Raw genomic sequence first — 288,358 nt, forward strand, 5'->3', positions numbered from 1 at the left:
TGCCCGAGGGAGGACTCGAACCTCCGACGAGAGGAGCCGCGCAATCCGTGTCATGGCACTTGACACTAAAATGAGAACAGTTGCATGTACGGAAATTTTTGATACATTTTGTGCTCATCTCAATGAATATGGAAGACAATACTGCTTCTTCCAGGAAGATGGGGCAACATGCCCCAAGTATGCCTGGAACCAGTACATGACGTCTTCATTTGAGGAACGAACTGTCAGCAAACATTTATGTCCACCACGTTCACCGGATCTGACAACATGTGATCTTTTTCCTGTGGGGACACTTGAAGAGTAACGTCTATGAAACAAATCCACACACAGTACAGGAACTGAAAGACAACGTCAGCTGGGAAGTTGCCGCCATCGATATCCGAATTTTACGGCAGGTGTATCTGAATACGCTTAGACGTGCACAGATGGGTACTTATGTTGCAGGACTTCACTTTCAGCATCTTCTACAAATGTATTTTACACTGTATTTTTCATTGTAAATAAAGGTAAGTCGTTTTCTGCTCTTCGTTTCTGTAATTTCACTACATTTCCTTTGTCCTTACACGGGCTACTTTTATCTGTGCCACCTTGCAGCTGTTCAATTAATTTAATTTTTCTTCTCTGTACCACGTTAAACAATTTTCTTTTCTCTTTAACTTCTTTTAGTGTTTCCTTTCTTTAATGTTTCCTTTCTTTTAGTGTTTCCTTTCAGTTCAGGACATTTTTGTGACTCTTTTGCTTGTTTAACTAGAGTCGACCCTTCACAATCATATCTTAAAATGCTACAAATAACTAATTTTATTCATTTCTGTGTTATTTCTGTATTAAGTTTATTGCTAGTTGATAAGTTATCTTACTTGTGCTTCTTTAGACATTCTAGTACTACTTTCAATATCCACTGTTGCAAACCATTATTGTATTTCTTAGGCAGCAAAATTCATTTACTTGCAGTAGAATTTAATTTCTATCTTAATGTTTGGCTTTATATGTCTGTGCGATTTATCTGTCATCATTATTTTCGTCTTGTCGTTTATTTTCAGTTTTTTACAATCCAAAGGACACACAGTGTTTTTGACATAGATATCAGTACCTACTAAGACTGCTACAGCAAATCGAATACAATGCATTTGTTCATCATTATTTTTGATTCCTTTGGTGCTCCTTTCCATTGTTTTTATTGTGCTCCTACAACTCCTGTAAATGAAGATAAATTTCTGAAACACGTCGTTTTACGCATGAAACGTTTTATTATTTGAATCAGGCTTCCGGAGAATATCATTTTAGTTGAACGAAATTAAGAATAAAAGTTAGCCGCAAGATACAAAAAATTGCCGCCGAGCGTCTGAATTAACGTAAGCAGAGACTGTTGCCACTAAATGTGAACATACCGCTTTCGTTGCCACAAATGAATGCATTATTCTTCTTCATTAGTCAACAAATCGCGTTGTAGCTCCTTAATCCCTCACTTGTGTTCCCACAGAAACACGGCGGAGTTCCGGCGCCAGATTGCGCTTGGGAGGTTTTACTTGTGAAGTGCGGGAACCCATACGGCTGCCGCTGCGGCTGCCACCGCGTCGCAAAGTTGCCATTGTTGGGTGCACAGTGGAACAAAAGCTGTAATTAGCGTGAGCAGGGAGCGGGAAGAGAGCGAGCGAGCGCATACTGGCAGCCGGTCTCGCTAGACCCACCTGCGGTTGTTTGCTTCGGTGCAGGAGGGCCTGCAGCAGTCGGGCGTCAAATCATACTCGTGTTCCTAGAAATGTCCTGGTCTGCTAACGTAATGCAGTGTCAGAAAAACAGTAAACTGGCAACAGACGAGAGAGGCAATTAACATACGAGGGGAGTACAATAAGTAATGCAACACATTTTGTTTCTTGGTCAATTTCGGTTAAAAAAATATGGAATTTGTTGTGGGACATTATGGAATATTCCCTTAAGCCACTATAGTTTTAGGAAGTTCTTATAGGTGGCGGCGCTATACGTATCCTGCAAACGAGGGCATCGCAGATATTCATATGCGCTTGCAGAATCTCTACGCATACCTGGCAGTGAATAAAAGCACGGTGAGTCGTTGGGCTAGCTGTCTGTCATCATCGCAGCAAAGTTCCACAAACCTGCTCAACCTCCCACGTGGCGGCCAGCCGCGCACAGCTGTCACTTCTACAATGATGGAACGTGGAGACACTCTCATCCGAGGTGATATCGACAGACCAGACTCCTGGCTGCATTACTGAACGTCTCTGTTGGTAGGGCTGACACACTCGTGCACCAGTTGGGGTACTCAAAGATGTGTGCCCGCCGTGCTCCTAGCCGCCTAACAGGAGATAAACACCAATGACGGACCATGTGTGCGGAATTGCGTGCGCATTACGAGGCTGATATGACAATTTTTTGTCACAGGCGAAGAAACGTGGGTTCATCACATTGAGTTGTAGAATTTTGCAAGACGTATTATGTTCGAATATAATGACTTTTCTGGAGACTAGAAATCTACTCTGTAGGAATCAGCATTGGTTTCGAAAAAGACGATAGTGTGAAACCCAGCTGGCGCTGTTCGTCCACGAGACTCAGAGGGCCATAAACATGGGTTCCCAGGTAGATGCCGTGTTTCTTGACTTCCGCAAGGCGTTTGATACAGTTCCCCACAGTTGTTTAATGAACAAAGCAAGAGCATATGGACTATCAGACCAATTGCGTGATTAGACTGAAGAGTTCCTAGATAAGAGAACGCAATATGTCATTCTCATTGGAGAGAAGGCTTCCGAAACGATTTTAGGTGTGCGGTAGGGGAGTGTAGTAGGACCGTTGCTGTTCACGATATATATGAATGATCTTATGGATAACATCGGAAGTTCATTGAGGCTTTTTGTAGATGATGCTGTAGTATATCGAGAGGTTGTAACAATGGAAAATTGTACTGAAATGCAAGCGGATCTGAAACGAATTGAGACATGGTGCAGGGAATGGCAATTGAACCTCAATGTAGACAACTGTAATGTACTGCGAATACACAGAAAGAAGGATCCTTTATCATTTAGTTACAATATAGCAGGTCAGCAACTGGAAGCAGTTAATTCCGTAAATTATCTGGGAGTAGGCAGCAGTGATCTAAAATGGAATGATCATATAAAATTAATCGTCGGTAAAGCAGATGCCAGACTGAGATTCATTGGAAGAATTCTAAGTAAATGCACTCCGAAAACAAAGTACACTTGTTCGCCCACTGCTTGAATACTGCTCACCGGTGTGGGATTCGTACCAGATAGGGTTGGTAGAAGAGATAGGGAAGATCCAACGGAGAGCAGTGTGCTTCGTTACAGGATCATTTAGTAATCGCGAAAGCGTTGCTGAGATGATAGATAAACTCCAGTGAAAGAGTCTACAAGAGAGACGCTCAGGAGCTCGGTACGGGCTTTTGTTGAAGTTTCGAGAACATACCTTCACCAACAAGTCAAACAGTATATTGCTCCCTCCTACGTATATCTCGCGAAGAGACCATGAGGATAAAATCAGAGAGATTAGAGCCCACACAGAGGCATACCGACAATCTTTCTTTCCACGAACAATAAGAGACTGGAATAGAAGGGAGAACCGATAGAGGTACTCAAGGTACCCTCCGCCACACACCGCCAGGTGGCTTGCGGAGTATGGATGTAGATGTAGATTTAGATGTAGAACCAGAAGAAAACAGCAATCGAGAGAGTGGCGCCACGCCACCTCTTCTCCGAAGAAACAGTTGAAAGTCGCACCTTCAGCCGCTAAAGTGAGATCGACTGTCTTCTGGTATTCTGAAGGGGTTATTCTGTTTGATATCCTCTCTCATGGTGCAACGATGAACCCAGAAGTGTATCGTGCTACCCACAGGAAACTGAAGAAACAATTTCAGCGTGTTCGTTGCCAAAAAAATGCTAACGAACTTCTCCTTCTCCATGATAATTTAAGGTTTCACGCAAGTCTACGCACCTGAGTGGAGCTCACAAAACTTGGCTGGACTCTTCTTCCTCATTCATCGTAGCGTCCGGATCTTGCACCTTCCGGCTTCCATTTGTTTGGCCCAACGAAGGATGCAATCCGCGGGAAGCAGTACTTGGTTGAGGGGACGTCATTGATGCAGAGTGGTACCATACCGGCATACAGCACTCCCACTAAGGTGGCCTAAGACCGTCGCACTGAACGGATATTGTCCTAAGAAATAAGAGTGGGTATTGTGCAACCTACTTTCAAAAAAAAAGTGTGCAATACTTATCGAACGCCCCTCGTAACTGAGCGTCGACATTTCGCTCTTTGTATACGAAAGAAGTAGTTGAACGTCTAGTAATGTGACAGAGAAAGTAACATTACGAACCTGATAATTCACGAAGTAATATCTTGTAAATTAGCTAATTCGTTATGTGACAGAAAGCAAAGCTCCGGTGTGTACGGATTACTTGATGTTCATTTGCATTAATTTCCGTATGAAGATTACTGTACGTCAAGAATTAAGTCCTTCGTCTATTTACCAGGAAATAAAAAAGTGTTGATTCAAACATTTGAAAGTTGTTTCTTGAGAAAGGAAAAATGGTTCAAATGGCTCTGAGCACTATGGGACTCAACTGCTGTGGTCATAAGTCCCCTAGAACTTAGAACTACTTAAACCTAACTAACCTAAGGACATCACACACATCCATGCCCGAGGCAGGATTCGAACCTGCGACCGTAGCGGTCGTGCGGTTCCAGACTGTAGCACCTTTGACCGCTCGGCCACTCCGGCCGGCTGAGAAAGGAAAATAATGCCTTGTGATAGCGCCTTGAAAAGAGGTCAAAAGATAAACATCAACAAAAATAAAAAGTGGGTACTTGAATGCTGTTGAATTAAATCAGGTGACGCTGGAGGAATTAAGAATAGGAAATGAGACAATAAAAGTACAGGGTGACCAAAAAGTCTGTTAACATTTCAAAATGGACTGTTTCACGGAATAATGTATGTAAACTGGTAGAACTTGACAGAAGTGCCGGAAATGCCATGGAGTTTTATTGAAAAATAAATGAGTCCAAAAACTGGGCAACAGGTGGCACTGGACAGCAACACGTCAGTAGCACTGCAGATAACGGCGTGACAGGTGCAAGGTATGCCGATATGTTACAGAATCGCATCATCCCTATCCTGGCTGATAAACATCTGTCCAACAAAACAGACGTGTGTGTGATAGCATGACGGCTCCATGACATTTCCTTTAGTACGGGTGCTCTAATATCTTCCCAACTCCTATGGGAATCAATAATTTGCGAGTAGGAGGTAGGTGGACAACAAACGCTTCATTGCACTATGTGATAAGTCGGAAATTTGGGTCGGTCAGGGACCGTGTCCAGAAGGCCGAGGGGATTAAGGTGGTAGATTATGAGAAGCGATAATTCCGGGTTCAGTCGTGGTCGGGCATAAATTTTTAGCTTTCGCCATTGTATTTCCACAGTGCCATGTGCGGCTGGAAGCCACTGGTTCCCCTCCCACCTCGAAGGTACGAATTTTACGCAGGATGGCGCTCCACCTCATACTGGTAGAGGTGTGAAAGAGCTCTTGAGTACATAGGTTGGTGAGGGTTGCGTGCTGAGCCACCACTCCTCTCACTCTTGGCCACCCTGGTCCCCAGACCTCAGTCCGTGTCGTTTTTGGTTCAAATGGCTCTGAGCACTATGGGACTTAACATCTGAGGTCATCAGTCCCCTAGAACTTAGAACTACTTAAACATAACTAACCTAAGGACAGCACACACATCCATGCCCGAGGCAGGATTCGAACCTGCGACCGTAGCGGTTTATTGGTTCTGGGGTTACCTGAAGTCGCAAGTTCACCAGGATCGTTCGACCTCATTAGGGATGCTAAAAGACATTATCTGTTCCGACGTAATATCAGGCACCAGCACGTCGGCCTGAAGGAAACAGCAGAGAAAGCTACGAGACGACGCAGCCAATAGAACGCTGACGAGGACGACACCGCGACAGTGGCGGCACATATAAGAAGAGAATGTAAGCGTCACTCCAGCTAGCCTTGGCTGCACTAGAAGAGGCGCACTAGAAGACGAGCCGTAATCCTAACTCTTTAGTCGTTACTTACGTTTTGCTTGAATGGAAATTGTATCTATCGATGGACATTGATTAAATGCCTGTCGCCGTTTGCTTGCGACACATCATTGTAACTCCGCTATATTAGGTATTGTCCATTCATGTTACTGTATGAATCCCCATTAATAAGATTTGTTTGTATGTTGTCAAGCTATCCGAGAAAACCACTTCCAAGGCACCCTGTATTAGATGAGTGGGCAGGATCCCGCAACATCCATACCTACTGATATGCTGTTCAAAACATTGTCCCTCGACTACAGGTGATGAATGACGGCCGACATGCTGAGCATCTGTTATGAACAACATTGACCTTGCAAAAATAAATTGTGATGTTAATTATGGCTTTTGTATCACATGAAGCGCCATCTGTTAGTAATTTTGTGCACTTTTTTGGTTTTAATAAAACTCCATGTTACTTCAATCATGTGCTTCATATTTTACCTCTGTACTTACATTATTCCTTGAAGTACTGAATTTTAAATTGTCAACGGACTTTTGGGTCACCCTGCAGTACATGAGTTTTGCTATTTCAGTAGCATAATAACTGATGATGGCCGAATTAGAAAAATATGAAAAGCAGACTGGCAACAACAGGCAAAGGTTTCTTGAATAGAAGAAATTACGAGGGTTGGAACTTTAATAGTGGGAGCTATTTATTTACGGCTCTTACAAAATAGATACGTGTTCCAAAGTTTTGCTGACCTTCAAAGTAATCACCAGCACTGTGTATAACCCGTTGCCAGCGATGTGGAAGTCGTAGTATACTCTTAGCAGTGCCAGTTGTGTTGACTCATCGAGCGGCGCGTTTTATTGCCCGAAGATTTGTAGCACTTTTGAATCGAATGAAGTGAAGTATTTCCTTCAGTTTAGAAATCGAATTGAACGCACGAGGGCTTAAGTCAGGGGAGGGCAGTAGTTGGTATAGCACTTAGCAGCCCCATCATTCAAACAAATCAGTAACAGCTTACACTGTACGTGCTTGAGCCTTGTCCTGCAAAACGATGATCAGGTCGTGCTGAAAGTGTCCTCACTTTTGTCTCTATGCTGTTCATTTTTGGAACACAACCTGTGACCAGAAGACCAATTTGGGGCCCTTTTCCGACTTGGTAGGACATAAATGCGCTATATCAATTTGCTTGTCGCGACTTCATCTGAACCTCTGTGGTACTTTCTAAGCCTGCTGAGTCAAAATAACTCAGTTGTGTACACAGAGGACACGATGTTACAAAGCTTTAACGAAATGTTCGGAGACGGTCACAAAGTCGACGCTTCCAGAACCTGAAAGATAAACAAACCTAGATGGAGAGCCCTTGTATCGTTCCAGTAGATAATCGACAACCAGTCAAGCTATCAACTGCTTAGGAGTCTTCACTGAAGCGCTTCAGGAGCTACTGATCACATTAATCTAGCCGGCGAGATGGTAGGTTCGAGACTGAAACTTATCCGAATAATCTTAAGGACGAGTAAGTTCGTCATGAAGGAGTTCATCTACATCTATTTCTACATCTACATCTACATATATACTCCGCAAGCGACATTACGGTGCGTGGCGGAGGGTACCCTGTATCACTACCAGTCATTCCCTCTCCTGTTCCACTCGCAAATAGTAACGGATAAATAACTATCTGTATCCTTTCGTACGAGTCCTAATCTTTCTAAACTTATCTCCGTGGTCCTTAAGGGAAATGTGCGTTGGCGGCAGCAGGATCGTTCAGCAGTCAGCCTCAAATGCCAGTCGTACTCCTAGAAAACAATGTCGCCTTCCCTCCAGGCATCCGTAGTACTTGGGCGTTGTTCGAACCTACCGTTAACAATTCTAGCAGTTCGCCTGTGAATTGTATCGATGTCTTCTTTAATCCGACCTGGTGCGGATCGCAGCACTGTTACAGTACTCAACAATAGGTCGCACTAGTGTCCTATACGCAGCCTCCTTTACAGATGAATCATACTTTCCTAGAACTCTCTCAATAGCCGGAAATCGACCATTCACCTTCCATACTATAATACATACATACTCATTCCACTTCATGTTGCTATGCAACGTTACGGCCAGATATTTTATCGACTTGATGGTGTCAAGCAGCACGCTACTAATGCCGTACTCTAACATTATGGGATTGTTATTCCTACTTACCCGCATTAACTTACATTTTTCTACGAGGGCAGTTCAATAAGTAATGCAACACATTTTTTTCTCGGCCAATTTTGGTTGAAAAAACCGGAAATTTCTTGTGGAATATTTTCAAACATTCCCGCTTCGTCTCGTATAGTTTCATTGACTTCCGACAGGTGGCAGCGCTGTACGGAGCTGTTAAAATGGCGTCTGTAACGGATGTGCGTTGCAAACAACGGGCAGTGATCGAGTTTCTTTTGGCGGAAAACCAGGGCATCTCGGATATTCACAGGCGCTTGCAGAATGTCTACGGTGATCTGGCAGTGGACAAAAGCACGGTGAGTCGTTGGGCAAAGCGTGTGTCATCATCGAGGCAAGGTCAAGCAAGACTGTGATCTCCCGTGTGCGGGCCGGCCGTGCACAGCTGTGACTCCTGCAATGACGGAGCGTGCGAACACACTCGTTCGAGATGATCGACGGGTCACCATCAAACAACTCAGTGCTCAACTTGACATCTCTGTTGGTAGTGCTGTCACAATTGTTCACCAGTTGGGATATTCAAAGGTTTGTTCCCGCTGGGTCCCTCGTTGTCTAACAGAACACCATAAAGAGCAAAGGAGAACCATCTGTGCGGAATTGCTTCCTCGTCATGTGGCTGAGGGTGACAATTGCTTGTCAAAGATTGTTACAGGCGATGAAACATGGGTTCATCACTTCGAACCTGAAACAAAACGGCAATCAATGGAGTGGTGCCACACCCACTCCCCTACCAAGAAAAAGTTTAAAGCCATACCCTCAGCCGGTAAAGTCATGGTTACAGCCTTCTGGGACGCTGAAGGGGTTATTCTGTTCGTTGTCCTCCCCATGGTCAAACGATCAACTCTGAAGTGTATTGTGCTACTCTTGAGAAATTGAAGAAACGACTTCAGCGTGTTCGTAGGCACAAAAATCAGAACGAACTTCTCCTTCATGACAACGCAAGACCTCACACAAGTCTTCGCACCCGAGAGGAGCTCACAAAACTTCAGTGGACTGTTCTTCCTCATGCACCCTACAGCCCCGATCTCGCACCGTCGGATTTCCATATGTTTGGCCCAATGAAGGACGCAATCCGTGGGAGGCACTACGCGGATGATGAAGTTATTGATGCAGTATGACGTTGGCTCCGACATCGAGCAGTGGAATGGTACCGTGCAGGCATACAGGCCCTCATTTCAAGGTGGCGTAAGGCCGTAGCATTGAATGGAGATTACGTTGAAAAATAGTGTTGTGTAGCTAAAAGATTGGGGAATAACCTGGTGTATTTCAATGCTGAATAAAACAACCCCTGTTTCAGAAAAAAAATGTGTTGCATTACTTATTGAACTGCCCTCGTACATTTAGAGCTACCTGCCATTCATCACAACACTTACAAATTTAGTCTACGTCATCTTGTATCCCCCTACAGTCACTCAACAACGACAGCTTCCTATACACCACAAGATCATTTCAAACAGTCGCAGTCTGTTGCCGTTTCTGTATGCCAGCTCATTTACGTATACAGAAAATAACAGCATGCCTGTCACACTTTCCTGGGGCACTCCTTGCGATACCGTAGTCTCTGATGAGCACTCGCCGTCGAGGACAACCTACTGGATTCTGTTACGGAGTCTTCGAACCACTCACATATCTGAGAACCTATTGCCGGCCGGAGTGGCCGTGCGGTTCTAGGCGCTACAGTCTGGAGCCGAGCGACCGCTACGGTCGCAGGTTCGAATCATGCCTCGGGCATGGATGCGTGTGGTGTCCTTAGGTTAGTTAGGTTTAATTAGTTCTAAGTCCTAGGCGACTGATGACCTCAGAAGTTAAGTCGCATAGTGCTCAGAGCCATTTGAACCATTTTGAGAACATGTCCCGTATGCTTGCACCTTCGTTAATTGTTGGCAGTGTGGCACCGGGTGAAATGCTTTACGGAAATCTAGGAAAGTGGAATCCGCCTGTTATCCTTCATCCATCGTCTCAGGATATCATGTGAGAAAAGGGCAAACTGAGATTCGCACGAGGGATACTTTCTAAATCGTGCTGATTTGCAGATAGAAGCTTTTCCTTCTCAAGGAAATTTGTTATATTCGAAATGAGAATGTGTTTAGAATTCTGCGGCAAACCGATTTTGAACAGACTGATCCGTAATTTTGTAGGTCTGTTCTTTTACCCTTCTCATATAAAGGAGTAACCTGTGCTGCTTTCCAGCCACTTGGGGCTCTGAGCTGGATGAGAGATTCGCGGTAAGTGCAAGCTAAGTAAGGGGCCAAGTCTGCAAAATACTCTTGCTAATACCGAACTGAGATTCCAACATGACCTGGAGACTTATTTCCTTTCAACTCTTTCGGTTATTTCTGTACGGCAGGCCGGTCAGAATTGTCGTGCAGAGCCTTCGTTTGAACAAAGTTTAAGATTTATTCGACAGTTTGAGGTCTGTAACAAGTAGGAAATGTCGAAATTCAAAGAAAAGCTGCGTCTGTTGTCAAAGTTTGGTTTAGTCAACACTTTAGCGTTACAGAAATTCTTAAGAACATTCACTTCCAGACCCTAAAAGACGGTCGTTAAGTATCATACAGTGCGTTACTCTGAAAAAACACGGGATTCTATATAACAATGTTGTCGTCGTTTTAGTTGTTGTTTTTAGTCCGAAGACTGGTTTCATGCAGCTATCCCTGCCAGTAGTTTACCTTGCGCAAGTCCCTTCGTCTCTGCATAACAACCGCAACCCACATCCTTTTATAACTGCTTACTGTATTTAAGCTTTGGTCTCTCTCTGCAGTTTTTTACTCCATACCTTCTACCATTACCAAACTAATAATTACTTGATGGGTCAGGACATGTCCCATAAAACAATCGCTTGGTTTAATGAAGCTGTGCCACAAATTTCATTTTCTCGTGTAGCGCAACATTTCAAAAGTTTCTGTTCCTTTCTTGTCTGAATTGCTTCAGTCTCTTACAGAGCTACACTCAGCCCAATGCCATCGGTAAAAAATTCACATCATTTTCATTTACACTGGACGCCAAGAAACCCTTCTTCTTCATATATGCTTTTCTTGCTATTGCCTGTCTGTATTTTATATTCTCTTTGATTTGGCTATTGTCAGTTATTTTGGTGTACGAAGAGCTAAACTCATAGTCTAGTGCTAGTGTCTCATTTCCTGATTGCATTCCCTCAGAATCGGCTGATTTACACATAGAAGACAAAAATCATGTGGTACCTCCTAATATCGTGTCGGTCCTCCTTTTGCCCAGCAACACGCAGTGGCAAGGACTCAACAAGTCACTGGAAGTCTCCTGCAGAAATACTGAACCATGCTGCCTCTACAGCCGTCAATAATTGCGGAAGTGTTACCGGTGCAGGTAAATGTTCGACGAGATTCATGTGGAGCGATCTGGGTGGCCAAATCGTTCGCTTGAATTGTGCACTATGTTCTTCATACCAATCGCAAGGTGGTATGGCGGATTGCCATCCATGAAAATTCCATAGTTGTGTGATCTTAGGCTTTACCGGTGAATTAACTGTTTGTACTGAAGAAGACTATTGAGCTTCTACGCCAGTTCCTACCGAAGAAAATCGTCAAGAAGCTCCGACCTCGAGCTGCTGCACCCCCAAGGCTCTATTGGTCACCAAAGGTGCACAAAAAGGATGTTCCTTTGCGCCCTGTCATCAGCAACATAGGCGGAATTAAGCCCTCACGTCGGGAAATGTCAGCGTCACATCAGGAATTCTGTACATTTCATTCAACGGCTGCAGGAGCTGCGCCTCCGTAACCAGGACCTCATGGTGAGCTTCGATGTGATCTCGCTTTTCACCAGAGTGCAGCTTGATGACTCTCTTAAGTTGATTAGGGAGAAATTCAACCCGACAATGACTAATCTTTTCGGATTTGTCCTCACATCAACATTCTTTCTCTTCGATGGAAACTATTATTAACAAACGGGTGGTGTTGCCACGGGGTGTCCCCTGTCACCAGTGGTAGCAGACTTGTTTATGGAGGACTTCGAAGAGAAAGCACTGGAAACTGCAGCACTGCAGCCTATGTGATTTTACATATATGTTGATGGCACATTTGTGATATGGCCACATGGAATAGAAAAACTTCAAGAGTTTCTCCAACATCTGAATTCTCTGCATCCTAACATCGAATTCACCAGGGAGGTGGAAGAGAATGGTAAACTTCCGTTTCTGGGCGTCCTAGTCTAGCGCAAAGCGGGTGGCACCTTGGGACAGTGTGTAAGGAAAGAAACCCACACTGATCTGTATCTCCACGCTACCAGCTGCCATCATCCTTCACAGCGTGAGGGTCTATTGCGAACACTGGTACATAGGACCCGCGCAATATCGGATGAGGAAAGCCTACAACGAGAACTTAACCACCTTAAAGCGTTTTCAAGAAGAACGGATATAACGACAGTCAAATTCGACGTGCTTTCAGGCAGAACACACAAGCCCAGCAGAGAGAGAGAACGAAGAGGACGAGAAGGCAATGGCGTACCTGCCTTACGCCGGCAAAGTATCCAACAAAATCGGTAGAATTCTGACTCGGCGTAACATCAAATGTGTCTTCCGCCCACCCCCGAAAACGTGTGCCCTGCTAGGTACAGTAAAAGATGACCTGGGGCTCCGCAAACCGGGTGTTTACCGTATTACGTGTAAATGCGGTAAGCATACATCGGGCAAACTGTACGGACAATCGAAGAAAAATGCCAGGAACACAGAAGCCACACTGAACTGAAGCAGCCTACAAAATCTGCGGTTGCGGAACACTACATGGATACTTGAGATACTATGGAGTACGCGAAAACGGAAGTTTTACGTCAGGCCATGTCTTTTTGGGACTGTGTTCCGAAGGAGACGATTGAAGTACGTCTAGCTGATGGGATGATCAACAGAGACGCCGGGTTCAACCTTAGCAAAGCCTGGGACCCAGCACTCAGCCAGCTAAAAGCACAGCGCCGACCCAAAGAGACTTCCGCGCCCGATGAGGGCCACAGGACATCTAATGGTCCACAGTTCGCATCCAGCAGCCAGCGGCCATCCCCTCCCCACCATTACCCCACGCAGCGCCGCGTGCGGCAGGACGCGGGGAAGGGGTGGGGAGCGATCAGAGTATAAAGGGGAGGAGATTCAGTGGAGACGCTCAGTCTGCAGGTATCACCTGAAGATGACGGCAAAGAACGCTGTCGAAATATCGTGGTTTGGAAACGACTGCATCCGGCTGGAGACCTGAGAACGGTACAAACAAAATTCCGTAGCTGTTTGAGAACAGGAAGTCCATGAATGGCTTCAAATGGTATCCAGGTAGCCGAACATAACCATTTGCACTCAGTTATCGATTCAGTTGGACAATAGGACACAATCCATTAGCTGCAAACACAGATCCCACCATTAAGGGGCCGCAATCAGCTTGTACAGTGTCTTGTTGACATCTTTGATCCATTGCTTGGTGGGATCAGAGTCACACTCGAACCCTGCGATCCAATCTTACCAAAGGTTTTCCAGTCTTATAAAGTTCAATGGATATCGTCAGTGCCCCAGGAGTGGCGCTGTAGGCGATATCGTGGTGTTAGCTAAGGCACTCGCGTCGGTCGTGTACTGTCATAACCCATTAACATCAGATTTCGCCGCACTGCCCTAACGGATACTTTCGTCGTAGATTTCCTAACGGTTTTCGACATGGAAGGTCCCATGCGTCTAGCTCCAACTACCATTACGGTTCACGGTCTGTAATTTGCCGTCTTGCGGCCATAATCACGCTGGAAATCTTTTCATATGAGTCACCTGAGAACACATGACAGCTCCGGCAATGTGTTGTTCTTATATACCTTGCTTACGCGTTACTGCCGCCATCTGTATGTGAGCATATCGCTATCCCTTGAGCTTTATCACCTCAGTCTATTTCCACTATATTCCATTATCCTTGTTTCTTTTTGTGGATGCTCATGTCATAACCTCTTTTCATCACGCTATCAATTCTTTTCCACTACTCTTCCTAGAACTTAGCGGACTCTGACGGAATTACAGCGTCGTCAGCAAACTTATAGGGTATCATTATTGTCTCTGCACATTAATTTTCTTCCCAAATCTCTACTTCTTTGCTTTCCTGCTCGCTGCTTGATCAATGGACAGATTGCGTAATGTTGGTGACAGGCTGTCTCACACCATTCTGAAACACCACTTCTCCTTCGTCTTCTTCGGCCCTTATGACGGAAACTTGGTTTCTCTGTAAGTTGTAAATAACCTCACCTTCCCTGCATTTTATCTCTGCTACCTTCAGAATCTCACATTCATATCCTAGTCAACACTGTTAAAAGCATTTTATAATGCTACAAATACTATACACGTAGATGGTTGGTTGGTTTTGGGGAAGGAGACCAGTCAGCGTGGTCATCGGTCTCATCGGATTAGGGAAGGATGGGGAAGGAAGTCGGCCGTGCCCTTTCAGAGGAACCATCCCGGCATTTGCCTGGAGTGATTTAGGGAAATCACGGAAAACCTAAATCAGGATGGCCGGACGCGGGATTGAACCGTCGTCCTCCCGAATGCGAGTCCAGTGTCTAACCACTGCGCCACCTCGCTCGGTATACACGTAGATGACCTATCTTACATCTGTCTTCTGCGATAAGTCGTTCAAGTATTAAATACATGTTAGTTCCTCCACGACACATATTTCATGATGACTAAGGTGTTAAAATACAAGAATTGTCTTTTAGTTACAATATTCCGTACACCTGTCATTTTCACGGTAGGAAAAATAAGAAAATAAACTATTCTTGGCACTTATGTACAATGTAGCTGCTGATGTAACTGGTAAAACGTTGTAGTGGTGTTCCTGAATACGGAACCGGTGTGCAATGCCACCGGTACTAACGTTGTCTCTTTAAGCTTCTATGATGAGGTTCAGGAAGAAATTAGAGCCAATGGCAGAAGAGGTGATAAGTGTACCACACATACTCTTTCGTGACTCGCTGCTGTATTTCTGTCCGTCCTGGAACAGGACGAAGAAGAAAAAATCGCGAGCTACGGTTATTTTTTAACATTATATCAGGACATAACACAAGTCAATTACTCCGGTACTGCCTCACAGCTGGCGGGTCAAGGCTTCCCTGAATGTAGGCCACGCGTGACGCAAGTAAGCTTTATGGGTTGCCTGCCGCCAGGGGCAGCATTGGCTCGGGTCATGCACCGAGTGCCGAAGCACGCACTATAGAAATAGACTTAAGGAGTCCGCAGCACACTTGAGTGGAGGACTGCCTTACAGATTACAGGCAGCCTGGAGGAAAAACATGAAAAGAAGAGGAAACTAACGAGCGCGCGGGCGAAAATAAAAAGAGAGGAAAAAGATACGGGGTCTGCTGTGAGAGCTACGCGCCGGTCTAGCGTATCAGAATCAGAAAAAATCCGCAACCGCTTTCAAAGCAGACGCAGTACAAAAGGAGGAATACAATATTAGGACTCCGCCTCGCTGGCCGCAGATTATTTTCAACAATAGCGTGTCATTACTCTTTCGTAAAAAGCCGTCGAGATTATTTTCTCTCTCCTTTTATCTCTGCCGTGCTTACCGCGAAAAGGAGACGTTTCTCTATTAGCAACAACTCTTCAGTAGCGGTGGCCGAAGGATGAATACGGGAGAAACAGTTCCGTGTCCGTCCGACAGGCTTCATCAACACAGAATGTTTTTTCACTTTGCAGAGGACTCTACGCTGATTTGAAACTTCCTGGGAGATTAAAACTGTGTATCGGACCTGGTCTAGAATCTGGAAGATCTGACTTTGGAATGTAGGAGGCATACGCTAACAGAAGTGAATCTGTGACGGTGCCCCGTGAGAAGTGCTTGTATAGCTAGTCGGTGGAGCAGTTTCCCGTGAAAGTCAAAGGTCATAAGTTCGAGTCCTGGTCCACCACATAGTTTAAATATCCCAAGAAGTTACATCGATATCAACCAGAAGCTACGTTTTGTCGATGCAAGTTCTATCTTCCTTCTATCCCGTCGCCTGATCCCTCATTATCCCAACTACATCTTCAGGTCCTGGACGAGGTGCTCCGTGGATGTACTCCCAGTCCTTTTTACTCCCTATTACGCAACATGTTTCCTTTTACGCAGAGTAACAGACAGATTGAAAGCAAGTTCAGGTGGGCCCCAAGGAAATGTTTTAGCACCGCTGTTGTTCATGTTGTATACTTGGTGAAGCCAAACTCCACTTACAAAGCTTCTGAGGTTATCCGGGGATATTGCCTGGTTATTTTGGTATAAGAGGCACGTGGGCTTCGGTGCCCCGCTTCAGATTATTGCATTTTGTTTGATCATAATCCAATTTATCTTAGTATGCTTACTGCACTGAAAAAATCTGCAGAATAGTGCAAATTTATACGGCATGCGCCTTGTCTTGTTTTGAAACAAACTTGCTACATTCACTCACTGAACTTTTTGTCGACAAGAACAATGCCTACTGTACTCTTCTCATTCTGGCTTGTATTCGGTAATGCTCCGTTCTGTGTCGGATTTTTTGTTCCAGCGGTGATAGTGATACATTAACAGTAATACGTAGCAGCATTTATGGGTTTACTGACGAATAGTTGCCCAATGTGACTCTGTGCTATGATTTATCGAATCCAATGGAAGGGCTGGTCCCGCAGCCTCAGCAGCCACATCACAGAATTTTGGTACCTTCTCTGAGTTCTTGCATCAGTCGTGTTTAGCATTGTACATTTTGGTGATTGCATATCAAAGGCTGCTCCACTGTCGAAAACAAAGGGTAACTGACATATTAAATCGAATAAAATTTAATTACATTACTGCCTTGCAACGAACCACTTGAGACTACGGGTCCATAATAATACTCCGAGAATCCGTGAACAACAGCCGAAATTTTGTCGACTTTGGGTTAATGCTGTGTTACTGACCTGGAAGACAATATTGATACATTGCTCAAAAGGACTAGGGGAACATGACTTTGGACGTCTTCCATACTCCATTGATCAATAACTGCGGACTGGGTATAATCAAATTACACCTTTATCTTTCACAAATTAAGCACTCAACAAAATATCATTACATCCTCGATCCTTTACACAAAAAGAAGTGCAGTGTGCGACAGGTGTGTAAAACAAAATGGAAACAATCATTCTTTCCTTAATCCTTGGTGCTTTTCACTAGGCTTTGAGAGCCTCAAAACGTGTATGCCCTCCGTGAGTGTTTATTACTGCCCAACACCTACATGGCATGCTCCGGGTAAGTCTACGGAGGTCACCGCGTAGTACCCGTTTCCATTCTCCTATGAGAGCCCCTTGAGAGTTCTTGGAGAGACCATGGTGGAACAGGACGACCGCGAACACGTCAGTCAAGCATGTTCCACACTTACTGGATGGCGTTTAGGTCGGGAGTCATCGCCGGGTATTCCATTACTTGAATGTCCAGGCTTCGAAAAATATCCCTGGTGACACCCGCCACATGGGCCCTGGCAACAGAAGGAATTCACGGTCACCAAAATATGCAGCAGTCATCACTTGGTGAAACAGGATCTGTTTGATGTATTGCATGGCGGTAAGGTGACCGTGGACAATGACAAGATCGGTATGGCTGCCAACACTGAAGCCTCCTCATGAAATTACAATATCTTGGAAATCTGTCGATTTATTGGACAAGGTTTGGCAGGTACCGCTCACCGCGAGTCTATGCACACGAACACGGCCATCACCTTGCGTCAGAGGATACCTGCAACACGCTGTTTCTCAAGTTGCCAGTAGGAATAGGAACGGCAGAAATTAAGTCATGCTGCAAGATATTGTCGTGCCAAACGGGGTACACGAGCATGACGTGTGAGACGTAAGGTCCTTTCCTGGAACTGTTCATTACAATCCGATCGGACACGGCTGCTACATGACTCTTCTGAGACCGTCTTGCAGTGCTCTGGTGTATCCGTACGACGCAGTAACGCAGAGATAACCAGATATCGGCCTTCACGTGGAGTTGCAAACAGTCGGTGACCTTGTCCAACTCGCGTTTTGTAATGCCCTGTCTCCATTTAGTGCGTCCACAGCTATGGATGACACATGGAGAGGCTTTGGCATCTGCAGTAACACGCCCGAAAGTCCATCCTTTTTGGATCACACCGCCGTTACAACTTGCACAGCATTAAGACGTCACATTCCATGTGCTTGGCTGAGTATAACGCCCACAAGTGACGACTTCCATCTTTGTACCTCGTTAGAAAACACTAGGACACTGAGACTCACTTTATCCTGAGGGGCAGGGTGTCACGCGACACTGTAATGCATAACACAGTTATAGGTGGAGAATGGTTTTAGTTGCTGCCTACACTGAATGTAAAGATGTCGATCCATGCAGTAAGCCTACAGGTACCGACTGTATCAAAACAGACTGAACATAGCTGACGTTGGTTCACGTGTTCCCATAATTCTTTTGAACAGTGTAGTAACCTCAGACTTATCGTTGAATATCTATAACGATTGCTAATAGAAAAATGCTCCGCAAATAATCAGTCAGATCTTGGTAACATTTAAAACTGGTGCAAGGATTACAAACTTACTTTACATTTTGAGAAAAGTAAAATTTAGCACTTACAAAAACCTTAAGAAACATCTATCTTATGATTCAAATATAAATGAGTCATAAATAAAATCAGACAACTTAAACTGCGAAGGTGTACTGAAAAGTAATGCTCCGTATTTTTTATGCAAAAGCTATTAACACTCGACATCTCTATTCTTCATGTTTTCATATTTATTTCCGAACATAGTCACCATGGCGACGAACACATTTCTGCCAACCACGGACCATTGTATTGATACCTTCACAGTAGAATGTTTGACTTTGTTGACGGAGACAGTCTCACCTCTGCTTACACCACTTCATCACAATCAAACCGAAGTCCACGAAGGTGTTCCTTAAGTTTTGGAAACAGATGAAAATCAGAGAGGAAAAAGTCGGGACTGGATGGAGTTTGATCGATGACAGTGAAACCAAGGCGTCGGATAGTTGAAATGCGGCATCACTCGGGTGTGGTCTGATATTGTCATGATGAAAGAGAGTGTGCTCCATGTGTGGATGAACTCTTTTGGGTTTAGAAACTCGACTGCAACACGCTGTTTCTCAAGCTTCAACCATGTTACATTCAACAGTTCGGGGGTCTTCTAACAGTCGAGGGTTGCAGTTTGCGTCAGTGAAGCGGAAGTAATACGCATGACGTGTAGTACCTCAACCGGTATCGACAACAGAATAGAATATTCGGAGGCATTACTTTTCAACTCGCCCTAGTTCATGTGGAAACGCGTCAGTTGTATGAAATACCTTAAGGCATTTTACTTAGGGTGCTAGAGTGTTGATTTGTTCAAAGATATTTTAGTTCTTCGAAAGAAGAGTTCCAAATTTTTCGACGAAGAATTTTAAATTTTCCGAAGAAGTGTTTATAATTTTCCAACAAAATTTTAGTTTTTTCAGGCAAAGGCCTTGTATATAGCCTACACCTGAATGGGAGGAGGAAGGACAGATTTGCTGAGCATCTTGCAGAAGGCGTAATGAGGGTCACATACGCACAAGTCAAAATCAGTGTGATTAATGGAGCCAGAAAGGTTCATTTTTTAAATTAGATTAATGTTACATACCGAAGGTAGTGAAAGACATTAGAGCAGAACAGTACCATATATATAACAGTTTCCAGAAAAATAAAATTAATTTGTTCCATCAGAATGTTAAAGAGTTAAAAGAAAAGTCAGCTGAGCTTTTCGTATGTCTAGAAAATATGGAAAATCTTCGAGTTATATTGCTCTGTACCTATCTGAACACCATGGGGTAACACTCAATATATGTAAAAGTTGGACACAAGAAATCTGAGATAAATATACTTTGTGTAGATCAGAATCTAGAGGGAAGTGATTATGTGTTGTTACCGCAGAATACTTCTCAGGCAATTGTAAAGGTCTGCAAATCTCCTCCAGGGGACTTTCCGCTATTCACGAGAAATGTAGATGCATTTTTCAGCAACCTGTCAGACAAGAGGGAACGGTACTTTTGGAGATTTCAGTGTAGGTTTCTTAAACGGTATAGAAAAGAAAAATGAAATGGAATCATTATTTTGGGGAATCATTATTTTGGTGTTTAAATCTAATTTCGGTAGTCAGTTTTCCAGCTCGTTCGCATTAAGATAGTAGGACACTGAATGATAATATTTTTATGGAAATTGCTCAGGTTGAAACAATTTGTGTGTACCCAGCTGTTAATATACTAGCTGACCATGGTGAACAATTAATAAAAACCTGAGGCAGGTTCGTACAAAGCAATGAGGCTTACTGATGAGAACAGGGTACTTTGATGAGTGAGTTAGAGCAGGTGGTATGGAATGAGGTATATATATCCAGTAGTACATTTGTGCAAATATTTAAAAGTTACTTTCCTAAACAGTTATCCACAAATTTCACTTAAAGCAAAGTAAGCTGTGGATAACTAAGGGAATTAAAATCTCGTGGAAGAGGTTGAGCAAAATTTATACAGAGGCCACAGTAAGTTAAGATCCGACATCACTTGCGTACTACAAAAGAGACTGTAATATTTTAAGTCATTGAATCGTCATGAAGTATGTACATCCAGACAGAAATTAATAATGGAGATAATAACATTGAAACTATATGTGCGGCTGATCCCGGCGGAGGTTCGAGTCCTCCCTCGGGCATGGGTGTGTGTGTTTGTCCTTAGCAGTTAAGTCCCATAAGATTTCACACACATTTGAACATTTTTTTGAAACTATATGGATATTGTCCAATGGGAGAGAGTACAGTCGATCAGTGTACAAGATACCATAACAGTTAGGCTAAATGACGGTACTGTGACTGATAATTTACAAGTTGCGATACTTTTAACAATCGCTATTTACATGTCGCAGCAAAAATAGGATTAAATGGTTCATTTGAAGAAGCAAGAGACTATATTAAAAATTCCATTCCACAAAATGTAAGCCACTGGAAATAGTACCAACATCATTAACGGAAATTAATAGAATTACAAAAATTCCAAAACACCAAAGCTCATATGATGTTGGTGGAATTTCAAGCAGAATTATGAAACTTTTATATCAATGATGCACCTCTGGGTGTTGAGCAGAGTTTTTGTTTCCATTTTGAGAACAGCATTTCCTCGTGCTCTTTTAGGCACACTCCAACTTTAGCTTATGTTCTGTTCGACGAAAAATATGGACAAACCGATGTCGTGTCGCTCCTATTCCTGGAACATTTGCAAGGAAATGTACTAGAATATGACAAATCCGCCAAATCTATTTGTGTCGATACGTGGAAGATCCATATGTGGTATGGGCACATGGAAGGATAAAAGCAGAGAAACAGGGCGAGCTACCTTTCCTCGGCGTGGTAATTAAGAGAAAACCGGATGTACCCCAGCGTCACACAGTGTTCAGAAATTTTCGAGACTGATTTTACTCCTGGCGTATAAGAGACGTCAGCGCAGTAGCTACGCTGGAAACTTGAACTAACAACTGCAAACAACACATCTGCAACCGAGCAGTCAATTGTGAACACGAAGTGTTTAGTGGTTATCCTACGGCTTTAACGTGTCTGCATTGTTGTCTCAGCCGGCCGCGGTGGTCTCGCGGTTAAGGCGCTCAGTCCGGAACCGCGCGACGGCTACGGTCGCAGGTTCGAATCCTGCCTTGGGCATGGATGTGTGTGATGTCCTTAGGTTAGTTAGGTTTAAGTAGTTCTAAGTTCTAGGGGACTGATGACCACAGATGTTAAGTCCCATAGTGCTCAGAGCCATTTGAACCATTGTTGTCTCACAGATTACAGTGGAGCAACACCTCTAAATCGAGTGCTCAAGACAGTCTTCATAATGTTTTGAGAAGAGAAAAGTGTTTGTAAATTTGTCCCGAACACCTTCACCCACGAACAAGAACAACAACAACGGAGGTGCCTCTCCACTTCATTGAAATGTAAGACAAAGAAAATTCTTTCTTGAAAAAATCATCACGGGTGACGGGACTTGGTGTCATCAGTTTCGAACCTACGATGAAACGGCAATGTGCAGATATTCACATGAAGAAAGGGCAACGCTTTGACAATATAACGGACGTTGAAGCAAATGTGATGCACAAATTGAAAACATCCCAAGGAAAGACTTCTCTGACAGTTTCAAGTGGTTGTAGGAAAGTTCTGTGCGTGGTGCTCAAGAGGGTTGGTCTATGTAGAAGCATGAATCACTAAAGTCACCATCTTCAGATTTCTGTCTTTTCTTTTTCATTACATTCTACAAACTTTGTGGACTGAAGTGGTGTACAGGGTGGTTTTGCTAAATGGGGACGAAGTGCAGAAAACGGTCTCCCAGAGGACACGGAGCGTGTTGGCATATGGCTGAAAATGCGGTGCGAGGGACGTACACCCACGTGGAAGGGAACATAAAATGTCGTTGATCAGCATGGGATAAGCCAGACGACCGTATGAAACACTCTCTACGACATGAAGTTAGTTGGACAGGTCGTCCGCCAAATGCTGTTGAAGCAAACCAAGCGCTGTATCATGTGTGAGATACAGAGGCGAGCGAGTGCGCCGGGCCTTACCCCAGTTCACTGCTAGAAGCTCCACGTCACCACAACGCGTCTGCATGTAGCGCACAAGTATTGCACCACAATTTAGTATGAAATTAAAAATCAAAACTCATGTGTAAAACTTTCTTAAATTATAGTTTAGTGTAATAATGTTCCAAATACCAAGTCTTGATGTTCTAAACTTAACAGTTTACGGAAAAACGTCGTTCTAAGAGAAAAATCAGAGGCGCTAAATAATGACACTAGAAAGCCAGAATTTGGTCAGAAGGTGCAGTTAGAAGTTATAAATAAGTGATGCTGGTTTCCAAAGCCATAAAACAAAAATTAACGCCAGAATCCACGTTTTTCGGAAAAATAATAACAGAGTGTCCACGTTAATCTACCTCTTATAGTTTTTGAGTAATTAAATGAAAACTAATTTTGTAACTAAAATGTACCTAAGTGTTGTAAATTAAGTACTTGAAATTTTAATGATAGAGGGTTTTGGTTAAACCAGATGATCAAATATATCAAATAATAGAGTTACACCAAGTTTAAGACTTGTAACGTAAATAGCAACTGATATAAGTCTTAGCAAAGGCATGGTTCAGAGGTAACAATCTACAGTTAGTTCCACTAAATAAATTCTATTAAGCAACAATTTCATTCTAGCGAGCTGAAACTATCTATGTGCTTTCAAACTGCTTATCTGCATACCAGCAAAAATTAAGAAGTTTCTGAAGTAATTGGTAACTATATTATTAAATGACCGAGATAGCGGTCATTTGTAGACTGCCGCCGTATGCAAATAGACAGAGACAACAGATGTTTTCTCGTCAGTCCGCACCGGCACCTTATAAATACAGCCCCTGAAGCAGTAGGAAGGTTCACTTTGCTCTCAAACACTGTGAGGTCCACGCCAGTTAAACGTCTGGTCGCGCTCTGCCTCGTATGACATCAGAGCCGAGCTGTGAAAATCACGTATTTGGCAGTGAAAACGGGTAGTGAACTCGTGAGGACCGTACACCGTCCTGGTTCGTTTAGAATTCGGTAAAATAACTGTTAGTGTGCCGTTCGTGTGAAATTCAATTCCGCGTGGCAAGTGGTGAATTTATTTCCACTTTTATGGCGAGCATTAATTTTTGAACATTTATTGCGAACTTTCAATTGAGTGATGTTAGTCAGGGCGAAAAACAATCTGGTAGGAAGTTACCGTAGCGGTCGCCTCCGAACTGCTAAAGGTGTTGTTAAAATAGAAAGACTTGTTTTCAATTGAACATAACGCAATTTTAAGTGTTGTTTGTGAGAAACTTTAATTAAATTAAATCTCGATTGGAACTTTAAACTTTTACTGAAGTCATAGTCCTGATCCCGCAAAGAAATGGGAAATAGACACTTTTCTTTCAGTGGGCTGGACCGAAATGTGGCCGTGCAGACTGGAAACTAGGGTCAGTATGCTTCCCTTCGCTTTCTGGCTGACCACCAAATTAGTTGCCAGGCTCACGTGATTAAAGACGGCATCAAAACTTTAAACCAGTGAAGTAACGTACTCGCTGCCCCACACTGTGAAACGTGGAAAAACAGCAACTGACAATTATAAGAAGAGAAACGGCACCAAAAATGGCTCAGAAACGTAAAATGTAGAAAATCGTCCACGCAACCTGTAAGTAGAATTTAAAATATTACTACATCATAACATAAACCAACCACCAGAACTGCTTATAACCTATAGGTACAGAGCCCCAAAATGTAAACTAAATAGTAAAAATATGTACATATTCCAGCGCACTGAAGATGCCTTGCAGGGAATAAAGGCGAAACGTGTATGGTAGAAAAACTGTGTTTCATTCAGTAGTAGTCAGAAGGTACAAAAAGTAAAAATTATCAACATATCATCAGTCAAACTTTTATGCGTTGAATAACAACCGCAGCAACTGTTGTGTATCCTTTATTAAAGGCATGATGGCTCCTAATTTAAATTACATTATCAGATGCAAATCTGAATAAAAAGAGGAAAGGTATCGTAAACAGCATTACGCAAAGACCATACCACAGTGATAAAAAGTTTGCGAAAGATTGAGTACTTACATTATAGCGATCACGCGACTTCTAAAGTCCGATCCCCACCCTTGCTTTAAAAATTGTTATACTTCGCAAAAAGCGGCAGACATGGATTAAAACGCGGCAATGAATCTGTCACTATGCGTGTGACTTACAATGTGATGTGGATACTACATGATGGTGGTCCTTCTCAGTGCCCTCTTGAGTTCGGTGCTAAAACAACATTCCTGACAGACCATCTCAACAAGTCTCTGGCGTTCTCATGAGCAGTTTCATTTATTGAAAGTTACAATGTCAAACATCTTTTATCTCCATCAAGTGCTTGTATCTCTCATGGGACATACACTGATGTTCATTTTAAGGTGCAGAAACAACTAAGGCCATAAGCGCCTGGAGCATGCACTGAGGTGACAAAAGTCGTGGGATAGCTCCTAACATCGTGTCGGACCTCCTTTTGCCCAGCGTAGTACAGCATCTCGACGTGGCATGGACGCTGGAAGTGCCCTGCAGAAATGCTGAGCCATCATGCCTTTACAGCCATCCATAATTTTGACAGTGTTGCCAGTGCTGGATTTTGTGCGCGAATTGGCCTGTCGTTTATGTCCCATAAACGTTCGATGGGATTCTTGTCGGATGATCTGGGTGTCGAAATCATTCACTCAGATTGTCCAGAATGTTCTTAAAACCAATCGCGAACAATTGTGAACCGGTGGTATGGCGAATATCGTCCAAACAAATACCATTGTTGTTTGGGAACATGAAGTTCGTGAACAGTTGAAAATGGTCTCCAAGTAGCCGAACATAGCCCTTCCAGTCAATGATCAGTTCTGTTTGGCCAGAGGATCGAGTCCATTTCTCGCGTCCGTCGGCCGTCGTAATTTAATATATTATTATTGTTATTATTATTATTTGATTGTTGCCGACTTACGTGGTGGGCCTTAATAAAAATGATATTCCATTTTATTTTGATTTTACGATTAAATGCTTTCCTGAAGTTCTCCTTTTTAACAATATTAATCTCAAATTATTTGTTACGTTAATGAATGTTAGACTCGCTGCATCTTTAAACATGAGCATACAAGCTGAACAATGTAATAAACTTTTCATATTAATTTCCTCGGCTAGTCAGTTCACTTTAAACCAAAAGATCTTTAGTTACTAATTATAATCCCGGGTTCGATTCCCGGCGGGGTCAGGGATTTTCTCTGCCTCGTGATGGATGGGTGTTGTGTGCTGTCCTTAGGTTAGTTAGGTTTAAGTAGTTCTAAGTTCTAGGGGACTGATGACCATAGATGTTAAGTCCCATAGTGCTCAGAGCCATTTGAACCATTAATTATAATTGCGGCCCACACACGCGCGAGAGTATTTTCTCTTACCTCCGTTAACCATTGTATTGTAGTCGGAGTCCTGGCTCTGGGTCTCGGCTATGGTACTGAAAATAAGAATCTTAAAGCTAAGTATTTTCTGCAACGTCGGGCGGCTGTGGAGAAAAATTAATATTATGTTAATAGCGGGCGAGTTTTCCGCTTCCGCTAATTTTTCATAAGTTAATATCGCCACGTAATGGCGTCGTTGGCTGCATCGGCCGCAGCGATTGTTGAGCTGCAAATTACTTGAATGCAGGTTAATTCAAGGAAGGCGGACATGAAATCGGGATCACCTCGTACAAATTAAAAGTGCACAATTATATTAAATCATTATATTATATGCTTAACTCATACAAATATGCTTACATTTGCCAGCACTGGAAAGATGTCCGTCGATACACAATAAGGACAAGAGAAGAAGTGAAGACGACTAAAAAATTAACAAAAGAGCGTATCTTGTCGTCTCTTTAGATCACTTTGTTATATTTCTTTGCATTGCATTTCTTTGCATTTCTCGACAGAGAAATTATTGTTTTACGGCTACATGAAAAAAAATATATTATTTAATTTATGAATGTCTTTTCTTCATAAATATTGTTTTTAAGTCTTTTCGTAATGTGGCACTGGGGACGCTATACATTCCACGTAAACACAGCCTGCACCATTGAGACATCACCAGCTTTCATAGTGCCTTGTTGACAACGTGGGTCCATGGCTTTGTGGAGTCTGCGCCTCACCCAAACCTTACCACCATGTCTTACCAACTGAAACGGCGACTCATCTGGGCAAGTCACGGCTTTCCACTCGCCTAGGGTCCAACCGAATGCCTTCAAACCCAGCAGAGGTGGTGCAGGTGATGTCGTGTTGTTAGCAAAGGCACTCGCGTGGGTCGTCTGCTGCGTAGTCCATTAATGCCAAATTTCGCCGCACTGTCCTAACGGATACGTTTGTCGTACGTCCTAGATTGATTTCTTCGGTTATTTCATGCAGACCTGCTTGTCTGTAAGCAGTGACAGTTCTACGCGAACGCCGCTGCTCTCGGTCGTTAAGTGAAGGCCGTCGGCCACTGCGTTGTCCGTCGTGAGAGGTAATGCCTGAAATTTTGTATTCTCGGCACACTCTTGACACTGTGGATCTCGGGATACTGAATTCCCTAACGATTTACGAAGCGGAATGTCCAATGCGTCCAGCTCCGACTACCATTCTGCGTTGAAAGTGTGTGAATTACCGCCGTGTTTCATGTAGGAAACCTCTTCACCTGAATAGCCTGAGTACAGATGACAGCTCCGCCAAACCACAGTCCTTTTATACCTTGTGTACGCGATACTACCGCCATCTGTATATTTGCATACCGCTATCCCATGAGTTTTGTCCATCAGTGTATTTGCTGCTGTGTAACCGTAAGACCTCCTTTGCTCTTTATCCTCTTAGATCGTTTCGTGCAGGTTCTCCTCTTTTAGCAATATCGCCTTTTATAGGAAACTCAAGCACAATCACATCCATGTCCAAGCGTAGATCCATTACCACCTGTTACAAAGAAATTCCAACACTTTCAGACAAGGACATTTTCGTCAAGGACTTGCAGCTCCTATCAGGAATGGGGACTCTGGCAGTCGGTTCGAAAGAGCACTGCAATTGAAATCGAGAAGGACTGAGAGAGTGAGCCTTGTGTGCGTTAGTGTGGTGTCACCGCCAGAAACCACACTTGCTAAGTGGTAGCTTTAAATCGGCCGCGGTCCATTAGTACATGTCGGACCCGCGTGTCGCCACTGTCAGTGATCGCAGACCGAGCGCCACCACACGGCAGGTCTCGAGAGACGTACTAGCACTCGTCCCAGTTGTACGGACGACTCAGCTAGCGATGCACACTGACGAAGCCTCGCTCATTTGCAGAGCAGATAGTTAGAATAGCCTTCAGCTAAGTCAATGGCTACGACCTAGCAAGGCGCCATAGCAATTGATAGTTATCGTATGAAGCATGTCTCATCAAGAACGATGTATACAAATGATGGATTAAAGTTAAGTATTCCAGAAGCTACGTACTTTTCTTTATAGCATTCATTACGTATCCTGTTTCAGACCTCACGCCATCCTGCGTGAGCTTATAGCGTGCATTTCGGCCTTCTCTAGCAATATAACAGTTAGTATCACTACATGCCACTCATCAGACTTCTCTGATCTTCGTATCATAGCAACGGACTAACCGCTGTACCACCAGAGGTAGCGTACCTAGTTGCCGATGGGATTTAGCCACACGCTTGAATGTTTGCTTGCTATTCCGCTATTCCACACGATAACCAGGATTGATGATCAAGGACTGACGTCCGGTTCATCGTGTTACGGATCGCCGGCCGGTGTGGCCGTGCGGTTCTAGGCACTACAGTCTGGAACCGCGTGACCGCAACGGCCGCAGGTTCGAATCCTGCCTCGGGCATGGATGTGTGTGATGTCCTTAGGTTACTTAGGTTTAAGTAGTTCTGAGTTCTAGGGGACTGATGACCACAGATGTGAAGTCCCATAGTGCTCAGAGCCATTTGAACCATTTTGTTTCGGATGACTGTAGACAATGTGCGTACCATGATTGAAGAATCACCACTTCCCTCTAGCTCACGGATTTGCGACTTCAGAGTCGACGTATTTTTTATTTCTACTACCTTGGTTTGTGGATGTCGAGCTGTCAGTATTTACTGTACGTCCAAGGAATGGAGAAGAAACAGAAACGATGAGCAACTTTTGTCATGTGTGGTTAAACTTCTGGTTGTGATTCGTGAGCTAGTCTTGCTTGGGTGACGCTTGTTTCAAAGATTCCAACCTGTAATGCTGTCTCGCCTTGAGTAACGACCGTTGTTTTGGCCTTAGTCCCCGATGTGCATCGTAATTCTGAGTTACCAGTACATGATCGAGTCATTTTAAAGCTTCTTGTACCAGGCACATAGAATTTACATATTAATATTAATTATATTTACCGAAATCTTATTTCAGTTTTTGTCTATAAAAAAGAAAGAAGAGACGTCCGGTATTAGACATAAGACTGGCTCTGACGTTGAAAGCTGTGGGACTTCCTTTGTCAGTCACTAAAATTTTCTCCTTTCAACGTCGTTTGATTTACTGAGCACATTTTGTCTTCTTTTTGTTATGTATGACTCAAACCATTTGCGTGTAAAGCTATCAGTTCCATAAAACTTAAGTTTTTCTAAGAGAGCTTATTTGCGTAGTGTAAAGAAAAGCTTATCATGCGAAACATTCTTCGCGTAACATGGAAATTGTATAGGGATATTTCGCGTCGACAGATATCGAGACGGACGAAGTTGCTGCGGACTCGTAGAGATTGGACGTTGCGTGGGAGGGGGATGTGTTAGGAGGTATCGACCGGACGCGGTGTTTGTGCAAGTGTCGCGTGGCGCGATAAGCGACTGGCGGGCGATACACCTCGTCTGCCGACCGCGTCTGGCACACCACACACTTCCTCCACCCAGTGACCATCTAGATAACTAACCAGTCTGCGCTTCACCCTCTGTGGCGGGACGCAGCGCGCACGCGCTGCCTCAGCGCGGAACACGTTGCTCGTATCACAGGGAGCGGTGCGAACACACTGGCGGCTGCAGCCGAAATTCTGTTGTTTGCGGAGTACGGTTCGCAGTGTCATCCATCTGATCGACTGAAGTAGCTGAAATTAAATAACTGGTTGAGGGGGATACCGTAATACCAAATTTTATCACGGAAATGACTGTGTCAGGTACTGCGTCGTGTTTGGGGAACAAACACGTTGAGCCGGACTGAGTGGCGGAGCGGTTCTAGGCACTACAGTCTGGAACCGCGCGACCGCTACGCCGCAGGTTCGAATCCTGCCTCGGGCATGGGTGTATGTGATGTCCTTAGGTTAGTTAGGTTTAAGTAGTTCTAAGTTCGAGGGGACTGATGACCTCAGATGTTAAGTCCCATAGTGCTCAGACCCAAAAGCGAACATTGTCACTGCATTATCTCTGATTTTTATTATCTCTGTTGTTGAATATAATTTTAATGACTCCGATTTTGTTCTTGCTCTAATAATGATGAAGGGGACTTATAATAGTGAATATTACTTATTAAAACTGGGTAGTAAGACTAAAAGTTGTATTCAAGGAAGAAATAAAGGATTTCTCACCTCCGATAAGTGATTATGTGTAACTCGAACGTAATTATTACTCCTTCTAGTCATTCTAATTACTATAGAAAGTTTGAGCTACATTACGTCGCCGTAGAGTGGAAGAGATGCTGGAAAGATTGGCAAACGAACCAGCAAATAAACACAACTGGCTCTGTGTGCCGAAGTATTGCTCATAGCTCTCTTCTGAGTTGGACGGTAAAAGCTACTCCCATTTAGATACAGATTTGTATGCTTCTGTTTTGTGTACACAGAAGAGCCAAGTCGTTCACCCCATTGATGGTCGACCAACACATCAAGAAAGGTAACTTCCCGTCCTGCTCCACCTCCACTGTAAATCTCATGTTGGAATGTATACCATTCAAATAATCAGTGAATTGCTGCGGCACCTCACTGCCATGCCGCAAAATTCCCTCTGTGAAAGAGGGGACCTTTCCGGTTCTCGAGAGTCAATTTTAGTTCATGACGAATATGATGGATTGTATCATCGAAAACTTGGAATTTTATCCGAATTTGACGCGGCAAGGGAACCGAGAGAGAAAGTTACAATTTAGATAAAACATAGATTGCGGGGTATTACCCCACAAAATGGAGTAACGCTCGGGAGTGTGTATCTTTACCCCATTTTAGATAAACATGGATGAAAATGAATGACTGCATTATAAAATCACTTGAAATGATCCTTTGTAACATTGTTGTATTATAGTCAAGTAGCCAACACAATACTGAATCGAACTGTCGCATAAATCTGAAGATAATCCTTAAAAATACTTGTACAAAAATAATACTTCCTTCTCCACGAAAGGAGGATTAGTAGGGTAGCATGAAAGAGTTCAGTTACTGAGGGTAAGCTGCCTAGATACCTACTGAATAGTGTACTTGTGTACTTCTTAATCCTCTAACTCTTCCTTGAAGTCGCAGCATCTCGTACTTTTTCTCTAGGTGCTTCTCGACAAACATTGAGTCAATGCCTGAGCTACTGCACTGCTGCCGTAGTGTGAGAGGTCTGAATCTGACTCTGAAGATTAATCAGCTGGCGGTTTGACATGTTTTCTTCCTTTTCTGGCCTTTATGTAATGAAATCTAGCTTAAGTCGCGTTGTTTCCATACCACGACCTTTGCTTCCGTTGGCACGTATTTCCCTCTCAGCAGCAACTTTTCTTTCCCCTATCTTGTTCTTCGATTCGTTCTTTCTTGGCTACCGACGTTATAAAATTAGAAGACAGTGTTAGTTCCTGACGAAGATGATGGAAGATATCATCGAGAGCTTGTAATTTCATCCGAAGTGAACTGCGAAATTTTTGTGCAAGTACTCCGTCCCGACGAACTTCGTAGCCACAATAACCGTGCAGAACTATAATTTGGGTGGGTTATAGGTAACAACCCAATCTACCATTTCGATCTGGAATCGCGGGAAAATCTATCCCTCACTGATGTAGCTGAACATTGTGGCGCTTTACCGTCAACTACCTTATTTCCTCCTGACTTGACAGACCTGCCTATGACGAGTAAGTACGGGATTCTTGACACGGCGCTTTTTCGTCTGACGCTCATCCTCTGTACCAGTGTCCCCAGAGCCCCTCTGTTCGCCCCGTCCCTGCAGCCGTGCAGTGCAGTGTGGCGCAGTGCGGTGCACGGCGAGTCCTTGCAACGCCGTGTGTCCGGCCGCAGTGCGATGTGACTGTTGTCCGCGCCCGCCATCAATCTCAGAGTTCTGCATTGCGCGCTCTTGTCACCTCGGGTTGCCCATTGTGAGACTCATCCGCAGCATTGCGAATCTCGACCGAGTAGTGGAAACAAAAGGCTCAGCTGTGCGACATAAGAGCGCACTGGGCTGGCACTTCGATAGTGCGATGGTTGGATCGGTGGGAGGGGTGGAGGGAGGGGGGGGGATGGGAGGGGTGGAATGGAGATGGGGTGCTGACAGCAAAGTAGTGGGCTGTAATGTGATGTTTATTTAATCGCGAGATTAGCTAATTTCGACTACTTGCCATTGTAAAGCACCTGTAAAACCAACGTGGAAAAGCACTACAGTGTCTGCATACATCGCCACCTATAAACAACACTTTGCACGTGTTTTATTTTAATGTGAGATGTTCAAAGTGTTATTTATGGGTGGCGACGTATGCAGACAGTGTAGTGCTTGACAATGACAAGTAGTTGAAATTAGTTAATCACACTATTAAGTAAAAATAACATTACAGCCTGATACGGACCATGTTTACGTTTATTAAACGTCTGGAGGCTGTGGATCTACAAAAATACAAAATTTTAAGCAAACACTTTACTGTTCTTGGGTCAAATAGTAATAAAAATTATAATTCTGGTTTTCCTACAATTGAAAATATTAAATCAATGGCACTAAAATACAATAAAAATGACTGTGTATGGACAGGGCAATTTTTTAATTGTGGATTTTGGGCTATTACTTCCATATTCACATCGTTACACATGATTTCGTAAAGTGTTGCATTCGTCAGATGTAGCACGTCTGCTGCAGAACCATACAGGAATGTTTGTGTAGTTAGCGCTAGTACATAGTCTGAGCAGATGACTTGAACAAGCAGAAGAATGTGTTAATGTTCTACAAAATATAAAGTAAATAAGCTATGTGCACTTACAATGGTTCCAGTGAACGTTCTTTCGTCTTGGTTTCCTCCTTATGTTTAAATCAAATGTTCAAATGTTTGTGAAATCTTATGGGACTTAACTGCTAAGGTCACCAGTCCCTAATCTTACACACTACTTAATCTGAGTCATCCTAAGAACAAACACACACACCCATGCCCGACGGAGGACTCGAACCTCCACCGGGACCAGCCGCACAGTCCACGACTGCAGCGCCTGAGACCGCTCGGCTAATCCCGCGCGGTTTTGGGCCCTCCCCCGCACCAACGCGTGGTCGGCCGTGTTATTACGGATTTGCAGTTTTAGTTGCTTAGAGTGGCCGGATGCCCTTCCTGCCGCCACCCCAAACCCCCCGAGACGTAGGTAGTTTACCCCAGTTAGTGTAAGCAATGAAACAGTGCGAACGTGTTCAGAGTCTGTGAGTCGTGTAACTGAGGAAGAACGTGGTGACCAGGCCGGTAGTCACCTAGCGGGATGTGGGAAACCGCCTAAAAACCACATCCAGGCTGGCCGGCCATACTGGTCCACGTCGTTAATCCACCTGGCGATTCGATCCGGGGCCGGCGCGGCTACCCGAGTCCAGGAAGCAGCGCATTAGCGCTCTCGCATACCCTGGAAGGTATCAACATTAAATGATGGGCTTGTAATTGGTCGATTACTTCTATTGCTTTTCTTGAATATTAGTGTGTCCTGTGCACCTTTCCAGTCTTTGTCTGTGTATCTTACGTCGAGAGAGCGGTTGCATAGGATTGTTAAGTATGTAACTATTCCATCAGCACACCCCGAAAGGAACGTAATTGGTATAGAATCTCGACTGGAAGACTTGCTTTTATTAAGTGATTTAGTTTGCTTCACTACTTCGAAGATATCTACTCCTAAGTTACTTGTGTAGGCAGCTTTTCTTGATTCGAGTTCTGAAATATTTAAGTCTTCTTTGGTGAAGAAATTTCGAAAGGCTGTGTGAAAACTGCAGAATGTGGGCCAGGTCAGGACAGCTAGGGTTGCAGGCGATATCGCGTTATTTTATTTTAAACATAATATCACAGAGACCTCGGAGTCTACCGGCCCATACATGTCAGAATTATAATGTTCATTTTTTGGGAACAGGAGGTAATGTGTGGTGTACCCGGTGGAACTCCATACTATCGCGTCTAGTGTTAGGCCCGTGTGATGTTGAGGCATGCAATGTGTAGTATCGATCACCATTTTTAAAGAAATTTTATGTATGCTATATTTTATCTGAAAGCAAATAAAATAAGATAAAAACCAATTTCTCGAATACTCTTTTTTAGTTAATCTTTGTTTACTCTTTATTACTAACGTACTGAGTGTTTTAGTTTATTTAATGATACAAAGAATATTTAAACAGACGTCTCCACGACGTTGCTCCCTTCCCACACGTGTAATGGACAGACACTCTTAAGAGAACATTTGCAGAGCATTTTGAACGATCATTCAGGAAACGCCAAATGCTCTGTACGCACACCAAACTTAACACCTCTATACTTTAGCCTGTGGAAAAACTGAAACAAGAGGTCCATTGGGCAACAAATATGACTTCGGAAGGCGTGAAACGCCTTTAAACACTGGCCTACGCTGCCGTTAACTCAAGATGAAATTCTATATACAGCATAGTTTCTCCACAATAGCTTTATAGCGTACAGCAATGTTCAAGGTCAACATTACGAACACTTGGTATGACAGGCAGGTAACAGACACGCGAACCGTACCTCAGTTAGGTGCTTCATTACATTTGCTGTAATAGGACAGGCGTCTGTGGAACCTCTGCTCTTGGCAGCGGGAGAGTTCTTTTATCTCAACACTGATCAAGCAGCATAAATGTCACGTTGTTACAGTACCTTAGAAGATTGTTTCAAATGCTAGAAAAAAATCTATATAGCTCCATTTGAAAAGAAGAAACAAAGGTGGTGTCGTAGTTCGACAACTGTCAACGATAAAAATTGCTTGCGAACGTCAGAAAATTCGCAATGTTGTCCACTATAGCTTAGCGAAACCCACACCTCACTATATTCATTCATTCTGTATGGACACCCATGAGCCAAAACATTATGACTACCTGCTTAATAGATTATTTTCCTGTCTTTGGAACGAAACACACCACTGACTATGCGTATCAAGAGGTTGACAATTTGATGGTAGGTTTTTGGAGGTATGTGGTCTTACATCTCTACGCATGTTGTTGTTGTTCTTGTTGTTGTGGTCTTCAGTCCTGAGACTGGTTTGATGCAGCTCTCCATGCTACTCTATCCTGTGCAAGCTGCTTCATCTCCCAGTAACAACTGCAACGTAAATCCTTCTGAATCTGCTTAGCGTATTCATCTCTTGGTCTCCCTCTACGATTTGTACCCTCCACGCTGCCCTCCAATACTAAATTGGTGATCCCTTGATGCCTCAGAACATGTCCTACCAACCGATCCCTTCTACTAGTCAAGTTGTGCCACAAATTTCTCTTCTCCCCAATCCTATTCAATACCTCCTCATTAGTTATGTGATCTACCCATTTAATCTTCAGCATTCTTCTGTAGCACCACATTTCAAAAGCTTCTATTCTCTTCTTCTCCAAACTGTTTATCGTCTATGTTTCACTTCCATACATGGCTACACTCCATACAAATACTTTCAGAAACGACTTCCTGACATTTAAATCTATACTCGATGTTAACAAATTTCTCTTCTTCAGAAACGCTTTCCTTCCCATTGCCTGTCTACATTTTATATCCTCTCTACTTCGACCATCATCAGTTATTTTGCTCCCCAAATAGCAAAACTCCTTTACTACTTTAAGTGTCTCGTTTCCTAATCTAATTCCCTCAGCATCACCCGACTTAATTCGACTACATTCCATTATCCTCGTTTTGCTTTTGTTGATGTTCATCTTACATCCTCCTTTCAAGACACTGTGCATTCCGTTCAACTGCTCTTCCAAGTCCTTTGCTGTCTCTGACAGAATTACAATGTCATCGGCAAATCTTAAAGTTTTTATTTCTTCTCCATGGATTTTAATACCTACTCCGAATTTTTCTTTTGTTTCCTTCACTGCTTGCTCAATATACAGATTGAATAACATCGGGGAGAGGCTACAACCCTGTCTCACTCCCTTCCCAATCACTGCTTCCCTTTCATGTCCCTCGACTCTTATAAGTGCCATCTGGTTTCTGTGCAAGTTGTAAATAGCCTTTCGCTCCCTGTATTTTACCCCTGCCACCTTCAGAATTTGAAAGAGAGTATTCCAGTCAACATTGTCAAAAGCTTTCTCTAAGTCTACAAATGCCTTTCCTTAATCTAGCTTCTAAGATAAGTCGTAGGGTCAATATTGCCTCACGTGTTCCTATATTTCTACGGAATCCAAACTGATCTTCCCCGAGGTAGGCGTCTACTAGTTTTCCATTCGTCTGTAAAGAATTCGTGTTTGTATTTTGCAGCCGTGACTTATTAAACTGTTAGTTCGGTAATTTTCACATGTGTCAACACCTGCTTTCTTTGGGATAGGTCATGTAATTCGCGTATATAACGGGCCACTGATTTGCGTACACAGTGACGGTACCCGATAGCGACTCAGAAGGGTTTCACTACAACGCTCCTCATCACTGCAGCACGGTTCTGGCGCGAGACACGGACAACTGTGCTGACGAAAGATCCTATCGACATCAGCCTTGAAGGGATGCAGGTGGTTCGCACCGCAGATACCACGCAAGCGCAGGAGAATGTCTCTTATAGCATAATACTGCTCCCACCAGCCTGCGACCGTAGCGTGCTGCACGTTTTGAGCCGCCATTCACTTCCATGACGAAGTTTATGGAGACGACCATCGACATAGTGAAGGAAAAATATGGTTGACCCGAAGAACCGACAAGTTTCCATTGATCTACGGTCGAATCCCGATGCTCCCGTTCCCACTGCAATCGTAATTGACGATGTCGACGGGTCAACATCTGAACACGTAGGGGTGGTCTGCTACGACACTCCATGTTCACCAACGTACGATGAAGGGTGTCCTCCGGAACACTTGTGCATGCACCAGCATTGTGCCCTTTCGTCAGAGGTGCCACAGATCACCATCTATCGTACTTTACAGAGCAGACAAGCCTCCGAACCCCACATTTTGACGAGAGTCGTTGACGCCCAACCATTTAGCGCCTAGTAGTAGTTTTATTGTCGTACCTGTCTCCGTAGATGCACACCAGAGCAGCACGTGAGTATTTTTGAGATATTCGTATCAGACCCTGCATACTACCAATCTCCCCTTTGTAAAAATCGTTTATCTCAGTGGATTTTCCTATTTGCAGCCCGTATCTTCACTAGGGTGCCTACCCCCTTTACACACTTTTGTTACCGCTTCACTTGCCCGCAACGCCACCAGCTGGCATCCAACGTCAATGATCATATTGTTTTGGCTGATCGGTGTATTTTGGGCGGTTTGCCTCCCTTTGTATATGCTCGTTGTCACATTGGCCGTGTACACAGTTTTCTTCGTACAAACAAAATCCTTTACTGACATAAGGTAGTTTCCTGACTTAAGGCAGTGACGTATATCCACGCTCCAACAGATTTGAGTAAACAGTATGTCAGTCGTGCTTTTCGAGGCAATGCCGATGTAATAACTGCCTGAAAGGTTCTCGGACGTTGTGTCCGATTGGGAACAGGAGTTAGATCCCCAGCGACCTCTTGTCTCATTCGTGCCTTGAAAATGACGCCGTGTCCACTTTTCGAAATATATTCGGTTGTGGAAAGCGTTACGCAGCTGCAGTCGCGTAAGTTGTTTGAACATTCAATACGTAGGGAGAAGCTCAAGTTTCTCATGGGGCTATATGTCTCATGTGCCATTTCTTCAAACTATCTGAAAGATTTTTGAACTGTTTGAGGGTCCAAAGAAAGAAAATCATTTAACGTCGATATGCAGGAGGATTTTGGAACATATATTGTGTTCCAACATTATGAATTAGCTCGAAGAGAGTGGTGTACTGACACATAGCGAACACGAATCCAGAAAACGACGTTGTTGTTAAATACTGATAGCTCTTTACTCACTCAAGGGATTAGATTCTATATTACTAGATCTCCAGAAGGCATCTGTCATAGTACCTCAGAAGCGGCTTGTAATCAAACTGCCTGCTTGAAGAGTATCGTCTCAGTTATGGCACTGGATTGGCGATTTTCTGACAGAAAGGTCACACTTCGGTGCAATTGACGGAAAGTCATCGAGTAAAACAAGTAATTTCTGGCGTTCCCCAAGGTAGTATTTAAGTGATCTGCTGTTCCTTATCTACATAAACGATTTAGAGACAATCTGAGCAGTCGGCTGAGGTTGTTTGCAGATGATTCTATCGTTAATCGTTTAGTAAGCTCATCAGAAGATTAAAAAAAAGTTTCAAAACGATTTAGAAAAGAAATCTGATTGTGCGAATATTGGCAATTGGCCCTAAATAATGAAAAGCTTATAGTCATACACATGAGTGCTAAAAGGAATCCGTTACATTTCGGTTTCAGGTAAATCAGTCAGATCTAAAGGTCGTAATTTCAACTAAATACCTAGGAACTACAATTGCGAAGAACTTGAACTGGAAAGAAGACACAGGAAATGTTATGGGGAAGGCGAACCAAAGACTGCGTTTTATTGCTAGGACAATTAGAAGATGCAACAAATCTACTAAACAGACTGCGTGCACTACGTTTGTCCGTCCTCTTTTGGAGTGAGATCCTTATCAGATAGGATTAACAGAGTATATCGAAAAAGTTCAGAGAAGAGGATCACGGTTTGTATTATCGAGAAATGGGGGAGAGAGTGTCACGGACATGATACAGAATTTTTTATGGGAATCATTAATACAAAGACGTTTGTCGCTGCGGCGTGGTCTTCTCACAAAATTTCAATCACCAACTTTCTCCTCCGAATGCAAAAATATTTTGTTGACGCCGATCTACACAGGGAGAAACGATCATCATAATAAAATAAGGGAAATCAGAGATCGCAGGGAAAGATATGAGCGTTCGTTTTCTCCACGCGCTGTTCGTGAGCGAAACGATTGAGAATTATTGTGAAGGTCTTTCGATGAACCATCTGCGAGGCAGTTTAAGTGTTATTCGCAGAGTAGTCATGTAGATGTGGATGTACTCAAAATTTCTGCTCATAACTGATGACCTTCGTCGTAGAAGTGAAATAGGATGGGATAATGTACACGTATCACTCAACGAAACATAGTTATTCGATGCCCAGCCGCGTTAGTGCCGTAGCTCTTTCCAGAAGCGTCGACTCTGACTGAACTAGATTTCACACCTTTCATGCACGTGGAAGATCTCAACCCGTCAGGTTAGCCGAGCGCGCTAACGCGATACTTCCTGGACTCGGGTAGGTGCGACGGCCCTGAATCGAATCCGCCCGGCGGATTAACGACGAGGGTCGGTGTGCCGGCCAGCCTGGATGTGGTTTTTTGGCGGTTTTCCACATATCCCTAGGTGAATACCGGGCTGGTCCCCACGTCACGCCTCAGTTACACAGCTCGCAGACATTTGAACACTTTCGCACTATTCCATGGATTACACCAGTCGCAGACAGTTGGGGTACACTAATTCCTTCCCAGAGGGTGCGGGGTGGCGGCAGGAAGGGCATCCGCCCAACCCTTCAACTAACATTGCTGCATCCGATTAACGATGCCGACCCTGTGTATCCGCGGGAAAACCGGCACAAGCAAAAGAAAGGAAGCTGCACGAAAAAGACCTACAGCTCTTATCGTGTATTCTTCTTGAGATACTACATACGCACAGGAAGTAGAGCTTCGTTACTTTCCTTCCTTAATGGTGTTGCAGCGTTACCAGCTTGCAGCGCAGTTCGGCATCCACGCTATTCCTCAGATTAGGGTTGGAGTGTCGACGTGAATGCGTCCGCCGACCGTCACTGAGCCGTTCGCGGCGTGTCGCAGCCTCCTGGCGGATTCGGGCTAACACTCCCTGGCACCGGCGCCAGGTGGACACGGGTTCGCACTCGGCCGCAAAGTGCTTCTACTGCAGCCCGCGCGGCCGCCGGGGGCCCGCCGCCTTTCACGCCGCGACACGTCGGTCTGGACTACCCCTGCCGGCCGGCACCGAGAAGCGTGCTCCATCACGGTCTAAGGGCCGGAGTTTCCCGTCTGACCTACACGGATAGCCAGGCATCCATCATCCGTCTCGTCCCACATCCACTGTCGAACCGAGATGAACCTGCGGCGCTCTCGACAGTGAGTCCTTCCGATTTACACTGGTCAGCCAAAACATTATGAAGACTGCCCACCGCGAAATTAGATGCCGTCTGGGGGCGTTGCGGCTACGTGACGCGGTAACAAAAGTACGTAAGCGGAACAGACACGGAAGGGGCATCACCCCAGCGAAGGTACGGCCTGCAAATGGGGAAATCCACTGAGATAAGCGACTTTGACAAAGGGCAGATGGAAATGCCGTGTGGGTAGGGCCTCCCGTCGGGTAGACCGTTAGCCTGATGCAAGTCTTTCGGGTTGACGCCATTTCGGCGATTTTCGTGTCGATGGGGATGAAATGATGATGATTAGGGCAACTCAACACCCAGTCCCTGAGCGGAGAAAATCTCCGACCCAGCCGGGAATCGAACCCGGGCCCTTAGGTATGACATTCCGTCGTGCAGACCACTCAGCTACCAGGGGCGGACAAAGGGCAGATTATTATTGCGCAGGGCCTGTCTACGAATATCTCGAAAACGGCGAAGCTGGTCGAGTGTTTACGTGCTACTGTAGTGAGCGTCTACGGGTAGGGGTGGAATGGAGCTAAATGGTTGGACGTTCACGGCTCTTCCCAGAACGTGGGGCTCGGGGGCTTGTCTGCCTTGTAAACTAACATAGATACATGTCGATCTGTGGCATCTCTGCCGGAAGAGCACAATTCTGGTGCACACACAAGTGTTTCGGAGCACACTGTTCATCGTACTAGTTGCTCATAGGCTCCGCATCAGACCACTCTTACGTATTCACATTCTGACCCAACGACGTTGTCAATTACGATTGCATTGGGCACGGGACCATCATCATTCGAGCGTCGATCAATGGAAACGTGTCGGCTTTTCGGGTGAATCACATTTTTCGTACAGTAGCTCAATGATAGTTTCCACAAACGCCAAAACCAAGTCGCATGCAGTCCTACTACACTGCCATTCGAAGGCACCACGTTTGCTATTTTCCTCTCTTAACCCTCCTTGCGGTCAAATAGTGTGGCGTGGCGGCGGGGGAAATGTGAAGCGAGGCTGAGCGCTTTGTACGCAAACCCAGGCATGGTCAGCGATCCGAAATCTGGCCACCCCTGTAGTAGAATTTTTTGTTTTAATTTTAGCCGCAGATAAAAGTATAATCGTGTTAAGTTTGGTGAGTGTGCAGACCATTTTGCATTTCCTGAATGTCCGTTACAGTGCTCTACAGATGTTCTCTTGAGAACGTCTGTTATTACACGTGCGGAAAGGCAGGAAGATCCGTCAAGTGGCTACCACACTGATTGCATTATGTCCAGTGGGATATTCTGCAATAACTGCTGAAGCAGAGTATCTCAAAAACTCGAGATACTTCACTGTATGCAGGTCACCACCAATAAAAGAGTGACGATTCATGTCGATGTTGAAAAAAAGACATACCAAACTTTGACAGAGCGTTATCCGCTTCTTTGAGAGAGCATGAGTTTTCAACTGACGATTAGTACATATTCCGAACATTGACATGGTTATGCTTACAAGGGAACCTCCCCATCGCACCCCCCTCAGATTTAGTTATAAATTGACACAGTGGATAGGCCTTGAAAAACTGAACACAGATCAATCGAGAAAACAGGAAGAAGTTGTGTGGAACTATGAAAAAATAAGCAAATTGTACAAACTGAGTAGTCCAAGTGTAAGATATGCAACATCAAGGACTGTGTAAGCTGAGGAGCGCTGTGGTCCCGTGGTTAGAGTGAGTAACTGCGGAACGAGAGGTCCTTGGTTTGAGTCCTCCCTGGAGTAAAAATTTTACTTACTTTATTTTCGCAAAGTTACGATCTGACCGTTCATTCATTGACGTCTCTGTTCACTGTAATAAGTTTAGTGTCTGTGTTTTGCGACCGCACCGCAAAACCGTGCGATTAGTAGACGAAAGGACGTGCCTCTCCAATAGGAACCGAAAACATTTGATCGCAAATTCATAGGTCAACCGATTCCTCAACAGGAAAACACGTCTGAAATATTCTATACGACACTGGTGACGGCATGTGCTTCACATGACAGGAATATGTTGTCGACCCACCTAACTTGCACACTTGGCGAATGGGTAAAAAGTTTCTTCTACCTTGCCCGATTTAGGTTTTCTTGTGGATGTGATAATCACTCCCAAAAAAGTGATGAAAACATAAGAGTTTGTCACATAAACGGCAACAAATGAATACAAGTTTCACAGTCGCACAGTATTCCCTGTGCTCTGTCAAAACATACGTTTTTAACGTTTTCAAGGTTTTCCGTGTGTAGACCGTCAAATCCTGCATGTGTCCAAGCAAATCTGAACATGTCCTGGAATTTTGGAGAGCGAAGCTGATCATGTCTGAGTGCATGAACTTTGATAATTGTCTGAAAATAAAAAATTAAAACTTTTCACTCGAGGGAGGATTGAACCAGAGACCTTCCATTCCGTAGCTGCTCGCGGTAACCACGGGACCACGGTGCTCATCGGTTTACACATACCTTGATGTGGCTTATCATGCACACGGACTACTCAGTTTGTATATTTTGCTTATTTTTTTCATAGTTCCATACAACTTCTTCCTGTTTTCTCAATTGATCTGTGTTCAGTTTTTCATGGCCTATCCCTGTGCCAACTTGTAACTAAATCTGAGGGGGGTGCGATGGGGAGGTTCCCTTGTTAGTAAACGACGGTTCTTCCTTTATAAAAATTGCGTTCATATGCCACATCACTTTGAACTTTCCGTAGATAATATTCACAGAAATGTAACCAATTTTGGAAGTCACTGCCTTGAAGCTGTAGTTGCAGCGATGGAACGCAGTGTTTGCGGAACACTCGTGTAGCTGATCCCCCTGGCACATCCGTGACGCCTCCAAGTGACATGTACACTCTTTGACATAAAACTTGACCGGCGGCCGGCCGCTGCAGAGGCTAAGTCCGCGCCGATCGCGACATGGGACAAAAAAACTGGCCAACTCGCTAATTCTCTAAGTCCGGTTACCTGCACAATTTGGCAACACTGTAGACTGCGGCACTTCCTGGAGGAAAACTTGTCCCATGATAGAGAAACTCTAGGCTGATTACGCCTGTGGTCTAGCGGTAGCGTGCGTTGTTTCTGTTCATACTGGCAGTGGATCGAGAGCAGCTGGCATAAAATATTTTTATAGCCTCTTCTGTCTGAATGCTGAAGACGTGAATGTAATGGTAGCGCAGATTCAATCTATTTCGCTTTGTGACACACCGATATCAAAATTTTATCCAGTAACGATTTTGCGGCAGATTTCCTGCAGACTGTCCTCCTCTGGACGCCGTATGCGGCAAAGCTCCGGGATCCATTTGCTGGCTACTGGCAGCGGCCGTGGCGACAGCAGCGGCGCTGCACTCCCCCGTTCTTTATCGAAAGCGCCTGCTACCGCTCATCGCTTTTAATGATTTAAAACGCTTTATTATTAAATGTTGCTCCACAGAAAATTTCTACAATTTCCATTCACGCTCAAAAGCAACGGAGACAGACGCCCTGATTAGTAGGCGGGTATTATATTACATTAATCGGAAAGAGCTGAGTATGGCCCGAAATTAATTTTATAGACTGGGACGAAATTAAACCACCTCACTACATTCGATGAATTTATAAATGCTTCATACCTCGTTTCTTTTCCTTTCAAACTCAATTATTTGTGCAACTTTTGGTCAATGTTTGGATGTTTTCGTCAAGCCAGAGTGAGCGTCTGTGGTGTAAAGTGTATTACAGTTCTTGTTTCATTCCTTATGGTAAGTCTATGCGATAAACTGTGTGAATACCTTGCAATGCATGCTCTGTAGCAGTGCAGGTACACTGCACATTTGGAGTTCCATGTATGGGTTCATGAAGTATTTATTGTTGATCGGAAGTGATAGTTAAGGTCATCAGATTTAAACCAGAAAAAGTTGTCGTTTTGAAGGTTTCAGAGAACGGAAAGGAATTGCTAACGCCGGTGTTAGAAAACGTCTACAGTTAAATGCTATTGCAAAAATTTAGAAGAAGGGAACTATATTAATGAACATGTGCACTTCATAAACAACCTTCTGACATGTTAGACCTATATGACGAACAAAGCTCAAATTTATATCGTTGACAGTCGGTTTGAATCTTTTCAGGGTCTGTTTTACAGTGAAGCACCTTGGAATTTGCAAAGCAGAAATCCATGATATTAGCTTAATTTACTAAGTCGAAATCGGACGAAGATTGATGTTTAAAGGCATTCTTCAGATTTCGCATAAGAAATTTTTACTAGAAGTTTGCAACTCCATTAATTAAAATGGAAAATAAAAGGTTGTAGTCAGCGGCTTCTACCGTGATTCGAACTCCTATGTCTTATAGTACAAGCACTGCAACGCACAAGGGAACCTCTGAGCTAACGACACACTGGCGGCCAGAGGCGGAATATAGTCACTGCGATTTTGCCTGAGCCTCAAAACGCAACCTTAAACACACGAACAGAGGAGGTGGAGATTACTGTTTTAACGTCCCGTCGACAACGATGTCATTAGAGACGGAGCACAAGCTCGGATTAGGGAAGGATGGGGAAGGAAATCGGCCGTGCCCTTCCTAAGGAACCATCGCGGCATTTGCCTGAAGCGATTTAGGGAAATCATTGAAAACCTAAATCAGGATGGCCGGGCACGGGATTGCACCGTCGTCCTCCCGAATGCACACACAAACAGGTGTTACTTATGTGAAGAACGCCGTTGTTGGAGTCCAGAAATTAAATATACTTTCTAATTGTGTCATCTTGCAGTGGAATATATCGTACGAGTCTTCGATGTGGAAAACGAATGTCAAGTGAATTTAGCGAGGTAACGCCGACCTACACCCGGAAGTAAATGCACTATCAGAGTGTTGACAAATACTTGCTACGACGCTGCCATTTCTAGGCTCTCTGACGAGGCAGCTCTTCAGCGAAATGCTTGCCGTGATTCTCCGATACGGTTCTTCAGAGTGGAGACGCGCGCGCACGTTTGGTTTTTATGCGGCGTTCTCCCCTGATGGTTTCTGACGTCGCCTTGTGGGCTATGTATACATATGAGACATTCAATTATCATTAATCCAGAATGATACAAGTTTCAGCTTCCGGCGTGGAAGAAGGCTGTTGACGCCGACATTATATCATTTCAACGTAGGGAAAGCAAAACGGATCATTCAATGTTTCTCATTCAACATAAAGCATGTGAGATAATTTTCCGTAACGTTCATAATCATCTAAAAATACAAACGAAGTAAAAATACACCGGAAGCTTATTCGAATTGAATATAACGCTTTGCACCTCGATGTCGAATTTGTCCACTTGCAATCTTTTGCAGCATACACATAGAATGTCATGATTACCACGAGAATGAAGAAATATGTTGGTAAGGATGGAAGCAAGAAGAGACGCAGTCAACAAATATTCTATTCCTCATGGCATTCATTTCATTTGACACGTAAGAAGAGGTAAAGCGGGAATTTACTTTCGTTAACACGAAAGATATGCCGCACATATTGATAACGAGGAAGTCTGCGTCTTCATACGTTTCCTCCTTGAAATCTGTATGCTCTATTATATACTAAGTAGCCCGATCATTGTTTCGGTAATGTTACCCTCTTGTTTGACCCCGTAACGATGAACAGATTCCAAATGCATGTCTCCCTTCCTGGGTTGTTTTTTGTGTTTTATTGCTTGGAATTCCTGAAGCAGACCACTGTGTCTTCCCCCCTCATGGGTTAGGTCTCAAAACTAAACCGCTTTGTATCCAATGGCATAATTTATTCAGACAGCATCAGCATAAGACTATCAAACAAAGCCTTCCATTTACAGTTGCAGCACTCTAACCAGCACTGACCAAAGTGTAATCCACGGTCATGGTCCTAAATTACCAGCTGTCTGCTACTGTGGCAAAGTCCGTACTACACTTTCGATTCCGCAGCACCATTTTATCTGGTAACACTGTGTAGTTGCACAGTTGTGCTACCAGGTCTGTCCTCACACTGTCAACTTTATGTATCTCACTTCTCCTGTAGCGTAGATCACGAGGAGCCGAAGTAAATGAGTGTATTCTGCATGACGTAACATTCAGTATTCCCTTCTTTCATAGCCACTCTTCATGTGCATCGATACCAAATAGGAATGCGAAAACTCTTGCGAGTGAGAGAATGACAATAACAATCGTAACAAGAACAAGCAAATAATGAAAGATGTTTATCCCAACGCAGAACGAGAATGGCTTTAAATATAAAAATCTGTATCTGTATCTATATCCATATCTATTGATCTTTGAGTTGGCACAATGCAAATATATTCTTAGCATTTAGTTACTGAATTTAGTTCTGGATGTTTGCAGAGAAAAGGAAAAGTCGGTACTTCTCGCTAGTGTAATATAATGTGAACCAGCAACTACCCTTTCCTTAGAACACGATTCAAGCAGGTCCTCAAGTAGGTAGCAAGGCACTGCTGCATTCTGTTCCCTGACATTGCTCTGATGACGGTTAATGCAGATAGTTCCGATTATGAAATACAAAACGTATTGCAGGTTAGTTCCTAGGATAGTAACATTAAATTTGCGTTGTAGACGGCACATGAACGTGACGACTATCCATATTACTCGTCAATATAAAAAGACAATATTTTGGGAATTTAGCAGGATTACTCAAAATGAATTCTGAAATTGGGTGACTGACTGCACAGGTGCTAAACGTCGTCAAGAGTATACGATGTCCTAATCGCATTAGGAATATGAAGATCGTCTTCGACAGCTCGCAACTTTCACATTGCTATCTCCACCCTACTCCAGACAGCCCTCGGTGGAGTTGCACTACGTTGCCGATGTTATGGAAGGCCTTCAAACCGACAACAGACCACATATTGAAAAATACAAGCGAATTCTCTTGCAGCGTAAGCTTATTGTAACTAATCTAAAAATTATTGGAGAGGAACATTGTCCTATTCAAAAAAAAGTAAAATGTTACACACTGTTGACGTCAAACGGACATTATCTATGTCCTGTCTTGTGTCCTACTCATCTATAATATCAAGTGTACTATGAAAATGATTATATATAATGGATGATAGGGTAATGCATTGATACCAGATGGTGGGGGCCGGCCGGTGTGGCCGTGCGGTTCTAGGCGCTTCAGTCTGGAACCGCGTGACCGCTACGGTCGCAGGTTCGAATCCTGCCTCGGGCATGGATGTGAGTGATGTCCTTAGGTTAGTTAGGTTTAAGTAGTTCTAAGTTCTAGGGGACTGATGACCTTAGAAGTTAAGTCCCATAGTGCTCAGAGCCATTTGAACCATTTGAACTATTTAACACAAAATGACATTAAACATTAAAGTTATTCACGAGCAGCTAGTTGAGAATATGTATGAACATTAAATGACACGACGAACTGAAATAATATGACGAAGAGTTCAGCGCTCACTGGGAATAGAGCCCCACACATATCGTTGTTGACTACACACAAAGAGACGTCAGCTACCGAATTTTTCTCCACCAGCTGCTCAGAATAGCATCTTGAACTTACAGTCATCTCGCAAATAGTCTGTGTCTCACTGGGAGTTAAAAACGTCAGATATCGTTAGTGTTGACAACGAATGAAAATACATTAAAAATCAAAATTATTATCCACCAGCAGATAGGTGTTCTCATGATAGAGTTGATAATACATAATTAAATCTTTAGTGCCGGGCCAGGATTCGATCCCATTCACGCGTAATATGTGAAGGTGTTGAGGAATCTGCAGTTTTGAACAAACAACAAATTGTAGCCGAGCTGTATTGCCACGAAGGGATCAAATTCCGCGTTAAGGGCGGTCTGAGTTGCATTCCCAGTTTAGAACCAATTTTATCGACATACAGAAGCTCAAATAAAAGATGGAATAAGTGTCCTGTGACCATACATAGCGTTTGTGTCGTCACTTGAAATAAATAACTAGTATAAGAAAGGTTACTGGTGATAGAGTTTCTACATGTCGCCACTCCAGACTTTATTGTGGTTCAACCTACCGTCTACTTGGTAAAGAAGGAATATCATCTGTAATGTGAATTTTCAGACCACGCAGCCATTATATCTCCTTCACTTGGTGTAGCCAGGAGAGAATGGAATCTGTCTCTCCCTATCTAAAATCATTGACGGAATTGGGAATCGAACCCAGACCATAGGTATAACAACCTACCATCCGTCCAACAGACCACGAAATCCTCCTCTCTGCGAGTCATTTTTCTATCGTAACGCAGTTGCGCCACACTGGATGAGAATTCTGACACACAGGCTCCCTGTAGTAATTTGCAGCATGTTCAGTAAATTCATTTACTTGGTTGACCGAATCACCATGAACTAGCTGCCTCGGCTACCCAGTGCATACATTCGACTATTTTGTAATCACAGAAATAAAAACACGTAACTGCCACCTACACACAACTGCCAACAGTGTAGGATGCAGAAGTTTAAATAGGAAGTGTTCCTTTCCACTTGAGCTATTCTATTGCGCTATCTGTTACTAGAAAACGTCGTTCAGTCCAAAAGGAAAGCTGTAACTGTTTGTCTCTCAGAAGTCAAGACCTGGCCATATGCATAATCTCACAGTGCTGTGGAATCCAAAAGTTCTGGAGGAATAGTTGCCGAGCTCTGGAGCTGCTGTAGCTACGTGTCAGCTTGTAGCATAGATAAGATGTCGCGAGTTCGAATACATTCAGTGCTACATTTTTTAAAACGCAATTCTGCTCTCTGCTGAAGGTATCAATCTAATGGAACTTTGAACATAATTCCCTTCACTTTTCAACCCAAAGTAGTCGCATGTGGAAAAAGGGCTAACTACTGTGACATTTTGTTCTATTCAGGTTTAATAGACAGCAGGCAGCAGATGCATCTCGAAGATGTGCAGGGAGAGCGCATCGTGCCGTAATATGTCAGAAAAGTATTTTCTACATTAGCCGTCGTGTGGTAGTGATATTTTATTCTTCTTCAAACTTTGTTTGACAGCTTTAACTCAGAACAAGTTTTCTACATGCATGTAATCAATAAACTGCATGTGCATTGTCAGACTGTCATAGGTAACATCAGAGAATTCGCATATATCGTTGATGATTAATTTCTCTCTCATGTTTACTATTGTTTTAACAACACTAAAGGAAACCTTACGAAAATTGTGCACTGTATTATAAGAAATGAAATAAAACTAACCATGATAACCTTACGACGAAAGTATCTGTACACAAGCATGCCTCTATCGACACGAATTAGTAAAATACTACTCACTTAGATTTTGATTGGGTCTGTGTTTAATTGGTATGCTGTGTCATACTCAAGAGGTATGCAAATGTGGCATTTCATAAATATAGTTACGTATTCCTAGAAACCCAAAATTCGCTTGTCAGCAGCGGAAAGAGGCCTTACCTGTTGTGCAGCATTGTAAGTTTTTCAACATTGCACTATGAGCTGAAAGCATTTTCTTGCGATTTCCTTATTGATGTTTGATCTGACTGCTTGTAGCTCTTTCACAGAAGGGATAAAAACGTTACAGTCAGTGAGACTGGAACTGCGAACCGTAACAGACGCTTTTTCACAGGTCAGCACGTTACCACAGAGCTGGCGAGGAGGTATGGGTCTTAGCTTCCTATTACGAGGGCAATTGGAACTAGAACTCGTAAACCGCTATTTGAAGGTCGAGATTAGTTGCGGTTTCCACCTGCAACGACTTTCCTGGGCTGAAAACCGTAAATTTTCAATCTTTTGTTACCCTTCAAGCGATAATAACTCAGATTATTCAATGGAAATGACAGGTAAAATCAAGTGAACTTTGAGGCTTAATTCCGTGCACACCAGGAAGTAACTCGTCGATCACAGAGTTGCCAAACATACGTTGCCTTGTTGCCAAATCTCAGTTACAGTACCAGCAGGAAGAAGACGAACCGATGTGATCCTACAGCGGTCTGGGAAGTGACCATAGCTGGTGTCTCCAAGTCGCGGCTGCTACGGCCTGGAATACGTAATGCGTCTGATTCGCTTTCTGTAACTAGGTTTAGGGACTGGAGCGTAGTTACTAATAATACTCAGAACTGACTGCAAACTGAGCATCATAAATCAGTAACTCTCATTGTTGTTTTTATATTTCTTTCGTAAGTGTACTCAAAACTAAGAAAGTCATTCACAGGCGTTTTCGTGCCTCGCCGATAGTCGAGCACAACATACAAATAAAAATAAAAAAGAATGTGTGTGTGTGTGTGTGTGTGTGTGTGTGTGTGTGTGTGTGTGTTTGTGTGTGTGTGAGAGAGAGAGAGAGATAAATAAAAAGCAATGAGAGAGAGTGTAAAAAATTGTTGTAAAGAAATTGAATCATGGTATTTAAAGAAATCTGTCATTAAAATGACACGTTCCACATCATTACGAAATGTCGTATTCATGATCTATGGAACAAGAGTTAATCTAATGTAATCTAATCTAATCTAATCACATCATATTGATGATTAGCCATGAAGAGTCATGGATTACCGAAATTTTGGCCAATACCAGTAACCAAATCTAAACTTGAAAATAAAAGACGACAATTTGTGTAATAAACCGTGACTCCTATCAAGACCCTTTCGTCCCTGTTATCTAACCACGGAAGATGTCTGATATACCTCCATTCTGAAGTAACAAAGTGTGCATGCATTTAAAGATGAAGTGCATGATGTGAAGTTCTGTGACGGAGATACGAACCCAACACGTAATCCGATTGTTAACTAAGAAAAATCAAATGTTACGTATAGGTTTTTCTTACGAGCCGCTAGGTGTCTGAATCTAAAATAAGGATACAAACTTTTGTGCCTAAGCGACAATCGAACTGCACACCTACCGTGCATCCACGAATATAGCTTAAGTATCAGTTGCTTACTCATGAACAGTAAGATGTGTGCGTGTTTGACCAGAAATAACGACACCTGTTGCGATTGTTGGAAACACATGAACAGACATTGAAATTGCGCGTTAATTTTCACTAGCAGGTGGGTGTGCACTTGATAAAGCTAGAAATGAAATTATGAATATTTTTGTACTGGATCAGGTTTCAGACCCACATACTTACCTTTGGAGGAGACCTAGAGAAGATTGCAGTCTTGGGAAAAGGAACGCAATGACTGAACTATACTGTTTCGAGAGATTCAGATCCTCGAAAGAGGAGATACGAATTCGAATCACAGTCCAGCACAAAATTTTTAAACGTCTCTAGTTCAATCAAGTACAAGTAAAATAAGAGCCCTGTCCCTTTAAATGGCTATCGGTTCATCAAATAAAATAAAATTTTCTAATGTAAGTAAGCTTACTGGCGACTGTATTTCTGTTTACCATGACTTCCGCTGTGTCATTTCCCAACGTAAACCGGCTCTGCCCAGTTGGTAATGAAGGAACGTGATGTTTAATGCGGATTCTGGATTATAACGTCTTTCTCTTGAGGTTACCAGAGGTAAAATAAATCTGTTTGTGCCTCTTAAAAGTAAATGCCTGAACCCACGCATTGCACCTGTGATAGCTCGTTCCACCATACCATTGTGGCCACATTACCCAGCCCCAAGAGTGTGCTGTAACGGATGATGTGCTTAGCTTACAAAAGTAGTCACGGTGGAAAAAAATGCGAGTCTATTAAATGGTCAAGTAGAAGCAAGCTTCTGACGCAGAGATTATGCTATTCTCATGTCAGCAGGATGTACAGACTCTTCTAGGCATCATAGGCTGGATGTGAAGCCATTTTGATTTTTCACAAATTCAGCAAATTTCTTAAGTCGAGAAAATCCACTGTGAAGTGTGAAGTTACCGGATAATTCGATTATTACTGTTATTATTACTATCATTTTATTCATACCGCTGCTGGAACACGACCGTAGTCTTCAGGTAAACCGCGAGACCAGCTAATATGACGTCCGGCGACCGAAAGCACTTATCGACAACATTTTTATCGCCCCTTTCCTCTCGGTGCTGAAGCTATGAGTGTAATTCAAGCGAATCTACAATATCATATTAGCTGGTCTCGCGTTTTACCTCAAGACTACGGTCGTAGTCAAGAGTAATGTACTAAGACTGGAGTCAAGACTTCCTCTGGGAAGAGCTGCAGTCTACATGTTGCTAGATCGAGCATATTGCCAGACATAGAATTCTGAGAAGAGCACGACTGTATTGTCCACCTGACGTGAACGACTCGGCGGTAAATTTTTTGGTCTGAGACTGTATCTACAACATATATTGCACGCTGAAGACCCAGAAGAATTTAAAAAAAAAGTAGTTTATCAGAGCAACGTTAGCCATAGCGTTCGAAGTATTCACAGTATTGTATACGTGTGTGTAAACGCCTTCCAATGACCACTCAAGAAAGACAAGGATACACAGTCTAGCTCCAATATTATAAATACGCCTCAGTTTGTGGATGAACTCAGACTTAGGTTGATAATAATTGTGAAAATTTAGCAGCACTGTACCCATTGGTGTTAAACTCGTTTTCAACCAATGATTCCCACAGCTACAGGGATACTACTTGTGATACCTCTGAGACAAAATACTTAAGCAGTGTTATCAGACGAAAAGATCAACCTGACACAAACTGTGGGAAGTTTGTTTTACAACCTTCGTACCTGGATATTAAGCTTTTTCCTATTTTAGATATCTGTGAACGTTGCTGCTTAAGACGATTTAAGCAGAAACTAAATTCCCTCAGCTTCGACAATGTTTAAAGAAATCGTCTTATTGGCACTAAATCGTGGTTTGTGCATTGTTTACCGGCCGTACTCTGCCGTATTTTGCCGGTTGGAAGGCAAAAGCTTACTGACAAATTTCACACAGAAATTACTGTTACAGTGTACTTATGGAGCCAAATGAGTGAATTGCGTATTTTCCGGTGAGAAAGAGCACTGGAAAACACCCTTCGCTACATTAGGTTATTTAAACTGGTGTCACTCTGAGCTAGAATTTATGGTCAGCGACTAAGTGTAAGGTCAAAGTTTCGGATGCGAGTTTTGCGACTGTGAAATACTTTCCTACATTATAGAAGCGAATATTAAATTTGAACTAATATTGCGAAAATTTTGTACTTGGACAGCTTAGAATGAAAATACTTCTGTTTATTTCAAAGGGAAACAATAGATTTTCTAAAACACTGTCTGTCATACACAACTTGAAACAGGTCATGTCGACCAAATCATGTGGAATAACTAACAGCAACGTATATCGGAAGGCAGTAAGATCTCTTGCCTTTTGGTTTGTCGGTACTCGATAGCCATTTCTAGGCGAAAGTAAATGAAGAAAGGCAGTGCGTTTTTGTTACCAAGTAACGTCTTCGTCAATTACTTTAGTTTTTAAGTAATCTACGAGTAATTGCTGGTGTTTGATATTAACATGAAAAGGATTCCGTAGACAGGGAAAGAACCTGTTCTTGGGAAACTACATCTATAGTGACCAAAAGGCATTAAATGATGTTCAAGCACTTGTGTTACAGCAGCGGTATGAATAAAATGATAGTAATAATAACAGTAATAATCGAATTATCCGGTAACTTCACACTTCACAGTGGATTTTCTCGACTTAAGAAATTTGCTGAATTTGTGAAAAATCAAAATGGCTTCACATCCAGCCTATGATGCCTAGAAGAGTCTGTACATCCTGCTGACATGAGAATAGCATAATCTCTGCGTCAGAAGCTTGCTTCTACTTGACCATTTAATAGACTCGCATTTTTTTCCACCGTGACTACTTTTGTAAGCTAAGCACATCATCCGTTACAGCACACTCTTGGGGCTGGGTAATGTGGCCACAATGGTATGGTGGAACGAGCTATCACAGGTGCAATGCGTGGGTTCAGGCATTTACTTTTAAGAGGCACAAACAGATTTATTTTACCTCTGGTAACCTCAAGAGAAAGACGTTATAATCCAGAATCCGCATTAAACATCACGTTCCTTCATTACCAACTGGGCAGAGCCGGTTTACGTTGGGAAATGACACAGCGGAAGTCATGGTAAACAGAAATACAGTCGCCAGTAAGCTTACTTACATTAGAAAATTTTATTTTATTTGATGAACCGATAGCCATTTAAAGGGACAGGGCTCTTATTTTACTTGTACTTGATTGAACTAGAGACGTTTAAAAATTTTGTGCTGGACTGTGATTCGAATTCGTATCTCCTCTTTCGAGGATCTGAATCTCTCGAAACAGTATAGTTCAGTCATTGCGTTCCTTTTCCCAAGACTGCAATCTTCTCTAGGTCTCCTCCAAAGGTAAGTATGTGGGTCTGAAACCTGATCCAGTACAAAAATATTCATAATTTCATTTCTAGCTTTATCAAGTGCACACCCACCTGCTAGTGAAAATTAACGCGCAATTTCAATGTCTGTTCATGTGTTTCCAACAATCGCAACAGGTGTCGTTATTTCTGGTCAAACACGCACACATCTTACTGTTCATGAGTAAGCAACTGATACTTAAGCTATATTCGTGGATGCACGGTAGGTGTGCAGTTCGATTGTCGCTTAGGCACAAAAGTTTGTATCCTTATTTTAGATTCAGACACCTAGCGGCTCGTAAGAAAAACCTATACGTAACATTTGATTTTTCTTAGTTAACAATCGGATTACGTGTTGGGTTCGTATCTCCGTCACAGAACTTCACATCATGCACTTCATCTTTAAATGCATGCACACTTTGTTACTTCAGAATGGAGGTATATCAGACATCTTCCGTGGTTAGATAACAGGGATGAAAGGGTCTTGATAGGAGTCACGGTTTATTACACAAATTGTCGTCTTTTATTTTCAAGTTTAGATTTGGTTACTGGTATTGGCCAAAATTTCGGTAATCCATGACTCTTCATGGCTAATCATCAATATGATGTGATTAGATTAGATTAGATTACATTAGATTAACTCTTGTTCCATAGATCATGAATACGACATTTCGTAATGATGTGGAACGTGTCATTTTAATGACAGATTTCTTTAAATACCATGATTCAATTTCTTTACAACAATTTTTTACACTCTCTCTCATTGCTTTTTATTTATCTCTCTCTCTCTCTCTCACACACACACACACACAAACACACACACACACACACACACACACACACACACACACACACACACACACATTCTTTTTTATTTTTATTTGTATGTTGTGCTCGACTATCGGCGAGGCACGAAAACGCCTGTGAATGACTTTCTTAGTTTTGAGTACACTTACGAAAGAAATATAAAAACAACAATGAGAGTTACTGATTTATGATGCTCAGTTTGCAGTCAGTTCTGAGTATTATTAGTAACTACGCTCCAGTCCCTAAACCTAGTTACAGAAAGCGAATCAGACGCATTACGTATTCCAGGCCGTAGCAGCCGCGACTTGGAGACACCAGCTATGGTCACTTCCCAGACCGCTGTAGGATCACATCGGTTCGTCTTCTTCCTGCTGGTACTGTAACTGAGATTTGGCAACAAGGCAACGTATGTTTGGCAACTCTGTGATCGACGAGTTACTTCCTGGTGTGCACGGAATTAAGCCTCAAAGTTCACTTGATTTTACCTGTCATTTCCATTGAATAATCTGAGTTATTATCGCTTGAAGGGTAACAAAAGATTGAAAATTTACGGTTTTCAGCCCAGGAAAGTCGTTGCAGGTGGAAACCGCAACTAATCTCGACCTTCAAATAGCGGTTTACGAGTTCTAGTTCCAATTGCCCTCGTAATAGGAAGCTAAGACCCATACCTCCTCGCCAGCTCTGTGGTAACGTGCTGACCTGTGAAAAAGCGTCTGTTACGGTTCGCAGTTCCAGTCTCACTGACTGTAACGTTTTTATCCCTTCTGTGAAAGAGCTACAAGCAGTCAGATCAAACATCAATAAGGAAATCGCAAGAAAATGCTTTCAGCTCATAGTGCAATGTTGAAAAACTTACAATGCTGCACAACAGGTAAGGCCTCTTTCCGCTGCTGACAAGCGAATTTTGGGTTTCTAGGAATACGTAACTATATTTATGAAATGCCACATTTGCATACCTCTTGAGTATGACACAGCATACCAATTAAACACAGACCCAATCAAAATCTAAGTGAGTAGTATTTTACTAATTCGTGTCGATAGAGGCATGCTTGTGTACAGATACTTTCGTCGTAAGGTTATCATGGTTAGTTTTATTTCATTTCTTATAATACAGTGCACAATTTTCGTAAGGTTTCCTTTAGTGTTGTTAAAACAATAGTAAACATGAGAGAGAAATTAATCATCAACGATATATGCGAATTCTCTGATGTTACCTATGACAGTCTGACAATGCACATGCAGTTTATTGATTACATGCATGTAGAAAACTTGTTCTGAGTTAAAGCTGTCAAACAAAGTTTGAAGAAGAATAAAATATCACTACCACACGACGGCTAATGTAGAAAATACTTTTCTGACATATTACGGCACGATGCGCTCTCCCTGCACATCTTCGAGATGCATCTGCTGCCTGCTGTCTATTAAACCTGAATAGAACAAAATGTCACAGTAGTTAGCCCTTTTTCCACATGCGACTACTTTGGGTTGAAAAGTGAAGGGAATTATGTTCAAAGTTCCATTAGATTGATACCTTCAGCAGAGAGCAGAATTGCGTTTTAAAAAATGTAGCACTGAATGTATTCGAACTCGCGACATCTTATCTATGCTACAAGCTGACACGTAGCTACAGCAGCTCCAGAGCTCGGCAACTATTCCTCCAGAACTTTTGGATTCCACAGCACTGTGAGATTATGCATATGGCCAGGTCTTGACTTCTGAGAGACAAACAGTTACAGCTTTCCTTTTGGACTGAACGACGTTTTCTAGTAACAGATAGCGCAATAGAATAGCTCAAGTGGAAAGGAACACTTCCTATTTAAACTTCTGCATCCTACACTGTTGGCAGTTGTGTGTAGGTGGCAGTTACGTGTTTTTATTTCTGTGATTACAAAATAGTCGAATGTATGCACTGGGTAGCCGAGGCAGCTAGTTCATGGTGATTCGGTCAACCAAGTAAATGAATTTACTGAACATGCTGCAAATTACTACAGGGAGCCTGTGTGTCAGAATTCTCATCCAGTGTGGCGCAACTGCGTTACGATAGAAAAATGACTCGCAGAGAGGAGGATTTCGTGGTCTGTTGGACGGATGGTAGGTTGTTATACCTATGGTCTGGGTTCGATTCCCAATTCCGTCAATGATTTTAGATAGGGAGAGACAGATTCCATTCTCTCCTGGCTACACCAAGTGAAGGAGATATAATGGCTGCGTGGTCTGAAAATTCACATTACAGATGATATTCCTTCTTTACCAAGTAGACGGTAGGTTGAACCACAATAAAGTCTGGAGTGGCGACATGTAGAAACTCTATCACCAGTAACCTTTCTTATACTAGTTATTTATTTCAAGTGACGACACAAACGCTATGTATGGTCACAGGACACTTATTCCATCTTTTATTTGAGCTTCTGTATGTCGATAAAATTGGTTCTAAACTGGGAATGCAACTCAGACCGCCCTTAACGCGGAATTTGATCCCTTCGTGGCAATACAGCTCGGCTACAATTTGTTGTTTGTTCAAAACTGCAGATTCCTCAACACCTTCACATATTACGCGTGAATGGGATCGAATCCTGGCCCGGCACTAAAGATTTAATTATGTATTATCAACTCTATCATGAGAACACCTATCTGCTGGTGGATAATAATTTTGATTTTTAATGTATTTTCATTCGTTGTCAACACTAACGATATCTGACGTTTTTAACTCCCAGTGAGACACAGACTATTTGCGAGATGACTGTAAGTTCAAGATGCTATTCTGAGCAGCTGGTGGAGAAAAATTCGGTAGCTGACGTCTCTTTGTGTGTAGTCAACAACGATATGTGTGGGGTTCTATTCCCAGTGAGCGCTGAACTCTTCGTCATATTATTTCAGTTCGTCGTGTCATTTAATGTTCATACATATTCTCAACTAGCTGCTCGTGAATAACTTTAATGTTTAATGTCATTTTGTGTTAAATAGTTCAAATGGTTCAAATGGCTCTGAGCACTATGGGACTTAACTTCTAAGGTCATCAGTCCCCTAGAACTTAGAACTACTTAAACCTAACTAACCTAAGGACATCACTCACATCCATGCCCGAGGCAGGATTCGAACCTGCGACCGTAGCGGTCACGCGGTTCCAGACTGAAGCGCCTAGAACCGCACGGCCACACCGGCCGGCCCCCACCATCTGGTATCAATGCATTACCCTATCATCCATTATATATAATCATTTTCATAGTACACTTGATATTATAGATGAGTAGGACACAAGACAGGACATAGATAATGTCCGTTTGACGTCAACAGTGTGTAACATTTTACTTTTTTTTGAATAGGACAATGTTCCTCTCCAATAATTTTTAGATTAGTTACAATAAGCTTACGCTGCAAGAGAATTCGCTTGTATTTTTCAATATGTGGTCTGTTGTCGGTTTGAAGGCCTTCCATAACATCGGCAACGTAGTGCAACTCCACCGAGGGCTGTCTGGAGTAGGGTGGAGATAGCAATGTGAAAGTTGCGAGCTGTCGAAGACGATCTTCATATTCCTAATGCGATTAGGACATCGTATACTCTTGACGACGTTTAGCACCTGTGCAGTCAGTCACCCAATTTCAGAATTCATTTTGAGTAATCCTGCTAAATTCCCAAAATATTGTCTTTTTATATTGACGAGTAATATGGATAGTCGTCACGTTCATGTGCCGTCTACAACGCAAATTTAATGTTACTATCCTAGGAACTAACCTGCAATACGTTTTGTATTTCATAATCGGAACTATCTGCATTAACCGTCATCAGAGCAATGTCAGGGAACAGAATGCAGCAGTGCCTTGCTACCTACTTGAGGACCTGCTTGAATCGTGTTCTAAGGAAAGGGTAGTTGCTGGTTCACATTATATTACACTAGCGAGAAGTACCGACTTTTCCTTTTCTCTGCAAACATCCAGAACTAAATTCAGTAACTAAATGCTAAGAATATATTTGCATTGTGCCAACTCAAAGATCAATAGATATGGATATAGATACAGATACAGATTTTTATATTTAAAGCCATTCTCGTTCTGCGTTGGGATAAACATCTTTCATTATTTGCTTGTTCTTGTTACGATTGTTATTGTCATTCTCTCACTCGCAAGAGTTTTCGCATTCCTATTTGGTATCGATGCACATGAAGAGTGGCTATGAAAGAAGGGAATACTGAATGTTACGTCATGCAGAATACACTCATTTACTTCGGCTCCTCGTGATCTACGCTACAGGAGAAGTGAGATACATAAAGTTGACAGTGTGAGGACAGACCTGGTAGCACAACTGTGCAACTACACAGTGTTACCAGATAAAATGGTGCTGCGGAATCGAAAGTGTAGTACGGACTTTGCCACAGTAGCAGACAGCTGGTAATTTAGGACCATGACCGTGGATTACACTTTGGTCAGTGCTGGTTAGAGTGCTGCAACTGTAAATGGAAGGCTTTGTTTGATAGTCTTATGCTGATGCTGTCTGAATAAATTATGCCATTGGATACAAAGCGGTTTAGTTTTGAGACCTAACCCATGAGGGGGGAAGACACAGTGGTCTGCTTCAGGAATTCCAAGCAATAAAACACAAAAAACAACCCAGGAAGGGAGACATGCATTTGGAATCTGTTCATCGTTACGGGGTCAAACAAGAGGGTAACATTACCGAAACAATGATCGGGCTACTTAGTATATAATAGAGCATACAGATTTCAAGGAGGAAACGTATGAAGACGCAGACTTCCTCGTTATCAATATGTGCGGCATATCTTTCGTGTTAACGAAAGTAAATTCCCGCTTTACCTCTTCTTACGTGTCAAATGAAATGAATGCCATGAGGAATAGAATATTTGTTGACTGCGTCTCTTCTTGCTTCCATCCTTACCAACATATTTCTTCATTCTCGTGGTAATCATGACATTCTATGTGTATGCTGCAAAAGATTGCAAGTGGACAAATTCGACATCGAGGTGCAAAGCGTTATATTCAATTCGAATAAGCTTCCGGTGTATTTTTACTTCGTTTGTATTTTTAGATGATTATGAACGTTACGGAAAATTATCTCACATGCTTTATGTTGAATGAGAAACATTGAATGATCCGTTTTGCTTTCCCTACGTTGAAATGATATAATGTCGGCGTCAACAGCCTTCTTCCACGCCGGAAGCTGAAACTTGTATCATTCTGGATTAATGATAATTGAATGTCTCATATGTATACATAGCCCACAAGGCGACGTCAGAAACCATCAGGGGAGAACGCCGCATAAAAACCAAACGTGCGCGCGCGTCTCCACTCTGAAGAACCGTATCGGAGAATCACGGCAAGCATTTCGCTGAAGAGCTGCCTCGTCAGAGAGCCTAGAAATGGCAGCGTCGTAGCAAGTATTTGTCAACACTCTGATAGTGCATTTACTTCCGGGTGTAGGTCGGCGTTACCTCGCTAAATTCACTTGACATTCGTTTTCCACATCGAAGACTCGTACGATATAATCCACTGCAAGATGACACAATTAGAAAGTATATTTAATTTCTGGACTCCAAGAACGGCGTTCTTCACATAAGTAACACCTGTTTGTGTGTGCATTCGGGAGGACGACGGTGCAATCCCGCGCCCGGCCATCCTGATTTAGGTTTTCAATGATTTCCCTAAATCGCTTCAGGCAATTGCCGCGATGGTTCCTTAGGAAGGGCACGGCCGATTTCCTTCCCCATCCTTCCCTAATCCGAGCTTGTGCTCCGTCTCTAATGACATCGTTGTCGACGGGACGTTAAAACAGTAATCTCCACCTCCTCTGTTCGTGTGTTTAAGGTTGCGTTTTGAGGCTCAGGCAAAATCGCAGTGACTATATTCCGCCTCTGGCCGCCAGTGTGTCGTTAGCTCAGAGGTTCCCTTGTGCGTTGCAGTGCTTGTACTATAAGACATAGGAGTTCGAATCACGGTAGAAGCCGCTGACTACAACCTTTTATTTTCCATTTTAATTAATGGAGTTGCAAACTTCTAGTAAAAATTTCTTATGCGAAATCTGAAGAATGCCTTTAAACATCAATCTTCGTCCGATTTCGACTTAGTAAATTAAGCTAATATCATGGATTTCTGCTTTGCAAATTCCAAGGTGCTTCACTGTAAAATAGACCCTGAAAAGATTCAAACCGACTGTCAACGATATAAATTTGAGCTTTGTTCGTCATATAGGTCTAACATGTCAGAAGGTTGTTTATGAAGTGCACATGTTCATTAATATAGTTCCCTTCTTCTAAATTTTTGCAATAGCATTTAACTGTAGACGTTTTCTAACACCGGCGTTAGCAATTCCTTTCCGTTCTCTGAAACCTTCAAAACGACAACTTTTTCTGGTTTAAATCTGATGACCTTAACTATCACTTCCGATCAACAATAAATACTTCATGAACCCATACATGGAACTCCAAATGTGCAGTGTTCCTGAACTGCTACAGAGCATGCATTGCAAGGTATTCACACAGTTTATCGCATAGACTTACCATAAGGAATGAAACAAGAACTGTAATACACTTTACACCACAGACGCTCACTCTGGCTTGACGAAAACATCCAAACATTGACCAAAAGTTGCACAAATAATTGAGTTTGAAAGGAAAAGAAACGAGGTATGAAGCATTTATAAGTTCATCGAATGTAGTGAGGTGGTTTAATTTCGTCCCAGTCTATAAAATTAATTTCGGGCCATACTCAGCTCTTTCCGATTAATGTAATATGATACCCGCCTACTAATCAGGGCGTCTGTCTCCGTTGCTTTTTAGCGTGAATGGAAATTGTAGAAATTTTCTGTGGAGCAACATTTAATAATAAAGCGTTTTAAATCATCAAAAGCGATGAGCGGTAGCAGGCGCTTTCGATAAAGAACGGGGGAGTGCAGCGCCGCTGCTGTCGCCACGGCCGCTGCCAGTAGCCAGCAAATGGATCCCGGAGCTTTGCCGCATACGGCGTCCAGAGGAGGACAGTCTGCAGGAAATCTGCCGCAAAATCGTTACTGGATAAAATTTTGATATCGGTGTGTCACAAAGCGAAATAGATTGAATCTGCGCTACCATTACATTCGCGTCTTCAGCATTCAGACAGAAGAGGCTATAAAAATATTTTATGCCAGCTGCTCTCGATCCACTGCCAGTATGAACAGAAACAACGCACGCTACCGCTAGACCACAGGCGTAATCAGCCTAGAGTTTCTCTATCATGGGACAAGTTTTCCTCCAGGAAGTGCCGCAGTCTACAGTGTTGCCAGATTGTGCAGATAACCGGACTTAGAGAATTAGCGAGTTGGCCAGTTTTTTTGTCCCATGTCGCGATCGGCGCGGACTTAGCCTCTGAAGCGGCCGGCCGCCGGTCAAGTTTTATGTCAAAGAGTGTACATTGTGTGTCACTGCTGCAAAAAATGTTAGTTTTATTTCTTTCATTACTTGCTTTTCTTTTTCTTTGGTATATCTTATTCCGCACACTTCCATTTTACAGAAGCTTTTTTTATAACGTTTGCAAAGACAGGTAGAGAGTGATCAGCATACACCAGCACCTCTGCTCTAATAGCTTGGTGACATGCGTCATAAACGATATTAGTTGTAACTGAGTTTCGTGCACATTTCGAATCTCTCGGTAGCTTTACGACCAAATTAACTGATTTCTCACCAGCAAAATACAGACTGATGGGCTTCTAGCGGACAAGTGAACACAAGACCCGTAATTTAGTTCCGTGTTTGCTTGCATTTGGTAACACACTTCAGAGTTTTGTAGTACCCCTTCTCCTTACGACCGGACAGTATTATCTTCATACAATTTGATCAAGTACCATACATGTTATATCCTTCAAGTTCTCTTACAAGGGAACCTCCCCATCGCACCCCCCTCAGATTTAGCTATAAGTTGGCACAGTAGATAGGCCTTGAAAAACTGAACACAGATCAATCGAGAAAACAGGAATAAGTTGTGTGGAACTATGAAAAAAATAAGCAAAATATACGAACTGAGTAGTTCACGTGCAACATGTGCAGCTTCAAGGGTTAAGTGCAGTAAGGAGCGCCTTCATCCTGTGGTTAGCGTGTGCAGCTGCGGAATGAGAGGTCCATGGTTCAAGTCCTCCCCCAAGTGAAAAATTTACTTTCTTTATTTTCGCAAAGTTATGATCTGTCCGTTCGTTCATTGACGTCTCTGTTTATTGTAATAACTTTAGTGTCTGTGTTTTGCGACCGCACCGCAAAACCGTGCGATTAGTAGACGAAAGGACGTGCCTCTCCAATGGGAATGAAAACATTTCATCGCAAGGTCATAGGTCAACCGATTCCTCCACAGGAAAACACGTCTGATATATTCTATACGATACTGTTGACGGCATGTGCGTCACATGACAGGAATATGTTGTCGACCCACCTAACTTGTACACTTGGCGAATGGGTAAAAAGATTCTTCTACCTTGCCCGATTTAGGTTTTTTTGTGGATGTGATTATCACTCCCAAAAAAGTGATCGCTTCAGACGGACAGATAATAATTGTCTGAAAACAAAAAATTAAAATTTTCAGTCGAGTGACGACTTGAACCAAGGACTTCTCCCTCCACAGCTGCCCACGCTAACCACAGGACCACGGCGCTCCTGACTACACATTACCCTAGAAGGTGCATATGTTACACGTGGACTACTCAGTTAGTATATTTTGCTATTTTTTTTCATAGTTCCACACAACTTCTTCCTGTTTTCTCGATTGATCTGTGTTCAGTTTTTCAAGGCCTATCCACTCTGCCAACTTATAACTAAATCTGAGGGGGGTGCGATGGGGAGGTTCCCTTGTCAGAAAATTCTTACAAATGCCACAGAAAAAGGTATATAGCTCCACTAGGGGAAAGGATCTGGTGTCGTATTTCGGCGACTAATTGCGTATCAAGATAGTATCAGAGACAGCAGCGCCCCAAACCACTAGGCGGCCGTTACTTGCGAACGTCAGGCAGTTCGCCATGTTGTCCCCTGTAACTAAGCAATCTGTTTTATTCATTTTGGGTACGTTTGGGTGGCTCTTCCTTACTGACTCATCCTTTACGAAGGCAGGATTTTGTTCTTGCGTGAGTGTTGCAGAGTATGACTGATGAAACCTACGGCAGGAACGCAGTATCTGGAAAAATGCCAAAGTTACTAGTGTGGAAATCAAATTTCTTCCCGAATCGCTTTTCCGCGTCCTCCCCTTGCTGCCAGCGCTATGACGTAAATGTGGTGGGCACGATCTCAGAATCTCGCAGTCCACAACATGTTATACAGAGGTGGCGAAGGGCTGCCCACGCAGAAAGGAAGGGGTGCCCCTACTTCTATATCAGCGCACAGGGCGCAATATTGCACTGTAAATATTACGCTCGTATCGAGGAGGCTGCGTGGATGCATCCTGTGCCAAGAATTTAATCTCAGTCGCTGAATACTGCCATGCGGAACAGGTCACACCGGAATTTCGATATCTTGGAGTGAATCGGGCGCTGTCAGAAAACAGTGGAGGGAAACGGCGGTAAAATGTGTGTCTACTGATTGTCTGGTAGTTATTTGTATAGAGAGTCGGGGAATTGATCATATTTGCGCAATCATTTTTAAGAGTTCGGTAAATATTCGTACTGTTCGGCTTCCGTCCGCTTTTGATCGTATAATACTTGACGGCTCTAGGAGAGAGAGCAACGGAGCTGCCAGTTATAGCACGGTGTCTCACTTGTGACCCAGTCGCTGTGTCGGGCACTGCCCTGTAACAACAAGTACTTGGTGTTGAGGGGGGGGGGGGGGGGGGGGGGGCTCCGCTCGCAACATACGCTCAGGCCCGTTTCTCGAGCTGTTGGAGTGTCGAATTGGTTTTTGAGATAGGAGCGACCTTCGGGGAAAAATCTGAGAATCGTTAGCTCTTTAGCACCTCAGACTGATGTATCAGAAGCAAACCATCCACCCAGAAAGCTGTTCATACGCTCGAACTGAAAAGTTATGAAGTAACGGTGTAAGGTATCGAAACTGCAGCTATTTGCAAGATAACTTCAATCTCGAGCTGTTCTCTGAGTAGACGAAGCAGGTTTTGGCATTTGGGATGGGAAGATATATTTCTGGCCAGAGACTGCCGCACCTCTAAGCTGCCACATTACAGCTACGGTGAGATTTCTTTTTCTTTTTATTTCCCGTGAAGGAGCCGTTACATAACGGGCTTTACTTTCACCCCACCAATCGTCGAGAGGAGGGATAGGAATATTTTCAATGGAGAGAGCAACAATGGGGAAACAAGTACCACGCGAATCAGCGAGTCTCAACTCACCAATTATTAACACAATCAGGGATTTGATTTAAGAAGGAGGTCAAGAAAAGGACTTCTATTGCAGGGAGGTGTTCTTAGGGATCTTAACAAATGCACACAAGTGGAAAATTATTTGAACCGACAATTTCTATTAGATTGCACGGGACATCGATAAAGACACATTTCTCCAGCGTCGTATTTTCCTGTGAAGATTTTTTAAACTGGTACGAAGAGTTTTCTCTGGACGGGAACTGATTAAACCGACAAACCATGGGAGTCTGCATGGTACACTGAAAACACTGTTTCTAATGTGTCTTCCTGCGACGAACTGTTTTACGAGGACATCAAATCTTGATTACTGTAGACAAAAAGTAACTCAAACAATTTTTAGTTCTTTATTACCAAGAGACAACAACATTAACACAATTACATCAATTACTGTAGAGGTTCAAAAATGCTTACATTGACTTATAAACGAAAGTTACACCTACGTGACATGTACCGCCTAACACTGTCAAACACTGCAGTACTGGCCGTAATTTCTCGTACTGCTGCTACAATCTGGGAAGATCCTCTTCTGATTCAACAGCAGTTTTGTAAACAAAAATGGTTCAAATGCCTCTGAGCACTATGGGACTAAGAGGTCATCAGTCCCCTAGAACTTGGAAATGCTTAAACCTAACTAACCTAAGGACATCACACATATCCATGCCTGAGGCAGGATTCGAACCTGCGACCGTAGCGGTCGCGTGGTTCCAGACTGAAGCACCTAGAACCTCTCGGCCACACCGGCCGGCTTTTTGTAAACAAGCTTGCACATCTCTCCCCACACCAAGAAGTCCAGAGCAGAACAGTAGAGGACCATCTCCGCCAATGCAGTTTTCTGAAAACTGTCGGCTCAGAAATCGACGTACATGACGACTGAGATGTTCCGCAACCCCATCATGCTGGGACTGCATGCCCTGTCTTGTAGTGAGTGGTACGTCATCGACCAATTCTAGCAATGATCTGTCGAGAAAACCATAATAATGACTACCATTTAAGGGCCTAGGTAGGAGATATGGCCCAGTTAAGTCACCGACAACACCCGCCCACACATTCAGGTAGAACCACACTCGATGAGCGCGAGTAAATGTGGCAGGTGGACAAAACTCGCTCCAAACATATGAATATTGTGGATGCAGAAGTCCCCGCCACTGTGTGGTACGCACCAACTACATCAGTGTATTCACTCCAGGTGTATCGCTCCATTAGTAAACATGTATTGCGCCGGGTCAAGACGAACAACTAAATGTGAATGTAAAACAGCTACTACACTGAAGAATGAAGTATACCCCCTACGGGTGTAACAGAAAAATTTAATTCAAAAATTACTCATTATAACTGAAGAGTGATGCCCTCTAGCGGATTAAATAATGATCACAAGAAATTACGACATTAGAGAAAAATATTTGTTCTCGTGTCCCGTGCACGCTCCCAGAGTCTGTCAGTTTAAGTAACTTGCACCCCATGTGTATCTAATATTTTGAAACAATAATAATTTTGTTCCAAGAATGAATTTTCACTCTACAGCATACTGTGCGCTGATTTAAAACCTTCTGCCACATTAAAACTATGTGGGGGTTCGGGCCTCTAGCGTGGGACATTCACCTTATGGCGTCTGAGAGCGGGTTGTGAGTCGAGGTTGGAGAGCATAGTCGGCAGAGCACTTGCCCGCGAAGGGCAAAGGTCGAGTCTCAATCTGGCACACAGTTCCAGTCATCGTGGCCTGACTTGTGGTGGGAAATCTGACTGGTGCGTACTGGCCCAGTTGGAAATCGAGCAGTTGAGTGCAATGCGGACGGCAGCCCGCAAAGTCCGCTGAGTGGAAACTCACATTTAGCTGCGACCTGCTAGAGGGAGCACGTGCCTCTCTTGTGCTTCTCGCTACTGGCTGATTAAAGGTTTCTCAGTACGCGCAGTTACCGATGTGAGTAGCATCTAGGTGATCTTCAATGTAGTGGGACAGCCTCAGCAGAAAATTTTTGATTCTCCTTTTCTTCTCTGAGCCCGTAATTTAGGGAGAATAGCATGTTCCAGTGATCTTAATTTACTAAGCGAGTGTCTTAGTGCGGCTCATTGTGTGAGAGTATCATCATAATTTATCAGTCGGTGTACCGAACTTCTTCCCTTTTATGTACCACACAATTGGCTAGTAGGGATATTGCGTGCTTCCTAAATATCGTCTCAGTTATGTGACTGGATTCGTGATTTCCCACCAGAGAAGTGACAGTTCGTAGTAGCTGACGGAAAGTCATCGAGTAAAACATAAGTGATTTCTGGCGTTCCCCAAGATAGTGTTATAGGCCCTTTGCTGGTCCTGATCTATATAAACGATTTGGGAGACAATCAGAGCAGCCGTCTTAGGTTGATTTGCAGATGACGCTGTGGTTTGTGCACTAGTGAAGTCATCAGAAGATCAAAACAAATTGCAAAACGAATTAGGAAAGATATCTGTATGGCGCGAATATTAGCAGTTGACTCTAAATAACGAAAAGTGTGAGTTCATCCACATGAGTGCTAAAAGGAATCCGTTAAGCTTCGGTTACACTATAAATCAGTCAAATCTAAAGGCCGTAAATTCGACTAAATACCTAGGAATTACAATTACGAACAGCTTAAATTGGAAGGAACACATAGAAAATCTTGTGGAGAAGGGTAACCAAAGACTGCGTTTTATTGGTAGGACACTTAGTAAAAGGAACAGATCTACTAAGGAGATTGCCGGCCGAGTTGGTCGAGCGGTTCTAGGCGCTACAGTCTGGAACCGCGCGACCGCTACGGTCGCAGGTTCGAATCCTGCCTCGGGCATGGATGTGTGTGATGTCCTTAGGTTAGTTAGGTTTAAGTAGTTCTAAGTTCTAGGGGACTGTTGACCTCAAAAGTCAAGTCCCATAGTGCTCAGAGCCATTTGAACCATTTACTAGGGAGACTGCCTACATTACGCTTGTCCATCCTCTCTTAGAATACTGCTGCGCGGTGTGGTATCCTTACCAGATAAGATTGACAGAGTACGTCGAAAATGTTCAGAGAAGAACAGCACGTTCTGTATTATCGCAAAATGGACGAGAGAGTGTCGCTGAGGATTTGGGATGGGCATCATTTCAACAAAGACGTTTTTCGTTTCGGAGGAATCTTCTCAGGAAATTCCAATCACCAACTTTCTACTCCGAATGCGAAAATATTTTGATGACGCCGACCTACACAGGGAAAAACGATTTGCAGAGTATCAGCAAGGGTGGCAGGATAAAAATTTCAGAATATCTCAGCAGTCAGCATCAAATATTCAGTGATGAGGACGAAGATGTAGGGAACAAATGGAAAAAAATTCAAATGCATCGTTCAATACGCCCTAGACAAGTATGTTCAGATTAAGGTCTTTTTTTTTTGTCATCAGTCTACTGACTGGTTTGATGCAGCCCGCCACAAATTCCTTTCCTGTGCTAATCTCTTCATCTCAGAGTAGCACTTGCAACCTAAGTCCTCAATTATTTGCTTGACGTATTCCAATCTCTGTCTTCCTCTACAGTTTTTGCCCTCTACAGCTCCCTCTAGTACCATGGAAGTCATTCCCTCATGTCGTAGCAGATGTCCTATCATCCTGTCCCTTCGCCTTATCAGTGTTTTCCACATATTCCTTTCCTCTCCGATTCTGCGTAGAACCTCCTCATTCCTTACCTTATCAGTCCACCTAATTTTCAACATTCGTCTATAGCACCACATCTCAAATGCTTCGATTCTCTTCTGTTCCGGTTTTCCCACAGTCCATGTTTCACTACCATACAATGCTGTACTCCAGACGTACATCCTCAGAAATTTCTTCCTCAAATTAAGGTCGGTATTTGATATTAGTAGACTTCTCTTGGCCAGAAATGCCTTTTTTGCCGTAGCGAGTCTGCTTTTGATATCCTCCTTGCTCCGTCCGTCATTAGTTATTTTACTACCTAGTCTTAAGGGATGGGAAAGGCCCACAATGGTTTAATAGTAGCATTAGAAAGATGATACGTAAACAGAGAGCACTTCATCTCGGATTCAATAGAAGTAAAAACCTAGCTGACAAACGAAAGCGAAAATGAGCGTAAGGAGAGCAAGGAGAGAAGCGTTCAATGATTTCTAAAGTAAGATGTTGTCAACTGACCTGAGTAAAAACCCTAAGAGATTTTTTTCGTATGTACAATCAGTAAGTTGGTCAAAAGCATCATTTTCTCAGCGACCACACCGGCACCGAAACGGAAGGTAACAGAGAGAAGGCTGAAATACTGAATTCGGTCTTAGGAAGTTGTTTCACCGCGGAAGATCGTATCACTGTCCCTCCTTTCAACCGTCGTGCGAACGTCGAAATGGCTAATATTGAGATTACCGATCGCGGAATTGAAAATCAGCTACAATCGCATAGTAGTGAAAAGGCTTCAGGACCAGATGAGATACGTGTAACCTTTCCTCACCCACCTGATGATGGCGGCCAGGTGGACCGCTGAAATATTGTGCTCAGATGACAGTTCGATCTGGCTGGAAACCCGACAAGAGTCTGATATGATGATAATGACTGATAGCAAACACATATGTTTAAATTAAAGTACTTATCAATGGCTCTAACGGGCTGTGACGTGGCAGATTTCGTGCATGGACGCATGGAAGTAAATAACTTTTAGTGTCACTTCTCTGAAGAATTTTGTTTTATTTCCTCTGTTTATATAAGCCAAAGTTACATACTGATTTAGCTCTCGTCCTTCTCCTTCATTCGGCTTTTAGTGTCATTTCTGCATTTCACATCACTTTCGTAAAACTTCGCACAAATTATAATCAAAAAATTTTGGTGTGAATTCAGTAGTTTTCTTGTTGTGAAGCAGCAACGTATTTTTTATTAATGTGGCTTCTGCGAAGTTTTACAAACTTGTATTGAATTGTGAAGAAGTCAAATGCATCAAAAGGAAAAGCGTGTTCCGTAACGCCGAAGAAAACGCAACTAATGAGTATGAAACCAAGAGTTATTTTTTATGTTTTTAGTGGTGTACATCCTGATATTTTCCAGGCACGAATGAAGGGAGATCGCTGTGCATGACAACTTAAATAGTCGGCGGGCTGGGCTACGCTAGCCAGGAACAAAAGTGCCATCACACAACCAAAGATGGCCAAGTGCATACGATATCGATAGTGAGCATTATTTAACTTAACAACACTAACCCAGTAACTGGACGTGCGCGGTAGAATCCCTATGTTGTTATACACTCTAACACAATACAAAACGACGCATCACGACGAAATTATCGCGATGGGACTGAAATCGGTAGACGTGATCTACATGTAAAGATAAAGAAATGATTACAATTTCAGGAAAAAATTGGATGATTGATTTTACAGAAAGAACTTGACAATCTCAGCAAGCCAATTACGCATTGGTCCAACTCTGCCCCTTAGGCAAGCACTTATTCAGCTTGGCATTCATTGACAGAGTTGCTGAATGTCCTTCTGAGGAACCTCGTGCCGAATTCTGACCACTTGGCGTGTTAGATAGTCGAAATCACGAGCTGGTTGGAGGGCCTGACGAACTTTCTCGCGAAGGTAAGGTTTAGCAATCCGAAGACAAGCAGTAGAAACTTTCACCGCGTGCGGGCGGACATTATCTTGGTGAAACGTAAATACAGGAATGCTGGCCATGAAGGGCAAAAAGCGGGGTATAGAATATCATCGGCGTACCGCTGTGCTGTAAGGGTGAATTGCACGCCAGGCCATCACTCCTGTTCGTCAGGCTCTATAGCGAGCGACAGTCAGTTGGTATCAAACCGCAGTCCGAGGTGTCTTCAGACACGTCTTCCGCCTGGAATCTCATTGACTAGAGTAGAATCGTCGTCAGCGATGAGTCCGCTTCGAGCTGAGCCCCGATGACCAGAGCAGACGTGTTTGGACACCCTTCCGGACAGAGGTGGGATACCAACCTGACTCGCCCGCCATATGGCTCGACAACCAGGACTGACAGTCTGGGGTGCCATTTCCTTCCATAGCGGGACACCTTCGGTTGTCGTCCACGGTACCTTTACAGCACAGCGGTTGTCGACGATATTCTGCACCACGTTTTGTTGTCCTTCATGGCAAGCCGTCCTGGGGCTACATCTCGGCAAGGGAATTCCGGCCCTCACACGGCGGTACTCTTGACTGCTTCTCTTCGTCGTTACCAAACCCCACCTTGGCGAGCGAGCTCGCCGGAGACCTATCCAATTGGGATCGTTTGGAACTGCAGTCATCACGGAATTTTGTCTGTGTAGCGCGTCAGTTGGATAGAATTTGGCACAATGATCCTCAAGAGGACAACCAACTGTTCTGTCGATGAATGCCAAGCCGAATAACTGCTTGCATAAAAACCAGAGCTATACCAATAGGTCGCAGGTTCGAATCCTGCCTCGGGCATGGATGTGTGTGATGTCCTTAGGTTAGTTAGGTTTAAGTAGTTCTAGGGGACTGATGACCACAGATGTTAAGTCCCATAGTGCTCAGAGCCATTTGAACCATTGTATACCAATGGGTTACTGACTTGCTCAATTTGTGAGGCTCTTTCTCCTGAATAAATCATCCCATATTACTATAATTGTAATCATTTGTTTTTCTGTACATGTACATCACGTCTACTGATTTCCTACCATTCGGATAATTCCTTCGTTGTGCGTCATTCTCTCTTTCTTTCAGCTGAGAGTATATTTCTTTGGGTGACCGAAACAAAGGCAATGTTCTGCAGTAGCAGCAGCAGCAGATTTACTCTGCTGTTGTAAGCGGGTTTGAGGCTCCTCCACGGTTCTCACGGTCTGACCGAAGTGAGACATGCCGCAAGTGTCACGGTATGTGTAGACACCCACCTCATATCTATAATCTCAGATGGTGGTCGAAAAACACAAGAGATCCAAATCAGTACAACATGGCTTCTTGGAAATAGCATGTTCCAACATGACAAATCATTCTTCCTCTCAACGAAAACACAAACGACCGCAAGCAAACACTATTTTCCACCTCCACAGTCAAGTCGACTTGAGACCTTCTAAATAGCAACGTCAGTTCTCACTACCATGTGACCAAATAACAAAAGAATCCAATAGATATCTAAAATTCACGAAGATTCAAGCCGACGACTACTGAGCACTTTCGGTGAGGTCTTTATCCCGCTACATTTACGTAAGATATCTTATCATTCCATCCGTCGGTAGAAAATCAAGTTCATCAACCCAAGCTTTTTCGATTACAGCCTCTGATAGTGACGAGGGACAATCTTCTCGAGCTCCAAACACCTTAAAAGTAGCAATAAACACCAACCATCGCTGATGGTGTATCGTAAATAAAAGCGAAAGTCGTTTAATGTAACACTCTCTTCATCTACATCTACATCATACTCCACAAGCCAAGTAATGGAGTGGTGGAGGGTACTTTTATGTACCACTAACGGAGTCCTCCAATCCTGTTACACTCGCGAATAGCGCGTGGGAATAATGATTGTAGGTAAGTCTCTAATTTCTCGAATTTTCTTGTCGTGGCATCACGCGAGACGTATGTGGGGAGAAGTAATACGCTGTCCGACTCCTCCCGGAAAGCGCTCTGATTGAATTTCAATAGCAAATCTCTCCGTGATGCACAACACCTCTCCTGTAACGTCTGCCAATGGAGTTTGTTGAGCGTCTAGGTAACGCTCCCGGCCCGGCTAAGCGATCAGGTGACGGAATGCACCGCTCTTCTCTGTATCTTCTGTCAGTCCTAACTGGTAGCGATCCCATATAGATGAACAATACTCAAGACTCGGTTGAGCAAATGCCTTACAAGTCACTTCCTTCGAGGATGAGTAACATTTCCTTAAGATTCTTTCTATGAATTTGAGTCTGGTATCTGCTTTTCCCACTATGTTGAATGTCATCATTCGACCGAAAGTCGCTCTGTATAATTGTTCCGAGGCATTCTGCGGTAGATACTGTTTCCTGCAGTTTGTAATAGTGTAGCTGTCTAGTAGTCGATTTCTTTTCCTATGTATGCCCAACATGTTATATTTATTTACTTTCAGGTTCAACTGCGAGAGCCTGAACCATTCATCGATTCTCTGCAGGTCATTCTGCAAATGGTTACTATCTTCTGGCGCCGTTACTTTGTTACAGACAACCGCAGCCTTAAAGAGCATCCGACGCTTTCTACTAGATCATTTATATATGTAATAAACAGTATCAGTCCTATCACATTCCCTTGGGGTAGTCCGGGAATTACCTATACCTCTGTCAGTATCATTCCGTTAAGAGCGACGTGTTGAGTTCTGTCTGCAGGGAAGTCTTGAACCCAGTCGCAAATCAGCTCCGATACTCGATAAGCTCGTTTTCTTTTCGCTAAACGGTAGTGCGAGACGGTGTCGAATGCCTTCCCGAAGTCAAGGAAGACGGCGTCAACCTGAGCGCAATTGTCTACGGCGCTGTGGATCTCATGGAGGAGCAAAGTGAGTTGAGTTTCGCAGGATCTCTGTTTGTAGAGCCCATTTTGTTTTTTACAGAGGAACAAAAAGTCTGCAAAAACGTCATAATCCTAGAGCATAAAACAGGTTTCATAGTTCTAAAACAGACTGCCGTCAACGATGTTCTTGTTGTTGTCGTTGTGGTCTTCAGTCCAGAGATTTGTTTGATGCAGCTCTCCATGCTACTCTATCCTGTGTAAGCCTCTACATCTCCGAGTAACTACTGCAAACAACATCCTTCTCAATCTGCTTAGTGAATTCATCTCTTGGTCTCCCTCTAAGATTTTTACCCTCCATGCTTCTCCCTCGTACTACGTTGGTGATCCCTTGATGTCTCAGAACATGTCCTACCAACCGATCCCTTCTTCTAGTCAAGTTGTGCCACAAATTACTCTTCTCCCCAATTCTATTCAATATCTTCTCATTAGTTGCGTGATCTACCCGACTACTCTTCAGCATTCTTCTGCAGCACCACGTTTCGAAAGCTTCTCTTCTCTTCTTGTCTAAATTATTTATCGTCCATCTTTCACTTCCACACATAGCTATGATCCATACAACTACTTTCAGAAAGGACTACCTTACACTTAAGTCTATACTCGATTTTAACAAATTTCTCTTCTTCAGAAACGCTTTCATTGCCAAAGCCAGTCTACATTTTATATCCTTACTACTTCGACCATCATCAGTTATTTTGCTTCCCAGGTAGCAAAACTCATGTGTCTCATTTCCTAATGTAATTCCCTCAGCATCACTTGATTTGATTCGTCTACATTCCATTATCCTCGTTCATCTGATCTACGGCCATTCTTGAAAACGGGAATGACCTGCGCTTTCTTGCAGTCACTAGGTCCCTTCGTTGCTCAAGCGATCTACAATAAATTACTGCTAGAAGAGGAGAGAGCTCTTTCGCATTATCTTTGTAGGATCTCAGAGGTACCTCATCTGGTCCGTACGACGGTTGAAAGGAGGAACAGTGTTAAGATCTTCCGCGGTGAGACAATTTCGGAAGATCGAATTCAGTATTTCGCTCTCCTCTCTGTTATATTTCGTTTCGTTGCCAGTATGGTCACTGAGTGAATGAATAGACGATTCTGACGCACTTACTGATTTTTCTCTTAGGGCTTTTACTCAGATCGGTCGACAAAGTTTAACTGTCAAAGTCATTTAACGCTTCTTTCATTGATCTACTTACGCATATTTTCGCTTCATTCAGCTTCTGTTTGTCAGGTAGGTTTTTGCTTTTCTTGAATCTGAGATGAAGTAGCATTTTTGTAATGCTGCTATTAAACCATTGTGGGTCTTTTCCATCCATTAAGACTTTACTCGGAACATACTCAACTGCTACGGTCACAGGTTCGAATCCTGCCTCGGGCATGGATGTGTGTGATGTCCTTAGGTTAGTTAGGTTTAAGTAGTTCTACGTTCTAGGGGACTTATGACCACAGATGTTGAGTCCCATAGTGCTCTGAGCCATTTGAACCATTTGAACATACTTGTCTAGAATGTATTGCAGGATACCTTTGAATTTTTTTTCCATTTGTTCTCCACATCTTCGTCCTCATCATCTAATATTTGATGCCTACTGCTCAGGTACTCTGTAATTTGTGTCATGTCACTCTTGGTAAGCAAAAATATCTCCCTACTCTTCTTAATATTCTTTGTAAGGCCCTTTGTCATATATGTTGTGACAGCCTTATGATCACTGATACCTTACTCTGCGTTAACTGATCCTATAATTTCAGGTCTATTTGTCGCCAGGAAGTCTAAGGCGTTACCCTCACGAGCTGGTTCAGTAACTATCTGCTCAAAGTAATTTTCCGACAAGATATCCAGAACAATGTCACACGAATCCATGTCTCTGGCACCAGATTTGATAGCATGACACTCCCAATATATACCTAGCAAGTTGAAGTCACCCTCTATTATAACACCATGATCAGGAAAATTGTCAACAATAGTTCGCAAGTTCTGTGGGAAGCGCTTTACCGCTAGAGCTCCTGAACCAGGCGGTCTATAAAAGCATACCATTTTTTACGGATATTTGCTACTTAACTTCACCCAGATTAATCCACAATCGGAATACGTGATAAGCTCTCTAGGTTTTATCGAATTCTTTACTGCAATGAACACGTCGTCACCATTGGCTACTAACCTATCCTTACATTAAATACTCTTAATTTGCAGTTCTCTAAAGACAACAAAAATGCTAATTAGTGTACCATAAATATTTTTAACGAGTTAAATGTTGTTCGAGGTGAAAAGTAGTGCACCTCACCCTGTACCTAGGGTCGCGAACAGAAGACAGAAGACTGTGCGCAGCTTGATATGACACGTTAGTGTTCCGCTACGACGTACGAGCACACAATACCGGAAGAAGAAGAAGAAAACCTGTCGTAGCAGAGACAGAGAGCGTTGTCACCCGAGCCCGCATCTCGTGGTCGTGCGGTAGCGTTCTCGCTTCCCACGCCCGGGTTCCCGGGTTCGATTCCCGGCGGGGTCAGGGATTTTCTCTGCCTCGTGATGGCTGGGTGTTGTGTGCTGTCCTTAGGTTAGTTAGGTTTAAGTAGTTCTAAGTTCTAGGGGACTTATGACCACAGCAGTTGAGTCCCATAGTGCTCAGAGCCATTTGAACCATTTCGTTGTCACCTGCAGTGGCGTACCTCGCGCGCCGTGTGAGATTCACCTCGCGCAGTGGCCGACCAACACTTGAAATTGACTGCTCCTAATGCCACGGCGCTGAGCTTCTGCTGCCGTCAATACAACAGACACACAGTCGCACCCAACCTCTGGCATTTGGCCTGTGTTTGCTGTCTCGTAACTGAGCAACTGTTCGATGACGTAAGCTACTTACTCCCGGAGTGGACATTGTCGACACCGGAAAAACATTCTCGAACTAACGACAATTTTTGTTCCTCTTATGACGAACTGTTCAGTTCTAGCCTAAAGACGTGTCCTTTCAGACTTTTCTTTGAAAGCTGCCTCCAGTAGAATACTGACTCGTTTTTCACATCACTACTTGTCCACTGCCTATTACTTTGGCTTTCATAAATGATTCGCTCCAGAGGAAGTGGTACATGCTCTCACAAATGAAATGCTGGCAGAGGTAAGCAACTAAACCAGGACCGGCCAAACGCTGCACAGTGTGCAGACGTGCGGAAGTGCTGCACATGTGCGCACGTGTGCGACAGCGATCGACAGCGACATCTGTTATTAGACATGTGTCCTAAATGAACGGCGGCGCTCCACTTCGCTGTTTATGTGGTACAAGCAAGAGCGCAACATACCCAGTCTCGTTTACCCCTGGTAACCGTAACCTTAACAGATAAGTACTGAGAAATGGCAGGTACTGTGAAAAAGCAAAGGACGGGAGATCTATGTTCTCAGTCGTTTAAAAATGACTGGGAACTGCAATTCTTTTTTGTAGCCGTTGGTGAAAACTCACAGTGTTTGCTATGCCGCCGAATAATAGGCGGCCAGCGTAAGTTTTCAATTGAAAGACACTACAATATGTATCACAAAGACGAGTGTAGTGTACTCAAGAGTGAAGAACGGCACGCAAAATTAAATGTCCTTAAGGAAATGGATGAGACACAACAACTCGATTATCATTTCTCATGACCAGTGGTAAACGTGTTTGGATTTATTCCTTTCATAATTAGAAATTATTGTTTACTAACTGTGCATTAGTGCCTCATTCTGCTCCATGTTACATTATTATCAGGAAAGTTGGTCATTAAACCGATTGTTCCAATGTATACTTACATTTACGGTTTTTTTTAATGTGTGAAGGGCTACGCTCAGCTGAAGTCGATAAAACGTAGCATTCATCTAATTGTCGGTTATTATGCAGATTTCAGACGGAGCTGATGAAAGATGTAGCAATAATGGTATTGAAATAACAGGTGATCATCGAGAGGTCTGCGGTTATCATTCTGTTCAGAGGTCAGTGAGACAGAAATTATGTGGGTGTAACTGAGGGCACCGAGAATTAGTTGTAGGAAACCTTGCATTAGTTTAATGTTTATTTGAAATCATGAATAAGGTTCGTTGGAAGTCACTAAGTGCTCTCTTTCTTAAATACTAGATTAAAAACATTACTCGTATTTACGTGCCATCAGTCAAGCTGCCTTAATAAAAACCCACGGTTGTTAACTGTATTAATTGTCTTACTGGGTTAAACTGTTAACATAAAAGTAGACATCTCAATGAGTAGACAGTGACAGTATTTTAAATGTTTAATACGCGAAATACCATCCCATGGTTGGCTTGCAAGCTGTGGAAAGAGCACTAGAATGCGCCGGTACAGAGTATCCTAGCAAGAGGATAAAGCGACATCTGTGGTTAGAAACATGCAGTACATGAACGCTGACGGCTGCGGCGTGCACGCTGTGACCCGGAAGTTGCACATGTGCAGGAGCACCGCACGCGTGCAGAATTTCTGCCCGGCCCTGAACTAAACTATCTACGTCTCCATACATATCCACACGCTGAAGTACAGTGCATGGCCTAGGGTAATTGGATCGCTAGTCACTTCCAACCCCGTTTCACTCGCATAAGAAACGAAGTAAATATTATTGCCAGCATCCTTCCCCACGATACGTAGTCTACCGGAGTCACTGCAGTCCTTACGAGACGTGAACGATAGAGACACGTGAATCGTACTGCAGTCTGTCGTAAATCGCGCAAGCCTAAACGTACTCGACAACGTTTCGCGAAAATGCCGTCTTCCTCCACCCGAAGGACTGCCATCTAAGCTCACTTCCGTAACTCGCGGCGCAGAACGAACCGTCCGGTAATAACTCTAGCTACACGCATCTGAATCATTTCACTGTCATCCTTTAATTTGAACTTGTGGCGAACTCAAACACTTGAGCAGCACTCAGGAATGGTTCACACGAACGATCTGTACGTCACCTCCTTTCAACATCTACATCTACATACAAATTCCGCAAGCCAGCCGGCCACGGTGGCCGACCGGGTCTAGGCGGTTCAGTCCGAAACCGCGCGATTGCTACGGTCGCAGGTTCGAATCCTGCCTCGGGCATGCGTGTGTGTGATGTCCTTAGGTTGGTTAGGTTTAAGTAGCTCTACGTTCTTGGGGACTGATGACCTCAGATGTTAAGTCTCATAGTGCTCAGAGCCACTTGAACCATTTGAACCGCAAGCCACCAAACGGTGCCTGGTGGAGCGTACCTTGTACCACTACTTGTGATTCCTTTTCCCGCTCCCTAACAATTGAAGCGAGAGCAAAACGACTCCATATGAGACATAATTTCTCTTCGTTTTGTCTTATCTTTGCTGTCTTGACTGGAAATGTACGTTGGCGGCATTAGAATCGTTCTGCAGTCAGTTAGAAATGCCGGTTTTCTAAATTTTTTATATAGTTCTTCGGAAAAATAACGTAGTCTTCTCCCCAGGGATTGCCATATGATTTAACGAAGCATCTGCCTAAAACTCGCGTGTTGATAGAACCTACCGGTGACTAACGTAGCAGTATGCCTCAATGTGTTCCTGGCGGGGATCCCAAACACTCGTGTAATACTCGAGGCTGGATCACACTAATGTTGTATACGCGGAGTCCTTTACAGATGAACCACACTTTCCCAACATTCCCCCAACATACCGAAGCCGACCGATCGCCTTCCCTACTGAAGTCCTTATATGCTCGTCCCATTTCACATCGGTTTCTAACATTCCACCCGAATATTTAATCGACGTGTCTGTGTCAAGCAGGCCGGCCGCGGTGGGCGTGCGGTTCTAGGCGCTCCAGTCCGGAGCCGCGCTGCTGCTACGGTCTCAGGTTCGAATCCTGCCTCGGGCATGGGTGTGTGTGATGTCCTTAGGTTAGTTAGGTTTAAGTAGTTCTAAGTTCTAGGGGACTGATGACCACAGCAGTTGAGTCCCATAGTGCTCAGAGCCATTTGAACCATTTTTGTGTCAAGCAATAGTAGTGGGGACCAATACTGTGATAGTATTCGATACAGCGTTAAATTACATATTCCTGCATTTAGATCAATTTGCCATTCACTACGTTAAATATTAATTCTGTCGAAATCACTTTGTAGCCACCTACAGTCACTCAACAGCGATACTTTCCCGTACACTATGGCGTCATTAGCAAAGTCAGAGATTGCTGCTCACCTTATCCGTCAAATAGTTTGTGTATGATATATATTGTGTCTCCAGTCCAGATCCCTTTTTCTCAACACATACTAATAGCCAGGGGTGAATGAGTCTTTTTTACGATTTCTGAGGTTGCATGCCGATTTTGCATTAAAGTTACTATTTGTGGAAATTCTTAACATAAGAGTCTTTTCACTGTCACGCGCAAAAGTGTATCATGGATACCCAGCTTTTTACCTAAATTTTATGATGCTGACCTATTAATCACGAATAAGCGACTCTCTTTTCATATTATTTTATTAGAAGTACCAATTTATCTGTTTTAAACTACGTATTAATTCGATAATTTGAATACAGCATTGTCATAGATAGTAACCGTGACCACTGCGGTAGTCCAGTATTTCTGCCCGCCGCAGAAGTTTAGTTTACTAAACGAATATACTTTCAGGAGCGACAAACGTATTTGTGATTGTCACGAACTACCCTTATCCCAACGACTACACTTATTCCAAATGCTGTCGTTATTTACAGCTATAAAAGTGCGAGAGCTTCGGACGGGTCCCCTGTTCACCTATTAATGCCCAACTGATGGGCACCAGGAAAATACCACCGATAAAATGAAAACCATCTTTTCCAAGCATGACTTTCAAATTGACAAGAAGTCAGTTGCCATTTAAAATTCCGTTTGCGATCCCTATAAAGATGTCGTAGGGTCAATTGTTTCAAAAAAGAGGGTGTATTTACCAAAATCCATGGACAGTTGGATGTAGCCTCAAAAACATTTTTTTATCCCTAAAGTAAATTGAAAAACAAGAAGTACACGAAGATTCCCTTCTTGCATCAAATACCTTTTACAGCGGATATTGTAATACTGTAAAGACTTTTAATCAAAATTTTGTGTACAGAAATATATATATACAAGGATGTATCATAAATTCGTGTTTATTATTTCACGCCGTTCGGTTCACATTTAAAGACGTTTTTTCTGCTTTCCTACAACTACCCATATCCCAACACTACATTTATTCCTTATACTGTCATTGTTCAAAACTATAAAAGTGCGAAAGTTTCGCACGGGTTCCCTTGTGTAGAGAATAAGAGTAGTCCTATCATATTTCCGTGGGGCGGTTGTAGCGACACCCTTGACTCTGACGAACAATCGCCGTCCATGATGCCGACATAATGTATACTGTTACTTAAGAAGTAACTCATCCGACAACCGGTTTCGTATGCTCGCTTCTTCATTAACAGTCTGCAGCGAGAAACTGTGTCCAACGCATTCCGTAAACCTAGGAATGGGGAATCTACCTGATGCCCTTTGTAGATGCAGTTGTCTAATTAGAAGGTAGCAACGGGAGAAGAGTGTAGCAGATTACTAAAAGACGTGCAGACGAACAATGGTCGTTGCAAAAAAAATGGTTCAAATGGCTCTGAGCACTATGGGACTCAACTGCTGAGGTCATTAGTCCCCTAGAACTTAGAACTAGTTAAACCTAACTAACCTAAGGACATCACAAACATCCATGCCCGAGGCAGGACTCGAACCTGCGACCGTAGCGGTCTTGCGGTTCCAGACTGCAGCGCCTTTAACCGCACGGCCACTTCGGCCGGCGGTCGTTGCAGGGGCTTGCAACTGATCCTGTATGTGAATAAATGTGACATATTACGGATAAATTGGCGAGGCACTCCACTGCCTTCCGTGTACGCTATTGACTAAACCACTCGAAACAACAACAAATTATACGAAAAGTAGGTGCAAAACTGAGATTGAACAGAAGAACTTAAACACTAGAACAGCAGAAGTGGTCAAAACGACCCCAGACATACTTTTTCCCTCCATTGTCATATCCATTTCATTTACCTCGTTAATGAAATCATATGAATTCTCCTAATTTTTATCCTCTTTACGAAGATTTATTATTATTTACAAAATTTGTATTTTCTTCGACATTTCATTTGGTATACCTAGAACGGCGGAAGGGGTCAATTTGACCCCACTGTAATTTCTCTTCTGAATATTTGTAAATCATTCAACAACGACGCGGTAAGTCAGCAGTCGTGCAGAGCCATTGCTGCTCATTGTTGGAACTTAGCACGTATAAATTCCAATCTACCGCAGTTTATATTGTGTCGTTCAGCGGTAGTCTTTGTTCGCGAAACACGTTTTCGAACATGTATCATCAGCGTGGATGTTCTGATGAAGAATTGTTGCATCTCTTAGGGAATTCCGAAATTGAATTCACTGATGAAGATGATTATTATGTACCCGGGACAAGTGAAGATGAAGGGGATTCATACGCTGATTTACCCCAGTCGTCACCACTTTCATCACAACAGTCACAGTTGGAAGTATCTATAAAGATGGTTGCAAGGGATGGAACCGTGTAAGTGACTGGAAATTAATCATCTTCTGGAAGAAGGTCAGCTGTGATCGTTCTGAAGGAGAGAAGGTCCTACTGATTACGCTTACCAAACAGTAGACGACTGCCAGCAGTGCCCACCGTCTAATTTTTGACGAAGCACTGCTACATCTCATTAAGAAATACACAGAATCAGATAATCGGACAGTACTAAAAACAATGACTGGACTGTGTCACATGAGGAACAGGAAAAACTGATAATCATAATGTATGCTTGGGGTGTCATTTTTGTAAGAGATATGTCTGTGGACGATCTCTGGCCGCACTTTTGGAGGCCCACTTTTATCAAGGGCATTATGCCACGGGACAGATTTCACGAACTTCTCGGATTTCACCGTTTCGATGAAAAATCAAACCGAGCTGAACGCCTGGCAGCCAAAAAATTCGGCCTTGTATCTAAAATTTGGGGAAAGTTAACTGAAAACAGTATTCGCTCTTACCGCCCTGGAGAAAGTATAAACACTGACGAGCAACTAATACCAAACAAAACAAGATGCACGTTCACACAGATCGTATCCAAAAAACCAGACAAATACATCTCAAATTCCGGCTGCCTGACGACGTAATGACAAAGTATTATGTAAGGCTTTCCTGTTTCTCGGCAAAGAGAATACTCATAGAGAGAAGCAACCACTCGGAGATTACGTCGTTCAGCGTCTCAAGGACCCCTTGAAAGGTGGCTACACTGAGTCACAGCGCCAGAGATCGCGCCAAAGGGTTTTATTCCGCCGCCTCCACTGGCAGTACTTGTTCAGAACTTGTGGTGGTTAGTGCTTTGCTGAGAGGATGTCGATAGCTGTACTAGTTGAGGCCATGTCGTGTGCAGTTGTTTTGATGGGCTAGACAGCAGATGTTGTTCGAATGGAGATGTTGTAATGATCAGAGTGTATTTTTAGTCAATGTATATGAAGGTAAAAAACATTTTTTTTTTAAATTTCCTAACTAACAATGCCTCTTGGTCACAGGTTCAGTCAACAAAGCATCTGGCTTGTGTTCATGTATTAGACTGTAATTCGGGTTTCTATGTGCAATTATAGTATTTCAGTTTTATTTAATTAATTCAGTGTAAATGGTATTTAAAATATCTTGTCTTATTGAGGAAGAACCGTGCCAGATGTGTACGTTGAATCACACTTCCACACACAGAACAGTTACACTTGTGCTTTGTTGTTTCGTAGTTTTTGTTTCGTAGCTTTTATAGTTACTGGGGACTTAATTAATTAATTGTGGTAACGGAAATTTCCTTTCATTCTTTGTTGTTATTCTATGCAGTCAGATTGCGTACTAATACTAGTCAGGGCCAACCGGTTACGAGACGGCGTAACCGGACAGACAGCGACTAAAATTAAAAATATTTGCATTTTATATAATTAATCCCCCATGCACGTGGCGACCGCTGCTTCGGATCGTCCCTTGGAATTCTTTTGATAGTAAAAAGAGCAGACAGTAGTATTGTTGTAGTAATTTGTAGTTTAGAAATTGTAGTCTATATTGCATGTGTAGATTTGGTAATCAACATTTGTAGTTGTCTTGTCTTTCTTCTAATGGTATTTTTCCAGAATTTAATTTTTGATGTCTTGTATACGCGTTTGACAATTTTGTGCAATTATGAAGATTTCAATTGTTCGTTAATCGTGTTTGAGGGAAGCATTTCATGTGAATGGTATTGTTGGTGATAAAGTGTCATATTGTGTGTAATTTTCGTATAGTGACGAGTTTTGTATGTTTTGTAAATGATTACGCGATCGATGAAAAAGGCAAAAATGATGAATAGTGAGAATGACGAAATTGTTAACATGGCGAACTCGCCAACACAGGAGAACAGTATGATGAATAATGAAGTAGAAAACAATTTAATAAGCAGGGAAAATAGTCCAGAACCAGTTCAAAACTTTTCACAATTAAAGAATTTTCAGAATACGAGATTAACGACATAAGATTCTGGAATAGTATCGAACACAGATAGCTTTACAGCTATGACGAAGGAAGCTGGTTTTGTGGGAAATGTTAGGGGCGAAAAGAATTTCGAACCAGTTAATATGGAGCAGTTGATGGGTGTTATATTAAATTTGGGATCACGGATGGGAACAATGGAAACACAGTTAAGATCTGAATTAAAAACAGTGGGATCACAAATAGCAACAATTAGAACTGAGATGGGAACAATGGAAACATGGTTAGACTTACGAATATGGACATGTTTCAAAAACATGAAAGATGAATTAAAGAAAGAAATTAGAGAAGAAGTACAACCGATTTTGAATTCTCACAATAATAGATTAATTGCAATAGAAATTAGACAAAAGGAACAGGATAGAGAACAGGAAGAAAGAGATCGCGTGATAGTACAAAAATTTTGAGAGTTAAATTTACAACGTGCACACGATAAGGAAGAAATATTTGAGAGAATCGAGGAATCCGTACCAAATGACAGAATAAATAACCTAACACAACAATATGAACAGTTAACTACTAAATGTGTCAATACTGAAACCCGAGTCGCGACACTTACGGAAGACGTAAATGAACAGAAAGAAAAAATAGGTGACTTATCGGAAAGAGTTGAGGAGATTTCAGATAAATTGGCAAATCTTAGTTTAAATGGGGACAGAGATTCAGATCATACAGCTCCATTGCCATTTGCAGAAACAGAAGAGTACCAGAGCATAAATAAACATGTTGAAAATCAGGGAAAATTTAATGAACGCGTTAAAAGGGAATTTGAGGCATTACGAAAGCAAGTCAAACAAATTGAAGGCGAAATCGTAGGAAAAGACAACAGAAGAAATTTAGAATCACAGATAGCAGAGGGCTTTGAAGAAAATAATTTATTTCATTTACGAGATGCAACAAGAGAGCGCCAGGCGCGCGAACTTGACAATAATCGACATTCGGACTGGGACAGACGCGGGAGGTCTTTGTCGCCACGAGGCGAAAACTTTGACTATAAACACTTTTTAACTGTTCGGAAATTTAAGATCTTTCGCAATTCTAAGGATGACATACATCCATGTTCGTGGTTAGATCAATTTATGTACGTATTTCCACCAAATTGGCCACTAAGTCACAAACTGGAATTTATGTGTGGCTATTTAGGTCCTCAGGGGATTCGCTACACTAAGTGAATAAGTGCCGTAGCGTGCACAGGGCCCCGAGCTGTAGCAGTGCTATTTCCCTTTTAGTTTTCTGCACCGCTGCCTACTCTATTACTATTCTTTGTATCTATCAAAACAACTCTTCAACTATCAATCTATCTAGAGTCGGTAAAGAATAACCGGATATGACTATTTTACCCAAAAGTGATTCCGGAAATTACCGTTTGGACTTACTGTAACTTCAGCAGCATTCATTCGTAGTTTAAACGAAATTTTACCTGTTTATCTTCGTGACAATATTACTTCATATGTTGACGATATTCTTATTGCTAAACGTTCTTGGAGTGAGCATAACAAAATTTTGGATTCATTATTACGTATTTTTTCCAGAGTTGGCATTACAGTGAACTTGGAAAAATCTGAATTTGGTCGTTCTCAGGTGAAATTTCTTGGTCATATTATTTCTACAGAAGGTATTCTTCCTGATCCAGAGAAACTAGATGCTATTCGTAATTATGCTGTTCCTACTACAAAACGTGATGTTCGTAGTTTCCTTGGTGTCTGTAATTTTCTTAGACGCTTTTTTAGATTGGACGATTTGGCCACACTTCGTTTATGTGAACTATCTGGAAAGAATTCTAACTGGTGTTGGGGTGAGGAAGCTAAGTCAGAATTTTAACAACTTCGTGATGCTTTAGTTGCTGCTCCACTTCTTTCACATCCGGATTTACCTAAAGATTTTTGTTTGGCGACGGACTCATCATACAAAGGCCTAGGTGCACATTTATTTCAAGAGATACAAGAAAACGGCGTTGTAGTACAGAAAACTATTGCATTTGGAAGTCGTGTTCTCTCTAAATCAGAAAAGAATTATTCGATTACGGAACTTGAAGCCTTGGCTGTTGTGTGGGCTTTAACAAAATTTCGGACATTTTTGTTTGGCAGATATACTAAGGTTTACACCGATCATCGGGCTCTGGAATTTCTTATGTCAACAAAATTAACTCATGGAAGATTGTCACGATGGGCGCTGTACCTACAGGAATTTGATTTTAGTATTGTTTACATACAGGGTTCTTCAAATATTATTGCTGATGCTTTATCACGTGCACCTATGGGTTTGAAACAAAGTGCTGAAGAGGACTGCAAAGGAAACAATTATTGTTTGATGTATATTCAAGGTGTTGCGTTTGAAAATTTTATTTCGTCTTCGCTCCGGGACATCGCTAAGGAGCAAAATAAGGATCCAATCTGGAAGGACATTAAGGAGAAGTGGAGGAGAAAGGAAAGCGTAGCGATTAGACAGTATTATTTAGTTCGCAATGGTATTCTTTTTAAACGAAAATCGGTCGACAACTCTGTTTGGTTAGTTTGCGTTCCTGATGAGTGGGTTAATAAATTGATTTGGAATACACATTTCAGTTATGCACACTTTGGTCCCAGAAAATGCTTTCATAAATTACGAGAAAATTGCTACTTCAGTAATAAGGAAAAACGTATTCGATCTGTTCTTGCCAAATGCAAATTATGTCAAAAGGCTAAGCCGCCAACTATTTCTCACAGAGCACTGTTGTTTCCTATCATTCCAGCGAAATTAAAGGACATGGCTGCAGTCGATTTGTTCGGTCCAGTGGTTCGTTCTACTAATGGTTTTGCGTACATTTTAGTAGCAGTGGAATTGACATCAAAATATGTGTGTTTTACACCTTTACGTAAAGCAACAGCTCGTTCAGTATCTACCGCCTTCATCAAACATTTTCTTAAAGAAGTGGGTCATTTTGATAAGGTTATATCAGATAATGGATCACAGTTTCGCTCTAAAATTTGGCTTCGTACTCTACGGCGTCGTAAGATTAAACCAACTTCCATTTCACTCTTTCACCCTCAATCTAACGCTTCAGAGAGATGGATGAAGGAAATCAATAAACTGTGTCGACTTTATTGTCATCAGGACCACAGAACTTGGGATCAGTATCTTCATATTTTTCAAAACATTCTGAATGAACTCCCTAATGATTCAACTTCCTTACCGCCTATACTGATATTAAAAAATAAAGCACCGACAAATCGCATTTCTGAAATCGTTCTTTTTCCGCCTTCACGGAAACTGCGACATTCTGAAGTTGTCAACCTGGCTCTATAAAATATTGCATCTGCGGCTGCTAGAAGAGAGGAATCAGCTAAACGTCGTGGTCGTTTAAAAACCTTGTCAGTTGGTCAAAAGATGTTAATTAAGTCTCATCGTTTGTCTCACAAAGGAAAAGGCTTGTGTCGCAAATTTTTTCTGCTTTATAACGGTCCATATAGAGTTCGCAAAATTATTCATGATAACACTGTCGAAGTAGAAACTCTTAAATCTCGGCGCTCTAAGGGAATACATCATATATCGAACGTTAAAATTTTTGTGGAATGACATACTTTAGATAAACTAACATTTATACGTAAACACACGGAGAGTACAAGGATACCGCGCCGTGTTCCGGCGGCGGCACATACTCAAAGCAACAGTCAAGTCTGCGCGGCGCACAGGGCAGTCGTTGACCGCAAACAATTACTTCCTACGTCACGCGTACCTACAGCTGATCGAGCGCTCAGTGCAAATGCACTGACAGCCGTGAACAAATACACAGTCTAATTTCTCTGATTAAATTCAGTATAAAGCTATAGTGACTTGATAAATTATGTTATTAACGTTCAGTATTTTTCAGGATACGGTTGTATAAAATATTTAAGATCTTCAGGTAAATTCTGTGTGTGTCCGACGTTAAGAGGACTTGCTATCGAGAAATTTTCAGGAAGAATGTAATTTCGAAGAAGAAACTAATAAACTAAAAAGGTAACTAATAATTGAGTTTATTTTTCTGGTAACATATTTCCACTTAGGTACGTACTTTAGACGTAATTTGCTGCTCGCGATTACGTGATTTATACTTTGTGTTATCTGATTTTGACAATGATTGATTAATGAACAGAGTTTTTACTTATGTATATTATGCATCGCTTGGCTGCTATGCTTTTTCACTGATGTCACATTATTTTTTTATGTGCCTGCTGTGCTTATTTATTTAAATTATATTTGTCACATGATTAATTGTGCTGATATGGTTATGTATGTAAGTTATACTTTGTGATTTATCTGCTTGCGCCTTCATGTTTACTTATTAAGATTACATATGAACATTTATTTGCTTATGCTGATGTGATGCTAATGACCTGTTTATTATGTAAGATATATATTTGCTGCTTTGCGTATGGATTGCATATTTACACATTTCTGTTTTGTTGTCATAACTACTCTTTAATTTGGTATATAGAAATGCTGATATACTGTGTACGAACATAGAGTTTAGGTTACACTATGGTATTAATTATAGATTGTTTGCTTGGCAGAACCTCGTTGTAGGGATTGTGCTGCATCCACTTGTTGACATTCTGTTCTCTACTGGTATATTTACTCGCTGTTGCATGTTTTGCTTACGCTCAGTGCCTTATATTTTAAGATAAGAAAATGAACTACTATAATGCTACGAACGACATTAGTACAAGAAACTTCATTGAAGTCACATGAGCTGGAGGTTTTATGGAAGCTGTATAAATTTATGCTAATAGGAAGGAAGCTAACGACATGACATACCAACATTAGGTTTAGACCATTGACAGTTATTACACTGCATTCTTCGTGAGCAATTGAAATAGCAAGTGACACTTGACACAAAAAATACTCCACATGTTTGCTTCTGTTTTGCCATAATTCTTGAAGTGGTGTGTACACTGTGAAATATTACGATCATTCACACTCCGTACTCGTACTTACTTACTGAGAGTTATTCAAACTAAAGGCTGTTAGAGGTCATGTATGCATTTCTTTTATTTAATGATGGACAAGGTAACCAAAATGTATTTTATAATTCATAATGAGTAGAAGATTTGGGTAAGATGGATTACACAGAGGTTGTGTGTGGACATTGTCTCTTCGGGTTGCGCTGGATGATAAATTGAAGTTTGCACTAGGATTTTATCTGTACTTGTTCGAGGAGACTAACTAGAGGAAAGAGTTGTTATGGAAGTGAAATGATATTGGCGATAAAGTTTATATGTGTCGACGTATTGAAGACGTATTATTGAGGTATTGAGATTGTGTGAAGTTTATGATTATTGGATTTTTGGTGGACAAGGGGTAAGGTAAATGATATTGGCGACAAGGTTTATATGTATCGACGTAAGAGGTATTATTGAAGTATTAAGATTATGTGATGCTGATGATTATTGGAGTTTTGGTGGATAAGAGGTAAAGTAAGTGAGGAGCATATTTTTTTTGTTGGTCTATATGGAACAAGGAGGATGAAGATGGCAGACTAGAACACTCAAGTGGAAGGAAGATTGTCTACACACACACTTTGTTAAATCACTAAGCAGTATATACTTTTTTTTTTTGGAGAGAGGAAGCAATTGCATATCTTGGCACACTGACAGTTGTTCAGCAACCGTACATTTTGATTTGGCTTGGCAAACATTGGTCTTGACATGATGACTATGATGTTGACTAACTATTATTGAATGTTATACACTGTGCCACTACTACTTGATACACAAGTTGAACATCAAATTTTGACAGAATTGCATTTACACAGTTAACACTATTCAGTTACACAGTAGTACTTAAATGTGGATGAAAGATGAGTGCATGTGTTTTGTGTGTTTTCCTTTCCTAATTCCAAATAGTTGGTACCGACCTATCTCCTAAAGTTATTTTACGTGTTTGTTGTGGCTTGCACTGACACCCACAAATATTATAGGTTTACTGTTATTTGTGTATTGTAATAGTTAATATGACAATTATCTGATATCATTTGTGTGTTTGTTATAATTTGTATGTTTAGTATAAGAGCATTCATAATAATTTTGTAAAAGCAATTGTGTGTGCCTTCAAACTGTTGTACGTGCTTGCACCTGTTCAACATGATGGGTGCCACTTGGAAATGTTTAATTTCTGCTAATGAACTCTGATGAACTGTCTGATTAGTGATAGTGAATATTATGGACTGTTACCTGCACTTGTTCAACATCATGGGTGCCACTTGGAAATGTTTAATTTCTGCTGATGAACTCTGATGAGCTGTCTAATTAGTGATAGTGAATATTATGGACTGTTACCTGCACTTGCTCAACATTGCTGGGTGCCACTGATGGAACTGCTTCTACTGAGATGATGTCACTTGTTGGTGTCTGCACCTGCTCAACATTGCTGGGTGCCACTGATGGAACTGCTTCTACTGACATAATGTCACTTGTTGGTGTCTGCACCTGTTCAACATTGCTGGGTGCCACTGTTGGAGCTGTTTAAATACTGCTGATGAAATGTTATGAGACTGCTATTTGCACCTGTTGACCATTTCTGGGTGCTACTGTTGGAACTGTGAACTACTCTGAGGAGTGCTACTTGTTTATTGAACTATTGAAAGGATTTTATGTGAATATTTGTATAAACTGATTTTTTTGTGTATTTACTGTTTATGAAAAGTTATGAGACTCTTACCTACACCTATTCGTCATTGCTGACGCTATTGATTGAATTGTTTAACCACATAATACTTGTGTAAACTATTATGTAAAATCACATGTATGCAAGCATTTGTATTCCTTACTGTATTTTATATATTAGGTTATTGAAGGGTCAGTGCCAAGCCAAAATTTATCTAGTTATGTGATATTTACTTATTAATATTATCTTTTATTTTTGTCTGTATTTTTATTTTGACGAATTTGGTGGTATTTTCACCACCAATGCTGGCAAAAATACCATCAAATTCTAGCCCGCGGGGGAGGGGCGTATGAAAGGTGGCTACACTGAGTCACAGCGCCAGAGATCACGCCAAAGGGTTTTATTCCGCCGCCTCCACTGGCAGTGCTCGTTCAGAAGTTGTGGTGGTTAGTGCTTTGCTGAGCGGATGTCGATAGCTGTACTAGTTGAGGCCATGTCGTGTGCAGTTGTTTTGATGGACTAGTCAGCAGATGTTGTTCGAATGGAGATGTTGTAATGATCAGAGTGTATTTTTAGTCAATATATATGAAGGTAAAAAACATTTTTTTTTAAATTTCCTAACTAACAATGCCTCTTGGTCACAGGTTCAGTCAACAAAGCATCTGGCTTGTGTTCATGTATTAGACTGTAATTCGGGTTTCTATGTGCAATTATAGTATTTCAGTTTTATTTAATTAATTCAGTGTAAATGGTATTTAAAATATCTTGTCTTATTGAGGAAGAACCGTGCCAGATGTGTACGTTGAATCACACTTCCACACACAGAACAGTTACACTTGTGCTTTGTTGTTTCGTAGTTTTTGTTTCGTAGCTTTTATAGTTGCTGGGGACTTAATTAATTAATTGTGGTAATGTAAATTTCCTTTCATTCTTTGTTGTTATTCTATGCAATCAGATTGCGTACTAATACTAGTCAGGGCCAACCGGTTACGAGACAGCGTAACCGGACAGACAGCGACTAAAATTAAAAATATTTGCACTATATATAATTAAGCCCCCATGCACCCTTTGTAAAACAATGAAGATGTGTGACGACGGGCAACTTCTTTAGGTCCTTTAGGTCTCTTCAACTCGGTAATAAACTCGAAGAAAACAATTCTTCATTAGTTGGAACAATGAACAGGATCCGTCATGAAATTCCCGATTAGGTAAGGAAGCCCAGTGCTGAAATACATACCACCAATACATACAACCACCATCCTGCAACATAGATTGCACCATGACTGTACACCAAGGAAAGGAGGATAAAAACGTCGTTCTTCCGAGTACACTGCATGCTGAAGTAACAATAAGCAAGGAAGGAAAGAAGAAACCTGAAACCATAAGATTCAACAGTGCAACTAAGTATGGAGTGTACGTGGTTGATCAAATTACCCGTCCACATACTACAAACGTTGCAGTTGCGAGATGGCCATTGCATGTGTTCTACAACAGCGTGGACATGGTGGCATGAGTCATCTACAACAAAGTGAGGAGCAAGAAAATGGAAAGGAAGTAGTTCACACTTAAGGTGGCGAATGAACTAAAGGGATTGAAAGAGGGAGAAGAGCACGCAAAGAAAGATGAATATTGGACCGAAATCACCTTGAAAGCAGAGGAGGTGCCAAATCAGTGTCTGCAAAGGCAACAAAATCAGCGAAAACTGTGTAAAATGTCACAAAGCCGTGGGCAGAAAATGTTTGTGTAAAAAAGAAATCACCTATGCTAAGTGCGTCTAGCAGATTCCAATGACCTGAGTGATAATTAATACAAAATCTTGTATAGAACACATACGAAAGTAATATGGATCAAATATACTAAATGTGTTCAGAAGATTGTACATATAGTTAATAAATGAAAATCTACATTTTAGGTAACTTATTAGCATTTGCAACATCAAATTTCCAGTTTCAACATCAAATTTGTAAGCTACAATTTTTAAGATATTTTGTTGTTGAAATAAATAAGTATTTATTAATTACCACGTTAAATAATTATTCTGATTACTAGAGAAAGTTATGGATTAGCAAACACTAAAACAATGCACCTGTTAAAGTCAATATGAAAATATTTTATGTTGTGTCAAAATGGATCCTTTACACCGTTCTAGGAATTCAGAAACTCCGCCGTTTTAGGATCAAGGAAATGTAATTCATCCGCGGAAGAAGTAGTCCACCCAAACTCCAGCGGCAGCCACTAAGAGAGAGACGTTGTGCATCACGGTGAGGTCTCTTGTTGGCATTCCAAAATTTGTGTTCCCGAAAGACGCGGGCAACGTTTTACAACCTCTCAAATACTTCTCGAGAAATGGCCAAACAACAAAACCAGAGGAATTGGACTTAATACGGGCGTTAGCGGATAGTCATAATTTTTACGCGCCATTCGCTAATGGAACGGGAAAGATAAGAAGTACCTTCCGTGACTCAGCGTTACGTAACTTGCGTACTATAAGCACTATATTTTCTCAAAACTCTGCCAACGAACCATAAATAGCCATACGACTTCCCTACAACTGATCTTATCTGGTGGTCCAATTTCGTTCCGCTTATCTTCATTTAATGCAAGTTATCATCCATTGCACCTTACAGTAATTCAACAACAGCACATTTCCCTAGACAAAAGCGTCATCCACAAACGGCCTAAGTTTGACGACCAAACTATCCGACAGCTCGTTTATTAACATGGAAGAGTGGCCATAGCACTTTGTGTGTATATACGGCGTTATATACCCAAGGCCTTCGGATCTATAGCCATCTTCATGGATCCTTCCGTCACTGCTTCGTAGAAGATTTCATATTTAGGCCATCGCCAGGAAATAACCGTGTGTAGAAAAACAAACATTAGAAACAAACTCTGATTTTACTGTTATCCCACCGTGCGGAGTACTGGCCATTTTTAATTTGAGCCATTATAGATGGAGCTGGTCATTGTCGCCAGCATGGACACGAGTATGTCGAAAACCGTGAGAGCAACCGGACACCGCAGTATCGTAATGTAAATCGCGTTCTGCGAAATCCAGTATTGTTTCTACTAACGTTCCTCTGCAACGTTGTTTCTGTATTATTAAGAATCGGACGAAAGTATTTTTGTAGAGTTTATTTTGCAAATGCTAGGCTGTGTTCCAAAAAGCAATTGACACGATGCCCCATTGTTAGCTGTCAACGACGGTAAGAGCATATGGAACAGGTTCATAGATATGTGAGTAGCTCGAAGACTTTTTAAGTTACAGACTGCAGTATGTTGTCCTCGACGACGAGCGTTCATCAGAAACGAGGGTATCGTCAGGAGTGCCCCAGGGAAGTGTAATAGAGCCGTTGTTGTTCTCTATTTACGTAAACGTTTGGCGGACAGGGTGGGTAGCAATCTGCGGTTGTTTGTTCAAGATGCTATGGTGTACGGTAAGGTGTCGAAGTTGAGCGGCCGGCCGGAGTGGCCGAGCGGTTCTAGGCGCTACAGTCTGGAACCGCACGACAGCTACGGTCGCAGGTTCGAATCCTGCCTCGGGCATGGATGTGTGTGATGTCCTTATGTTAGTTAAGTTTAAGTAGTTCTAAGTTCTAGGGGACTGATGACCTTAGATGTTGAGCCCCATAGTGCTCAGAGCCATTTGAACCATTTTTGAAGTTGAGCGACTCTAGGAGGATACGACTTAGACAAAATTTTTAGTTGGTGTGAAGAATGGCAGCTAGCACTGAATGTAGAAAAATGAAAGTTAATGCGAATAACAAACCCTTAATATTCGGATGCAGTACTGGTAATGTCCTGCTTGACACAGTCACGTTGTTTAAATATCTGGACGTAACACTGCAAAGTAATACGAAATGGAACTAGCATGTGAGAACTGGGGTAGGGAAGGCGAATGACCGAGTTCGGTATATTGAGAGAATTCTAAGGAAGGAGACAGCATATAGGATACTGGTGATACCTGTTCTTGACTACTGCTCGAGTGTTTGGGATCCGTACCAGGTCGGACTGAATGAAGGCAACGAACCAATTCAGACGCGTGCTGCTAGATTCGTTGCCCGTAGGTTCGAACAACACGCAAGTGTTACAGACATGCTTCTGGAGCTCAAATGGAAAACCCTGGAGGGAAGACGACGTTCTTTTTGAAGAACACTAAATGGTTTAAATGGCTCTGAGCACTATGGGACTTTACTGCTGAGGTCATCAGTCCCGTAGTACTTAGAACTACTTAAACCTAACTAACCTAAGGACGTCACACACATCCATGCTCGAGGCAGGATTCGAAACTGCGACCGTAGCGGTCGCGCGGTTCCAGACCGGCCGGCTGAGGAACACTATTGAGAAAATTTAGAGATCCGTCATTTTAAGCTGACTGCCGAACGATTCTACTGCCGTCATCATACACTGCGCGTAAGGGCCACGAAGATAACATACGAGAAATTAGGGTTCACACGAGTGGAACAGAAATGGAAATGACAAGTAGTGGTACAGGGTACCCCGCCACGCGCCCTACGGCAGCTTGCGGAGAGTCTATGTAGATATAGATGTAGATACGCCCAAACCGTAACACGATGATACTCTGAAATCTCCTGACGAGATTAAGGGAGGCTATCAACACGGAACGTCGTGGGTAGCTGTCCAAAGAGTTTCTAGAATGAAATTTTCACTCTACAGCGGAGTGTGCGCTGATATGAAACTTCCTGGCAGATTAAAACTGTGTGCCGAACCGAGACTCGAACTCGGGACCTTTGCCTTTTGCGGGCAAGTGCTCTGCCAACTGAGCTACCCAAGCACGACTCACGCCCCGTCCTCACAGCTTTAATTCCGCCAGTACCTCGTCTCCTACCTTCCAAATTTCACAGAAGCTCTCCTGCGAACCTTGCAGGACTAACACTCCTGGAAGAAAGGATATTGGGGAGACATGGCTTAGCCACAGCCTGGGGGATGTTTCTAGAATGAAATTTTCACTCTACAGCGGAGTGTGCGCTGATATGGATCTTCCTGGCAGATTAAACTGGTGTGCCGGACCGAGACTCGAACTCTGGACCTTTGCCTTTGGCAGGCAAGTGCTCTACCAACTGAGCTACCCAAGCACGACTCACGCCCCGTCCTCACAGCTTTAATTCCGCCAGTACCTCGTCTCCTACCTTCCAAACTTCACACAAGCTCTCCTGCGAACCTTCTTCCGTAGAATTTGGAAGGTAGGACACGAGGTACTGGCGGAATTAAAGCTGTGAGGACGGGGCCTGAGTCGTGCTTGGGTAGCTCAGTCGGTAGAGCACTTGCCCGCGAAAGGCAAAGGTCCCGAGTTCGAGTCTCGGTCCGGCACACCGTTTTAATCTGACAGGAAGTTTCGTCCAAAGGGTTGTTTCTGCTGAATCGCAAGGCCGCAGCTGATTCCACAGAGGGCATCATCATTCATGGCTCTTCTTCTGACTGTCTGATTTGGTCTCAACTCATCGTATTCTCCGGACATTGCACCCATTGACTTCTCTCTCTCGGGAAGACTAAGCTACCGTCGCAAGCGTTCTCGAAATGACTGCGAGGTGCTTTCCGAGGTGGTCACAAGTCGCTTGGGAAAAATGTGCCCCATTGAATCGTGAATATGTAGAAATTTACTGCTAACAAGACTAGCACGATTTTTTCGCAGTGGCCTTTCGCGAGAGCTTTACAGAGCGATTCACAGAGAACAGACCGGATAGGGGAGTGGTGATGACGCGTCCGCGGGGTCCCCGGCGGCCGCGGTGGTGCGACACGAGCACCGGACAGGGGCCATCAGGCGTCGGGCTGGTGATGCGGCCGGTGAATAAGTGAAAGCGCCGGCCGGCTGCGGTTGACGGGCAGCGCGCCGCGGGGCAGATCGGTCTGTCCCGTCTGGTCTGCTCTGAGCGTATCGCCGCAGTCGGCGCGGCTGCGCCCACGCGGCTAGGCGCGGAGGCGGCGGCGACGGCGGCGGCGATCAATACGCAGCCGCGGCAAGCGCCGGGTCACAGCGCCCGGCCGCCCGACGGCGTTTCAGCCGACTTACCCATCGTCAGCACCGCTACACCCGAAAACACGGCGCACCGCCCGGTCCACAGGGAAGGAGTGAGGGGAGAGTGTTATAGGCCCTTTGTTGTTCCTCATCTATATGAACGATTTAGGAGACAATCTGAGCAGCCGTCTTAGATTGTTTGCAGATGATGCTCTGGTATGTCGTCTAGTAAAGTCGTCAGAAGATTAAAACAAATTACGAAACGATTTAGGCATCTGTAGGGTGCGAAAATTGGTAGTTGGCCCAAAATAATGAAAAGTGTGAGGTCATCCAAATGAGTGCTAAAAGGAATCCGTTAGACGCCAGTTACACAATAAATCACTCTAATATAAACGCCGTAAATTCAACTAAATACCTCGTAATTACTATTATTAACAACTTAATCTGAAAAGTACACATAGAAAATGTTGTGAGGTAGGCGAACCAAAGACTGCTTTTTATCGACAGAAAACTTAGAAGATGCAACAGATCTACTAAACAGACTGGCTACACTACGGTTGTCCGTTCTCTTCTGAGTACTGTTGCGTTGTGCGGGATCCTTACCAGACAGGATTATCAGAGCACATCGAGAACGTTCAGAACGAGCACACACTCGCATTCGGGAGGACGACTATTCAACTCGTGTTTGGCCATCTTGATTTAGGGTTTCCGTGATTTCCCTAACCCACTCCCGCCGGCCGCTGTCCCCGACGGTTCTAGGCGCTTCAGTCCTGAACCGCGCTGCTCCTACGGTCGCAGGTTCGAATCCTGCCTCGAGCATGGGTGTGTGTGATGTCCCTAGATTTAAGTAGTTCTAAGTCCAGCGGACTGATGACTTCAGAAGTCCCATACTGCTTAGAGCCTTTTGAACCCTAAAACACTCCAGGGAAATGCCGGGATGGTTCATTTCAAAGGGCACGGCTGATATCCTTCCTAATCCTTGACACCCTCCGAGCTTATGCTCCGTCTCTCATGACCCCCAAGTCGACGGGACGTTAAATTCGATCCTCTTCTTCATTTTCGAGAAAGAAAGGCAGCACGTTTTGTATTATCGAGAAACAGAGAAAAGAGGGTCGTGGATATGATACAGGATTTGGGATGGAAGTAATTAAAACAAAGGCGACTATCGTCATGGTAGGATCTTGTCACGAAATTTCAATCACCAACTTCATCTTCCGGCTGCGAAAATATTCTGTTGTCGACCTACGTAGGGAGAAACAATTATCATGATAAGGGAAATCAGAGCTCGTACGGAAAGACGTAGGTGTCTATTTTTGCTGACGTTTTTCCAGAGTTCAGTAATAGAGAACTATTATGAAGGTGGTTCGATGAATTCTGCCAGGTACTTAAGTGTGATTCCTACAGCGGCCATGTAAATGTAGATATAGATATAGAAGAGGGGTGGGAAGAAAGATGGAAGATAGAGGGGCAGGGTTTGGAGAAAGGCAGAGGCGAGAGGGGCACGGTCATTCATTTCCGTATAATAGAAATAATGGTCTGTAATTCGGCAATAACGAAGATTTGACGCTACCGAAAGCGAAAGGAAATCCTTTGAATTTGGAAGTTGCTACGCAATTTGAATTTACTTGGTGGTCTCGTGTCTTGGCCCAGCTTAGTTTCGACGCTGGGCTGTGGTCGGGGAGAATGTGAATGTTTGCAGGATACTTCCAAAAGAGAGTCTAAAAACTTGACCCTGTCGCTTGGCCCTAAAGACTTGGTTGAGCTGTACTCCAGACAGTCATAAAAGTTTAAGTTTTGTTGTAGTTTGCACTCTCAGTACTGGCTTCCTACAGCCCTTCATGGTAACCTATCCTTTACAAGATTCTTCATCTCCGAGTAACTAGACGAGCTTACATGCATCTGAATCCACTTATTGTATTCCAGCCTTCATCTTCCTTTGCAATTTTTACCGATCACATTTCCTTCGATTACCGAACTCACGACTGCTTGATGCTTCAAGATGTGTCCAATAAACCGATCCCTTCTCTTAGTCAAGTTTTGCAGCATATTTCCATTTCCCAATTCGATTCAATACTAATTATTTATCTGATGTGCCCATCTACATTTGAACTTTTTTCAGTATCACATTTCAACAACTTCTACTTTCTTCTTACATGAAATGCCTATGATACACATTTCACTTCCGTGCATGGCTAAATCAGTGTCTTCAGATGATTTTTCTAAAACTCACATTTACATGTGGTGTTAACAAACTTCTCTTTTTCGCTTTTTTCTTCTATTATTAGTCTGCATTTTATTTTCTTTCTACTTCGGCCATCGTCAGTTATTTAACTGGTCTGAGTACATCTCAGTTCCTAATCACAGCTTCTCCACATCGCCTAATTTAATTCCATTACATTATATTACTCTCGTACCACTTTTGTTAATTTTCACCTTTGCCAGATTCTACAAGGACACTATCAAGTCTTGTGTTTCTGACAGAATTATAATGTCATCGGTACATTGCAATGTTTCAATTTTTCTCCTTGCACTTTAATCTGCTGTGCAAATTTCGCCTTGGTTTCATTTGCCGCTTACTGAATCAACGTACTCAACAATTGCAGTCTGATTTCTGTGCCAGTTGTAAATAACTTTTCGCTCCCTATATTTTTCTCCTGCTTCCCTCAGAATCTGATAGAGTGTATTCCATTGCCATAAGCTTCCTTCTACTCTACAAATGGCATGAAAGGTTTGCCTTCCTTGAGTCCGTCTTCTAAGGTAAGTCCTAGGGTCAGTGTGGACTTCAGTGTACTTTCATTGTTCCGGAAACGAAACTGGTCTTCTTCGATTACGGCTTCTACAAGTGTTTCCTCTATTCTGTAAATGAAGCGTGTGAGGTTTTTGCAGCCATGACTTAATTATCACATAGAACAATGAACTGCATCTCATGTTACGTTTGGAATCCTCATCAACGGTAGGTGTAAGCTATAGCGTAAGACGGGAAAAATACATCATGTACAAGAATCAGTAGAGATCAATAAGCGTCGAATAGCGAGACAGAACTTAATTGGGTTCAGACAAAGGCTAAAGGCAGAGAAGCAATCCGTATTCCCCACAGTTAATTGTTAATACTGGAAAAAAAACTGATGCACATAAGAGGAACGTCGACGAGAGCGATTGTAATTCAAAGTAAAAATACGAGGCAGTGCTGAAAACTGATAACTCCAAATTTTTTATTCGGTTCTCAATATAGGTTGAGATATTATTTGCGATGAGTATTACTCTTACGGTATATGGATAATTTGTACTTTTTGGACCGTCTGACTACAACTGAGTGAAAGACAATTTTCGTGCTATGCGCGTCTCGCCTTTATTTTCTGCAAGGCACCTTCAGAGGCCTGGAATATGTACATATTTTTACTATTTAGTTTACATTTTGGGGAAATGTACCTATAGGTTATAAACAGTTATGGTGGCTGGTTTTTGGTATGATGTAGTAATATTTTAAATTCTGCATACTTACAGGCTGTGTGGACGATTTTCTACATATTTTGTTTTTGTTCCATTTTTGGTACCGTTGCTCTTCTTATAATTGACACTTGGGTTTTTTTCCACATTTCACAGCATTAGGAACTGAACACTTGTTTTGATGCAGTGTTTTGGTTTGTATTGCCAACTGTCGGATGTTCTTGCCAAAGATCGAATGTTATTGGCAACTTTCATCCCCACAACCAGAAGCTTGCAGCACTAAGACGTATGTTACATAGATTAAACAGGATCCCACTCGACAAGAGAAACTATGAAAAAGAAATGAGTAAAATCATACAAATATCTAGAAACAATGGGCATGACACACATTAGTACACAGGCTCAATCAAAAAATAAAAACACAAATACAAAACAAACACAACACCTCCAGAAAAGCTGCAAACTCACAAACACACTCAAAGAACACATATAATGACAACATCACACAGAAAAGAACCAGATGGTACACTATGATTTAGACACACAAATTAACACACAGAACTGTCAACGGACTAAAGAGACAGGGCTTCCACATAGCACATAAGACTGGGCAAATCCCCCAATAACACCGAAGCCAACCAAATACCAAGAAGGATAAATTCCAGGCATCAGGAAAATATAAACTTGAATGTCAAAGTTGTGATGCAGTATACATTGGCATGACATGCAGGAATTTTAAAACACAGTACAAAAAACATATCAGATGTTGGAAGTACGAAACAAAACAACCCAGATTTGCAGTACATAAAACACCATACTAAAAACATGGAACAAGAAATTAAAATAGTGAGAATAAACAACCATGACAACTACCTTATACAAATGCAAGAAAACTTCCACATCCAGAAGACCATCACTGAAAGCAAACATGTGATAAATGAGCAAACACATGTCAGCACAGGCTCCCTACTACACTTAATAAAATAAATAACGATATAAAAATCGTCGTTCTTACAGAAGCAGCCACAAAAAAGCACACCAAAATAAATATTACTTCGCACCAAAACACCCACACACATACTCACACATCCATACACATACAGTTCACAGATACTTCAATAATTACCCTCGAAAGTAGGCAATAAGATTCGATCTTTGGCAAGAAAATCCGACAGCCGGCAACAAAACCAAAACAGTGCGTCAAAACAAGTGTTCAGTTCCTAGTGCTGTGAAATGTGGAAGAAAAAACCAAGTAGCAATTGAATCGGTTATTTCTGAAAGGTCTCATGTCCCTTTAAATAAGAGTTTATCGTGAAAATGGATTGTGCCAACATCCGCGCATCGTTTACTTATGAAAGGTCTCTTCTCGCACCAATACTTTTCAAGATACAGCCATTGCTAATCTGTGTCCAGCTCTTTTATAATGAAGTATATCAATAATATACCAGAAAATGTTGATGAATTGTACCTGTAAAGTGATAACTGTACAAGTCAAAACAAAATTCACACAATGATTAGGTTCCTACTTTCTCTTACAACGACAAGAGCCCTTTCTTAAGTAAAGCATGGTTGGCTGCACTGGTCTGGTAACCAGCTGTTTCTGTTCACTAGTCTGTGTATTTTACAGATCGACTCCTTTCTCATCATTGTGATAGTTATTGTTGTAGGTCAGTTTTAAGTGATATCTTTAACCTAAAATTAATTTAAGAGTTGTTAAGAAGATTTCGTGTGTTCCTAAAAAAATGTCAGAGAGTGATAATGACATCCTGGAAGGTAATAAACGTAAAAGAGGAGTTCGAAAGAACGAGAAATACAAAGTAAATCGTATAAAAAAGCAAAAATGCGTGGTGATGGGTATATTAATTACAAAGGGAATGTTTCTCAAGCACGAAAAACAGGGACACCATGCTCTTAAGTTGATTTTTTTATTCTGAAATACCTTCGATCTAGACAGTTCTGTAGGCTTGTGTTGTAGATTGTGCTTCAATTTATTGCGTTTTCTCGTTCTACGTGAGCCCTAACTTAGCCAATATCTTCAAGTCTTACGTTTTTAAACTGATTTGAAAAGAAATGGGACTAACTTATTCTGCATTTTGTAGTTGCACAATGAAATGCTTGAACTAGTTTTCTGAGGAGGACCAAATTGACATTCTCAGCAGAGGTGGAAGCTTTGCAAGCGAAGATGAACAAGACTTATTTTATCAATCATTAATAGAAGCCAATCCAGTGAAAAGTTGGAGATCTAGGTTGAAACCTAACGCCACAGATGACAAAGAAGAGAACTTTACTAAGCCTACGCATTCGAACATGTGATCTCTCTTACGTTTCATGTTATGGCTGGTGAAAAACGAGTTAAGGTTTGCAAAAAAGCGTTTCTGAGTTTGTATGTCATACGGGATAAAAAAGTTGGAAGATTGAAAAGAGCTAATTTTAAAAGGTGAGTCACCTAGAGATTTGAGAGGACAACAGAGGAACCGTAAGATTTTTTCACAAGATTATACTGGCCAAATCAAAGACCACATTAAGTCATTCCACCTAAGAAAGGAATACTATATTTGGACGCAAGGTTAAACATAAAGAAAATGTACAACATGTTTTAAGAAAAATATCATGATCGTGAAGTAAAATACAGTGTTTATTACAACGTATTCAACGAATATTTTAACTACCGGTTTGGAAGGCCCAAAATTGACACTTGCTGTGAGTGTGAGATGCTTAATACGCTAATCGAAAACCCTCAGCTAAATGATACAGAAAAACGAGTAGCTGTTGCACAGTTACTCGTGCAAAATAGACGGGGTAACAAGTTTTATACTTCGTTACTTGAAACAAAACGATACTTTTCAGAACATGTAAATTCTATGCTTTTGTGTTCTGACTACATGGCAAAATTTATTTGCCCAGGATTCCAGCTCAGGATGTCTATTACTTTAGGCAGCTGTCAGTCTATGCATTTTGTGTTCGCAACAGCAGTGCTGACACAGAGTCCTTTTACTTGTACCACTAAGCGGTTGGAGGAAAGGGCAGCCATGAAGTTTGCTCCTTTATAATGAAGTATATCAATAACATTCCAGAAAATGTTGATGAATTGTACCTGTACAGTGATAACTGTGCAAGTCAAAACAAAAATGACACAATGGTTAGGTTCCTACTTTCTCTTACAGACAGTGAAAGATTCAAAAATACTGTGTACAGACTGCGCATAAGGGGTGACTCTTATCTGCCATGTGAAAGAGTTTGGCCTTGTTAAAAGAAAATTAAGGAAATGTGACCGATATATACACAATAAAAGAAGTATGTGAAATGGTATTAACTTGTACAGTACAGGGATGGTTTAGCCTTGATTTGATAGAAACAGAAAATGTTTCGGATTTTCAGAAAAGGTGGCCTCAGTTCTATAAAATATGTACTGTTTCGGAAGAAACCAAATCTGAAAAGAAGGAGAAGAGAGAAAATTTTACTATTTCTAACTACCATGAGTTCTCGTTTCAGCAATCAAGTAAAGGAACAGTAACAGTATCAGCTTTTATTAGTGAAATCCTCTACAACACATTCAAACTGGCTATCCCGACACAATCATGCATTTCTCTACCCATACACAAAGCATACACTGAAAGGATACCTATTCCTAAAAAGAAAATGGGTGATATAACGAAGCTTGTTCAGTTCGTCCCTGAGGAACATGGTTTCTTTTATGACGAGATGATTCAGTGCCCTACAGCTGCAAAAGAACTGTGAAAGTTAATGATATGAGACTTTCATCTTAATTTGTGTTTGTTAAAAACCCATTCTCATGTATCTGTTATAGCAAATCTCAGTTGTGTATACAACGTTTGATGTAAAATAAATAGTCTTCGTAAAGTCTCAATCAATCACTGGATTTTTTTTTTTTTTTACTTTTGTCTCCATGAATGGACTTTTGTCAGCCCTTCGTTTATGAAAGGACTTGTCAGACAACGTTGATAGGAACTACCATAATAATTGTTTTTAATCATTGTTATTATTAGCGGTTAGTAGAATCAAAATAAATAGAATAAAAAATCTGTCGTATTTACTAATATTAGGAAAATAAATAGTTTTTTTTTTTAAATTTCCGAACAGTTTACTTTTCGTGGCAAGAGCCTTTTCATCAATAACCATTTCAGTTATAAGAAGAGGAACGGCACCAAAAATGGAACAAAAACAAAATATGTAGAAAATCGTCCACGCAACCTGTAGAATTTAACATATTACTACATCATAGCAAAAACCAGCCACCGTAACTGTTTATAACCTATAGGTACATTGCCCCAAAGTGTAAACTAAATAGTAAAAATATGTAAATATTCCAGGCCACTGAAGATGCCTTGCACAGAATAAAGGCGAAACGCGTATATCATGATAATTGTGTTTCATTCAGTTGTAGTCAGACAGTCCAAAAAGTAAAAATTATGAATATACTGTAATATTACACTCAACTGTGGAAGACAGGACTACAAAAGTTGAAGCATGTTACTCTGTCTGCTTTCCCGCTTCGATGGTTAAAGTTACAACCCCCTGCCGCTAGAGGGCTCTGAATTGTAGTGTGCAAGATGGCGGTGTGTAACGTTAACTATGTCGGTGCGTGAGAAACAGCGAGCTGTAATCAAGTCTCTATCCATAGAAAACGTGCTTTCAATTCAAATCCGTAGAAGAATTAAAGCTGTCTTTGATGATGACTGTCACCTCGCAGTGGACTTTCATCTGTTTCCAAGAACGCCTTCAAGGCGGTGAGCTTGTGGCTCCGGCAACAAAGTCAAACATTCTATTGTGACTGAATACTACCGACAGTACGGTCTGCAAGTCTCTTGCTGTATGGGCTTAATTTCTCTTCCTGGCGTCGTTCAGTTTTACATACAGTAGCCCAAAAACTCGCAGTTATGCCATAAGCCGTTTGCAGTCTTTATCCGTGCCATTTTTGTGCAAATATGCAGGCAAAGCTTCTCCTGCTCCGTAAGGGTGTTGCCTACATCACTGCTGCCTAAAGGCTGTGTGACTTACTTCCCGCGCTTGCTGTAGGTAGCGCGCCAATTCGACCTTGCCACCTTCTCCACTCCCCAGAGCCAGTTTCGTTTCAAACAAAAGCAGACTGGCTTTTATATAACACCTACATTGTTCCCAAACGTGATAATTTCTTACAATTGTCAAATTTACATAATCATGAACTGGTTATACAGACCAACATTTTTAAATATAAAATATCATAAGAAAATTATTTTAAGTAATAAACAATTAGTATTTTACACAATTACAGGGTGTTTCAAAAATGACCGGTATATTTGAAACGGCAATAAAAACTAAACGAGCAGCGATAGAAATACACCGTTTGTTGAAATATGCTTGGGACAACAGTACATTTTCAGGCGGACAAACTTTCGAAATTACAGTAGTTACAATTTTCAACAACAGATGGCGCTGCAAGTGATGTGAAAGATATAGAAGACAACGCAGTCTGTGGGTGCGCCATTCTGTACGTCGTCTTTCTGCTGTAAGCGTGTGCTGTTCACAACGTGCAGGTGTGCTGCAGACAACATGGTTTATTCCTTAGAACAGAGGATTTTTCTGGTGTTGGAATTCCACCGCCTAGAACACACTGTTGTTGCAACACGACGAAGTTTTCAACGGAGGATTAATGTAACCAAAGGACCGAAAAGCGATACAATAAAGGATCTGTTTGAAAAATTTCAACGGACTGGGAACGTGACGGATGAACGTGCTGGAAAGGTAGGGCGACCGCGTACGGCAAACACAGAGGGCAACGCGCAGCTAGTGCAGCATGTGATCCAACAGCGGCCTCGGGTTTCCATTCGCCGTGTTGCAGCTGCGGTCCAAATGACGCCAACGTCCACGTATCGTCTCATGCGCCAGAGTTTACACCTCTATCCATACAAAATTCAAACGCGGCAACCCCTCAGCGCCGCTACCATTGCTGCACGAGAGACATTCGCTAACGATATTGTGCACAGGATTGATGACGGCGATATGCATGTGGGCAGCATTTGGTTTACTGACGAAGCTTATTTTTACCTGGACGCCTTCGTCAATAAACAGAACTGGCGCATATGGGGAACCGAAAAGCCCCATGTTGCAGTCCCATCGTCCCTGCATCCTCAAAAAGTACTGGTCTGGGCCGCCATTTCTTCCAAAGGAATCATTGGCCCATTTTTCAGATCCGAAACGATTACTGCATCACGCTATCTGGACATTCTTCGTGAATTTGTGGCGGTACAAACTGCCTTAGACGACACTGCGAACACCTCGTGGTTTATGCAAGATGGTGCCCGGCCACATCGCACGGCCGACGTCTTTAATTTCCTGTATGAATATTTCGATGATCGTGTGATTGCTTTGGGCTATCCGAAACATACAGGAGGCGGCGTGGATTGGCCTCCCTATTCGCCAGACATGAACCCCTGTGACTTCTTTCTGGGGGACACTTGAAAGACCAGGTGTACCGCCAGAATCCAGAAACAATTGAACAGCTGAAGCAGTACATCTCATCTGCATGTGAAGCCATTCCGCCAGACACGTTGTCAAAGGTTTCGGGTAATTTCATTCAGTGACTACGCTATATTATTGCTACGCATGGTGGATATGTGGAAAATATCGTACTATAGAGTTTCCCAGACCGCAGCGCCATCTGTTGTTGAAAATTGTAACTACTGTAATTTCGAAAGTTTGTCTGCCTGAAAATGTACTGTTGTCCCAAGCATATTGCAACAAACGGTGTATTTCTATCGCTGCTCGTTTAGTTTTTATTGCCGTTTCAAATATACCGGTCATTTTTGAAACACCCTGTATATGACTCACATATAATGGAAAGAACTTAAGCTCCAGTATAACACACTTTACTTTACATACATATAGTCCAATATGCGAAAATTTTAAAGCAAAAAAATCATAAAAATTTTAGATGAATCATAAACAAATAGTGTTATACTTCGACGCGAGGTCCCTGTCGCGCTACACAGACCTCTGCAGACTAGTATGGCCTAGGCACACTGAGATTTATCCTGATGGAAGACGCTATCGCAGGACGAAAACATCAAGCGTGAGTGGATGCTGGTGGACCGCTCTGTCTCTCAGGTGGTCCCCAGGTGTGGTGGCGCCTTTGGTTACTACTGCAGGTCAGGTGAACGTCTCCCATGACAGCAACACGCCAACAGGCGACCAGCTGAACCGCGTGCGGGGCGCCCGTTCCCAGGTACGGGGCCACAACTATCTGCAGCTTGTCGCTTACGTCAGTGGGTTTCTACATTGCGACCCGTGCAGTTGCTAGAATGCAAGCTGTGCCGCGCTCGGTATCTCGCGTCACGCTCTCGCACTCGTTATCTTTGGCCAGAGTGGAGGGCACGAGGCGTGGCGGGGGCGAGTCGAGAGAGAGAGAGCGATTTGGGCAGTGACCGGCTGGTGCGCGGAGAGAGAGAGGAAGCGGCCTAATGGAGACAGAGACGGTCGATTCGGTCAGTGTTGTGGCCGCGGGCCTTTTCTACAGTTCCGTGGGTTCGTTGCCTGGCGTTGGCCCGAGTACGTGGGGCGTGCTTCGTCGGCGGTTAAGGAAGGAAACATAAAGGGACCGAGTTGGGGTCGTTCGGTCAATGCGAAGACATTCGACGTTAGTCTGCGGAATTCTTCCGTGGGACATCGTTTTGGAAAGCAGTTTAATCCCGAGCAAATGGGAGCACGTTTGGCCTCTCAATCATCACGTCGGGTGAGCTACTTCCAGAAAGTTTTTCCTTATAAATGTTCATGTTCGGTGTTAAGCCGTCTGACACGGTATCGTTGTGCGCGTGTGCGTGTATTCCTTCTCAAGTGGTCCTTTGCAGTACCATCACCAGGGACTATCTTATGTTTACTGTTGAAATTGTTGATCCCTTGTTACCTAGAGTTTGAGAGTAACAACGTTAAGGGCCGAATTGCAATCACTGCTCAGTCTTTCTAACTTTCTAACATATTTACAGAGTGTTACTGTAGTTTTAGAGCTCCCTTTTTTAAAAAAGGGGAGCCATTGATACGTGGATTGTGTATTTTGGCCTACTGTTTGTTCTTAGGAAGTGTTTTCTGTGTAGCTTAAGTTTTGTGAGATTTTGCTGGGAACTATATTTTAGTGACGGTTCCGTAAACATGGTTTGTTCTTAATTGCTAGTTGCGTCTGGCTGCTCGATTTCTGTTAGCTCTTGTCAGAGGCCAAGTTTCGTAATCGTTTGGCTACCATGTATGCTGCCTTACGTGGATTTATGCAGAGTAATTTGTATGTGCTTTAAGCCGTTGAGTGTACTATTTTCTTGTGTCGTCTTGTTGGCTTTCCAGCGCTAATGTCGCCATCTAAGACTATAAACTTTGACAAGGATTAATAATGGCTGCTAGCCTGTAGCGCAAATCTCAGCTATTAAAATTATGAAACGGACTGCTCTAGGTTTAATTTAAATATTAACGCTGTGATCTCAATTCTTGAATGCATGTGCCGCAGATCTTTCAGCTGCCCTTTGTTTAATGCTTTATTATATTTTGAAATAGTTATTACTCTATTTTGCCTTTGTCATGTGCGAGCGTAATGTTAATTCTGTCATTCCGGGGTCCCGTTGTGTTTAGGATCGAAGCCTTGTCGTTGCAAATGTCTTTGACGCATTTAATTAAGAAGGAAATAATCGTTTTTTCAGGTCTGGAAATTAATAAAACTTGCCGACCTTTGGGATTTCATTGCTTGTTGTCACTTAAAGCTAACTGGAGCACTGTACGGGTCCTGCAATGGCTGTAAATGTTGATATATGCTATCTGTTGGAATTTATGTTCTAGAGAGGCGGAGCCTGGTTACTAAGAGTGACAGTTTGTAAGACGTCATGTTATTACCCACAAAGTGGCTTGTTAGTAAGCACAGTTTATGTACATATTTTTCCTCTTCTTGCTCTGTGCTTTGCTAAGTTGTTTCGCCCACTAACGTTTTCAGTGATTTTTCTTAAGAAAATGTCAAGAACACTAGTTGCTCACGCAAGTGTTAACCTTTTCAACAGTTTTTCTTTAATAATTGTTTCGAATCAAAGCATTACTTTTGTAATTTGATGTCAAACACACTTCCATTAGTCTGTATTTGACATCCGTATTGTGTCCATATTTACAATCATTGCGGAGGAAAGCCTAGTCTTTTACCGATTTGATCGATGTATGTTCAGTAAATGGATTTTAAAAGCTGTTGGTGCCACGAGTGATGATCAGTACCGCTTTGGTCCAGTCCTTCCGATCCCAAGGCAACCAGGCATGGGGACACGTGCATCAGAATAATTCTGAATTGGTCTGTGCTCCGCTTACACACCTTCCTTATCGCGTCACGAGCCTGAAACGCCACCAGGTAACATTCAATCTCGAGGTCGGGAGTGGTCATAATGTTTTGACTCTCAGTGACTACATCTAACGTACGATGCAGACATGTACGGTATTTGATGCTGCAGAATTGTATCTTATTCTTTTTATTTGCATATCCTTCCGGATTCCAAAAATCTTTGGAAACACTATTATCTAAAATCATTTCCATAAACTTGTATACTTCTTTCTGTGTCCAAATGAACCACATATACACTGCCCAATCACAATGTGACCACGTGTCAAAGGTCTGAATAACAACCTTTTGCAGTGCGGAGGCTCTGGAAGATACTGACAGGGATGTGGAGCCATGCCGTCTCCAGTGTGGTGGCCTAACGAGTTAGATTACTCGGATGGCGGTCCACGGTGCGAACAGGCTACACGAGGTACTCCCACATGTTTTATCTCGGGTGGTCACAACAGTAATTCGTAGACTGGGGAGCAAGAGGCAGACCCGGGTTTCTAGGCACACTGCAATGTATCAATAGAAGGTGCTATAATTGAATACTCAAACATATTTACTTATCTTTTGAGAAGCAGTCATGTAGGACAAAATGGTTCAAATGGCTCTGAGCACTATGGGACTCAACTTCTGAGGTCATTAGTCCCCTAGAACTTAGAACTAGTTACACCTAACTAACCTAAGGACATCACAAACATCCATGCCCGAGGCAGGATTCGAACCTGCGACCGTAGCGGTCTTGCTGTTCCAGACTGCAGCGCCTTTAACCGCACGGCCACTTCGGCCGGCTGTCATGTAGGACATAATCCTTTCCTATCTCAGAAAAAAATCTTTTGTCAACTCAATAGTAAACCATCTTTGTACCTACGCTGGTTCTCGGAGACCTTAATAACTATGACGTCAGCAGCGGCTGTCCCGTGGACTTGAGCTGTCGGGCTGAGGAGATGATCTGCGCTGTCGTCGGCGTCCTTCATGACAGCGCCGGAGAGGTGTAGTCACCTCAGGGGTGGGGGAGGGGGCTGTGGTGCCTGATTTGCGTATACTACCACGTTGGCACCACCCCTTGGGGCCCGCAGATACTGACGTTCGCACTGGCGGGCTTTTGATGACACCACACCAAAGATTCTCGACTGGGTTTTAATCCGGTGAGTTTGGTAGCCAGGAGAGTATCGAAAACTCATCCTTCTGCTGTTTCAACCAAGCACGTACATTACGAGCTTTGTGACCCATTGCATTTTGCTGCAGGTAGATACCATCGTGTCGAGAGAAAGCAAACTGGATGCAGAAATGGACATGGTCCCCAAGCATAGATGCATAGTTTCTTGATCCATTGTGCCTTCCAGAATGACGAGATCACACAGGGTACACGCACTCCTTCGGCCTGGACCCTTCCGGCGACTGGTCTTACTCGCCAATGGCCATATGTCCGATGGAGTACAAAACGTGATTCACCTGCAAAAGGCTACCTGTCGTCATTCAGTGGGCGTCCAGTTGCAGTAGTGGCGTGCAAATTCCTGTCTTCGTCACCGATGGACAGCATTCCACAAGAGTGGATGAACGAGGCATCTGCTGCAGAGGCCGTGTATTATCCAGAAGCGCAGATGTTCCTCTGAAAAGCTGGATATTCCCATTGAGTGAAATACATTGTCCTATTTGCAGTACGTGTCTCATTGGCGCTGAGTGGCAACATAAATGCTGAAAGACAATGCATTATGCCTGATATCAAGTATGTGATTCGCTTTAGACTGAGAGAAAAAGCTGAGTTGGCATTTCCTAGTTTGACGTCAGTGTATAGTTAATGAGAGAGGCTTACTATATTTGTAATTTTTATCGTAGGTGTGTGATTCGCTTTAGACTGAGAGAAAAAGCTGAGTTGGCATTTCCTAGTTTGACGTCAGTGTATAGTTAATGAGAGAGGCTTACTATATTTGTAATTTTTATCGTAGGTGTGACATGTCTGAGGAAGCAATGAAACTTTTTCCAAGAGATTAACTTCTTATGTTTCGGATTGAGACTCATGTGGAATTTTTGTAAAGGACATTATATTCGCCGTTGTCTGTAGAGACTATTTATATCAGAATTGCAGTTTCGGCCCTGTGGCCGTTATGAAGCGGTTCTACAAAAGATTGTGCTTCAACACATGTGAAACATTAAAATCCTCCGGAATGTATATTTGTGGGCATCAGAACTGAGCCTTTTCACTGTAAAAACACAGCAGCGTTCAAAGAGCTCGAAGTTCCGTACGTTGTGAAACGATTTAAATTACATGGACTATTGCAGATGATAAAATCCTTAACAGAAATCGAAATAAACTAATTTTCTTAAACAGTGTTTACATGTAAACTAAGGCGGTTAGCACTAAAACACATTCAAAAGGCATATTTCCTTCCTCTTGTTTCAAGAGGCGCATGGGTTATTTGCGTCATTTGATTTCACGAATTACATATACTTAAAGGTTTCGATAAGACAGAGTGATTCAAAAGTCATGGCCCATAGGGCAAACAGTGTGGACCAATACTCCACCGACAAAGTTTTACAGATGGTATTGTGCACCAGAACGAAAGGGCAAGTGTCTAGTAAACATGGGCTGTAAAATGTATGCTTTAGGAGTTTTTCGCACTTGTTTACCTTCACTGCTGCGGTACACATGTCATCTACTGAACAATTGCTCATATTTCTTAAGGTGCCCACTTTAGAGTCCTTCATTACTGGTCTCTTATTCTTGATTTGCTCCATACTGCCACGTCTGAAAGTTTGTTGGTGAAGTTCTGGTTCACCCTATTTGTTCTTTGGGACATGACTTTTGAGTAACTCTGTATAATACCTAATATATCCATTTCTGTGACACACGATGGTGTTGTTTTGCACGACCTCGGAATGCACTAGTGAAGCTTACATGGAGAAGATAAATCAGTTTTGTGAGCAGTGTATTAATCTACAGATCACACGTGAAATTGGAAATGGCACCGCGGAACTGTCACCATGTTTTGCACTGGTTTTGAAGCAGTTCACCTTGTTTTCCTCCGAAGACCAGTTCCGCGACGGATCACGTAACCTACTGCGAGAGTAGTACACTTTTGTGGGATTCTTGAACAACGAGGTTGATCTTAGAACTTCAATTCGTGCTCTTTATTTGTTGTCTCCTAAGTTTCTTATATTCCTTGATCTTTTTCCCAAGCTTTTAAAAGTTACAGGCTTCTATGAGCTGTAGAGCGGACTTAGTTGATAAAATTTTGATAAGGAACTCATAGGTGGAAGAGTAGCATTTGAATGTAAAATAAGTTCAAGGAACAGATCACTTTCAAATCGCCAGCTTCACGGTTCGCACACAGACAGAGAAGAGGGCCCAGTCGTCAGTCGCTATTGTAATTACCATTTTCGTCCTACTGCAACAACACGTGGCCTGGAGGTAGAGTCTTTGAGTAGTAAGTCTAACATCATGGGTCGAATTCAATTTTGAACAAAAATAATCAACAATGGCGGTCGAAGACTTCCGGCATAAGAAGTCGCCCTCATTCTGTCAACGTCCTTGTCAGAGAACGTGGGAGCGAGCCGAAGTTTTGGGCACTCTCTTGCCCTTGGAGTGGGAAACTGCCCCTAAAAAGCCGAAAAATCAGCAATGATCACCGGCATCTAGATGCAGAAGACAATGGAAACCACTTCATGAAAGACACACAATGTGTATCCACAGAATATCTGGCGTAAGTCATGACGATTTCTCCAGTGGAGAAACATTCCGGACTATCCGCCATTCGCATACCTGGGAGTGGATTGCTAATGTGAAGGCGTCATGAGAGAAAGATTTAATAACCAACGAAAGGGCAATGTTCTACTAACTCGGGCGCAGAATGTCATAAGTTTCAATGTGGCAGGAAAGCTATAAAATTTGAAAAGGGACATGCTGAGACTCAGTCTAGATATAGTGGGGCTCAGTGAAATTAAATGGAAGGAAGACATGGATTTCTGGCCAGATGAGTATAGGGTAATATTAACAGCAGTAGGAAATGGTAGAACGGTAGCAGGACTCATAATGAATAGAAAGTTAGCTCATAGATCATGTTACTGTGAACAGTTCATTGATAGTGTTATTCTCATCAGAATAGTCAGCAAACCGACACAACAATAATAATTCAGTTACACATGACGACGTCGCAAGAAGTAGATGAAGAGAAACAGAAAGTATATGAGGTTATTGAAAGGGTAATTCAGTACGTAAAGGGAGATGAATATCTAATAGTCGTGGCGGATTGGTATGCGATTGTAGGGGAAGGAGGAGAAGAAAGGGTTCCGTTAGAATATAGTAGGAGTGAGAGAGGAGAAAGGCTAACTGAATTCTGCTATAAATTCCAGTAGGTAATAGCGAATACTCTGTCCAAGAATCACAAAAGGAAGAGATATTCTTGCAAAAGGCCGAATGATACGGGAAGATTCCAGTTAAACTGCATCATAGTTATGCAGAAATTGTCAAATCAGATGTTCGATTGTACCCAGAAGCATATATATACGCAGATAAAAAATTTATTAATGGTGAAGAGTAGGCTGAAGTTTACGAGACTAATTCGGAGAAATTCAGGAATACATAAATACAACTACTTATGAATGAGATAAATGAGAAGTGTAGGGAAAATACGACAAAATGAGTGCAAGTAATCGAAAGGAAATTATTGTCAGGAGGACTGACTCAGAAAGTAAAGGAGTCAAAACAACCTTTGGTGAAGTTAAAAGCAATGGTGGTAAGATTAAAAGTGCAGTAGAAATTCAAGCGTTAAGAAGAGAGTGGATAGGTGAAAAGAGTACATTGAAGGTCTCTTTGGGTTAAGTACTTGTCTGGTGACGTGATAGAAAAGGAAACAGGAGTCTCAGGGAAGACACAGGGGATCCAGTGTTAGAATAAGAATTTACAAAAACTTTGGAAGACTTAAAGACCAAATAAAGCAGAAGGAACAGATAACATTCCATCGGAATTTCAAAAATCATTGGGGAAAGTGGCAACAAAACGCCTATTCACATTGGTGTGCAGAATGTGTGAGGCGGTAATATAGCCTCAGAATTTCGGAAAAAAGTCCACACAATGCCGAGGATAAGGGGAGTCGACTCGTGCCAGAATTATCGAACAATCAGCTTAACAACTCATGCATTCATATTGCTGACAAGGATAATACACTGCAAAGTGGACAAGACGACTGAGGATCCGTTACATGACGACCAGTTTGGCTTTAGGAAAGGTAAAGGTACCAGAGAGGCAATTCAGACCATGCACTTTATAATGGAAGCAAGACTGTATAAGATCACGAGAAGTTCGTAGGACTTGTCTACTTGGAAAAAGCGCTAGACAGTTTCACATGGTGCAAGATATTCGAAATTCTGAAAAAAATGGGGTAAACTATAGGGAATGAAGGGCAATATACAACATGTACTAGAACCAAGAACGAAGTGCTCGGTTTAAAAAGGCTGTAAGACAGGGATGTAAGACAGGGATGTAGTCATTAGCCGCTGCTGTTTAGTCCATTATTGGAAGAAGGAACAACGGAAATAAAACAAAGTTTCAAGAGTGGGATTAAAATTCATGGTGAAAGGATGTCAACGATAAAACTCGCTGATTGCATAGCTATTCTCAGTGAATGTGAAGATGAAATGCTGGATCCACTGAATGGAATGATTAATCTAAAGAGGACAGAATATGGATTGAGAGTAAATCAAAGAAAGACGAAATTAATGACAAGTAACGGAAATGAGAACAGCAACGTAGTTAACATCAGAAATTGGTATCACTAACTAGACGAAGAAAAGGAATTCTGCTGCTAAGGCAGCAAAAAAACCTGTGACGGACGGGGAAAGGAGGAGATAAAAAGCAGACTCCGGGAAAAAAAGCATTCTTACCCAAAAGAAGTCTACTAAAGTATCAAACAAAGGCCTTAATTAGTGAAAGAAATTTCTGAAAATGTGCGTTTGGAGCGCAGTATTGAGTGGTAGTGAAACACGGACGGCGTGAAAACCGGAACAGAGAGGAATCGAGGGACCTGAGATGTTGTGGTACAGAAGAATGTTGAAAATTAGGACCGATAAGGGATGAGGAGCTTCTTAGCGGAATCCACGAGGAAACGAATCTATGGAAAACACTGAACACTGAACACTGAATAAAAATTCCATCGTTGTTTGGGAACGTGAGGCCCATAACGGCTGTAAATGGTCTCCAGCCGGCCGGAGTGACCGAGCGGTTCTAGGCGCTTCAGTCTGGAACCGCGCGACCGCTACGGTCGCAGGTTCGAATCCTGCCTCGGGCATGGATGTGTGTGATGTCCTTAGGTTAGTTAGGTTTCAGTAGTTCTAAGTTCTAGGGGACTGATGACCACAGATGTTAAGTCCCATAGTGCTCAGAGCCATTTTGAACCAAATCGTTGGATTGGACGAGGAGGAGATGTATCGTGGCGGACTCGTTCGCCAGACTTGACGCCTCTGGATTTTTTCTTGTGGGGATACGTAAAACACATTGCTTATAAAAACGTTCCAACTACACGTGAAGATATGCGAGAGATAATTGTCAGAGAATGTGCTTCGATAAGTGCCGATGTGATAGGGAGTACCACTCAATCCACGATAAGAAGGTTGCAGCACTGCTTTCATCACTTCGAACACCATCTGTAAATGCCACATTTTTGACTTTCGGTGACCAAAGACCTTACTGTTACTCATCACCTGTACAACACTTAGAAGCCTGTAACATATACTGTAAAACACATACTTATGAAACCAACAAGCAGAGCACAAACAGCCGTTCTGGAACAGCACAGATAGCTAGAGCATCACTGAAACATAGCATCGTGCTGCATGTACCAATATGTTGAAACATTTTTCAAAAAATATTATAGGTGTTGTAACACTTACGAAAGTTTTTCAGTGATGTTAGTATTTCGCTCGTGAAGACAGATGTGGCATAGTAGTCTAGCACTGTCGCATTTCGGGAGAAAATTTAACTGCGTAGTCAGCATAATGTGTCGTTACCTGTGGACAGAAAATTGTTATTACTCTTAGGAATCGACTAATTCTGTATAGAGGGTATCCCAGGAGAAATGGTAAGTATTCAAGGAACGGATATGATACGACCATTAGAATCTAAAAGTCTAGTAAACGTGTGCTCTATAATGCATACCTTCAGATCTGAGTATTTGTTGAGTACAAGAAATGTTTTCCACAGTAGGAAAATGAACAAGTGCTCATAGCTCCTAAAGCATGCACTTTATAGCCCATGTTTGCCGGACATTTTTTCCTTGTTTTGATCTATAGTACCACCTCTCAAAACATCGAAAGAAAAGAGCTTGCACTAGTAGGCATTTGTTTACAGTTCGAACATGAAGTGCTAACAGCTCTTAAGGTAGGCATTTTATAGCCCATGGCTGCTGGACTTCTTAAATGATCGTCATTATACAGGGTGAGTCACTAACTATTGCCACCAATAATAACTCCGGAAGTATGATAGGAGCTGAAAAGTTTGTGGGACAAACGTTGCAAGGGACATGGGGGGACATAATATGACGTTAGTTTTTTGTTGTTCAGAGATATGAACGTCAACTTCGATTTTTAAAAAATGAGATGCTATAGTTTGGTACTTATTTTCTGATAGCAGCTATCGAGACGAATCAAATGATGTGTAACAGTAAGGTCTTTGAAGGTCGATGAAGGTCAAGAAGGTGGCATGAACGTCCATTTACAGAAAGTGTTCGAAGTGATGACCATTGGTATTAATGCAGTGCTGCAATTTTCTTATCGTGGATAGAGTGGTATTCCTTACCACATAGGCACTAGCTCTCACAGACTTTCGTTGGCATTCTCAGCAAATGAGATGCATATCGACTTATTCTTCGAAGAAATACATCATTCACACTCGCTTGATTCGACGATACTAGTCTTACCGTTCCTATTAGTGTTGCATTACGAAACCGTTGAATGGTGTTTACATGTCAATGGCACGTTAGATGGATACGCCATATTCGGCGAATATTTATATCTGCACAATATACGAGAGAGAATCGTCAGAGCATGTGCTTCGACGAGTGCCAGAGTGATAAGGAATATCACCAAATCCATGATAAGAAAATTGCAGCACTGCATTGATACCAGTGGTCATCACTTCGAAAGCACTTTGTAAATGGACGTTCATGCCACCTTTTTGACCTTCGTTGACCTTCAAAGATCTTACCGTTACACATCATTGGATTCGTCTCGACAGCCGCTATCAGATAGTAAGCACAAAATTATAGCATCCCAATTAAAAAACAAAGTTGACCATATCTCTGACGCGATCCCACCTAGCAACAAAAAACCAACGTCATATTGTGGTCCACGTTGTCCCATGCAACATTTGTCCCACAAACTTTTCAGCTACTATCATATCTTCGGAGCTGTTCTAGGCGGAAATGGTTAGTGATTTACCCTGTATATACCTGAATATTGACCATTTCTCCTGGGACACATGGCATACACATTGTTGATAACAGTATGCATCAGCTATTTTCATAATACAAATATTATGGAACATATTAAATTTCTCTATGTAAATATCGGCGTACACATCCAAAGCCTCATTGCTCACTCCTCATTCCATCCTGAGTTTTCATCTGTTACCTATCGCAGCTGGCACCTCTGGAAAAAGCTTGGTATTTGTAATTTATGGAATTTATTTGTATATATCAACACATAAATTTAGGTTAAAAAGTAGATTGCCCAGTAGGTTTCTAGGTAAGTCACTTCAAAGGTCGGAAAACGGAAGCACACCACCTCCAACAAAACAATGCCTAGTAACCCTCCTTGGAGTTCAAATTAATATCCGGATTCATATAACTTCTAGTTTATTATTAAACAAGTACTAATTTACAGATTTGCCTGAGAGTACGCTAAATTGTTGTCTTCGGCATGTGTTGCAACGCTTTGATTAGTTCACCTGTGCTTCCACTGGTACCGTTATTGTGTAACTTCTCAATTAAAGAAGTTAAAATACTCTTAGTTGGTGTTGCAGGCTCTTGGATACTTGAGTCGCTTGGGTGTTCTTGAATTAGTCCTGAGCTGACAAAACCCCAGACGTCGGTACACTGTCATGGGGAAGGCTTTATTTTTTTCTAAATACGTTTCCAAGTGTTATGACTACTGATCTTCTCTTACTGTTAATGGATAATGGCTCGTTTATCTATGTGGAACTTTTATCCGATATAAATTATGGCAGTAGCCAGTCAAATTTTCACAAAATTTCAGCGTGGTGAAAAGACCGACAACTAGCTCTTGATAAAAGGGCATTTAGTTGTGGCTTTTCAGAAACTTAAAAATATCGTAGGAGTATCTGAAAGTAACGGGATGTGATATTATGACAGCCCAGCAGGTGTTAAGTAAACGGCCACGAAAGAAATTGATTGTCGAACGCTTGTGTTGCAAATATCGGGACACAGCTCGTGTGTGTGTGTGTGTGTGTGTGTGTGCATGATTTATTGACATAAAATCTGTGAGAAATGGTACTGTTGCAGTAGTGTCCAAAGGTGCGAATAGACCAACACTCTGAAAAGGATGGTAAATGACTCCCAAAAATGTTCTTTAAAACTCTTAATGCATGAAGGTTGTGTATATAAAATTAGACTAATTTCAGAACAAAGAAAGTATGCTTAAATGAGAAACACACTCATTTGGCTGGGTATGACTTTTTTTGATCAGATGGGTACTTAATTTCTCAAAATAGTGAAAAACTTCTCAAATGGAACGTGTCAATGACGAAACATCTATAGTTGAAGTTCCAGATTGTTGTTGCCGATATAAAACTTCCAGCCGACATGAATCGTACACCCCCAGGGGGTCCACAACTCTTTTGTGGATACGTGCGTGGCGAGCACGGGACCCCAAGCTAGCGCAGTTCTCTTTCCTTTCTGGGCTGAATACTTTCCTTTTCCACATCCCTCCGCATCCCTGATCCTTCCCCGCCCCCTCTCCCGGCTCTTCCCTTTCCCTGATACCTCTTCGGGAGTAAGTTTAGTGCCTACGTCCGGAGACGGACGCTTGTGACTGTGAGACGTAGCCTCTCCTCTTCGGCCTCTATGCTGGAAAGTCTCTGTACTCCCTTCGTCCTTCTCTTTTCCATGTCTCTTCTCTTTACCCTCTTCTCCGCTGCGGCGTTTCAGACCTCTCTTCTTTCCTTTTCTTGGTTCCTCCCTTTATCTTTCTTTCCTCCCTGTGCGTATCTGAAGGCCGACCCATGGGTTACAACGCGTAGCCGGTGACGGGGTAACGCGTAATTCCCCGGCCTGGGTAGACACGTAGGACATATAAGTACCCCCTGGTAAAGGCCAGGCCCAGGGAGGGGTGATAACCCGATCTGGTACCTTCCAAACGTGCCGATTGGTCCCTCCATCTGTTTCTCAGGAGGTGTGACCTGAGGTGTTGACAATCACCTAAGGAGGGAGTGCGCTCAGAGAGAGCCCCAACGAGGAAGAAGTGCGCCATCCGAGACGCCGGTAATCACGGGAGATACTTTCGCAGTGGTTTCCTCTACTTCTACAACTTCCGCCCACAAGAGAAAGCTAGATGAGTCTCAGCCACGGACACTTCTTCCATCAGTGCCAAAGTTCCTCGTTGTTTCTCGCTCTGACGAAGGTCAAGACTTCTCTACAGTCAACCAGTTCATTATTCAGAAAGATGTCGACGCAATTGCAGGTCCTGTAAAGTCCTGTTCCCGATTGCGAAATTGCACCTTGTTTTTAGAAACAAACAGCGCCCTCCAGGCACCAAAATTGCTGTCAACTACACTGCTACACACATTCCCTGTCCGAGTGGAAGCGCACCATACTTTTAAAATTACCTGTGTGATCAGGGCGTAATAGCCGTACATCGCGACATGAAACGGATTGAAAAATAATTGGTACCAACCTGTACTCTCTTCTTGATGTTTGACAGAGTTCAACTTACATTGAACATTAAAGCGGGATGAGAGATCATTCCAGTTCGCCCTTACATCTCCAACCCTACGCGTTCCTATCGGTATCAGCGGTTTAATCATACCAGCCACTCGTGTTCCAATATGGCCAAATGCATTACATGTGGCAAGGATGCCCATGAGGGCGACTGTCCACCTCCATCCCCTCGTTGCATCAACTGTATGGTCTACCACGCTGCTTCCTCTACAGATTTCCCTATTTTCAAAGATGAATTATTCAGGTAATCCAAGTGAAGGGAAAGGTGTCTCCATTTGCTGCTCATAAGTTATTCTCCAGTAGAAAGCCCACTGTGCTCCAAGTGGGTAAGTATAGCACTGTCCTTGCAGCTCCTCAGCCTACTAAGGAAGTATCCACACAGACTTGCAATGTCACCTTTAACGCCACGGTCGTCAGATCGGCCAGCCCAAAGATCGCCTGTTCAACCTCCCTACTCGAAGGTTCAGCCTTCATTGGCTCCTACTAAATCACGGGCCCCAAAATCCGACGACCGAACTTCCAAAAACGAGCCTACTCCCGAAGATTTTCTACGTAGCCCGACCTCCCAACCATCGATTGGACCTCTCAACGTCCTGCTTCCAAAAAGGATATAAAGAAATAAAGTCCCTCTCCTCTGCCATGGCGTGTCTCATCTACAATGCCACCTAGCGGTAGCCGTCCTCAGCCATCTTCAGTGTCACCGAAATGCACCATTGGCGGTCGATCAACCAGCCGATGACTGGCGGAAGAAGCTGCCCCAGAGCACCCTAAGGATCAGAATCTTCTGTCTTTGGCTGAATGCCATTCCACGCCATCAGTCGCCGGCTCCAGCGGTCGTTGAGTTGACGGCAACTGTGGTGAGATTTCTCTTTTCTGTCCGCCCTATGTCAGTTATCCATTGGAATATCTGCGGAATTCGCTCCAATCGGGAGGAATTGTCGATCCTTTACGATCCTACTCCCCAGTCGTCTTCTGTCTTCAGGAAACAAAGCTACATCCCCATGATCGCTTTGTCTTCCCTTATTTCCAACTGGTCCAATTTGATCTCCCCTCTGCTGATGGCACTCCGGCACATGGGGGACTTACGATTCTTCTCGATGATACTGTACATTATCACCCAATCCCCTTAAACAGTTCCTTCCAAGTTCTCACTGTATGTCTTTCCATTTCTGGATACACCTTCTCTCTTTGTACTGTATACATTCCATCGTCCACACCAATGGCAAGAGCTGATCTCATGCATCTCCTTGGTCAGCTCCCGCCCCCCTATTTCCTGGTTAGGGACTTCAATGCCCGCCACCCGTTTTGGGAATCTCCGCGTCCTTGTCCGCGAGGCTCCCTATTGATTCACCTCTTCCAACAAGTGGATCTTGTTTGCCTCGACACTGGGGAACCTACATTTTAGTCTGCTTCCAAGTCAAACCTCTCTCATTTGGACCTTTCGGTCGGTACTGTTCATTTAGTTCGGCGCTTCGAATGGTCCGCTCTTGCTGATACGCACTAGAGTAACCTTTCTCCATGTGTCCTTAGATTACAGCCACAACTGCTATCTATGCGCCCCAGACGCTGGAAGTTTTCCCAAGCCGATTGGACACTTTTCTCCTCTCTGGCGACATTCGATGACCGTCAATTTCCTATCATCGACGATCAGGTCACTCATGTTACGGAAGTTATTCTTACAGTCGCCGAACTTTCAGTACTTCGTACCTCCCCTTTGCCACGCGCCCCCAGTTCCTTGATGGAACGAGACGTGCCGTGACGCAATACGCGAGCAGAGACGTGCTCTTCGCATTTCCCGCCACCATCCTACGTTGGCGAACTGTATCCGCTATAAGCAATTACTTGCGCGATGCCGTCGCATCATCCACGATAGCAAGAAGGCAAGCTGGGATTTCTTTACCAGCTCCTTTAACACCTTCATTCCCTCATCTGGAGTAGAATTCGACGGTTATCTGGCATGTCTAGTTTCTGCCCGATCTCTGGGCTCATTGTCGTCCATTATACCTTAGTGGACCCAGTCGCAATGTCTAATTGAGTGGGTCTGCACTTTGCTGAGATTTCGAGCTCTTCGAATTACCCAACAGCTTTTCTCCCGAAGAAACGAGCAGCGGAAGAAAGACCTCTTGCTTTCTCCTCTCACAATCGCGAAAGCTATAATACTGTTTTCTCTATGCAGGAACTCCAACACGCACTTTCTTCCTCTCGCTTTTCCTCCCCAGGAGCGGTTGGCATCCACTTCCAAATGTTTTTGTGTTTATCGTCTCGTAGTCTGCGTTACCTCCTTCGCCTTTATAATCGAATTTGGACCGACAGTACCTTTCCCAGACGATGGCGAGACGCTATCGTCATTCCTGTTCTGAAACCTGGAAAGGGCAAACAAATCCCTTCTAGCTATCGCCCCATATCTCTCATGGGTAGTGTGTGTAAGGTTTCGGAGCATATGGTAAACTGCCGTTTTGAGCTGGTGGCTGGAGTCCCGAAACCTTTGAACATCTGCCCAATGAGGTTTCCGAAAGCATCGTTCTGCAGTTGACCATCTTGTTGCTCTCTCCTGTTATATCATGAACAATTTTTTTCGGGACACGCCAAACGGTAGCAATATTTTTTTTTTATCTGTAGACAGCATACGATAACTCTTGGGGCTTTCGAGGTCGGCTACCCGTTTTATTCGTGAATTTGACAGAGCGTACATTTAATGTGTGGGTGAACACTACTCTCTCCCGTACTTTCTCCCAAGAAAACAAGGTGCCCCAGGGCTCCGTGCTAAGTGTTGTACTGTTTGCCATCGCCATAAATCCAATTATGGGTAGTCTCCTTCACGATGTCTCGGGCTTTGCTATCTTCTGCATCTCTCAACGGACCAGCCTTCTTGAACGACGTCTTCAAGGATGTCTCGCTCGCCTCCACTCATGGAGGTTCGAAACCGGCTTCCGCTTTTCTCCCAGTAATACCATCTGCGTAAATTTTTGGCGTCGTACGAAGTTTCCTCCGCCTTCCTTACATCTAGGCCCTGTCGACCTTCCGTTCGCGGACGTCACAAAATTCTTGGGACTTATGTTTGACAGAAAACTGTGCTGGTCTCCCAAGTTTCATATCTTTCGGCTCTCTGTCCGCGATCTCCTAAGTTCTGAGTGGTACCTCCTGGGGAGCGGACCGACTGGTCCTCCTCCGCCTATATCGTGCCTTAGCGGGCTCGAAAATTGACTATGGGAGCATAGTTTACTCCTCTGCATGGCCGTCTATTCTTCGGCGTCTCGACTCTGTCCACCACCGTGGATTGCATTTAGTGTGTGGAGCTTTTTACACCTTCCCCATGGAGAGCCTTTACGCTGAGACTGCTGAACCTCCCCTGTCAAATCTGCGAGCTGTCCTACTGAGTCGTTACGCTAGTCACCTGTCTTCTATGGCTGCCCATCCGACCCATGCCCTTTTTTTCGACGCCTCCTTGGATTTAGGGTATGCAGGCCCCTCTTCCTCTCTACTACCACCGGGAGTCCGCTTCCGTTAACTGCTACGTTCTCTTTCCTTCCACTTTTCTAAGACTTTCTTGACAAACGCCGGTATGGCGCGCCAACTTAGCTCCGTCCCCGTAGCTGCCTTCTCCGTGACCTTTGTCAGCTTCCCAAGGATAGTCCCCCCCCCCCCCCCCCCCCCACTCCTTATAGTTTATCGTCAGGCATTTGCTGCTCTATGCGCACAAATCGAGGATGCCACATTTATTTACACTGACGACTCAAAGACCACATTTGGTGTTGGGAGTGCGACACCCCTAATAGATTTCGGCTTTCCGACTAGTGTTCGGTTTTTACTGCAGAGCTTTATGCTGTTCTCCAAGCTGCACAATACATCCGTCGCCATAAGCGGCTACAGTATATTATATGCTCGGATTCGCTCAACTCTCTCCTCAAACTCCAAGCTCTTGTTGCTCTTTTATGGCACACACATTGTTGTACACTTCCCGATAATAAATTATGGGACGTAAAACCTCTTCCCTGTGCTTGGACCTCTTCCCCCCGGCCTCGTCATCGAGAGGAGGTAATTTTAACTAGACTCCGAATAGGGCACTTTCTTTTTAGCAATCGAAATCTTATAAGTTGCGATCCTACCCCGCTTTGTCCCCACTGCTCTCAACCGTGGAAGGTGGAACACCTTTTACTTCAGTCCCCATGTTCTACTCCGCTACGCGCGCGTTTAGAGTTGTAGCCTGATGTACGAGGGCTATCCACAAAGTACATTACGTTTTGGAATTAAAAATAAATAAAATATTGGAATTTTTTTTATTATATACATATGAAAGCCACACTTAAATACTACTTTTCTACATAGTTGCCATTTAAATTAAGGCACTTATCGTAGCTATGGACGAGCTTCGAAATTCCTTCGTCGTAAAATTCGGCCGCCTACGCCTTCAACCACGTAATGACTGTCTTTTGGGACAGAAAAGGTGTGATTTTTGTGGATTTCCTGGAAAGAGGCACTACAATAAACTCTCAAAGGTATTGCCAAACTCTGCACAACCTCAGAAGAGCAATACAAAACAAGCGCAGGGGAAAGTTGGGCTCAAAGATCTTGCTGATTCACGACAACGCCCGGGCCCACACGGCAAATGCCACTCGTGAAGTTCTCGAATCTTTTAAGTGGGGGTTGTTTCCTCAGCCGCCGTACAGTCCCGACCTGGCACCGAGCGACTTCCACTTATTCCCAGCAACGAAGAAGTAGTTGGCTATGCAGCGTTTTGATGACGACGCACAGCTTCAAGAAGAGGTAACCACGTGGTTGAAGACGCAGGCGGCCGAATTTTACGACGAAGGAATTTCCAACCTCGTCCATCGCTACGATAAGTTCCTTAATTTAAATGGCAACTATGTAGAAAAGTAGTATTTAAGTGTGGCTTTCATCTGTATATAATTTTAAAAAATTCCAATACTTTATTTATTTTTAATTCCAAAACGTAATGTACTTTGTGGATAGCCCTCGTATCTTCCCTTTTACAAGATGACACGCACTCAGCCGATCGCGTCATTGAGTTTATCTGTGTCAGTGAGATGAAATCGGTCATTTCAAGCTCTTCTTTGGGGAATGAAATCCCCCCTTCAACAGTAATTTTTTCTAAGATTTACTTCCGCTTTTAGTTACGCTCCTTCTTGAATTTCGTGCTCATTGCTGCTGATTTAACATTCGGTTTTTTAGCCTTCCCTACGTCACAGAATGGGCGCTCATGACCGTAGCAGTTTTGCGCCCTAAATTCATAACAAAATAAGAGTCATACAGTCCTCGTGAAAACAAAATGTTGATACCACAGAGTTCTCAAATGGTCATTCGAGTCGAAAATTTTGAATTATTCGATGAATGCCGGATAAACTATGTCGTCACTGATGTGGAAACGCTTTTTTACATTGTTCGCTTCTATTGTGTCTGTGCTCTGCTGTGGCTGGAATCTGTTGCATTCGCAGAGATCACTCTCAGATAGATCTGTAACTTCGTGAATCAATTGTTCATGTGGCATTGAAAAATAATTTGCGCACTATCAGTTTTGAAGTTAATAATACACTCCTGGAAATTGAAATAAGAACACCGTGAATTCATTGTCCCAGGAAGGGGAAACTTTATTGACACATTCCTGGGGTCAGATACATCACATGATCACACTGACAGAACCACAGGCACATAGACACAGGCAACAGAGCATGCACAATGTCGGTACTAGTACAGTGTATATCCACCTTTCGCAGCAATGCAGGCTGCTATTCTCCCATGGAGACGATCGTAGAGATGCTGGATGTAGTCCTGTGGAACGGCTTGCCATGCCATTTCCACCTGGCGCCTCAGTTGGACCAGCGTTCGTGCTGGACGTGCAGACCGCGTGAGACGACGCTTCATCCAGTCCCAAACATGCTCAATGGGGGACAGATCCGGAGATCTTGCTGGCCAGGGTAGTTGACTTACACCTTCTAGAGCACGTTGGGTGGCACGGGATACATGCGGACGTGCATTGTCCTGTTGGAACAGCAAGTTCCCTTGCCGGTCTAGGAATGGTAGAACGATGGGTTCGATGACGGTTTGGATGTACCGTGCACTATTCAGTGTCCCCTCGACGATCACCAGTGGTGTACGGCCAGTGTAGGAGATCGCTCCCCACACCATGACGCCGGGTGTTGGCCCTGTGTGCCTCGGTCGTATGCAGTCCTGATTGTGGCGCTCACCTGCACGGCGCCAAACACGCATACGACCATCATTGGCACCAAGGCAGAAGCGACTCTCATCGCTGAAGACGACACGTCTCCATTCGTCCCTCCATTCACGCCTGTCGCGACACCACTGGAGGCGGGCTGCACGATGTTGGGGCGTGAGCGGAAGACAGCCTAACGGTGTGCGGGACCGTAGCCCAGCTTCATGGAGACGGTTGCGAATGGTCCTCGCCGATACCCCAGGAGCAACAGTGTCCCTAATTTGCTGGGAAGTGGCGGTGCGGTCCCCTACGGCACTGCGTAGGATCCTACGGTCTTGGCGTGCATCCGTGCGTCGCTGCGGTCCGGTCCCAGGTCGACGGGCACGTGCACCTTCCGCCGACCACTGGCGACAACATCGATGTACTGTGGAGACCTCACGCCCCACGTGTTGAGCAATTCGGCGGTACGTCCACCCGGCCTCCCGCATGCCCACTATACGCCCTCGCTCAAAGTCCGTCAACTGCACATACGGTTCACGTCCACGCTGTCGCGGCATGCTACCAGTGTTAAAGACTGCAATGGAGCTCCGTATGCCACGGCAAACTGGCTGACACTGACGGCGGCGGTGCACAAATGCTGCGCAGCTAGCGCCATTCGACGGCCAACACCGCGGTTCCTGGTGTGTCCGCTGTGCCGTGCGTGTGATCATTGCTTGTACAGCCCTCTCGCAGTGTCCGGAGCAAGTATGGTGGGTCTGAAACACCGGTATCAATGTGTTCTTTTTTCCATTTTCAGGAGTGCAGGTACTCGTTCAAAAGGAATTGCGAGACAGACCCATTCACATCTCGACAGAACAACGATTTGCATTTCGATAATACATACGTAACTGTAGTACAGGGTGCACTATGTCATTCAGCAGACGCGATTTTCAACCGTCTTCCTGAACTGAAAAATTTTATAGGTGAAGGACAAATTTTCAGAGTAGTTTTCTGAGTTCGCCTTACTTCAAATCGCTACGTAAGCATAATTCCAGAAATTTAATGGTTGTGAATGCTTCGAGTGGCTGTACTGTAATCGTGCAATCATATAATAATGTGCCATTGTTCATCTTTATGAGCAGTAAGTTACATTTGTTTATGTTGAGATCAACTGCCAGTCCATACACAAAGCTTCTATCGTCTACAGGGCTTCCTGCATGTCGCTACAGTTCTCTAGTGCTGCGTTTCCTCTGTATATAACACCATTATTGCCGAAGAACCGTGAAGATCCACTACGTTATTCACAGACGTATATTATGAAAGGCGATGGGACTGTAACACTTCTTAGTTGTACTTTTACGTCTGACGATATCTCACCGTTAAAATTGAGTTTCTGGCAGTGGGTACAAGCTTTCGCTCTAATATGTTACTCATTCATGGTGTCCTCTTCACTCCGAAATCAGGTTTGCAGCTCTCCATGATATTCCATGCTGTGAAACGCTGTCCGTCTCTGCATAGTTACCGCAGCATACATCCATTTCAACTTGCTTGGTCTGCCTGTATTATTTTTATCCCTTACTCTTCCCTGCCTTTTTAGATTAGCCATTCCTTGGCAGCTTAAATTTTGTCTCATGAATACATTTATTTTTCCTTCGGTTAGATTCAGTACATCCTCAGTAATTATCCCACCTCTCATCTTATCTTCAGCATTCCTTTCTAGCAACACATTTCAAAAGCTTCACTCTGTTCCGGCCAGTCAGTAGTAGCCGACCGAGACAGGCGCAGCAACAGGGAAGTAACCACTTTTGTAACATTTACGAGTTCCTAACCAGGAGCGAATTTTATTATATAACCTTTGTGCTTTAATGGTTTAGTTTCTTGAGTTTCTGCGTGTAAGTTTAATATCTACTATCCACAGTTCGTTTCCGTTTGCGTCGGAAAGTAAACCGATTTTGGTGACATATTACAAGTTCTTAATCAGGGGCGAATATTTAGTTTCACCAGAGTGCTTCAGTAGTTAGGTTTTTGAATATCTGCGTATTATTGGACACAGTTCCTGCGCTTTTGTCAGGGTCTACAGTAGAGTTGCGCAGCACGTGCCGATAGTCCGTTTATCTTCATAGTTTAGTTTTCCACGGTCTGGACAGGGACTGCGATTGTTGTGTGCGGATGCGAGCCGAGTTGGTGAAACTTTGCTCTCAGCTTCAGGCTGTGATGGCTTCGGTTACACAGCTTGAGGCTGCAGTGGGGATCCAACGGACGTCCAGCACGTCCGAGTCCTCCGATAGGTCCTCACCGCTGGCCAACCCACTTACAGCTCGCACTGAGGCTGACCCCTCATCTGTGGTCGAGTGGGAGGTCGCCCTGGGGCGAAGCAGGCGGCGAAAGACTTCCCAGGCGGCCCCACGTAAGGCCTCTCCGGTTTGTCTGACAAACAGGTTCCAGGTGCTGTCTGCGGCTGACACTGTCGCTGAGCCAGATGCTGTCGCCTGTCCTATTTCAGAGGAAACCACTCAGCCTGCAAGATCCGGGCAATCACAGAGGGTGGGATTATTGGTAGTTGGGAGCTGCAACGTTAGGCGCGTTATGGGGCCCGTTAGGGACTTGGCTGACAAGGAGGGTAAGAAAACCAATGTGCACTCTGTGTGCATACCGGGTGGAGTCATTCCAGATGTTGAAAGGGTCCTCCCGGATGCGATGAAGAGCATGGGGTGCAGCCAACTGCAGGTGGCTGTTCACTTTGGTACCAATGATGTGTGTAACTTTGGATCAGAAGAGATTCTCTCTGGTTTCAAGGGGCTAGCAGAAATGATAAAGGATCTCAGTCTTGCTTGCAAGATTAAAGCAGAGCTGACCATTTGCAGCATAGTCAGGACCGATTGGAGACCTCTAGCACAGAGCCGAGTGGAGGGTCTGAATCAGAGGTTCAGACGGTTCTGCGACCGTGTAGGCTGCAGATTCCTCGACTTGCGCCAAAGGGTGGTTGGGTTTCCGGTTCCGCTGAATAGGTCAGGTGTCCACTATACGCAGGAGGCGGCTACACGGGTAGCAGGGGCTGTGTGGCGTGGACTGGGCGGTTTTATAGGTTAGAGGGTCTCGGGAAAACACAAGAAGGGCTTCAGTCACAAATGGTGCAGGCTGAACACATTTAGAACGTAGATACAGGAACTATTGGTGTAACAGTTGTAAACTGTCGTAGCTGTGTTGGGAAAGTACCAGAGCTCCAAGCGCTAATGGAAAGCAGTGATGCTCAAATTTTTATAGGCACTGAAAGCTGGCTAAAGCCACATATAAGCTCATCTGAAATTTTTGCGAAGAACCTAACGGTGTTCCGAAAGGATAGGCTAAAAACGGTTGGCGGTGGCGTGTTTGTTGCTGTTAGAAGTAGTTTAACTTGTCGCGAAACTGAAGTAGATACTTCCTGTGAGTTAGTATGGGCAGAGGTCATTGTTGGCAACCGGAATAAAATAATAATTGGATCGTCTTACCGACCTCCCAATTCAGATGATACAGTTGCTGAAAGGTTCAAAGAAAACTTGAGTTTGATTTCAAACACGTACCCGACTCATACGATAATAGTTGGTAGTGACTTAAATTTACCCTCGATATGTTGGCGAAAATACATGTTTAATTCCGGAAGTACGCATAAAATACCATCCGAACTTGTGCTAAACGCATTCTCTGAAAATTATTTCGAGCAGTTAGTTCATGAGCCCACACGAATAGTAAACGGTTGTGAAAACACACTTGACCTCTAAGCAACAAATAATCCTGACTTAATAACCAGCATCAGAACAGATACAGGAATTAGTGAACACAGGGTTGTGGTAGGGAGACTGAATATTGTAATCCCCAAATCCTGCAAAAATAAACGAAAAATATGTCTATTCATAAAAGCAGATAAAAATTCAGTTGACGCCTTCCTGAGAGACAATCTCCACTCATTCCGAATTAATAATATAAGTGTAGAGCAGATGTGGCTTGAATTGAAAGAAATAGTATTGGCAGCAATTGTTCATGAAAAGACTTCCTTTCTTAATTTCTCCTTCATTTCCGTTATTGATTGCTCAACATACAAGATGAGTAACACGGTGTGATAGACTGCAACCCTGGCCCGCTCCCCCCTCAACTACTGCTTCGCTATCACGTTCTGTCCCATATGAGTGCAGTCTGGTCTGTGTACAGGTTGTGGATCACCTTTCACTCAATGTGTTTTATGGCTGATACCATTAGAATTCCAAAGATTGTATTATCGTCAAGAATTTGAGAAGCGTTCCTTAGATGTATACGAGTTATAAAAGTAGGTCTGGATGAATATTAACGTAAATATTTGATTTGATTTCTTTTTTTATGCTTTCATTTCTCTGAATTTTTATGATTTTATAATCATTCTGTAAAATGACATGTAACTTGTTCCATTATGGAGTGACTATGGCCTACATGGCATCACTTGAAACTGAGAAAATAAATAGATAAATGGATAGTATGAACTTTTCTAGTTAGAAATTTGGCCGTGAGAGTCGTTCCCAGCCGACGCAGTTACTTCTTATATAGTTTAGAATAAATGCCCAGTCCGTACTTTCCGCAACTTCTGAAAACTATTCGGGTATTTGAAAGTTGGTTTCTGTGAAAGCTACACGTCGTATCTCGAACAGCTGAAACACGGGTTTCTGCATGTGTATGCTTTAGTATCAGTCTGTGTTCTTCCGCAGCTTGAGAAGCCTCAGATAGGCCACATGGATCGTTATATGCCACAGTCTTCCAGGGTCTAACACGCCACACGACTATACAGGAACTCGAGACACTCGAACAATCCTTTTATCCTTACTCTGGGAAACTACGATCGGAAGCATCAGCGGCCAAAGACACTACTAGCTATGACATAACCACCTATGAAAAGCTAACATACACCAACAGGTGACAAACGTCGGCAAGCCCCTGCATATCAGCAACGTCGACTGGATATACCAGCCGCTATTAACTCGACAAACAGTTTACAGCAGGGAAACGGAAGAGCTCGCCCACTGACGCACAAACAAATCGCTGACTTCACCTTACACTGTGCATCTGATATATGACCTGTCGGACACAAAACATTGATGAACGTAACTGTTACAGGTATGCTGACGCTGTTTGAGAGATCAACACCGGCACCCAACGGCAGCCGCCGACTAACAGCACTGCTCAACGTCAAAGGTGTTGGCATGCATGATACCCCTGGGAGGCTCCATCTCAGGTTATCTTGCTACCATCTGTGAAGCGCTTTGTCCCTCTCCTAACACGGCGGACAACGAGGCAGCTGAAGTCTGTAGTCTGTAGTGAATTTCAGCAACCTCTTTAACAAGGAATTTACACTCCTGGAAATTGAAATAAGAACACCGTGAACTCATTGTCCCAGGAAGGGGAAACTTTATTGACACATTCCTGGGGTCAGATACATCACATGATCACACTGACAGAACCACAGGCACATAGACACAGACAACAGAGCATGCACAATGTCGGCACTAGTACAGTGTATATCCACCTTTCGCCGCAATGCAGGCTGCTATTCTCCCATGGAGACGATCGTAGAGATGCTGGATGTAGTCCTGTGGAACGGCTTGCCATGCCATTTCCACCTGGCGCCTCAGTTGGACCAGCGTTCGTGCTGGACGTGCAGACCGCGTGAGACGACGCTGTATCCAGTCCCAAACATGCTCAATGGGGGACAGATCCGGAGATCTTGCTGGCCAGGGTAGTTGACTTACACCTTCTAGAGCACGTTGGGTGGCACGGGATACATGCGGACGTGCATTGTCCTGTAGGAACAGCAAGTTCCCTTGCCGGTCTAGGAATGGTAGAACGATGGGTTCGATGACGGTTTGGATGTACCGTGCACTATTCAGTGTCCCCTCGACGATCACCAGTGGTGTACGGCCAGTGTAGGAGATCGCTCCCCACACCATGATGCCGGGTGTTGGCCCTGTGTGCCTCGGTCGTATGCAGTCCTGATTGTGGCGCTCACCTGCACGGCGCCAAACACGCATACGACCATCATTGGCACCAAGGCAGAAGCGACTCTCATCGCTGAAGACGACACGTCTCCATTCGTCCCTCCATTCACGCCTGTCGCGACACCACTGGAGGCGGGCTGCACGATGTTGGGGCGTGAGCGGAAGACGGCCTAACGGTGTGCGGGACCGTAGCCCAGCTTCATGGAGACGGTTGCGAATGGTCCTCGCCGATACCCCAGGAGCAACAGTGTCCCTAATTTGCTGGGAAGTGGCGGTGCGGTCCCCTACGGCACTTCGTAGGATCCTACGGTCTTGGCGTGCATCCGTGCGTCGCTGCGGTCCGGTCCCAGGTCGACGGGCACGTGCACCTTCCGCCGACCACTGGCGACAACATCGATGTACTGTGGAGACCTCACGCCCCACGTGTTGAGCAATTCGGCGGTACGTCCACCTGGCCTCCCGCATGCCCACTACACGCCCTCGCTCAAAGTCCGTCAACTGCACATACGGTTCACGTCCACGCTGTCGCGGCATGCTACCAGTGTTAAAGACTGCTATGGAGCTCCGTATGCCACGGCAAACTGGCTGACACTGACGGCGGCGGTGCACAAATGCTGCGCAGCTAGCGCCATTCGACGGCCAACACCGCGGTTCCTGGTGTGTCCGCTGTGCCGTGCGTGTGATCATTGCTTGTACAGCCCTCTCGCAGTGTCCGGAGCAAGTATGGTGTTCTTTTTTCCATTTCCAGGAGTGTATAAAGGCACGCTGTCCAAACGAAACATCGTTACCGCCATAGTACCACTCAGCATAATCTGCAAACCCTTGTAAAGAGTCACTCTCAAAAGGATTAGCCGTAAAACGTTGGAATCAATTCCGCATGTACAAGCGGGCTTCCGTTAACACAGAAGCTCCTCAGACCAAGTTCGCTCTTTAACTACTTTTACTGAAAATGTATTTGAGAGGTAACTGAGATCCTCTTTGGTATGTTTAGATTTAACAGCAGCATGTGAAACCGTATAGAACAAAGGACATACATCAAAAGAATGTCTCAAGTTATTACTGGGTATACATGGAGTAAGCAAATGAAAATGAGTAGTGGCCTTCCTAAAGGGCCCGTCTTAGTATTTTGTTCTTAACGTGTATATTGCTGATATACTTGCAACAACACGTCCAAAATTGGGATACGCTGAGAACTGATTCCAATTTTCTTGACCTTGCAATATCTAATGTAAATAACAAATACGCCTTTCAGATTTACAGAAAACCCAACACTAGTGATATTGTCATTAACAACTCCTCATGTCATCCAGTCCAACACAAATTGGCATTCTTCAGATCTACACTTAACCGTATACATAAAATCCCACTCAGTCCCCATGATGAACAAAAAGAAATTAACAGTACCAAAGAAATTGCCCGTAGAAATTGATAAAACCTAGACGTAACTGATACACTTAACAACAAAATAATAAAAACAGTGCAAACCTCATAAAAGAGATTTACAAGAATGAAAGAACACATTTGCCCACATACAATTTATAGGTAAAATTTCATACCAAATTGCCAACCTCTTTCGGGAAACGTATCAAAATTCTTTCAGCACTAACAACAATCTACAACAGCACACCATCCACAACAGCAACTGAGTGTCACCACAAATCTGGTATTTACAAACTTTTATGTGACAATTGCCCACAGTTCTACATAGGATAAACTAGGAGTTTCACTATAAGACACAGTGAGCATATGGATGCCTTCCTGCTAAATAACTTTGGCAAATACACCTTTGAAATGCATCCAAAAGACCATTGTCACTCAGCCGCAGCCATTACAGACAACCTACAAATACTAAAACTGTCAACAAAGGGAGGAAAATCAATCTGCACGAAGAGGAAGAAATTTACATCCACAGCTGTAACTCACCACACCTTACTCTCAACGAACAAGTGGAGCTTGCAAACAAATGCTATCTCCACATATTCAAAAACAAAAACTGATATAATAACAAAGTAATAAGCTATGGAAATCCGATGTATCAATCATACAAGAGTTCAAGTGTCATTATCGAAATCTGTAGAAGTTGCAAACACTACCTTTAACAGTCATTTTGTAATTTGTAATAGCTTTCAAAATTTCATGTGTATAACATCATTGTACTTCTAGATCTATGTTCACTGTAATAGCTTTCAGTAATATGATATGACATCATTGTACTACATAGATCAAAGTTCTCTGACAAAAATGTGGATCAAAAATTTCGTGATATGGACAAAAAAATTCGCAATTTACAATAGGTTTTTAGTTTCTATGTGTGCAACATCCTTGCACTTCCTACGTCTAAGTTCTTTGGCCATAGCCTTCATGTTTATATGTATGCACTGTGTATATCATGAGTGTACGACACAGTAGTGAAATATGCAACTAAATTTAAAAAAAGTGAAACATGGACGTGAAAATGATAACAAATGTGCAGCTGAGTGGAAAAACTGTCACCACAACATAATTATAATAAGGATGCTTCATCTTTATGTGAGTACAGATACATTTTCGACAAGTGCTGCCCTACCACTTACAGTTGTTCTACTTGTATCTGTGTAGTCAAAAGTAAATAATTTTCTTTGTATTTAAACAGTCATCTCCAGCAATATAAACATGTAAATGAATGTACCTGAGGATGGGCACACGCCCGATACTGGTCGTGTGACGAATAAATAACCTTTTTATTGTGACTGGTAGCGGAAATTATTCTATTCCCTGTGGCTCAATATTTCTGTCGCGGACTTCCAACGACTTCTTGAGTCCACGACACGTCGAGCTGCTGCACTCAGGCGGGCAAAAGGAGGTCCAACACGATATTAGAAGGTGTCTCATGGTTTTCGTCACCTCAGTACGGAATGAATTTTCATTATGAAGATTCTATTTCGTAATTTAGTGTCTGTCACTGTATAGAGACTTTATAGAGTCCGTTATCCTTCTTGCATACATTTTATATTGACGGAAGAAATGTACTTCCAAAGTGTACGTATTTGCTGTTTTTGTCGGAATGATATGCATTCCTTGTCTTTACGTGCAAACGAATCTTTTACTATTGTTGTGTCCTTGTGAGCATTGCAATAATCACAAGGTGGTATATACTTTTGACTATTTGCGACATTATCATTATCAACATTCAGGAGAAAGGATTTTGAATGGGTTTTTGACATTTTCTCACTTGTGCTAGCCTCCAGATGTATGTTTGGTGAAAGACTGTCTTCAATGGGCTTTTTAAATTTCTAGCAGAATGTTTTCTTCCTGAAGACAAATATACAGCTTTTTGGTAGCTGGCCACTCATTGAAGGTACAATATCGGTGTATAACAATGAGTTGTAGTCAACGGCCTTGCCGCAGTGGTAACTCCGGTTCTCGTCAGATCATCGAAGTTAAGCGCTATCGGGCTGGGCTAGCACTTGGATGGGTGACCATCCGGTCTGCCGAACGCTGTTGGCTAGCGGGGTGCACTGAGCCCTTGTAAGGCAAACTATGGAGCTGCTCGATTGAATGGTAGCGGCTTCGGTCTCTGTAAACTAACATACGACCGGGAGAGCGGTGTGCTGACCACATGCCCCTCCACATCCGCATCCAGTGACGCCTGTGGGCTGAGGATGACACGACCCATGACCTCAGCAGTTTGTTGCCTTGGGAATTCACACACATTTGAACATTTTGCGTTAAGAGCAGATGAGATACCTGTAAGATTCTACAAAGATTGTGCGAAAGAATTTGCCCCTCTTCTAGTACTAATGTATCGTAGATCGCTTGAGCAACGACAGATATCAAGCGACTGGAATAAAGCGCAGGTCATTCCCCTTTTTAATAAGCGTCGCAGGACGGATGCACGTAATTATAGACCTATATCGTTGACATCAATCTGTTGTACAATTACAGCACATGTTTTATGCTAAGAATTAAGATTTTTTCAGAGAATGAAAATCTTGTCTGTGTAAAGCAACATGGATTCCCTTAACAGAGATCCTGCGAAGCGAAGCTCGCTCTGTTCCCCCACAAGGTCCACAGTGCCGTATACAATTGCGCTTACGTTGATGCCCTCTTCCTTGACTTTGGGAAGGCATTTCACACCGTCTCGCACTACCGCTTAGTGAAAAAAATAAGAACTTATCGAGTATCGGAGCTGATTTTCGACTGGAGTAAAGACTTTCTTGCAGATAGAACTCAACAAAGTCGACAGATCTAAAGGTCACTTCCGGAGTACCCCACGGAAGCATGATAGGACCGTTACTATTTACAATCTACGTAAATTATCTATTAGAAAGCGTCGGATGCTTTAAAGGATATTCGTAGATGATGCTGTTGGCTATAACAAAGTAGCAACGCCAGAAGATAGTAACGATTTGCAGAATGACCTGCAGAGAATTCATGAATGGTGCAGGCTCTCGCAGTTGACGGCGAACGTAAATAAATGTAACATATTGCGCACACATAGGAAAAGAAAACCACTACTGTACACCTACACTATTGCTGAAAACCCGCTGGTGGCAGTATCTACCGCAGAATGTCTTGGAGTAATTATACAGAGTGACCTTAATTGGAATGACCACATAAAACATAGTGGGAAAAGCAGACATTAGACCGAAATTCCTAGAAAGAATCATAAGGAAATGTTACTCATCCTCAAAGGAAGTGGCTTATAAGGTAGTTGTTTGAGCGATTTTTGAGTATTGTCCATCTATCTGTGATCCCTGCCAGGTAGGACTGATAGAAGAGATAGAGAAGATCCAACGAAGAGCGGCGCGTTTCGTCGCGGGATCATTTAGCCGACGCGAATGTTACGGAGGCGCTCAACAAACTCCATTGGCAGACTCTACAAGAGGGGCGTTGTGATCACGGAGAGATTTACTGCTGAAATTTCCATAAAGCACTAAAGCATTACTTCCCACCACACATGTCTTACCTAATGACTACGAGGAGAAAAGTCGAGAAATTAGAGCCAAAACAGAGGCTTGCCGACAATCATTCTTCCTGCGCGCTGTTCGCGATTGTAACAGGGTTGGAGGACTCAGATAATGATACAAGAAGTATCTCCCGCCACACACCATTAGGTGACTTACAGAGTATGATGTACATGTATGGATACGAGGTACATTCAAGTTCTAAGGCCTCCGATTTTTTTTTTCTAATTAACTACTCACCCGAAATCAGTGAAACTGGCGTTACTTCTCAACGTAATCGCCCTGCAGACGTACACATTTTTCACAACGCTGACGCCATGATTCCATGGCAGCGGCGAAGGCTTCTTCAGGAGTCTGTTTTGACCACTGGAAAATCGCTGAGGCAATAGCAGCACGGCTGGTGAATGTGCGGCCACGGAGAGTGTCTTTAATTGTTGGAAAAAGCCAAAAGTCACTAGGAGCCGGGTCAGGTGAGTAGGGAGCATGAGGAATCACTTCAAAGTTGTTATCACGAAGAAACTGTTGCGTAACGTTAGCTCGATGTGCGGGTGCGTTGTCTTGGTGAAACAGCACATGTGCAGCCCTTCCCGGACGTTTTTGTTGCAGTGCAGGAAGGAATTTGTTCTTCAAAACATTTTCGTAAGATGTACCTGTTACCATAGTGCCCTTTGGAACGCAGTGGGTAAGGATTACGCCCTCGCTGTCCCAGAACATGGACACCATCATTTTTTCAGCACTGGCGGTTACCCGAAATTTTTTTGGTGGTGGTGAATCTGTGTGCTTCGATTGAGCTGACTGGCGCTTTGTTTCTGGATTGAAAAATGGCATCCACGTCTCATCCAATGTCACAACCGACGAGAAGAAAGTCCCATTCATGCTGTCGTTGTGCGTCAACATTGCTTGGCAACATGCCACACGGGCAGCCATGTGGTCGTCCGTCAGCATTCGTGGCACCCACCTGGATGACACTTTTCGCATTTTCAGGTCGTCATGCAGGATTGTGTGCACAGAACCCACAGAAATGCCAACTCTGGAGGCGATCTGTTCAACAGTCATTTGGCGATCCCCCAAAACCATTCTCTCCACTTTCTCGATCATGTCGTCAGACCGGCTTGTGCGAGCCCGAGGTTGTTTCGGTTTGTTGTCACACGATGTTCTGCCTTCATTAAACTGTCGCACCCATGAACGCACTTTCGACACATCCATAACTCCATCACCACATGTCTCCTTCAACTGTCGATGAATTTCAATTGGTTTCACACCACGCAAATTCAGAAAACGAATGATTGCACACTGTTCAAGTAAGGAAAACGTCGCCATTTTAAGTATTTAAAACAGTTCTCATTCTCGCCGCTGGCGGTAAAATTCCATCTGCCGTACGGTGCTGCCATCTCTGGGACGTATTGACAATGAACGCGGCCTCATTTTAAAACAATGCACATGTTTCTCTTTCCAGTCCGGAGAAAAAAAAATCGGAGGCCTTAGAACTTGAATGCACCTCATATTTAACACTTTGTGGCCCTGACCAGTTCTGTCTGTAGAAATTGATTTTTTATCGACCTGTATAAGGATTTCTTATCGTGTGTATTGATAATACAGTGGTTATTACCGCAATTGTGGAACCGCAGTGGTAAAAGTTTTGCTGACTCAATGTGGTTTGACAGTCAGCTTTCTGCATCTGCCTCTATACTCTGTAAACCACTTTGAAGTTTATGGCAGAGGCTACGTTCCACAGTACTAGTTATTAGCGTTTTCTTCCCTTCAATTCTTGTAAGGATGAGGAGAAGAGCGATTGTTTAAATGCCTCCGTACATTATACAAATGCCGGCCGGGCGGCCGAGACGTTCTAGGCGCTTCAGTCCGGAACCGCGCGACCGCTACGGTCGCAGGTTCGAATCCTGCCTAGGGCATGGATGTGTATGATGTCCTTAGGTTAGTTAGGTTTGATTAGTTCTAAGTTGTAGAGGACTGATGACCTCAGATGTTAAGTCCCATAGTACTCAGTGCCATTTGAACCATTCTACAATTTATAAATCTTTTTCTTAGGATCCCTACGGGAGTGTCACGTAGGGGGTTATAGTATATCCTTTGAGTCATCATTAAAAGCTGTTTGTTGACACATTGTAAGTATGCTTATCCAGCTGCCCTCAAGAGTCTGCCATTTCAGTTCTTCCAACATCCCCGTGACACACAATCTCCCTCGGATCAAACAGACCTGTGGTTCTTCATTCTCTCCTTCTCTGTATACGTTAAATTTCTCTTATTAATCTTTTTTTGTATTGGTCTCACACACTTCAGTAGTATGCTATGATGGGTCGCACAAGTGACAAGTAAGCTACCTCCTTTATAAACTGATTGCATTTCCTTAGTATGTTATCAGTAAACCAAAGTCCAGCACCTCCTTCACTCACGCCTGACTCTATTGCGAACTGCAGTTTGTTTCTCTACAAAGTATTACACCCAGGTATTTAAGTGAGCTAACAGGTTGCACCTTTGACTCACTGATATTATAGTCGTAGGATACTGGTTTTTTCGTTTTGTGAAGTGCACAATTTTACATTTCTTAAAGATAACTGCATCATCTGCAGAAAATCTGAGGTTACTATTAATACCGTCCACAAGGTCATTAATATACAATGTGGACAACAAATGTCGCAACACATTTCCGTGTGGCACACACCAAGTTACGAGTACTTTTACATGTGTTGATGATTTTCCATTCAAGATAACGTGCTGCGTCCTCCCTGCCAAAGAAATTCTCAAGCCAGTTGCATATTTCGCTTTATAGCCTACAGGATAGCACTCTCGATAATAACTGTAGGTGAGGTATTGAGCCAAATACTTTTTGGAAATGGAGAAATACTGCTTTTATCTGACTGCCGTATTCCAAAGATATTATTATGTCACGTGGGAAAAGTACGAGTTGAAGTTCCCGTGATGGATGTTTATGGAATCTATGCTAACTGTCATGGAGGATGACATTATGTTCCAGATATCTCATTAGGTTTGAATTAAGAATACATTCTACGGTTATACAACAAATCGATGTGAAAAATATTAAACGGCAGTTTTGCGAAACCCTGCTACTACTCTTCTTGTAGATGGGCATGACAGTGTTTCTTCCAGCAACTGATAAAGGATTTTGTTCGAAAGAACCACGATAGACCATAGTTGAAAGAGGGAACGATTCAGCCGCCATTTTAGTAAAGAATCTGATAGGGATTCCGTAGGCTCCTGGAATTTCATGCAACTTGAACGCTTTCAGGTGTTTCTCTATGCCACTGACACTAACACTTACATCACTTATCTATCCAGAGGGACGAGAATAAAATTGGGGAAATCCTCCTGGGTTTTCTTTTGTAAAGGATCATTTGAAAATGGTGTTAAGATTTTCTGATTTTGTTTTACCTCGCTCAGTTTCAGTTCCTGTTTCATCCGCAAGACACTGGGAAACACCACTATGTTTTTTTCTGTCTTGAGCTGCGTAAATGTTTGGTCAAACGGAGAATAGCACGTTTCCAATGATCGAGGAATTCGCATAAAGACCCTCTGTAGATTTGTTACTTCACATAACTCTTCTTGCTTGTAATTTTCGGACGAAACGTCTACGTAAGTGCATTTATTTAATAAGGAACATTTTATCACATAAATGTATAGTATCTTTCTGTTTCAGTACCATAACATCCTAACTAAATGTTGATTGTTTGTTGTTTTTAGTAGCTCATCTAGTGGATAAGACAGTGAATTTTTTTATGAGAAGAATTAGCCGCTATTGTCTCGCTTTCGATGAGAAAATTATCGTTTATATTTATTACATAGAACCTGCATCTTTCATCCTAAGTCCAAACTGTCAGCAAGAGTAGAGACTGATAGGCTTATAAATTTGAAAACCACGGGCATAAAATTTTCAACCAAGCCACTTGAGTCTAAACGAAATATTTCGTGTTCATATTTTTAATGACGTTGAGAAAGAGAGAGAGAGAGAGAGAGAGAGAGAGAGAGAGAGAGAGCTTCAAGAACAATAATATTATTATTACTGAAACCTCAGTACAGTTTTCTCTCTCATCGATTAACTTTTGTTTTTATGTGATCTGAAACCATGATTCCCTATTGAATCAGTACGACCACGGATATTGTTTAAGCTAAAAGCCTTTTCGTAATTTCTTCTTGAATCAGTGACTTTACACTGGACACTGACCTTGGTGCCATTAACAGCCTTTACAAACAGCCAGGACTTCTTTAGGTTTTGTGAAATATGATTCGATAAAATTCTGCCTCAATATCTGAGGGCTTTACGTGTTGCTCTCTTGATAGACAAATGCGTTTCGTTCAGCATCTTTCTGCCTATAGCCCTATACTTTGTTCCACATCTATTATGCAGCAGTCTCATGTTTCTTTAGGAGTTTCTTTATTGTGACACTATACTATAGAGGATCGTTTCGATCATAAACTGTTCTACTGGATACACATTTATCCAGTGCATGGACAACTATTCTTCTAAACGTAAGTGTAATTCCTTCATTTCCTCCTATCCTGAGGTAAAAGTTACAAGTTCCTGATTGAGATATCACGCTACTGACTGCCCTTTGTATTTTGGTATTCATGGTCACTAATTTCAACAAGGACATTCACAAAGAGGGGAGATCTGTATGTTGCCATTACATCAATTACACTTTAACTCCATTGCTTTTTAGAAGTGTTTCAAACACTTTAATTTGATTGCGAGTGCTTTGGCTACTACTATTGGGATTTTAATATTCTCGCCTATGGGGGGGGGGGGCATTCCTTTGGAACTTACGCTGATACCTCCACATCTTCTATAGCTGTCATTATCTGGGCGGGGCAGAGAATTGCATAATGTAAAAAAAAGAAACCTTTGTGTACATCTCATAATAGTCAGCTAACTTGGTAGCAACTTCTGAAGTGCAGTGCACACCTGACCCATTTAGAGGGATCCCACAGTTCTCAACCCTGTGTCACACGTGTAGGAAGTCACAGCCTACCTCGTCACAGAACCTTCGCAGTCGTTGGTTCGAGTGTCTCTTGGAAGTGACATGTTGAAGATCTTGTGCAGAAACTGAAAGCTGCTAACTTCATTGTAAAAATCTCCACTGTCCCTGGCGCTTCTTTATTTTTCTTACTTTCGCTCTATTATCTCCCATGCTGTTACATTGTGGCGAAACTCTATGCAGTCCCCAAGAATAATCGTAGCAAAAAAACGGGATGTCAGACTGATCAGCGGTGTCGTGTCGGTCGTTTTTCAGGTGTCTTGGAATTCTGGCTGTACAACCCTGTACATCTGTTGTCGACAGTGGTGACTAATTCAGAACATATTGCAACATTCATTGAGTGAAGCCTGGACTGAAAAATGTTGTGAAGTGATCAGAACCGACTTTCAGTTTGTAGCATGTATGCATACTCCTGACATCTGTTGATCTTGGGGAGAACAAGTTTTATCTACAGTATACATATAGCCCCATACTGTATATACGAACATTCAGTAACATCTATCTCACCTGTTTCGCAGATATTAATTTCGATAAGAGTCCAAAGCACAAAGAACAATTTGGTCGCTCGGTGCTGCTTAATCATCATCTAGGGTTGTCCTCCCCGATAGCTGAGTGGTCAGCGTGACGGATTGCCGTCCTATGGGCCCGGGTTCGATTCCCGGCTGGGTCGGGGATTTTCTCCGCTCGGAGACTGGGTGTTGTGCTGTCTTCATCATCATTTCATCCCCATCCAGTGAGCAGGTCTTCCAAAGTGGCGTCGAATGTAATAAGAGCTGCACCAAGGCGGCCGGACCTGCCCCGCAAGGGGCCTCCCGGTCAATGACGCCAAACGCTCATTTCCATCTAGGATTGATAACATAATTTAGTGTTAACATATGTACGTAATAGTAATACTTCAAAATCGGATGGGTATCGGTCGTTTTCTCTGAAGCTCAATCCAAAAGGTGTGCTTAATGAAAAATATAACTAGGACCATGAAGAGTTGGTATAGGTCATATATGTGTTTGTGGTTAATTTTTTATCTGTTCTTTATACTGTGATTCTAGTTTTACATGAATTATAAACTTCGCAACTGTCAAGGCACTATTGACACTAGCCTACATACAGAAATTTGATGGATTAAAATTAATAATAAATACTGGTCGTTCGTGAATTCCCGTTACAAACTTCGAGGACTTGTACTGGGGACTGAGTAGATAATATCTTGAATTGAAAACCCTGCCCGGAAATGTACCGTTTCCGTGCTACAACCATTTGAAAACGTCTTGGTAACACGAAGTAATTAATTAGGCATAACCCTGTACATCACTTGTTATACAATTACACGCTTTAATAACCAACAAAAGAAAAAGGAAACGTGAAGCAGTACGGCTTCTTCCAATTAGGGCGTGCGGCCTCTCCTTGGAGCACCATTCACGCCTGCTGACGCTGGAGGTACCCCTTTCTCGAAGCTGTTGCGAAATTGTGGCGAAACAGGTAGGCGATGGAGTCGCACGTTGTGGATATCGATCTTGACCAGTGGCTCTTCCATTACAGTGAGCTTTGCCATACAGAAGGGTCAGTTCGGTGTTACCTGCAAAGGTGTGCTCAACTACGCTGCTCTAACACTCATATACCATGTCAAAAGGTTAGGGCTGATTTCGAATGACATCAGTCGATCCGACGTAAACACCCCCTCCCCCTCCCCCCTAGGACGACAACCCTTTTGCATGCCGATCCAGCAAAAGGCTGTAGCACGGAAAAGGTACGTTTCCGGATATTATCTACTCAGTCCACTCTAGAAGTCCTAGAACTTTGTAACGCGAATTTCCGAACACACTGTATAATCTTAAATATTAATAGGCATTTCATAACATGAAGTGCGTACATTATTTTTTTGTAAATAGAATGTCGAGACTTGGTTAAAACACAATTCAGACTTATGAGAGTGGTGGTTTATGTACAAATTTTATTTCCACAAACATCTATTTTTCGCAAGATTTTGTTTCTGTGCTTTGGAGCCTTACCGTTCCCAGTGCCTCATACGCACTAGCATTACACTTCCTTAAGCATTTCACTGTTTCAACAGAGCCTAGTGACAACGGATGTCGGCTTCGTCCCGTGACGCATGGCTGTTGTCAAGTTCGACGTCATACGTGCACAAAAGGGAAGAGAAAAGAACAATGACAAAATATTTTGCGCCTACATTATTTTTTGGAATGTAGGTTGTGGTGACAGATAGATCTGTAGCGCAGCCTGAGGTGTACGTTGGGTTGAAAGTTGATTTGTAGTGATTTGTTGCAACGGTATCGAAGTCTTCTGTTAATGTGATAATCAATATTTGGTAATTTGCATTTTTATTGGGCTTCCAGTGGATCCGAAAACATGGGTATTAACCCCAGTGTATAAATCAAAGCAGAATCGTTTCCTTGTGGTACACTCTGTGGTGTTGGCAGAAGAGCCAACACCGTGTTACTAGTGGAGGCCGAAAGGCACGCGTTTTAGCTCACGCAGGCTGGCGTGAGGAGGAAGAACTACACTGACGTGAGGTCTGGAACATGACAAGGAATTAGAATTCAGAAAGCCCACGTAATTAATTTGATACTTAACTTTAATCCATTAACGATGAACGTCGCTCTTGACGGTACATGATTCACAATATCAATATCAATAGTAACTGAATATGGCGCCTTGCTAGGTCGTAAGCAAATGATGTAGCTGAAGGCTATGCTAAACTGTCGTCTCTGCAAATGAGAGCGTATGTAGACAGTTAACCATCGCTAGCAAAGTCGGCTGTACAACTGGGGCGAGTGCTAGGGAGTCTCTCTAGACTAGACCTGCCGTGTGGCGGCGCTCGGTCTGCAATCACTGATAGTGGCGACACGCGGGTCCGAAGTATACTAACGGACCGCGGCCGATTTAAAGGCTACCACCTAGCAAGTGTGGTGTCTGGCGGTGACACCACACACTCCTTCTATTCTTTACAGGAGTTCCTCGCAGTAGTTCAGAAATGTGTGTTTATTCCGTATACTGTGTCACAATTGTTGATGGAGTCGCATTTTGTGACCTCTGTACTGGACTGTTCCCTGACCAAGTAGGTTTCACTTGCATGGTCTCACTTGATAACTTTTCCGTGGTTGATGGAACTCATATGTGCCATTGCGGCAAAGTTCATACTGTTTTTCCATAATAAAGTAACAGGCACATTAGTTGTCATAACATATTCTTTTCGCTATTTACAACAGCGCGCCAACGCTCAGAGAAACCCCATCGCACCCCCCTCAGATTTAGTTATAAGTTGGCACAGTGGATAGGCCTTGAAAAACGGAACACATATCAATCGAGAAAACAGGAAGAAGTTGTGTGGAACGATGAAAAAAAGAAGCAAAATATACAAACTAAGTAATCCATGTGGAAGATAGGCAAGATCAAGGAGAGCGTGGGCTAAGGAGCGCCGTGGTCCCGTGGTTAGCGTGAGCGGTTACGGAACGAGCGGTCCTTGGTTCAACTCTTCCCTCGAGTGAAAAGTTTAATTTTTTATTTTTAGACAATTATTATGTGTCCGTCCGTTATGTTTTCTTCACTTTTTTGGGAGTGATTATCACATCCACAAGAAAACCTAAATCGGGCAAGGTAGAAGAATCTTTTTACCCATTCGCCAAGTGTACAAGTTAGATGGGTCAACAACATATTCCTGTCATGTGACGCACATGCCGTCACCAGTGTCGTATAGAATATATCAGACGTGTTTTCCTGTGGAGGAAAATGGCTCTGAGTACTATGGGACTTAACATCTGTGGTCATTAGTCCCCTAGAACTCAGAACTACTTAAACCTAACTAACCTAAGGACATCACACAAAAATGGTTCAAATGGCTCTGAGCACTATGGGACTTAACAGCTATGGTCATCAGACCCCTAGAACTTAGAACTACTTAAACCTAACTAACCTAAGGACAGCACACAACACCCAGCCATCACGAGGCAGAGAAAATCCCTGACCCCGCCGGGAATCGAACCCGGGAACGACATCACACACATCCATGCCCGAGGCAGGATTCGAACCTGCGACCGTAGCACTCGCGCGGTTCCGGACTGAGCACCCAGAACCGCTAGACCACAAAATTCCTCCTGTGGAGGAATCGGTTGACCTATGACCTTGCGATCAAATGTTTTCGGTTCCCATTGGAGAGGCACGTCCTTTCGTCTACTAATCGCACGGTTTTGCGGTGCGGTCGCAAAACACAGACACTAAACTTATTACAGTGAATAGAGACGTCAATGAACGAACGGACAGATCATAACTTTGCGAAGATAAAAAAAGTAAACTTTTCACTAGAGGGAGAACTTGAACCAAAGACCTCTCGTTCCGCAGCCGCTCACGCTAACCATGGGACCACGGCGCTCCTTAGCTCACACTTTCCTTAATGTTGCTTATCTTGGGCAAGGACTACTCAGTTTATATATTTTGCTTATTTTTTTCGTAGTTCCACACAACTTCTTCCTGTTTTCTCGATTGATCTGTGTTCCGTTTTTCAAGGCCTATCCACTATGCCAACTTAGAACTAAATCTGAGGGGGGTGCGATGGGGAGGTTCCCTTGTAAGTAACACAAAATGATACAGTGAGTCTACTGCTTCTTCCTGGATAGCATCCGGAAAGGAAGATCCTTGAAGATTGTTCGATAGAGAGTGGAAAATGTGAAAATCTGAGGGCGCAAGATCAGTTCATAAGGTGGGTGCGGAATGACTTCCCAGCCCAGCTCCTGTCGCGTGTTTTCTGTCAGTCTAGCAGCATGCAGGTGGGGGTGTGGAGTAGGATCACTTCACGCAGTCTTCCTGGTCGTTGTTCTTGGGCTGAGTCTGCAAGACGACTCAGTTTTTGATAATAAAAGTCAGTAGCGATGGTTGCCCCTCGGGGAAACAATTCTTAGTACACCACACCGACCATGTTCCACCAGATGCATACCATTATCTTTTGTAATATGAGCAGGTCTTTGTAAGGGAAGTTGCTGCTTTCTTTGGGCTCAGCCATTGCTTTGCGTCCGCAGCTCGTAGTCACGCGGTCGCGTTCTCGCTTCCCGAGCAGGGGGTACCGGGTTCGATTCCCGGCGGGGTCAGGGATTTTCACCTGCCTCGAGATGACTGGGTGTTTGTGTTGCCCTCATCATTTCATCTTCATTCGTGAAAGTGGCGAGATTGGACTGAGCAAAGGTTGGGACTTTGTACGGGCACTGATAACCGCGCAGTTGAGCGCCCCACAAACCAAACATCATCATCATCATTGCTTTGCTTCCCATTCCTTTTCACACGTCAGCAAAAGGACACAATTTTTCGTTACCATACAAGATAGGATTGGTGTTGTTCAAGAGCCAGTTGATGATGAGCAAGCAAAGACGCACATGAGGCCACCCGCTGATTTTTGTGATTTTGGCTTACAGCATGCGGTACCCGCGCACCCTATTTTTGGACCTTCCCCACTGGATGCAAATGTTGCACGATGGTGGAATGATGACAGTTCATCTCATTTGCCAGTTCTGGAGTACAGCGACGTCCATCATTGTCGGCTGACTCATTTAAAAGATCTTGTGCAAACTCCGAAGGCCGGCCGATATGGCCGAGCGGTTCTAGGCGCTTCAGTCTGAAACCGCACGCCCGCTACGGTCGCAGGTTCGAATCCTTCCGCGGGCATGGATGTGTGTGATGTCCTTAGGTTAGTTTGGTTTAAGTAGTTCTAAGTTCTAGTGGACTGATGACCTCAGATGTTAAGTCCCATAGTGCTCAGAGCCATTTGAACCAAACTCTGAAAGATGTTAAAACGATCCTCATTAGAGAGAAAACCATTCGCTTGCCAAACACGATGCAAATGCTTCTAGTTGCATCCGCTGCTGTCACCCAGCTACTGAGCTCAAATAGAAGAATACATCGGAAATGTTCAGATTTCTCCACTTGACACGCCATATTCTAGCGTCCACAGCTCCACTCATTATCTCCAAATGACAAAATAACAGTATGTAAATTGAAATACCAACAGTGAACTACAAATCAAAATTAACAATCGATAAATAAACCCACAGCAACCTGAATACCAGCATGCAAAACAAAAATCGCTACCATTTTAAGCACCGACCGAATATTTCCCAGTTTCGAGCGTTATCGTGTATTAGTTCTATATTTGTCTGGTGGTGCCATCTATCGAGGAGCTTTTGGAATTCTGAGAAAAATACCAGGGGCAGGGGGCTCGAGATTTAAGGGGTTGTGAGCCATACTGTAGAGCATGTGTGTTTATAGCTGACACAGAACGTCTGCTTACGAAAATCAAGTCAAACTGTCATTCTTTCTGTTTCAATAATATCTGAAGTTGACACATCTGCCTGAAAGGGTAAGCAAAGCAGACGAACAAACGAAATACAGCTTCTTGGTCTGAGAACTTATAAGAAATTATTTCTGTGATTACAAAATAGAGTAAAATTTATAATGACCTTCGCGGAACGAGTTCAGTTATTACGAAGCTGTACAGCTCCTGGCCTTGATGTATGTGCTGATTCGATTGGGAAGGGGTTTCTTTGTAGAAACTATTACAAGCATCTCACATTGAAGTTCACGATAAATTACAGAAGCTCGAAATTTATCGCGAATTTCAATGCGAGAGGCTTACCACCGTTTCGACAACGAAACCTGCTTTTGAAATCTGGCAGAAAATCGAAAGAGATTCTGGTTGTATGTAAATTAAGCTAGACATAATCAATGCCTTCTTTGCGCCTTGGCAATGGAAATACTATCGGTGACAGTGCTGCTAAAGCAGAGGTACTAAACACAGCCTTCCGAAATTCCTTCACCAAAGAAAATGAAGTAATGTGAGAATTCGAATCATGAACAGCTGCCACCATATGTAACTTAGAAGTAGATATCTTCTGAGTACAGAAGCAACTTCAATCGCTTAATAAAAGCAAGTCTTCAGGTCCAGTCTGTATACCAATTAGGTTCCTTTCAGAGTATGTTGATGCAGTATACCCCTACTTTACAACCAAATACAACCGCTTGCTTGACAAACGATCCGTATCCAAAGACTGGAAACCTGCACAGCTCACACCAGTTCTCAAGAAATACAAAAAGGAGTAATCCACTAAATTACTGCTCCTTTAATTAACATCGACCTGTAGCAGGATTTTGGAACTTATGTTGAGCCTATATTTCTAGATTCCCAGAAGGCTTTTTCCCCTGTACCTCAAAAGCGCATTGTAATCAAATTGCGTGCTTACAGAATATCTCCTCAATTATGCAAATGGTTTCGTGATTTCCTGACAGAGGGGTCAGAGGTCCTCGTAACTGACAGAAAGTCACCGAGTAAGACAGAAGTGATTTCTGGCGTTCCCAAAGGTAGTGTAATAGACCATCTATTTTTCCTTATCTATACAAACGATTTCGGGGACAATATCAGCAGCGATCTTAGGTTGTTTGCAGACGATGCTGTAATTTATCATGTAGTAAAGCTATCAGAAGATCAAAACAAACTGCACAACGATTTAGACAAGCTATCTGTATAGCGCGGTAATTGGCAATTGACCATAAATTACGAAAAATGTGAGGTAATGCACATGACTGCTGAAAGGAATCAGTTATCCTTGGGTTACACGATACACCAATCAAATTTAAACGTCGTAAACTCAACTAGATTCCTCGGAATTACAGTTAGAAATTAAATTGGAGGAAAATTCACAGAAAATGTTGTGACAAAGTGAACTTTGTTTTGTTGGAAGAAGACTTAGAAGATGCAACAGATCTACTAAAGAGACTGCCTACACTACACTATTCCGTCCATTCTTGGGGTACTGCTTGGCGTTGTGGGATCCTCATCACATAGGGTTAACGGTGTACGTCGAGAAAGTTCAAAGAAGGGCAGCACTTTTTTTTTTCGTCATCAGTCTTCTGACTGGTTTGATGCGTCCCGCCACGAATTAATCTCCTGTGCCACCCTCTTCATCTCGGAGTAGTACTTGCAACCTACGTCCTCAATTATTTGTTGGATGTATTCCAGTCTCTGTCTTCCTCTACAGTTTTTGCCCTCTACAGCTCCCTCTAGTACCACGGAAGTCATTCCCACATGTCGTAACAGATGTCCTATCACCCTGCCCCTTCTCCTAATCAGTGTTTTCCACATATTCCTTTTCTCTCCGATTCTACGCAGAACCTCCTCTTTCCTTACCTTTTCAGTCCACCTAATTTTCAAACTTCGTCTGTACCAACAGATCTCAAATGCTTCGATTCTCTTCTGTTCCAGTTTTCACACAGTCCATGTTTCACTACCATGCAATACTGTACTGCAGATGTACTTTCTCAGAAATTTCTTTCTCAAATTAAGGCCGATATTTGATATTAGCAGACGTCTCTTGGCCAGAGTTGCCCTTTTTGCCAGTGCTAGTCTGCTTGTGACGTCCTTCTTGCTCCGTCCGTCATTGGTTATTTTACTATCTAGGTAGCAGAATTCCTTAACTTCATCTACTTCGTGACCATCAATCCTGATGTTAAGTTTCTCGCTGTTCTCATTTCTACTACTCTCATTACCTTCGTCTTTCTTCGATTTACTCTCATTCCATACTCTTTACTCATTAGACAGTTCATTCCGTTCAGCAGATCATGTAATTCTTCTTCACTTTCACTAAAGATAGCAATGTCATCAGCGAATCGTATCATTGATATCCTTTCAAGCTGAATTTTTTATTCCACTCCTGAACATTTCTTTTATTTCCGTCATTGCTTCCTCGATGTACAGATTGAACAGTAGAGGCGAAAGGCTACATCCTTGTCTTACACCCTTTTTAATACGAGCACTTCGCTGTTGGTCGTCCACTCTTATTATTCCCTCTTGGTTGTTGTACATGTTGTATATGAACCGTCTCTCCCTATATATTACCCCTACTTTTTTCACAATTTCGAACATCTTGCAGCATTTTTCATTATCGGACGCTTTTTCCAAGTTGACGAATCCTATGAACGTGTCTTGATTTTTCTTTAGTGTTGCTTCCATTATTAACCGCAACGTCAGAATTGCCTCTCTCGTGCCTTTACCTATCCTAAAGCCAAACTGATCATCATATAGCGCATCCTCAAATTTCTTTTCCATTCTTCTGTATATTATTCTTATCAGAAATTTGGATGCATGAGCTGCTAAGGTGATTGTGAGATAATTCTCGCCCTTGTCAGCTCTTGCCGTCTTCGGAATTGTGTGGATGATGTTTTTCCGAAAGTCAAATGGTATGTCGCCAGACTCATACATTCTACACACCAACGTGAATAGTCGTTTTGTGGCCACTTCCCCTAATGATTTTAGAAATTCTCATGGAATGTTATCTATCCCTTCTGGCTTATTTGATCTTAAGTCCTCTGAAGCTCTTTTAAATTCTGATTCTAATACTGGACTCCCTATCTCTTCTAAACCAACTCCTGTCTCTTCTTCTATCACATCAGACAAATCTTCCCCCTCATAGAGGCTATTTATAACGAGTTCTACTCCCTTTACACCATCTTCTGCTGCTGTTGATATTATCCTATACTCATCTGACCAGATTGAGCCTTTGCATTTCTCTCTTCAGATTTTCTAGTTTCCCTACCACGTCCAAGCTTTTGCCATTCTACGCCCCGAGTCATAGAACGTTATCCTTCCGTTTATTATTCAATCTTTTTCTCATGTTAACCTCCCCATTGGCTGTCCCCTCACTGAGATCCGAATGGGGGACTATACCAGAATCTTTTGCCAGTGGAGAGATCATTATGGCACTTCTTCAGTTACAGGCCACATGTCCTGTGGATACACGTTACGTGTGTTTAATGTAGTGGTTTCTATTATCTTCTGCATCCTCGTGCCTTCATCATTGCTGATTCTTCCGCCTTTAGGGGCAGTTTCACACCCCTAGGAGAAGAGAGTGCCGTGAACCTCTGTCCGCTCCTCTGCCCTCTCTGACAGGGCCGTTGGCAGAATGGAGATGACTTATTATACTGGAAGTCTTCGTCCGCCAATGCTGATTATTAATCAAAATTTAAGCAGCGTTTATTATGAATCAAAGACGCTACCCCTAGACCACGAGTTTTTGTATTTTCGACAAATACGGGAGAGAGTGTCACTAACATGATATAGGATTTGGCATGTACATCATTAAAACAAAGATGCTTATTGTTGCGGCGGGAACTTCTCGCGAAATTTCAATCACCAAATTTCTCCTCCGAATGTGAAAATATTAAGTTGACGGCGACCTTGACAGGGAGAAACGATCATCATAATAAAATAAGGGAAATAAGAGCTCACACGGAAAGATACAGATGTTACACGCGCTATTCGAGAGTGGAATAACAGAATTATTGTGAAGGTGATTCGATAAACCCTCTGCCAGGCACTTAAGCGTAATTTGTAGAGTAGCCATGTAGATGTAGATGTAAATGAAAGTAAAATTCCGAGGCACGTCGATGGACAACTATTGTATCTGGAGACTGACTTCGTGAATACTGAGACGGAGGTGACGTTCGATCTGGTCCCGCATTTGTTCTATTGGGAACGAATCTGTGGATATTGCTGGCCACGGAGGCTTCGCAGTATCACCGACGTTGTTCACAGAAACACGTGCCACAGGAGGACGAACATTCCTGTCGAAAAATTGCACCACGATATTGTCACATTAGATGTGACACATGCCGACGCAGGATGTCCGTGAGGTTTCATTGGGTTGTCGGAGCTCCCACAATTACTATCAGTCGAGTCTTCAAATAATACCAGATGGCTCCCCACACCGTAACGCCAGGAATAACACAACTGTGCCTGTTCAGAACATTGGAAGGATGGGACTTCTCCCAACGTGGCCACCACACTCGCCAACGATGCTCATCTGGGTAGTGCTGAACGGCGATTCATCACGAATCACGCTGTGATACCATTCATCAGGAGGCCATGCTGACCTGTCACCCTAAACACAAACAACAGTAAAGTATATGATGACCATTCTATTTGTAACACCAGTGAACACTTGCAACGCAGTAGTTTGAGTTGTGGTGTTAATCGCAAACTACGCACGGGACGGTAATCTTCTAGGCCGACCGCTGCTAGGTTCCGACCTATGGTGTGGGATGACAGAAGATATATGAGGTCGTCCATCACCTGTGCTCCGGTTGCAGGTGCAGGTGAGAAAGGACTAGGGCGTGCTTCCTGCACAATACGAGGTGTGGCTAGAAAAAAACCGGACTAGTACTGGTGAAACAATATAACGAATGCAATAAGGCTGAAAGTCGCGTGGCCTGTCACGTGACTCTCGCTCCGCCTACTGCTCGAGTTTCATCTGCCTCCTGCACTCAGTCTGCCCGTGGCGTCTGTTTTAAGTAGTTGACGTTTTGTCTGTGCGTCGGAAAATGTTGAGTGTACAGAAAGAACAGCGTGTTAAGATCAAATTTTGTTTCAAACTAGGAAAATCTGCAAGTGAAACGTTTGTAATGTTACAACAAGTGTACGGCGATGATTGTTTATCGCGAACACAAGTGTTTGAGTGGTTTAAACGATTTAAAGATGGCCGCGAAGACACCAGTGATGACACTCGCACTGGCAGACCATTGTCAGCAAAAACTGATGCAAACATTGAAAAAATCGGTAAACTTGTTTGACAAGATCGCCGTTTAACAATCAGAGCAGTGTCTGAGTTAACAGGAGTTGACAAGGAAAGTGTTAGGCAGATTCTTCATGAAAGTTTCAACATGAACAAAGTGTGTTCAAAAATGGTTCCAAAGTGTCTCACAATTGAACAGAAGGAACGCGGAAGAATGATTTGTTCTGACATCCTGGAAAACATTGAAAGTGATCCCACCTTCTTACAAAATGTTATTACTTGCGATGAATCGTGGTTTTTTACTTACGACCCCGAAACTAAACGCCAATCGATGCATTTGAAAACTCCTGGTTCTCCACGACAAAAAAAAGCACGAATGTCAAAATCGAAATTCAAGGCAATGATTATTGTTTCTTTTGACATCAAAGGGATTGTGCACATTGATTGGGTACCAGAGGGACAAACAGTGAATCAGCATTACTACATTAGCGTCCTGGCTACCCTACGTGAGCGAGTACGGAGAAAACGGAACGATTTGTGGAGAAAAAAGTCATGGATCCTTCACCAAGACAATGCCCCAGCTCACAGTGCGTTGTCAGTGAAGACGTTTTTGGCAAAACACAACATTCCCATCTTAGATCATCCACCCTACTCACCTGATTTGGCCCCCTGTGACTTTTTTCTTTTCCCTAAAGTCAAGTCAGCTTTGAAAGGAACTAGATTTGAGACTGTTGAAGCAGTAAAAGAAAAAGCGACGGAAGTAATGTATGGACTTACCGAAAATGATCTGCAGCATTGCTATGAACAGTGGAAAATTCGTATGGAGCGGTGTAGAGACCGAGGAGGAGAGTACATTGAAGGAGATAACATGAAATTGTAAATAATTGTAAATAAATGTTTTTCCAGCATCAGTCCGGTTTTTTTCTAGCAGCACCTCGTATACCGATCTCCTCTTGTAGTGGTTACGCGTGCTCGACCAAAACATTGACGATGTGTATGCCTGGCTTCATGTTGCGATGCAGCCCATCATCGGGTCACTGTCACGTCTGGACTCCCCACTAATCTGGATACTGCACGTATCGACCAGCCATTTAAATGGAGACCCCCAATGAGGCCCCTTTCAAGGCATGTCAGGTGGCGATAACGCTCTCTTACCACAGTGCGAGACACCTCTGTGGCCTTCGCGGTGACGACTCAGCATCGGAAATCGTTCACGCCCCTCATATGCGCTAGCAGTCCTGATAACAACACTACACACGAACAACACTAACGAACTTGGTGGCCATTAGACCTGTCACAGAGAGTTGGAACTCTAATCATTTACATAACCGCCGATGGTGTGTGCGTGAACGGAGTTTATAACACTGCAATACGTAGCTTATGTAATCGGTTCAAATGGTTCAAATGGCTCTGAGCACTATGGGACTTAACATCAATGGTCATCAGTCCCCTAGAACTTAGAACTACTTAAACCTAACTAACCTAAGGACAGCACACAACACCCAGCCATCACGAGGCAGAGAAAATCCCTGACCCCGCCGGGAATCGAACCCAGGAACCCGGGCGTGGGAAGCGAGAACGCTACCGCACGACCACGAGATGCGGGCGCTTATGTAATCAAATACCAAATTTGGTTTATTACGTATTATGCCCCAACAGAACAAATAGTCCTGTCACGGAAAAGCCACGTATAACACTTCCGTCCGCTTCTGTTATACCATAACCTTAAAATTGGAGTCAGGTCGTGAAAAAAAAAGAAAGAAAAACTATCTTGTTAAAGCAATTATGGTATGAAGCAAGAGCAGTGTTACCCACTGAGAGAAATTTTGTTATATTGACCGTGTTGTACCTAACGGAGGTGGCTTATCGGAAGTGAAAGTCAAAATTACGTAAATATTCAAACAGTAACAAACAATAATTCACTTATCCACACTGTTCAAAGAATAAAGAAAACGATCGCCAGCCTAATTAGGCAAGAGAATGACTAACATTCTCGTTTAAGAAAGTAGGTATGAGTAACTTCAAGGGACAAACACAACCTGTATTTTGCTTCACGTGAGTGCAATGAACCCTGAAACCAGCATATGTTAACGTTAAGTTTGGAGTTGATAGCTAGAGCAGAACAAACTATTTGTATGAATATAACAGCTCTTCAGAGCTTAGTCAAACTGATTGGTTTCAATAATATTACTTTTCAAACATAATCCTATCTGACATGTAATGTAGATATGGCGTACAGCAAAATTAGTTAGTCTCTCACTACTAAACACCCTTTTATTTAGAATTAAAATTAAATGAAATTCACTAACAGATTGCTTCTCACTGTCTTTTGAATAAAGAAGTTACTGTTTTCGTAGATAGCTGTCTTTCTATTAATCGTTATATAGCATGTGCACAATAGACAAACTATGGATCCTGTTACAACATTAATATGCACTTTTAATACACAGGAGGAACCCAATATTGTACAGAATTTGACATGAATAGCAAGAGTAATTGAAACTTTCTATAATTAAGTAACTTTGTTCATTTGAACTGCTTTCAATGGAAGGGGGCCCTTAAGCTTGACCACTGTAGCAGAGCAAACTAAACCCACTTTCAATACACTAGAGAAACAAGTACTTAGCAAGCATGAACATATAACTCTCAACAGTTGCAGTTCTGAACTTTTACTGCAGTTAAACACAAATTTGAGATATTTGTAAGATTCTTTCAACCAACAATATTAATTTTAGCACACTCTAATGCCATATTAATTTTAATATGCCTTCAATAAAGGGCACTGGGTGAACACTTTAGCGTGGGAGGGACCCTTAGTGGATATGTGACTGAGGATAAATCACGGTAGGTACAAGAGTTCAGTCAAATTTTACCTTGTATTTGGGTGCACTATAACATCCTATGAACTGATCCTTAACTACTATAGTGCTCCATTACAGTGACTGCGCAATGTGGTGGCGATTGCATGTTGGTAGGTGGATTTGCAGGTAGAATTGCTGGACTTTGTCATTTCTCGGTGGTGATGATAGATACCAATTACAGAATCGTTCCGGCTCTTTATCCACCCATCCATCCGAGGCACTGGAAAGCGTCAGGAAAAGCGTTCTCGGAACCAGCACAATACACAACTTTTACTGGTAGCTCGTCCCCGACTGACTCTTTGTTCCACCTTTTCTACCTAGGCCAACAACAATTTGCGCGCGCTACACAGTTCCGTTCCCGAGGGGAACTACAACACATTTTACATACAAAATAACTAGGAACCCTAAGTGAAGGTCAGCAGTTTACATAACAGCAACCAAACACATTAAGTAAAACAGAACATTTGCACATACTGACATTTCTAAAAAAAAACTTTTGAACAAAATTATTCAGCTTCAAAGATAACCAAAGAGATTATGTATGAGAAAGACAAAACATCATTTGCTCATATTGTGCATATTACAGAGATTACATTTCATTACAGTATCGAATTAATCATACACTAATTACAGAAGTTCAACAATGGGATGTAGAACAAAATAGAAAGGTAAATGAATCAACAAAAGTTATATAGTGTCTAAGCTATGGCGTTACAAGTTTTATTGGTATCCGACCACTTCTTTTGGGTGCATCACTCTTTCGTCAGTCAATGTAACTATGTTTCCCTACACATTGTACCACGTTCCTTTGTAACATTACTGTACTCCGCAATATTTCTGCTGGTTTGTGCATAATTTTTATCGAGGAGGAGATCTGTGTACCAGCAAATTACATGGCATTGTAAAACATTGACATGTGATGCGTCAAAGTCATATTCAAATTTTATGTTGTAAATTTGTGAGCAGTATTTCATGCTTTTTTATTGTGACGAAGATGCATGTGTTTGGTTACGATTTTTTGTACTTTCTCCGTATTTAACGTACTGATGCTGTCGCTTTATGAAACTTTTGAAAAGAAATTTAATTCCGAAAATCTTGGATTCAAATGAAAATACAGACCTACATGTCACATATTTTGCGATGTGGATCCAGGTTGTCAGACTGCTCCTGCTCTGTACAGGAAGCTCTCTGATGGCTGTCGGGCGCTGACCCAGGTGTCGTAGGCTGACAGTCGCCTGGTAGGGCTTCCTTCTCAGATCATCCGCTCCTCAGGAGTCTTCCTCCCACTCATCGCCTCGTGTGCCGCTACGGTTGTCGATAGCGGACGTGCAAAACAAAAACGCTACGAACTTAACCACCAACCCAATAAATAAAAAGTGAAAGTCCTTTATTTATCTCTCGTAATTCCTGTCTTCATGCCTTCATACATTTTAGAGCACAAGTCTTAGCTTAGCCTTAGTAACATCCTTAGGAACTCCGATATCGTTCTGGAAGATACTTACCATAACAAAAATGGTTCAAATGGTTCTGAGCACTATGGGACGTAACTTCTTTGGCCATCAGTTCCCTACAAATTAGAACTACTTAAACCTAACTAACTTAAGGACATCACACACATCCATGCCCGAGGCAGGATTCAAACCTGCGACCGTAGCGGTCGCTCGGTTCCAGACTGTAGCGCCTAGAACCGCTCGGCCACTCCAGCCGGCTAGTTACCGTAACAGACATTGACGTGTCTTTTATTCATCTACTAACAAGACTTCCTCCTTCCCACCCGTAAATGAACCACAGCGCGTTTCCTTCGGAACTTTATTTTTCACTTCCAACACTCCGTCTCTACGCTTTCCATCGCGCCAGGTAGAGCCTCCTCATTCGCGGTGAAAGATGTAAACATGATGTATATGACTTTATTGGTTGGGGAATCCTACGGGGTGAATTCAGCCATTAGTAGGAAAAGGCATCCCTCCTCTGCACACTTTGCCCACTTTCCTTGCGGATATCTCAGAGTTGTGTTGTATGTTGGTGAAAGCATTGGAGGTGTATACAGTACAGTGTTGTCTTTTGTTGTATGAAGGAGATGAGAAAAGTGGATGAAATCCGGTGCTGGCAAATAGGCCACTTCTCTCTGAAAGCACCAACGGGGCGCCGAGCTTAACGTCCCCATCCGACCGACAGATCACGACCAACAATACGAAACACATCCTCCCTTTGTTACACATTCAGGACTGACTTGGAATTTAAGCTAGGGCCTATGCGCAAAGACTGGTGACCAGGAACCAAGTCAGCAACCTACCCCACAGGTGAAATTACGATAAAGCCGCCATCTGGAAACGATAGATATTGCTTCACAAAAGTAAAGCAAAACATTGCAGCTTATAATGCACGTTCTTCTGGCGATCGCAAATAGCCTTGGAGTTACCCTGAGCAGCTGCAGTTCCTCAACTACTCCAGGTACCGCATCGGCTTCAGCAAACTTTACCTTGGTTAGGTTTACCACGCTGTGCTCGACGATCCCTGATATCTCATACCTGAGCACGTGGGTAAAGCTGCTTTCCGGCTACAACTACGTCCACATCTACCCTGATCAGCCAGAACATTTTGACCACCGAATCACTATCGATATAAATCCGTCCAGGCGATAGCAGCGTCACCTAGCGAGGAATCACTGCTGGTCAAACACACGCACGGTCCGTGTAGTATCAGTAACGTACTGTTCGTGTATAAAATGGGAAAGGCGCGCGATTTTGACCGATGTCAGATTCTCGAGCATTTCGGAAATTTCACGACTTGTCTCGTGTGCGAGGAGTGCTGTGGTGAGTGTCTTCAACACGTTTCTAAATCAGGGTGATACCACGTCCAGATGTTGGGTTGGGCTGCCACCCCCCATTAGATATGTCAGACGTTGTGGGCTGAGAAGACTGGTGAAACAGGACAGGTGGCGGACTATGGTGGAACTATATCAGACTTTAATTCTGGACGGAGTACAAGCGTGTCTGAACACACAGTGCACTGAACATTCCTAACGATGTCCCTCAGCACTCGACGACCCATGTACGTGCCTACGTTAACACCACGACATCGGCAACTGAGACTGAAATTTGCACGTGATCATCGTTACTGGACGTTCGCGCAGTCGCAGAGCGTTGCACTATCTGATGAAACCCAATACCTTAATGCCGATGGCAGGGCGCAAATCCGTCGTCTTCCGGGGTAACAGGTCCTTGGAGACGAGCCGGCGGTGGCGCCATTACGCACTGGGAAACATTCACATGGAGCTCGTGTAAGACACCGCGACGGGTGGATGCAGACCACGTACGCCTCTTCATGACTGTCATATTTCCCGCCGGAAGTGACTATTTTAACAAGACAATGCGCCAGGTATGTGATGGAGTAGTTCGAGGTACACAGTGACGAGTCAAAATTGATGTGCTGGTCCCGCCAACTCCTCAGATCTGAACCAATGGAACACATCTGAACGTGGCGTCAGAGCACATCGCTCGCCTCCCCGGAATACGGGAACTAGGTAACTTGTGTGTGTGCAGATGTAGTGCCAAGTCCCTCCAGCGACCTAGCAGTGCCTCAGTGCTTCCATGCCAGGAAACGTCGCCGCTGTTATCCGTGCCAAAGGCTATTAGGCTATTAGGTAGTTGGTCATAATGCTCTGGCCGTTCTGCAAATCACTGTGAAGTGCGTGGTAAAAGGTACGTAGCAGTATACCAGTTATTAGGGCATTTTCCCCTTCCATTCACTTATGGAAAGCAGGAGCAATGACTGTTTAAATGCCTCTGCGTGTGCTGTAATTAATCTTTTCTTCACGATCTCTATTGGAGCGATATGTAGGGGGTTGTAGTATATTCCTACAGTCATCATTTAAAACTGGTTTTTCAAACTTTGTTAGTAGACTTCCTCGGGATAATATCCGTCTGTCTTCAAGAGTCTGACATTTCTGTTCTTCCAACATCTCTGTGACACTCTCCGGCCGCTCAGACGGACCTGTGAGCTCTCGTGCTGCCCTTCTCTGTATATGTTGAATATCTCCTGCTAGTCCTATTTGGTACTGGTCCCACACACTGGAGCAATATTGCAGCATGTGTCGAACAAGTGATTTGCAAGCAATAACCGTTGTAGATGGATTGCATTTCCGTAGTATTCTACAAATAAACCGAAGTCTGCTACGTGCTTTTCACATGACGGAGCCTGTGTGATAGTTCCATTCATGTCCCCGCTAAGTGTTACACCTAGGTCTCTGTACGAGGGTACAGATTCCAGCTATGACTCACTGGTGTAGGTTCATAGGATATTATAATGTTTTTGTTTTGTGAAGTGCACGCTTTCGAACATTTTAACAAGTTCCCAGTCTTTGCAACACTCTAAAATCTTGTCAACACCTGACTCAATATTTATGAAACTACTTTCAGACAGTATTTAATTATAGATAACTGCATTTGCAATAAGTCTGAGATTACTATTGGTACTGTCCGCAAGATCATTAATATACAACAATAACAGCATGAGACCTAAAGCATTTCCCCGGGGTACTTTCGAAGTGACTTCTTCATCTGTAGCTGCTACAGACAACATGGTGAGTCCTCCCGCCAAGAAATCCGCAATCCAGTCAGAAATTTCGTCTAATAACCCATACACTCGTACTTTTGATAATAAGCGAAGTTGTGATACTGAGTCAAAAGCGTTTTGGAAATAGAGAAATACCTCATATACCTGACTGTCTCGTTCCATGGCTTTCAGGATGTCACGTGAAAAAAGTGCGAGTTGGGATTCACACTATCTACGTTTTAGAAATCCATGCTGGTTGGCATGGAGGTGGTCGTTCTGTTCGAGATAGCTCAGTTGAAAAATTTTAATTTACCGCCTAGAGTTGCTGGAAAAATACTTTATTTATACAACCAGCTTTAGTTGTCTGACCATCATCAGGTTCATAAAACTATTCAGAGCATAATGTTAGGTGACGTAGAACTCAGAGGCGATATTATATTCCACCTAACATGATCCGAGAATACGTTTAAGAACCTGATGATTAACAGACGACTGAAACTGATCGTATAAATAAAGCATTTTTCCAGCAGCTCAAGGTGATAATATAATGTTTTTCAAATATTTAACAGCTGTGGGGTACCACTTCCTGAAAATAAATACCTCATTATGTTTGAGCTTAGAATATTTTCTAAACTACTACAACAAATCGATGTCAAGGATATTAGGCGGTAATTTTGAGGATCATGTAAGTCACAATACTTGTATGTAGGGAAGAACGGTTTGGATTCCGTAGAAATGTTGGAAAATATGAGGCAATACTGACACTACGACTTGTCTTAGAAGATAGGCTAAGGAAAAGCAAACATCCATTTCTGGCGTTGTAGACTTAGAGAAATCTTTTGACAATCTTGACTGGAATACTCTCTCTCAAATTCTGAAGTTGGCAGGAATAAAATACAGAGAGCGAAACGCTATTTACAATTTGTTCAGAAACCAGATGATAGTTATAAGAGACGAGGGGCACGAAAGGAAAGCAGTGTTTGAGAAGGCAGTGAGACAGAGTTGTAGCCTATCCCAAATGTTATTCAATCTGTATATTGAGCAAGCAGTAAAGGAAACAAAAGAAAAATTTGGAGTATGAATTAAAGTCCAGGGTGAAGAAATAGAAACTTTGAAGTTTGCCGATGACAACAAAAGAAAAATTTGGAGTATGAATTAAAGTCCAGGGTGAAGAAATAGAAACTTTGAAGTTTGCCGATGACATTGTAATTCTGTCAGAGACAGCAAGGACTTGGAAGAGGAATTGAACGGAATGGACAGTATCTTGAGAGGAGGATATAAGATGAACATCAACAAAACCAAAACGAAGATAATGGAACGTAGTGATGCTGAGGGAAATGAGATTAGGAAATGAGATACTTAAAGTGGTAAATGAGTTTCGCTTTTTGGGAAGCAAAATAACTGATGATGGTCGAAGTAGGGAGGATAGAAAATGTAGACTGGCAATGGCAAGAAAAGCATTTCTGAAGAAGAGAAATTTCTTAACATCGAGTACAGATTTAAGTATCAGGAAGTCCTCTCTAAAAGTATTTGTATGAAATGTAACCATGTATGGAAGTGAAACATGGACGACAAGAGAATACAAGCTTTTGAAATATGGTGCTAGAGAATAACGCTGAAGGTTAGATGGGTAAACCACGTAGGACGTACTAAATAGAATTGGGGAGAAGAGGAAATTGTGGCATAAATTGACCAGAAGAAGGGATCGGTTGGTAGGACACGTTATGAGGCATCAAGGGATCACCAGTGTAGTTTTGGAGGGAAGCATTGAGGGTAAAATCGTAGAGGGAAGCGAAGAGATGAATACACTAAGCAGAATCAGAAGGATGTAGGTTGCAGTAGTTAAAAGGAGATGAGAGGCTTGCATAGGATAGAGTAGCATTGAGACCTGCACCAAACCAGTCTCTGGACTGAAGACCAGAACAAAAAGTGTAACCTGTGCTTTTCTCCAGCTACTGGGCACCATTTTAACTACGAAGATTTTAGTTAACAGATGGGATAACTCAGCCACAAAATAATTGTGGAATCTAATATGGATTCCTTAGGGCCCTGGGGCTTTATTCAATTTAAGCGATTCCAGTTGTTTCTCAAAGCAACTCACACCATTATGTATTTCACTCAACTTTTCGGTGGTACGAGAGTTAACCTGAGGTAATACTCCCCTGTCTTCCTATTGTAATGGAAGATTTGAAAACATACACTTTTCTATTTTTGCTTTACTACGCTCAACTTCGGTTCCTGATTTGTCCATGCATGACTGGACGCTAACTTCGGTGCCACTAACATCTTTTACATACGACCATAATTTCTCTGGATTTTATGAAAAATGTTTTGACAATATTCTGCTACGGCAGCTTTACGTCTTGCTCTCCTGACAGAATACATGTGACACAGTCTCTTGACTGCTAAACGCGTTTGATTCGGTGTCTATCTATCTACACCCCATCCTTTGTTTTATACTTATGAGCGTGGTTTGGTAAGTCCTGTAACTTTCCGTGAAAGAATGGGACATTTTTATATTGAAATGAAGAAATTCATCCAGCTGTATTTAAGGTGTCGATTTTATTTTGACAACTAGTTTGAACGTTGTAACAACGCCATCTTCAGGCCCAACACTTGTTGACGCCAACTGCGTGCGGCTGATACTAGAAGTCAGTGGTGAGATATGGACGTGCTCCGTGTGGAAGACGGGTATTAACTAGTTACTCCCCTCCTTCCACACGGAGCACGTCCATATCTCACCACTGACTTCTAGTATCAGCCGCACGCAGTTGACGTCGAGTGTTGGGCCTGAAGATGGCGTTGTTACAACGTTGAAAGTAGTTGCCAAAATAAAATCGACACCTTAAATACAGCTGGAGGAATTTCTTCATTTTAATATAAATGTATACCAGCTGACGTCCCACTGTCCTCCATTTCAACTATGGATGTACGAAGATGGAACACTTTTGTTGCGCCTTCATGGTTGGTAAGGTTCACAATTTCAAGGATGGCATAAAGAATTTGAACAATATACAGCGTACAGTTCACTGTTGATTGTCTGAATTTGTGTTTGGAACCGGAGAAAACTGAGTCTCGTGCTGTTATTAAACATTTTCATTTGTCGGATTGGACAGCCGTACAAATAAAACAAGGAAATGGATGAATTTCACGCGGACTCTGCACCATCATTGAAGGCCATTTGCTTTTGTATTAATGAATTTAAACAAGATCCAATAAGCACCGCAGACGAAGCACTCTGTGGCCGTCCAGTTGAGTCCACCACCAAGGAAACCATCAACAAAATTCACGATATTGCAGTGGAATGATGATGAAGTCCCATACTCTTTGTCAGAGCGTAGGGGAACGATGCAGGGGACCAGCACGGCCGTACTAGGCAAGGTCCTGGTGGAGGTGGTTTGCCATTGCCTTCCTCCGACCATAATGGGGATGAATGATGATGATGATGAAGACGACACCTAGTCATCACGAGGCAGGTGAAAATCCCTGGCCCCCACCGGGAATCGAACGCAGGACCCCATGCTCAAGAAGCGAGAACGCTACCGCGAGACCAAGGGTTGTGGACATATTGCAATGCAAGACCGCCGAATAAAAATTCGTGAGATTGCTGAGTGAGATTGTAGGCATCTCAACTGAGCGAGTGCACCATGTCCTGCGCCGAGAATTGGCTATGTGCGAGGTGCGTACCGCGAATGCTCACAGTCTACCAAAAGAGCACCTGGCACAACGTTTCAGCACAATTTCTGCCTATGATTAATCGCAATCCACAAGACTTTTTCGCTGACTTGTGACTGCTGATGAAACTTTACTTCATCATTACACACCAGAGTCAAACTGGCAGTCAGACCGCCAGGCAAAAGCCATTTTGTCAGCTGGTTAGGTGATGGACCCTGGTTTTTTGGATTCCCAAGGAATAATTTTCAGATTACTTGGAAAATGGCAGAACCACAATCGACCCTGTTCTGCTTCATTGTTGGATCATTTGAAACTTCCGTTGGCTGAAAAATGACCAATACTTGCACGTAAAAAATTTCTCTCTCACCAGGGTAATGCACCATCCCAATCACCAACCATAACAATAGCGAAAGTGCATCGACTGAGCTATAAATTGGTTCTTCATCAACCCCATTCACCAGGCTTAGCCCCAAGTGACTTCTTTCTGTTCCTAAGCTGAGACTCAGGCATGCTGGGAAGAAATTTACATCAATTGAGGAAGTGATAGCTGCAGTCAACGAGAATTTGGCAGAGTCTGACGGAGCCTGTTTGTCCGATGGGATAAAAACGCTAGAGGTTCGCTGGACCAAACGTATATACCTGAAACGAGACTATGTCGAGGAGTACGAAATAAACATTTTTCCTTGGTTTTTTAATAGCGTTTCAAACCACAGTCTTGTTATGCAGTAGTCTATGTCTTTGGAAGTTTCCATACAATGACTACAGGGTGTTACAAAAAGGTACGGCCAAACTTTCAGGAAAAATTCCTCACATACAAATAAAGAAAAGATGTTATGTGGACATGTGTCCGGAAACGCCTAATTTCCATGTTAGAGCTCATTTTAGTTTCGTCAGTATGTACTGTACTTCCTCGATTCACCTCCAGTTGGCCCAATTCAAGGAAGGTAATGTTGACTTCGGTGCTTGTGTTGACAAGCGACTCACTGCTCTACAGTGCTAGCATCAAGCACATCAGTACGTAGCATCAACAGGTTAGTGTTCATCACGAACGTGGTTTTGCAGTCAGTGCAATGTTTACAAATGCGGAGTTGGCAGATGCCCATTTGATGTATGGATTAGCACGGGGTAATAGCCGTGGCGCGGTACGTTTGTATCGAGACAGATTTCCAGAAAGAAGGTGTCCCAACAGGAAGACATTCGAAGCAATTGATCGGCGTCTTAGGGAGCACGGAACATTCCAGTCTATGACTCGCGACTGGAGAAGTCCTAGAACGACGAGGACACCTGCAATGGACGAGGCAATTCTTCGTGCAGTTGACGATAACCCTAATGTCAGCGTCAGAGAAGTTGCTGCTGTACAAGGTAACGTTGACTACGTCACTGTATGGAGAGTGCTACGGGAAAACCAGTTGTATCCGTACCATGTACAGCGTGTGCAGGCACTATCAGCAGCTGATTGGCCTCCACGGGTACAATTCTGCGAAAGGTTCATCCAACAATGTGTCAATCCTCATTTCAGTGCAAATGTTCTCTTTATGGATGATGCTTCATTCCAACGTGATCAAATTGTAAATTTTCACAATCAACATGTGTGGGCTGACGAGAATCCGCACGCAATTGTGCAATCACGTCATCAACACAGATTTTCTGTGAACGTTTGGGCAGGCATTGTTGGTGATGTCTTGATTGGGCCCCATGTTCTTCCACCTACGCTCAATGGGGCACGTTATCATGATTTCATACGGGATACTCTACCTGTGCTGCTAGAACATGTGCCTTTACAAGTATGACACAACATGTGGTTCATGCACGATGGAGCTCCTGCACATTTCAGTGGAAGTGTTCGTACGCTTCTCAACAACAGATTCTGTGACCGATGGATTGGTAGAGGCGGACCAATTCCATGGCCTCCACGTTCTCCTGACCTCAACCCTCTTGACTTTCATTTATGAGGGCATTTGGAAGCTCTTGTCTACGCAACCCCGGTACCAAATGTAGAGACTCTTCGTGCTCGTATTGTGGACGGCTGTGGTACAATACGCCATTCTCCAGGGCTGCATCAGCGCATCAGGGATTCCATGCGACGGAGGGTGGATGCATGTATCCTCGCCAACGGAGGATATTTTGAACATTTCCTGTAACAAAGTGTTGGAAGTCACGCTGGTACGTTCTGTTGCTGTGTGTTTCCATTGCATGATTAATGTGATTTGAAGAGAAGTAATAAAATGAGCTCTAACATGGAAAGTAAGCGTTTCCGGACACATGTCCACATAACATATTTTCTTTCTTTGTGTGTGAGGAATGTTTCCTGAAAGTTTGGCCGTACCTTTTTGCAGCACCCTGTATATACTATGGAGGATCAGCCAGCTTCGGTAAGTCGTTGCACAATACGCACACCTTTCACCGGAGGCCATTAGCGAGGGAGATTCCATTTTCCGTGCGGCGGAGGTGCGAGAACCGTTCTTAGTAGCCTTACCCCTCGGCCTTTAACCCAAGCAGGAAACATAGTAAGTTGAACACATCGATTAAGGTCCTCCGAGTGAACCTTCACAAGTCGTCTCGTCATGGTGTTTGGCGTGGCGTAACTGCCGATGTACCGCGGCGGTTGACGGCGGCCCTTGACATCGTCCGCCGTAACGGCCCTCCAGGCCGTCGTTACCAGGGCAGTAAACGGCGGCGACTCCCCTCCCTCCACTCTCCGCCCACCACCCACCAGCCGATAATATCGCGCACAACCGGTAGCCGCCTTCCGCAGCAGTAGCAGCGCCAGCGCCCGGAGCACCAATCAACTGCCTGCTTGTGCTGCCACAGGAGCTGCCGGTGGGCACAAGGTAGAGCTGTCCCCTTGTCATGAAAATACACTGCCTGACAAAATACACCAAACACCCAGGAAGGGTGGAGGAAACGAAATGAAACTTCACGGGTTGAGAGGATATGTGATGTTATTTCAGTGGTTACCATATAGAGTCACATTTACAGATATCTTGGTAGTATGAGCCCACATATTGGCATCACGTTATGGCTTCGATGCACGAGCTGATTGGGTCAGTAAGGGTATCATAAAGTGCTCGTATAGCGTACAGAGGAAAACTGGACCGCAACTGTTCCTACAGGTCTTTGATATCCTGCATACTGGCACTTTGGCAGAGTGACAGAGCTGGAGCTGATCTCACTCATGTCCTATGAGGGACAGGTATGTAGATTTTGTTGGCAACAGGAGTGTCTCAAAGGCACGCAGGGAATTTATAGAGGCGTATGCTATGTTTGAACAAGCATTGTCCTGCTGAAAAATTGCACCACACACTGTCACATGAGAGGTAACACGTGAAGTGTGGTGTCACCGCCAGACACCTCACTTGCTAGGTGGTAGCCTTTAAGTCGGCCGCGGTCCCTTAGTATACGTCGGACCCGCATGTCGCCACTATCAGTGATTGCAGACCGAGCGCCGCCACACGGCAGGTCTAGTCTACAGAGACTCCCTAGCACTCGCCCAATTGTACAGCCGACTTTGCTAGCGATGGTTCACTTTCTACATACGCTCTCATTTGCAGAGACGACAGTTTAGCATAGCCTTCAGCTACGTCATTTGCTACGACCTAGCAAGGCGCCATATTCAGTTACTATAATTACTATCTTCAAGATTGTATTCTGAACAGATAATATTGTGAATCTTGTACCGTCAAGAGCGACGTTCATCATTAACGGATTAAAGTTAAGTATCAAACTAATTACGTCCGCTTTCTGAATTCTCATTGCTTGTCATGTTCCAGACCTCACGTCAGTATAGTTCTTCCCTCCTCACGCCAGCCTGCGTGAGCTAAAACGCGTGCATTTCGGCCTCCACTCGTAACACGGTGTTGGCTCTTCTGCTAACACAAAATGAACAATCAGAATGCTCGTGACGCATCATTATGCTGTCAGAGTTCTCCCTGTCATTAACTCCAGTGTGACCTGACGTCATACACGACTGCAACATCCACCATAATCCCTGGAGTAACACCACCATGGCTCTCCAAATCATTGGAAGAATGCGACCCCCAACCAGGTCACTGCTACACTGATGCACAGTGGTCATCTGGCCTAGTTCATAACTGCTATCCGTCGTTGAATACAAGGTAACGCCACTCATCAGCAGTGCAATCTTCTTGGCCATAGCATCACTCCAAACAGAGTCGTTTGTGTTGTGGTGTTAACACGTGGGACAGTGCGGCTAGGCTGCTGCTAGTCTCTTACTAATGAAGCTAACAAGGGAACCTCCCCATCGCACCCCCCTCAGATTTAATTCTTAGTTTGCACAGTGGATAGACCTTGAAAAACTCAACACAGATCAATCGAGAAAACAGGAAGAAGTTGTGTGAAACTATGAAAAAAAAAGTAAAATATATAAACTGAATAGTCCATGCGCAACATAAGCAACATCAAGGACTCGTTGAGCTCAGAAGTGCCGTGGTCCTGTGGTTAGCGTGAGCAGATACAAAACGCGAGGTCCTTGATTCAAGTCTTCCCTCGAGTGGAAATTTTAATTTTTTGTTTTCAGTTTATGTCACAAACTCTTATGTTTTCATCACTTTTTTGGGAGTGATTATCACATCCACAAGAAAACCTAAATCGGGAAAGGTAGAAGAATCTTTTTACCCATTCGCCAAGTGTATAAGTTAGGTGGGTCGACAACAGATTCCTGTCATGTGACGCACATGCCGTCACCAGTGTCGTACAGAATATATCAGATGTGTTTTCTGTGAAGGAATCGGTTGACCTGTGACGTTGCGATCAGATGTTTTCGGTTCCCATTGAAGAGGCACGTCCTTTCGTCGCCTAATCGCACGGTTTTGCGGTGCGGTCGCAAAACACAGACACTAAACTTATTACAGTGAACAGAGACGTCAATGAACGAACGGACAGATCATAACTTTACGAAAATAAATAAAATAAAATTATCACTCGAGGGAAAACTTGAACCAAAGACCTGTTGATCCGCAGCTGCTCACGTTAACCACGAGACCACAGCGCACCTACGCTTACTTTATCCTGGATGTTGCTTATGTTGCGCATGGACTACTCAGTTTGTTTATTTTGCTTATTTTTTCATAGTTCCACACAACTTCTTCCTGTTTTCTCGATTGATCTGTGTTCAGTTTTTTCAAGGCCTATCCACTGTGCCAACTTATAACTAAATCTGAGGGGGGTGCGACGGGGAGGTTCCCTTGTAAGTAACACAAAATGATACAGTGAGTCTACTGCTTCTTCCTGGATAGCTGATGCAGATACGAAAAGTTATATGGCTATCCTCGTTTGTGATGGTCAGACGTGGTCAACCAGAACTATGATGGCGATAATACCTGCCGGTACGTTGTCATACATTCCCATATCGGACCACTGTCACTTCCAAATGCTCCCTAAATCTCACTATTGCACAAATCGACCAGCCGTTCAAACAGAGACCCATTATGAATCCCCTTCCAAATTATGTAAGTTGCTGATAACGCTGCCTCACACGACTGCACGAAATTCCCGTGTCCTTCGGAGTGGCCACTGAACAGCTTCACGCCCTTATGGGCTCTATCACCCCTGATACCTAAACATGAGCAACACTAGTGCACTGTGATAGCCTTTCCACCAGACACAGAAAACTGCAGCTCTAATCATTCAAATGCCTTCTGATCGTATGTATTTTTAAGAAATTACAGTGAGAACCAGTCATATCTTTTGGGTGCTTCACTTTTTGCCAGGCTGGTTACATCTCATACCATTCCGAAGCCCAACTACCCCAGGCCCAGAACCAGGATCATCTATGGACAGTAAGACCTTTCACTAGGTGGAGGAATGTAAAATTTGTCAGGGATCAGAGAAGGCGCGGTGACGAGTACAGGGCTGTCCCCCGTAATAGAAGCTGACATTTAATATCTTGAATAAGTGCATTCAGAACGTGAAACGTCGGATTATTTGCCAGAAATATTGTCTGAGTTGTCGAGCCATGACTTCCTCAAGGGATTCATCAGTTATCCGAGTTCCTGTTTGGGGCCTCTACGATGTAACCATTGCTACACTATGCGGCGAGTTCTCGAAAAGATCCCTTGTACTTCATAATTCCTATTGCCATTTGTAGGGTAACATTCGTGCTGGTCAGCTTAATGAGTGCGGTAGAGACTCGAGTAAGGGGCTTTGGCGATAAATCGTCATACGCAGGCTGGTCACTATTAGGAAACTGGTCAACACTACTACAGTCAGGTCACTCTATAGAGTGGGAATGACCATTATCTGAGTGCCTTTGTGGTCACGACGAAGGTCCTTGGCAGACTGCACGGTGTTTATTCGTAAATCTGTCACAAACTAATCCTAAGAACTAGGGCAACAAGCATTCACTATGAGAATGAAATTTACGCTAGAGATAATTCGAAAGCATCCTCTAAGCTTCTCGTTCAATACGGTAAAAGTTATCTTTCTAATGGGCCATGCAGCAAGTGAACGTGTTTCTTTACGAGGGTAAACCCGCGTCCAGCCATCTAGATCTAGGTCTCCCGTGATTTCCGTAAATCTCTCCAGGGAAATTCTGGAATGGATCTTTAGCAAGGGCACGGACAATTTCCTTCCCCATCCTTGAAACAATCCGAGCTTGTGCTCCGTCTCTAATGACATCGATTTCTACGGGATGCTAAACCATAATCTTCCTTCCTTCCTTCTTCTTTATCCAGGTACGTGCACTATGTGCTGCTACAAGACAGTCAGTCAGTTTTATGTTACCTTTACAATAACGTCATGTTTACGTGAATGGAACACTGCCATAAATGTTGAACTGGTCTTGAGGAGAGGAAGTGGATCACCGAATAAAGAGTATAGGATGATATTTGAAAGAAGCGAACTGCTGCTCGTAACAAGCGAGGGTACAGGAAAGGCTGTTGCGTTGGTCAAGTCCCGTTGGTAGTTAAGGGCAGGTTTACTATCTTTGGCACGAAAAAAGCATGTTCTTTGAGATTTTTTTTCTCAGGATGTTTCATATATATCAATATCACATTTGGTCAAAATGTGTATTGATATTTTCTATACAACCTGAATTTTTATCGACCGGAAATGTCGAAGAGTAAAGGCGGAAGTGCCGTCGGAACGAAACAAAATTTCGATGTAGACCTCCACGCGCGGTATGTGACAGGTCAGCCAGCTCGTCTGAAATCAAAATAGAGTTGACGTTAGCGAAGTATGTAAGATTTTTTAGGAGTTCAACCTCGCTTAAGTTATTTGGACAATAGAAAACTAAGTGGCGGCCATTTGAAAAAAAATAGAGTTTTTTAATCGATTTTTCGACTTCGTCGGCCAAGTAAAAATATTTATAGTTGATGGATCGGAATAAAAGTGGTACGACTTCTAGAGAATTTAGTTAGCTTCGTCGGAAACAAAGAATCATGCCAGTCGGTTGAGTAGATTTGAAGTTACCATACCACGCGATAAAAAAATGTCATTTCGAGAAAAAGGCGTTTGAAGTTTTGACTACATATAGATGCAATATTATGCAACGTACGTTCAATCTTCTATTCCGGGTCCATAAACTAGTCCTTCCTCTTCCTCATAGAGGGCGTTCTGCTCGATCTGGGCCATCCTGCGCTCCTCCAGAGCCTCTCGTACGGCCGGTGACAAGAGGTTTTCGGCCGCTTGAATCCGGTGGTCGTCGAAGTGCTTGACGAACTGCGTCGAATAGAGTCCCAGTGTGACGTCCATCATTGTCATGGTCTTCAGGATTGCTGAATACCCTTCGTTGAAGCTGCTCACTGCCAGGAGAGTCGCAACGTCCACAGTCTTAACACCAGAATGCAAATGCTTGGGGGCTAGCTTCCAAACACACGCGTTCAAACTTTCATTTGAATTTTGTGTGTATCCTCCCAAGCACCGGTACAATAACTCGCCGTCCGAAAAAAAGAAAACTGGTGCGTGAAAAAGGCCGATTTCAGGCAGGTGCATTTTTTTGTTCAACCGCCAATAACAAACATTTTCATTCTGTAATCGGAAAAACTGTTTCAGAGATGGATTCTAAACACTTTTATAGATCCAAAAATGCAATTAAAAATCGATTTTTTTACCAAAAGATAGTAAATCTCCCCTTAAACAACATTAGCTTCATAGATATTTTACTCGTATTTTGCCTCTGGGTAGAAAGTTATTTGAGGCGCTCAAAATACACTGACAGAAAAAGGAACTGCAACACCAAGTAGTTGTGTGACGTAAACGAAGATTGGTAGGCGGGTTTGTACATCGGAGAGATGATGTCTGTTCAAATTTCTCGCGTCGAATAAGAGTGGCGCTAGCAGCGCCATGACAATGCAAATCAGGGTCGTTTTTAATACACGCTGTACGGTCGTCAGCATTAGTTACCTTTGATATTGGACGTGGTGAGTTGATATTAGTCAAGAATGGCTTCAAGGCGACAAGGACGCCATTATCAACACCTCACTCAGTTTGGACGAGGTCGCGTAGTAGTGATACGAGATGCTGGATGTTTCTTTCTGCGATATTGGAGAAAGACTTGGCGGGAATATAGCCCCTGTACGCGACTGCTGGCAGCGGTGGTCACGGGAATGTACCGTCGTAAGAATGCCGGGCTCTAGACAACCGCTTGTCACTACCGAGAGGGAAGAACACCGTGTCTAGTGAACGGCTCTGGCGCATCACACTGCATCTGTAGCATCAATCTGAGCTGCAGCTGGCATCACAGGGACACTACAATCTGTTGTTTCAAGGACAGCTCGGAGCCAGACTCCCTGTAGTGTGCACTCCACTGACCCCAAACGACAGCCATTTGTGACTTTAGTGGTGTCAAGCGAGAACTTATTGGACGGCATGGTGGAGGTCTTTTGTGTTTCCTGATGAAATTTTGTTCTGCCTTGGGACCAGTGACAGCCGTGTGTTGGTTAGGAGGAGGCCAATTGAGGGCCTGCAGCCAACCTGTGTGCGTGCTAGACACGCCGGATTTACAATTGGAGCTACGGTCGGATTTCCTATGACAGCAGGGAGCACACTCGTGGTACGTCAATGTGGTGATTCGATCTGTTGTGCTCCCATTCACGGACAGCATCCCAGTGGGTGTTTTCCAACAGGATAACGCTCGTCCACATATCGCTGTTGTAACCCAACATGCTCTACAGAATATTGAAAATATAGACATGTTGCCTTGGCCTGCTCGATCACCAGACCTGTATCCTTATATGAAGCTGGTATCTGTACAGATACCATCGGTGCTCTTGCAGCTCTCGAAGAATGAAATTATAATGAAATCCAGACCCCGTTGATATTTATCAACGCCTGTAAGCAGCTAAAAGGTCTGAATTTCACTATAATTTCAGATGTGTTTCCAGTGGAGCATATATGGGACACCGGACGCCAACTCCAGCATCAACCCAAACAGCATTAACCATCCCTGTATTGACCGGTCAGGAGCAAGAGGTATGGAACTCCATCGCACAAGCTGACATCCGGCACCTGTACATCACAATGCATGCACGTTTGCATACTTGCATTCAGCATTATATTGGTTACACCGAATATTAATGTACCAACATTTGATATGTGCCAAGTCGTCTCCGTTCGTTGGTTGTTGGAGGAAGAGACCAAACAGCGAGGTCATCGGTCTCATCGGATTAGGGAAGGAAGTCGGCCGTGCCCTTTCAGAGGAACCATCCCGGCATTTGCCTGGAGCGATTTAGGGAAATCACGGAAAACCTAAATCAGGATGGCCGGACGCGGGATTGAACCGTCGTCCTCCCGAATGCGAGTCCAGTGTACTAACCACTGCGCCACCTCGCTCGGTCAAAGTCGTCTCCCGCACTTACATTAACCTGTGATCCTGCAATGTCAATCACTTATATATGTTATCTACAGAAATGTATTCCCAAAATTTCATTTCTATATCAATTATTTCTTGGCGTTGCGATTTGTTTTCTGTCAGGTAAATGTGACACCTTATACAGGAAATATCAACCCCAGAACCAAGCAGTTTGCACAACCCGAATAGCACTGTTGCATAAAAAGTTGAAACGTCTGTTTCATAGTGTTCCACAATGTCGCGAATTAGTACCCAAAAGGATTTTATTGTTCACTGTGTTGGCAACCGCCTCAGCGCTGCTACTGAGCGCGGTGCGCGGCCAGAGCCGGCAGGCCGTCATTGCTGCGTGCGAAGCGCTGCCGGCGGACGCAGACTCTGCTGGGGTATCGAGCGTGCGGCACGCGTGGCCCGCCGGGCCGACGGGTCACAAGGGCACCAGGCCGCCGCCCACGTCGCCCACCGCCGCCCAACGGCGGCCTTGACCCGCGCGGCCTGACTCGCCGAGTCGCCCTGGTGATTCTTGCACCCCGAGGATATCGGCTCTTACCAGGTGTAGTTACAGGTGAAGTGCGGTCTGCCTGTGTGTCGTGACGCCACAAGAACTCTTGTATAGGTCACATAGTTCAAATTAGCTTTTTCTTATACAGTAAAACGACAAAACTCATTGGATACCTCTAATATCGTGTCGGATTACCTATCGTAGTGCAGTAACTCGACGTGGCATCGACTCAACAAGTCCTTTGAGGTCCTCAGCAGAAATATAGAGCCATTCTTTCTCCTTACACGTCCATAGTAGCAAAGTGTTGCAGGTGCAGGATTTTGTGCACAACCTGACCTCTCGATTAAGTCCAATAAATGTTCGATAGGACTCATGTGCGGCGTTCTGGATGGCCAGATCATTCGCTCGAATTGTCCAATATGCTCTGACATGGCGCATGGTCATCCATAAAAATTCCATCGTTGTTTGGGAACGTGAGGCCCATAATGGCTGTCAATGGTCTCCAGCCGGCCGGAGTGACCGAGCGGTTCTAGGCGCTTCAGTCTGGAACCGCGCGACCGCTACGGTCGCAAGTTCGAATCCTGCCTCGGGCATGGATGTGTGTGATGTCCTTAGGTTAGTTGGGTTTAAGGGGCTCCGGAACGCCCTATACTTGCAATGTTAAAATAACGCTTATAAATTACATCTTTCCTCACAAAGTATTTGAGGTAGGAAGTTGAACTTTTTACAGATTATTTATTGGAATATGGGCTACAACTTAACACAGGGATTTTACAAAATTTTAGTTCAGTTATTAAAGATGATTTTTTTTTCAATTGTAATGAAAATTCACAACATTTTTTTGCAATTTTTTAATTATATATTCAAAAATATACAGTTTTTTGGAAAAAGGCTGTGTTCAATTATGCAGAAGGTACTGTGTAACATTTACTGAAAGTTTGAAACAAATATGTTTGGAAGATCCTCAGAAAACATGTAATTAGTATGAGAAAATAAAAGTTTTGGGAATCGAGCGACAAAGATTGTATTAACTTTTTAGTGCATTCCAGGTCCATAGGATGGATTATCTTCATCCTCTGCAAACTCCTCCTCCAGCTTCCTCTTGTTCCTCCTCCTGTTTACCCTTGCTTGTATTTCTAGACTCTTTACAGCCCTGTCTGCAGCCCGAAGGCGTTCCTTGTCTAAAGCAAGCATCGCTCGTACCATGTTAGAACCTATCTTCATTCCCATATTTCTAAATACCTTTGGCTTTCCAACATTTCTCCTTTTCTTAAAAGCCTTCAGAGGATTTCTAATAACTTTACTTTTACTCATTATTATATTTCAACAAAACAGAGACTCAAGAAACAGAATTAATTACGAATATTTTCGAGATAACGACAGAGTAAATAAACATGAAACAATCGACAATCACACCAGCGATATATATTGAACCATCACAGGTTAGCCACAACACATACTTTATCTCACATCACTAAAATGTACCTGATGAACACGGACGTTAATAATAACACCATTTGACAGCAGTTTAACAGCGCCACAGTGGGTCACGCCCATGTAGAACACATTTCAAAAAAAAAAAATTATAAATAGTTGTAGTCTTCGGAATTGAATAAATTATATATCTATTAAAAGGTAATAGTCTGCAGATTCAGAAAACGCAAAAAAGTAAAAATTGAACTTTTCATGATTTTGAGCCTTTCCGGAGCCCCTTAAGTAGTTCTAAGTTCTAGGGGACTGATGACCTCAGATGTTAAGTCCCATAGTGCTCAGAGCCATTTGAACCATTTAGTCTCCAAATAGCTAAACATAACCATTTCCAGTCATTGATCGGTTCAGTCGGTCCCACAGCATTATCGACCCACCACGAGCTAGTACAGTGCCTTGTTCACAATTTGGGTCCATGGCCTAATGGGTTCTACGCCACACTCAAACCCTATCATCAGCACTTACCAACTGAAATCGGGACTCATCTGACCAGGCCACGATGTTTCCAGCCGTCTAGGGTCCAACCAATGTGGGAACGAGCCCAGAAGGATGCTGTTAGCAAAGGCACTCGCATCGCTCGTCTGTTTCCCACAGCCAACTAACGCGAAATTTCGGCGCACAGTCCTAATGGATACCTTAATCGTATGTCCAACATCGATTTACTTAGAAGGAGAGACAGCATTGTTCGTATTTTTTTGTTTTATTAACCGCAAAATCGATTTTCGGTCACTTAGTGACCATCCTCAGTGCTGTAATATACAATATAAATTGGTAGGCACTGGTGTCAACAAGCTTAGAGCGATCACATAAACTAAACCAACATTGATTTCTACGGTTATTTCATGCAGTGTTGGTTCTCTGTTAGCACTGAGAACGTTACGCAAACGCCGCTGCTCTAGGTCGTTACGTGAACGCCGCCAGCCACTGTGTTGTCTGTGGTCAGAGGTAATGTCTGAAATTTGGTATTCTCGGCACACTCTCGACGCTTTGCATCTAGTAGTATTGAATTCCCATATGATTTCCGAAATGAAATGCTCCATGGCTGTACCTACAGCTAGCATTGCACGTTGAATGTCTGTTAACCCCCGCCGTGCGGCCATAAACACGACGGAAGCCTTTTTCCATGAATCACATTAGTGCAAATGACAGCTCCGTCAGTGCAGCGCACATTTTACACCTTCTGTGCACAATGCTACCACTATTTGTATGGTCCACATCAAATCACATGACTTTTGTCACCTCTGTGCACAGAGTGTAATAAAAGGTTATGACCTAAATTTCTGGAAAGATTCCTCGCACGTAGAGGAATAGTGCTCTCTAATGGTGCTCAGAAAGGCCAAATTGTGGAAGATTTTGAAAAAGTTTTTTTGACGAGCTTTCAGTATGTTTTCGAGGGTGCTGAATCTGAATTTTTAGAGTCTCACTAATATTTAGAACCGAAAATGGGTAAAAAAGTGAAAAAACAGGAAAAATGAACTTTTTTGGGATTTTCACTTATAACTCAAAAACTACGCAAATTATGGCAAACCTGACAATTCATGGAGGTAACGACGATAAAATTTTCCACAACATTTGGCCTATTGACTTTTTTCGTCAGACCAAATGTATGCCCTGTAGTATCGAACTTAGCCCAATTTCCAAGATGAGAAGGTGGGCCATCTCAAGACTTACACTCCGTCGCCCTTAGTGGACTGTCTTGTACACCTGTTGGCGACCTATGGGATCTGCGAAGTACGCTCAGTCTTCAGAAAGAATATCGTGATTCCAATGGCTGGCCTCTTTAAGTTGATTATAAGGTTTACCTCAACCAGAGTAAAACAAGGGTATTGGAATGCAGTCACATTATATCATGCGACAATGCGGGAATTAGATTAGTCAATGCGACACTAAAAGTAGTAGATGAGCTTCACTGATTGAGCAGTAAAATAACCGACCATGGCCGAAGTAGAGAGATGTGAAAACCTGATTGGCAACAGTTAGAAAAGGAATTTGTGGGTCAAAAAATGGCTCAAATGGCTCTGAGCACTATGGGACTTAGCTTCTGAGGTCACTGGAACTTAGAACCACTTAAACCTAACTAACCTAAGGACAACACACACACCCATGCCCAAGGCAGGATGCGAACCTGCGACCGTAGCGCCCAGAACCGCTCGGCCACTCCGGCCGGCAGGAATCTGTGAAAAGGATGGATATGTTCATATCTGATACCAATTTAAGTGTTGGAAACTTTTCCTGGCAGTGTTCCTCTGGAGTGGAAACTTGTATGTATGTGAAACGTGGACCATAAGCAGTTCACACTGGTAGAGAATAAAAGCTTTTGAAATGAGGTGCTATAGATGAATGCTGAATATTAGATGGGAGATTGAATAGAAAATGAGAATGTACTAAATCGAACTGGAGAGAAGAAAATCATGTTACAAATTGAGTAAAGAGACGTATCGATTACATGGACTCATCCTAAGTTTGTTGTTGGAGGGAAGAGTGGAGGCTAAAAATTGTAGATGGGTACTATCGCTTCAATAGTGCAAGCAGGTTCAAATGGATGTAGGGTGCAGTAATTATACAGAGCTGAAGAGACTTGCACCTGGCAGAGTAGCGTGGAGAGCTGCATAAAACCAGTCTTCAGATAGGAGACAACAACAACAAACAACAATCAACCGCAATTCTTGATTTCACAGGATGTGTCCTCTTAATCGATCCCTCCCTTTAGTCAAGCTGCGCCATAAATTCCCTTTGCCCCTGTTGTAAACTACTTCGTACACAACGGTAAGGAGTGGTGCAGCAGCTGTTGTTATTCAGAAGATGAAAAGGAACAGAAATGATTAGCAAACACGCAAACATAGTAAACAAAAGTTTTACTTATTGTTCTGTTGTTGTGGTCTTCAGTCCTGAGACTGGTTTGATGCAGCTCTCCATGCTACTCTATCCTGTGCAAGCTTCTTCATCTCCCAGTACCTACTGCAGCCTACATCCTTCTGAATCTGCTTAGTGTATTCATCTCTTGGTCTCCCTCTACGATTTTTACCCTCCACGCTGCCCTCCAATACTAAATTGGTGATCCCTCGATGTCTCAGAACATGTCCTACCAACCGATCCCTTCTTCTAGTCAAGTCGTGCCACAAGCTCCTCTTCTGCCCAATTCTGTTCAATACCTCCTCATTAGTTATGTGATCTACCCATCTAATCTTCAGCATTCTTCTGTAGCACCATATTTCTAAAGCTTCTATTCTCTTCTTGTCTAAACTATTTATCGTCCACGTTTCACTTCCATACACGGCTACACTCCATACAAATACTTTCAGAAACGACTTCCTGACATTTAAATCTATACTCGAGTTTACACATTTTTCTTCTTCAGAAACGCTTTCCTCTCCATTGCCATTCTACATTTTATATCCTCTCTGCTTCAACCATCATCAGTTATTTTGCTCCCCAAATAGCAAAACTCGTTTACTACTTTCACTGTCTCATTTCCTAATCTAATTCCCTCAGCATCACCCAACTTCATTCGACTACATTCCATTATCCTCGTTTTGCTTTTCTTGGTGTTCATCTTATACCCTCCTTTCAAGACACTGTCCATTCCGTTCAGCTGCTCTTCCAAGTCCTTTGCTGTCTCTGACAGAATTACAATTTTACTTGTCTGTTCCACAATTTTACTTATAGCTGTCTCCAAATGTGGTGAAGACTTTACAGAAGAACCAACAGCAATAAAGTCCACCTGTTAATAGAAGTAAAAAAAAGCATTGTGCACTGTGAGGCTAGAAATACTAATGCACGAGCGAACTGTCAAAGGCTGACTCAGGCTGAAGGCTGTCGAAGACCACTATTGAGACGGGCCCGTAGCTATCGCCGCCGTCGTATATCACGGCAGCAGAGGACGCTGGTAGTCGCAACCACTGTGCAGCGGGCGCGCATCATTGGGTCCACCTGGTCCCCGCTTGAACACTTTCTGCGTCTGTCGGGGACATGCGTTTTCATTGCCAACTTTGAGACGGCAGTGATGGTGGTATTGATCTTTCATACCACGCTGCCCATTTCGATCCATACTTGCTCAATATTATTCAATCTGTCCCTTTAATTTTCCGATTACTACTACAGCAATATACACTCCTGGAAATGGAAAAAAGAACACATTGACACCGGTGTGTCAGACCCACCATACTTGCTCCGGACACTGCGAGAGGGCTGTACAAGCAATGATCACACGCACGGCACAGCGGACACACCAGGAACCGCGGTGTTGGCCGTCGAATGGCGCTAGCTGCGCAGCATTTGTGCACCGCCGCCGTCAGTGTCAGCCAGTTTGCCGTGGCATACGGAGCTCCATCGCAGTCTTTAACACTGGTAGCATGCCGCGACAGCGTGGACGTGAACCGTATGTGCAGTTGACGGACTTTGAGCGAGGGCGTATAGTGGGCATGCGGGAGGCCGGGTGGACGTACCGCCGAATTGCTCAACACGTGGGGCGTGAGGTCTCCACAGTACATCGATGTTGTCACCAGTGGTCGGCGGAAGGTGCACGTGCCCGTCGACCTGGGACCGGACCGCAGCGACGCACGGATGCACGCCAAGACCGTAGGATCCTACGCAGTGCCGTAGGGGACCGCACCGCCACTTCCCAGCACATTAGGGACACTGTTGCTCCTGGGGTATCGGCGAGGACCATTCGCAACCGTCTCCATGAAGCTGGACTACGGTCCCGCACACCGTTAGGCCGTCTTCCGCTCACGCCCCAACATCGTGCAGCCCGCCTCCAGTGGTGTCGCGACAGGCGTGAATGGAGGGACGAATGGAGACGTGTCGTCTTCAGCGATGAGAGTCGCTTCTGCCTTGGTGCCAATGATGGTCGTATGCGTGTTTGGCGCCGTGCAGGTGAGCGCCACAATCAGGACTGCATACGACCGAGGCACACAGGGCCAACACCCGGCATCATGGTGTGGGGAGCGATCTCCTACACTGGCCGTACACCACTGGTGATCGTCGAGGGGACACTGAATAGTGCACGGTACATCCAAACCGTCATCGAACCCATCGTTCTACCATTCCTAGACCGGCAAGGGAACTTGCTGTTCCAACAGGACAATGCACGTCCGCATGTATCCCGTGCCACCCAACGTGCTCTAGAAGGTGTGAGTCAACTACCCTGGCCAGCAACATCTCCGGATCTGTCCCCCATTGAGCATGTTTGGGACTGGATGAAGCGTCGTCTCACGCGGTCTGCACGTCCAGCACGAACGCTGGTCCAACTGAGGCGCCAGGTGGAAATGGCATGGCAAGTCGTTCCACAGGACTACATCCAGCATCTCTAGGATCGTCTCCATGGGAGAATAGTAGCCTGCATTGCTGCGAAAGGTGGATGTACACTGTACTAGTGCCGACATTGTGCATGCTCTGTTGCCTGTGTCTATGTGCCTGTGGTTCTGTCAGTGTGATCATGTGATGTATCTGACCCCAGGAATGTGTCAATAAAGTTTCCCCTTCCTGGGACAATGAATTCACGGTGTCCTTATTTCAATATCCAGGAGTGTACTTGTAAATGTTTCATTGTCTTCTTATCTAAACTATCGTCCATGTTTCGCTTTCGCAAAAGGCTACACTCACACAAATACCTTCTGAAAAGACGTCCTGACACTACATTTTATATTCGATTCTTCCCTTCAGACGTGCTTTTATATTTTTCTGTTGCCATTCAGCATTTTATTTGTATTCTCATTCGTCGAGCATCGTGTTATTTTCCTGCCGAGATAGCGAAACTTATTTACTACCTCTAGTGCCTCATTTCCTAATCTAATTTCGTTATCATCACCAGATTTAATTAGACTACATTCCATTAACACCCCTTTCATTTTGTTGATGTCCATCATACAACCTCTTTCCAACACACTGTCCATTCCTTTCAAGTGTTCTTCCAAGGCACCGGAAACCACGGGTCTCTTGTACCAGAGCAGTCGGAAAATGTTCCTGAACAACCTCCTACAATTTGTAGGTAGAGTTCTGGCGCACGCTGTAGCTTTAAGTGGGGACGGAGGTATTACGGGCAGACGATAAAGGAATAAAACAGTTCCGTTCAAGAGTTGTATACTTCCTCTTGAGTATGCGTTCATATAAAATCATAAATCCGTCCCTCTGGTTCTTGGTGTTGAAGGCAGACAGCGAAGGACTACTTCGCTTTTTTAATCCGACAACCGGGAAACCTCTTTCCTCGAGGCGGTCTCAGAAGCGCGACGTTCCTGTGCTACACTGGACGTTCGTCTGGGCCACCCGCCTGGGCCTAGTTACGTCGGCGGCCGCCGTGGCGCCAGTGGTTCCCAAAGGCGGTAATCAGCCGCAGCTCTCACATCAAAGGCACTCCGCGCAGCGCAGTTCTGCCCTCAAAGGCCGCCGGCCGACCGAGGCGTAGATTACAACGCGGCAGTCCGGGGCGGCAAGTCTACAAAACGCCACCGGCGTGCTGAATAGCAACGTCCCAGTTTTTGCTTTAGAAGCGTCAACTGCTCGACAGGGTTGTCTTAAGGGGCGATAAGGGTACCGACTCTTTGGTTTTGTACTATCACTTCTAGTACCGACCTCTGATCCCCCCTGTCTGTTGCATTCGTGGATGGGGCATGTGAAGGATAGTGTCTGTAGGCCCCGTTTTAGTACTACTTCCTCGAATTTTCTCGTTGAAATCATTTCGTGAGACATGTGTGGTAGGAAGTAAAGAGTACTTCGACATTTTTTTGGAATGTAATCTCTCAAAATTTGAATAAGAAATCTCTCCGTGATGTACGATGTCCCTCTTGTAGATTCTGACACTGGGGTTTGCTGAGCATTTCTGTAACACTCTCGCGCAGACTGAAAGATCCTCTGAAGAAACGTGCCGCGGTTCTTTGGGACCTGTCTACCTCTTCTATTAATTCAGTCGGGCAAGAGTCGCAGACTGGTGAGTAATGCTCCAGATGCGGTCGAACATGTATCAGTTATCGATATCACGCTAGGGGCGTCTTCACAGTTGGCAACGGAATTGAAGCTTCCATCTGACGCCGAGAGTGGTCTGGCGGACCCAATGGCGCGCACCTGCTGAGCCACACCTCCCATGGCTCTCTGCAAAGAGTGCCCTCTGCCGCCGCAAATTGCGACTGCCGGCGGCAGCCAATCGGTCTACCTGCACTTGGAGCCTCTATGCCACACGAAGCAAGACAGACACCTCTACTCATGTCTCTGACTCCATCGTTTGTGATTCAGTACAGAGAAGCTCATCGTTGTTGCTATTTTACGAGCTGGGCTCTATATCTTGCTGCATTATTTCTAATGAATCTTTGTTCACTCGGAGACATACAAGTTAAATAAATCTTTGCTCTACTATGTTAACTTGGTTGCTAATCGTTTCTGCTTCCAACCAGCTTCCCTACATTGATGATTGTCACATCACTTGGTAGCCCATGTCTCCTTACTGTTGTGTATGAAGTCGTACGCAACAGAACAACTGTTTTGTAAGGCACTTCCTTCATAGGCGAAATACATCCCTTAACGATCTTCCAAAGAATCTGCGTCTGGTATCCGTTCTTCCTACTATTTATTTTACGTAGGCATTCTTTTTAAAGTCCATCTGGATAGCTGCTCCTAGATATTTTACGGTATATTCTTTTTCCGGCAATTTGTCGTACACAGTGTTATTGTCCAGTAGTGGACTTACTGTTTTAAGTATACACAGTGTGCTAGATTTTTTTACTTTAAGGGTCAACTGTCATCCCTTGCATCATGTGTAGATCTTCCTGTCAGTCCTTACACCATGTGTACGTCTTCTATCGTTATTGCCTTCTTATAAATCACATCATATGAAAACCGCCTCAAGAAGTTACTGAACTATCCTAAACCCTTTATATACATTGTAAACAGTGAAGTTCCTGTCACATTTCCACAGGGTGCTCCTGAAATTACCTAAACATCTGTTGGTTTTGTACTCGCTTTGTCATCATAGAGTGTGTGGGCGGGGTTACTTTGTACCTATATCAGCGACTTTTTGTTTGTTCCACTGGAGTGATGAGAGAGGGAAAAATATCTACATGTCTTTGCACTTGTCTGTTCTGTCATTGCCATAGTCTCTCTTATTCTCGTGGATCCTACATCAGGTATACGACTGCCGTGTAAGAAGGCTTCCGATTCCAGTATATTTTTTTCCACTCGCGTTCCTATGACTGATTTTACATGATTGTTCTAATTCCTAGCCGGCCGGAGTGGCCAAGCGGTTCTAGGCGCTACAGTCTGGAACTGCGGGACCGCTACGATCGCAGATTCGAATACTGCCTCGGGCATGGATGTGTGTGATGTCCTTAGGTTAGTTAGGTTTAAGGAGTTCTAAGTTCTAGGGGACTGATGACCTCAGCATTTAAGTCCCTTAGTGCTCAGAGCTATTTGAACCTAATCCCTATAACTTCTTAGTGTCACATCTCCATAAGACTACGTACACAATGTGACATGCTCAAGAAATTACCACTAATCTTTTAATAGGATACTATAGGGCTCTCTTTTTTTGTCAAAGGCATTGTCTCGCATTTATCTACATACAATTAAAGAAGTGCAAACTTTGTCCAAGTCTTTCTACGAACAATCTTAATGTTCTACTGATACTCGATTAAATATGTCACGAATATCAGAGGTTCTATTACGTTTCATTGTATCACATCCAGTGTTACGAGGGTGATGAAAATTCGAATTTTTTACCTGAAAATTCATAAAGCTTCCTGAATGAATCATTTCTTCATGTCAACTTATTTGCAGTTCTCTGCCGCTACAGGGCTCCGAATTGTAGTGTGTATCATGGTGGCGTGTAATGTAACTTCATCAGTGAGAAACAGCGAGATATAATCGACTTTCTAGTTCGAAGAATTCGTCCATACGTGGAGTGTCCTCATCTTCAACATAACAGTGCCAGATTAACACAAGAGCGCTAAGACATCTGCAACAATCGGACGCCTTTGGTTCACTGTCATAGATTATCCTCCATTCAGACTTGACCTTACCCGATTCACATGTGTTTTCAAAATTTAAAGAACACATTCGAGGACTTCACTTTGATAGAGGTGAAGCAGTCCAAGCAGAGGGGAGCTTGTGGCTCCGTCAACAAAGTCAAACATTCGACAGAAACGGTATCAGCAAGCTGGTATCTCGTCCGGAGAAATGTGTTCATCGCCAAGGTGACTATACGGAAAATGAATATGGCCACATGAAAATAAAGGAGCATTAATAACATCTGTTTTATTTAAAACGTCTCATGAGTTTCACATAAAAGATTCGGAGGCATTACTTTTGAGCAGTCCTATACTTCCGGTTATGTAAAAAATGGCAGTATTAAAAGACGTTGAAAAGACTATTTTTCGTTATTTGTTTGCCATCATAGTCAAACTTCACTGTTTAGCGACTATGGGAAACTGCGCCTAACTGGAACAAAATATAAAAGAAGGATAGTACAATTTCAGATTTCAATCTCTGTCGCTGTATCAATTGCATCGTTAGACACCACTCATTCGTATCAAGATGAATATGAAATAAAATTACTAGTAAATGTAATTACTTATACGCTTCTTATCACTAATGCACCATGATTTTAGCAGTCTCATATGCGTACGTGCACAGCCAGTCACAGCTGAACTGCTCCAGTTAACCACATTGTCTTCACTGAAAAGTGAAATCATTGCCCGGGAGATATCGTCTGGTGTTCTTCGACTGCCTGTCTTTCTACTTGACGCCACTTCGTTGACTTGTTAGTCGATGAAAATGAAATCAAATGATTAGGACAGCCGGTTGGAGTGGCCGAGTGGTTCTAGGCGCTACAGTTTGGAACCGCGCGACCGCTACGCTCGCAGTTTCGAATCCTGCCTCGGGCATGGATGTGTGTGATGTCCTCAGGTTGGTTAGAATTAATTAGTTCTAAGTTCTAGGGGACTGATGACCTCAGATGTTAAGTCCCATAGTGTTCAGAGCCATTCGAACCATTTGATTAGGACAACAGAAACATCCAGTCCTGGAGCTAAGAAAATCTCCAACACGCGCGAGAATCTAAACCGGGACCACGTTATCTAGAGTCGACGACGCCAAACACTAGATCCTGACCTCTGGACTTGTCTGACCCTAGTCACGTGACGCACAAACATTCCTGTACTGCATCGTCTAATAATGTCTAATAACTATAAAAATCTCATTATGTGATCTGCTATTTTTTTCGTGCTACATTGCCGGAAAAAAATGGTTGACTCTTTTAATGATTTCTGATTTACTTGAGACTTATTGTTGCAACAGTGCATATAAAGTATACGAAATGATTGCATGTCGGAGTGGCAACGCGGTTCTAGGCGCTACAGTCTGGAGCCGAGCGACCGCTACGGTCGCAGGTTCGAATCCTGACTCGGGCATGGATGTTTGTGATGTCCTTAGGTTAGTTAGGTTTAATTAGTTCTATGTTCTAGGCGACTGATGACCTCAGAAGTTAAGTCGCATAGTGGTCAGAGCCATTTTTTTATACGAAAAGTGGTTCTGAGGTGCCAGGTATCGATCCATGCTGAAACACATTAGTACGTTTTGTAGCCTCCATGGACGACAATGCAGGCGCTGATTGTGGCATCCAGTCTGTCGTGGAGTCAGCGAATACTACCCTGGGATACTTTATTCCACACATGCCCCATCTGTTCAGGTAGTTCAGGTAGTTTAGGAGTTGTCAGTTGACAAGTTGCACGAGTCACTTCTCATCCTATGATATCCAACACCTGCCCGATCGGAGACAAGTCCGGATATAGAGTCGGCCAAGGAACCTGCTGCATACCTTGCAGAGCGCGTTGAGTTTTACGGACAGTGAGTGGCGAACATAACCCTATTGGAACAGCACATTACCTTCCTGTTGCAAGAACGGTAAACGAACGAGTCTAAGAACGTTCTGCAAGCACCGAGCGCTGGTTAGTGTCCCCTCTAGAAACACTACAGCTGAACGAGACTTGTAGATTATCACACTCCAGACCATAAGGTCCAGTGTGGGGCCAGTGTGTCCTGGACGAATGCAACCTACGAGAAAGCGCTCACCAAGTCTACATTGTGCGCACAAACGACCATCACTTGCGTGCTGGCAGAGTCAGCTTTCACTGCTGAAATCCACATCACGCCATTACATCTGCCGAGTGATCCTCTGACGGCATCTGTCAAGCCGTGCATGTCGATGCTTTGACTTGAGTGGAAGACGCGCTAGAGAGTTAGAGGCGTGCGTGCCCGTAGTTTCATCGCTAATACCTGGTTCGCAACAGTTCGTGTACGACCTGCCACTGCTGCCCTCAGAATATGACGATTCTTGCGGGCGTCTGTGCTGCGTTGTCGTCCAAAACTTCATCTACGGGTGTGAGAATGTCGCAATCGTCCCCCATCTAAAAGGACTAAACGCATCAAAGAAAAATCTAAAAGACAATGGGAGGAATGTCCTTCTGTAAATCTGCCAACCATTTCAACTGTATGGATACGTCGTACTTATTGCGTAGTAGAATTAACCGTTCCCATCACTGAGGTACTCAAACACTTGTATTGTACGGAACCGGGGACCTAGAAACGACGGAGAGGCTTCGTCCGCGCCGTAGCCTTCAGTGATACACAACTCCACAACAGGCTACAGTAGTCCACTTACCCCACCGCCCCACACCGGACCCAGGGTTATGGTGCGGTTCGGCCCCCAGTGGACCCCCCCCCCTCCCTCCCCCGGGAACGTTATCCACCAGACGAGTGTAACTCCAGTGTTTGCGTGATAGAATAATTAGTGTATTCATGGTGTACGTGTATGTGGAGAAAGTGTCTGCGCAACAACCGCCGACGTAGGGTAACTGTGGCGGAATAAACAGCCTGCATTCGCCGATGCAGATGGAGAACCGCCGTAAAAACCAGCAACAGACTGGCCGGCACACCGGACTTCGACATTAGTCCCTCCGGGTGGATTCGTGCTGGGGACCGGCCCGCCTTCCAGATCGGAAAGCGGTGCGTTAGACCGCACGGCTAACCGGGCAGGTTCTCAAAAACTTACTGAGCTAAAACACAGCAGTATCCAATGTTGAAGACAGAGAGCTACTACCTTGCGACGTGGAATACTTATGCCTGCTTTAAGTGCCATGAGACGTATACTCCATATTTAAAGGTTATGTTCTGTAATGAATGTACTATTTGCTTACCTAACGTTTGTGATGCATGACAGATGTCCAATAACGTCTCAAGCTACAGTTAATTGTGATACTTGCTACTTTTCGCCAATGTTATGTAATATAATTGGTACTTGATACGTATTTATTACATCGACTATTTTCGTAATAATGTAAAATTTTGGCAATTCAGTCAAAGAAAAGAAAATTACGGCTGCAGTTTGGAGCTAGCAGTTTTAAAGAGTGAGAAACTTCCACCATGTGCAATTCTCTGCATAGGGAAACATTAATTACGGAAACAAATGTTCATTTACTTACGAGGTCGCGAGTTTGTTTTAGGCCGGTTACACTGAAAAATTGTAGAGGCTTACATCTAATGCAGCACTATTGTTTCCAAAAGACAAGAAGTATTTCAGGACGTAATTACTTCGGGTACGTAAATCTGCCCTTATTGCGGTAGCGCTGTTGTTTTTCCTTGTTGCTCAGGGCGCTGGAAGTAGCTCTTGCGAGAAATTTCTCCTTAATTGCCGACGTCAGGCAGTTGGCAGGCGCATTTTTTAAGCTCCACTGAGCGGCTACGCTAAGACAGCTTTCCATGTAATGAAGTTAGTCGTCTTCCGACGCTATAAATAGACGGACGGCAGCCAGTGCTCAAGACGCAGACCTACCTGTTGGAACCTCTCCGAGAATTGTTCTTCGAGCTGGGTGTGACGTCTTTTCAAATTAATTTGTTCAGAAGTGCACTATTCATTGAGAAGAAGAGCAGTGTTGAAACTGCTGACTGAGCCTTTGGATATAGACATTTGGTTAAATCTGTGGTGCTCATTACTGATTTCCGATGCTTATTTCCACATTTGTCTACAATGTATTACCATTTTTTTATAGTTTTTCATTTCCCCTTGCACTACAACAATTATGAGAGTAACGGTGGGAAAGGCATTTCGAAGACCGATGTTGTCGTCTTCTGCGATCTATTTTGTTGATATGTGCACTCACTGCCTGGACTCCAGACAGAATGAGGTATTGTCGGTGTCGCCTGCTATACTGTTTGATGCTCATTTGTTGCTCGTTTGTCTCACCCCGTGAAACATTCACTCTCCCGGCGTTGTCCAACACTTATAGATGAGATGGACTTTGATTTTTCATAAATTTTGTGTCGGATCCCAAGCATAGCTAAAATTCAATCTTCGGTCCCTTTTTATTAGGTTTTAGACTTCTTTACTCCGATAGAGTCATTAACTACACCGTCAAGGAGACTGTTTTTCCATCATGACACTAGTCCCATAGTAATCGTTCACGATTATACTTACGTCAATGCCTGATCTGCTAGGTTTTCAAGCGTGGTACTTTTTATATGTATATTGACAACATAACAATTACTACGCAGGATCAATGGGAATCCCAACCTGTTCTTCAAGCGCCGTCTGTTTTTGGTGGAGGAGTTCGATAAGAGCCGCGACTGTACGTTGCGCTAACGTTAAGGAAAAGCTGGGCCTTCAATCTTTCAACGGTCGTTTCAGGTAGCAGGAGTTTTTAATAGGGACATGGAAATATCATACTACAGTTCTAGTGTGCCTCTAGTTGTAAGGACTCACAATGTTAGTGAGGCTAATGAGAGTGAGTCTATTTGTGTATGGTCTAAAGATAATGGTTCGTGTGCAAAAGTAAAAAATGTTGCTGATTTAGCAATTTATTATAAGAATTAATAAAGTTCTCTCTCGTGAGATAGCAGTATAAATATATGTAAAAAAAGTACACATTGATCTTTCCAAAAGCCGAGAAGTGATTCTTCTTGGTATTGTAGCACTTGCGCAACGGCCTTGTCGCAGTGGATACACCGGTTCCCGTGAGATCACCGAAGTTCAGCGCTGTCGGGCGTGGTCGGCACTTGGATAGGTGACCATCCAGGCCACCATGCGCTGTTGCCACTTTTCGGGGTGTACTCAGCCTCGTGATGCCAACTGCGGAGCCACTCGGCCGAATAGTAGCGGCTTCGGTCAAGAATACTATCGTAACGACCGGGAGAGCGGTGTGCTGACCCCACGCCCCTCCTATCCGCATCCTCCACTGAGGATGACACGGCGGTCGGATGATCCCGGTAGGCCACTAGTGGCCTGAAGACGGAGTGCTAAATATAAAAAATAAATAAAATATAAATTGTATCTCTTAGGGGCACCCTGGGATGCTCTTTGCACCTCCTTAAACCTCTCGCTGCATATTCTAACACGCGATCCAGTCACATTAATGTGGCCACTGCCTATGTTCGAAGTCACCGTGCAATAACTACTCACAGACGGTAGGTGACCAAACTAGGAGTGAAGGGTATATGAATATTATCGGAGGGACGTGGAATACAGTGCAGTCGTTGTCGTAATGCGGAAACGGAGCGCTTTAAGTGACGTCCAAAACGACATCATCATTGGCTTTCTGGGAAAGTCTGAGCGATCTACGCCAAATCGCCGTTAAGGAGTGGGACAATCTGTACCAACAATGCCTTACTGAACTTGTAGATAGTATGCCAAGACTTATACAGGCATGCATCAATGCAAGAGGACGTGCTGCTGGGTATTAGAGGTACCGGTGTGTACAGCGAACTGGACAACCACCTCTGAAGCTCTCTCTGTATGGTGGTACAACGTGCAATGTGTGGTTTTCACGAGCAATAAAAAGGGTGGAAATGATATTTATGTTGATCTCTCTCTAATATTCTGTACAGGTTCCGGAAGCCTCGGAACCGATGTGATGCAATACTTTTTTGATGTGTGTGTATGTCATTATTGTTATTATTTTGTACTCAAAAGAACAGTCTTCATCATGATTATAGGCAAGAGTTTCCTGTTATTATTCATTAATGCAAAATGTATTTAAGAACAACGGAAACTTGTTTTACATGAGTTCGACGAAGTATGGAAGCGATTTTTGATGTATTGTTGTTGTGATATTTTTTTCATTTTATCCTTTTATATGTTGAGGAAATGGCGTTTTCTAGCGCTTTATGATCAATCTGTATTTGTTTTCATTATTTTTATTACAACATCCCATTGTTTCACATTACAAATCAACAATTTTCGAATAAAACCTGAATTAAACGTTGACAGTTTCAGTTTTGCTATATATACTATTTATTCTTAAGTAACAAACAGCAGGGTAACTGTAGAGGGGAAAGAGATTAGTGTTTAACGCCCCGTCGACGATGAGATCATTAGTGACAGACACGAGCTCGGATTAGAGACGGATGGAGAAGGAAGTCAGCTGTGCATTTTCAAAGGAACAATCCCAGAATTTGCCTTAGCGATTTAGGGAAATCTCAGAAAACACAAGCCTGGATGGCTGAATATGGGTTTGAACCGTTGTCCTCTCGACTGCGAATCCGGTGTGCTAACCACTAAATTATCTCACTCGGTGAAGATAATTGTGTAGAACAAAAGTTGAAACGTCCACTTTCAACAATTATACACGACTGTCCTTAAACTGACACACAATATTTTTAGCGCAACGCAATCTGACTTTCATTAATCCCTACAAAAAAATGGCCCTGACTAACATTAACCTATACCTTTCACAAATCACTTACCCCACAAAAATCTTCGTTACTCGAACTACTGCAATACAGCGAGCGCCACTACTGACAGATAAATAAAAGATTCAAACTACTGAAGGCACTAACTACTGATAGGCATAGTTAGCAAATGAAAGATTTTAATAGAGAACCAACAATGTATTTACCTTAATAGTGTAGAAAAATCATAATATACATAGCAGTTCATGACATCCAGTCTTACAAATTTCCAAACTCCGCCATTTCTCTCTCCACATCCACCACTGCTGGCGGCTCACCTCCAACTGCGCAACGCTACGCGCTGTTAACAGCCAACAGCCCAATACTACAATGGCAGACAACAATGCAAACTAGCCACAGACTCCACACAGCACAGCCAGTGATTTTCACACAGAGCGCTAAGTAACGTTGCCAATAATAAAACATAAACAGCCTACTTACATAGCCCCCATGTTCCCCACAAAAAATTTTACAAATTGTTTTGGGCAGTGGCCAATAATGATTTGAAAAAATTTTTCCTAATTACAATAACAAATAAATCAAATGCACACACTTATTGATACTATGTTTGTCAAAAGCTAAAATTTTCTCACAGTCCATAAAGACTGTCCTGATCATTAATCACAGTAAAATTAGAGCGTTATTTTTTTTCTCAAAGTCTGAGCAGTAAAAGAAAATGGACACAGAAGTAGTGGATTTCCATGCAGTCTTGAAGTAGTGTTGTCCTTCCAACGGAAAGACAGTGCTGACTCTTGACGTGCAGACAGGTAATGGGCCACAACAGAGCAAACCCACAGCAGAGTCAGTCGAAGTTTTGAAGAAAATTGGTAGGTAGGTCATCACAGAGTAGACCCACTATAGTCCTGGTAGAGATTACGGTATTGGTGGGCCACCAGAGGTACAGACCCGCTGCAGTCCTTGTAGAAATAATGGTATTGATGGATCATCAGAGGTGTAGACCCACTGTAGTGCTTGTAGAGATGGCCAGCAGCCATCTGCTGCGCCTGTGCAGGTGCACAATCACCATCGAAGAGTCTTGCGGACAATGTAACAAGTCCATAACCACCACTTGTGCACTCACAAAGTTTTTGGAATTGTCCTTAGAACCAGCAATGCTGTTATCCAGTCCCTTGCTGAATTATTAACACACGTGCAAACACTATCAGTCCCTACTTCTCACATATTGTCCATATACTATGACCAACAGAAACGTGTGCAGTGAAATGTAACTTAATTTGAAGAACTGGTGTCTATACAATTATAAATTTACAACATAAGAATACAATTACAAAGGTACAAAATACATCATTAAAGAACATAACAGTACAGATAACATTTGTAGTAATACAGGCTTTACAAATACACATTAGTGTTACAGGAATTATGACATAATTAAACACATAAAAGATCAGAATAACTTTTGAAACATCAACTTCACACATGAGCGTTAAAACAAAACAGAATAAATAATGTCTAAGCATCTTTACAAGGTAAATAACATATTATCAGAAAAATTCTACAACATAAATCTTATTAGCTAAACACATACAGACAGGAAAAACATAAATTCACATAGTCTAATAACACAAAAATACAGGACATGGTTTGTTTTCAGTGTGACATTTGGTACTGCAGTCCACCCCAAAACTTCATTCCATATATCTTTCCTCTTGTTTCAACATTTGTTACCACCAAAACAATTCTATCCAAGCATGCTTTCTGTATTTATATGTTCACACACTTCTTACCTCATTATATATTTTCCATTATCTTACATCATTTATTTCCAAGAAAATCCTACCTAAACCTGTTGTCCCTAAACCCTACTTTTTTTGTTCATATCCTCTTTCAAAATTCTTTTTTTTTTTGGCCAAACCATTTTCTTATAGCTTCTCAATGCATTTCTTCCAATTCATCACAACTCGTTCTCTTATATAGCCTACCCCAACTTAAGCTAACCTAAATCTACTGAGCTCACATGCTAAACTAAGGGACGAGGCAATGCAGCAGCACAAAACAATTAACACAAACAGCAATGACAAAAAAATGCAAATTGGCAAAGCAAGCTACAGTAAATCTAAATTACCAAGCACTGCAACATTACAACTAATATGAGCCAATGTGCAGCAACAAGAAAAATAAATCAGTAGTAAAACTGGCTTAACAGAGTAATACAAAGTGACATTCACTAGCACTATGCATGGCAAACAGCAGCAGCAAATGCTATAACTTATACCTAAACATGACAAAGTTCAAGCAGAAAAAATATTACAGTAAAAATGGCCAAGTTTAATACCTATGTCACATCTCAACACTACAGTGATGCATCACGATAACTTACTCTACCAAAAAAATTACCAAGTAGTTGAAAAGAAAATTATGTATGCAGTAACTGTTATTAATCCCTTCTTACTGTTCTTTCCTTTCCAAGTGCTCCTTTTTCGTAGAACGTGGATCATAATATTATTATTTAATAGATCTTAATAGTGTTGAAAAATCATAATATACATAGCAGTTCATGACATCCAGTCTTACAAATTTCCAAACTCCGCCATTTCTCTCCCCACATCCACCACTGCTGGCGGCTCACCTCCAACTGCGCAACGCTACGCGCTGTTAGCAGCCAACTGCCCAACACTACAATGGCAAATTCCAACAATGCCACCCAGCCACAGACTGCACACAGCACAGCCAGTGATTTTCATACAGAGCGCTACGTAACGTTGCCAATAAAAAAACACAAACAGCCTACTTACAAAGTTTTCCACAGGTTACCCGGCTCTTTATATATCCTCGCTCGGTTTCTAGGCATTTCACCCCTTCTCGTTTTTAGGCGATCCTAGTAAGACACCCATCACGATACGTAAAGAAAGTGATCGCTATGAGGTATCGCCCATTTGTTAAGCAACTCACCGAGCATAAAGGTAACGCAGGTATGATCTCAACTGACCAAAGCTACTAGGAAAATTTATACCGTAGTCTACTCAAACTAATGATATTCTGGCCATTAAAACTGCTACACCAAGAAGAAATGCAGATGATAAACGGGTATTCAATGGACAAATATATTATACTAGAATTGACATGTGATTACATTTTCACGCAATTTGGGTGCATCGATACTGAGAAATCAGTTCCCAGAACAACAACCTCTGGCCTTAATAACGGCACTGATACGCCTGGGCATTGAGTCAAACAGAGCTTGGATGGCGTGTACAGGTACAGCTGCACATGCAGCTTCAACACGATACCACAGTTCATCAGGAGTAGTGGCTGACGTATTGTGACGAGCCAGTTGCTCGGCCACCATTGACCAGCCGTTTCCAATTTGTGACATAACTGGAGAATGTGCTGGCCAGGGCAGCAGTCGAACATTTTCTGTATGCAGAAAGGCACGTACAGGACCTGCAACATGTGGTCGTGCATTATCCTGCTGAAATGTAGGGTTCCGCAGGGATCGAATGAAGGGTAGAGCCATAGCTCGTAACACATATGAAATGTAACGTCCACTGTTCAAAGTGCCATCAACGCGACCGATACGTGTAACCAATGGCACCCCATATCATCACACCGGGTGATACGCCAGTATGGCGATGACGAATACACGCTTCCAATGTGCGTTCACCGCGATGTCGCCAAACACGGATGCGACCCTCATGATTCTGTAAACATTACCTGGATTCATCCGAAGAAAATGACCTTTTTGCCATTCGTGCACCCAAGTTCGTCGTTGAGTACACCATCGCAGACGCTCCTGTCTGTGATGCAGCGTCAAGGGTAACCGCAACCATGGTCTCCGAGCTGATAGTCCATGCTGCTGCAATCGTCGTCGAACAGTTCGTGCAGATGGTTGTTGTCTTGCAAACGTCCCCATCTGTTGACTCAGAGATCAAGGCGTGGCTGCACGCTCCGTTACAGCCATGCGGATAAGATGCCTGTCATCTCGACTGCTAGTGGTACGAGGCCGTTGGGATCCAGCACGGCGTTGCGTATTACCCTCCTGAACCCACCTATTCCATATCCAGCAAACAGTTATTGGATCTCGACCAACGCGAGCAGCAATGTCGCGATGCGATAAACAGCAATCGCGATAGGCTACAATCCGACTTTTATCAAAGTCAGAAACGTGATGGTACGCATTTCTCCTCCTTACACGAGGCATCACAACAACGTTTCACCAGGCAACGCCGGTCAAATGCTATCTACTATTTGTGTATGAGCAATCGGTTGGAAACTTTCCTCATGTCAGGACGTTGTACGTGTCGCCACCGGCGCCAACCTTGTGTGAATGCTCTGAAAAGCTAATAATTTGCATATCACAGCATCTTATTCCTGTTGGTTAAATTTCGCGTCTGTAGCACGTCATCTTCGTAGTGTAGTAGTTTTAATGGCCAGTAGTGTAGTTCACAGTGGCCTACGGTAGTTTCACAATTCTACTAATATCTAATGTTATTCACGCCCTTTATATACCATAGCAGGACTGGTAAGAGTACGAAACACGAACTGTACTAATGCATTCTGGTGGCTATTCTGTCTGTCAGAGAGAATTGTACTCTAAAAAATTTGCGAACCCGCTGATATTGTGTACGTCTAGTAAGTTACTGTTATGTTCGACCACGTCTTCTGGGAGCTTAAGTCTTTTGTGAGGTAATGTCTTTTAATATACCTTTTACGGCGCCTCGGCCTAAAAGCGTTTAATTAGAAGCCGCAACCGGTCACGGTGAACGAAGGGCCTACCTTCTCAAACAGTCGATCAGATATGGATCGAGTGTATCGAGTGCTCGCAATCGTAAAGAGCAGAGAAATCGATAGCGTTGTTCCAGTACTCGTACTGTACGTGAGGCGCGGTGCTGTGCCGTGGCTCGGCCAGCCGCGAGTAAAATTAGCCCCACAGCGGCTGCCGCGCAGTGGGGCCGGCGCTACGGCCCCCACAATCGATACCCGGCCGCCATGCTGGCCGGCCGCGCCGCAGCTGTTCCGCCGCCCATACACTCGGGCCTCGCGGCGGCGCCGAAATCCCGCAGGCATTACCTGTTTATTTACTAGCACACTATCCGGCGTTGCCTGGGGATGTAACTATTCCAGTCTTCTATTAGTCGACCTCCTCCGTGCCGCTGTCCATCCCCTCTCCCTCGAAGGCCATCCCTTCCCCCTCTCTGTCCGTTTCCTCTTTTCTCCTTCCTTTGTCTATCTTCTCCCCCGTCTGTCTCTGACCATTTTGCCCCCCCCCCTCCTCCATCCATCTGCTCCTCCCCATCTGTTCTGCTCTGTTCATCTCCTTCTCTGCTCTAAGTCCATTTCCTCCTGCACCCGCTATCGTCTCCTCACCCACATATAAACTACTGGCCATTAAAATTGCTACACCAAGAAGATGACATGGTACAGACACGAAATTTAACCGACAGGAAGAAGATGCTGTGATATGCAAATGATTAGCTTTTCAGAGCATTCACACAAGGCTGGCGCCGGTAGAGACACCTACAACGTGTTGACATGAGGAAAGTTTCCAACCGATTTCTCATACACAAACAGAAGTTGACCGGCGTTGCCTGGTGAAACGTTGTTGTGATGCCTCGTGTAAGGAGGAGAAATGCATAGCATCACGTTTCCAACTTTGATAAAGTTCGGATTGTAGCCTATCGCGGTTGCGGTTTATCGTATCGCCACATTGCTGCTCGCGTTGATCGAGATCCAATGACTGTTAGCGGAATATGGATTCGGTGGGTTCTGGAGGGTAATACGGAACACCGTGCTGGATCCCAGCGGCCTCGTATCACTAGCAGTCGATATGACAGGCATCTTATCCCCATGGCTGTACCGGATCGTGCAGCCACCTACGTCTCGCGTTTGCAGCACCATGGACTATCAGCTCGGAGACCGTGGCTGCGGTTACCCTTGACGCTGCATCACAGACAGGAGCGTCTGCGATGTTGTACTCAACGACGAACCTGGGTGCACGAATGGCAAAACGTCATTTTTTCGGATGAATCCAGGTTCTGTTTACAGAATCATGATAGTCGCATCCTTGTTTGGCGACATCGCGGTGAACGCACATTGGAAGCGTGTATTTGTCATCGCCATACTGGTGTATCATCCGGCGTAATGGTATGGGGTGCCAATGGTTACACGTCTCGGTCACCTCTTGTTCGCATTGACGGTTCTTTGAACAGTGGACGTTACATTTCATATGTGTTACGACCCGTCGCTCTACCTTCATTCGATCCCTGCGAAACCCTACATTTCAGCAGGATAAAGCACGACTGCATGTTGTAGGTCCTGTACGGGCCTTTCTGGATACAGAAAATGTTCGACTGTCCCTGGCCAGCACATTCTCCAGATCTCTCACCAATTGAAAACGTCTGGTCAATGGTGGCCGAGCAACTGGCTCGTCACAATACGCCAGTCACTACTCTTGATGAACTGTGGTATTGTGTTGAAGCTACATGGGCAGCTGTACCTGTACACACCATCCAAGCTCTGTTTGACTCAATTCCCAGGCGTATCAAGGCCTTTATTACGGCCAGAGGTGGTTGTTCTGGGTACCGATTTCTCAGGATCTATGCACCCAAATTGCGTGAAAATGTAGTTACATGTCAGCCCTAGTATATTATATTTGTCCTATGAATACCCCCGTTTGTCATCTGCATTTCTTCTTGGTGTAGCAATTTTAATGGCCAGTAGTGTATTCTTCTCCCGCTCTCACTTGCCATCTCCTTCTCCCCTCCCCCCCCCTCTCGCAGTCCATCTCATCCTCCCCTCTGTCTTTCTCCATCCTCCTTCTACCTATGGCCATCTCTTCATGCCTCTGTCTGTTTAACCTCAGCTACCCTTCCCTATTTCTCCCCCTTCTAATACCATATTGTCACATCCACCCTAACAGGTGGTTGCTGGCCTTTACCCCCCCCCCACCCCCACCCCCCACAGTATTTGTTTCCGAATAGTAGGTAACATGTGCCCCAAGTTCGATTCATGGGTTTCTGAGGAGCTTTCGACCTTTGACTTTGTCCATGAACACACATATATTTCACGTATGTTTAACACATTTTACAATATTTGTACACGTATTTCACCTTTACCTCTAGCGAATTTCATCTTGGAGTTTAGTTTTCACGTTGCTCAATGTTTATGATGTCGTATCTCCTGAAATAAGTGGTACAATGATATACTTTTGCTGGTTCATCCAGTGACATACGCTGGAAAAAAATCGCAACCCCAAAACTAATTAACACAGAGTAATGAAAATTCGGGAATACGTTTGTCTAGGCAACATACGAGGCGTATTGGGAAAGTAAGGTTCGTGCAGATGTGCTGGGCAGTGCCTTTATTGTGCCTGTCGATCGCTTCACGTCGCTCTTTACAGTTCAGAGCGCAAAATGATCACGTAGAAATGCCTAATACAGCAGTGTATCCCGCCAAGTATGAGGATCTGGTGGGAGATTTCGCCTGAAGCTATGCAGCCCACATAACATAAATGACATGGGTTTCTTTCTTCAAGACAATTTTCAGCCGCATTCTGCAGGGGCAATGAAGACGGTCCTGCAGCGTTTTCGATGGGAAGTGTTTGATCACCCACAATACAGCCCTTAATTAGCTCCCTCCGTTGTTCACCTCTGCTCACACGAACCGCTGGCTACGAAGACGACATTTCGGCGCAAACAACGAAAGACAGACCAGTGTAGAGAGTTGGCAGAAAGCACTGGCGGCTGTTTTCTGTGGCGAGGGTACTGGAAAGTTTGTACAACGGCACGACAAGAGTCTAAGTCGGAGCACCTGAAAGGTGTCGCTAACTGTTGAAAATATAATTTTTTTTTATTTTCACTGTGTTTTTCATTTCGTGACCGATCGGACCTTACTTTCCGAACAGCCTTCGTATTTAAGTGATTAACATTGCAAGATATCAGGTTAATGCAAGCGTGAGATAAGACATGGCATTGTAAGAAGAGTGCAGCGAAATATGCTCCTGCGATCAGTAGGGGCATATAGAACAACTCAAAGGGGAGCACTATGAGTATTAATATGGCTTTGTCCTCTCGGCGTAAAGATCAGGGAACAGGCGGAGTGGTATTGGGAAACAGGGACAAAATAATTGAGTTACTGGGGATTCAGGTGGGGAACAAACTAGAAATCAGACGTAGGGGGGAGGAGCTCTGGCAGGAACAGTAGGAGAATGAAGACACAGGTCGCAGAACATGCGAACTACTGCCCAACATCAGGAAGCGACTATAGTTAAAACACTTCAAGCCATCAAGAGGACAGCCGCACTTCCTTGCTGGACATGCACCCTACCCGACATATCTACGCCTGTTCGGAAAATGGGTTACACCAACGTGTGACTGTGGGGCCGCACCAGGCACCCCAGAACACGTGGTGTATGAGTACCACCTCTTCGACGACGGAGCGGCACAATTACGACAACAGTTACCAAACCATGACACGTATCACCTGCTCAGGCATGAGGATCACTTCCAAATCCTGAACAAACTAGCTAATGAAATATCACACAAAGTCATAAAGGAATTTTTACGGAACAATCACTAATAGATCATATCTGATCACCTGACTAGACCCCGTGCACCTGTCCTGTTCCGCCGAGACGTGGACCTGGCCAGACGCTTCACGGCTGGGATCCGCCACATCTGGGATTAGGGGGAGGGTGCGCCTTTTACCCGATTCTGACACTCACCGGACTTGACATAGGACTTAGGTTGGATGTAGGGTAAGCTAGAATAGAACATTAGAGTAGAACTCCAGCTATTAACTACTCTGGGCCAGCCCGGTGCCAGGGACATGCTCACCGGAATCAGCTCGGTGATCACGGCCAACCAATGTAGGTTTATATACGCTGGCACACCTATAACGCTGCAGGTAGAGTAGACTAGCATAAGTAGTAGACATAGCTAAACATTGGTAACCTTAGGGCAGGGGCGGGCAGGAATTCTGCACGTGTGCGGTGCACATGCACGTGTGCAGTTAACAGGTGTTCTGCGTGCACACAGGGACGAGCTGGCCACCCGCTTCTCTCCCCTCCCCCCCATACCGTCTCTCCGCTTCTTCCTCTGTAATGCGTTTTGTTTCCTGGCCTGCTTTATTGAATGAAGGAATAAGGTTAGTAGGAGTGCTTGAAAGTAATCATCGTTTGAAAGAGTACCTATTACCTACGATACGTTTTATTTAATTATCACAGGTGGAGTTTACAATACGTTTAATGTCTGGAACAAAATTTCTACATACAGACAAATGCAAACAGTTACGTAAATTTCCATTACTGATGTTTGCTCTTAACCGAGACTTATTAATTTTCATAACAGAAAAAAATCTCTCAGAAACGTATGTCGAGCCAAACATTGACATTATCTTCGCGACTTCACGATGGAGACGAGGAAACTTGCTGTGGAAAGTCGTGATAAAAATCTATCACACCTCTTGCCAAAAGGAACCTGTCTCTCAGACGAGAATTACGCTGTAGATCTATTAATTCCATTTGCAAACTGGGATGAATATCATCTACAGAAACAGCAGATTGTCTCGAGAACTATTCAAAACCTTGGGATAAGTAAGATATATCCCCAAATCGCTTGAGAAATTCCTCTTTTATTGCACTAAGAACGGCAACATACTGAAATTTATTATAATGGCGTTCAATATTAAACTTCCGCTGACCATCGAGAATACTGTCACATATTATACATTTCCAATTTTCACGTTTTTGCACAGAGAAAAAATGATTCTCCCATTCTTTTTAAAAGATAGCAAATCTCCAATTCTCCGTTTCCTTGATTAACTCTGCATTTTCCGGTTCTTGAAATACAACGTTCACAACGTAGTGATCGCTTCGCTACAACGTTCGCAGCTTAGCCTGGTACTACACTGCCGCAACCTGCCGGCTGTCGCCACTGCTCCATTCGACGATTGCACGCGAGCAGCACACGTGCAGCGTTGTGTGCTGATGAGCCGCGTGCAACGTTTGCCCGCCCCTGCCTTAGGACATAGCAGTAGTGCCCATAGTGGAAGAGTAATAGTACTAACATTCATAGAACAAAAGCTGCTGTAGTAATAAATGTATTAGTTCAAAATGGTTCAAATGGCTCTGAGCACTATGGGACTTAACATCTATGGTCATCAGTCCCCTAGAACTTAGAACTACTTAAACCTAACTAATCTAAGGACAGCACACAACACCCAGCCATCACGAGGCAGAGAAAATCCCTGACCCCGCCGGGAATCGAACCCGGGAACCCGGGCGGGGGAAGCGAGAACGCTACCGCACGACCACGAGATGCGGGCAATTGTATTAGTATCAAGTAGGACCCACTAATGTATTAGTTGGTGGGTTGCTTATGTATTATGTATTGAAGAATAAAGAATTTTCTTTAAAAAAAAAAAGCCATTGCAAATGTGAAATACTGGTACGTTAATAACAGATGCAACCGCCAGAAGGTTGAATGCAAGGATGCAAATGTGCATCAGTTGTATTGAACAGGCATCGGATATCAGTTTTTGGGATGGAATTCAATGCCAGTAGCACTTGGTCGGTCAGTATAGCTACGGTTAATTGTTGATGACCCTGGAGTTGTCGTCCGACGTTGTCCCACGTGTGCTCGACTGGAGACAGATCTGGTGATCGAGCACATCAAGGTAACATGTCCAGATTCTGCAGAGCATGTTGGCTTACAACAGTGGGCGAGGGTTATCCTGTTGGAAAACTCCCCCCTTAAATGCTGTTCATAATGCAGTACAACAGGTCGAATCTACAGCCTGATATACAATTTTGCAGTCGTAGGACAACACCGAGAGTCAGCAGAGTGACGTACAAATTTCAAGGTGAGTGGGAAGGCTAAAAGAGTACTCCTGCTGTCATATGAAATCCCACCCCCGACCATAACTGCAGCTGTAGATCCAGAGTGTCTACAACGAAGACAGGTTTATTTAAGGCCCTCAACTGGTCTCCTAAACAACATCACTGGCCCAGAGGCAGAACTAGCTTTCATTAGAAAATACAACAAACCTTCAACCTGCCCTCCAGTGAGCTCTCCCTTGACACAACTGAAGTCGCAACAGGCGATAGTTTAGGATGAGAGGAATACACTTTACAGGGCGTGTGGCTCGGAGCTGTCTTTGAAGTAATCGAGTTCTAACAGTTCGCTGTGTCACTGTGGTGACCATTACAGCTCAAATTGCTTCTGCAGATGCAGTGCGATGCGCCAGATCCATATGCCGTACACGATGATAGACATCTTTGAGATGAAGAAACCCGAGCGGTCTGAGGCGCTGCAGTCATGGACTGTGCGGCTGATCCCTGCGGAAGTTCGAGTCCTCCCTCGGGCATGGGTGTGTGTGTTTGTCCTTAGGATAATTTAGGTTAAGTAGTGTGTAAGCTTAGGGAATGATGACCTTAGCAGTTAAGTCCCATAAGATTTCACACACATTTGAACGTTTGAGATGAACTAACTTTTGTTTTTGTGTCGCAAGTCCTTCTTGGTGTTGTGATACTTCCCCGTCAGTGTAATTTAACTTATTTAACTCATGTTTGTACTCATATTTCACCTATATCTCTAACGAATTCCGCCCTGCAATTTCGTTTTCACGCAGCTCAATGTCAATGATGACATATTTCATGAGCTGTGTGAGGTACAATGGTATAATTTTGCAGGTATATCCAGTGATACATGTGCCTCTTTTTATCAAATTCCGATACTTAAATCAACACTGCTCATTTCTCTCTGATTTATCTATTCAGTGATTCTAAAAGTCACACAAATAGCCGACACTATTTTTCAACACAGTCATCAACACTTTGTAAACGATGCTCGGAATGTTGTGCCAATCGGTCAGTTCCTCAACTACAAAAATCCACTTCTTGGTTATGGAGCCATCCGAGAACCCGCATGGTAAGCCTCATATTCAGAAAATCTTCGCTTCCTCCGAATCAGCTCCTCGATTGCCTGGACATTGTCGTCTGTAGTCAGTGTCCATGGCCAGCATCACCCACGTCTCTGCGCCCTCGTTGAAATTGTTGGCGCCATTTCACTACAGCGGGACGCGAAATTGCATTTGATCCATGTACCGCTAGAATTAACACTTGGTTCAAGAATCATAAAAGAAGGTTGTATACCTGGAAGAATCCTGGAGATACTAAAAGGTATCAGATAGATTATATAATGGTAAGACAGAGATTTAGGAACCAGGTTTTAAATTGTAAGACATTTCCAGGGGCAGATGTGGATTCTGACCACAATCTATTGGTTATGAACTGCAGATTGAAACTGAAGAAATTGCAAAAAGGTGGGAATTTAAGGAGATGGGACCTGGATAAACTGAAAGAACCAGAGGTTGTAGAGAGTTTCAGGGAGAGCATAAGGGAACAATTGACAGGAATGGGAGAAAGAAATACAGTAGAAGAAGAATGGGTAGCTCTGAGGGATGAAGTAGTGAAGGCAGCAGACGATCAAGTAGGTAAAAAGACGAGGGCTAATAGAAATCCTTGGGTAACAGAAGAAATATTTAATTTAATTGATGAAAGGAGAAGATATAAAAATGCAGTAAATGAAGCAGGCAAAAAGGAATACAAACGTCTCAAAAATGAGATCGACAGGAAGTGCAAAATGGCTAAGCAGGGCTGGCTAGAGGAGAAATGTAAGGATGTAGAGGCTTGTCTCACTAGGGGTAAGATAGATACTGCCTACAGGAAAATTAAAGAGACCTTTGAAGAGAAGAGAACCACTTGTATGACTATCAAGACCTCAGATGGCAACCCAGTTCTAAGCAAAGAAGGGAAGGCAGAAAGGTGGAAGGAGTATATAGAGGGTTTATACAAGGGCGATGTACTTGAGGACAATATTATGGAAATGGAAGAGGATGTAGATGAAGACGAAATGGGAGATAAGATACTGCGTGAAGAGTTTGACAGAACACTGAAAGACCAGTGTCGAAACAAGGCCCCGGGAGTAGACAACATTCCATTAGAACTACTGATGGCCTTGGGAGAGCCAGTCATGACAAAACTCTACCATCTGGTGAGCAAGATGTATGAGACAGGCGAAATACCCTCAGACTTCAAGAAGAATATAATAATTCCAATCCCAAAGAAAGCAGGTGTAGACAGATATGAAAATTACCGAACCATCAGTTTAATAAGTCACAGCTGCAAAATACTAACCCGAATTCTTTACAGACGAATGGAAAAACTGGTAGAAGCGGACCTCGGGGAAGATCAGTTTGGATTCCGTAGAAATGTTGGGACACGTGAGGCAATACTAACCTTACGACTTATCTTAGAAGAAAGATTAAGAAAAGGCAAACCTACGTTTCTGGCATTTGTAGACTTAGAGAAACCTTTTGACAATGTTGACTCGAATACTCTCTTTCAAATTCTGAAGGTGGCAGGGGTAAAATACAGGGAGCGAAAGGCTATTTACAATTTGTACAGAAACCAGAGGGCAGTTATAAGAGTCGAGGGGCATGAAAGGGAAGCAGTGGTTGGGAAAGAGTGAGACAGGGTTGTAGCCTCTTCCCGATGTTATTCAATCTGTATATTGAGCAAGCAGTAAAGGAAACAAAAGAAAAATTCGGGGTAGGTATTAAAATTCATGGAGAAGAAGTAAAAACTTTGAGGTTCGCCGATGACATTGTAATTCTGTCAGAGACAGCAAAAGACTTGGAAGAGCAGTTGAACGGAATGAACAGTGTCTTGAAAGGAAGATATAAGATGAACATCAACAAAAGCAAAACAAGGATAATGGAATGTAGTCAAATTAAATCGGGTGATGCTGAGGGAATTAGATTAGGAAATGAGACACTTAAAGTAGTAAAGGAGTTTTGCTATTTAGGGAGTAAAATAACTGATGATGGTCGAAGTAGAGAGGATATAAAATGTAGACTGGCAAGGAAATCGTTTCTGAAGAAGAGAAATTTGTTAACATCGAATATAGATTTAAGTGTCAGGAAGTCGTTTCTGAAAGTATTTGTATGGAGTGTAGCCATGTATGGAAGTGAAACGTGGACGATAACTAGTTTGGACAAGAAGAGAATAGAAGCTTTCGAAATGTGGTGCTACAGAAGAATGCTGAAGATAAGGTGGGTAGATCACGTAACTAATGAGGAGGTACTGAATAGGATTGGGGAGAAGAGAAGTTTGTGGCACAACTTGACTAGAAGAAGGGATCGGTTGGTAGGACATGTTTTGAGGCATCAAGGGATCACAAATTTAGCATTGGAGGGCAGCGTGGAGGGTAAAAATCGTAGAGGGAGACCAAGAGACGAATACACTAAGCAGAATCAGAAGGATGTAGGTTGCAGTAGATACTGGGAGATGAAGAAGCTTGCACAGGATAGAGTAGCATGGAGAGCTGCATCAAACCAGTCTCAGGACTGAAGACCACAACAACAACAACACCGCTAGAATTTCACGAATTTAGACGTTTAGCCCTCAACAATTTTACCGGGTTGCTTACTTCAAATTTGGAGTATATTTACAGTTATGACGTCATTTCACTTCCACACGACGATGTTCCTGTTGTCCGTACCGCATCAGAATCGTGTCTGCAGGAAACCCAGAACATGTAGTCTCTTCTGACAATGCACCATACGTGTTGCGCAGTGGCCTTAGCGTGGATCATGTGTAATCAGGGCACTTTCTAGAAAGTGGGAACGGCGTTTTCAGAACACCTTCGGGTGTATTTGTGATCTTGTCATGGGTTATTCGAAACCTGTCCCATTGTGTATTTTCAGCTATGGTCCATTGCATTACGGGTAGTTGACCGCCTGTGTACGAACGAAACGAGAGCGACAGACATAACCTCTATGTTGTGCTACGGTGAGGTGTTAACAAATGTACAACAACCTCACCCACTATCAATTCGTAATGCAGTATATGAATATGGGAAACACGATGAATATTCTAACAGGATAGCATACATATTACCACATGCGCTTACAACCAGAGAGTACGAACTAATATGATCTGTAGCTCTAAACAATCACAGTTTTATCAACTTTGTTAACTATGTGTTTGATACATGCTACGCCAAGTTTCCGGCTGCTTCGAGTCGAGTAACACGTCCGGTAGTCCAATTTTCTTTACGATTATACTGCAGTACGATAACACACCTCTCGTAAATAAAATTTCCAGCCAGTCTAAATTTTGATTTCAAAATTCTCTTTTCGTATGTCAAGCCATTTTTGAATCCACCAATCGTATTACACAACATTTAAATTACAAATGTTACGACAAGGTTTCCTTTATGACATTACAATGAACTGCATATTCTCTTAGAGACACTAATGACCTTTTTGGCACCTACTTTCCTTTTCAACTAAGTTACAGAAGGCAGAGTGTATCGCTGAGCACTCTGTGAGTGTTGCACGGAATTAGTATCTTCAGAATTGAAAAATTAATCCTGGCGTACCACAGCATTTAGTGTAGTGACCACTCATGTTCTTGTGATATATGTGTGGTTGTCATCATAAAGCCAAGAAGCTGTACAGCTTCTTTTACGAACTATTCCAGATGCTATCTAATAAAATCTGAAGGTGCACTTCCAGTCCATGATAGCTAAATAATTTTTTTCCAAATGCTATTAACTTGACGGAGGCAAATAGACCATGATTTAAAGTTGGATACATCTATTTCTTTTTTTTCTTTTTTTGTTGAGAAAACGGAAAAGAGTGAAGTATTGTCATTATGACGAGTCTCATCACACAAAAATGAGAATGAAGACAACTGACAAATCAAGAACATTGTGTGTAATGATGGAGACAGTAAAAGTAGAGAATTTCGAGCTCACATACAGGCTTATGGATAGCATTTTTCCAGCATGCTGCCATCCGAGAATGCAACAGCATGGGGGTGGGAGAGGGGGAGTGGTGGGTGAGACAGCTGGTGCAATGCGTACCCCACGCCATACACAATACGGAGACATGATAAGTGGCTGTGGGCCCCGTCCTTTTGTCTTGTAGTAGCCGACGTATTCATGGAAGTAGTCGAGCGGACGGCGTTATATTTCGTGCCGCAGCGCCAAAGTTGTTGGCTGAGATACGTTGACGATACGTTCACCATGTCGCAGAAAGGGAAAGTGCCGAACTACGCATATCTCATCAGCACCTCAACAGACTTTATAAAAACATACAGTTTGCAGTCGTAATAGAAAATAACTGAGCGATTCATTTTTTGGATGTAGAAGTGTACAGAACTCCTAGCGGTCAACTAGGGCATAACTAACGGACACTAACATATACAATGACGAGCCAAAACATTATGACCACCTTCTTAATTGTTTGTTTCCCGTCTTTACAGTGAAATACATCACTGATTCTGCTTATCATGGATCAACAGTTTGTTGGTAGGTTTGTGGCGGTATGAGGCATTAGATGTCTACACACAGGTCAAGTAATTCAAGTAAATAACGAGCCCCTGACTTCCGTACTCGGTGGTGGCACCCGATAGCAACCCAGATGGGTTCGATAGGATTTACATCAGACATCACCGTCAGTTCACTATAACGCTCCTCAAAACACTGTAGCACGAGATACGGGCAATTATGCGGCTGAAAGATAACTTCGCCGTCGGGGTATCCAGCAAGCATGAAGAGAAGCAGGTGGTTCGCATCCGTCAGCATTATTACCACAGGTCCCATGCAAGCGCAGGAGAATGCCTCGAGTAACATAATACTGTTCCCACAAGCGTGCGTCCGTGGCGCGCTGCACGTTTCGAGCTGCATTTCACCTCGGTGACGACGTTGGGGGAGACGACCATCGACCTAACGTAGCAAAAATGTGTTTTATCTGAAGAGCCGACACGTTTCCGTTGATAGACGGTCGAATGCCGATCGTCCCTCGCCACTACAATCGTAACTCACGATGTCGTTGAGTCAACATGTGAAAACGTAGGTGTGGTCCGCTGCCGTGCTCCATGTTCGATAATGTACGATGAGAGGTGTGCTCCGAAACACTTGTGCTTGCATCAGCATTGTGCCCTGTCAGCAGAGATGCCACACATCCCCACCTATCCTACTTTACATAGCAGACAAGCCTCCGAACCTCAGGTTCTGTGAAGAGTCGTGAACGTCCAAACATTTAGCACCTAGTGGCAGTTACACTGTCCTTCTACGTCTTTCCATAGATGATCACGACAGTGCCACGTGAACATTTGACAGTCCTCAGAGTTTTTGAGATACCCGTTCGCATGCTCTGCACAATAATAACCTGCCCTTTTGTAGGGTGCAGCCTACTCACGCCGTAGTAAAGTCATATCAGTCTTTCCATTGTGGGCCAGCCAGTCCCCTGTAACTAGCTCTGACGTCATAAATGTTGCGCAATACTTTAAAAATCAAATAAATAACCTAAAACATTTCTAGCATGTCAGGAGTAATACTAAATTAATATGTGTTACTTATCAGTTCGATAACTTTAGCCATTTTCGAAACTTGGACGTGTTCTCTAAAAGTCATTGGCGCAACAGAAAAGAGCTAGAAAGTTAAAAATTTATATTTAGATTCATCTTTCATAATAATTTAATAAAAACAGTACTTTGGATTTCACAAATTAAAATTTTAGTGGAAATTCATGATTTTCTGGTTTTCGTCTTAAAACTTAAGGAAGCAAGATAGATTAAGTAGGCTAATAAATAAGGCTAGGATGTTTATATTTAAGTAGGTTGGAGATCCGCTATAACTATGAAGATGTGAGAAGTTTCATTTGAATACCTATAAAACTATAGCGATAGCGTATCTCCAAAGGGCCAGTTCAGAGCTCGTCTACTGCGTGCAGTGTAATTAAATTAATTCTCTCGCCCAAAATATTTAACTTAGCCACGTCAAAATTTTATTATCAATACTTACCTACGTGCTGAATGCACATTTAAATTAAGAGCTTCATCGGCCATCAGCAAGAGAAGCTATGATTTATTAGGTAACTTAAAGTGGTGCATTACTAGCCCAGCGGCTAGTCGGGAGAGCCGATTTGATCAGGCGTTCCCTTAGCGTCCGCACCGCGGCTTTATATACATGAACGCTGCGCGAGGAAGGAAGGCCCCAGTTCTCTCCAGACGCTGAATAGCACGTCATCTGTGTCGGGAGTCGCGTCGTGTCGGTATCATTGCTACAAACAGCCTCGGATGCCGTATTAAGTTACTCGGAATACGCGTAACCATGAAATCATTTTCAAGTGAAGTGTTAATTCTGGGTTGACTTTAATTATCGATCTTCAGATTGCGTATGTCGTATTTTCACGTGCCGCCGCGGGACAGACATTCTGCCAATTATTTAGCGTGGCGTTTGATGAACCTTATCATCAAATTATGGCGAGCATTCATTTAAATATTTAATTTGGACATTTATAGATGCATCAGCGCATTAGACTCTGAACTGCTCTGTTAGTTAGATTGTGTGGATTCTTTTGTTTTCATCTGTGACTTTCAGAATACAGAACGTTTTTTTTTTCACGACCGTTTTTGATTATAAATCCCGGACAATCTCCTAAATTCCTCAGAGCTATAAGCTGTAACTATAAGTGTATTCTCAGATGAAGTGGGCACTAGGAATTCTAATTACAGGCTTCACGTTTTGCTAATCACTTTCTGGTAGCCAATATTGTAGTTAGAGAGCCAGTGTTGAGAACGGCAAACAACAGTACAAATAATAGGAATATTTTTAACAACAATAATTCCACCCGCCGCCGTACATTTGGTTAATCGGCCGGAAATGCAGTGTTTCTACATTCAAACAAATTATATAACAGCAATATAACTTCCACCCTCCGCCCCACACTTTGTCAGAGTGGCTTATGTAAGTGGATTGCCCCATTTAGAGCCCATATCTTCGCTAGCGTGATCCCCCATCCGTGTCTTTTGTCACCGAGTCACGTGTCCACAACGCCACCAGGCTGCATCAAACGTCGTGGTGGGCAGTGGTCATAATGTTTTGGCTGCAGGTAGAGTCGCAGCATCGTGCAGCACAAAGGAACCCTGTGCTACGTACACTGTCAATCCGAGCTTACTGGAGTAACGAGACTGGCAAATTCCAACATCAACTGAACGGGCCGTAGACAACTTTATTTGCGAATGGGTAAAGTAGCAAGAACATACAGCCAGCTGTGAGGTACACTGAAGACAAGACAGACAAAGGAACGAAAGAACCCTTTCGTATTTCTCGCTTACCTTAGGTGAGAGGCTTCAGCGAACGTGTAGGCATGATGGTGCACCTGCACATTCCGCAATTAACACTAGGCTGACCCTTGACAGGATGTTAGACGGGCTTTTCATAGGACGTGGAGGACGCATAAATTGGCCAGCCCGTTCTCCTGATCTTACACCTCTGGACTTCTTTCTGTGGGGTACGTTAAAAGAGAATGTGTACCGTGATGTGCCTACAACCCCAGAGGATATGAAACAACGTATTGTGGCAGCCTGCGGCGACATTACACCAGATGTACTGCGGCGTGTACGACATTCATTACCCCAGAGATTGCAATTGTGCGCAGCAAATGATGGCCACCACATTGAACATCTATTGGCCTGACATGTCGGGACACACTCTATTCCACTCCGTAATTGAAAACGGAAACCACGTGTGTACGTGTACCTCACCCCTCATGGTAATGTACATGTGCGTCAGTGAAAAAGACCAATAAAAAGGTGTTAGCATGTGGACGTAATGTGCTGATCCAGTCTCTTCTGTACCTAAGGTCCATCACCGTTTCCTTTGTATCCCTACGTAATTCGATGCTCTCCGATACACACGATCGAATAGTGGAGGAGTGGTACTCAAGCGTCAACTTTAGGCTTCAATATCTCCGGATGTAATTAACATTTTGCAATGCAACAAACGGCACTGATTACGTATTTGTTTATATGTTCAGATGTGCTAACAAAACTAACGGGTTTGCATTTAAAAAAACGTAGGTTTGTGTTAAAAAACATACTTCCGTGGATTTTTGTATGGTTTGTATTAATCAATTACACTAGCCCCTCTCCTCACGTTCGGTCTGTGGAATCGATTCGTCAGTATTTGATGTGGTTTACGAAATATATCCAGCGGTAATGTTAGGTGACTCACCCTGTATATTGGCGAGCCATTGTAGTAACACGTCAGTAAGCACCTTAAGATGACGAGCAGTTGTTTCGCCGAAATATTGTGCAACTTCCACAAATTATCCGACGCGACGCCCGTGAATCATTGAAGCACTGTACGATAATGTCTATACACTGACGCAAAAAAAATCGCAACATCAAGAAGACGTTTTATGGCATAAATAAAAGTTTAAAGACGATGTCTATTAACATTTTGGGCTAGTCGCATAAGAGTGAAGCTAGTAGCGTCACTATGAGGATCCAAATCGGGTTTGCTTTAAATACACGCTGTAACCATCGTGACCTGTAGTTACCTTCGAGACTGGACGTGGTGAGTTGATGTTAGCCAAGAATGCTTTTAAGGCGGCAAAGACGCCATTATGAACACCTCGCTGAATATAAACGAGGTCACGTAACAGCGCTTCGAGAAGCTGGATGTCCCTTCTGCGATACTGCAGGAAGACTTGGCAGGAATGTAGCCCTGTTCACGATTGCTGGTAGAGGTGGTCACGAGAATGTACTGTGGCAAGCAGACAGGGCTCCGGACGGCCACATGTCACTGCCGAGAGGGACTACAGTCGTGTTCGGTGTATGGCTCTGGCGCATCGTACTGCATCCGCAGCAGCAGTCTGAACAGTAGTTGGCACAACGGTGACAACGAACTGGTACAAGTCGACTATATGAATGCGTTGTCTGTTCTTTCGGAGATTCTTGTAGTTCGACGCCTCGATGGGCAATGAATCGTCAGCCTTCACTGCGGATGACCAACATCATTCGATCTGTGGCTGGAATCTGAAGCTAGCGAGCGCTGAGGACATGGACGGGGACTGTGGATAGGTGGCGCTCAGTGGGAATGAGCAGAGATAGTCCAAGATTGTGCGAAAAACACTGTGTCCCGATGGCGCAGTGTTTAACGGAACTGCCTATTAAGCAGGAGGTCCCGGTTCGAGTCTCAGTCCAGCACAAATTTTCACTCGTCTTCGCCAATTCCTCATGCACTTCCTTTCCTTTCCTTTCCTTCCCTTTCCTTTCCCTTCTCCCCACTCCCTCTTCAATTTACATCTGTTTCAGATCGGTTACTTCAAGGACAGCTTCGAGCCGGATCCCCTGTGTCGTACATTCCACTGAGCGCCATTCGCAACTTCAGTGATGTCAAGCGAGAGCTCAGTGGACGGCCGGGTGGAGGTCTGTTGTGTTTCCTGATGAAAGCTGATTATGGCTCCATGCCAGTGATGACCATGTCTTGCTTAGGAGGAGGCCATTTGGCGGCCTGCAACCAACCTGTCTGCGTGTTAGAGACCTACACCTGTAGCTATGATCTCAGGGTGCGATTTGACAGCAGGGACACTCTCGTTGTTATCTGATGCACCCTGACTACAAACCTGTACGTCAGTCTGGTGATTCGACCTGTTATGCTGCTATTCATGTAAAGCATTCCAGGGGGTGTATTCCAACAGGATATTGGTTCACCCACATACCACTGTTGTAACCTAACATTATCTACAGAGCGTCGACATGTTTATTTATTTATTGTTCCGTGGGACCACATTAAGGAGAAGTCTCCATGGTTATGGAACGAGTCAATACATGAAATTATAACACGATTGTAGAAACAGATATAATGAAATTTAAGAAACATATTCAGTTGTAGATTGTAGAAACAGATAAAATGAAATATAAGAAACATATTCAGGCGACAAGTCGTTAGTTTAAATAAAGAAAATCAAGAATGTAATACTGGAATTTGCTTAATTTTTTAGCTCTTCCAGGAGGTCCTCGACAGAATAGAAGGAGTGAGCCATGAGTTTCTTCAGTTTAGACTTAAAAGTGTTTGGGCTACTGCTAAGATTTTTGAGTTCTTGTGGTAGCTTATTGAAAATGGATGCAGCAGAATACTGCACTCCTTTCTGCACAAGAGTCAAGGAAGTGCATTCCACATGCAGATTTGATTTCTGCCAATATTAACTGAGTGAAAGCTGCTAATTCTTGGGAATAAGCTAATATTGCTAACAACAAACGACATTAAAGAAAATATATACTGTGAGGGCAATGTCAAAATTCCCAGACTATTGAATAGGGGTCGACAAGAGGTTTTCAAACTTACACCACACACAGCTCGAACAGCCCGTTTTTGAGCAAAAAATACGCTTTTTGAATCAGAAGAATTACCCCAAAAAATAATACCATATGACATAAGCGTATGAAAATATGCGAAGTAGACTACTTTTCGTGTTGAAATGTCACTTATTTCAGATACTGTTCTAATGGTAAATAAAGCGGCATTTAGTTTCTGAACAAGATCCTGAACATTGGTTTTCCACAACAGCTTACTATCTATCCGTACGCCTAGGAACTTTAACTGTTCCGTCTAGCTTATAACATGTCCATTCTGTCTGATTAAAATATCAGTTCTTGTTGAATTGTGAGTAAGAAACTATAAAAACTGAGTCTTACTGTGATTTAGCATCAAATTATTTTCCACAAGCCACGAACTTATTTCATGAACTACATTATTTGATAATGTTTCAATATTACACACAAGATCGTTCACTACCAAGCTGGTGTCATCAGCAAACAGAAATATTTTTGAATCACCTGTAATACTAGAAGGCACATCATTTATATAAATAAGAAACAGCAGTGGCCCCAGCACCGACCCTTGGGGAACGCCCCATTTAACAGTGCCCCATTGGGACTGAACATCACTACCACTCTCAATATTGCGGAGAATTACCTTCTGCTTTCTGTTCTTAAAGTAAGAGGCGAACCAATTGTAAGCTACTCCCCTTACTCCACAATGTTCCAACTTCTGCAGTAATATTTTGTGGTCAACACAGTCAAAAGCCTTCGTTAAATCAAAGAAAACACCTAATGTTCGCAACCTTTTATTTAGTCCGTCCAAAACCTCACAGAGAAAAGAGACTATAGCATTTTCAGTTGTTAAGCCATTTCTAAAACCAAACTGTACATTTGACAGCAAATTATGTGAATTTAAATGCTGCAGTAACCTTGTATATACAACCCTCTCGATAACTTTAGCAAACACCGATGGGATAGAAATAGGTCTATAATTGTCAACATTATCCCTGTCTCCCTTTTTATAAAGTGGCTTCATTACCGAGTACTTTAATCGGTCAGGAAACCGACCACTCCTAAAGGAAAAGTTACAGATATGGCTAAGTACTGGGCTAACGTACATGGAACAATACTTCAGTATTCTGATAGATACCCCGTCATATCCATGAGAGTTCTTGGTCTTTATTGATTTAATTATTAACTCAATCTCCCTCTTGTCAGTATCATGGAGGAGCATTTCAGGTAACAGTCTCGGAACACTTTTTTCTACGAGCGCTATATGATTCCCTGTTGGGACTAGGTTTCTATTTAGTTCACCTGCTATATTCAGAAAGTGATTATTAAATACTGTACATATATGCGACTTATCAGTAACACGGACATTCCCACTACGCACTGATTCTATATCCTCGACCTGTCTCTGCAGACCAGCCACTTCCTTTACGACTGACCATATGGTTTTAATTTTATCCTGAGACTTAGCTATTCTATCTGCATACCACATACTTTTTGCCTTCCTAATAACTTTTTTAAGCACCTTACAATACTGTTTGTAATGGGCTACTGCATTTAGATTGTGACTGTTTCTAACGTTTTGATATAATCGCCACTTTGTTCTACAAGATATTCTTATCCCTTTAGTCAGCCAACCAGGCTGCCTGTTTGTGCTAGAACCCTGTTTTGAACGTTCTAACGGAAAGCAACTTTCAAAGAGCATGAGAAAAGTCTTGAGGAAAGCATTATATTTATCGTCTACTGTAACAGCACTATAAACATCTTGCCGCTCTTGTTCCTTGATAAGGTTTACAAAAGTATCTACAGAAACTGGATCAGCTTTCCTAAAAAGTTGGTAACTATATTTAACATGTGTTGCAGCACAAAAATCTTTTAGACTTAAAATTTGTGCATCATGATCTGAAAGGCCATTCACCTTTTTGCTGACAGAATGCCCTTCTAGTAATGACGAATGAACAAAAATATTGTCTATGGTCGTTCTACTGTTACCTTGCACTCTCGTTGGAAAGAATACGGTTTGCATAAGATTATATGAATTAAGGAGGCCTACCAGCATCCTTTTCCTTGCACAATCACTTATACAATTTATATTGAAGTCACCACATAAAACTAACTTTTTGTATTTCCTATAAAGTGAACCAAGAACCTCCTCTAGCTTTAGCAAAAATGTTGTGAAATCGGAGTCTGGAGATCTATAAATAACAACAGTAAGAAGTTGAGCTCCACTAAATTTAACCACACCTGCACAACATTCAAACACCTTTTCAGTGCAGTACCTTGAAACATCAATTGACTCAAATGGGATACCGTTTTTCACATACATGGCTACTCTCCCACACCGCAAAGAGCTCCTAGAAAAGCTGCCAGCCAACCTGTATCCTGGTAAAGGAAGCCTCTGAATTATCTCCTTATTTAAGAAGTGTTCAGATATACCAAAAATATCAGAGTCAACATCTATAAGCAGTTCACTAACTTCATCTCTAATGCCTTGTATATTTTGATGAAATATACTAATTCCCTCATTAATCGGATACCTAAGCTTTGTCGAAAGTGGTTTCTTTGTTAGAGAGACTTCCCTTAGCAGGAATACCTGTCAGCTGACTTCAATCTAAAAAAGGTACAGCTCTAACACCCACAACTACCGGAATTTTCCCATGAGTGATCCCACCACCCCCACCTATGCTGTGACCTATAAGCTTTGCCAACCTCGCTTTTCCATACCTGTTGAGGTGCAGGCCATGTCTAGTGAAACCCGTCCTGCTGATAGACTCCACCGACACCACTGAAATGTGACTCATGCCTTTTGTCATCAGCGCACCCCCAAGTCTCATGTTATTACGCCTGACGGCTGTATTAAGATGAGGCCGATCGTGACGCTGAAACAGTTCCACGAAATGCACATTCGTGTTGCCAGTCTGAGTGGCTATCTTTTCCAGGTCACCATCTATGTCATACTCCCTGTTGTGTCGATTCCCTAAGGTCTCGACACAATGAGTGGCTAGGTGCACGCGAAACTAACGCAGACGGGCGTAAATTCTGAAACAGGAGACTGGATGAAAACTATAAAGAAAAGAAGAGAGATTTTAATATACTTAACTTTAATGTAGTCTTGTTCTTGTTGAAATACATCTCTTGCATAGTAGTAAGCAATTAGCAATGATACACATGGCGCCTTGCTAGGTAGTAGCGATGGACTAGCTGAAGGCTATTTAATCTGTCTCTCGGCAAATGAGAGGAATACTTGGTAGGTCTAGTCGCAAGCTATGTCGTCCGTACAACTGGGACGAGGTCATGTCCGTGTCTTGTGACCTGCCATGTGGTGGCGCTAGGATTGCGAGTACACAGTGGCGACACGCGGGTCCGACATGTACTACAGGACCGCGGCCGATTTAAGTTACCACCTAGCAAGTGTGGTGTCTAGCGGTGACACCACACTCCCCATCCCTATCAATACTATTACCAGCCCCACCCACAATCACTACCTGATCCTCTTTTGTAAAATCCCTACATAACCCTCCTATGTTAAAAGCCACCTGAGCCAATCCTGCATTAGGCTTCACAATGCTCGTGACCTGGTACTCACTCCCCAAAACTTCCTGCAACTGCTGGCCTACACCTCTACCATGAGAACTACCTAACAGCAGAACCTTCTTCTTTCTCTTAGACTTTGCAACTGTCCTAGCCACCGTAACTGCTGAGGTCTGCTGCATACTTCCTACATCTACAACTACTAGAGATTCCTCTCTACTAGACTCTGACAGTTGGTCATATCTATTACAAACACCAATAGTAAAACTATCTCCTTCTCCTAGCAGATCTCTTGCCAACAGCCAGCTCCCATTCCCCAACCCCTTCTCCCTTCTCATCCTATCTAGCTCCTCCTGTGCGTTTTTCAACTGTACCTGAAGGGCACAGATCTTACGCTCCTGCTCCTCAATCAACTTACTCTTGCTACATAACCTGCAGTTCCAGGAGAGGATCTCACCAGAATACCCACTGGCTTCCCCACTGCATTCCCCCCAGTGAAAATACTTCGAACAAGTCTCACACCGCAATCCACTACTCACGAACCTACGGCAAAGCCCACACTTCTCACTCATGGTAAAATTTTACAGTTATTGAAACAAGAAAACAACTTTATCTAAGTTCCGCTACTACAATAAGAAGATGTTAAAAACTGACTACAATAATCACAAACTTGCTCTACAAGGGAAGTAACTACTATTATTGACAGTATTAATCAACAACAAATGAGAATGTAACAAAATACTAACACAGAAAGAAAATCAAACGTCTAAAGACAGTAACGAAACTGAAAGCAGTTCGCAAAAATTTCTTCTAAAGTTGTTTCACCGGAAAACACCAAGAACACCGGTTGAAGACTACTAAAGTTCCTAAATAAACTACTGTAGACAAACAATTAATTAGTACTTAGCTTTCGATGCGCCGCTACAGCTGCAACTGGTCAGCGCGGAATGTAAACACGGGTAAGAGGTTAAGTTGCTTGATACGAAACACTCACAAATATCAGGTCACAACAAAATAAAGGCAGAGGTGAATGAAGAAACCACTAATAAGTCACTTATATAGTAAATATCACAAAAACCGTTAAAATATATATCTGAAACCTAAAAATAGATGAAAACTTTGAGAGCGATCTCACACGTCGTCACGCGCTTATGACGTCACACCAAAGATTGCCTGGGTCTACCCGATCACGAGACCTATATCCAGTCGAGCACATATGAGACATCATCGGACGACAACTCTAGCGTCATCAAAAAAACATCATGAACCGCATCCGTATTGACCGACCGAATCCAACAAATGCAACTCCATCCCTCAACCTGACATCCGACTCCTGTACAACACAGTCCATGCAGACTTGCTTGCTGGCGTCCAACACTGGCGATTACACCGGTTATTGAAGTACTAGAATTTCACACTTGCAATGGCTCACCTCAGGGCAACGGCCTTGCCGCAATGGATACACCGGTTCCGTGAGATCACCGAAGTTAAGCGCTGTCGGGCGTGGTCGGTACTTGGACGGGTGACCAACCAGGCCGCCATGCGCTGTTGACATTTTTCGGGGTGCACTCAGCCTCGTGATGCCAATTGAGGAGCTACAAGACCGAATAGTAGCGGCTTCGGTCAAGAATACCATCATAACGACGAGGAGAGCGGTGTGCTGACCCCTCGCCCCTCCTACCCGCATCCTTCTCTGAGGATGACACTGCGGTCGGATGGTCCCGGTAGGCCACTCGTGGCCTGAGGACGGAGTGCTAATGACTAATCTCGCGTTTGCCTGAACGTGTCATCTTGCAATGTCTGTTGTTGTTGTTGTGGTCTTCAGTCCTGAGACTGGTTTGATGCAGCTCTCCATGCTCCTCTATCCTGTGCAAGCCTCATCACCTCCCAGTACCTACTGAGGCCTACATCCTTCTGAATCTGCTTACTGTATTCATCTCTTGGTCTCCCTCTACGATTTTTACCCTCCACGCTGCCCTCCAGTGCTAAATTGGTGATTCCTTGATGCCTCAGAACATGTCCTACCAACCGATCCCTTCTTCTAGTCAAGTTGTGCCACATACTCCTCTTCTCCCCAGTTCTATTCAATACCTCCTCATTAGTTATGTGATCTACCCATCTAATCTACAGCATTCTTCTGTAGCACCACATTTCTAAAGATTCTATTCTCTTCTTGTCTAAACTATTTATCGTCCATGTTTCACTTCCATACATGGCTGCACTCCATACAAATACTTTCAGAAACGACTTCCTGACACTTAAATCAATCCTCGATGTTAACAAATTTCTCTTCTTCAGAAACGCTTTCCTTTCCATTGCCAGTCTACATTTTATATCCTCTCTACTTCGACCATCATCAGTTATTTTGCTGACCAAATAGCAAAACTCTTTTACTACTTTAAGTGTCTCATTTCCTAATCTAATACCCTCAGCATGACCCGACTTAATTCGACTACATTCCATGATCCTCGTTTTGCTTTTGTTGATGTTCATCTTATATCCTCCTTTCAAGACACTGTCCATTCCGTTCAACAGCTCTTCCAAGTCCTTTGCTGTCTCTGACAGAATTACAATGTCATCAGCAAACCTCAAAGTTTTTATTTCTTCTCCATGGATTTTAATACCTACTCCGGACTTTCCTTTCGTTTCCTTTACTGCTTGTTCAATATACAGATTGAATAGCATCGGGGAGAGGCTACAACCCTGTCTCACTCCCTTCCCAATCACTGTTTTCCTTTCATTCCCCTCGATTCTTATAACTGCCATCTGGTTTCTGTACAAATTGTAAATAGCCTTTCGCTCCCTGTATTTTACCCCTGCCACCTTCAGAATTTGAAAGAGAGTATTCGAGTCAACATTGTCAAAAGGTTTCTCTAAGTCTACAAATGCTAGAAACGTAGGTTTGCCTCTCCTTAATCTTTCTTCTAAAATGAGTCGTAGGGTCGGTATTGCCTCACGTGTTCCAACATTTCTACCGAATCCAAACTGATCTTCCCCGATGTCGGCGTCTACCAGTTTTGCCATTCGTCTGTAAAGAGTTCGCGTTAGTATTTTTCTGCTGTGCGTTATTAAACTTATAGTTCGGTAATTTTCACATCTGTCAACACCTGCTTTCTTTGGGATTGGAATTATTATATTCTTCTTGAAGGCTGAGGGAATTTCGCCTGTCTGCTCACCAGATGGTAGAGTTTTGTCAGGACTGGCTCTCCCAAGGCTATCACATAAATATGTCACCTAGATGAACGTACTTCCGAAATGTCATTATTCTACGTTAATTGTCATTTTTTGGTGTTGCGATTTTTTCCATCAGCGTTTTTGTTGTAAACAGCTGTCTATATTTCTCTGTCACATATGATAAATAACAAATAAACTGAAAAAATAAATTGAAGGGTGAACCAGTAGAGTAGGACTGACACCATCACTAGATTTCGCACAAAGCTTTTGTAGCTGTGCGAGGACTCCTCGTTCCGTAGGTGTCCGGAGCTTCCCTCCTGGAGTGATGCGCATGCGCGATGGGACGCGGAGGGTGCGAGCGTGCCAAGGCCGAGGTCGGTGACCAGGGTACGGCTTCTGGGCCGGGGGCCGCGCCGGGGCAAGGCCGCATCGACCGCCGACCGCCGACCGCCGACCGCCGGCCTCCAACAGCCGCTATGCGAGTACTCACTATATAGCAAAAGTGTGCTGGTAAGCCGGGCACCCAGACAGTAGCTGTCTGCCGCTGCCGCTGCCGTGGCGGTCGGCGCCGACGCGGTCACGTGGTCACAGCGTCCGTGAAGACGTCTTGCAGTCCACGTCCAACAAGACGGTTCCTTTCTGAATGAATGTCAGACCACGTCATTGTTGTTGTTGTGATATTCAGTCCGAATACTACACTACTGGCCATTGAAATTGCTACACCAAGAAGAAATGCAGATGATAAACGGGTATTCATTGGACAAATATATTATACTAGAACTGACATGTGATTACATTTTTACGCAATTTTGGTACATAGATCCTGAGAAATCAGTACTCAGATCAACCGCCTCTGGCCGTAATAACTGCCTTGATACGCCTGGGCATTGCGTCAAACAGAGCTTGGATGGTGTGTACAGGTACAGCTGCCCATGCAGCTTCAACACGATACCACATTTCATCAGGAGTAGTGACTGGCGTATTGTGTTGAGCCAGTTGCTCGGCCACCATTGACCAGATGTTTTCAATTGGTGAGACATCTGGAGAATGTGCTGGCCAGGGCAGCAGTCGACATTTTCTGTATCCAGAAAGGCCCGTACAGGACCTGCAACATGCGGTCGTGCATTATCCTGCTGAAATGTAGGGTTCCGCAGGGATCGAATGAAGGGTAGATCCACGGGTCGTAACACATCTGAAATGTAACGTCCACTGTTCAAAGTGCCGTCAATGCGAACAAGAGGCGACGGAGACGTATAACCAATGGCACCCCATACCATCACACCGGGTGATACGCTAGTATGGCGATGACGAATACACGCTTCCAATGTGCGTTCACCGCGATGTCGCCAAACACGGATGCCACCATCATAATGCTGTAAACAGAACCTGGATTCATCCGAAAAAATGACGTTTTGTCATTCGTGCACCCAGGTTCGTCGTTGAGTACACCATCGCAGGCGCTCCTGTCTGTGATGCAGCGTCAAGGGTAACTGCAGCCGTGGTATCCGAGCTGATAGTCCATGCTACTGTATACGTCGTCGAACTGTTCGTGCAGATGGTTGTTGTCTTGCAAACGTCCCCATCTGTTGACTTAGGGATCGAGACGTGGCTGCACGATCCGTTACAGACATTCGGATAAGATGCCTGTCATCTCGATTGCTAGTGATACGAGGCCGTTGGGATCCAGCAAGGCGTTCCGTATTACCCTCCGGAACCCACCGATTCCATATTCAGCTAACAGTCATTGGATCTCAACCAACGCGAGCAGCAGTGTCGCGATACGATAAACCTCAATGGTGATAGGCTACAATCAGACCTTTATCAAAGTCGGAAACGTGATATTACGCATTTCTCCTCCTTAGACGAGGCATCACAACAACGTTTCACTAGGAAAAGACGGTCAACTGCTGTTTGCGTATGAGAAATCGGTTGGAAGCTTTCCTCATGTCAGCACGTTGTAGGTGTCGCCACCGGCGCCAACCTTGTGTGAATGCTCTGAAAAGCTAATCATTTGCATATCACAGCATCTTCTTTCTGTCGGTTAAATTTCGCGTTTGTAGCGCGTTATCTTCGTGGTGTAGCAATTTTAATGGCCAATAGTGTAGTTTGATGCAGTCCTCCATCATACTGTGTTCTGTGCAAACCTCTTCGTCTCCGAATAACTACTACAACTTACATCCTTCTGAATCTGCTTATTGTATTCATCCCTTGGTCTTCTTCTACAATTCTTACTCCCCACTCTTCCCTTCAAAATTCAACTTATGAGTCCTTGACACCTCAGAATGTGTCCTATCAACCGACCCAATCTTTTAATCAAATTGTGCTACAAATTTCTTGTCTCCCCAATTCTGTTCAGTACCTCCTCATTAGTTAGGTGATCTATCAATCTAATCTTCAGCGTTCCTCGCATTCTTCTGTACCGTTTCAAAAGCATCTATTCTCTTCTTGTCTAAATTGTTTATCGTTCATGTTTCACTTCCATTCATGGCTGCATTCAATACCAACAATTTAGGAAAAGACTCCCTAACAATTAAATCTGTATTAGATGTTAATAAATTTCTCTTCTTCAGAGACACTTTTCTTGCTATGGTCAGTACACATTTTATATCCTGTCTACTTCGGCTGGCATCAGTTACTTTTCTGTCCAAATAGCGAAACTCATCTACTACTTTCAGTGTCTCCTTTCATAACCTAACTCCCTCAGCGGTACCTGATTTAAGTAGACTACGTTCCATTATCCTTGAAAGGTGGCAAGCCACTCTCTCACTTTAACTACACTGTCGGGCACCTTAATATTCGTATTTTACGTCATGATTTCCGTTTTCCCCAATACTAAATTTGGTATGTGTGGCTTATGACTTTTTTACGCGAGGGAATTGTGAGCAGAATGTTCTTATAACTGCACGTGTAGACTGTAGAGAACTTGTACTCGCCGGGCCATAGTGGAGGCGATGGAGAACAGGGAGAAGCCCAAAACAATTTGTAAAATTTTTGTAGGGAGCATGGGGGCTATGTAAGTAGTCTGTTTAGGTTTTTATGTTGGTAACGTCACGTAGCGCTCTGTATGAAAATCACTGACTGTGCTGTGTGCAGTCTGTGACTGGTGGGCATTGTTGGAATATTCGCGATTGTAGTGTTTGGCAGTTGGATGTGAACAGCGCGTAGCGTTGCGCAGTTGGAGGTGAGCCGCCAGCAGTGGTGGATATGGGGATGTTGTACTGGGACGATACGATCAGAGCAGCTGGTGCACGTGTTTAGTGCTGGACTATAGCTCCCCTGACTCCAAATTGTTTTACAGATATTTGATAAGCACGACTATCTGGGAAGCTTAACAGCCCTTTTTCAGAAACTGGAAATGGCTGGCCTAGAAAGATTAGGTCTCTTCGTAAATGAGGGGCTGTGGTACCGTCTAGGTAGACGTTTCTTGCCGAAACATGGACACGCTTACCGTGAGAACGACCCCTTCTTAGTCTAAAATCTTCTTTTTTCAGAGAAGAGAGAGTCTAAGATTATCTCTCCTCAGGACATGCAAAGCGGAGGCTTGCTCCCCCAGCATGGGGACCCCTGTGCTGTGTCCAGATTGGCTACCACGCCAGCAAAACAGTCAAGAGGGGAGATTCAATGAGTGGAGGACAGTTCGATTGATTTTTACAACGTGTAGGCGGGTTCCTTCTGATAATTCGGCTCCTGTACGAGGTTGGTCGAAAGTCACTGTGATTCTTTTCCTTCTTCATCTTCTGGTCCTCTCCTGGTGAAGAACTTCAGTTCTTTCCCTTGTGGGTGACACTCGTGGTCTGAGACTTGTGGTGGACTAAGAGCCAGTGAGTGTTTCCAACGGTGGAACTGCATATCATCTCGGACATACAGTGTGTCCCGAGGGTGGACTTATTCATCCTGAGTCGGCCGTCTGACGTTTGACAGTTGCATCACGCACAGTTATGTCTGCGAGTCAAATTGGTCTCACCAAAACACAAAACGGGTGCACCTCACAGTGAAATCAGCCTGGATTTCAGGTCTATGATAGGGAGGTTTCCCGTGTTCTAATAATAAGAACGCCAGACCGCATAGTTCGCAAGTTTTCGTGGACGCGTCAGAACATGAAAGCTGCCGCAGCGCGCCGCTCATAGCCCACGGGGTGACGTTTTCTGCTGGAGTCTGAATCGAGGTGAAAGGGTAAAGTACTGCTGCACTGCTTTAGGGTTGTTAAATGATATTCACAGCTCCCTGTTCTCTGTGAACCATAGTTTGGTCGAAGTTGATTCCCTTTGAATAGAGTTGAGTCTCACAGTGGATACAAGTAAACAAAGTCTGCGCTGTAAAAGGGATTAATTCAGGGGAGAACTTGAATAGTTTCCACCACAATGAATGCTATACTAATCAAATACCATTCCTTTCCTGATTTATGTTTGTCAGTTTTTTGCTAAGATTTATCAGCTCGATTGTAGTTATAAAAGGATGAATAAAAACACGTTATTATTTTTGTAAGCTTAAATACGACTCTTTTCTCATTCGTACTCCCCTAGCCTTTCGCTGTTTTTATTTTATTGTGGTGGTACATGGATACACCAGCAATTGAGAATGAAATTGTACTAATTTGGTTAATTTCGGCAGAAACGCAAGACACGTCGACAGCTGCGAGCAACCTGCATCCCTTCACGATTGATGTCTTGCCCGACGGCAATGTCATTTTTCAGCAGTATGATTGTCCGTGTCTCGGAGCCAGAACCGTGCTAGTAACGTTGTATCTCGGCGACCAAATTAGCCTGACGTAAATCCTATGGAACCCATCTAGGCGGCTATCGGACGCCATCACCGCGTACGCAAGTCATCTGCCCGTTATTTACGCGAATTGCGTGACCGGTGTGTAGACATCTGATTCCATATACCTCCACAAACTTACCGACAAGCCATCGGATCCCTGATACTCAGAATCAGTGAAGTATTTTTTTCCAAAGTCGGATAAACAGGCGATTAAGCAAGTGTTCATAATGTTTTGGCTCACCAGTGCAAAACATGTACAGGGTGTTTCAAAAATGACCAGTATATTTGAAACGGCAATAAAAACTAAACGAGCAGCGATGGAAATACACCGTTTGTTGCAATATGCTTGGGACAACAGTACATTTTCAGGCGGACAAACTTTCGAAATTACAGTAGTTACAATTTTCAACAACAGATGGCGCTGCGGTCTGGGAAACTCTATAGTACGATATTTCCCACATATCCACCATGCGTAGCAATAATATGGCGTAGTCTCTGAATGAAATTACCCGAAACCTTTGACAACGTGTCTGGCGGAATGGCTTCACATGCAGATGAGATGTACTGCTTCAGCTGTTCAATTGTTTCTGGATTCTGGCGGTACACCTGGTCTTTCAAGTGTCCCCACAGAAAGAAGTCACAGGGGTTCATGTCTGGCGAATAGGGAGGCCAATCCACGCCGCCTCCTGTATGTTTCGGATAGCCCAAAGCAATCACACGATCATCGAAATATTCATTCAGGAAATTGAAGACGTCGGCCGTGCGATGTGGCTGGGCACCATCTTGCATAAACCACGAGGTGTTCGCAGTGTCGTCTAAAGCAGTTTGTACCGCCACAAATTCACGAAGAATGTCCAGATAGCGTGATGCAGTAATCGTTTCGGATCTGAAAAATGGGCCAATGATTCCTTTGGAAGAAATGGCGGCCCAGACCAGTACTTTTTGAGGATGCAGGGACGATGGGACTGCAACATGGGGCTTTTCGCTTCCCCATATGCGCCAGTTCTGTTTATTGACGAAGCCGTCCAGGTAAAAATAAGCTTCGTCAGTAAACCAAATGCTGCCCACATGCATATCGCCGTCTCAATCCTGTGCACTATATCGTTAGCGAATGTCTCTCGTGCAGCAATGGTAGCAGTGCTGAGGGGTTGCCGCGTTTGAATTTTGTATGGATAGAGGTGTAAACTCTGGCGCATGAGACGATACGTGGACGTCGGCGTCATTTGGACCGCAGCTGCAACACGGCGAACGGAAACCCGAGGCCGCTGTTGGATCACCTGCTGCACTAGCTGTGCGTTGCCCTCTGTGGTTGCCGTACGCGGTCGCCCTACCTTTCCAGCACGTTCATCCGTCACGTTCCCAGTCCGTTGAAATTTTTCAGACAGATCCTTTATTGTATCGCTTTTCGGTCCTTTGGTTACATTAAACCTCCGTTGAAAACTTCGTCTTGTTGCAACAACACTGTGTTCTAGGCGGTGGAATTCCAACACCAGAAAAATCCTCTGTTCCAAGGAATAAACCATGTTGTCTACAGCACACTTGCACGTTGTGAACAGCACACGCTTACAGCAGAAAGACGACGTACAGAATGGCGCACCCACAGACTGCGTTGTCTTCTATATCTTTCACATCACTTGCAGCGCCATCTGTTGTTGAAAATTGTAACTACTGTAATTTCGAAAGTTTGTCCGCCTGAAAATGTACTGTTGTCCCAAGCATATTGCAACAAACGGTGTATTTCTATCGCTGCTCGTTTAGTTTTTATTGCCGTTTCAAATATACCGGTCATTTTTGAAACACCCTGTACTTAAAAAAAAGCAATGTGTATAATTTTAAAACTGTACATACTGTCCTTTGTCAGTCTAGATAGCTGAGTGGTCGGTGAGGTAACGGCCATGCGGAGGGCCTGAGGCTGACTCCTAGTACTACCAGGAAATTCCCTTCATGGGAGAACCAGTACGGGGTGCACTCAGCTTGGATAGACCAACTGCGGTCCAAGATCGAGAAACCCGACAATGACCGGCAGAGCGGTGGCAGAGGATGACTCTGAGCTAGCTTTAGGCCCATAACGTGGGACTTCACCTAACGCACTGTCCTCCGGCCATCAAAAAGATAGATTTGTGTCCATCTGCGATCCAGAAGGCTCAAATGGTTCAAATGGCTCTGATCACTATGGGACTTAACATCTGTGCTCATCAGTCCCCTAGAACTTAGAACTACTTAAACCTAACTAACCTAAGGACATCACACACATCCATGCCCGAGGCAGGATTCGAACCTGCGCCCGTAGCAGTCGCGCGGTTCCGGACTGAGCGCCTAGAACCGCGAGACCACCGCGGCCGCCGATCCAGAAGGCAAATGCTGCTGGCCTACTGTACTATAGTCACAGGACTCTTGATAAAATATGCATATATTGATTTATCAATATTTTTTCCGTAAAGCGCCACAAATGTCGATCATATTTTTTGCCTCGATATTTCGTTATATCGATATCGGAATTGCAATATCGAGTGCTGATATTTTTATTTCAAATTATATTATTTTTTCTCAATTCTCGGTAAATATTTGAAGTTCTTCTGTTGAAATAGCAGTAGAAAATAATTTTACTTTCACTGTGTGGAGGGGTTTGACTAGTTTTCGAGTTTTTATCAAGCCTGGTCTTTCTCTTTGACTGTGTGAAGCAATTATAGACAGTACACAAGAAGGAGCCCAACTGCGTTGCTGACTGGCGATGTGAATGGAATAACAAGATTTCCGATTTGAAGAAATAGCACACAAGTTGTGTTAAAAAAAAAAGAAAATTACAATTTTTAACTCAATTAATGTGCTATTTCTTCACATCGGCATTCTACGAAAACAGTTGCGCTATCAACAGAAATTGCAACGTTTAACTTGACCAGGCAATTTTGACACTACAATTGCCAAGTCGCTGGCGTTTGCAGGAATGAAGAAACAGAAAAGTTGACATGAAGTGTTCCGGACAAATCTGATATGTGACGAAACGATGGACCTATCGAACGCCTCTCATTCTGCCACTTACGTGCAGTTACCATTGTTAGCAAAGTGGTTGTCGCCAAGCGTCAACGCGCATCGTTTTCCTTTTAGTTTTTGTTCTTCTATGGAGGATAGGCAGGCTGCTAGCTCGTTGATGTACGGAATATCTAATAACAGACCAACACGTAAATATACAGCTCTAAAATTGGCAGTATGTTTACAGCGTGCACCCTATATTTTTATAGGTCGGTAGGTCGATATTTTTCCCTCGGTTTATCGATATATCATTACTTTCTGTCGATGTATGAAGGGCCGATAACGATATTTATTTTAAATATCGATATATCGGATTACCGATACTCTTAAAAATATCAACAGTCATAACACAATACAGTGCTACATCACAAATTTTGTAGCTTATAATGCTAGACCACGCTGCACTAGACAACACCACTTCTGTACTTGGTATCAGAACCTCACTGTCTCTGTAAGGTTGCTGCAGCAATATGCTCTGTCGTGGTGCATCTGGTTGTCGTGATGTATGGCCGTCTCTTGGTTGTCGCTCGGTCATGTAGTCCTGCAGCTCGTTAGCCGATATTTTGGCTAGCACTGACTTCATCTTGAGCCAATGCTCCTCATTTCTTATTATGTTATAGAGGGGTGTATTGCCAAAAACGTTCCTATCATTGTCTATAACATCTTGTCTAGCGGCACATTCCAAGACAATGTGATGCCGATTGCTCCACATTCATAGATATCTGTAGTGCGTTGCCGTATTTTCAGCAAGTAAGTATGGGACAACAGCATTGCCGCAGTTTCCGTTCCCCTCAGATCACTGAAGTTAAGCGCTGTCTGGCTTCGCTAGCACTTGGCTGATCGAGTCGGCCAAGCTCTGTTGGCAAGCGGGGTGCACTCAAGCCATTGTGAAGCCAACTGAGGAGCCACTTGATAGGTAAGTAGCGGATCCGATCATGTTAGCTGACAACGGCCGTGTGAGCGGTGTCGTGATCACATGCCGCACTATATCCGCCTCCTGTGACACCTATAGGCTGACCAACTACTTCCGCCAGCACGAGCGGACGCCGACCACAGAACGCCACCAGAGCTAACTCGCTGGCCGCTTGCTCTAGGTGCAAGGTTGTCTTTCTCGGCTCACAGTGGACCCCGGCCAGTCCGTAATTATAAGGTGTCAAGATGACCAGCGAAGTGTTATTGTGAACTAGGGCTTAAGAGCTCTGATTTTGAGCGTGAGCACGAGCACGCTCTCAGGCTCTTGCTCGCCTCTAGAGCAGTTGCGCCGTGATGGTGTGTGTGGAAATGCGCGCATCATGTGGTCGCGACAACGCGGGAGAAGCACCAGTTGTGAAATCGGACAGAAGCACTTCTGGTGGCGACGCCATCTAACAGCAACACTAGCGAGACAGCATCATGTAACATAGTGCAAGATCAAGAACGAAGCACTCGGATTAAAAAGGGTGCAAGACAGATATTTAGTGTTTCGCCCCTACTGTTCAATCTGTACATCGAAGAAGCAATGATGGAACTAAAAGAAAGGTCCAAGAGTGGAAATAAAATTCAACGTAAAGGGATACCAATGATAAGATTCACTTATGCTATTACTATCTTCAGTGAAAGTGAAGAAGAATTATAAGATCTTCTGAATAGAATGAAAAGTCTACTAACAAAAGCTATGGACTGAGAATAATTCGAAGAAAGACGAAAGTAATGAGATGTAACAGAAATGAGAACAGTGAGAATCTTAACATTAGGGTTGATGGTCACGAAGTAGATGAAGTTAAGGAATTCTGTTACCTACGCAGTAAAACAACAAAGTAAGGAGGACATCAAAAGCAGAATAGCAATGGAAAAAGGGCATTCCTGGCCAAGAGAAGTCTACTTGTATAAAAACATAGCCCTTAATTTCAGGAAGAACTTTCTAAGGATGTACCTTTGGAGTACAGAATTGTATGGTAGTGAAACATGGACTGTGGGACAACCGGAATCGAAGCATTTGAGATATGGTGCTACAGACGAATGTTGAAAATTGTGTGGGCTGATAAGGTAAGAAATGAGGTGGTTCTGAGCGGAGTCGGAGAGGCAAGGAATATATGGAAAACACTGACAAGAATGAGGGCCAGAATCGTAGGACATCTGTTGAAACATGAGGGAATAACTTTCAGGCTGCTATAGGGATGTGTAAAGGGTAAAAACTGCAGAGGAAGTCAGAGATTGTAATATTTCCAGCAAATAAGTTCAAATGGCTCTGACCACTATGGGACTTAACTTCTGAGGTCATCAGTCCCGTAGAACTTAGAACTACTTAAACCTAACTAACCTGAGGACATCACACACATCCATGCCCGAGGCAGGATTTGAAACTGCGACCGTAGCGGTCGCGCGGTTCCAGACGGTAGCGCCTAGAACCGCTCGGCCACCCTCGCCGGCAGCAAATAAGTGTTCGCCTCGATAGCTAAGTGGTCAGCGCGACGGAATGTCATGCTAAGGGGCCCGGGTTCGATTCCCGGCTTCATCATCATCATATCCCGGTCGACGCGCAAGTTGCCGAAGTTGCGTCACCTAAAAAGACTTGCAACAGGCGACCGGTCTATCCGACGGGAGGCCCTAGCCACACGACATTTTAGCAAAGAAGTGAGGACATGATTTCAAGTGCTACTCTCAGATGAAGAGGCTGGCACATGAGAGGAATTCGTGGTGGGCCGCATGAAACCAATCGAAGACTGATGACTCAAAAAGCAAAGTCTTCGCATTTCAGTCTGCAGTCCGAGGAATCTTATCGTTGTACGCAGAAACATGGTTTCGTAAAATGTTTCATGAATCATAAGACATTTAATACTTTCAGAAAGTTGAATTTACAAAGGAACCAAGTGTCTTACCTCCTCCGAGAACACGGAAATGGAAAATGCAAAATGTGAATGACTTGAAAGTGTACAAGAGATCTTTAAACTTACGAAGCTCTCTCAAATTGGGAAGGATAGGGGGAAAATTAAGTGAGTCTGTTATTTTGATAAGTTACAAAATTGCACTACTTTACTGAAAGTCTTTGTACCCTTATACAGATGGTGATTTAATAAAAGAGTATTTGGTAGTTGCTGGTGAGCATTTATGTCCACTCCAGCTGGAAATTTCTCGTGGTGCCATTATCTAACATGATAATCATGTGTCCCACACAGGTTATTATAGACGACGTTCAGAGTCACCTTGCAAAATCTTTGAGGAGAATTTTTTGCATATTCTTTACCGCTTTATAAACGTGTAGGTGACACAAGCACATAGCTGTGACATTCCTATCAGCTATGAGAAAAAGCGTAGAAAATATAGGTTTGTCAAGAAATTTATTAGTCCGTGTGTCTACGGACGGAGCGCCAGTTATGTCGGGAAACAGATCAGGATTCGTAGAGCAGCTGAATTGGAAAATCAAAAAATCTTTGAGTACCCAATTCGTGCTGGCGTGCAGCTTGAACCATCTCCAGTGCGATAGGCGACATAAAGCACTTTTAGATTTCTCTCTGCATTTGCCTCAAGATCGATTTCATTGTTTACACAAGTCTATCCTACTCCCTCCGACTTTGGAGGGTGTTCGATCCTCACTTTCCGCAGACTTTCACTCACCGTTTGCTCGCTCTGCCGTAAACTGTAGTTGGGACTCAGTTAGTGAAAGTTACTTGCTCGGTGTTCGCGTAGTTCTCCTCCTCACGCACCCAATGTCCTCATTTCCTGATACCAAGCTCGTAGCATTCTCAACCGAGGAAGGTTCCTTTATACATATCTAATATATTTTTTTAAAATATACCATTTCAAATGACAGTTACAGTATAGGTTGCCCATAAAGTTACTATATCATTTCAACAAAATCTTAACTTGGAATCTATTACAGATACAGAATTGTTGTTTGTTGTAAATCTTTCAGCTGCTTTCACTCTTTTTTCCATTGTGTTTTGTCGCGGAATTGATTTTGAGGTCATAAAACTGGCATCAGACTAGGAGAGGGTGCAATGTGCTATCTGGTATGCAGAATCCAAATCTGCGAGCAAGTTACTGCGGAACCGTCGGGGAAAACGTAATGTGTCGGTTTAAAGATATTCAAAGATATAGGCAGTTTATAAGACTTTCCTCGAAGTCGACGTCGTCCTGTGTCTAAGGCACGTCTTCAAGGTGCACTTCAACGAAGCCCCCATAAGCCAATACGCCGTGCATCACGGGAATCATAGGAGGCGAGATCAACTGTCGCAAAAATATTTCGTACATGGTTGCGTCTTTTTACAGTAAAAGTGAAAACTGTCCAAGTGTTGCAGCCAAACAATCGTTCTCTGCCGTATACATCGCATGTTCCATGCTGGCATCCATAGGTACTAACAACGGCGGCCTGAAAAGTGCCTATTTGCAGATTAAGCAATACTCCACATTTCTGGTCATGCGAATCGTCACAATATTAGGCTTTGCAGCTCGGAAAACCCCAAGACTTATGTGAACACATCCGCGATAGACCGAAGCTTAACGTTCGGTGTGCCCTAGTGAAAAATAAGGTGATAGGTCAATTTTTCTTCGCAGAGAAATCAATAACGGAAAATGTTTACCTGGACAAACTCAAACAGTTCCTGCAACCACAGATCGAGGAGTGCAGTCATGCGTTACATCCAGCATTTTGATGCATCCATACATAGGCGTTTGAACGTACGGGATGTGCTGAGTGGCCCTTACGCTGAAAGGCGGATGGTTTATAATGGTCCCACTGCACCGCCACCGCTCTCCCTCTATATCACGGGCCTAGACTTTTTCGTGAGCTTACGTCAAGGATGACGTGTACAAAACATCACTCAATAACATCTGCTATCCTTTGTGCACGAATCAAAGAAACAATCACAACTGTTGACTTTGCAGTACTCGGCAGAACTCGAATATGGCCTTGATGTTCTACGAACGACGAGTGGTGCGTACATTATAACTCTGGCAAAACAGAAAAAAACCTAAGAGCTCCTAAACGTTTCACAACAAACCTCAGTGCGGTGGTTCTCATAGTTTCCATATTATCATTTTTTGAAATGATAGTAGGACTATAGACACGCTGTATAAACGCTGATGATAACGGTAACGCTGTTACGATGTAATGGTTAAGCTGCTGGGGAATAGAAATGATCATGCTTATGTTCGAAGTGGAATGATGAGGATGGCGATGTGACCTTGTAGGGGCTAGGGGAGCGAGTGAAATGGAAGGATGGTGTGAAGTGGAGCGTTGTGATTATGGTTGAAAAAAAAAAAGAGTGTATCTCGGGCTGGGTTTCATCGTTGGGTAGCAATAGCTAGTTGACGTCTCGGCGTCAGAGGATGGAGAAGGTACGGAAGTACATGTAAGGTGGTATAATTATAGATGTAGTTACGCAGCAGGGTGGTTTGGTAATTAATCAGTTGGCCCCAGGACATGGTTTCGCGGCTAAATTTTTGGATTCTAAGGTGTTCCAAGAAGAGAATAAGGCGTGGGAAGTGGTTAAGCTGATATGAGAGGCGAGCTGGGGAAGTAGGTATGTGTGAAAGGTGAGGAGGAGAACACGTCTTTCAAGAATTTTAAGGGATTTGTAGAATGTAGTGGAGCCAGATTCCAGACAATGTTGGCATATGTTAGGATGTAGTGCACGAGTGATTTACTGCTGAGGCTAATAGTAGAAGTTTGCAGACACCAGGTACGACGTGTTAGTTAATTTAATCAGTTTCTGGATTTGTGTTGGATTGTGTGTATTCAACGTTAATTTTCTGCAGTTGGTTAGCTAGAGGGATGAGTGGGCTGTAGATGACGTGGTGGATATTTGGATGACGGAAACGCCGAGCGGTGGGACCACAGATGTTATCTTGGTTTTTTCTGTGGTTTTACTTGAAGTTTACTCGTATTACACCGTTCGTCCAGGAGATGCATATGGCGTTGGCGCGTGGGGTCTGGCCAGGTCTCCCCAAAGCATACCGTCTTATTTCGGTGTTCAGGTTACTATCGATGTCAGTTCTGGTATGTCATTGTGCACCTCGACGTAAGGATGTCTATGGAGCAATGACTGTACGGCAGGTTATCGCCTTTACTACCCTTACAGGTGATTGGTAGGCAACAATATACCGGCGTCTTCTACCCACGAGTAGAAGTGATACAAAATCCCGCTCAGTAAAGAGCAGCAATGATCGAACATAGGAAATAACTCGTGCAGTAGCAAATCTTTGTAGAAAGGTAGGGGGGGAGAGCCATGAGTAACATAAGAATGAGTGCAGAAATGTAACGCTTCTGAATTTTTTTATGGAAAAACTCTTAAAGCTTTTTCTATAAAACAAAGGTTATTAACATCCTACGCCTTTATTCTTCACGTCTACGTATTTTCAGCTCTGTGCCTGTAAAGGGCGGTGCAAGATGGCGGTGTGTAACGTAACTATATCGGTGCTTGAGAAACAGCACATGGAGCACCCTCTACTTCAGCATGACAATGCCAGACCACACAGACATCTGCAACAATCCTACGCATTGCCTTCACTTTCATCGATCATCCTCCACACAGTGCCGACTTGGTCCCATCCGATCTTCACCAGTTTCCGAAACTTAGAGAACCCTTTCGAGGGCCGCGCGGAGTAGCCGCGCGGTCGGGGGCGCCTTGTCACGGTCCGCCAGGCTCCCCCTGCTGGAGTTTCGAGTCCTCCCTCGGGCATGGATGTGTGGGTCGTCCTTAGTGTAAGTTAGTTTAAGTTAGATTAAATGGTGTGTAAGCTTAGGGACCGATGACCTCAGCAGTTTGGTCCCATAAGACCTTACCATAAATATCCAAATTTTCCTTTTCAAAAAATGGTTCAAATGGCTCTGAGCACTATGGGACTTAACATCTCAGGTCATCAGACTGAAGCGCCTAGAACCGCTTGGCCACCAACGGCCGGCTTTTCCCTTTCGAGGACTTCACTTTGATAATAACAAAGCTGTGCAAGCAGCGGTGTGGCTGCGGCTCCGTCAACAAAATCAAACATTCTACAATGATGGTAGTCTCTGGTCTCCCGTTCGGAGACCGGGGTGATTACGCTGAGAAATAAATACGTACACATGAATAAAAGAGATGCAGAATGTTAATAAAGTTTGTTCCATTTAAAAAAACTTTAAGAGGTTTCACGTAAAAATATGGAAGGATTACTTTTCACCACTCCCTCGTACTGAAAACCCTGCCTGTCGCGCAATAAGCGTAGGGGTGAGGGTGCGTTTGAAAGTCACTTTGCCGGCCTGTGTGGCCGTGCGGTTCTAGGCGCTACATTCTGGAACCGCGCGACCGCTACGGTCACAGGTTCAAATCGTGCCTCTGGCATGGATGTGTGTGATGTCCTTCGGTTAGTTAGGTTTTAGTAGTTCTACGGGACTAATGACCTCAGAATTTAAGTCCCATAGTGCTCAGAGCCATTTGAACCATTATTTTTTGAAAGTCACTTTTATACGTTATCATTGAATAACTCGAAAATCACGGGCTTCAGCGGATGAATATCCCAGTACAAAATCAAACTACGTTAAATTTTATCCAAAAATATGCCATATTCATATTTTCGACAGGATTACTAGTTTGCACGATGATGGCAACGGAATGTTGAAAACTCGCACGACGCGCATGGGCGGGCAGTATCTTGTGTGTTTTCCGTAGACCAATCCTAGGTGGTTTCCCGACTTGATAGACCACAAAGGTCGTACATCAAATTGTTCGTCTCGACATTCTGCCCACCATTGTGGTACGTTATGAATAGTTTTCGCTTACACCGTGAACAGTTGGGGTACATTGGTCTATATTCCTGCAGAAGAAGTTTTGGATGGGGAGAATTAAATGCTGACACAACAGTACAAGGTTCTGGAAATCAGTCCCACGCAATTCTTGGTGCACGTGTAGATGATAACGATGGAACTAGTGACATGTTGGAACGACATGTAAACTACCGTATTTTTAGGAATGGTAACCCTCTGTTCGCGGTGTCATATGTTTACATGCGGGTTCATTGCAACGGGAGAGAGAATTGTAAGACCGGCGTTTCCGTCAGTGGGAGTTCTACGACGATTGCGTTGCTGTGGGTAGAAGCTCCCGGTTCATGAAGTGTCACAACACGATAAAGTATCCTCCGGAAAGGTGGTTTCTTACCAAGTCTGCTCAAATGGCTCTGAGCACTATGGGACTTAACATCTATGGTCATCAGTCCCCTCAAGTCTGCTCTCTGTAGAGTTTCTGTTACTATGTAGCATTACTCCTAAATTCAATCACAATAGAAGAAAAGTAATGACTATTTACTTTCTAATCAAGAGCTGCCTTTACTGTACGTAGCATACACTTTAAAAGTAGTGCAGTGCTGTACCACAAGCTCCGACATTGTAAATAACAATACATTGCTGCATTTGCTATTCTGAAAACTTATACTCTACATTGATGAGAAGCACTTCTGCCTTCTCTTCGACGGTGTAAACTGTACTGAAGACGGACGACTAAATGATGGCTGTGCATTTTGCTTATGCTTCCATTTGTTTATTGTCAACTCCAGCAAGTGGACGAGTTACGTCACATGCACAGTGTACTCGTACAAGTAGAGGATCGTTAGTGTCAGTTTTGTTTTACGTTTTTAATAACGCCATGTATACGTGAATGATACGCTGTGATACATTTCTGGACAGGACTGAGAACAGGAAGTAGACTGCCGAAAAAAATATCATGTGGTATTCAAAGAACAGGAGCTATTGTTCATATCTTCGCAAAGTAGTTACAAGGAAGGCACTCATGCTTATTAGTGCCCCTTGGTTGCTAAACAACATTAGCCTGATACTCTTCTATTTGCTTCTGCACAGAAAGCTACCGATTGTGGTCGAGATAAATCTGACAATCTGTATAAGGGACACTGCCCAGTCACATTAATGTCACCACTTGTCAGAGTCCTGAAAAATAATTCTTTGCATCGCGGACCGCTGCGAGACGTGCGGGAAGAGTGTCATTGATGATCTGGAAGGTATCGATAGGGATGTGGAGCCATGCAGACTTCAGTGCCGTGGCCAGCTGCGCTGGGTTTCTTGGTTAAGGATCCATGGCGGGAACAGCCCGAACGATTTAGTCCCACAGATTCTCGATTTTGTTTCAATCTGGGGAGTTTGGTGGCCAGTGGAGTAGGGTAAAATAATGCTGGTGCTCTTCGAACCACACATGGACAATGTAAGCCGTGTGTCGCGTTGCGTCGTTCTGCTGAGGGATGCCAGTGTGCTGAGAAAAAACGAACTAGTTTTAGAGGTGGACATTGTCCCCAAGGTGAGCCGTGTGCGGCTCGCGTTCGTGCAGTTTGTTCTTTGGCATTTTGTCACATCGAGTGGTGTCTTGTTTCTTCCTTACTTACTGGCGTAACGAAGTTGCTGGCCCGTGTCTCCCCGATTTGAATGCGCGCCACGATTTGAATCGCGCGCCACAGCCTGCTAGCCAATCAGAAGCCGCGAAGCGGCCAGCGCAGCGACTAAGTGCCGCTCAAGGTCACCCGCCTAGCGAGCAACCAAGAGGCGCTCAGCCTCAATCTTTTAATGAATATTGTTTTCAATTAAAAAAAAATCTCACGGGATAGATAAGGATGGTTCTCGAGTAGGACAACCTTTATTGTCTGTAATACAACATACAGTCACCATTAATCTTTATTTTACAGTTTCCATTACCAACTTTAGCCCATATAAACAGGTATTCATCTGCATTCAATTTCTTCTTCCTTCTAGTACTCAACACAAACGGCATACTAGGAACCAGTGTACTATATGGCTGTTTAGCCAGAATTCCTGCTGTCTCTGCTATGCTCCATATCTTCCATGTAAGAATATTTGCATCTGGAAATGCTTCAAGGCCACCATAGTCACAATGATTGCCCCATACTACAGCAAGTGTAAGCCATGTACTACCTCCAAACACGGCTTGTACATCACATGTAAAGTTCAAACGTAGTCCACGAAATACGTTAGGTCCTCCAATTAGCTGTGGTTTATTGAACTGCCCAGCAAGATCAATGTCTATCGCCTTCAGAGAACGATAAACAGGAACGCTGCGCCGCCAGCGACGACGGTAACCACGTCGCCCAGGCATTGCTGTGGCACGTTAATACAGGTAAACGTAGCAGCAGCGCTTATCGATCTAGTACTGTCTTTGATGTAACCACGAGTATTTCCAGGTGGTGGTGGTGGTGTGTGTGGTCGTCAGTCGGTTGGGACGGAGCAGCGAGGAACGCTCCTAGGCGCGCGGTCAGGCTGGGACCGCTGGTGGCACGCACGCGCTGTCGGATCGTGAGGTGCTAGCAGCGAAAGCGACAAAGTTTGTTGCCCGCCGAACCTGGACGCTGAAGTTGAGTGATAACATGTTATGAAGGCTCAACTATTTTGACATCTCTTCATTCATTTGCGGGTTGTTGCTCCCTGGGCCGTTCGGGCTAGCAGCAACGTATGATGTGTTGGGGTCACCGAAATCTTGCAGCCATCTTCCTATATTGTGATTAATTATTTAATTGACTGTTACTTACCAGTGAAGTGCACCAGCGTTATTTTCTGCCCCGTGGCCGTTAACGCCCCAGTCACCTCTCTGGTCGTTAGCGTACTTTTCCAGCTGTGTGCCTTTCCTAGTGGCATTGATGCTGTCCTGCACGGCGTTTAGTTCGACAGTCTTTTAAGTTTTTTGGCTCATATTTGCTTAGAGTGGTTGTTGTTCCCTTGTCTATTTTTAAACACCCATTTCTGAAGACGTAGTGCTGTTTGTATCCTCGTCCTTGGCCGATATTTGCCATCGTTGTGACGTTGGTTGGACGGAAGGGAACTGGTTAAATTCTTGGTCCGTCCTTGGGCCGTCCCTAGTTTGAGTTGCCATCAGATTATTTAACTTCAACTCTTAGCTGCCTGTCTCACCTCACCTTACGATTGAGCTACCACCTTCTCAGGCCGACCTTTGGAATACTTCTGAGCACCATTTGTTCTGTGAATCTTCAGGTTTTCGCGGCGCAAAGACTGCTCTATTAAGTTTCGGGAATGCAGCCGCATGAATTCTGCTTCTTCTTCTAATATTTCGGCTGTATACCTTTCAGCCATCTTCAGAGAGAGCCGTACGACTGACGCTCCAGCGCTCGCTCCTTCCTTTTAAACTCGCGGACCGCGCCAATGCGCGGTTTCACATTAGATAAATCATGGAATCCGGCACTTTCAATATTGAACTTACAAAGACGTCGCTACAGTTCAACTCCCAGTAATACATTGACCTCCCAGCATGGAGCGAATGCGCAGCCACAGACGTAACTCATGCTTATGTTACGTCTTTGCCGCCGATCAACATCAGTGGCGCCTTGTTTATCTGTGGCCGCATGCGCATTGGCGCGGTCCGCGAGTTTAAAAGGATGGAGCGAGCGCTGGAGCGTCAGTCGTACGGCTCTCTCTGAAGATGGCTGAAAGGTATACAGCCGAAATATTAGAAGAAGAAGCAGAATTCATGCGGCTGCATTCCCGAAACTTAATGGAGCACCATTTGTTCTGTTTGTTTTAGATTGTGATTTTAATTTTAGTTTCAAGTATTGTGCGAGGCCTTTGGCCTTGTATTAATTGAGGTCCTTTTAAATTTTACATAAGAGCCTTCAGCCATGTTAAATTAAAATTTTGAAGTTTGATTTTATTTTAAGAAAGAAACAAATTTTTTCATTAAAATTGGTTCTATCTGAAATTGTTTGTAATCCAGGCCCTAAGCCGTTAGTTGTTCAGTGTGTTATGTGTGGCCTTCAGCTGAGGATTTGCGTGAACCTCTTTTAATCAGGCGTTCAGCCGTGTGTATTCTTTAAAGGAAAATTTTTAATAAGAAAGAAAGGGTTTATTTTAAATTGTTTGTCTGACTTGTTGTTCAGGCCTTCAGTCGTTGTTTCAAATTTGTTTGTGGCCTTCAGCCGTGCAATAAGTTAGTATTTCTTGAATTAGGCTTTTTTCCGTTCTGTTGTAAGTTTTAAAAGAAATTTCTTGGTTGGAAAAATTGTTTATTAATGTGTTTTAATTGTAGTTGTGCGAATTCCTGCCTTCGTCGTCGACGGACAGCAGTCGGTATGGGTGCGGGAATCAGGCGCCTGCTGCGGAGGCCCACACGCACCAACTATCGCTGAACAGTCGTTGAGGAGACGCCGTTGGTGGCCCCTTGGTTCGTCTGAGCGGCCACCCGCTCAACGGTCGCACGTCTGTTCGCCCGTACACATCTCCGCAGCCGTCGATCATTCGTCTCATCCACGGCTTGAGATGACCCACAGTTGCCTCGGCGCCGGTTTTGGATAGCGCCATTTTATCATACACGGTATACTTTAACCACGAATGGGCGCGAACAGATTACGAACTTAGCCGTTTCGAATATACTTCCACCCTTGGCCCCCAGGTGCCACTCCCATTTCGAATATCAGATAAATCTCTCCGTTTCCCCATAACGACAAAGAGCGCACTGTTACCGTGTCATCCCCATGCGCTTCAAACAGGGTGAAAATTACTTAGACCGATAAAATCTGGGAGGGCGCAATGGACGCCGAAACAAAAATTTTTCTCTAACGTCACATTTTCCTGTGAGAGCTTTTTAAAACGACAGAGGCAGTTTTCTCTGGATGAAAATTAATTAATCTAAAAAACTCCGGGGGGGGGGGGTTGCACGGGACAATGAAAACACTTCTTCTAATGTATTTTACTGTGACGACGAAAAGTAACACAAAATATCTTTAAGTCTCCATTACCAAGAGACAACGATATTAAGACAACATAATTATTTCATTTTAAGCTAAGGTTAAAGAATGGCTCCATTGGCTTATAAACAGAGATTACACCGGTGGAGCATGTTCTGTCTAACACGGTCAGAGACTGCAGTAGTGTACGTAATTCTTACAGCTGCTGCTAACTGGGTAAACAGGTCGTCTTCTGATTCAACAGGGGTTTTGTAAATAAAATTGCACATCTCTCGTCGCGCAGAAAAGGCCAGAAGGGTCCAATCAGGGATTCGAGTAGGCCATGGTACAGGACCATCACTGCCAATCCACTTTACTGGAAACTATCGATTCTAGAGTGGACGCACAGAACGACTCAAATGCGCCAGCGCCCCGTTGTGCTGGAATCACATGTGCTGTCTTGTAGGGAGTGGCACGACATCCAGCGACTCTGGTAATGCTCTGGCGAGGAAATTTTTATAATTGTGGTGGTGGTCGTAAGTTCCTATGGGACCAAATTGCTGGGGTCATAGGTCCCTAGGCTTACATGCTTCTTAATCTAACTTATACTAACTGACATTAAGGACAACACACACACACACACAAACACACACACACACACACACACTCACACACACACACACACACACATCGCCGAGGGAGGACTCGATCCTTCGACGGGGGAAGCCGCGCAATCCGTGACAAGGCGCCTCAGACTGATTGTAATAATGGGTCATTTTATGGTCTAGTTCAAATGGCTCTGAGCACTATGGGGCTTAACTTCTGAGGTCATCAGTTCCCTAGAACTTATAACTACTTAAACCTAACTAACCTAAGGACATCACACACATCCATACCATGGGCAGGATTCGAACCAGCGACCGTAGCGGTTGCGCGGTTCCAGACTGTAGCGCCTAGAACCGCTCGGCCACTCCGGCCGGCTTTTATGGTCTAGGTAGGGGATATGGCCCAAGTAAACAGTCACCAACAACATCTGCCCAACACATTCACGGAGAATCGTAGTTGATGAGCGCGACTAAATGTGGCAAGTGGATTCACCTTACACAAAACACGCTTTTTATGGATGTTCAAGGTTCCTTCACGTCCGAACATTGGTTCATCTGTAAGCAGCACACAGGACAGAGTGGTAGGCCGCATTTGACGCTGTTTGAGGTACCACTGCGAAAACTCGGCCCTGGGTGGATAATCATCAGGTTCCAGGTTGTGCACGCGCTGTGAGTGAAATGGATTAACAATTGCTCTCGTAGGACGTTTCTTACGTTTGAAACTTCCTGGCAGATTAAAACTGTGTGCCCGACCGAGACTCGAACTCGGGACCTTTGCCTTTCGCGGGCAAGTGCTCTACCAACTGAGCTACCGAAGCACGACTCACGCCCGGTACCCACAGCTTTACTTCTGCCAGTACCTCGCCTCCTACCTTCCAAACTTTACAGAAGCTCTCCTGCTCTCCTCTCCTGGTTCGCAGGAGAGCTTCTGTAAAGTTTGGAAGGTAGGAGGCGAGGTACTGGCAGAAGTAAAGCTGTGGGTACCGGGTGTGAGTCGTGCTTCGGTAGCTCAGTTGGTAGAGCACTTGCCCGCGAAAGGCAAAGGTCCCGAGTTCGAGTCTCGGTCGGGCACACAGTTTTAATCTGCCAGGAAGTTTCATATCAGCGCACACTCCGCTGCAGAGTGAAAATCTCATTCTGTTTCTTACGTTTGTCGGATTGGTCCCCAAATTACTCGCAATTGTACGAATGCTGAGAGCTATTACTCCCTCTATCGGATTAAAAATATGCTCTCAGGTAACTGTGACGTTAGAAAATATGTATGTCTTGGTGTCCCGTGCGACATGCCAGAGTTTTACAAGCTGCGACATTGTCGCGAAAAACCAGTGACCCGTATATGTAATAAGTTTCCTTTAATTTACGTCTATTTAATTTATGTCTATGGTCACAAACTTTTTGTTAACAAAGGAAACTTATCCCAGAGTTTTTCGGTTTAAATGATTCCCACCCTGTATACCCTCCGCAGCTAGTGCTGCCAGTTTGTCGTCTGTGTGTGTTACTGCACATTGACGATGGAGCACACATTTATGCGACTGAACCGTGTATTATGCTACGTGAGACGTTCAACTAGGCTTTGTTGGGGTCTGTGGTAGTAATCGAAGGCACCAAGGGCGCTGTGAACAACGTAACCGCTGTTGAGGACCACCTGCATCATGTAGTGCCTGGCGTCTCCACCGACGTCGTCGGTACTGTCCAGCAGTGAACTTTCTGCGTCCCAAGGGCGGAATGGTGCTGCAGTGGCTTGAAGAGCTTGATAGTGAACTCATATTACCTTCAAAATATCCACAGGTGTGCTGCCGGTCCATAGTGTCCAACGGGCACAATATTTCGGCGATCATACATGTCGCCATCATCAGGTGAACTGACGGACTGAGCTCCTGTGAACGTGCCGGCACGGAGATCCGTACGCTAAGGCTGCTCAGAGGGAACTGGGTTCGGTCGCGGGAGAAACTCAAAAATCACATCATATTATCTTGGTCACGAAATTCGCCTGAAATGAACCCGACAGAAGAGGTCTTGGACGCTATCGGGCACCAACTCCGCGCGTACAAACCACCTTACAGTAATTTTCGAGAATTGCGTGACCTGTGCGTAGGCTATGATGCAAAGTGCCTCCGGAATCCACCGACGACTTTACGGATGCGTTCCACCGTGTTGCGTTCGAAACGACAGTCAACACGATATTAAGCGAGTGGTCAAAATGATTTAATTCATCAATGTATGTATATATGTATGTATACAGGCAGAACATTAATAAAACCGAAAAACTGCAGGGGCGGATACCTGACTGGAAATGGAAGAAAAAAGATACTATGAACATGTGTCCGGTGTTATGGTTCAAATGGTTCTGAGCACTATGGGACTTACCAGCTATGGTAATCAGTCCCCTAGAACTTAGAACTACTTAAACCTAACTAACCTAAGGACAGCACACAACACCCAGTCATCACGAGGCATGTCCGGTGTTATGAACATGTGTCCAGAAATGCACGGTGTACAAGCATCGACAACAAATCGTCCGGAATATAGTACAGAGCTGCATTCCATCCATGTCGCAACAGATGTTCAAAAGCGGCCTCCATGGGATTCGGTGCACTCTTTCACAGGTCGCATCGTGGATTGCCGCACTTTTCGCACATTCCAACCTCTCTGTCCTCATAACGTCACAGGCGTCGTGAACACGCTGTTGAAGAGTCTCCACATCAGGAATCGGTGCAGCATACACAAGGCTTTTAAGATGCACAAAGAGGTAAATATACAGGAGGTTTAAGACCGGTGATCCAGCAAACGATGCTTCAGGGCCTCCGCGTCCTATCCAACGACTGGGGAAGATGATGTTGAGGTGTCGGCGAATTGTAATGGGGTAGTGGGGTGAGGCTCCGTGATACAGAAACCACATAACCCGTCGTATTGCCAAAGGCACATTCTCAAATAACCATGGCAGACTATTCCGTAGGAAGTCCTGGTTCGTTCCTCTGCCGAGGAGTTGTGGGTTAGGAACCGGACCATGTAAATCGCGGCCAAGAATCCGTGCCCACACATTGATGCTGAACGGATGGTGATGAAACGCCTCAACCATTCCCCGAGGATTGTCTGTAGCCCACAGAGGACGAATATGCAGATTGATGATGCCAGTATTGGTGAAGGTTGCTTCTTCGGCAAAGAGGACTTATAACAGAAATCCCATAACTGTGATGGTCTATTGCAAAAACCATCGACAAAATCCTTCGCGTAGAGGGAATTCCGCTGATGATAATCCTTGCACTCGTTGTATGTGATAGAGATAGTAGCGGTTGTCATGCTGGATACACATAATAGTACACTGACACATAATAGTGCACTGCCTTACATTATGTTGGCAGGCCACTTGCCTGGAACTTGTACGGGGGTCCTTCTCGACACCCTGCAGAACCCGGTCCTCCAAATCTGGTGTATGCTCAATCCGCCGCCTCCCTGCACGTTCGTCTGTCTGAAAGGACACATGATCACACAAACGTGATGTGGTTGGTGACTGTGGGGGTAGTTATTGCGGTATAGCTGTGTTGCCACTCGACAGGTTCCAACTGCTTGTCCGTACATAAACACGACGTTGGTTTGTTCCCGACATGAATACCCAATCACTCTGATGCTTACAGTACGCTGCGTCAATCACACAGCCTACAACACACAAGGAACACACAGCACGTGCTCAGAGGGATCGTCTTTCGTCAGGCCACCTACCGTGGCACTGACGCAATAAGGACCATTTTTCTCAATTTTTCCTCCATTTCCTGTCAGGAATCGTCCCATATATTTACAGGGTGCTCCATTGCTTTTGACCGGGCCAAATATCTCACGAAGTAAGCATCAAACGAAAAAACTACAAAGAACGAAGCTCGTCTAGCTTGAAGGGGGAAACCAGATGGCGCTATGGTTGGCCCGCTAGATGGCGCTGCCATAGGTCAGACTGACATCAACTGCGTTTTTTAAAATAGGAACCCCCACTGTTAATTACATATTCCCGTAGTACGTAAAGAAATATGAATGTTTTAGTTGGACCAATCTTTTCGCTTTTTGATAGATGGCACTGTAATAGTCACAAACGTATAAGTACGTGGTATCACGTAACATTCCGCCAGTGCGGACGGTATTTGCTTCGTGATACATTACCCGTGTTAAAATGGACAGTTTACCAATTGCGGAAAAGGTTGATATCGTGTTGATGTATGGGTATTGTGATCAAAATGCCCAACGGGCGTGTGCTATGTATGCTGCTCGGTATCCTGTTTTAGGTTAGTGGTGTTTAACGTCCCGTCGACAACGAGGTCAATAGAGACGGAGCGCAAGCTCGGGTTAGGGAAGGATGGGGAAGGAAATTGGCCGTTCCCTTTCAAAGGAACCATCCCGGCATTTGCCTGAAACGATTTAGGGAAATCACGGAAAACCTAAATCAGGATGGCCGGGCGCGGGATTGAACCGTCGTCCTCCCGAATGCGAGTCCAGTGTGCTAACCACTGCGCCACCTCGCTCTCGGTATCCTGGACGACATCATCTAAGTGTCCGGACCGTTCGTCGGATAGTTACGTTATTTAAGGAAACGGGAAGTGTTCAGCCACATGTGAAACGTCAACCACGGCCTGCAACAAATGATGATGCCCTAGTAGGTGTTTTAGCAGCTGTTGCGGCTAATCCACACATCAGTAGAAGACAAATAATTGTGCAAGAATCGGGAATCTCAAAAAGGTGTTGAGAATGCTACATCAACATCGATTGCACCCGTACCATATTTCTGAGCACCAGGAATTGCATGGCGACCCACTCTGAACGTCGTGTACAGTTCTGCCACTGGGCACAAGAGAAATTACGGGACGATGACAGATTTTTTGCACGCGTTCTATTTAGCGACGAAGCGTCATTCACCAACAGCGGTAACGTAAACCGGCATAATATGCACTATTGGGCTACGGAAAATCCACGACGGCTGCGACAAGTGGAACATCAGCGACCTTGGCGGGTTGTATGGTGCAGCATTATGGGAGGAAGAATAATTGGCCCCCATTTTATCGATGGCAATCTAAATGGTGCAATGTATGATGATTTCCTACATAAGGTTCTACCGATATTACTGGAATATGTTTCACGGCATGAGAGAATGGCGATGTACCTCCAACATGATGGATGTCCGGCACATAGCTCGCGTGCGGTTTGAAGCGGTATTGAATAGCATATTTCACGACAGGTGGATTGGTCGTCGAAGCACCATACCATGACCTGCACGTTCACCGGGTCTAACGTCCCCGTATTTATTTCTGTGGGGAAAGTTGAAGGATATTTGCTATCGTGATCCACCGACAACGCCTGACAAGATGCGTCAGCGCATTGTCAATGCATGTGCAAACATTACGGAAGGCGAACAACTCGCTGTTGAGAGGAATGTCGTTACACGTATTGCCAAATGCATTGGGGTTGACGGACAACATTTTGCACATTTATTGCATTAATGTGGTATTTACAGGTAATCACGCTGTAACAGCATGCGTTCTCGGAAATGTTATGTTTACAAAGGTACATGTATCACATTGGAACACCCGAAATGAAATGTTCAAACGTTCTGTATTTTAATTTAAAAAACCTACCGGTTACCAACTGTTCGTCTAAAATTGTGATCCATATGTTTGTGACTATTATAGCGCCATCTATCACAAAGCTTTACGTACTACACCAATATGTAATAAAAATGGGGGTCCCTATTTTAAAAAAAAACGCAGTTCATATCCGTTTGAGCTATGGTAGCGCCAACTAGCGGGCCAACCATAGCGCCATCTGGTTCCCCCTTCAAGCTAGACAAGTTCCGTTCTTTGTAGTTTTTCGTTTGACGCTTATTTCGTGAGATATTTGCCACGGTCACGATCAATGGACCACCATATACAGGGTGTTACAAAAAGGTACGGCCAAACATTCAGGAAACATTCCTTACACATATATAAAGAAAAGATGTTATGTGGACATGTGTCCGGAAACGCTTAATTACCATGTTAGAGCTCATTTTAGTTTCGTCGGTATGTTCTGTACTTCCTCGATTCACCGCCAGTTGGCCCAATTGAAGGAAGGTAATGTTGACTTCGGTGCTTGTGTTGACATGCGACTCATTGCTCTACAGTACTAACATCAAGCACATCAGTACGTAGCATCGGCAGGTTAGTGTTCATCACGAACGTGGTTTTGCAGTCAGTGCAATGTTTACAAATACGGAGTTGGCAGATGCCCATTTGATGTACGGATTAGCACGGGGCAATAGCCGTGGCGCGGTACGTTTGTATTGAGACAGATTTCCAGAAAGGTGTCCCGACAGGAAGACGTTCGAAGCAATTGATCGGCGGCTTAGGGAGCACGGATCATTCCAGCCTATGACTTGCGACTGGGGAAGACCTAGAACGACGAGGACACCTGCAATGGACGAGGCAATTCTTCGTACAGTTGACGATAACCCTAATGTCAGCGTCAGAGAAGATGCTGCTGTACAAGGTAACGTTGACCACGTCACTGTACTACGGGAGAACCAGTTGTTTCCGTACCATGTACAGCGTGTGCGGGCACTATCAGCAGCTGATTGGTCTCCACGGGTACACTTCTTCGATGGTTCATCCAACAATGTGTCAATCCTCATTTCAGTGCAAATGTTCTCTTTACGGATGATGCTTCATTCCAACGTGATCAAATTGTAAATTTTTACAATCAACATGTGTGGGCTGACGAGAATCCGCACGCAATTGTGCAATCACGTCATCAACACAGATTTTCTGTGAACGTTTGGGCAGGCATTGTTGGTGATGTCTTGATTGGGCACCATGTTCTTCCACCTACGCTCAATGGAGCACGTTATCACGATTTCATACGGGATACTCTACCTGTGCTGCTAGAACAAGTGCCTTTACAAGTACGACACAAGACGTGGTTCATGCACGATTGAGCTCCTGCACATTTCAGTCGAAGTGTTCGTACGCTTCTCAACAACAGATTCGGTGACCGATGGATTGGTAGATGTGGACCAATTCCATGGCCTCCACGCTCTCCTGACCTCAACCCTCTTGACTTTCATTTATGGGGTCATTTGAAAGCTCTTGTCTACGCAACCCCCGTACCAAATGTAGAGACTCTTCGTGCTCGTAATGTGGACGGCTGTGATACAATACGCCATTCTCCAGGGCTGCATCAGCGCATCAGGGATTCCATGCGACGGAGGGTGGATACATGTATCCTCGCTAACGGAGGACATTTTGAACATTTCCTGTAACAAAGTGTTTGAAGCCACGCTGGTACGTTCTGTTGCTGTGTGTTTCCATTCCATGATTAATGTGATTTGAAGAGAAGTAATAAAATGAGCTCTAACATGGAAAGTAAGCGTTTCCGGACACATGTCCACATAACATATTTTCTTTCTTTGTGTGTGAGGAATGTTTCCTGAAAGTTTGGCCGTACCTTTTTGTAACACCCTATATACATATATATATGTGTGTGTGTTGTAAGCGTAAGCATGCTACACAAATAGACAGTAGAGAAATAGAGGCAGAGGGCAGGAGATGCGGCAGGCGGTGTTCTGCAGCGGCGGGCAGCTGGCACCTACACGCAGCCTCCGCCTCCGCCTCCGCCCCCGCCTCCTGCTGCCGCCTCCGCAGCACTGCGGGTTTCTGCTCCGCAGTACGCAGCGCGCCACCAACCGGCGGTCCGCCTCTGCCCTCCGCGCCTTTCTTCACGCAACCCGCCGCCAGCAGTCTGCCAACCGACTGCCGAGGCTGGCTGAGTTGTGGGCCCCCTCCTCTTCCCTCCCCACACCTTCACTGCGGCACTCACTAACTGTAAAACAACACACAGCAGCCAGTCGCTCTTCAGCCACTGCTGCCACCGTTCCATTCCGGTGCTACTACTCTCTCCGTGCGGCGGCACCATTTAACAGGTAATCCACTCCAAAACAGAAACAACCCCGCACGGCAAAGGAACTACCGAGATGGCATGGAAATCGGTAGTTGTGATTGTACAGAAAAACAAATAATTTCAATTTCAGAATAAATGGGTTGACCTATTCAAGTGAAAGAACTTCACAAATTGAGCTTGTCCATTGGTCCACCTCTGGCCCTCAGGCAAGCAGTTGTTCTGCTATATAGAGTTGTTGGATGTTCGCTAAATTCCGAAATTCGATCTTCACCGAGGATTTAGAGCATATATTAGTACCACCAACTTTCAAATCGCGCAATGATCAACATTCAAAGATAAGGGAAGTAAGAGCTCGTACTGAGGCGTTCAGACGTCGTTTTTTCCTGATTCCGTGAGTGGAACACGGGGGGGGGGGGGGGGGGGGATGTGACTTTGGCGCGAATTGTGCCCTCCGCCACACTCCGCTTGGTGGCTAGCGGAGTATATATGTAGATGTAGATGTACTTGAGGGATACCATGCCAAATTCTATCCAACTGGCGCTTTAGGGAGATGGTTGGAAGGACCTGCCCATAATGCTCCAAACATTCTCAATGGGGGAGAGATCCTGAGGCGTTGCTGGCAAGGAAGGTTTGGCGAGCGCGAAGACAACCATTTGAAACTGCGACCGTGTGCGGGCGGGCATTGTCTTGCTGAAATGTAAGCTCAGTATGGCTTGCCATAAAAGACAACGAAACAGGGCGTCGAATATGGTCGGCGTACCGCTGTGCTGTAAGGTTACCGCGGATGACAACCGAAGGGTTCCTGCTATGAAACTCGTGGTTGTCGAGATGTACTCAGGGCGACAGTCAGATTGTTATCCCGCGACTGTCCGGTGCGCCCCCACACACGTTTCCGCTGGTCATCGTGGAGCAGTTCGAAGTGGGACTAATCACTGAAGATAATTTTACTCCATTGCCCGCGGCTCGTGGTCTTGCGGTAGCGTTCTCGCTTCCCGCGCACGGGGTCCCAGGTTCGATTCCCAGCGGGGTCAGCGATTTTCTCTTGTGTCTTTCATCATCATTTCATCCCATTCACTCGCAAGTCGCCGTAGTGGCGTTAAAGAACTTGTGGAGCGGCGGCCGAACCGCCCCGCGAGGGGTCTCCCGGCCACCAACGCCTTACGCTCATTATTATGCTACTCCATTCGATGATATCTGAGGCCGATAAAGTGTCTGGATACGTCCCGGACACTGAGAGGATACCAAACTTACTGTCACCTGTCACAAGACCTGACAAGCACCAGTAATGGTCTTTGATGCCATTTATTTTCCTAACATTACCCCATTGGTTACCCACGGCACCCTTACAGCACAACGGTACGTCGACGATATTCAGTGCATCGTTTTGTTGGCATCCAGGGTTTACATTTCAGCAAGATAACGCCATCCGCGCACGATGACAGTTTCTACTGCTTGTCTTTGTGCTTGCCAAATCCCGACTTGTCCAGCAAGGTCGCCACATCTCTCCGCAACTGAAAACATTTGGAGTATTATAGCGGAGACCTCCAACCATCTTGGCATTCTGACGATATAATGCTCCAATTGGACATAATTTGGAACGGTATATCTCAGGAGGACTTCCCAAACCTTATCAGTCAATGCCAAGATGAATAACGCCTTGCATAAGGGCGAGAGCTGGGCCAAAGTATTAGTGACTTGTTCAATTTGTGAAGGCCTTTCTCTTGAATAAATCACCCATCTTTTATGAAGTTGTAACCATCTGCTTCTACGCACTTGTACACCACATTTAACAAATTCTGCCCTATTCGCATAATTAGTTTTTGATGCACTGTTTTTTTATTTTTTATTTTTTTAGTGTAAATCATTAAAAATGTTAGCGACGTTCATAGCGTTCGACAAAGTAAAATGGTCCAAGATGTTCGAAATTTTTAGCAAAATAGGGGTAAACCATAGTAAAATACGGATAATGTACGTGTACAAGAACCAGGATGGGACAATAAAAGTGGAAATCTTTCGCCCCTACTATTCGATCTGTACACCGAAAAAGCAGCGACAGAAATATGTTAAACAGTCGATTAAGATTGAAAGTGAAAAGTTATCAATTATGAGATTCGCTGGTGGCATTGCAATCCTCAGAAAAAGTGAAGATGACTTACGGATGTGCTGAATGGCACGAACAGAATATTGAGTGCAGAATATGGACTGAGAGTAAATCGGAGAAAGATGAAAGCAATGATAAATATCAAAAATGAGAACAACGAAAAAGTTATCGGAATTGATGATAATAAAGTAGATGAAGTTAAGAAATAGTGCTGCCTAGACAGGAAAATAATCCATGACGAACGGAGCAAGGAGGACATAAAAAGCAGACTAGCACTGTCCAACAGCGCATTCCTCTCCAGCAGAAGTCGACCAATATCAGACATGTGTCGTAATTTTGGGGAGAAATGTCTGAGAAAGTAGAATCCGAGAGTATGTGGACAGCACCGACACGGAGAAGGGACAGAATGATAGGACATCTGTTAAGACATCAGGGAATGACTTCCACGGCACCAAAGCTGTAGTAGAAGAAGGCAGAAATTGTAATACATCCAACAAATAATTGAGGACACAGGTTGCTGAGATCGTACAGCAGAGTAATTCATGGCGGGTAGCATCTAACAGTCAGAAGACTGATGACTCAAAAAAAAAGTGTGTCCTCTTGTATGATTCTGAAACGTGGGCACTGTGGAAAGAGTAATTGAATGGGTAGAGCGAAAAATCAAGAGTTACTGAGAAGAAAGGGAGAGCATAGGCAATTACTGGGTGTAATTAAAAAAAGGAAACGAAACTGGATTGGAAATATATATTAGGAATAGAGGGGGAGCTTATGAAAACTGTCTTAGAAGAGTACGTGAAGGAAAAAGGAGGCAACGGAGGAAGAGATTTCTGATCATGGGTGGCGTGATGGACGGCAGCACGTACGCCGGCGTTATGCAGGAAGCAGTGGATCGCATGAAATGGAGACGGATAGGAGGAACGTAATGATGATTATGTCCTTCACATTTCATCTTTGCATGGTTGAAAACGCCGGCCGTGTGGTCGAGCGGTTCTAGGCGCTTCAGTCTGGAACTGCGCGACCGCTCCGGTCGCAGGTTCGAATCCTGGCTCGGGCATGGATGTGTGTGATGTCCTTAGGTTAGTTAAGTTTAAGTAGTTCTAAGTTCTAGGGAACTGATGACCTCAGATGTTAAGTCCCATAGTGCTCAGAGCCATTTAACCAATAATGGTTGAAAACGTTGACTGGATTCTGCATTACTGTGAAACTCAGAGAACTGCACAAAGAAATATGCTATTGACAAGCATGTATCAAGAAAACACAAAGAAAATTAATTTAGTTTTATCTCCATTGTGAGAATCTAGCAATATCTCATAGACAACCGCTTACTATCTAGTAAACGAGTTTCAAATTCGAGCAAGTTGTAACTGTTAATAATTGTGTGAGGAAAAGAATGAACGGAAACTGAAATTCGCTTTACAAATTACGATCGCGTCGTGCCACGTTACCTGCTTACCGATGCACCGTCAAGTAAGGCTATACCCTGCCGTGTTGCGCATGTGCTGCTTGCTACTGCAACGGCAGGGTGCACATTTTTACAGCCGCCGGGTGAACTACGAATCTAGCAATTTCAACATTAAAAAAAAATTCTTGATGTGTTAGCAGCTAAAATTTAGTCATTGTGTTCCTTTTGGTATATTCTTACTGTATAAAAAATTTCAGGACGGTTTTCGAGCTGCTGGAGTAGACCATTCCTTTGTCAGTCGTGCTGGACAACGGTAAAATGGAGGCTTCAGGATAACAGCAAACGGGTGTAAAGCGTTTCCTGGTAGCCGAAGGAATGCGGGAAAGTGCATTTCAACAAATAAGGCCCAAAATATAGAAGAACATAACATATATATTGCAAGTGTCAAGCTGAATCACAAGCGATTCAAGGTCGTGGTATGTCGTTGACCGACAACGCACACTCTGGAAGCGATACCATTGCCCATCAGGTGGATGCCTTCATTACTGAAGAGTGGCCTGTTACTGTGACAACTATTGTTCCGAGATCGGATTGAGTGTCGGAATTTAAACGAATATGCAGCGCTCACCATACACTTGTGCTGTTCTTCGATGAATTTTCGTTCCCTGCACCCCTTCTGCTGTAAAGAAGCGCACTATACTGTTCTGTTATTCTTTCTAAGACCTTTCCGTCGTGTGGCTATGCGCCTGTGTCACTCTTGCGGCGACTTCTGGGCCTCAACAGTCTTACACAGACGACACTATCTCCTGTAGGCAATGACATTCACGATCCATCCAGCTGTTTTCATTTCACAGCCTTCTGTTGGTTTCTGTTTGGATACATCTTGTTTCAATGCCAGATCATTGCCATGTTAGGATGCACACGAAACCCACAGAAATAAATAAAAAAAAGACATATTGACGAGAAATGAAGGGCCGAAATTATATAATTTGTGGGCCTTAGTTAAATAAAGCGAACAGCACAGATTATTCTGAAGTGCAACGTCCTCAACACATGATGACGAAACTCTGCGAACTCTGGCAATAGTCTGAAGACATCTCAGCCCTACCGTTGTGCGGCTGCTTACGAACATTTCGACATGATGAATTTTTCTGAAAAGTAGCTAACGAAGTGAGATTGAGTACGTCTCCTTCGTTCGCAGGCGAAATGTCACCCACAGAAACGTGGCCTAGTGTACATCACAGCTAAAATCACTAGGTGGGACAAGTGTTTAAATCTACTATGGGGGTTATGTTCAAAAGGAAAACAAACATCAGAGCATTTTCGTGAAGCGTAAAATACATAAAGATGTGAAAAAAAACAAGTGGTGCTCGAGACCGGGAATCGCTGGTTGGAGTCTTGTTTCGGTCATTACTTTTTCGTTTTCTTCTCTCTATTCGAATACCTGCATCATTCATATATGAAATTCATCAAATGTTTTTTAGTTAACACATTTCTAGTAGTAATTTTTATGGGAAATGCACGCCTTTTTATTCTTAAGTACATATGGCGCTGAAAATCCAATTTTAATTGTAAATATAAATTAACTGTCAATTGTTATAGAAGATAATTGATGTAGATTGTTTAAATTACGTTTAAATTTAAAAAAAAATACAAGTTAAAGATGTTTTTCATGGTTATATATTTTACGCTTCGCGGAAATGTTCGTGGAGCATGCAGTTTAGTTTAAAATCTGGCCACAGCAAGAAATCGAACTTGGATTGCCTATGTGGCAAGGTAAACACTCCAACATAGAGCCACGCTGCCCGTAGAGAAATCAGCATTACTTCAGGGTATTAAGGAGGCTCGGAATACTTCAAAGACGATTTTCTCTGGAATTTTTGAGAGTTGCATCATACTGCTTTAATGGACCGATATTTGGGTGCTCAGCTTCAAGTACTATGAGTATAAAAAAATTACAAATACCGGATTGCAGTGTGACGTCCCTGTAAGCAAGTGGTACACTTCTGCTCATTTGACATTTGTTGCAATTTAAATGGCGAGGAATGTGGATGGCATTTTGGACGGTCCAATTAATGCCGCTACTACACACGCACGAACTAATCAGTATTGATCTTTTCTTTTTACCCGTGGACACCAGGGGCTCAAAATTCAATTGTCCTCTTTAAAAAATATAAAAAAAAGCCCGACCCTGGAATCGAGCGGTTTTACAAACTATATCTGCAACTCAGTGAATAATAAGAATACCTTACGTGTCGGCACTGAACAACATACGAGGGCAAGCTGAAAAATAAGGCTCCGAATTCTTTTATTTGAAAATTCTTGTAACTATTTCAAAGAAAACAAACTTTATTACCCAATTACATCTTAATATTCATTTCGTCGTATTTATTTCTCAACATATTCCCAATGATAATGAACATATTTATCCCAGCGACAGACCAGTTTGGTTTGTACCATCACTTCGACTTTGTTGATGGAGCCACAATCACACCTCTGCTTGCACCGCTTCATCACTGTCAAAGTGAAGTCCTCGAAGGTGTTCTTTAAGTTTTGGAAACAAGTGAAAATCAGAGACTAACAAGCCGGGACTGTATGGACGTTGATCGATGACAGTGAAACTAAGGCGTCTGATTGCTGCAGGTGTCTCATCGGTCGTGTGGTCCGGCATTGTCATGCTGAAAGAGAGTGTGCTCCATGTGTGGATGAACACTGTTGCGTTTCTAAAGTCAATTGCAACACGCTATTTCTCCACTGACAGAGTTACGTTAACATCATCCGTGTTACATGCTACAGTTCGGAGTCCTCTAATGACAGAGGGTCGTAGTTGGCGTCAACGAAGCGGGAATAATATGAATGACATGTGATGTCTCAACCGATATTGGGAACAGAAGAGAATATTCGGAGGCATCACACCCTCGTACATTTGAAAAGGCGTCAGTTGTATGAAATACTTGAAAGCATTTATTCATGGGGCGTTAGAGTATTGATATATTCAAAGATACTTCTTCGAAATAAAAGTTTCAAATTTTCCGATGAATAATTTTAAATTTTTCGGATCAATGCTTCATATTTTTCAAACAACGATTTTTTTTCTGGAACAGGTCTTGTACATGGCCTGCACCCGAATAGGAGGCGGAAGGTCATATTTGCTGAGAATCTTGCAGAAAGTGTAGTGGGGACCATATGCAAACAAGTAAAAATCACTGTGATTATAGGAGAGTTTCAACTTTTAAGTTAGGTTAGGGTTACATACCGGTGGTATTGAAAGAAATTAGAGTAGAACAGGACAATAATACATGTAAAGCCGGCCGTTGCGGCCGAGCGGTTCTAGGCGCTTCAGTACGGAACCGCGTTGCTGCTACGGTCGCAGGTTCGAATCATGCCTCGGGTATGGATGTGTGTGATGTCCTTAGGTTAGTTAGGTTTACGTAGTTCTAAGTCTAGGGGACTGATGAACTCAGATGTTAAGTCCCATAGAGCTTAGAGCCATTTGAACCAATACATGTAACAGTTTCCAGAAAAATAAAATTAATTTGTTTCATCAGTATGTTAGGTAGTTAAAAGAAAAGACAGATGAGTTTGTCGTATATCTAGATGATGTGGAAAATCCTTAAGTTACATTGAGTGAAAGATAAAAGACGACTCAGACAAAATTTCTAGCTGTTGTGATGAATGTCAGATAGCTCTTTTGGGGAAAAATGAAAATTAATGCGGATAAATAGGATGAACAAAACTGTAATGTTCGGTTGCAGTTTTACTAGTGTCCTGATTGATACAGTCAAGTCATTTAAACATCTGGGCGTAATGTTGCAAGGTGAAATTAAATGGAACAAGCATGTGAGAACTGATGTATGGAAGGCAGATGGTCGACTTCGGTGTACAAGGAGAATTTTACAAAAGAGTGATTCACCTGTAAAGGAGACGGCATATAGGACACTTGTGCGACCTGTTCTTCAGTACTGCTCGTGTGTTTGGGATCGGTACCAAGTCCGATTGAACGAGGACAGCGAAGACAATCAGAGGTGAGCTGCAAGATTTGTTACCGGTACATTCGACAACATGTAAGTGTTACGGAGATGCTTTGGGAACTCAAATGGGAATCTCGGGAGAGAAGGCGACTTTCTTTTCGAGAAACACTATCGAGGAAGTTTAGAGAACCGGAGTTTGATGCTGACTGCAGAATTATTCTGCTGCCACCTACATACATTGCGTGTAGGGACAACGAAGATAAGATTCGAGAAATTAGGGCTCATATGGAGGCATAAAGACTGTCTTTTTTTTCCTAGCTCTATTTGCGAGTGGAACAGGAAAGAAAATGATCAGTAGTGATACAAGGTTTCCTCCGCCACACACCGCGGAGTGTCTATGTAGATTAGATGTAGATGTAGATTATCCGTACCTGTCTGAACACCACGTAATCACATCCGGATTGAAATGCTGAATATCTGGGATTTTGGAACAGCATCATTTTCGGAAAAAGAAGGAGTTGTTGCACATGTAAAAGTTGGCCACAAAGTAAAAAAATGTTGATAAAAATAGATTTTGTGTCAATCAGAATCTAGAAGCAAGTGATGAGTTGTTGCTGCAGAATACTCCCCAGGTAATTGTAACGGTCTACAGATCCCCTCTAGGAGAGAAATTTAGATTCATTTTTCAGTTACCTGTCAGACAAGAGGGAACAGTAGTTTGTGGAGATTTCAGTGTAGATTTCTTAAATGATATGCAAAAAAAAAATGAAATGGAATTATTAATTGGGTGTTTAAATGTAATTTCTATAGTAAATCTTCCAGCTCGTTTGCCGCAAGACTGCGGGAAACTGATTGATAACGTTATTATAGACACTGCTCAAGATGAAACAATTAATATATACCCAGCTGTTAATACATTATCAGGCCGTGGTGAACAATTAACAAAAACCTGAGGTAGGTTCATACAAATCAGGATAAAATGTTTTAAGAGTAAGTTAAAGGAGGTGGTATGGGATAAGGTACATACAGAAGGAGATGACTAATGTCAAATTCAGCTTGTTCCATGGTAAATCTGTGTTAATGCTTACGAGTTACTTTCGTAAAAAGTTATCCACAAAAAAGTTATCCATTAAAACAACAAATAAGCTGTGCATAACTAAGAGAATGAAAATATTGTGAAGAGGAAGAGGAAAATTAATAGAAAGGGAAGAGTAAGTTAAGATCGAAGATCACTTGCATACTACAAAAGGTAAGTCATTAAAATGTCATGAAGTATATACATCCATACAGAAATTAATAATGGAGATAATGAGATTGAAACTGTGTGGGACATTGTGAAATGGGAGACAGGGCAGCCAATCAGCGTACAAGATATCAGAACAGTTAAACTATATGACAGTATTGTAACTGATACTTCACAAGTTGTGATTACTTTTATTAATGACTTTCTAGACGTTGCAACGAAAATAGTACTAAATGGTTCATTTGAGGAAGCAGGGGGGTGTATTAAAAGTTCCAGTCCACAAAATTTAAGCAACTAGTAATTCCAAAAACCCAAAGCTCATACGACGTTGATGGAATCTGAAACATAGATACGAAAAGTTTTCGTCACTTAATAATTAATGTACTTAGTGATATATGCAGTGCATCATTGTCACAGGGAACTTTTCCAGACAGATATAAAATGTGCAGTTGTCAAATCTCTTCATATGAAATACGACAACAAACATTTAAGTAATCATCGTCTTATTTCGATACTGACATCGTTTTCCAAAATGTCTAAAGAAGTGACGTGTTCAAGAGTAACCTCACATTTAAGCAGAGTATATCACAGTTTGGCTTCTAGAGGAGTTGCTTAACCGACATTGCTATTTATATATTCACTAATCAAATATTATGAACATTAAATAATAAAATAGCATTAGATTTTTTACCTTTCTTGTATCTCATGTCACATTTTTAGGAAACCTCAAGTTTTATGGAACTGCTGGATTTCCACACAACTGGTTTGAACCATATCTAATACACAGAGTGAAAAATATTGTGCTGAATAATTCTATTTTGAAAGAGTGGAAAGTTTCGATGACTGTAGAGAAACCACAAAGGGATCCCTACAGGGCTTAGTCTTGGATTCACTCTTATTCATTATACATGTGAATTACCTTCCAGTTCACATTCAGTACGCAGAATTGGTCCTTTTTGCAGAAGATACTGGTGTTGTAACAAATTCCATTAGAGATCAAACCACTGAAAGGATTTTTAATGATGTTTTCCAGAGAATTATTAAGTGGTCTTCAGTTTATGCAGGACTATTTATCTATGTAGCCCATGGGCTTCTTAGATAATTAAGTTCAGCTTCCTTTGCTCTTAGTTTAATTGCTAGCCTTGGAAACAAACGAATCAGCCTTCTGACATGTTTCCCATATTTCCACTCATTACTTAGGAAGAAAGTACTGAGTGCACAAAGCAAGCAGTAGGAATAATACGTGTGTTCACCCACAGTTGTCATATAGGTAATTCGTCAAGAATTTACATATTTTAACTTCACTGCCATAGTTAAATATATTCGTCATAGTTGGTCCATCCCATTTTGCGAAGAATTAATGTCTATACCTATGTCAAAAGAGAAAAAATGCCCTTTTCGCCCATTATTAAATTTGTCAGCTGGTCAGGAAGGAGTTCAATTTGCGCAGCAAAAATTTTTATTTGATCAGCAATGTAAAATATCTGACAAAGGAACTTTTAAATTGAACCTAAAACCATTTCTCCTGGACAACTCCTATGTCATGCATGAATTTCTTGTTCATAACTGGTAGCCCGTAAAAAATCTAGGTTTAGATGTAGATGCATGAATAGGACTAAAATTTAATATGATAATTAGTGTTAATACTAATCAGGTATACATATCGTGTAAAGTGACTCTTTCCACATTATTTCGGTAAAAGAATAGTTCAAATGATGTGTGGAACGTGTAACTGACTCTGCGTTTTCCGGAGAAAAGTTCTTAAGCTTTTTGAAATAGTTTCTCTGTCTCTAAGAGTTGATGAAAAGTTTCTAGTTTTTCGAACTAGAGTTACTACATTTTCATAGAAAAATTTTTCAGTAATTGGAAGAAGATGTTTTTAATTATCAATAAAAATTGTTACAGGTAAACTCATGAATGGAAATCCTCGACCTGGGGGAAGGTGTTAAAGACCGAGAGGGCATGTCAGAGAACCAGGGCTGAGAAAGGCCAATGTTTCGAATACAAGACAGGGACAGTGGGAGGATGAAAAGAAGACAAAGACAGCCAAGTGATAAAACGGATGAGTAGCAGTCCAAGCCAATAAAAAGTCATCAGATGTAGCGGCCGATGGATTCCAGGGCAAGGAATCGCCTTTTTTTTCAGAGAGAGGGGACAGATAATGTTCAGGACTCATTCTTGCAGTTGGAACTGAAATTATGCACAACTTTACACAATTTAATTTTTATGCTTTTATTTTCATAACTTAGAATCTGAAGCTAACCAGTGTAAACTGAAAGCAGTTCTTACCGTTATAATTTTATGTAGTTGTGTAAATAATAAGAAGAAATGTATTACCAAGCTTTGTTTGTAGGGTGAAGTGTTTTATTATGTTTTCTTTTTCTAGTTGCATCAGACGTTGGAAGAAGATTTGAGAACTTAAGTCCAGGATTAAACAGAAAAATCACACAATTTCCGTATTTTGTCACAACTTGTTGTCAAAATATTTTATGCTTACGTATTTTCATGTTCTTTTTAACTAACTAAACGGTTCTTAACAAAATACTATGGGCTAATGTTAATGCAAGTAAAGTGTGGCGCAGTTAAAAGAAGCTGCCTCCTCTTTCAATGCGAATGCATTATTTCGACCTCTGAAATAGAGTAAACAGCTACAAAATGTGGCAGTTTATGCAATAAGCGTTTTTAAATTCTTCCGTCAGCATTTCATTTTAGACGTTTCTCTTTGCAGTCTACAGAATTACTTTCTCGACAAATGAAAGAAATGAAACTGTGGAAGGATATGTGGAAACAGGTTAGATTAAGAAAACTCGCGAAATTTTCGAGGTCAAGTATCCAGTTAGAGGACTACCAGCAAAGAAAGCATTTCAGAATCTGTATAAAAATTGGCATACCTACGGATCTGTGCAAAATGTAAAACGTCAAAGAATTCCTTCAGTTCGCGCGCCACAAGATATTACAGACATTCGCCATAGAATTGTTCAGAACCCAAAGAAATTTACACGTAGATTCGCCCAACACTCTCACCATGTAGGAGGATTCGCAAGCGGATATTGAAAGGTATTAAATCGAAGCCATATCATGTGTCTGTTGTGCCTCAATTACGGGAGGATGACAGTCAGAAACATACAGATTACTGCACGTGGGTTTTGAATAACATCAACGATGGTTTGCTAGACCCCTTCCACTACATCGTGAGTGATGAAGCAAGGTTTCACCGTTTGGCTTCATGTGAATTCACAGAACATCACGTGAAGGGCAACGGGAAACCCGAAAATTGTGTGTCAGCAACTACTCCATGATGAAAAAATCGGCGTTTGTTTCGGTATAACAGAAACGTGTATCACTGGACCGATATTTTTTGACATCATCCGCAACGTGGTTGCATATATGGAAAAGTTTTTATACATTTTGTGCTCAAATCGCTGAATGTGAAAGACAATACTGCTTCTTGCAGCAAGATGGGGCAACATGCCACACGTCTAAGGCAACCTGGAACGAGTCTATGATGTCTTCACTGAGGAACGAACTGTCAGCAAACATTTATGACCACCACGTTCGCCGGATCTAACATGTGATTTTTTCCTGTGGAGACACTTGGCGAGCAATATACACACAATACAAGAACTGTAAGACATGAGCCGTGAAGTTGTGGCCATAAATATCCAAACTTTACGCCGGGTGTTTGTGAATATGCATAGACGTACACAGCCGTATACTGATGTGGCAGATCACTTTCAACATCCTCTATATATACATGCATTTTTCACGGAATTTTTCATTGTAAATAAAGCAAAAGTCCTTTTCTGCTCTTCGTCTCTGTAATTTCACTGCATTTCCTTTGTACTTACAGGGGTTACTTTTATCTACGCCACCCTGTTTAGTAACAGTAATTTCGTCTGGCTCAGTGCCTTTTAGTTGGACGCTACTTCGATGACCTGCAGTCCGTTACCTACCCCAAGGGTCAAAAAGATATTCAGGTTAACGAAGAATCCTAACCACGTCGAGTTTGGCCTCTCGTATCATCGGTGAGCGATGAGGGTAACTTATAGGCAAACAGAAAATCTCCGTGGCCCGATGTGAATTCGATTCCATGACCTCTCGGTTTCCAAATGTGCGCTTTACCACTACATCACCAGGCCGGACACAGCAGGTATAAAGTATGCATGGAGTGATAATAAAAGAAATCTTTCAGTGAAGTTTTCCTTTTCATATAGCTGATTAACAAGCAGTTTCAAGAGACAGTTGGCTGCGAACGAAAACGAATACTCTTCCGAAAATCGAAAACGTTTGGAAGAGCAGCCAGTAACGGTTCTCGTTTTGGTTTCGAGTGTTGCTTACACGAACTGGTCTGCAATGAGAAACAGGAGGTCGCGCTGTCGCATGTGACATTCGAATTTTACACACCAGTGCTGGAGAACAACAAGATCACGCTGGAATCCAGAGCATATCAGTTGTCGGTTCTCGGACGACTCAGCACTAAGCTACATCCATTGGCTGTCTGTGGTTGCTTCACGGAACCTTTACCTCCATTCACGGCTGTCATGTAAGAGCACAATGGCACGTGAACAGTTTTGACACCTTGCGTATTTATTGGTTATTTTTCTTTGAATGTGGTTGCTTCACGGAACCTTTACATCCATTGACGGCTGTCATGTAAGAGCACAATGGCACGTGAACAGTTTTGACACCTTGCGTATTTATTGGTTATTTTTCTTTGAATGTGGTTGCTTCACGGAACCTTTACCTCCATTGACGGCTGTCATGTAAGAGCACAATGGCACGTGAACAGTTTTGACACCTTGCGTATTTATTGGTTATTTTCCTTTGAATGTGGTTGCTTCACGGAACCTTCACCTCCATTGATGGCTGTCATGTAAGAGCACAATGGCACGTGAACAGTTTTGACACCTTGCATATTTATTGGTTATTTTTCTTTGAATGTGGTTGCTTCACGGAACCTTTACCTCCATTGATGGCTGTCATGTAAGAGCACAATGGCACGTGAACAGTTTTGACACCTTGCGTATTTATTGGTTATTTTTCTTTGAATGTGGTTGCTTCACGGAAACTTTACCTCCATTGACGGCTGTCATGTAAGAGCACAATGGCACGTGAACAGTTTTGACACCTTGCGTATTTATTGGTTATTTTTCTTTGAATGATGTTAAAGGTAATTTGGATGCAGTAGTCTGAAATTTACCGCACTAAAACCAGCGCGCTATGCTACATTGTAGCTCTTCTAGACACCGTGAAGCTTTGTATCAGGGTCGTGGGCTCACCCTCAGTTGTGCACGTTTTCAGGAGCTTCTGCGCATGCGCAACTCGCGCGACGTAATTGCCTTGTGGATCAAATACATACGGATTGGATTCGATACAGAACGTGTACGGTTCACGGTGTGTACTGTTATCCATTACCATTCAGCTACAAGCTTACTTCAATGCCACCAGGTGGAAGCACACTGCAGCAGACTTTCATGCCAGTTCGCATGGCATAAATCCTGCTGGACGGTAGCACACTTCTTAAATATGCCAATCACTCACTATACAGTAAGATTTGATCAGACATCAGTATATTTTATAGTTATACTGATAGAAAAACCTATTTTGTGAGATTCTGAATGAGATATAGTATATTAAGTTTTGGATTTTATAACACGGAAATGAATTTGTGGCCCTGAGAACCATGAAGCACGTCATCGTCTATTGTGTCCGCCGCCTTAGCTGAGTGGACACCATTCCGGCTTGTCATGCGGGGAGGGGGGGGGGGCGGGTTCGATTTCCGCCTGGGTTGGAGATTTTCTCCGCTCAGGGACTGCGTGTTTGTGTCGTCTTCATCATCATCCTTCGCCGAAGTGGCGTCACCTCAAAAGATTAAAGATTTGCACCAGGCGATCAGGTCTACCCGCCGGCAGGCACTCGCCACACGATGCGATCGTCGATTGGGAGACCGTAGCATTTCTTCATGGTTCTGACAACTGTTAGCAGTTCTGGGCTGTCAGGTTTGTCTGTGCTGTAGGGCCATGTTGTACACATGAACATTCACGAAAAGATGTCTCGCTGGTTTCTCTGATATTCACTTAAAAGTGTGATAGATGGCCGGCCGCGGTGGCCGTGCGGTTCTAGGCGCTCCAGTCCGGAGCCGCGCAGCTGCTATGGTCGCAGGTTCGAATCCTGCCTCGGGCATGGGTGTGTGTGATGTCCTTAGGTTAGTTAGGTTTAAGGGGCTCCGGAACGCCCTATACTTGCAATGTTAAAATAACGCTTATAAATTACATCTTTCCTCACAAAGTATTTGAGGTAGGAAGTTGAACTCTTTACAGATTATTTATTGGAATATGGGCTACAACTTAACACAGGGATTTTACAAAATTTTTGTAGTGGGCTGACAAGGCAGCCAGTCCACAGAGACGGGTAGCCGAAAGGGCACACGTACACACACGCCGACTGGCGCGAAGTCTGGAACAGGATATGTGATGAATGTGATAAAGAAAAGAACGTACCTACTAGAACACTTAACTTTTATATCGTCCTTTGGTATACAGCGTTCTTGATGATACAAGTGAGACTATCTTGAGATACATGCAATGGTACAAATGGCGCCTTGCTAGGTCGTAGCCATGGACTTAGCTGAAGGCTATTCTAACTGTCTCTCGGCAAATGAGAGAAAGGCTTCGTCAGTGTAGTCGCTAGCAACGTCGTCGTATAACTGGGACGAGTGCTAGTCAGTCTCTCGAGACCTGCCTTGTGGTGGCGCTCGGTCTGCGATCCTGACAGTGGCGACACGCGGGTCCGACATGTACTATTGGACCGCGGCCGATTTAAGCTACCACCTAGCAAGTGTGGTGTCTGGCGGTGACACCACAATTTTAGTTCAGTTATTAAAGATGATTTTTATTTCAATTGTAATGAAAATTCACAACATTTTTTGCAATTTTTTATTTATATATTCAAAAATATACAGTTTTTTGGAAAAAGGCTGTGTTAAATTATGCAGAAGGTACTGTGTAACATTTACTGAAAGTTTGAAACAAATATGTTCGGAAGATCCTTAGAAGACATGTAATTAGTATGAGAAAATTGCGAATCGAGAGACAAAGATTGGATTAACTTTTTAGTGCATTCCAGGTCCATAGGATGGATTATCTTCATCCTCTGCAAACTCCTCCTCCAGCTTCCTCTTGTTCCTCCTCCTGTTTACTCTTGCTTGTATTTCTAGACTCTTTACAGCCCTGTCTGCAGCCCGAAGGCGTTCCTTGTCTAAAGCAAGCATCGCTCGTACCATGTTAGAACCTATCTTCATTCCCATATTTCTAAATACCTTGCACCTTACAATGTTGCCATCATTGAAAGTCGCAACAGCATCATACACACCAAAGTGAAGTTTTTCTATTCCAACAAATACAGTCTTGGGGGATTCTCGACCATATAACACTATTTACACTTTCATTGGGGTTTTGAGTTTTTCCGTGAATACACTTTTTCAACAGTTCAGGTGCTGCTAAGTCTCTGAAAATAGGTTTTATCACCTCCATTATTGCATGAGGCAGACTATGCTTATGAGTGTACACTTCACCAGTTAGCAATCCTTTGTTATATTTACACCAACTGTCTTCTTCTTTGGGACACAAGCTATGTTGGGGATTTTCATCGTCTTTATTGTTTACAGTAATAACACATACCTTTGGCTTTCCAACATTTCTCCTTTTCTTAAAAGCCTTCAGAGGATTTCTAATAACTTTACTTTTACTCATTATTATACTTCAACAAAACAGAGACTCAAGAAACAGAATTAATTACGAATATTTTCGAGATAACGACAGAGTAAATAAACATGAAACAATCGACAATCACACCAGCGATATATATTGAACCATCACAGGTTAGCCACAACACATACTTTATCTCACATCACCCTGATGAACACGGACGTTAATAATAACACCATTTGACAGGAGTTTAACAGCGCCACAGTGGGTCACGCCCATGTAGAACACATTTCAAAAAAAAATTTAAAAATAGTTGTAGTCTTCGGAATTTAATAGTCTGCAGATTCAGAAAACGCAAAAAAGTAAAAATTGAATTTTTCATGATTTTGAGCCTTTCCGGAGCCCCTTAAGTAGTTCTAAGTTCTAGGGGACTGATGACCACAGCAGTTGAGTCCCTTAGTGCTCAGAGCCATTTGAACCATTTTTTTTTTTTGGGATAGATGACGGTGCGCTTTTGGAAAAAGTAAATTTGGAAACTTGTGGTAAAGTCTTATGGGACCAAACTGCTGAGGTCATCGGTCCCTAAGCTTGCACACTACTAAAACTAACTTAAAATAACTTACGCTAAGGAAGATACACACACCCATGCCCGAAGAAGGACTCGAACCTCCGACGGGTGAAGCCGCGCGGACCGTGACAAGACGCCTCAGACCGTATTGCTAAACCGCGCTGCACGCTCTTTTGGCCCTTATGTTTCCCAGAGCTTCATTTCTGCTCTAATCAGGTGACTATGTTGGTGAACAGTGCTACTTGAATTTCATCATTTCCACAAAGGGCAGTTCGTGTTTGGAGTTTGTTGTTTATTGTGCAGAAGTCGGCCTTTGTTTGCAGTATCAAAATGAACTCTGTTGAATCTGCTTTAAGAGATAACAGAAAAGAAAATTACCAGGGAGAGTTAGCCTCAGAGGAACTAATGCCTCTCAGACCAGAACCATTGACTGAAAAAGTGACGAAATCAAATAAACGTGACTACATTTACCTAAGAAGTATGTAATAAGCGTAAATTTTTGTGTGGGTGCAACGCAAGAGTGTCTGATTTTTGAGCCCAGAAGTTAATTTGTTAAACATGCGCTACTGATCTAGCATATTTGTCTGAAAAAAGAATAGAAAAGCACGAAAACTCCCACTTACACAAAAATGCGAAACGGAGAGTAAAGAAAGCTTAAAAATTATTTCGTTCTCACCATAAACTATACTTAATTACGTACAAAACAACAAAATTCCAACAAAACAATACTTTCTTTGTTCATATAAGGTATGCACATTATTATTATGCGTATACTAAGATGGTGCTACGGTCGCAGGTTCGAATCCTGCCTCGGGCATGGGTGTGTGTGATGTCCTTAGGTTAGTTAGGTTTAAGTAGTTCTAAGTTCTAGGGGACTTATGACCTAAGATGTTGAGTCCCACAGTGCTCAGAGCCATTTGAACCATTTGAACTAAGATGGTATCTGTTCTTTCGGACATGTCCGAAAGAACAGGTACCATATTAGTATACATACAGTTAAGGCTCACCGGCCACTTGACCATCATCTTCTTCTGTGCGGATGCACAAACAGTGCCCGAACTCTTACGGGAATCGGCAACGCGCCGCGAGTAATGAGTATAATGGGAGGGGGCACTACGAATGTAGTGCAGGACAATACGTTGAGAACGTGGGTTTCGCTGGAGGCGTGCCAGAGATAAATCCCTGCAATCGCACTATCCTCTGTGTCCTCGGTGGCTCAGATGGACCGCCGGCAAGGTAGCTCAGTGTGTTCGGTCAGAGGGTTAGCTGCCCTCTGTAATAAAAAAAACTGAGTGAACGGATCAATAATGAACTTCAATGAGCGTCACGTGACGTCCGCCACGAACAATTGCAACGAACTTAAACGAACAAGCCGCGCGGGATTAGCCGTGCGGTCTCAGGCGCTGCAGTCATGGACTGTGCGACTGGTCCCGGCGGAGGTTCGAGTCCTCCTTCGGCCATGGGTGCTTGTGTTTGTCCTTAGGATAATTTAGGTTAAGTAGTGTGTAAGCTTAGGGACTGATGGCCTTAGCAGTTAAGTCCCATAAGATTTCACACACATTTGAACATAACGAACAAAATGAGATTAAAAAAAAATGGATAGAGCGCCTGCCATGTAAGCAGGCGATCCCGGGTTCACGTCCCGGTCGGGGCACACGTTTTCATCTGTCCCCCTTGACGTATGTTAACGCCTGTAAGCACCTAAGGGTTTTCATTTCATTGTAATTTCATTATTATTATTATTATTGTTATTATTTTTATTAGCATATTTGTTGATAAGCGTAACTATTATGCAATAGATGCTATTAATTTCACACTTTCATATTTACCTGTATCTAAAAATGTGTGAACTCATGAGCCAACATTTCTTACCTCGTCTGCCTCGGCTCGCGAATCTCACCAAGTGTTGGCTTGGTTGCAGGCGTAACACTGTCCGTCTGTCCGAGGATTATTTACATTTCGCCAGCCTCCCCTCGCAGGAGCTGTCGTTGCGGTCTTACTGACGGCCTATTAGTCTGACCCGACCCGCAATGCGACGCTGTGCAGCGAGTCAGCCACCTGATTGAGCCTGGCACTGTCGCCAGGGAAGAGCAACTGCAGGCCCGCGACACGAAATGACGCTGTCGTCCTGGGGATATGGAGGCGTGGAGGTGTGGGAGTATGGGGTGGGCTTTTTATAGCGACGCCGGCAGGCGGTGCAGTAGGGGTGGGGGGTGGGGCGACGCCCCCGCGGGCCGCCATCTAGACGCCGCCGTCTCGTCACCGCCCACGCCCCGTCTGGGAGACCCGGGTGTTCCCGGGTCTTCCCTGACAGCATTCGCCGTTTAGGACTGTCGAGTGATTCACTCCGCTGGCAACAAAGCAGGCAGCAAGGACCTACCCTTAAAAGTGTAATTCTTTCTGAGTGCCCTATTGGGAAATAGTTGAAGATGAAGCCCAAAATACCATCTGATCCAGAATTAAAAGAGTTGTTTGTCGACCGCCTTCCAGTATTTCCGAATATGGCAGTCAGAATACCGAAACTCCTATGGGAACGTCCTTTTGTATGACGGGAGATAATGCCATAGTGAAACCAATGCGATATACTTAAAGTCTAAATGGACGAAACAGTCTTGATATTATCTGCTGCTAGAAGTGTATTCCACGATATGATCTTCCAGTCAGTGAATATTCTGTTCCTGTGGGGATCCAAGAATTTCTGGACATAAACTTCTACATTACACTCCACGCATGCGCCGGCCGAGGTGGCCGAGCGGTTCTAGGCGCTTCAGTCTGGCACCGCGTGACCGCTACGGTCGCAGTTTCGAATCCTACCTCGGGCATGGATGTGTGTGATGCCCTTAGGTTAGTTAGGTGTAAGTAGTTCTAAGTTATAGAGGACTGATGACCTCAGAAGTTAAGTCCCATAGTGCTCAGAGCCATCTGAACCATTTTTTTCTACGCATGCAGGCCTGACACAAAACTTTCACGTCGTGACGACAACTACGAACCCAGAAGAAACCCAGAGAAATGGAAAGACCTGAATACAGCCACTCACAATACATCATATGTACTATATACCGAATACATAGAAACGATACTGTACAGACAAACAAGTGAAAATCAATGTGACTCATGGGAACTATCCCACACAGAACAGAACGAAAACGGTGACTCCGACAGTGACAATTTATAATTAATCAGCGGTGTAGGCAAGGCTAAATGAGGCACACAACACCACATTAATAATTAACAGACGGTCGGCTAAGAGCTTCCAAATAAGTAGACACTAAGAAGTAATATGTGCAGATTATAACTAGCTATTACGGTGGCAAGATGTTCCTTAAGCAGGTTCGTTATACCTGTAATACATATAGTGTAGAAGTAGTACCTCTACATCACTACATCTGGAATGAATGAAATATACCAACATGCTCATTGAACGGTAGAAGGACTTCGTCAAACTAGAACAGAGTAGTAATTTGAATAGAACAGCGTAGGACACAGACTTAAGACAGACACTCCACGTTCATTAGGAGATGTTTCTCCACAGCCAGTCAATCACTAGGATTAGAAATCAGTACGTTACCCAGAGGCGAATGGCTCGAAGTGTGCTACCGAGGTTCTCGCGCTGGAACACCACTTGTGGTAGGATTTTATCCTATCTTCTTCTTTATTCCCTTCCAAATCAAATATTCTGAAGTCAAGCGAGTTTAATTTCTCAATCTAACGTTATTTTTTATATTTTTATTTATTTGTTAAGATTTTAAGTACATAGTGGGATGCAATAAATATGTCTTTTGTACAACTTGTAAGAAAAATGCAGTACAGAAAACGGACCACTTAGAATCTAGGTGATCCACCATAATTAAAAATAAGTGTAAATGTAAATGCATGTAAATATGTATAATGCACTCGAATCTACTGAACAGCAAATTTGATCAAAATATACCAATAATTGCCTGTCGGATGTGCGGTATCCAAAATAGAGCTCTCTCTGTAATAACTCACGCCTACCCTAGTTGCGACGTAACACATTACGTTCTGTTTCGTAGCTTCGCTGTAGCGTTTACTTCATTATTTTATAGAGCATCCCTCTTTTGAAAGCGATTACACGCTCTCTTGAGCAAAATAATACACCTATGATATTCGACCTTCTTGCCCGGGTAGCAGTCGTAGTGAGTGTACACATGCAGGAAACGCGCTTCTATTTTGTATCAGATTTTGTTGAATATATTTAAGAGTGACCAAAACAGCTTGGCGTTGCTTACGTTATTTGAAATACGACCTAAAACTTTTTTAGAGTTATGTTACGAGCTTATCCTTAGAGCCGTAATGAAATGTGCAGGACAGATGTCATATTTGGAAAGATAGGAGATTTGAGATTGTGAGAAAACAGGGAGGATTCTTTTATTCTATTACGTCCCGGAGAAATAAATATGTTTTTCTCGTCTAGATGAAGCCACATGTAAAAACCAACTACTATGAAATAATGGGTAGTTTGTCAAGTGCGCTCACTGCATCCTCCAGGATTCATAATAGGGTGACTGGTTACAGGTCTTTAACAGTACGTACAGGTAAATCATAAAAAGGACCTGAACGGTTAATTGGGAGAGGTTAAATAAAACCAAAGGTCTATATTACTTCTTAATCGAATCACACATTTCGCTCCGGTCCTCGTCTTACAATATTACAGCACGTCGACAAACCATCACGCCAATCCCCACGACATTATCTATGCGGTCGTTCCAATTTAAATTTTTCGTAACTGGATTCCAGGAGTGTTTAATTGAATTTTCAGCTTTTAAATTTGTGTTATTTATGGTGTAACTGAATTTTAGAGATTATCTTTTCGTGCTGATGTGGATGAACGTACACTTCTTATTATTTAGAGCCAATTGCCACTCTAAATCATTTTGCATTTGGTTTTGATACTCTTATGGCGTTACAAGACGGCAAATGACAATATAATCTGCAGACAATATAAGAGGGCTGCTCAAACTGTCTTTTAAATCCATAAATATTAAAAAAAAGAATTATGTATGTATGTCTGTGCGTATTTTCTAAATCTCCTCCTAAAGCACTACCGAGCGAGGTGGCGCAGTGGTTAGCATACTGGAGTCCCATTCCGGATGAAGACGGTTCAAAACCGTCTCCGGCCATCCTGATTTAGGTTTCCCGTGATTTCCTTAAGTGGTTTCAGGCAAATGCCGGGATGGTTCCTTTGAAAGGGCATGGCCGATTTCCTTAACCATCCTTCCTTAAGCCGAGCTTGTGCTCTGTCTCTAATGACCTCGTCGTCGACGGGACGTTAAACACTAATCTCCTTCTCCTAAACTACTTAAATGATTTCAACCAAACACGGTAAACACATTCTCTGTTGTGTTGTAACAATCTCTGTGGAGATAAGAAAAAAATGGTTCAATGGCTCTGAGCACTATGCGACTTAACTTCGGAGATCATCAGTCGCCTAGAACTCAGAACTAATTAAACCTAACTAACCTAAGGACATCACACACATCCATGCCCGAGGCAGGATTCGAACCTGCGACCGTAGCGGTCGCCCAGTTCCAGACTGTAGGGCCTAGAACCGCAAGGCCACTCCGGCCGGCGTGGAGATAAGAACCACCTTTCTAACACTGTTCAGGAGATGTGCCTTCATAAACAATGGGATACGTGAAAATCTGTCACATTATACATGTCGTTTAAATTTATTATTTATTTTCTACCAACTCTATTCTCAACACATTTTGCAGGCAATGTCCATATACGCCTCTGAATGAACCTACAAAATTATGTCATTCTATAACACCTATATCAGTACATATGACGTCATAAACACTCAGATGCGTGAAAAACTGTTGCATCATGCTTGACGTTTATGTTTATTACTGGTTTGCTACCGACTCTTCTCGTAACATATTTAGCAGATAGTATTCAAATATGCCGCTGAATGTACCTGCATAAATACATAATTGTACGACATATTGCTTAAGAGGTATGACGACATAAACTCTGTTGCCTGAAAAATTTCCACATCCTGCATGAAATTTTAATACATTTATTCTTCTCTGCTACGACACTTCTATAGTCGAGTCCGCTTAATGAAATCCGTAACACCTGGAATGCGCTTTCGATACCTTTCAACGGCTTTAGGCGAAAACGATAGCCGTCAATAGAGCTATGAAGTGGCGGTGCCATAGAGACGTTTAAAATATCGCGTTGTAGACAGACTAAGCATCTGCACCCATCGTACGGAAAGTGCACTGGATCATGTTTCTTCATTTGGGTACTGTTCTTGTACATTTGTACATTATACAAATTTCTTCTTACTGCTGTTTCATAATATCAAAGATGTTTCACGAATACACGGAAATAAATTGTTTTCGATACCTCACTAATAAGGAAACGAGACGCTTAAAGTAGTAAATGAGTTTTGCTATTTGGGGATCAAAATAACTGATGATGGTCGAAGTAGAGAGGATATAAAATGTAGACTGGCAATGGCAAGGAAAGCGGTTCTGAAGAAGAGAAATTTGTTAACATCGAGTATAGATTTCAGTGTCAGGAAGGCGTTTCTGAAAGTATTTGTATGGAGTGTAGCCATGTATGGAAGTGAAACGTGGACGATAAATAGCTTAGACAAGAAGAGAATAGACGCTTTCGAATTGTGGTGTTACAGAAGAATGTTGAAGATTAGATGGGTAGATTACATAACTAATGAGGAGGTATTGAATAGAATTGGAGAGAAGAGAAATTTGTGGCACAACTTGACTAGAAGAAGGGATCGGTTGGTAGGGCATATTATGAGGCATCAAGGTATCACCAACTTAGTATTGGAGAGCAGCGTGGAGGGTAAAAATCGTAGAGGAAGACCAAGAGATGAATACACTAAACAGGTTCAGAAGGATGTAGGTTGCAGTAGGTACTGGGAGATGAAGAAGCTTGCACAGGATAGAGTAGCATGGAGAGCTGCATCAAACCAGTGTGTGGACTGAAGACCACAACAACAACCTCACTAATACAAAAAAAAAATGGTTCAAATGGTTCAAATGGTTCAAAAATGGTTCAAATGGCTCTGAGCACTATGGGACTCAACTGCTGAGGTCATTAGTCCCCTAGAACTTAGAACTAGTTAAACCTAACTAACCTAAGGACATCACAAACATCCATGCCCGAGGCAGGATTCGAACCTGTGACCGTAGCGGTCGCACGGTTCCAAACTGATGCGCCTAGAACCGCTCGGCCACCGGCCACTAATATCACAGTTCAATTTTAGTTTCTGTTTCCACAGAAAATTTCCAAAATGAATAACCGGACAATGACGGTTTTTAAGGCAGTCGTTTATACAGATCAGGAAAAGCAGAGGGCCTATAACAGTTCCATGGGGAAGGTCAGATATCACTTTTGTTTTACTAGATGGCTTTCGTCAATTACCACGAACTGCTTCTTTTGTGATAGGAAATTACGAATCCAGTGGCACAACTGGACACGTAAATTGATTAGAAGTCTCTTGGGAGAAATTTCATTCACGCTGAGTGGTTTCACCATATCATTGTATTTCCACATGATAAATCCGTCTGACCTTGAACCGTTTGCCGTAACAACACTTCTGATATGCCTGTAATCGTTTCAGTTCTGCATTTGCTATCGTACATGTTTCACACCCTACCATTTCATAAGTCGTCGATGTACCCGAAAAGTTCTCGTCCGATTACTTAAAGTTCAGTGCAGGCTTACGTCTGTCAAGTGCCCAGTAAAGTCGACCAACGGCCAAAATCGGTTAAGCACTCCTAATGTTATCCTGCTCTAAATGATGATGATGTAGATGATAACGACCATTTGTTACAAAGCCACAGAAGATACACACTGGCAACTGAACTTTTACCAATAATGACGTCTGCTATCATCATTAGTAAGCAAAGCAGTACTGACGTCCCACTAAGCAAGGAATTTCAGCACACGCATACCTGCCGCTCCGTCAGACGTCAGCTGTTTGTCTCGGCCATAGCGACTCGTGTGTCGGTGCCCGACTGAGGAGCAAATACGTCTTGCGCAACGCGCTACACTCGGCCACCGCCTCTGACGGATGGTCGCAGAGGATGCGCTGTCGAATGTATTCGCTCTCTGCCGTCAGCAGCAAATTCTCGTTTGGGCAGATAACTGTACTGAAATACAGCTTACGAACGTCCCCGACAATCAGCAATATTTCGACGGGTCAAGACGCTGCTATTTTAAAGGCACAAATGTAACGTGAGATCGCTGTGAATTGCAGCTTAAGCCCTCGGTGGACCGGTCTACGTCATTCAGAAAGAAAAGACAGTGCATGTAGAAAGACCACACACACACACACACACACACACACACACACACACACACACACACACACATACTGTACACAAATAACGCCACCACACAGCCAAAGATAACCAACGCCAGACGTCAAAGATATTTTTCAGCTTAGTCCACACTGCAGTTACTACAGCTTTGGCTACAATGAATATAGTGAGAGACAAATCAGATGTATGTTGTGCTATCGACCAACTGTGAATTGAGTGATAGATGGTAATAATAATGCGGAGTGTAAGTTAACAGCTTTCACACTTTACCAGGGCAGTATTTCTAGCAGAATTCGTCATGTGAATAGTAATTTTCGATTACTATTTAAGATCAATGACCTTTCAGAATCTGTGGAGGATGATCTAAGTTTGCGTAAGGCGGGTGTCTACCGATCAATAATGTCCTACATTGGTCAGCAGTGCCTTGAAGACCGATGTAAGCAGCCTAAGCGACACAAACGTTTATAACAGCTGACTTATTCTGCACCGGCAGAACATTGTCTTGGTGCCACTCATTCCATAGAGTATAGCAACGCAAAGATTTTGGCGTGCTCTTCCGGACACTGGAGTACTGTTGTTAAGGAAGATGTTTAGATTAAATCAGAAGTTGATCTCCTAAACAGAGACGGAAGTTTTTCCTAAACTTTGCCTGGAAACCTGCTCTCTCTTTGGTCAAGGAACAGAGAAACAGAGTTAGTGCTACTTGCTCATCCCCTATTATTATTATTTATTTATGGTATAGCATACATTGTCCGCCCCCGTAGCTGAGTGGTCAGCGCGACGGAATGTCAATCCTAAGAGACCGGGTTCGATTCCCGACTGGATCGGAGATTTTCTCCACTCAGGGACTGGGTGTTGTGTTGTCCTAATCATCATCATTTCATCCCCGTCGACGCGCAAGTCGCCGAAGTGACGTCAAATCGAAAGACTTGCACCAGGCGAACGGTCTACCCGACGGGAGGCCCTCGTCACACGACATTTCATTTCATTTCTTAGTCCTAATTTCCTGGTCAAATTGAGGTGGAGCGGGGTGGGGTGGGGGGGTTGAGGGGGGCTTCTCTTGGATGCGGGATGGTTTCAGGCATTGTGAAGGACAGTTTTGTTGCCTGCAGCATTTCCATTCGTCGATGGCACCGAATTCATTTTCAGCAAAAATCCTGGGAGTGATAAGAGTGGAAGTCTTGGCCTTAATTCTTCGCTCCAGAGGGAATACATTATTCAGTACTGGAAGGTCGAGGTTATCAGCAGTTTTCTGGTAATCACGTAGTAGTGCATTCTACTGTGTGATACCACGAGGTGGAATGTGACTCAAGGCGGGTAACCGGTAGGAGAGGGTAGACCGTACTCAGCCTCGGGGAGCTAATTGAGGAGCTACTTCATCGAGTAGTAGCGTCTCCAGGTGACGGGGACTGACAGCAGACGCGACTGCTGTATGCGAACCACACTACCCCTTCATTCCGCATCCGACGACGTCACTGGCGGAGGATGACATGCCGATCGATTGGTAGCCATTGCCCCGCCAGGACCTGTGGACGGAGTTTACGCATATTAGGATCAATACTATTAAAATTTTTTAACAAATAACCATCGCCGTATCTTCATCGCCCAGCGATATCGGATATTACAGAAACTGGCCGCAGTAAATATTACAACAAAATCAATATACTTAGGCAGTCTTTCTCCTTCTCGCGTTGCCACTGAAATTATAGTCCAAGACAGCTTAATTGACAAAGATAGCGGTCTACATCTGAGCCAGACATAGAACCCTGTATTGACAAACGAAATATCAAAGCGTTCCCACACAGTAACGGCCTCACCGAGCGGCTATAGCGCGAAGAACGCAGGTTGCAGTTCACATCATTCCACCGCCATCCCTCCCTCCCACTGCCCCTTCTTAGCGAAGGGGTAGAGCGGACAGCGACGAGGGAGGTGGAAGAGCTAGCGGCCAACATGTACAGGACGCCGACCCGAGCAGAGCAGAACTCATGAGGATCCACCTGAAGATGGCATCAAGTCTGCTTCGCGAAATATCGTGGAGAACTTAGGAGAACTTTTGCGTGACCAGAGAAGACATCAGACAATTCTACAAGTTACGCAAAAGTTGAATAGTGTACAAATTTAGTGGATGTTTTTATATCTTTTTACACACTGCGCAAAAAATAGTACACCCTTTTTCAGGTATCCAGTTCACTCAAGATTTATTATTGCAACAGTGCATAAAGAGTACACGAAATAATTACATTTACAGATCAATAGTTAAAGCGTGTCTGTGGTACTAGGTATCGAGCAGTGCTGAAAGAGCTATCTTAGTACGTGGTGTAACCTCCACAGGTGGAAAGGCAGGCACTGACTCTGGCATACATTCGATCATACAGATGGCGAATGCTGTCCTCGGACATGTGCCACGCCCACTCGACCTGTTCAAGTAGTTCTATAAGAGTTGTTGGTTAACATGTCACACGAGCCAGTTCTTGTCCCATCATATCCCACAAGTGGTCGACTGGACACAAGTCTGGAAGTCGTGCTGTCCAGGTAAGTTACCGCACGTTGTGCAGCGTACGTCGAGTTCAACGGGCAGCGTGTGAGCGAGCATTAGCCTGTTGGAACAACACATCACCCTCCTGTTGAAAGAACGGCAAAAGAACAGATCTAACAACATTCTGTGCATACCGAGCGTTAATTAACGTCACCTCCAGAAGTACCAAAGGTGAACGAGAGTCGTAGCTTATTGCACCTCAGACCAAACTCCTGGGATGGGGCCAGTGAGTATGGACGAATGCACTCTGCGAGACTGCGCTCATCGTGTCTGCGACGTACTTGTAAACGACCATCACCTGCGTTCACGCAGATTGTGCTCTCATCTCTGAAGACCGCGGTGCGCCATTCCAGCTTGCAAGTGATTCTCTGACGGCAACAGTCGAGTCGTGCACGTCGATGTTGTGGCGTGAATGGAAGACTGGTTAGAGGTGTGCGTGCGTCTAGTCCCACTGTTGATGATCGGTTCGCAACAGTTCGCGTTGACACGTCGGGGCTCACAAGCCCTTAAAATACGACTACTCTCATGGGCGTCTGCTCTGGCTGGACATCAAGAACCTCACCTACAAGTGTGAGAATGTTCAAGTGACCACTGACAGCCGAATCGTTGCACAACTGACTCAGTAGGCCAAAATTGTGTGGCAATTCTCCAAAAGGACCATCCCGTCATTCGGAAGGACACAACTTGACTCCTTTCAAACTCTTCCAGTTGGCTGCAGGAAGCACCAGTGGGTCTCTGTGGCATGGTTACCTTCTTGCTTCACTCGTTTTGTACCACACTGAGCCTTCTGGTTGTGAGAATTGACTATTAAGGTGCACACACATACGGTGTTCTGTCAGATAGGCCTCTACGCTACCTGTTGGCAGACGATGGTTAAACCATTATTCAAATGGTTCAAATGGCTCCGAGCACTATGGGACTTAACATCTGAGGTCATCAGTTCCCTAGAACTTATAACTACTTAAACATAACTAAGCTAAGGACATCACACACATCCATACTCGAGGCAGGCTTCGAACCTGCGACCGTAGCGCTCACTCGGTTCTAGACTGAAGCTCGGCCACACCGGCTGGCTACACCATTATTAACACACCTATTATCCATGAGTTGGCGTATGTTGTCATAGGACCAAAATCGTCGTCGTGTTTGCGGGTATGCTAACTTTTTTTCCGGCAGTGTTTCTATATGTGTGGCCTCTGTTCCTTCGAAAATATTAAGGCGAGCGCTGGCGACAAGCGGGAAATCCCAGTTTCAGTCTCTGTGTGGCACAAAGTTTCACCATTTAATTTATTTGAATGCCCAGTTTCATCTGATATCGAAACAGTAGTCATTGGTAGCAATTAACCGTAATTTTTCTAGTACACGCAACTCGACAACGCGTTGGGAGAGACAGTGCTTTCGTCATTAGGTTGCTAAACCTAGCTCGTGTGAGACGAGGACACAGAGTCTAATGTGATTGTATTTCACTTTATTTTGTGAACGCCGCAGTTGTGGTGGTAGAATTTTAGCGTTTCAACCTCATGAGTTAAGTTTTACAACCTGATGCTTAGAGTATTGTCTCCCGAAAAGCATTATTGAGTTGAAACTTCCTGGCAGATTAAAACTGTGTGCCGGACTGAGACTAGAACTCGGGACCTTTGCCTTTCGCGGGAAAGTGCTCTACTAACTGAGCCACCCAAGCACGATTCATGACCCGTCCTCACAGCTTCAATTCTGCCGGTACCTCGTCTCCTGCCAAAGTCCACAGACGCTCTCCTGCAGACCTTGCAGAACTAGGACTCGTGGAAGAAAGGATATTGCGGTGACATGGCTTAGCCACAGCCTTGGGGATGTTTCCAGAATGAGATTTTCAGTCTGCAGCGGAGTATGCGCTGATATGAAACTTCTTGCCGGATTAAAACTGTGTGCCGGACAGTGCTGCAAAGAGAATATTTTATTCTGACACTGTTGAGATATGTGTGTGTACGGGAAAAATTACTGTTAAATGCTGCCGATTGTTATTGTAAAAACAGAAGAATCTCCAACTTATGTGCCAGCCGGTGTGGCCGAGTGGTTCTAGGCGCTTCAGTCTGGAACCGCGCGACCGCTACAGTCGCAGGTTCGAATCCTGCCTCGGGCATGGATGTGTGTGATGTCCTTAGGTTAGTTAGGTTTAAGTAGTTCTAAGTTCTAGGGGACTGATGACCTCAGATGTTAAGTCCCATAGTGCTCAGAGCCATTTTGAACCATTCCATCGTATGTTCGTAATGGCTAACATGAAACCAATGTCGGTATTACTATATCGTCACGTTTAGTGCATGATTTATAGATTCATTCCATTTTACTGATAACATAATTATGAAGCATACGATAATAAACTTCAAAAACAAAAAAAAAGAATGTTCAAATTTTGTATGAATTCCTATGGGACCAAACTGCTGAGGTCATCGGTCCCTAGACTTAGACACTACTTAAATTAAACTAACGTACGCTAAGGACAACATACATACACCCATGCCTGAGGGATGACTCGAACCTCCGGCGGGAGGAGTCGCACAGTTCGTGACGTGGTGGCTCTAATCGTGCAGCCACTCCGCGTGGCAAACCTTAAATCCTGCTTTACACTCTTTTAATTAGAAAATTTCTCCGTAAAGATGTTGCGTGTAGTTACCGTCTCCCCGGCAGAGCCTGCTACACACATTCTGCCTCGGGGTCTGCAGGTTCTATACGCAGCCCTGCCAGTTATTGTTTGCAACCGCACATAGTTGTTCGATACGTGCGTTGTTAGCTGAAACAGCTTCCTCCCTCGCCAGCTATCGCAGCAACACTGCTGTAAACGTATCTCGATAGGATTCCGGATAACGGCGTTAGCGCTCACGCACGGAATTCTAGCGCTGCAAGGAATCTTGCAGTAGCGCTGTGTGGGCAGCGAGAGTATGCAGGCAACCAAGCCTGGATACCAGCGTCTGGTAAAGCAGAAAGCCGCAGGAAAGTGGAGATTTGGTGGCGAACCACTACCGCCAGAAAAAAAAGACACAGTATGAAGCATCTAATTACACAATGCACCTGTATGAACAATATCCGATTGCGAACATTTCATACTCAACAGTATACATTAGGTAGGAAAATAATTTCCTCAGAATTGTTTAGTAGCTTTTAGTGACTACTTGTGCTTAATTAAAACTTTATCTGTGTAATAGAACAAGCACTCCCGATGTCCCAAAGGTTTTACACCCGCCTTGGTAATCTGTTTTTTCTGAAAAAAAAATGGTAAAAGATTTTTGTGGCCCCATATTGAAGTTCCTCTCTGAGTCACTGTTGGCTCTACTAATCAATTATATAGATATTTTCTTCTGACATTGCAGAGGTAGACATCTTTATTCTCCTTAACTTTTGGTGGGTAATTTATGACGAATTTGGCGAGGAATATACACAAGCCCCTCTTAAGAGACGCTTACAACAACATAACGTGATTGTAGGTGAACAACATATGTTACTGTCATTGCTCGCTTTTGTCCGGTGAATACTTTCTTCCTAAGTGATGAGTTTCTCCCAGAAAATTATGCCGTAAGACATTACGGAGTACAAATGTGCAGACGCGTTACAGTGTGTTTCACAATTCATGTTACACAAAAAATGGCTCAAATGGCTCTGAGCACTATGGGACTTAACATCTGAAGTCATCAGTCCCCTAGAACTACTTAAACCTAACTAACCTAAGGACATCACACACATCCGTTCCCGAGGCAGGATTCGAAGGCAGGATTCGAATCTGCGACCGTAGCAGTTGCGCGGTTCCGGATTGAAGTGACTAGAACCGCTAGGCCACCGCGGCCGTCTCATGTTACACACTTCTGGACGTTCTGGAGGGGACTTAACACATCAAGTTTTACACAGGAACCCATGCTCGGAAATGTCATCCAACTGCACTACAGAGCGTCAAAGTTATAGGCGCCGGCGCCTGTTTAACGTATGTACATACGGGGTGATTCCGTGATGATGTTAGAAACTTCCAGAGACAATGGAGACGGATAGAGATATAAATCTGAGGTAAGGGTCCCTCATTCAGAAACGAACATGTCGAAAGTTACAGGCGAAAATCGTTCTGATAATTGTGGCGGTGGAATACATTTACCGGTAATGTAGTTACTAAGAATGCAGGGTATGTTACTTTCAGAGGTGGTAGTACGGACCGAGACAATAAAAATGTCTAGTAGTCGTGGGCATTAAAACGCATGCATGGCGAGGTATGAGCACTGTCTCGTCGTCGCTAGTGTTTTGGTCCATACTACCACCTCTGGAAGTTGTCTACCCTACAGTCTTAACAGCAGCAGTACCAGTACATATATTTCACTGTCAGAGGTATAAGAATTGTTTTCGCTGATAGCTTTCGACTCGTTCGTTTCCAGCACGGGGACTGTTACCTCAAATAGATGCATTTAACCTTCTCCACCATCCTAGAAAGTTTGTAACATCATATTGGAATCTCCCTGCACATACATAAACAGGCATCGGCGCCTTTGACTTTGACGCTCTGTAATGTCGTTGCGTGGCGTTTCCGGACATAGGTTGCCATGTAAAACGTGATCTACTAAGTTCCCTTTACAACCTCTAGAAGAATGTAACATGAATTGTGAAACACCGTATATACACAATGAGTCAGGAGGGAAGGTGTACGCTTTGAGAAGCGATAGTATTAGTGATTCTGAACGAAAAACGTCATATTGACATATGCCTTACTGTGAATGGTTTCAGAGATAGAATACATTTAATATCACTTTTGTACGTTTGTCTTTAATAACTCGAAAACCGCTTACTCCAACGAAAACGTGTCTCAGTACACAATTAAACTAAATTAAATTTTCTACAAAAGAGGTCCTATTCATTTTTTTGTCTAGGACTAACACTAGGAGCGAAGAGGTCGCGAGAATGTTGAAAATATCGCTCGACACAGGTGCCCTGTAGCTTAAATACTTTTTGCAGGCTACTTAGAGGTAGTTTTCCGACTTGATAGACCACAAGCGTTCTGTATCAAAATGTTCGTCTCAACTTCATCTATACTACTGTGGTACGTTGTAAACAGTGACAATTAATAATACAGAAAATAGATAGAAATGTTCATTAAAAGTGTTTCTATCTCGGAAACCATTCGGAATAGGGCATATGTCCACATCGAGGTTTTTCTTCAGCTCCTGACTCACCCTGTGTATATAGTTTTCCAGAACATGCAGAGAAGCAAAGATTATCATACAAATAAATTTGTTTACTTTCGATTAAGAATGTGGTAACGTTTATGTCCTTGTTGGTAACCGTTAGTGAGTTGCTTCAGTCGTTTCCTAGCCTTGAAACGAGTTTTTGTGTGTATGGAGATGGATGAAAGACAGTTTATGAGGACAAAGTCAATATATGTGAGGCATTACTTGCTCGCATTATGAATTCAATAGAGGAAATCTAGAACAACCATGTGAAACTAAAACGAGCAACAAAATCTGTTCATACACGTGCAGCTAAAGGCATTGAGCTCAGTGGAGACATTTTTGAACATTTATTGTGACTGTATTATGAATCTGTATGCACACTACTGCAGATACACGTCTGACACATGTTTTATTAGATTCACCAGACCAATAACAACAAAGTAAATGGAATTCGAGCTTTACAGTTTTGCGATGGCTTCATATTAGCTAAGTTGCTAAATTTCACGCAAAATCTTTTATTAGCCGTGACTTCGTAACTAAAGATTTGCGGAGCTGTGTTTATATGAACTTATTTGAACATCTTCGTGAATCACCCTGTATATACATATTACAGTAAAAGTATTTGCCTCTGTGACTTACAAACTGATAGGTTTATTGCGGTAAGCCAACATAAGAAACGTTACGCCTTCTGCGAAACTATGAACATAGCCTATTGCGTTATTTTCCAAAGGGTTACAGCAAAGAGATACAATTTTTTATGTGGAACAATAGTTATTTCTGTCATGCCCTGGAATCACTTAAACCAGCTGTGTTAAAATCAGTTTAAATCACGTTACTATCACGTTTAGTTTGGGAGCTACAACCCTTCAAAGTTCCAGGGGCGGATACCACACGCTGTACATAATGCAAGCGCCTTCTGAAGGTGCAGAGGACGAGATGTAACGTGGTCGGTGTCACCAGGCGACGAGCTTCCCCGATGCGCTGTTCGACTGCCGACTGTCACCGTACACGGCCGTATAAGAAACAGGTCGAACCACACAAACAAATGGGGTTTGATGTGCCGCGTTTTACTGACGTCAGATGAAGGTGGCGTACACACACAACTATACGTTGACATGGCGCTGATCCTCGGTGAATGCCGACACGATGCCACTGACGCAGCCATGGGGTTTGCCGTGAGATATCCTAGGAGAAGGGCTCCGGCAGCCATTGCGCTCTTGCGTGCTGAACAACGACGCCGGGAAACAGGCAGCTTGGAAAGGTGCAGCAGTAACAAACGAGGACTTGCAAGAAGTAAAGATACGGACGCACTTTTTTAGCTACAGCATGTGAGCTTACGACGCGTTGCTACAGTGGCTGATAGCAGAGTTACATCGGTGTGACGCATAGAACAGGGTCAGTTTCACCCGTACCGCCTGCCACGGACCCAGGAACTGCACGGGAACGATTTCAATCAGAAAGTTACTTTCTGTGAGTGGTCCATGCGTAATTTCACTCTGGACTCCTCACAAAGTGTTCTCTGATGAGGGCACATTCACACATTATAGTGCAGTGAACCATCATAACATGCACTACTGGGCCGCAGACAATCTTCGGTGGGAACGCTCTGTCGAACATAAACATCGCTGGTCTATTAATGTAAGGTGGTGGAATGACTGTAAATGAAATCATCGAGCACACTACTTCACAAGTACGCTGTCAGGTGAGATGTATCGGGCTTTTATAGTCGACAGTCTGGGTGCTCTCACTGAACATGTGTGCCTAGACATCAGAGTCCATACGTGGGCAGAGCGCTATCGTCCACCAGCCCATTCTGCGCATGTTGTTGTGGAAGAACTGAACAATACAGTCCCTGCAAGACGGTTGTGGCGCTGTGGTCCTCATTAATGGCCCGCCCGGTCGCCCGCTTTAACACCAATAGATTTCTTTTTCTGGCGGTATGTAAAGAATAGTGTTTATGTCTTTGAGCCCACAAACTCAGTTGATTAAAACCGGCGCATCGACGAAGCATGTCGCTCCGTTGTTGTTGGTTTCAGCAGCACCTTTAGAATACGCTTTGCGTTATGTGCAACGTGTGGAATCCATCCCCGAAACATTGAGGGGCTCCCAAACTAAACGCCATAAATGTGATTTGAACTGATTTTTACACAGCTGATTTAAATGATTCCAGTGCATGAAATAAACAACTACTGTTCCATTTAAAAATTGTATATCTGTGCTGTAAATCTTTGGAAAATAACAGAATAAACTATGTTAGTGGATTCATAGGAAATGTAACTTTTCTATGTTGAACTATTGCAATAAATTTTCCCCGTCACCTGTTACTTTGTAACTTACAGAGGCGAAAACTTTTTCTGAAACACCCTATGTACCTACAGTTTCTTACGAAAATCTAAAAGTGCTGTGTGATACGCCAGCTAAACCCGCTGGGCAGAACAGGTAATAGGATTGTGGATAGGGCCAAGGGTTGAGGTTAGTTTCTGCTTCTAATTGTCATTTATTTTAATTAAAAAAACCTTTACAACCAGAGCGGCACATAGCCGAATCTTTACCGAACGCAAAACTTTCACGGCTGAAGGCAACCAACAAGAAATTTTAACAAGGTAAAAATCCAATTAAGATAGCCATAAAATAATTCAAATTAACAACATACGTAAAGTGCAATACAAATGCCTGAGGGCCACAATTAAATTTCAAAACTTAAGAATATATTACCATAGTCCTTCAAAGGCAGAAGGCCAGCGTGTTTAACAACAAGAAATCTTAAAAATCAACAAGATAAAAATCCAATTGAGACAGCAATAAAATAATTTAAAGAAGCAACTTATGCAAGGTGCAATACCAGTGGGTGAGAGCCACAGTTAAACTTCAAAATTTTTAAAATACATTACCATAATCTTTAAGGCAGAAGGCAGCAGTGTTTAAACTTGAAAGATAAATTTAAAAATTAATTTTGCAAAATTTTAAGAAAACAAAAGAAATAACCATAAGCCTAAAATTTAAAATAGCTGACGACAGATAATTAAACAAAGGTGGCACTCAGAGGGCTTCCAGGGAGGTCTGTCTGCCCTCGTTCACTTAGTCGAGACAAGTGGTGGGCCCAGCTACACTTGATCTGTCGGAACCCAACCAGTGGACAGCCACGTACCGACTGACAAACGACTGGTTTGCCACCAGTCGGTAGATGAGAATTCAAACAGAAAATCTCGCCAACAGCGAACCACCGAAACGAACCACACAACATGAATGGACGTTGCTTGGATACGTGAAACCACTACACAACTCTGACGTCCTGGGTCGGTGAACCACGAAGCTCGTAGCGATCGGACGACTCCACACGCGCTCTGACACTGCCCAGGGACCGGCAGCGGACCCAGCCGCCTGCACCGCGCGGAGATAACTTCCCTGGTCCGCAGCAACCGACCGACTGCCCGCTGGTCCGTCCGCGACTGCTGCTCCGTCGCGACTGCACTGCTGGTGCGTCTCCCACTCACTTCCGGACACGCGACGGCGGAAATACTGGCTCAGACCCAACCATGCAGAGGAAACACGCCCACTGCCTAAACGACATCCCTGCACCAGGAAAGGACCTGACCAGGTTCCACAAGATGGTAACTGAAGGGAACCAGAGGAACTCAGAGAACCAGTTACACGTCGCCCGATGAGACGACCGACCTCTCAGAGGCAGTGCGCCGACAACATTTAAAGTAACTTGTCAAAGTAAATAACGCGACCTACACACACAACCTGACAAACACTTGCACGAAGACCTGAACGATTCACAACAATAACTAAGCACACACGAAGACAATCGAGAGTCAATGCGCGCGCGCACACACACACACACACACACACACACACACACACACAGCCGACTCATGAACGATCGGTGAGCAAAAACGTGTCGTCCGGTAGGACGACCGACCGATGATCCACCAAGGCCGTGGCCCGCCTCAAGTGATGCGTAGCGGCAATAGTCGGGCGAGCCATGTCAACGCAGGCTTCACTGCTGCTCCAACCCGACTGCAGTAAAGTGCGCGTCATTTATGACAGCGGCCGAGTTTAGGTTCGTTCTGCGCATCTGACGTCACAAAACACTGTCAGCCAATGAACAGTGAAAGACGTTGCCAGAGTTCGACTGCAGTGCAGAGCACGGACGAGTGTCTTCAGTTTTAGAAACGTTCAGTCATAAATAAAGTAATTGAACAAAAGCAATGTCTTGATAGCAGACTTTCTTTTATAGAAAGTTTGGAAACAGCATTCTTCATACCAATCGCTTCATATTCTATTAATTAATTAAAACAAACAAGCAATGAGCCTCCTAATTCAGGCGATAGCAAGGAAAGGTGTTTGCATCACTCTCAAGAAAAATAAAAATGGTTCAAATGGCTCTGAGCAC

The sequence above is a fragment of the Schistocerca nitens genome, chromosome 8 (genome assembly GCF_023898315.1).
Source record: "Schistocerca nitens isolate TAMUIC-IGC-003100 chromosome 8, iqSchNite1.1, whole genome shotgun sequence".
NCBI lineage: Eukaryota > Metazoa > Arthropoda > Insecta > Orthoptera > Acrididae > Schistocerca > Schistocerca nitens.